Raw genomic sequence first — 288,358 nt, 5'->3', positions numbered from 1 at the left:
ATTTATTTATTTATGCATACAATAACTGGGGTGTTAGCCAGAGGTGCAGAACGGGTGAGAGGATTCACCAGAGATAGAGTGGGGAGCAGAACAGGAAAATCTACTGAGATACACTGCTGAGGGGAGCAGCAGGTGAGACAGGAGATGTCTGCTGCACCATGTGGGTTGCTCCCTGGCCTGTCAGGGATTGAACTCATGCTGCAGTGGCTGACGATGGCTTGATAGCGCTGTCTTTAACCCCTGCACCACCAGGGAGGCATGCATGGCAGTATTTTTGCAGACAATTTTTCTGCTTTTGGATGTATTTCCAAGACTTTCAATTTCCCTTCACATGCTTTTGGCTATTTCTTTTTTTGTTGTTACGATGGTCTCCAGTACTGATTGCATTATCCCAAACCAACAACAGTGCTCTCCACATACTGTGCTGCTCGCCCTTATGAAAAAGTGTTCATTATTCACATCACAAATCCAAGTAATGTGATTATTGATCCTGAGTGTGTTTTAGGGATGTCAACACATGGGTACTAATGACTGATGGTTAATAATTATAATAATACAATCAGGGGCAATTCATTCAGGTCACATCATGTTCCAGACACTAGGTTATGTGCCTTTCACATTTACCATAGGCATCCTTAAAAAATTCCAGCCAAGCGGGCTTGACTATCCTTATTCGTCAGAGGCAAAAGCTGAAGCTTCCATCAATTAAGTAAACTGAAGAAAAATAATTCAAACAATTGAGGTTCAGGGACTCAGCAACGGCGCTTAATCCTGTGCTCTCGACTGCCTCCAAGGGAGGCGATAGCCCAGTAAGGACAGAGCAGACCTAGTTTTGGAACCTGAATGGGATCAGGGCATCAGTACACGGTAGAATCTTTTTACTAATATCCGTGAAAATCTACTTCTTTGCCCTTTACGATAGCTGTTCCATCCATCTGCTCACAATAAATTTCTTAATCACCTCTGGTGATGTGATTCTGACTCCTTAAGTATTTTGTCCCTGCCACCCATGGGGAATGCTTATTGTTACAGCATCTGCTCAGCTCTTCCTCCTGGTAAACTCTGAGGCAGAGAATTCAATGGAGGGTTTTTAGCGGCCTCTACCTTTTCTGGCTGTAAGGAAAGTTTGCCATCTGTCAGTGGTCATGGAATATCTTTCACTGACCCCTTGCATTTAATTTCCTGGACTGAGTGCTTACCTTTGCCTGCTGTACTTACTGTGATGATTTTTGGTCTGTCCTTACATAGGTACTTAAGAAATTGCAACTCCTCTAGGAAGAACCAAGGCTGTACTTGTCAGCAAGGCGAAGAATATACTACACTGTAATATGCCTTCGGTTTTCTAAAGGATGGTTTTATTATTTGTGCTTATTGTAGTATTGAGTCTCTTTGAATTTACCTATTATAATAGGGTATGGGCAGCTGAATTAGTCTCCAGAAGTGTAGGTCAGAAACCCTCTCTGGTCACTATTTCCACCTTCCTGGAAGCTCAGCATTTTTGTGGTGAATAAATTAGAAAGATACGATCGTATTTTAAGCCAAGGGGTTGGCTTTTTATGATGGTTGACTTTTACTTTGAAGAATAGAACTCAGATGAATGTGCCTTATTACCTGCTCTTCAAATGCATGCTTTCTTTCGCCTTAGAAATGCGACCAAGATGGTTCCTATTCAGTTTCATCTACATTTCTCTAAAATGTGATGCATTTAGTTAACAGGACCCTATCCCTTCAGATGCATAAAAGTGCTATCCAAAGATGGCCAGTATACAGAATCTTCTTGGATTTTTCTGGCATGCACAGACAGAAGGATTTCACGAACAATAAAAATCACCACAATTAACACATGTTGAAAAAGTGGCTCTTGCTGAAGTTGCCTTTATTGTCTCCAGATATACCAGCCCAGTGATGTTTTCCTTAATCAGTAAGTAAGAAGCCTCAGGCGTATCCACTTTTTTTTTGTCTAGCGTGGTTGCTTTCCTCTTCATTTTCAATTCTATGAATTTCCTCCTCTGTATTATTTTAAGATTTAAGTGTCCAGATGGATACTGAATTCTTTCCTCGCACCTGGTTTCCTGAGCAAGCATTGAGTTTTTGATTTTTCACTGGGCATGAGCCATCTCTCCTGGCCTGCTTTTTGTAACATGTGACATTTTTTTCCTCCTTGGTTTTAATGATCTCATTAGAAGTCTCAGAAAATGTGACTCTCAAATATCATTTACCCAAGTGCCATCAAGATTTCAATCGAAAAGGGACTGAGAGAAATAGAAAAACCTAGCACCATATTTCTATTCATCTTCAGCCGGCCTTATCATACTGCCCTTTCAAGGATGGCCTTGTAATTAAAATGGGCAAGAGAAATTTGCAGTACCATTGTCTGCCCAAGCAAGTCACCTTAATGCTTTTATACAACTAACAAGACATAAATGTGCTTATAGTTGCATTTTCATATCGTATTATTGAAACACAATTTCTGAACACTATACAAGTTTTATCTAATTAGTAGCTTTAAAAATGGCTCCAGACCTGTTTTCAAAGAGAATTTAATGCATTGAAAAGAGAATCAGGAGTCAGAGACCCCGAAGGGCTCACTACTCTGCTGACAGTGTGAGGTCAACTTCCGAAGAGGCTTGAAATATCCTTATTCCAGGAAACCTGATTGAGGATAATAGTCCTCATGCTTTTTTTTTTTTATCCAGTAGAACAATACCATGCACTCACTATATCATAACTTCTTCACATGGATGATTCAGGAAAAATCAAATAAAGCTATGACAGATCTTTACTTCGGTTTGAGGTGCTCACTATTCTGACACTATCTCATGGTATAGCAGATCACAAGGTCCGAAGAAGAGACAGCGCAGGATGACAAATATGGACGAGTCAGCCGGATCCTAGAGTTGCCAATGCCTCCCAGTGATTCCCAAGTTCTTTAGCTAAAAGTTCTACACTCCTCTTAAATTATAGCAGATCCTCAAATAACATGGTTTAGCTCAATGTCATTTCATTATAACACTAATGAAAAAAAAAAGATTGCTAGTTGAGGACATTGCATAGAATTTCCAAGTTCTCCCCAGGTCTGGGTGGGTTTTCTCTGAATACTCAGGTTTCTTCCCACATCCCAAAGATGAGCATGTCAGGTTCATCTGTCTGTATAGATTGTCCCAATCTGAGGGGTGTGTGTGTGTGTGTGTGTGTGTGTGAGAGAGAGAGAGAGAGAGAGAGAGAGAGAGAGAGAGAGAGACTGATTGAATGGTATTCTGTCCAGAGTCAGTTCCCACCTTTTGCCCTGAGCTGTTGGGTCAGTTTCACTCAGCTGTGATCCTGAACTGCTATAAGCAGTTTGGAAAATGAATAAATGTATGAGTACACATTTTTTAAAAAAGATTTTAAAAATTTATTTATGCACACAAGATCTGGGGGGGTAGGTCAGAGGTGTGGGGGATGAGAAGACTCACCAGAGACAGAGGGTAGGAGCAGAACAGGTGGATCTACTGAAATACACTGCTGAGGGGAGATTGGGTGAGACAGGAGAGGTCTGCTGTGCCATGTGGGTCAGCTCCCTGGCCGAGGATTGAATTCAAGTTCAGTGGCTGGTGATAGCTTAATAGTGCTGAGACTATAACCCCTGCACCAGCAGGGAGGCCCATACAAATTACTTTTTAACATTAGAAGTGTTTTGGATCATTATTTAGAAATTTGGTGGGTTTTGTCACCATAGATATGCTGTAGGAACTTAACTCTTGTTTATATCAATTAGCATATGGTAAAATGGTTTTCATTATCTGTTGTTTAGCTTAAAATTGAGTTTTCAAGAAGCTATCAGAGATGTTAAGTGAGGATTTGATTATATTTGCTTTTTGTCTCTTTTCCTTCTATTGTTTCTCTGTCTTCCTTTTGTCTCTTGGTGATTTGTTTCTTCCTTTCTCTCTATCTGTTTTCTCTTTTGTAAACCTCAGACTTTGAAAATTGAGCTAATTATATTTTTTGGTCTTTCATTTATTAACATTGTTTCCTTTTCTTTACTATATTTTATCTTTTTGCCCTCATCACCCATATTTATGTTCACAGGGATCCATCCTAGAGCATTAATATCTGAATTTAGATAGATGTCAGTAAAATAAAATCATAAGGTTCACTTTGGCAAGTCTTTTTATTTTATATAAATGGTGTTATGTTAGAGAACTCGTTTGTTTCATTTATTTATTCAATCCTATGATTAAAGAGATTTAATAGCATTGCTGGTCATAAATATCTATTGTCTGCTGGATAATCTATCAAAATCCACAGCAAAAAAAATCTGCATGTTATTCATTATTCTTATGAGGGCATTGAGGCTGCTTCTAACTTTGGTACCATAAGCAATATTTAATGAGCATTCTGTACATACCTCATTTCCTATGTGAGAGTTTCTCCACGGGGCAGTAAGATGGTTAATTTGTAGGAATGAATGTCTTTCATTTTACCACATTGAACCATTTTTCTCCTTAAAAGTGTTTATTAGCAACACATAAAGATTCTTTTTTTTTTTAAAGATTTATTTATTTTTTTATTTATACAAGCATTGGTTATAGTCAGAAGCGCAGGAGGGTGAGAGGATTCACCAGAGTCAGAGCAGGGAGCAGAGCAGGCAGACTGATGAAGTACATTGCTGAGGGGAGCAGTGGGCAGCAGGAGAGGTCTACGTGCCATGTGGGACCCTCATCCTGTGGCCAGGGATTGAACAGGTGCTGCAGAGGCTGTGGGCAGCTTTGCAACCCAGTGCTCAACCACTGCGCCACCGGGGAGGCTCAACATATGTAGGTTCTTAATTTATGTACAGTCTTGCTATTGCATGCTATTATCTGAGCATCAGCTCAAAGTCCAGATTCACATCATCTAAGTCCAGGTGAGTATCAGCCTTTGTGGTGATAGTCCCTTAAGCAGGGTTCTTTGAGTAGAATTTCTTTTGATGTGTGAAATCACAGAGACAAGTTATTTCTTCCTCACATATACAGCATTCAGGATGGCAGCAGCATAGAGTAATCTTTGTAGACATTCTAAAGAGGGAAAATAATAGGCATGGAGATCCACTAGGTCATAGTAACTATGAAATACAGTTGGGCAAATGTTGCCGTTTTTATTAGAAATCAGTTCTATGTCTGCTCATTAATTATTCTTCAAGGTTTTAGGCTAATTCTCTGGCTCTTGAGTCTATTCTGTGAGTCATCCACTCATGTTTATGAAAGGTGGCCTATGTTTGCTGTTCAGTGGTTTTCTCAGTCAGCCTCCTGTTTGCAGATGTTGGGGGACCTAAAGCCTCTTAATTTTGCATTTTTTCTCTCTCTTTCAGTCTAAGTTGGTTATGTTTCTGCAGATAGCATTGTCTTAAAAACTTTGTAGGTCTCCTGTGCATTTGTTTGGGTTCACACCATTAAGCAGAAACACTAACAAAAATCTTTAAGATAAACCCTATTCAACTTTTGGGTTCTATAGAAGAACAACACTCTTTTAAGCTTCTTAAAAGCTCTGTTGTGTAATTTAAAGGACCAGAGAGTCACACTCTTAAAACATTAGCAAAGTATTTCTGTTTTTCTGAATCATACTCAAAAGCACCACTTTTGATTTTTCTTAATAGGATTTTATGCTCACTCCTTCACCTTTGTATTTAGACCCTCTTGTCTTGAGAGTGTCAGGATTTGATCTTTGCTTGCAGTCTTTTCTTAAATTTATTATTGTTTGCCATTTGATGAGACTGGGAATCTTTGAGACCAGAAAGTTCTGATACTTTTGTATTCTTTTCTTTTGCTTATCACTATCTTCCCAGATTTTACTCTAAATAGCATTTATGTGGCATTTTCACCACACTAGCTAGATATCTCCTTAGCTAGATCACTCAGTTCACTAGATATATTCTTAACTTCCACATTATTTCTGTTGATTGTTGTTAAACTTTCTGCCACTACATAATAAGATTTCCTTTCCAGTGGTTTCCAATAAGTTTTCTTTTCTTTCTTGTTTTGAAAGCCCCACAAGCAGCTTCCTTAAAGAAAAATTCCACTAATTATTCTGATTAAGGCAGGTTAACTTTCATTAATGCTTTCTTTTAAGTCCTTTATCTGTTCAATTTCTGTCCACTGTCTCTCCCACATTTAGGTTATTTTGTTTTATAGTATAGCCCACTTTCAGTATTAAAATCTGTACTGTTTATTTATAGCTATATAACAATTTACCCTAAAAGTGAGTAGGTTAAGTCAAAAAATACTTACATTCTCAGAGTCTAATCTGGTAGCAGCTTAGCTGGTGTTTCTGTCTTAGGTCTCTCACAAGGTTGCCGGTTAGCTGCAGGCCATGGTTGTGACAATCTCACAGTCTGGAACATCTGATTTTAAGCTCACTCACATAATTGTTGGTAAACCTCAGTTCCTCACTGGCTGTTGGCTGGCAGCTTAATGAAACCTTGTCATGCAAAACTTTCTGGAGGGCTGTTGAAAATATGACTGTCTTTTTTCCCTAGAGCAACAAATAGAAAGGGGAAAAAGAGAGAAAACCCATAACGAGAGGCACTGTCTTTCATAGTCTATCTTTGAAAATGATATTTTGTCACTTAAGCCATCTATTCCTGGTCATACCAACCAACCCTGCTATATTGTGGGAGACGATCATACAAGACTGTGAATGCCAGGGCAGGTTGCCCTGGGAATTGTGACTACATTTTCTCAACACTATAATTAGACTATCCATTGTTTCCCCATTGAATTTCAGTTATTATCTCCAGCATATAATTTCATGTATAAATATGGGCTAATTTTTGACATTTTTATTTTGTTTCATTTGCCTCTTTGTATTACTTGTAACCTTTTAGTTTGTCACAATTTGTGACCTTTCAATAGTTTATTTTTCTTTCTGGAAGGACATGCAGAAAGTAAATGATTAAGTAGCAGGTCTATAGTTGTTTCTTCTTCCAGGGGACTCCCCTGGGAAAGAAAGACTGTGAGGACTCAGTCAAATTTTCTTGTAAATATGCTAATGACAGCTCTGTTAAACAACTAATGGTTTTTACTAGTGGGAGAGTTTACAGTTTAGTTGTTTAGGGTTATTCATAGTAAGCAAACCTGGGATCTATGGATTTATGGGAAATAGCTCCCTGGGATATGTCACATAAGCTGTATAACTCTGAATCAGCCAACTGAACAGATATTCCCTGCCAACTTGGCAAATAGGTGATCTAATTTTGCAGCTTGTTCTAATTATATTGTTTTTTCCTCCAAGAATGCTTCATATGTGGTGCTGTGATCATTCACAGGAGACACAGTATCAGTTTGTGTCTCTTTCTGTCAATGTCAGCAGTCATTGACAATTCATGTAAAAATGTCTTAATTAATAAATTCCTTAGAGGTTGCTAAATTGTGAGATTCCTTCATTTATTTGTTGAAATATTTCTATGATAAGAAATGTCCCATCATTTCATGTTTGGTAATTGTATAGTTTTTATAGGAAAGGCAGGATAAATGCTTATTTTTCTTTTTATTGATTAATTTTAAAAACAACTTGATTGGTTAACATCCTTCAAAGTTGACCTAATACTATGAGGGCATAGATTTAAACATAGTGTTTAAATTTTCCTTTTTATTGGGTATGGCAAGACGTTTTTAACTCATCTTACATATTTCTGCTCTAGACTAGAAATCAGCTATATTTTGAGGATTTTCCTTAAGAGGGAAATGGTATTCAGAACCCATAATTTGAATGCTAAGGTTCTTAATGCTAATGATTTTCTTCAAAGTTTTGAGAACAAATTATGTTGTTCAACTTCTGAGAAAACATTTTTCTCCTATTGATAAATGAAGTCCTGGCACAAATTCAGTTTGTGTTTCTTTTAATGTAAATAAGCTTGAAGATGATGTCTTCTGTTTAAGGTCCATTTCCTTTTTCTGTGAATAGTCTGTTCATTTCAGTAGCACATTTTAAAATAACAATGCTAGAGTTTATCTTTTCTATTTTTAGCAGTGTTTTATACCAGCAGCTCTTAAAGTGTAATATGGAGAGTCCAGGGGTTCCCAAGGACTGTTTCACAGAGTGTATAAATTCAAAAATACTTTTACACCATTAAGATATTTGCTTTTCCATAGTGACTATCTCATGAATTTTCCATAGTTTATAGGACATGTGCTATTGCCAAGGATAGTATGCAGAAAGAAGTATCTTTTATCTAAGTAGGCATTGCAAAAATTTAATGCAGTGACAATATTGTTAGTAATTATTTATTTCAATTTTTTTGTAATTAGGTTATCAATCTTTTCTTGAGTATTATATGCCATCAGAATTGCCAGTAACATTAGATCTACAATAGGATAATCAAAAAGTATTTTTAAATGCTGAGGAAAGAATTTTGAATTAGTGTTGTACATTCTGTTAAACTACCAGGATGAGTGAGAAAAGGTAATTTTGGATCATGAGATTTCAGGAAGTTTAACATGCAAAGATTCTCCTGAAAGCTGTTGACTGGGGCAGGCAGGGCAGCTTTGCCATTCATTTCCTTGCTAAGTTGATGGTAGTGAGTCATAGGGCAAGGGAGAGCTCCTTGGTTCAGAATAGAATAAGAAAAGCCTCAGAGGAATAAGGAGTCTCCAGAGCTAAGGGCAACCAATTCCAAAGGGAACTAATCAAACACTCTAGGACTAGGGGCTACAGGACATTCCAGAACAAGAATGATAAAGAAAAGTATGCTAAGATAAGGGCTGGGACACAGAGACTTAGTTCTGGGCACAGAGACATTAAGGCAGAGTGAGACCACCAAGAACTAACCAATCACAAAGAGACGGTGGAGCTTTAGAATAATTAGGAAAGAAGGTCTATATTCCCTGAAGCACAACTCCATTTTGGGCTTCCTTGCCCCTCCCTTTATTTCTGTTCCTTTTCTCCTCAATAAGCCTTTTTCTTTCTCTGAACAAATCTGCCTCTTCCCTTGCTTGCCTGAGAATCAGCGAAGTTCCTACTGCGGCTTCGTGAGACACGAACCCGTGGTGGTCTAGTGGCTGGGACTCAGCGCTGCCACTGCCGCCTGGGATCCGTTCCTGGCTGGGAGACTGGGCCTGAAGACCTGACATTACGGTATCAGTTATGATGCTGTTGACCCACACTTATGACACATTTCTTTCTGCAATACTCTAGAAATGATCCACTATTTGTTATGTACTTAAGCAGATTTTTCTTTTTTGGTGAGGAAGGGATACTAAATCCAGAATTTTACTTTGGAACCTGCATATTTAAGCTTTTGGATATCTGAGAAGACACAGTTTGGTCACTACTGGGACTCAGACATGTCCAAAAGACCAGTGTTACCCTCTCCGTGGGGGTATGAGCACATAGGAATGAGTAGAGATCTCGAGTGCTTTTGTGTCGTAGTGACATAGTGTAGCTCACTCCAATTCCACACTCCTAACTGCAGAGCTGCCTTCTTAAGCCATAAAAAAGAACTGTGCAGAAAGAACACTGCTGTGAAAATTCGAGATTGCTTCTGAAAACCTGCTTTTTGAGGACCTGAACCCTGTGAGGTTAACTTCATTCTTATGGAAAATAGCCATCATACATTAAAGATTTTCAGCAACCCCAAACTGAGGATGCATACTGTAGCAGCATTGTGGGAAACACAAATAAAAACAGTCATCCGTTACTGTAATAATAAAACATTATTGTGCGAAAGCTTGGGAACAACCTTGGAGACCCGAGCGTGAGGGCTGCAGCATGCCTTCCACAACTGTGCCTTCACTTCTCATCATTCCTCTCCCCATGGCTTAGGGGAGAACAAACTAATCTGCACACCAGTCTGTCATCTTCATTACCTAGGAGATAAACCAATTCTCTAAGGATTTCTTCCCCTCCAGCCACCAATCCTCCCCTGCAGTTTAATTTGCATTTGTATTACTCATTTGGTTGTTATTTATAAAGTGGCAGAGATTAGGTTTCAGGGTAAAGTTGGATTTGGTGCTGAAGTTCATAACTACTTTTCAGAATTGAAATTTCTTAAATAGGCTCAAATAAAGGGAAATTGTTCTGAGAAGATGCTGACTTGGTTTTAAGATGGAATTTTCTTCCTGCATAATTCCCCATTATATTTGTCTCTCTCCAGTCTGGGTAGTAGGGCTCCTTGAAACCAGAAGCAACATTTTGGAGATATGATTACAAAATGATTGAAGGTGAGCAAATATTTCTAGAGTTATCTGTTTTTATTAAAGAAGGGAGTTTTGAAATCCAACTGGCTGGCTGGCTGCTTCAGAGAAGGGCCTTGCTGAAGCTATTAGCAAGATCTTGGGTTCAGGGTGGTCACCCAAGACAAATTTGCAAATGCCAATTTTTGATTATTAACTTACAGTAGGGGTTTCTCTTTTATGGATTCCAGAACACCTAAGTTCATTAACTGGAGCATTGTTTTCCGAAATGCAGCTTTACCTACGGAAGCAGTTAGTCATTGGTGTCTCATGAGCTGGATTTTACATAAAAGGACTGGGCTGTTCTTGCAGATCTGGGGAAGGAACAGAAGGGTCAGTACTTTCCAATAGACAGGGATTCTAGGTCCTCCTTGTACCGATTATTTTACACTCCTATGAATGGTTGTCAGCTTTTCATCAGCAACACCACACTCTTATCTTACATTTGTATCCTTAGAGGTAGAAAATTCAGCGAAATGCCCAAAGAGGTCCCCTTGACTTAATTTTAATACACATTATTTAAAAGTTTTGGACCCATGATCATTAACCTTTTGAAATTTCTCACTCTACAAATGGATATCATATTAGCAACCACTTTATCTCATAGGGCTGAAATGGGATCAGAAGAAAGAATTTCTGTAAAATGTGAAGTACATGTGTAGCCAGATCCCCTCCATTTTGAAACAACAATAAAAAAACCTCCCTTAGAGTTAAACTCTAATCATCTTTTCTTCTCTCTTTCCTTACTCTCTCCTTATGAAGAACCATAAACTGGCTCCATCTGCATTTCTGGAACTTGGAAAATTGACTGTTACATCCCTATTAAATTTTTTTGCACCCTACTGGGGCTGATAGTGGCATCATAAGCAAAGATCTGCTGATTGCTGAGAAAATACCCTGCTGGGAAAGGCAAACACCTTGATGCACATCACCCAGACTGCCCTGCACTTTGGACATGGAAGCACCAACTCCTGCAATTCTCTCACGTTCCCTCCTGCCTTATAAAACCTCAGCACCCCCACTACTTGATAAACCAAGTTTTGGGGGGTACTTATACCATCAATTCTTTTGATAAACTCAAATAAACTCCTTTTTGTAAAGACATTACTTGTGGATCAGAGATTGGCATTTTGGGCATGAATGAAAGACTCAGTTTGGTCATTTATATGTGTGATATGCAGACTTGGTGGTGGTTCCAACAATCCTCGGTTCCTGGCATTCATCTCCTGATGTGGTCCTCTGTTATAATCACAGGGCTAAGATGTGTAAACTCTAGGATATTGGAGACATCATAAGAAACATGATGGGGTATGATTTCTGAAGCTAGATCATAAAAGGCATTGTGTCTTTCATCTTGCTTTCTTGGATCACTTACTAAAAAGGAAGGCAAGGGACACTCAAGTAGACCTTATAAAGAGGTCCACTTATGGGAACCAGTATTTCCTGTCAATAACTCTGTTAGTGAGTCATTTTGGAAGTGGAGCCTCCAGTCCACTTGGAGCCTTGACAGTCCCAGTCAAGTTTTTAGATGACTGCAATCTCATAGGAGACTCTAAGCAAAATTACCCAAGCAGAACACTCCTGAATTTTTGATCCACAGAAATGCTGAGAAGGTAACTAACTGCCTATTGTTTTAAATTGCAAAATGGTGGGACAATGCTTATTATAAAGCAATAGATGACCAATACAGTATAAAGGTACTTAATAAAACATAGAAATTATTATTATTTCAGTCTAGTCAATTAGATTAGATTTTAGTTTCTTTCTAATCTTGATGTGGGCAAAGTGCCAAGGCAATCAGGGACGACTGTTTAACCATTTCTGTGTGGGCCATTTCTTTGAGTAGCTAATTTGTCTTTCAGTATGCAGTAGTGATTTTCATTAGCTTCACTTATCTTGTGTTATCTTATTATTGTTATCTGGATACTGGCTACACCATTCATTTATGCCAGACAAACTGAACGGGCAAAAAGTTTCAGGATCAAAAATACTGTAGAATAAACATATAAGAAAGCAGAAATGGAACATTTAAATTCTTTAGTTATAAATCTTTGGTTATAGTCTGAGTTCAGGTTCCCCAAAATAGGTCATGGTTATGAGACTGACAAGAAACTAATAAATTAAGATAACAATTAATCCTATTGATTTATATTCCAATTGATAGTGCAAGTCATGCCATTTGGAAAATTGGTTTGTTGCTGAAATGAAATTAGGTTGCAATAATGAGTGACTATGCAGAAATTTTACCCATAAATAGTAAAAGGAAATATCACCCATTTTGGGACACTGGATTACAGAGGAGACTAATACTTGGGGTATCTTCTAGCCACACCTTCCTGCTCCCATAGCCTAACCCATGAAGACATTCATGCTAATGCTGCAGTAGAGGCATGATGCTTAATCATGATGCTCCAGGAGAGCTGGTCGTCTTGAGGCAGGAAAATTGGCTTAAAATTCTAACCTGATTCCTTCCCAACTGTAAGATTGAAGAAACCACCCTCTGCAAGTATGAGTTTGCTCATGTGAAAAATAGAATAATTGCCTCATGAAGTCCTTGGGTTTGAATAATGCGATATAGGTAAGGCCTGGCATGGAACCATGGTAAAAACTGAAGCTGATTGAATAGAGAAATTTAAAATTCCTGGCAGAATCACTGGGCACAAGCTTGCATTACACATATTTCACTCTTCAGTGGACGATTTTTCACTGGGTTTCTTCTCATGGAAGTGCAGTTCAGGAAAAGACTGCATCCCGGGTTTCCTTCCATCCTGATAGGTTCCATGGATTTGGCTTTTCCTCCATGACAGCATCAGTTGTCTTGACTTGCAGTAACATTTGATGGACCTCTGGTCTCCATGAGGTCCTCAAGTTTTCTTTGGGAAGAGATGGTGCTTTTTTAAATTTCTTTCCTTTTTCAAATTCTCAAGACTTAGCACAGAGTAAACTCTTAATAATTAGTTGATAAGGAAATTTATGTTGCAGATTTTTAAAGTAAGCACTTGATTTTGGAACCACAACATGGTTATATAGTGTCTCTGGTCCAGGGGCATGATGCAATTATTAACTCAAAAAACAAAGAAAAACATGAAAGGGATGATAGGTGAAAAAATATGAATGTTTCTTTAGAAACATATCACTGTACTTAGTGACCTTGAACTGAGTCTAATTATGTGGCATTTTAATTTATGCCGATGAATAAACCCGTTATAAAAAGCATTGTGCTTGCATGAACTGCCATAAGGATTTTTTAATAGATGTGCAGATTGCCCAGGGAAAGGGACTTCCCCCAATAATTAACCTATGCTCTGGATTTTGTTGGCACAAACACTTTGTAGCAGTTAATGTATATGCATTTTTTTTTTGTTTGTTTTTTTAGATTGAGCAGGGATCCACAGGGAGCAGAAAAGAAGGTCCTGGCTCACAGTGATGTACATTAGTAACAGACAGGGGGAGACAGAAGGAGGGAAATAGGTTCCTCTGTGTAACTTGGTAAGGATATGTGAATTTCTTAAACTACTTAAATAGAGTGATACAATGTGCTAGTCAATCATTTAATTCATCTGAAAAATTAAATTACATCAGTGACAAAATCTTTTCCTTTACTCAAGTAACTATAAGTGGTCAAGGTTAAAATATTAATTAACACATCTGTTATATCCTCAGTGAATAGTAAAGTGTTGTTACCTTCTGTATTGTCTACTCAGGAAATGGGTCTGGTGACATAGCTTTTAGTAAAGTGAAGCAAACTGGGAAAGAGAATTCCACTATTTTAGTTCCTCATCTCCCAAATGTATTATTTTTAAAAGAGCACTCATTCTTCAAAATGTTCTCAGAACTATTTTCCAGGTTCAAAGAAACCTGGAGACTATTTAATACTAAACTATCCTTTTAGAGGGACACATGGATCTTTTTCTAATGTCAGATGGATTAAAAAAATAATCATAAAAGCAATACAGGTTCATCTTAGGAAAAAAAGCAAACAAAGTCAGAAAAGAGAGATTTCTAAAGACATCTTCGGGACAGTTCAATTTCTTCCTAATGCCATGTTCTAGTCAAGAGTAGAAAACAACTAGGAAGAGCCACACCAGGTTCTATGTATTCTTGTCGGGAGCCAAACTGGCTGATAGCAGAGCTTTAGAGTTGGTGGGTCTGGAACAAATCCCGGTTCTTCCACTTACTATGACACTTTGGGGAAGTGAGAAGATATTTACCATCTCTGTAATTCAGTTTCCTGCTTGTGAGGTTCAATGGAAATAATATAGGTAAAGATTTTAACAAAACATAGGATGGACTTATTTCTATGACAGTACATACAGATTTATCTTACTGTCTTTAATAGTTGTATAGTATTTATTTTTAAGACATGTTATAGTTTTGTGATTTAAGAAGTGTAGAGTGGAAAGGTCTTTTAAAGCATGGGATGAAACTCAGCAATCTTGAAAGAAATGATTGCTGAATTTGACTACATACAAATGAATATTTATAAACAAGAACAAACTTCATGGATAATGTTTGAAGACAAATGACAAAATAGGAAGAAAATTGTAATTCATGGGAAAAAAACCTAATTTTAAAATACAAAGATTTTTTCCAAATAAATAAGTAATGCAATAGAAAAATGAAGTCTGCTGTCACTCATCAGCTCTTTTCACCTGCTCCCCAGAAAGATGAAACATGGTAAGATTTCCCTCAGAGGCTCAGAGCCAGGAAGTCTTATGCAATCCCAAACAGTGGTCTACAAGCCCTGATATTGCTGGTAAAGGGTAAGAAGTAGTCAAGATGCCAAGACCCAGATTAAGTTCCCCTACTTTTGGGGGACCAGTGAAAGGCAACTTTGGCTACTACCTACTGCCTAGAGACCCATAGGAAACTCTCTCTTGCCATGGGGAACAAGGGGGAGGGAGGATTGCTGAGAAAGCCTCATGGAGAGGTCCTGCATTGCCTGATACTGAGGCTAGATTAGGGGAACCCTCAGTTCCCATCAGGACCCCAGTATCTCAGACTGTCTGCACCAGCAGGCTACTGCAGAGCAAGGGCAGAGAGAGGATGGAGAAGCTTCTGCGGTGTAAGGCAGACAGGGATCCCTGACATCTGATGGGGCAGGAACCCTGAGAAAATCCTCCAGCACCATGAGATTTGCCGCAAGCATCAGGAAGCAGCAGTCAACCTCCAAGGAATTTGGATCTGTAGGACCCTGAAGGTAACCTAGCAAACAAAACCCAAAATCTGCTCAACTCAACAGACTGATTTATTACCTATCCCCAACCTCCCATTTCCCGTAGACTGGACACAGATAAGGAGAGAAATTGTACTTTGAAGATAGGCCCGTAGAAATGATCCACACGGAAACCCAATGAAAAACAAGAACAAAGAAAAAAAAAAAATACTGGACTCTCTCTGATTAATGGACCTAAGAATTTAAGATGATTTTATTAAATTACATTCTTGATAAATTATTCTGCCTTGGCCTTTTCCTGTGACTTTTTGGAACTGTTGTCATATTGAAGGATCGCATCAGATGGATGTCCAGTGCATAGGAGAGAAATTGTACATTCCCAAAATGGCAACAGCATTACAAGTTCCTAAACACAAAACAGAGTTGAAAGTAATGAACTGCACAAAGTTTGGTAACTGTGACCTCTAATTTCTGCTGTGATTGAAGACTACAGTGAGGAAATGATGGTTTTCTACCAAAGGTGACTCTATTTATATCATTTCCCTTTGTAATTTTATTGTTCAAACAAATCTACGGACGCAGAATATATTTACAGTCTTCTGCATAGTCATTTTCCTTTACTAGATTGCTTGTTTCAGAACCCACAACCATTTTTTGGCCTTTGTTTCTTCTAAATACTTGACAGGAAGGAAGATTCACTCATATGAGTGATAAAACTAAGGTTGGAAGAAGCTGTATTTTATGTTAAAGAGAGCCAGAAGAAAAAATACCCTAATTTTTTGTCTTTGAATAAACTATAAGGCTGCTCATTTTTTTTTTGTAGCAACTTATCATTTATCATAGCAATTTATCACTGTTCCTTGATTACTTGTGGAAAACAATAAGTCTACATTCACCCAAGGAAAAGATCTGATCTGAATACGAGAACACCATTGGTACATGAAGAGATATTGGTCTCCTGTTTATAGTTGATATTTCCACATTAAGATGAAACAGCTGCCAATTCAAAATTGCAGCCCTCGAGCAAAGCCCCATGGCATTATAAACAAGCACAGGCTCCTGGCACTTTCCAGTTGTCAGCAATAGCACTCACCCTTCTTCTATTTTATTATAGATGTTTTGACCAGGATTTGTAACATGGAGGTAAGAGGGAGATTCACCTGTTCACTGTCACAAAGCACCACGTTGGCTGAGAAGTTAGAGAGAAATCAGAGTAGAAATTTGGTCCACGGAGAATATGATTTTGCCATTTTTCCTAGGGAGGATCCCAGCCTGTCATTTTTTAGGCAGTGTGGTATGTTGGTTAGGCTTAAATATCTAAACAGGCCTACATTTGACTCCTACCTTAGTGAGTTATTAGGTGATGATAGGTCTCAGTTTCCCACATTAAAACTGGGGTAAGATATATATTTTCTTGAGCTGTGATATGGGTTATATGAGATGTGCAGTATCTCTTGGCACAATTCTTGGGTCAAGATGTATATATTTGGTACTGAAGTAAGGAACTGAGTTGATCTTGTGGCCCAAAGGTAATACAAGACCACCATGTTATGAAATATGCCAATCATGTTTTTTAGGGGGGTGGGATACACTCAACAGTAGTGGAAAGCAAGAGAGTCAGCTTGGCTGGGGAACCTGGTGGCAGGGAGTAGGTGATTATGTGGTTGTCAATGAGTCATGGAGAAGTCTGGTAGGAGAAGACAGGGCCCAGACCAGGAATAGTGTTCTGAAATATCAGAGTGCTAGCTGTAAATCATACTAATGATAAGGAAATATACTAGAGTCATGTTGGGAAAGAGTACAGAAGAAGCTACCCTAGTAGGGACTATGTAGGCCATGCACAGGAGATCTTATATTAAAAGAACAGGGATTAGTCATTTTCTATCAATTGGGTCTGAGATAAAATCTGAGCTGAACAAGCATTCTTTAAGTCCCTCCTTGGTGAGGAGTACAGGGCCTGGGGCAGGTTGAGACTGTGTGAGGGACTTAAGTGGCTTGCATGGGGTGGGAGAAATAAAGCTGTGCAGAGACCTAAGCAGGAACTGCAGACTCAGGTCTTGCACTCACAATCTCTGAAGAACATTGTGTTTTTCTTCCAGAAGCCAGTAGCTTTCACATCTCCTGTTTTACCTGCATTGCTTAAGTTTTATTCTCTACTACATATGGATACCTATTGCTAAGGGATGATGGGTAGGTTAAAATTGAATAGGTTCAGCATAACTTTCCAACAAAACGCTCCACTTAAAGGCTGCCTTTTTTTCTCAGAATTGTTATTCTGCATTTTGGAAATCAGTCTCTCTCAGGAAGAGTAAGTTTCTCCCTGTTGCACAGATGTCGATGAACTTGCAGATAGTGCTCTATATTTACAACAGAGGAGAAGATTTTGCCTGTCTCTTCTCAGGAGCTCTTTGCTTAGGAAACTGGCTGTGAGGGGCATCACTAGAGAGCCAGGACTGTGTTCTCTGGGAAACCTCCTGCTGGTTCAAGGGACATGCCCTCTCTTCTCACGTACTTGCAAATTCACTTCACCAGAGGGCAGGTCAAGCAGACTGTCAGAATTTAAGCCCTTGTTTCCAACTCCAAATTCAGTGATCTAATTTCTGTATCACAGATTTTAAATACAACTATTCTCCAGATATATATACAATTAAAATTCAAAACACATACAAAATCATGTTAGTCAAGAGAATGAAGTTCTTTCTTTGAGAGATAAAAAGCAGATAAATCATGTATGTATCTTATGGTTGCAATAATAGCTATACTAATGTTTATGTCAAATCTCGAAGGAGAACAAATAGCTTAGCTAATGGCGTGTAACAAAGAATCTCCCAGTGTGAAATACAATAGGACTTGTTAGTTCATAATGGAGGGTACCTGGGAAAAATGGATTTTGTGTTATCTGGGATGAACTGATCTACTATTTTTTAAATTGCTGGAGAATAGTAGTTGCTTTAAACTTAATGTGCTTAAAACCAATAACCTAACAAATGTTAATTTGTGGATGTAAAGTCTCTGTAATAAGAAGACATTTTGGTGTATTTGTCACCTCCAATGGCAACAGATAGATCTATTGTGTGTATATGTTGTGTTATGTATTTATTTTCCTGTGCATGTGAATGTTATGTATATATGTGCATAGATGTTGTGTGTGTAGGTAATGCATGCCAGTGTGTTGTGTGTATGTTTTTGGGAAAGGTGTATTATTTACCTCATTGAATAATGCCATTGGGTCTAATAATGAAGCTTTATTTTCAGATGTTATTTCAAAGTCATTTTAAATTTGAAAATGTAAAATTTAGGAAAATTGTAATACTTGTTTTATAGATTCATCTCATCTTTAATAATGGCATATGTTGATTTATTCATATTTTGTCAAGTCATAGATTTAAAGAGATTAATATTATGAAACATTTAAGAGAAAATTCTCACTCCCACTTTGTTGCTAGGCATGATGTTGGTGATACAAAGTTGGGCTCATAAGGTTGACTTTCTCAAAATGATTGTTATTAGATTCAGGAAAGAAATGATCAGCACACAGAACAGCGATTACAGTTGAAATAGCACTTCATATTTCCATTTCTTGCATTTATTTATAATAACAGGGTTTTGTTTAAGAGAGGAGTCCAAAGCTTTGCTATCAAGACAATACAATCGTTTTTATTCTCTCTAGAGTTCCGGTGCCTATATTCAGGTACTATAGACTGGTTGATATGTAATCTAAAAGGACTTTTGGATTAGAAAGCCAGCTGAGGGGTACTGGTTAGCTTAGTAATTCTCTAAGTGCCTGCTTACAGACAGACCCCAGCATTTCTTGGTCAAGGGATAGCTGGGACTGCACATCTTGGGAAGAGTTTTGGCATTATATACATTACTTTTAATCAAGTTGGTGAAAGCCTAGTATTTTCAAGGATAATCTTTATCAGATGCATATATCCACTGCATTTTAAAAGTTTTAAATAATTTTACAAAGATATGTGCTAGAGTTCAGTCTGAATAACTTTTTGCAGATACTATATGTGCTTTCAGAATATTTTGAACTATGAATTAAAATATTAATTCTGTATTCCTTTTTCATATTTCTGATAAAAATTTTAAAAACTGTATCCATTTTTATTGCAGTAATACTGATTTTCAACACTGTACACGATTTAGGAGTATTGGTTCACACTTTCTCAGAGGTATGTTCCCATATCACACCCACCACCATAAAGCTCCCATTATCCTCCAACACAGTCCTCCCATCCCCCTACCTGTGTTGGAGTAGCCTGGGGAGGTTGATCCCTGCCTTCAGGAGGCCTTCAAGATGGCTGGTGTGGCCTTCCAGGCTGGAACAAACCTCACTTATCAGGGTAAGAGGCTGAACTCTGTCCTGTGAAGTCAGCATGGCATTTCCCAAATTGAAGGGGTGATGCCTATATAGTGCTTTGGTCTGAATTCTGCCCCTGATACTTTGAAAGAAGTGTCTGGGTTCTTCTGGTGTTCAAGGATCTCCTTTATTTTTCAATCTGGAAATAGTTTCTAGTTGACAATAAGAATGTGGAAAGCAATCAGGACAGAGTAGGATGGGCTGAAGGCTTGGGGAGAACATCTAATTAAATGATTTCATTGTTTCAGACCTACTTTACTTATTAATACTCATGCCTATCATTTCCTTGGATTATGTACTCTCTCAGACATTCAAAATTGCTAACAGCTGCCACACAAGAACATTTCATGTGTGAAAATAGTTTTGCCCTCACAGAACCCCTGAAATGATTTCAGGGATCCCAAGGGTTTCCTGGGGCTACAGTTTAAGAAGGATTGGTCTAACCTAATCATGTCAATCATGTTTATCTTTCCAGATATGGTATGATTTGGGTCAAAGAGGTATAGGGAAAGGTTTGTGGAGGAAAGCTTTTGCATACCTACAAGCCATAGGAATAAACTTCTTCTTCTCGCCTTAATGTGAACCAATAAGTTTACAGCCTCATTTACTTCTGGCATCCATCCTGTGACCTGAGGGAAACCAGCTTCAAACTGCCTATAACGCTGCATGTGGGAGAGCAGAGATGAAGACTCTTCAGTACTTGATGATGCCATTTAACTGCTGGATGGATCTAGATGGAAGCTTCCCCTACTTTGAACTTGTATGTGTATGGGAAGCTGACTCAAATAACTACAGTGGCTCTGAGTTTGGGGTCTTCTTTCAAATGCTGCCAAGTGCATGGGCAATAGCTTACATGTTTTTGAAAAACTTGTATTTTTGTGGGTTTCCAGTAGATGACAGACTGATTTTTCTATGTCTCCCTGTCCCTTCTTGTATAAATATTGAGCCACTGACTAAAGATAAAAAAGCGTTCACAAAACTGATAAACTGTGGGCTAGAAACAAAAGGGAAATTGGATGGGGAATAGGTTCTGAAGTGGAAGGTCTACTGGACTTTGGAAATGGAAGCAGAAAGTGACAGACAGCAAGGAGTTTAACACTGGTGGGAGGTGGGAAACAGGAAGAAAACCTGACACATGTACAGCAGAGTAGAGCCATATGGCCTGCGAAATGGGGTGATGGTGGTGAGGAGTAAAGAATGACTCCCAAGAATAAATAAAGTCTAGAAAAATGTTTAAATGCCTTTTGAACCTGAAGCTGTTAGGGAGTTTTCAGCAGATGTGACTGGACTGAGCAGAAGCAATTGAGCATCTACGTAAGAAATCTCTTACTTAGATCTTGGGCCATTGTTGGGCTACGTTTTAGAAACTTGCAATTCCATGAGACTGGTATGAGTGAACACAGAGAAAAGATGATCTCATTTAAAAACACATCCTAACAACAAAGCCCTCCCATTTAATATGAAATTGGCTTTAAAACTTTCAAAGCATATGAAGAAAAGTAGCCATTACATTTAATAAAATCTAGAAGCATGAAAATCACTTACTGAGGAAATGAAAATAAAAGAACATTCTGAAAAAAGTATTAAAAACAGCCTTTTTAAAGACAGTATCTGATACTGAAATATGCAATACATGCCAGACATAGAAAGAATAGAAAGTTATGCAACAAAAATGGGCTGGTAGGAATTAAATAAAAATGCATGTGTGAAACATTTCAGAGTGCAGAAATATATGCTAAAATTAGAGGAAACCATGTTTAGAAATTGTTTTTATTTTTAATTTTTCCAGTGGTTATCTTCAAACATTGAGGGATAGTCTTATATTCTATTTCTTTATCAGATCAGTCTCCTAGATGTACTATTTATCATGTGAGTCATTATCCTATTCCCCTTTATCACCTTAAATTTCTGTTAAATTGTTCTTTTTATCATTTTATGGGTAACTTTGGTGATATTGAATTTGTAGGTAATACATTTCTTAATTCAGCTATTTTAGGCAACAGCAGCATCAGTCAAACTCACATGTACTTCACTTCATATAGGTCCCCAGTGAGGTGAGGGAACTGGACTACTTTACCTCACGTTGACCATTCACAGGTGCATGCTGGGGTGTGGCCCATACCTTGGGGTAGTTATTTCTATGTATAGGTATTTGGGTTCAGTTGACTCTTTTGTTCTTTTAAAAGGAAGTAATTCAGGAATCCTACATTATCAGAATGCAATGGCTTAACCTTGTTCATGTATTGGCATTGGTCGGCTAGGAAGGGGGGCAAAGAAGGGAACCGGCAGCTCAGGACAATGGGATGGTGCATAAAGAGGGACATAAGGCCCGGAAGCCCAGAAAAATAGAGTTAAAAAAACATTGTCAATTTCTCAGCCGAAAAGCACTCAAGATCAACTACATGTGTAGGAGATTCCTGGGGAACTACATTCAATCCAAGAGCTTGAGATGACTGAGGGTGTGAAAAGAACAAAGGCAAACAGATGGTGGGTGTGAGGCAATGCCCGACTTTCTCTGTGTTACTGCCCCGGATGTCACCTCAGTAGATGCCAAGATGCCTCAGCAGGGTGGCTGCTCTGAGGGCTGTTCATTCCTTATGTCTAGAAAATTTCCTCAGAACCACCACAGCTTGCAGCAGTCCATGAAGGGGGAAAAGAAAAGATTTTTGTTGTCACATCTTTCCGTCTTTTGTTATCCACAGGAAAGCTCACTAACCCTAATTAGTCCTTCTGGAACTCTTATTATTTGTATGTAAGATGAGTAGCCCCATCTGGTATGTTAGTGATAACGGAAGAAGCCAGAGACCACATTTTGTTTTGAGGTATTTCCTCTGAAACTGAAATGGTTGGTCATCAGTTTAACTGAGATATTAATGGAGAGAGAGAAGGAGGGAGTCAAGGAAATCTTGTAGGCACACACAATTTGTGGTGTGTACAGTTTACTTCTGAGTGGAGAAACCCTTTCCTTTATTCCTGAGGCTGAAAGTTCAGAGGACTTTGGCAGTTTTGGTGTTCAGTGTGTGTTTGCTATAAGATCTTTTTTTTTTTTAAGATTTATTTATTTATGCATAGAAAAGCTGGGGTGCAGGCCAGAGATACAGGTGTGTGTGTGTGTGTGTGTGTGTGTGTGTGTGTGTGTGTGTGTGTGTAAGAGGACTCATCAGAGACAGGGTGGGGAGCTTAACAGGCAGATCTACTGAAATACACTGCCAAGGGGAGCAGTGGGTGACATAGTAGAGGTCTACTGCACCATGTGGGTCACCTCCCTGGAGTTGGGATAGAATTTGTGCTGCAGTGGCTGCAGATAGCTTCATAGTGCTGTGTCTTAATCCCTTAATCCCAGGGAGGCCCCTGCTATAAGATCTTGCTGAGTATTCTTTACTGGTATATGGAAATTTCCTTCATTGTTTGCTATATTTTTCTTTTTGTTTTTAATGAAATGACTAGGTGCCAATTTTTTGAATAGTCTTTTTTCATGTGAAAATATCATTTGCTTTTTTAATTATATTGATAGATTTTTTTTATTTTTATATTTCCCCATACAATTGCAAATGCCCCATTGATAGATTTTTAATGTTAAAATTATAATTTTGGGGTAAAAATTGCTTATGATTGCCTATTACTTTGAAAACATAAGTTGCTAACATTTGTATTAACAATACTCATCTCTAAGTTAAACTTGGTCCATGATTATCTTATATTATTTTCTTGCATCAGTTGTTTGTTGTCTTATAAGCCTTATAAAAGGATTTGAAAAGTTTTCTCTGTTTAGATTCTGGAATAATTTGTAAAACACAGGAAAGATTTGTGAAATTTCTTGAGCCCATTGACTTTATAGAGATAGAGGGGGTTTTTAGATAGAGGGGGCCAATTTTATTTTCAATATACTGGATTTATGAAGTTTCTATGCTTTTTGCTTAAAATACAAAGGTCAATTAAATTGTTTCCATTTTGTTTCCAGACTTACTAGTATTGCTGATATTGTTTATATTTTTACATCTCAAGTATATATGTGTCTAGTTGAATATTTTTTCATTTCCAATGTAGTTTTTTACTCACTTCTTTTTTTTTTTTTTTTTTTTTTTTTGTGGGACCCTTGCAGGCAGCCAGGAAGGAAACGAACCCCCTCTGCAGAGGCTGAGGGCAGCCTCGCAGCCCAACGCTCAACCGCTGCTCCACCAGGGGAGGCCCTACTCACCTCTTTTTTTTATTAGACTTGTCAGGAATATTTTTGCCATAAATGGAGAAATCTGAAATTGCCTATATATTAGATGATTTATGGCATTATTCTTAATTAATTTGGATATAATGATTGTATACTAGTTTCTGGTTATAGATGAGAATATTTTAATAGGATATATTTATGTAGGAGAATGTTTAAAGTAATTGGGGTAAATATTTACAAGGGTTAACAAAGAATCCAAATTTGTATGTATTATATTTGTTGAAAATGCCACTGGTATAATATTATAAGTCACTTATAAAAGGAAAAGCTTTTTCTATTAATTCCATGATTCCTTACCATGAGGGTAATTTTTAGCTCTTGGCAACATCCCTAAATAAATGATTTAAAAATACAGCATTTTTTTTTCTCTGTTATATAAATGATATTCAGGGGTTAGCAGTTTAGGGCAATTCTGGTTGCTTCACTACCACTTCTATTTTTTTCTTCTTCATCATTCTAAACATAACTGCTGTATTGTCTTCAGGAATCACATTAACATTTTTGACTGCAGAAAGGAGAAAGAGGCAAATTTGGATTTGACCTCATTTTAGGATGACTTCTTAAAGACAGTTCTGGTTAGAGCCCAATGTTCATCATGCAATCACATAGGCAACACACTTACTTGCAAGGAGACTGAAAAATGTAGTCTTTATTCCTAGTTACAGTATACCCAGTCAAGAATCAAATTCTATTACTAAGGAAGATGATGAGAAATAACACATGGGTAAAAACTAGCATTTTTCTCCCAGATTGTTATAAATGTTTATAGAAATATGGAAGACTATTTTTTACCACTTGCAGTATGCTATCATATTTCTGGCATTGATAATGATAAGTCATCTTGCCTTAAGAACTATTGAGGAAGGAAGTTCTCTTATTTTGACTACCCAATTTTCATAGGTCTTTCAGGTGCACATAATGTGATTTCTTTCAAATCCTACCATTTTATAAATCTAGAAGTACATGAAATCTGTGATGTCTTGCCAAATGTCAAAAACTTGATGATTATAAATAGCAATGTTTTTGATTTCATAAGCAGGAATTGAGTTTCCTTTCCATCATTTCCTCTTTCCAATTTTATTGTTTATTTTATTTATTTCATTTCATTTCTTTTGTTTTCCTCCTTAGAGATTCCTTTGCAGCCTCTCTTATATCCATTATCCCCATTTACTCCTGTAAAGTCTTCCCACACTGGCATTTATGCCACTATTATAGCACAGTGCAACTTGGAAGCCATTTGTGCAATGCTTTATTCAGGTTTTTAAGATTAGGTCAATGTCATATCCTGTTTTCCTCTTCCAATTAGAGAATAAACGTCTTATGTATGCTTTAAGTCATGACATTTTTTTTTGTACTTCCTTGGATAAAAGTGAATGATGTAGGGTGAGGAAAAATTTTGTCTGTTATTTGAATGGCTACTGTGTTTTTCTCTTCAGATCAAATACATTCTAGGTCAGACTCACAGCATCAGATTGAAAATTTCCCCCAAAGATTAATAAGGATTTAGCAGCCCAGAACTGCAATGTGGTGTGACAGTCATGGGGGTTGGTTTCAATTTATGTCATGCTAGGATGCGGGTTTCTATCATCATCTGTGGTGTTGCTCTTCCCTGGTGTTCCTGTTCTCACTGATGAAGGACTGAGGTTAGGAAACAGTGATACTACTTACTGATTAGCTAGGAAAAGGCATTAGAGACCCTGATAATTTATTAAGGAAGTTTCTTGGCATTTTGCCATAATTCCTGGATGTTATAGGTCTACATTAAAAAAAATAAAAGGCTCCTCAGAGTCAACTCACAGGGAAAATTGATAATTAATTTTAGTTAACAGTAAAACCATAATTTGTTTAGAACTAAGGGTTTGCCTCTCTCGTATTTTTATGAGCTTATGTGCCACTTTCACCATTTGACAGGGAAAACAACGGCCATTTAGATTAAGTGATTTATCTATAAAGTAACATATGTCTTGACATTTGCCTATTTTCCTGGGGTTAGTGCCCTCATTTATTCTCATATGAACCCAAATGTGGAATTAATATATCACCCCACTTTTCCAGGGTTGAATACCAAGACTTCAGCTTCCATTTTATCTCTTTCTGGAATGAAATACAGGTTACTTTCCAAAACTAAGTGGCAAGGTATTTAATACTCTTTGGCATAAGAGAATTCCTATACACATAACTTTTCATTTTCTATGGGAGATTTTAAACAGTTTTTACTCAGTTGTCTTTGTAATAATACATGTCTGGAGGATACAATTTCATAAATGCACTGAAAAACAAGACTGGCAATGAAGAATTGATGTATTTGATTTGACATTGAGTTCATAATAAAAATAGTGAAAGCATGCATTGTGACTTAATTCTATATATTTTGTGCTTTTTGTTTTTAATTATGCTATCACAAATTGGATTAAGGCATTGATGAAGAGTAAAGGAATGAGAATTAAGTTTCTTAATTTTGTTATAGAGAATGAGAATTAAGTTTCTTAATTTTGTTATAGAGAATGAGAATTAAGTTTCTTAATTTTGTTTGCTGTTTTTTCTCAGCAACTAGCTCAATGCCTGATCTGGCATGTTGTAGGCAGTTGATAAATATTTGTTAAATGATTGAATGAAATGATGAATGCATAAATGATGATTTTCTAGAGAGTTAATAATACAAACTTATAGGGGCATAGATTATTCACAATGAGATACAAAATAATTGCTATGTAAATTAGATGACAACAAACACTTCAAACTGAGCAAAATATTAGAAAAACATAAATTAGAAGGTGAGGTATCTGATATTAAAACCTCCTTGCTGTTGGAAATATGTTAATCTTTCCACCATGTTTATTTCCAATGCCTTGAAAAATTGAAATATGTGATAGTTATTTTATGTTGGTGTAGTTTGAACATTGAATAAACAAGATAACAATTCAAATTGCCTGTAAATGTTTATAATGCTTGGAAGCATGATATTTTAGTTGGAATTTTGTATAGGTAGTGTTTTTTTTTTTTTAAAGTGTTCAAATAGGACCTTCCTGGTGGTGTGTGTTGAGCGCAGCACTGTGAAGCTGTCTGCAGCCTCTGCAGCGTGGGTTCGATTACTGGCCAGCCCGGGAGATTCCCACATGGCACAGCAGACCTCTCCTGTCTTGCTCACTGCTCCCCTCAGCAGTGTGTTTCAGTCATCTGACTGTTCTGCTCCCCACTCCGTCTCTGGTGAATCCTCTCATCCTCCTGCGTCTCTGGCCTGTACCCCAGGTCTTGTATAAAAATAAAGAGTTCAAATAGCATGGGGAATCTTTTACCAACATTTTCTCAGGATAGCACAGCCAGAGGCATATGGAAAGAATGAGATTGAATAATCATAAGATACTCATAAATAAAATCATTTTGTTACTTTGGAGAAAGCACTCGGGATTACATTTTAAAACACTGACTCTAAAAGTAAAAGAGAAAGTAAAACTCTGATCTGACATTGGTGGATAGTTTATTCATGCAAGTAGATGTGCTTTGTATGTATAAGCTTATCTAAGTGTTTCTGTTTAGATATTAAAAGGAATAAAGACATGTATGTAATAATGACCTTATGTACGTTATCACTTCTTTCCTGATTGTCTTCTAGGTAGTTAGAACCCAGGCATAATTGTGTATATGCTTTGAGAAATGAGTGCAATGATGAGTGGTGCCATTTAGAGTTTGTATCTCCCTGCTAAAACTGGGCTCAGAGACTGTACAAACAAACTTTTCCAAAAGCTCTTCAAAGTAGTTCCACTACCGGTGCATATCTAAGTAGCTGCTTTCCTTTATTAGAAATATTTGCAAAAACTTTTGGCTGCTACCTTTTTTTCCTAATGCATATGGATGTGTGGATTCAATGAAAGGAGCCACATGTTTTAATTTGGGTAATTTGGATAGAGAAGTAGATGTTTTCTGAAGAAATCTGCACTTACTGTTGTGTTAGTCCAACTCCACTGTCCTCCTGGGTTGAGTTCATTAGTAAGAAAGAGTGGCAGATCTGTAAGTAATCGTGATGGAAACTTGGTTGCGAGGCTGAATAAATGCCCTTAAACAAATCCACATCTTAATCTCTGGAAACTGGGACTGGGAGAGGGAATTTGTAGGTCTGATTAAATTAAGGATCTTGAGATGGGGAGATTATCTCAGCTTACTTGCGTGAGCCTGAGTAATCATTATGGTCCTTATTAGAGTTAAGAAAGAGAAAACAGAGTCAGAAAAGCTATGTGAAGATGGAGGTGAAGCACTTTGAAGATGGAGGAAGAAGCTACAAACTGTTAGTGTGAGAGCATCACCCTAGAATGTTTAATGTTGAGCTGAATCTGTCAATAGCAGGTATTTAGTGCATCAAGGGACCTATGTGGTCTTTTTATCCCTGAGGGAACTGAGCTGGGTGAGTTGCATGAAGTTTGCTGGCTCAGTGTGTGGGTTTGGACAGAGTTGGGTTCTTAGCCTGCATCTTGACCACAGACTACCTCCTCATGTTCCAATTTGCTAAAATTGTTAAAATATGAGTAAGATTAGCACCTTCTTCAAGAGTTATTGGAAGGATTAGTATAACCTGGCATTTAAAGTGCTCAGTAAATGTGAGCTCTTCAACCTCACCATCATAATTTTATTTATATCTGAGGACAACTTTGACTATAATTCAAGATTGAATAAATCCATCTAAGGGTGACTCAAAAAGGGCTTGGGAAAGCTGGTTTGTATTTTCAAGTGCCTTGCAATGAGGCATTGTTTAATTATCTCTTTCAATAGCAATAAGTTTGTTTCTATGTTCTTTTAAAAATGGAATTAGGTCACATCCAGGTCTAGCTAAAATGTGTAGATCTTTCTTGCCCAATTCATTTCTGAAATACAATTTTCAGATGAAAAATTTGGCAAAAGCTTCTTATATATGAATTATAAATATTGAGTGTCCAAGATATATGACTACTTGTGTTGGTTAAACTCAGATTTGCCAAGTAGGTTGTGAAATAAAATGTAGGAGCATGTTTTAAGTAAAATGCTCCGAGTGCTTTTAAAGAGTACTGAAATGCATAGTTACTGGGGAATTTTCAAGAAGACTTGCTAAGATTTCAAAAATGAATGTTTCTTCTCTTAAGAAAACACAATATGTTGTCATTATAGAACAAATGGGAAAATAAGGAGGGGAATGTGTGTGTACACATGTGTGTATGTGTGTGGATTGGTATAACACATACAATTTCATTAACTGGTATCTACAAAGCAGTTTAGAATTTATTCCTTTATAACTATCTTCATCTGCTTGTGCTCCCTCTCATCACCCATTCTACTAGATGGGAGAGAGGAATAAAAGGAAGGAATAATGGCATTTAATAATTAAAAATACATTTTAAAGAAATTATCAATAGTCTCTGTTTGGATGACCCAGGCAAATGATTACTGTCATGTTTATGTTTTCCTTTTCAAGATCACTCTTGCCAGGACTGAGGGATGGTGATTTAGACCATATGACTCTGAAGACAAAGGAAATGGGTTCCTTGAATATGCACAACACAATTTGGATCAATTTGTGTGACTCTCATCCGATGGTCAACCAGGGTTGATCCCTATCTGGTGATTTTTGTGGCATCATTGATTGCATCTGACTTTTTGAAGAGATGCGAAGGAACTACCCACTGTAGTCAACGGTCATCATTATGTGCCCCTTTTTTCAAATTCCCATATGTGAGGGGTATTGGCTTGGCAGAGCGAGGTCTACTGATCTTTAGTTCCTCCATATCCTGTCATGGACTCACAAAAGTGGGTCTCTAGTATAAGCACGCAGGCTGTAGGGAAACTGTCTTAGCCATCTGTTCTACCATGGGCTCACACTGTCCTCTGGCTACCTGAAATCTTTTCCTGGGAGACTTAGGGCCTCTCACTCTATGAACTGAGAAGCTGCTGTTGAACATTGTGGACTTCCCCCTACTGGGTGTGTATAAATGACCACCTTCCCCAAGTCTGACAACATCACCTGGCTTGTATGGTAGCAGAGGCAATGAGAAATGGCGTCTTACAATATTCTTCTATCTACCTCATATTTGCAGAATCCAACTGAGATGAAAAGATGGTTTTCTTTACTCTCTTAGTTTTTTTATTTACTTTTTAAATTTACTTTTCTTCTCTCCAAGTCATTTCTTCCCTCTTCCTAAATCTAGACTGAAATCTAAATAAATGAAAGATGGGGTACAGATAGCAAGAAACCCATTTATTGATAAGGGGGTAGGAAACATTTAAAAATATTTTTACCACATCTCTCTTTCTCTCATTTCCCCCCAGGAACAAGTTTGACAGGAAATTGATATGGACCTACTTGTTGTATAACAGTACACTAATTTGTTTCATAAATAAACTAGAAAGATTTCATGTTTCTGATTTCTAGAAATGCTGAGAGGTTTGGATAGAGTCATATTTCATATCAAATAAAACAAAAAAAGGAATTTTTTTATTAAGCAATGCATTCCATGTAAAACTGACATATTCATTTATGTAATTTTTAGGTAGTTGTGGAATTCCCAAGGCTAAAATTAGAGGAAGAAAACAAAACATTTACCACATAAGAATCATTAATACACTTAATCACATAGAAATCCCTATGTCCTAAAACCCCATAAAGTTTGAGACAAACTTCAAATTGACAAAATATTGTTGTAAAACCCTTAAGTGGATATTATTTTAAAAATCTTACACAGTTCTCTATCAATAAAAGCTAAAACTCAAAGAAAAATTAGTCACAATTAACAAAATAAAAGACACGATAATGAATTTACAAAATCTTTTTTGATCTCATTGAGTCAAATAAAACTCTATTCATTCAAAGGTATTCTAAATCCAAATATGTCAGACAGTCAGTTTTCTTTAATCCAGTGTTATTCTCTGCTGTGATATGTGAACTTTTCTAGATACCACTGTGGTAATGTCTTAATGGTCTATACATGCTTGAAGGCTTTTCACCAATAATTTCACTTCTACACATTGAATCTAAGGAAATTATTTGAAATGTGTACACTTCCATTTTCTATTTCTCTCAGCATTATTTGAAATTTGAAAAATAACTCCAACCTGGAACTATCCAAGTTATCAAGTACTGAGATTGGTTAAACACATGCATCCATGCTGTTGTAGGGATGTCAGCATACTAACAATACACTGTGCAGGTGAAGAAGATAGGCCTAAAAAGTTATGATATATTTGAAATCATGAATATATTTAATCACATAAAAATCCCTGTGTGTGTGTGTGTGTGTGTGTATACAGTGTACCGGCCCCCATGGGTGCTTATATATCTCCTATATGATCAAATAGCATCCGTTACTCCCTTCCTGATTTGTGTCCCAAGGGTGGCTACTCCTGTGAGCACACTGGAAATCATATGTGATCATGGTCACGTCTGTCTTTTTTATTTGATTTCCTATCATTGCCCAGGATTGGGATGTTAAATTGCCTGCACGGCTATTTCTAGCCACACCATTGGCCCCAGCTGGCACAGCTCTGCTAGTAGCAAAACCATGAGGAGGAGGGTGTGTGAAGTGGGTGGCCAGGGCTTTGCGTGGGTCCCTCCAGTGCGGCGGTAATTACAGAGAGCTGTGCCCACCTTGATAAGCTCAGGGCCTGCTGCTGCCCTTGGTCATTTTTACCTCAGCAATCAGAGGCAGGCAGCTGCCTCAGGCTGATAGATAGAGAAGAGAGAAGCTGTGTATGGGGCAGACACATGTTTCAGAGACAGGTAATTATGTTGTCCTTTCATGCCCAGCAAAGATAAAGTCCAGAAAGTATTTATTTTGAAGCTGAGCACTCTATATTGACATCATTGTAAAAATTTTATTAAAGGAACAATCTTTAAAATGATAGTGGGCTTGAGGATCTTTATATTTAGTGAGAAATAAAAGATATTATCTGGACCACAATATTTCTTTATTGAATACAAAAAAAATTAAAAAATATAAACCTATTGCATGAAAATGATATAGGAATTATTCCACATCTGCTATAGGAATATACTTAAAAGTTCTGAGTTACCTGGCATTCCCAGGTATATAAACACTATTTTCCTGCCATTAGGGCATAAAAGTATGTGAACTGAGAAAAATCCCAAATATTACAAATTCCCTAATGGGGTTTTTGGTCCATCTTCTATGTGATTGTTTTTAAATCAGAAATTTTAGAAAGTTTTTTTGAAATGGAAAATTTTAATCAGGACAACCCTAATTATCCCTTACTTAGTGAATTTTGATAATTCAATTCTTCAATTGTGAGGGATAGTTTACATGAAGAATATATTTGTTGTATGGATTTAGTTATTTAAATTTTGTGTGTATTGTTTAAATTTTGAGATTGTATTTTAATTGCTTAAATTTTGCAATAAATTTGTGAGTTCACCCTGCTGTACTAAAGGTGAGGTGAAGGGTCAATTTATATTGATGCTTCTATAATATTTCCTCTCTGTTTTTATCAGTATGCAGAAGTAGCACAATGGAGTCTTGTTTGTTAAACTAAAAATTTAGAAGAACAAGTAATGAGGTTGGATCTATATTACAGAACTTCATAATTTTGGACAATTTAGTCAGACCTTAATTTCCTCAATGTTTCCTTATTTGCTAGCTGACAGGTTGAAAGAAGAAAAATGGGAAATTTTGCCTGAAGTATTTCATATGCTACATTGTTAGATGCCACTTAATTTTGTAATATGTTTTCTAGTTATTGTTTTTATTATTATTGACCATGAAAATGATGAAACAGCATCCTTGAGCTGGACGTGTGAACAGATGAGTTCAACATTTTAGTAAAGATATGTGAGTATCCACTCAGTATTCAGCATTCTTTATATACTCTAGTTGGAGTAACTATATCAAAAGTTATGAATTTGGCCTGGCTAGTACTTTAAAGAGACTTAGGCTATAGGGTAGAACCACAGTATAGATGAAGAATGACTTAACTTTTACTCAAATAGAACTCAATAAGAGTATCCCCCTTTTCTGGTCTGCCTCTGAGAAGGGGTGTTGAGGTATTGTGAAGAGTGACCCCACCATCAGTTGGTCACAAAATAAATAATTCATTTGGAATTAGATAACATCTGAATGGCTACTCATTTTAATCTAATATTCAACATAATTTCTGGAAAGAAGGGACAATACTTTAGCAAGGGTGGATTAGGAATCAGAAAGACATGACTTCAGACTCTTGTTCTGTACTGCACAAGCAATTTGTGTTTGGGTACAAATGACTGATGTACCTCAGCTGTCTTCCACAAAATGAACATTATGCAAAAGGGTGAAATAAAACAAAAAACAAAGGCAACATCTTAGTTCCTTATTCCTAGTAGGTGCTCAAGGATACTTATGGGGTGAGGACTAGGAAAGCACTAATGTCTGGTAAGGGAAGTTTCAGAAAGCCATGTTTTCTGAGTAAAAGAAGAGAGTGATAAACCATGAGGTTATCTTATCTATAAGAAAGCTCACGTGGTTGAGTACTGTAGACTGGAGATGGAAATTCCATAAACTGCATGGATTTCCAGAATCTTTATCATTTTCTTTCACTGGTTTTGTCACTTTCTCAAGATACTGTTATCCATCTCTTAAGAGCAGGCTGGGTGGCTTAAAAGCAATAAATGTCTTGAATAATTCTTTGCAGAACAAGGAAAGAGGATGTGCTGGTGAAGAGGGAAGAGTAAAGCAAAAGATAAGATGACTACAGGACTTAGAATAAAGGTAAAGCTAACCACTGAGATATAGAAAGGAGTGTGAGTAGAAGACCCTTGGCAGAGGGAGGAAAGTGAGTTAAAACCACAAAGGTTCAGGTCAAGAAGCCTCTGGTTTTCAAATACTGGCCTGCAGGTGGCCTGAAATGACAGGGTTGGAGATAAAAGCTGGAATCCTCTCTTAGAGTCCTGACTCCTCTAGAAAGGCTTTTCTACTCCTGAATTTTTGAGGAAGTGGAAAGGAACTTAGTTGCCATTCCAGAAATGAAATCTCCATAATGATCTAAAACCACAAGGAGAGCCGGAGAAGGAGGGAAGAAAGCCGTAACAGTGAAAGAACCACCCAGCCTGGAGCTGCTGAGCCTGCAGCCTCATTCTAAAGGTTTAAAAGTTTCATCTCAGAGCATGGGAGTCTATCACTGTGCATTAGTATTACCATGAGAACCCTACTAAGTCTAACAAACTGCCTTATTTGCATCTTTTACCTAATATGTATATAGCATTTGTAATTTCTAATTACCTTAATGTTCAGAGCTATATGTATGACTCTAGCAGAAGCAGCTCTTTCAGTATTCTAAGTAGGTTATAATGACCACCTTATCTGGATTAGCAATTCATTCAGATGAAAGAGAATAGCAGAACAAATTAGAAACTGTTAATTCATCCATTAGTGACTTGGGGGAGAGAAAAAAAAAACCTCTTACATTTCAAAGTGTTGTCATTTGACTGTAAGAGGGAATTTAATTTAACTAAACAGGAAAATAAAATACCACTTATTTCTACAGTAAGTAGAAAAATTAAGAACCATTTTTGAGGTTTTTAGTTTTTTTCTGTAGAGTTAGGTATGTTTCTTGTCTCAATTTCTTATCAAATGTAAATATAGATGTAAATATAGATTAGCAAGTACTAAATGGATTCATGCATTCGAGGCAGTGCTTTCCCTGTCTTTCTGCTGTTCCTCACTTAGCCAGAAGCAAATCAGTCAAATATCAAAAGAAGGAATGGGAGTGTTGGGCAGTGGTTGAGTTTCTGGTCCTGGAGATTCAAAGACTGGGTTGAAATTCTGGACCTATTGCTTATTTGCATGTGATTTTGCATAATTACTGAATTTCTTTAAGCCAGCAATCACACATTATCTGGTACTTGGTAAGCACTCACAAATAATTTGTCTCACTATTAGTAATATTGATGATGATATTTATAATAGTAAAAGGTTGTTGACAAAATGTAACAGTAAGAAAGCAAACAACCATATTTCAAAATGGGCAAAAGACTGGAACAGACACTTCACCAAGGAAATACAGATGGCAAATAAGCATATGCAAAGATGCTCAATATTACATGTCATCAGAAAAATGCAAATTAAAACAACAATGAAATTTCACTGTACACTTACTGGAGTCCCCAGAATTTGGACTGAATACCAAATACCCAACAAGTTGTGGAGCAACAGGACCGCTCATTCATTGCTGCTGGGGATGCAAAATGGCATAGTCACTTTGGAAGACACTTTGCTAATGTGTTCCATGTGACCCAGCAATTGCAATCCTTGATATTTTCCCAAATGAATTGAAAACTTTTGTCTACACAAAACCCTCCACACAAATGTTTATAGTGGCTTTATTCACAGTTGCCCCAACTTGGAGCCAAACAAGATGTCTTCAATAGGTGAATGGATAAATAACTGGTGGTATATTCTTATCTACAATGGAATATTATTCTGTGACATGAAAAGACATGGCGGAAACTTCAATGCATATTGATGAGTAAGGCAAGCCAAGACAATATACTATTATTCCAAGTACACACATCCTAGAAAATGCTAAACTGTGGAGACAGTAAAAAGATCAGTGGTTGCTGGGAACTTGAGGAAAGGAAAGGAAGAATAAGTAAAGCACTGGGGATTTTTTTGTGCAGTGAAATTATTTTGTACGACACTGTAAAAATGGATAAATATCTTTATATGTGTGTGAAAACCATAGAATATACAACACAAAAGTGAACCCTAACATAAACAATGGACTTTAGTAAATGATAATAATAAAGCATCAATATCATCGCACTAGTTCTACCAATGTATCCCACTTATGCAAGATATAAATAATAGGAGACACTGTGAATGGGAGGAAGGGAGGTGAAAAGAATGTATGAGAACTCTATTTCTGGTTAATTCTATTTTGCTGTGAAACCTAAAAAATGCTCTAAAATATGAAGTTATTAAGTAAAACCTAAGTATATTTAAAAAATACTGAGGCCAAACTAGAACTTAAAAAATATTTTATAAGATAGTGGTGTCCAAAGTGTCAGGAACGAAACTGGTATCAGACTTCTCAGAAACAATGGTATAATGTTTCCAAAATTGTGAGAGACTGATTTCAAAAGTAGAAATATATACCTGGCCAAACAGTCACCTAAATATGGAAAGAAACTCCATGCAATTCAGTTATCCCACTTCTGGGTATTTTGCAGAAAAATGCAAAAGCACTAACTCGAAGAGTTATGTGCACCCCCATGTTTATTGCAGTATCATTTACAATAGCCAAGAACTGGAAACATCCAAAGTGCCCATCGATTTACAAATGGATAAAGCAGCTGTGGCATATATGCACAATGGAATACTATTCAACTATTGCAAAAGATGACATCCTGCTATTTGTAACAACATGAGTGGACCTAGAGGGAATTATGCTTAGTGGAATAAGCCAGACAGAAAGATAAACAATTTAATGTCACTCATATGTGGTATATAGAGAAAACAATCAGATGAACTAAATGAAACAAAAACAAACTTCTGGGCTACATTAGAAGAGAATAAAGCATCCTGGAACATTCTGGAAATGGCCAGCAATTGTATATGACTGTGATTTAGAGTAGTAAAAGGAGATAAGTATAGTATAAAACTAAGATCCCAAGTGATTACTTCATGAAATGTTTTGCATGTCATGCCAAGCTCCTGAACTTTATCTTTTAGATTAAGGGTGGGCAAACTTTCTTTGGAAATGGCCAGCCGGCAAATATTTTTGGCTTTGTGAGTCATATGGCCTCTTTTACAACCTCCGAATTCAGCTGTTGTAGCATGAAAGCACCCATGGACAATATGAGAGTGATGCCGTGACTGTGATCTGATAAAGCTGTACTTACAAAAACAGGCAGAGGGCTGGGTTTGACCTGCAGATCATAGTTTGTCAACCCCTGTTCTATACCATGGAGAGTTCAAGCAAAAGTTTTAATTAAGCAAATGGACATCATCATATTTGAGTTTATGAAAAAAAAAATCTTGATGACAATGTAAAAGGCAATAGTGGGACAGAGAGAAGGATTGAAACAAATCTTTCACAGGATCTAGGTAAGGTGCACAAAAGGCAAAATCTAAGACACTGGTCACATATATAGTATGTAAGGGATGAAGTGAAAGATGTAAGAGTGCAGTGAATAAAATGGTCATGGATTAGAGTATGGAGAACAATAGGGAAGGTTGTTTCAGCTTCAATGCCATAGCATTCCTTTCACTGATGCCTAATAAAAAGGAATTACAGGGCCTCCCTGGTGGTGCAGTGGGTTAAGCACAGCGCTGTGAAGCTGTCTGTAACCTCTGTAGCACAGTTCAATTTCTGGCCAGCCAGGGAGATACCCACATGGCACGGCAGACCTCTCCTATCTTCCCTGCTGCTCCCCTCAGCAATGCTTTCAGTCGGTCTGTCTGTTCTGTTCCCTGCTCTGTCTTTGGTGAATCCTCTCACCCTCCCGCGACTCTAGCCTGTACCCCAGCTCTTGTAGAAATAAAATAAATCTTTTTTTTTTAAAGGAATTATGCTTAGTGGAAAGATACTGGGTTTAGTTTTGAGGTTCCTGGATTTCATCCAGAAAACTGACTTACTGTAACATAAATGCTTCAAAGATGATCTTCCTGTTTTGGCCTCTAGATTGTTTATTTTTTCACACAGGCCAAGATCTATTAGCTCAAAAGCTTACCAATGTCAGAAAAAATTTCCACATCTAATTGTTTATAATATACACCAAACAAGCAGATTTCTAATGATTTAGAGCCTATCTATTTTGCATATCCCACAAAACTGCACCCAACATCTGGTAGCAATAGATCCATGAAATCCCTGTTGCTGTTAACACCTGAAGATGCTGCTGCCCTTTGAAACTGACTCAGAGACCCCCTTCTTTGCTGCAGAAGGACATCACCTAGATGTGGAAGCACCTCCTTGAGCCCCCTCTTTCCTCGGAATGACCTTGCCTTACTACCCAGTGGTCTCATGCAGTGAGAGACACACATTACAAACACATAAAACAATCAGCACAGTAAAGATTGTAGGTGCTATTGCCACCTTGTGGTCAGATCTTTTTCTTTGATCAGCCCCCAAGTCTCCTGAATCTTCTAAAGTTAGAATGAGAGAGGCAAGCTTTATTGGCATATAAGTGATGTTTGAAGGGGATACTTATCCCATATCGAGTGAGGAGAAATTAAGGACAAATCTTACATATTCCTCAGGCGGGGAAGAAGATGAGAAACTCAAAAATGTTAAAAGAAAGAAATAAGACAGTTTGTTGAGAATGGTATAAAACAAGGCAATTTCAGGAAAAAAGGGCATAGTCAGATTCCACAGAGAGGTCAAATCAGGCCGGAACTGAACATAACCCACTGGATTTGAGCATTAGGGGCTCTTTGTAGGATTATATTTTCAGTGGTATTATTGTGACAAGAACCTGATGTTATTTAAAAAGTGACTGCACAATGAGGCAAATTTTGAAATATTATGCATTGAGGGGTGAGTAAAGAATAAACACTGAAATGAATTTGAGTGACAAGGAGAATTTTGATATGGATGGACAGTAAGTAGTAATTCATATTGTGCGTAATTTCTTCCTAGTCGTCTATGGATACACAGAAAGATAACCAGGGAAAGAAAGATTGTGTTGCTTTAAGAAGGAAGATTTTATTTATTTATTTTGCAGTATCTTTTTTTTTTTCACAATGTATGCTTTCTCATCTTGATTATAGTTTCCGAGAAATTCCTACCACCAATTCACCCTTGTACCATCACCATAGTCCCTTGTGTCCTTCCCACCCCTGTTTTGATCCTACTCCCTTCTCTCCACTACAGAATGTCTATGATTTATAGTTGCTTGTTGATTTTGATTTTCACTTTATTATAATTACTTCTCCCCCATCCCTTATTTGGATCCTCTACATTCCTCCTTTAAGTAAAACCATCTGATATTTTTCTTTTTAAGAAGGGAGATTTTATTTTATTTATTTATTTTTCCCTCCTTATCAGTATTTATTTTATTATTTATTTATTTATTTTTTAATAATAAATTTTATTTTTATATTCCCCATACAATTGCAACCCCCCCATTCTGACCCCAATCCCTCCCCTCCCGCCCCCGCCCCCCTAAAAGTGTCTCTGGTTCATAGTTTTTTGTTGATTTTGATTTTCACTTTCTTATAGTTATTCATTTTCCTGGTCCCTTATTTAAGTTTTCTAGATTGCTGCTATGAGTGAGACCATCCGGTATTTTTCTTTTTCTTTCTGGCTTATTTCGCTGAGCATGATCCAAGAAGGGAGATTTTAAAGGCAGAAACCTTAGATAAACAAAGGGATAAACCATTGTAGATGTCGGTGAGTGTATGTGTGTTCAATCATAATGTTTACACTAGATAAGGCAAAACATGAATCTTTGACTAGATCATGGTGCTAAAATAGAGATAATTTTGAAGACACGGGCGTCTAAGGAATATCAAGAGCAGGAGTGTTGGGAGTGAGGGCTAAGAAATCTGGAGAGCAGCGCAATATAAAAGCTCCTGGTATGTGGAAAGAGATGGGACTTACAATCAAACTAAGATCTGATTTGCTATTCTCTCACTTCCCAACTGGCTGACCGTAAAGGAAATCACTCACTACCTCTGAGCTCTGTTGAATGGTGAAATTGAAAAAATTATCAATGGCATTCATTTTGTATTAGATGAAAGTAAACTAATAGAGGTGATGATGTTTTATGTGTTATATAAACTAATGTACCGCTTGGTTTGTGTACTGTCATGTCTGAGTACTATTCTCTTTATATAAGAATACAGGAACATTCAAATCAATGGTTTTCCACCCTGTTATCTTACTTTTCTATAAAACTTAAAAAAAATACTTAAGTTTAGCTCTGGTTCACCACCCCGATTTAAATGGAGATTTATATTTAAAAAAGAGGAGGGGCACTTCATAGATGATTCTCACAGTAAGAGCCCTGAACTCTAGAGACTGCCTAGAGGAATTAAATTTTGGATACTTGAGTATCCACATAAATATATGCATTCAAGAATCCTGGTGGACTCCAAGAAGCATAAACACAAAAGAGAGTCACACCAAGAGACATTGTAATCAAATTGTTGGACGTGAAAGAGAGAGTAAAGTGAATTCTGCCAACACCTTGATCTTGGACTTATATCTGCAGGTTCTGTGGGAAATGTGAATGTGGGTAGATGGGGCACAAGCAATAAACAGAAGAACCTGTTGGTTTATAATATGCCAGGTAGTGATAGCCCCTTGAGAGAAAAGGTGAAGCATAGTGATAGAATCAGACCCGAGGACAAGGTGGGCTATCACGAAGATTTTTGGAAGAAGTAGTTAGAATTTTTTCAGCAAGTACAATTGCTGTCACTTTAAGTTAAAGGGAGATTCCAGAGCCAAGGGCTGCCAGATAGAAGGTAATACTGCTTCAACTAACTTCATGCTTTCATCGAACACTCAGATGACCCTCAATTTGACAAGCTGTTGGATTATCTATTTCCTCCCTATTTCACACAGTGAAGATGAATTCCAATAAGGAACAGTAAAAATCAAAACCGACTTGTTATTTTTTCATAAGGTTTGAAAGTTGTGGAAAGGCTCAATCTCTGAAATTATCCCTGAATCTCCAAAATAGCAATCATCCTATTGATGATCTCAGACAAACATAAGTTCTTCCCACATCTCCCTCTGTAAAGACAGACCAACAGAGGAAAACTATTACCAGAGAGAAAAATATTTTAATAATTAAAAAGTTGGACTTCATTCAAGGAAGCAAGGTGAATGACCCATTTGAAGTGTATATTACAAGCAAAAGAAAATGGAATGTGGAAAGTCTAATTCAAATGGGTTAAAGAGAGTAAAGAAAAGGATTGCAATAAAAAGAGAATTATCTGATACCCAGCAAGTTTGCCTAGAAATGAGAAACACAGTTTCCATAAATTTAAAGAAAAAAGGACAGCAAAAGGTAGATTAGGTTCTGGAGAGTCAAATCATAAAATGTGATGACAAAGAAATAAATGGGAGAAAAAATTTAAAAAGACAAGGAAGACATAGAAGATCTTTACATTTATTTGTCATGGGAATCATTGAATAAGAGAGAAGGGGAAATGTATGAGAATAATAAAGATAGGCACTCTGCAAGCAGTGACTACATGTCAGACTGTGCTCTCAGTTCTTGATATGAATAACCTGCTTAATTCTCTCAGTCGTCTTTTTTTCCCCAGTGTCCTATTTTTAAATTAAATTAATTTATTTTAATTGAAATAATATTGAGATACCCCCATTAAATGTCACCTCCGCAGTGCACCCACCACCAACTCACCCATATTTCACCCCCATAGAACATGTGTCTCTTAGCAATCTCACAGGGTAAACATTATTTTTCCTTTCATGACACCATTGAGGAAAGTCAGCATGTAGTATAGGTGAGGCAAACTACGGAATGTATCTAAAGACATGTAGCTCAGAAGAAGGGAGCAGAGATCTAAATCCAGGATCATAAGCACAATGCTATGTTGTCTTTGAAAATCAGATGAAATGTAAACAAAAAGGACTCAGCTTTATGTTTATATTGAAAGAGATTTGTAAGTAACTTGGTCTGAAAGGCTGGATGTGCAATGAGATTATTTAAATGCCATGTTAATTTTCTTCTGATATTTTATGATATTGTATTTGATTTTTTTAATTAAATTTTTTTTGGAGATAATGTTGGTTTACAGCCTTACAGTATATGTTTTAGGGATACAGGTTCCACACTTTTTCAAATGTATATTAACACACTTTGGATTGTTTTATTTTTAATCCATCTGCTCTAAATGTTAGAAAGTAGTATAAAGTTAATATGGAATATAAATGTTTCTGAATCATTAAATTATTATCACAGCCCATTTATTGAATTTCATAATTTCCCCAATGAGCTGACTTGCCATCTGTATGAAATAAATTTGATAAAAACACATTTCTACTTGATCTCGAATATATTTATAATTAAAAAATTTCTGTATAATTATCTACTTCATTGAGATTTTAAAGTTTACTAACCTAAGCTTGTGTGCAGAGTCCTTCTTTACAGAGAACAATCTCCTCAGCATAGATGGTTATATAGACTTTAATCTTTTCCAGCTTGCATTATTTAGGGCTGACTCAAAGATACTGACAGAAAGATCAAAAGGGGATTTTTACCTATTTCACTGAAGTTAAAACAAATGGAGTACTGGAAGAAATTTCCCAATCCAGAACTAGTTCCATGGATTGGGCTCCTGACTGCCCCCATCCCCATGTATGGTATTACTGTATGACAGTGCACCTGCAGCCTGAAGCTGGGGTGAGTGGGCCGATGGGATCCCAGTGCATCTGGTTAGCCTGATTTGCATTTCTCTGGTGTGAGTACGGAAACTATGGTATCCCAACCAGGGCCAGCTTCCTTCTGTATGGTCAGACACCGGAGAATGCTGAAAAAGATGTTTTACTCTGGATTTATGCCCCAGGCAAGACAGGTAGCAGTTACATTCAGGATGTCCTCCCCAAGGAGAATGGAACTTGTAAGACATGGCTAAAGTATCAGTGGATTTTGACATCACAGTGCTGTGCTTAGTTTTAATATAGCCTCACATAGTTCAAACAGCCTCCCAGTTATTTGCAGGTGTCGGAGATCCCCTGTGCTGCATGCCTGTGATATTTAATGTATGTCATCCTTCTTGTGGATAGCATCAGCAAAACTTCTAGGCGAGATCCTGTGCTTAAGCTTTATGTGGGATGTTCATCATACGTTTATTATAAACAGAAAAAAGAGCTTAAGTGGATAATGGTAGAAAATCAGCAAAACATGTTGTTCTAGATACATTGTCTACAGTAAGCAGACTTCTGATTCCTGCCACCTGTTCCCCACTGGTTCTTGTGGTTACCTAAGGCAAAAGGGACTTTGCAGATGCAATTAAGGTCACTAATCAGTTCCTTTTAAGATATGAAGATTATACTGTTTATTTTGCAGTGAGACCTCAGGGTACTAAGTTCAGTAAAAAATGACGCTATGACAGTGGAGAAAGTGCAAAATAATAGATTCATTGGAAACAAAAATATGGACTCCCTTTTAGGACCTCTAGCTAAATCAACTTTCTACTTATGTCCAGAAAATACATCCAAAGTCCTTAGGACAAACTGATATAGAATATCCTTTGCATTTACCCATTAAAAGATAAGGTTTGATTTCCCTCATGATTTTTGAGCCTATAAAATCAAGAAAGAAGATAAAGTACATTAAACATTCCCTGGAAGTTCTCAACACAACGTAAAATGTAAAAATACTTGCCTAAATTTGGTGTTATGTCTGTAAATCAAGTTGTCAGAGAAATGCTGTGCTTTGTAAGAAGAAATATGTGCCTATTCTGGAATTAGTGCTAATCTTGAAGAGCTTAAACCTGCAAATGGAAACACAACAAACAAAAAATAAACCTAAAAAACTACTATACCACACCAAACCAAACAACTTGAGATTTAACAAAACAGGGGGAATGGTTAAACTTTTATCTTTACTTTTAAATCAATGATAATGAACCCTTTTCTTGAGAAAGAATAAAGATCAAAGTGTGGGAATCTCTCAGTGAAATAATTCCTTTCTCAAAGTGAACAAAAAAGTAAGTAACACATAAAAACAGACCATTCCTTAGTAACTTGGCAGATGTATGCAGGCAAACTGTATATATAAGGTTTTTTTATTATTATTTTTTTGGTTGCACCATTAATTTTTTTCATTTTTTCTTTTTTTTAAACAATATTTGCTTCCCCCCAACCCCTCAGGTTTAGTCCCCATAGAATTTCCTCCCCCAAGGCACCCGTGCACCATCACCACAGTCCCCTGTGCTCCTCCCTCCCTCCCTCTGATCCCTCTCCCTCCTCCTCCCCTGCAGGATGTCTCTGATTTATAATTGCCCGTTTTTGCTTTGCTGTGTTTTGTACTGTAATTACATATTTTTTTTCACATGATGTCTTATTTGGTTCCCCTTTATTACTGTTATAAGTGAAACCATCTGATATTTTTCTTTCTCCAAAGAGGAAATGCAAATGGCCAACAGGCATATGAAAAAATGTTCAACATCCCTTTTCATCAGGGAAATGCAAATCAAAACCACACTGAGATACCACCTTACACCAGTGAGAATGGCACATATAAAAAAAAAAACAAGCAACAACAAATGTTGGCGAGGATGTGGTAAAAAAGGAACTCTCCTACATTGCTGGTGGGAGTGCAAACTGGTCCAACCACTGTGGAAAGCTGGCTGGAGTTTCCTCAGTCTACTAAAAATGGAGCTACCGTATGACCCGGCAATTCCACTCCTAGGGATCTACCCAAAGGACAAAAAACATTGATTCAAAAGAATACCTGTACCCCTATGTTTATTGCAGTACTATTTACAATAGGTAAAAACCTGGAAACAACCCAAATGCCCAAAAATGGATGACTGGATCAAGAATATGTGGTATATATACACAATGGAATGTTATTCAGCAATCAAAAAAGAAAAACTCATGCCATTCACAGCAACATGGATGGAGCTAGAAGGAATTATGCGCAGTGAAATAAGCCAAATATATATATAAGTTTCAACATAGGAGTGGAGATTGAGATTTTGCTGCATTATCACTGACATAGTAAACAAATCATCTTTTAAAGAAGGAAATGCTATTATCTTTCTAAGCATATTACCAATCCAGAAACAACTGTATTTATAAAATTTCAGGTCATTTTATATAATGTCATGACATTTTTGATTATTTAATGCTGACTTCAATCTTTCAATAAGAACAATGAACACCATCCACTGATAGTCTCAGTAAGAACTAAACAACTTTGGGCCTCCCCGGTGGCACAGCGGTTGAGTGCTGGGTTGCGAAGCTGCCTGCAGCCTCTGTTATGCCGGTTCGAACCCCGGGTGAGGGTCCCACATGGCGCGCAGACCTCTCCTGCTGTCCACTGCTCCTCTCAGCAGTGTACTTCATCACTCTGCCTGTTCTTTTTTTTTTAATATTAATTTTTTTTTTGAATTTCCGAATATTTTATTTTTTATTTTTTTTAAATATAAAATTTTATTTTTATATTCCCCCATACAATTGCAAACGCCCCATTCTGACCCCAATCCTTCCCCTCCCACCCCCCACCCCCCAAAAAGTGTCTCTGGTTCATAGTTTTTTGTTGATTTTGATTTTCACTTTCTTATATTCATTTTCCTGGTCCCTTATTTAAGTTTTCTAGATTCCTGCTATGAGTGAGACCATCCGGTATTTTTCTTTTTCTTTTTGGCTTATTTCGCTGAGCATGATCCCTTCCAGCGCCATCCATGTTGCTGCAAATTGCATGTGTTTATCTTTTTTGAATGCTGAGTAATATTCCATGGTATATATATATATACCACATCTTCTTGATCCAGTCATCTATTTTTGGGCATTTGGGTTGTTTCCAAAGCTTAGCTATTGTAAACAGTGCTGCTATAAACATAGGGGTGCAGGTGCTCTTTGGAATTGATGTTTCTGTGTCCTTTGGGTAAATACCTAGGAGTGGAATTGCTGGGTCATATGGAAGCTCTATGTTCAGTAGGTCCAGAAATCTCCACACAGCTCTCCATAGTGGTTGGACCAGTTTGCACTCCCACCAACAGTGCAGAAGAGTTCCTTTTTCTCCACATCCTCGCCAACATTTGTTGTTGCTAGTTTTTTTAATATGTGCCATTCTCACTGGTGTGAGGTGGTATCTCATGGTAGTTTTGATTTGCATTTCCCTGATTACAAGTGATGTTGAACATTTTTTCATATGTCTGTTGGCCATTTGCATTTCCTCTTCAGAGAAGTTTCTTTTTAGCTCTTCTGCTCATTTTTTGACTGGATTATTTTCTTTGTTGTTGCTGAGTCTCATCAGCTCTTTGCAGATTTTTGTGATCAGTCCTTTATCATTAGTGTTGGGTGCAAAAATGTTCTCCCAGTTGGTGGGGTTTCTCTTTGTTTTTGTTATTGTCTCTTTTGCTGTGCAGAAGCTCTTTAATTTGATGTAGTCCCAGCTGTTTATCTTTGTCTTCACTATCACTGCTTTGGGTGATGTGTCTGTAAAGATGTCTTTGATGTGCAAATCCCGTAGTGTTTCACCTAAATTTCCTTCTATGTATTTTATGGTTTCAGGTCTTATGTCTAGTTCTTTAATCCATTTTGAGTTGATTTTTGTGTATGGTGTGAGGTAGTGGTCAAGCTTCATTCTTTTGCATGTAGCAACGCAGTTTTCCCAGCACCATTTATTGAACAAACTTTCTTTGCTCCAATGCATAGTCTTTGCTCCTTTGTCAAAGATTAGTTGACCATAAATCTGTGGGTTTATTTCTGGATTTTCTATTCGATTCCATTGGTCTGTATGTCTGTTCTTGTTCCAATACCATGCAGTTTTGATGATTATGGCTTTGTAGTATAGTTTGAAGTCTGGGAGTGTGATGCCTCCATTTCCTTCTTTTTTTTTCAGTAGAGCTTTGGCTATTCGGGGTTTTTGGTGATTCCATATGAATTTCATCAATAATTGTTCTATTTCTTTGAAGAATGCCATTGAGATTTTGATTGGAATAGTATTGAATCTGTATATTGCTTTTGGTAGGATGGCCATTTTAATAATGTTTATTCTTCCAATCAATGAGCAGGGGATGTCTTTCCATTTCTTTGTGTCTTCTTCTATTTCTTTTAACAGTGTTTTATAGTTTTCTTTGTATAGGTCCTTTACCTCTTTTGTTAGATTTATTCCCAAATATTTGATTTTTTTGTTTCGATAATAAAAGGGGTGGTTTTTTTGATATCTTCTTCTTCAGATTTATTGTTTGTGTATAGGAAGGCTACTGACTTTTGCGTGTTGATTTTGTATCCTGCCACTTTACTGAATTGATTGATGAGTTGAATTAGTTTTTCTGTGGAGATTTTGGGGTTCTCTATGTATATTATCATATCATCTGCAAATAGTGATAGTTTGACTTCTTCTTTTCCTATTTGGATTCCTTGGATGTCTTTCTCTTGTCTTATTGCTCTGGCTAGGACTTCCAGTATTATATTGAAAAGCAATGGTGAGAGTGGACATCCTTGTCTTGTTCCAGATCTTAATGGAATTGCTTTCAGCTTTTCACCATTGAGAATGATACTGGCTGTTGGCTTGTCATAGATGGCCTTTATGATGTTGAGGTATGTTCCTTGTATCCCAAGAATTTCAAGGGCTTTTATCATGAATGCGTGTTGCACTTTGTCGAAAGCTTTCTCAGCATCTATTGATATTATCATATGGTTTTTATATTTCTTTTTGTTGATGTGTTGGATAACGTTGATTGATTTTCGGATGTTAAACCATCCTTGTGCCCCTGGAATGAATCCAACTTGGTCGTGGTGAATTATCTTATGGATATATTGTTGGATTCTGATAGCTAAAATTTTATTGAGGATTTTTGCATCAGTGTTAATTAGGGAGATTGGCCTATAGTTTTCCTTTTTTGTGTTGTCCTTATTCGGTTTTGGTATTAGTGTAATATTGGCTTCATAGAACGTGTTTGGTATTGTCCCTTCCTTCTCAATTTTTTGGAAGAGTTTGTGAAGGATAGGCACTAATTCGTCTCTGAATGTTTGGTAGAATTCATTTGTAAATCCATCAGGTCCTGGGCTTTTGTTTTTGGGGAGGTTTTTGATTACCATTTCAATTTCGCTGCTTGTAATTGGTCTGTTTAGGTGTTCTATTTCTTCTTTATCTAGCTTTGGGTGATTGTAGAGTTGTAGGAATTTGTCCATCTCCTCTAGATTGTTGAACTTGTTTCCATATAACTGTTCATAGTAGTTACTGATTATTCTTTTGATTTCTGCTGTGTCCGTTGTGATTTCTCCTCTATCATCTATGATCCTGTGTATTTGTGCTTTCTCCCTTTTTTCCTTTGTGAGCCTGGCTAGGGGTTTGTCTATTTTATTTATTTTTTCAAAGAACCAGCTCTTGGTTTCATTGATCTTTTGGATTGTTTTTTTAGTTTCAATTTCATTTATTTCTGCTTTGGTTTTTATTATTTCTTTTCTTCTACTGGTTTTGGGTTTTTTTTTTGTTGTTCTTTTTCTAGATCTTTAACCTTCAAGATTAGGTTGTTTCTTTGAGTTCTTTCTTGTTTCTTGATGTGAGCCTCTATTGCTATATATTTTCCTCTTTTTACTGCTTTTGCTGCATCCCATACATTGAGGAAATTGGTGTCCTCTTTGTCACTCAATTCAAAGAATTTTTTAATTTCTTCTTTGATCTCCTCCTTAGTCCAGTGGTCTTCCAGTAGTGTGGCTTTTAATCTCCATGAGGTAGGATAGTTCCTTGCCTTCTTTTTATGATTTATTTCTAGTTTGATGCCTTCGTGGTCAGAAAAGATGGTTGGTATGATTTCAATCTTGGTGTATCTGTTGATGTTTGTCTTGTGCCCCAGTATGTGATCGATCCTGGAGAATGATCCGTGTGCGCTTGAGAAAAATGTGTACTCCGTTTTTTTTTGGGTTTAGTGTTCTATAGATGTCTGTTAAGCCCAGATACTCTAGGTCCTTATTTAGAGGTTTAGTTTCTTTACTTATTTTTTGTCTTGTTGATCTATCCATTGTTGATAGTGGTGTGTTGAAGTCTCCCACTACGTATGTGTTTTCTCTGATGTCTGTTTTCAGAGAGGACAACAGTTGTCTGATATATTTTGGTGCTCTTTTGTTTGGTGAGTATATGTTAATGAGTGTTATTTCTTCTTGAAGTATTGTCCCCTTAATCATAATGTAGTGACCATTGGGTCTCTTTTTATTTTTTTGAGTTTGAAGTCTGTTTTATCTGATATAAGTATAGCTGTTCCTGCTTTCTTTTTTGGCCCATTTGCTTGTAGGATTGTTTTCCATCCTTTGACTTTGAGCCTATTTTTATCTTTTGTAGCTAAATGTGTTTCCTGGAGACAGCAAAAGGTTGGGTTTTGTTTCTTAATCCAGCCTGCAACTCTGTGTCTTTTTATTGAAGAGTTTAGTCCATTTACATTTAGAGTTAATATTGATATGTTAGCATCTGTATTTGCCATTATGTTTGTCTTTCCTTTGATTTTATTTATTCTTTTAATAACTTTTTTTTTTTTTTTTGGTCTTCTTTCGTTGTTATTCGTCCCTCTGAGGTTCTGGCTTTAGGATTCCTTGTAGTATTTTTTGGAGTGGGGGTTTATTCGTAATGAAATTCCGGAGTTTCTCTTTGTCTGGGAAGGTCCATATTCTTTCTTCATGGAGGAAAGAGAGCTTTGCGGGATAGAGTATTCTTGGTTGGCATCTGTTTTCTTGGAGTCGGTTGACTATGTCCCTCCACTCTCTCCTTGCCCGTAGTGTTTCTTCAGAGAAGTCTGATGTCAGCCTGATTGGTTTTCCTTTGAATGCTATCTGTTTCTTCCCTCTTGTCAGCTTCATTATTTTTTCCTTGTCCTGGATTCTTGGGAGCTTTACTATTATGTGTCTTGCTGTGTTTTTCCTTTCGTCGTGGAAGTTTGGTGTTCTTCTTGCTTCTTGTATATCAATTTTCAGCTCCTTCTTCGCATTTGGGAAGTTCTCTTCAATTATCTCCTGGAATATTTTCTCTGTTCCTACATCTCTCTCCTCTCTTTCTGGAATTCCTATAACTCTTATATTTCCTTTCCTCATGGAGTCAGATAGTTCCCGAAGTCTTTCTTCATTCTTTTTCCTTCGTACTTCTCTTTCCTTTTCTGTTTTGGTTCTTTTTATTTTTGTGTCTTCAAGAGAACTTATTCGTTCTTCCATTTCATCTATTCTGCTTTCCTTGCTTTTCCCGGAGTTCTTTAGTTCCTCCATTAATTCTTTGATCGCCTGCATTTCTTTTACTTCCCTCTTTAGGGACTCAATTTCCTTCTTCTTATCTATCACTTTTTTAATCATGGCAATTTTAAATTCTCTTTCTGGAAGGCTCAGAAGTTCTTCCAAGTTGCTGTCGTTGCAATCTGGGGAGTGGTTTTCTTTTTGTGGTGTGTTTCTTTCCTGAGGAGTTGTTAGGTTGCGTGTGGTTCTTCTCCTCCCTACTGTCTGTTTTCTAATTTGTCGTATGCGTTGGGACACTGTGTTGCTCGGACTGACTGCCATCTTGGGTGAACTTCTCCGCTCCCCTCTGGCTCTTCCAGGAGCCATCTCTGTCTTCTGGGGGAGCTTTCTGCTGGTTTTAGGCAGTTTTTACTGAAGAAATGTCCCTGTTCTCAAATGGCGAAGCGGGATGCAGGCCTTGCGCCTCCGGTTTCAGGCACACTCTTCTGCGCACCCGGTCTGCCCCGGACGTGGGTGCCTGCTCCCTCTGTGGGCTCAGACTGCTGGTCGGAAGGGGCCTGGCGTGGAATAACTTCCCGGCTGGCCACTGGGTCCTCCAGAAGCCTTCTGCCGTTTTCAAGCTGTCTTAAGAAATTTCCTGTTCTATGGGGTGTTAGTGACTTTTTTTTCCTGGTCGCTAGGTGGCGCCAGAGATCTCTCCTATTGTCCTTGGGGGGCTGTTTTTCGCCTCCCCCCACCCCGTGGGACAGGGAACAGAGCGGGAATGTAGGGTACACCTCAACAGCTTTGGGGTGCTGTGTCTGCCTTGTGCCCCACCGTCGTGGAGAACCCACGCCCCGAATTTTCGTGACCCGGGTCTCAGTTCAAAGCCCTCAGTTCCAGGACGCGGGCTGTAGCCCAGTTCAGTGGCGCGGGAATGGCGTCTTTTGCACCGCTCCCGTGCCTGGGTGCATGGTTCCTGCTTACTCAGGGAGGGACCTTCACCTCAGTGAGGACCTCCGCGCGTCTCCCCGCAAGCCTAGGTCGTCTCCCCGCAAGCCTAGGTCGCAGGCGCGGGGACCTGGGCAGCCGCGACCGGTCTGCACTTGCTTTTCAAGTGTGCTGAGCGGGGCACTTTTCCGCGCAAGCTTACCGGCAGCCCGGGCTGTGTGCGCGTCTCCCGGGGTCTTTGTTCTTCTCTAATGGCGCCCGGAGCCGTTCGCTCACGCCGCGGCGAATCCTGCAGGGTTCGCCTCAGCTCCCGTTCACGGGGTGTGGTGGCTGCAATAGTTCCTTTCCACTCACAGTCCTGCTTGCTGCGTCGTTTGTTCTTGGTGGCCGTTTTGGTTTGTTGTTTTCCTCCTCTCTGCTGGTCGGAGAGTGCCGCCTCTGTGGGCGGGGGAGGGGAGCAGGGTTCTGCGCTTCCCTCCCTTCTCGTCCTCTTTTATGGCCACTTTCTTCTTCGGGTAGTTTGCTGGAGTCACCCGTTTATCTTCCGTGTCCCAGTTCTCACTGGGACCTGCCGCTTTTCCTCCCTATTAACTTTTTTTAATGGGAGATCTTACTGGCAGCGTCTCCTCGCCGCCATGTTGCTCCGCCCCCTAGGTCCCAAGTTTTTTATATTAATTTTTATAGAGGTGTGTGGTATATCCGTGGTATCTGCACAGACGCTGCCGTCGTAGGTCTCGCACACCCACGGCTGGCACTCGCACAGCGGCCTGAGGTACATGCCCCCACTCTGCCTGTTCTGCTCTCTGCTCTGGCTCTGGTGAGTTCTCTTACCCTCCCGTGCTCCTGACTATACCCAGTGCTTGTATAAATAAATAAATAAATCTTAAAAAAAAAAGAATGCTTAAAAAAAAAAAACTAAACAACTTTACTTGTGTTTTGCATCTATTATCTAATTTAATTTTCACATTGATTCTCATCAGTGTATTTGATACATGGTTATAGAATGTGGACAACATGACTTATACTTTGCCAGTTGGTGATGAATCATTGTTGCAGAAAAAAGGAAAAGAGAAAAAATTCCCAAGTGAGTCCTAACCTGCATTGAGCTGACTTTTTGATATTTGCTTAGTGAGGCTATGTGAGATAACAGAAAAAAAAATACACACACACTCACACACACATACACACACGTCTCTGTCCTCATTTAAATTCCTAAGTGATAAGAGCACTGGAAGCATCTTTTGTTCTGCTTTATTTTTGATCCTGGTTCCTGACACAGGGCTCCTAAATTTCTCGTGATTCTCAGTGATGGAGGAGCATCTTTTGTTCTAAAGAGGCATCTCTGGGTAGTTTCCTGCATGGAGACTGGACACCAGACAGACTAAGCCATGATTAAAAGTCTGGAATTTTAGCCTCCTCCCCACCCCAACTTTCATCGTCGAAAGAGGCTGGAAATGCAGTTAATAATTGATCATGCATCCATGAGGACCTCCTTAAAAATTCTAATAGTATGAGGTTCAAGGTGCTTGAAGTTGGCGAGCCATCCTCCCCATGGGAGAGTGACATCCAGGTCCGGGGAGAGAAGGTCCTGTGCTGAGACCCTTCTGGACCTGCCCTGTCTGTCGCTTTACTTGGCTGTTCATCTGCATTGGAGGAGTGGAAAAATAATGTTTTCTCTATGCTAAGTTCTTGGCTGAGACATTCCCTCTAATAAAAGATGTTAACAGGAGGAAAACAAACAGAAGTTTAGCAACCTGTGTACCTCTTATATATAGAGATACCCAGGAATAAGCATAACTCTAACACTGCCCAAGCTGCCATCTTGATATCTTCTTTAGCAAAGACTTAAAGAAGATCTTGGGTGTGGGAGTCAGTTATTAAAGGTTGTCAGGCAAAGCACAATAAACCAGGCTTTGATTTTTATGTAGATTAAATCTTGCCCGTGCCTTCTCCACAGATAGGAATGTCTAGGGATTTAGAACTTAGAATCATTCTATACTTCTTGGTATGGAGAAGGAGATATCCTGACAAAGGGAAATTTCCCTTATAAGGGTAAATATCATTTACAAAAGTGTAACTTCTCAGTTTTCACAGCTTCTCCTGTGTCTGCTGTTTCTGAAAAATAAAGTCTTAAAATAATCTATGTGCCAAAGAGACATATTTTTGGTCGCAAGTTTTACCTCCCTTCAGTATCCTTTAGCAAATCCTTTAATAAGCTGTAAAATGTGTTTCCCTGAGTTCTGTGAACTTCCCTGGCATATAGTTGAATTCGAGGGGAGGTGATCGTGTTGGCACGTCAACACTTCCTGTGGAGGGTCTAGAAGACACTCTAATCTTTTTGCCTCTTCTAGTTTCTAGTGACTGCTGGCATTCCTTAACTCGTGGCTGCATTGTTCCCACATCTGCTACTGTCTTTTATTCTTTTCTTAAAAAAAAAAAAAACTTTAAAAGTATTTTTGAGAGAGCTTTTAGTTTTACAGAAAAATTAGGAAGAAGACACAGACATTTCCATATACTCTTGTTCCCACACATGCATAGCCTCCTCCAACATCAACACCCCCCATCAGACTTTACATTTGATACAATTGAAGAGTCTTCATCGACACATCCTAATTACCCAAAGTCCACAGCTTACATTAGGATTCCCTTTGGTGTTGTGCATTCTATGGGTTTGGATAAATGTATAGTGAGACATATCCATCATTACAGTTACATAGAGTAATTTCAATGCCCTAAAAAACTTCTGTATTCTGCTCATTCATCCCTCCCTGCCCCCTTATCCTTGGCAACTACTGGATTTTTACTGGTTGCACAGTTTTGTTTTATTCAGAATATCATACATTTGGGTTCGTACAGTATTTAGCCTTTTCAAGTTGGTTTCTTATTTATTTATTTATTTTATTTTTTTTAAATAATAAATTTTATTTTTATATTTCCCATACAATTGCAACCCCCCCATTCTGACCCCAATCCCTCCTCTCCCGCCCCCCACTCCCAAAAAGTGTCTCTGGTTCATAGTTTTTTGTTGATTTTGATTTTCACTTTCTTATAGTTATTCACTTTCCTGATCCCTTATTTAAGTTTTCTAGATTCCTGCTATGAGTGAGACCATCCGGTATTTTTCTTTTTCTTTCTGGCTCATTTCGCTGAGCATGATCCCTTCCAGCGCCATCCATGTTGCTGCAAATTGCACGTGTTTATCTTTTTTGAATGCTGAGTAATATTCCATGGTATATATGTACCACATCTTCTTGATCCAGTCATCTATTTTTGGGCATTTGGGCTGTTTCCAAAGCTTAGCTATTAAAAATATGGAATGCTTCATGAATTTGTGTGTCATCCTTGCGCAGGGGCCATGCTAATCTTCTCTGTATCGTTCCAATTTTAGTACATGTGCTGCCGAAGCAAACACTCAAGTTGGTTTCTTTCATGTAATAATATACATTGAAGTTTCTTCCTATGACTGACATCTCATTTTTTTTTTAGTACTGAATAACATTCTGTTTTATTATGGGTATACTACAGTTTATTAATCCATTCACCTACTGAAGACATCTTGGTTGCCTCCAACTTTGGGTAATTATGAATAAAGTTGTCATAAACATCCATGAGCAGGTTTTGTGTGAAGATGTTGTAAACTCCTTTGGATAAATACCAAGGAGCATGATTACTAGATCATAACATGAGTATGTTTAGCTTGTAAGAAACCCACCAATGAGCTTCCATTTTGCATTCCCAACACAATGAATGAAAATTCCTGTTGCCTCAGCTCTACCAGCATTTAGTTTTGTCAATGTTCTGGATTTTGGCTATTTTAATAGCTGTGTAGTGGTATGTCACTGCTGCTTTAATTTACATTTCCCTGGTGACATATGATAGGGAACATTTTTTCATATGCTATTTGCCATATGTATTCTTTGGTGATTGTCAGGTTTGAAATAGGCATAAGAGCATAGGCCAGGGTGTTAGATGAGCCCAAAGTGGAGTGACACTTGGCTCTTTCCACCTGCAAGAGTTTAGGGAAATCCCTTAGACCTAGTTATTCACCTTCAAGCTGAAGACTGTAATGTGTTAGTAGGAATAAGACTAATTCATGTATTAATGTGTATTTTAAAGCTATGGTTAGGGCCTCCCCGGTGGCGCAGCGGTTGAGCGCTGGGCTGCAAGGCTGCCCGCAGCCTCTGCAGCGCCGGTTCGATCCCCGGCTGCTCCCCGGCCACTGGAGGAGGGTCCCACATGGCGCGCAGACCTCTCCTGCTGCCCGCTGCTTCCCTCAGCAGTGTACTTCGGTCCTTCTGCCTGCTCTGCTCCCCACTCTGGCTCTGGTGAATTCTCTCACCCTTCCGCGCTTCTGACTGTACCCATTGCTTGTGTAAATAATCTTTAAAAAAAAAATAAAGCTATGGTTAATGAAACACACACCCTATGCTGACACTAACTCTCCCTGAATGCCACAGGGATATAGTACAGTATAGTGCAAAGATCCCAGTATTGCAGTAACCTCAGTGTAGTCTGTAGACCAGCAGCACTGGCATCCCATGGAAACTTAATGGGAATGAAAAAAATCTCTGGACCTTAGTTAGAACGATAGAAAGCCAGAGAATAGGGCCACCATCAGTGCCACCAGTGGTTAAATTGGTCCTGCAGCCATTGATGCACTTCGAAGCTTGAGGCCCACTGCTGTGTTGGAAATCTGTCCTAGACTTTGGGTAAACCACCTCTACTCTCTGGCCATTAGTTTACTCCCCCATAAAATGCAGCAGCAGTAGCAGCAGCAGCAGCAGCAGCAGCAGCAGCAGCAGCAGCAGCAGCAGCAGCAGTTACTATAGTTATTAGACCACTTTTACCTTTAACAATCTGTAATTTTGTTTTAAGAACCATTAGTAAGTTTATAGTTCTGATATCAGGCACTTTGCCAGCTGCATAACATGTTGTTTCAAATAGTCATTGACAATCTATAAAACATAAAAGAGAGGTTTGGACCACCTCATGCAACTTGTTCAGGGATACTAAAATAGTTCATTATAAAGTTAGGATGCCAAAGAATCCAAACTTCAAAACTGTGAGCTAAATCAGAAGCCCATGGAAATGGATATCGACATTGCCTATATGTTTATTCAGAACTAATATTTAGGATCAATATAGCCTGGCTTTTGCTTCATATTCTTTTACCAAATTTCCAATAGATCAAACTAAGGCTGATAATAGAAGTTTTCATGGAGACACCAAACTCAACTTTCCCTTTGCTATGGTGACAAGCCCTTCATTTTGTATAGCATCTCCTTCTCCAAGTTAATACTCCATTATTTGATTTTGTGTAAGTGGAGAAATCTAAAAATGCAGATATGGTCATTAAAAATCATCATTTTTTCCTCCTATCACTCAAAAACTAAGTCAATTCTAATTAAAATTTTAGTTCAATAAGTCATATTCAGTGAATATATTATATTAAATGTCTTCAGGGAAGGCATCTATAGATGGGTGTAGTTTGATTGGAAAATTCAGTTATGGTAAAGACCTACAGATTCTTTAAAATGAAAGAAGTGGTTTTTCTCCATAACCTTCTACATATGTTTGGTTAGACAATCTTTTTAATATATTTCATAATAGAACATCAATAACTTTGAATGAAAGTCAAGAAAACCTGGATTTGATTTTCATCTCCTCTAAGTATTAATTTCTTATCTGAAAACTGATATTTTAAAAAATCCCTATTTATTTCTCAAGGGTTTAGTGAAAAACAAGTATGATAATATTGAATATACTGTTATTTATAAGATATGAGAACTTTTTCAATCTTTAGTTTAGTACTTTATGCACAAAGAAACTACAAGTTTGTTATAATGAAACAAGTAACTTTACATGTTTATCTGATACTGTCTCCAGCACAAAGAACTAAACATATATTTCAAAGAACTAAACAAAAATGGTAAAATGGAATAAATATTCTCTCTTTATGGCCATCTCTATTTCCAGTATTTCAAAGAATTTTAACTTTTAATAGAATTTTCTATGCATGCTTATGTTTAAATTTTCTAATTTAAAACTTTCAAAAATTGGAGATGACTGCAGAGTAAAGACCCCACTCCAACTCCTTCAGATATTCACAATAAAACTGCTGCAACACAAAGACAAAAAAAAAAAAATCCCTGAGGGAAAAGCTGAAGGCACATCACACAATAGAAGCATCAGCAAAAAGGGTAAGGAAAACCTTAAGCGAACTTTGTGCAGAGTGATAATGGGGCAGCACAACTCACAAGAGGGAAGGGCAACCTTTTCATCTATGAACAACGAACAAGAAGGGCAAAAAATTAAGAAAATATACAAATTTAACACAATCCTCATGAAAATCCCAGCATAGTTTTTCAAAGAAACTGAAAAAAAATATTGAAATTTACATGGGACTATAAAAGGCCTCAAATTGAAAAATCAACACTAAAACAAAAAAAGGAGAGAAACGGAAGTATTGTGTTACCTGACTTCAAACTTTGCTATAGAGAAACAGTATGAAAAACAATATGGTATTGGCACAAAAATAGATACAAAGATCAATGGAACACAATTGAAAGCCCAGAATAAATCCACCTATATAAATAAATCCATACTGATACTGAATCTATGACAAAGCATCCAACACCATAAAATGACAGACAGTCCTTTATATAATGGTCCTGGGAAAATTAGAAAGTCGGAAATAGAAGAATGAAATTGTATTATTCTCTAACACCATACACAAAAATAAAGTCAGAAATGGATTAAAGATTTAGAAATAAGACCTGTCACAATAAAATACACAGAAGATATTGGTGGCATGATCCTTGATATCAACAATTTTTTGGTCATTCAACCCCTATGACAATTGGGATTATTTTAAGTTAAAGAGATTCTACACATCAAAAGAAAATACAAGGTGATTAAAAGGACACTCTACTTAATGGGAGAAAATATTCACACAATATGTAATTGGTAAGGGATTAATATTTTACTATATATAACGGATTACATACCTATTCATCTATGCAGCTACACATATTTATAGCTATATGTATTTTATTGTATTTCAAAATAACTTGCTGGATTCAGCACATGATACCACTAATACTTTGCATACACATTATCTACTAGTGTTCATTGGTTTATAAGTAGAATGTTTTTGGTTGGGGGTAACTTTACATATAATGAAATACACAAATCTAAAGTTTACCAAGAATTATGGGCCATATCTATTTTGAATTAATATAATTATTCAGCAAAGATTCAGGAAAATATAGATATACTGAGCATTTTTTTAAATATCACAGACAAGGGACTCTAAACAGATGATCAACAATTTCTCAGATAGAAAAAATATTAAAAATGCTGAAATATCTTGAAAGTGGACAGCTGGGAATACAAAATTAAACAAATGTTTATATAATGCTTTATATAATTCTAGACTCTGTGTTATATGCTAGGAAAACAAAAAAGGTTTCAGACTCATATATAAAAATTCAATGATAATAAAGTGTGTTAAGTCACATGACTAAGTGTGTTGAACAATGGATGGACTTAATTGATGTAAAGTGAAATAATCAAGAGAGTTTGGTGAGTATTTGATTGTGGGAGATGAGGGAGTAAAAGGAACCAAGGATGACCTTGATTTGGGAAGCTGGAGAGATAGTAGTCTCATTCAGTAAGATAGATATTTTGAAGAAGATAGGTTGGCATGGGAAAGTGATGTGCTCAGTATAAAATGCAATTAGTCTGAGGTGTCCTTAAGACACCCAAATAGAAGTGCCAAGTTGTAGCTGATTTATATGAGTTGAGTTTCAGTGATAGAGGCTTTAATTTGGGGATTAGGATTTAGGAGTCATCCGCATATAGATAATAACTTTTCCATATTCCTAGTATGACAGCTATATAATCCTCTTTAAGGAGAAAATATACTTGAAATATATGAACCCAACAGCATTTTAGTCAACAGCCAGGATTTCCGTTTTAAACAGACTAGGTAAGCAAACTATTCCCATAATGGAGTCTGAATAGGTTTGATCCATTATCTTTCATCATTCAGATGTGGATTTATATAAGACCACAAATTGAAAACTCATTCCAAAGAGATGAATTGGATTTCCAAAAGAGAAATTTTCACCTCCTTCATTTTGAAAAGCTTCGCCTTTGTCACAGTTCAGCAATCGGAGAGAAAATAGGGCTTAACAAGCAAGTCATTGTTCAGATGCTGAGGGAGCAAAGGTGGGTTGATATTTTAATATGAGTCCTACAATTATGAAAGCAGATAGCATTTCTTGACACTGTGCTGATTCTTAATAGCTAACGTTCAGCACACACTTCATTTTAGATCAGTCATTTTGAAGACCCATTTAACATATAAACCCAAAATCGCTCTCCTGACTCTTTGAATTTGCAGATGTTGTTAGAGGCTCTGGTCTCTCTCTATTCCTCACTCTCATCTTTCACCTTCACCATTTTGCTTAATCAATCTATCCCTGAAAACGTGTTTAATGGTATAAAGACATTTAAAACTTATTAAACCTTTAGAGCTAAACATGGTTTTGCTGATAAAATTTTTGGAGACTTTGTTTATCATTAGAATAACAAAATAGTAAAATAAAATTAAAAATGAACATTAAGAAACTAACACATTCAGGGTTTATTCAGATGCATGCAGTCTTAATTATTATCTTTTTGTCACCTTATTGATTTTAGGAGCAATTACTTTATAGCCTTCAAATCCATATTCTCACAATTCCTATTTCTCAGTCCTGTTGAGCAGTAGTTTTCGACCAAAGTTGTCGATGTTTGATTTAATTAATTTCACTACACTGTTATTAAACTGTTTATCATAGATGGAACAGAATAGCTTTAACTTTAGATACTTTAAATAAGGATAATATTAAGTTAATTAATTGTTTCCTTGGCAGAGACATTGCCCAATCAGAAGTAATCGCTGTTCAATTAGAATTTGCATTAGTGTGAACAACCTATCCAGCTGGACTAGTGCATCTGGCTGAAAGTCAGCCTTTTGTAGGAAGTCATCTGTAGCTAAGGGACAGATAATTTGATAGTATTACTTGAGATACTGCAATTTGAATTCCTTAACTTACTCTGAGATAGAGTTTGGGAAATTATTCAATTTAAGTCACTTTTTTTTTATTATGGAGTTAACATTGGTTTACAATTTTGTTTGTGATTTAGAAATATACATACAGGATCACCCACTTCACGGGTTGCTACCATACTATACCACAACCTAAACACCCTTATTCCTTTCCCAGGGTCCTGTGTGCTCTCTCCCCACCTTGTTCTGTCTCTTCCCACTCTGGTAGCCTCAGTTAGACAGTCAGATTTCTAGGTTTTGCTTCATCTGATCCTTTGTTTTGTTTCTCTATAATCTACATGTGACATCATGCCCCATTTGCCCCTCTTCTTCTGACTTGTTGGCTTGGCTTAATCCTCTCCAATTCCATCCATATTGCTGTAAATGGCAAGAGTTTATCTTTTTTTTTATAGCTGAGTAATATTCCATTGTGTACATATATCACATCTTCCTGATCGACTCATCTATTTTTGGGCCTTTATACCACCAACTGCCAACTGATGTAAGTAATAAAGACTAAAAAGAAGGGAAATTTGAACAAGTAACAAAAATTAAAGAGCTGTTCAGACCAGACGTCCTTCTAATCAGAGGAACGCAATCCAAAAGAAGTGGATCTCATTGTATACTCAAGATTACCAAAGATCATGATATTGGGTAAGTCTTGGGCTCAGTCAAGAAATGAAGACAAGAAAATCCTATTGCTATTGAAAGTGTAAAATGATGCCTTGCTTCTACAAGTAAAAATGGCAACATTTAGAGAAATTAATTATGAATATTCCATATAAACCAGGTTACTACTCTAACAGGTCAGTAGTTAAACAGGGGCAAGAATGTTTATCATGGCACAGTTGGAGATGGGCAACAGAAGTGACCACATCTATCATAAAGGCTGATTAAGTGTGATGCATGGATAGAAAACCAAGTGGATAGATTTTTCATAATGTTTTATGTGAACTAGTAACAATAAGAAAAAAATCTATACTATAATGCTGCAGAAGTAAAATAAAATATTTACATAAGTAAAATAAAATATTTATATAAAAAGTATGATTTATTGTCTGTATATTAAGAGGTATTATAATTACATAGATAAATATAAATGGATAAATTTCCCTCTTGATGAGGTTTCACCAAAGATGTACATTAAGCATCTGTGAACAGGATTTTTGAGGGGAAGGAATAGTATTCAGGACAGTGATGAGGGAAAATATAATAAAATTCAATAATCAGAAGCCTACTAAGGAAACACAAGAATAGTGTCCATTAATCTAAGGAGAGTGATTAACCCATACTCTGTATCAGAGATCAAAATAGAAAGGTAATTTAATAAAGAAAGGAAGGAGGAAGGTAAGAGGGGACAACAGATAAAGACACAAGATGAGGTAGATATGAAGATTGGTAGACATGGAGACAAAGTGAGGAAGTAAGAAAAACGAAGTGGTATATGTTTTTCAGACCGTGGAATCTACATAAAAATTGAATCACTATTCCAAAAATGCAACTACAAAAATTGATAAACAAAATTAAAAAGCAAAGCTGGGAAAAATACTTGCAAAATGTATGATAGTTGAAAGACTACTTTCTCTAGCATATTAGGGAATCTCACAAGCTGCAACCCAATAGCAAAGAACACTGATGGTTGAAAAGAAAGAATTATGAATATCTGATAGTTATATAAAAAGTTACTTAAAATTATGAATAATTATAGTAACCTGAGCAAAAACAGCAATTTGATTTGTTCACCAATGAAACTGGCTCCAATTAACTAAGTTTTTCAGTGGTTACACTGGAAGAGGGAGGATTCTGGAAATTTCAGTTGAAGGGAGCATATAATTGATATACCTTATTTAAAAGGAAATTTTTTCTTTTCATTTGAAATTTAGAATGCATATTTTCTTTGACTTAAAGATCCTGGAAATTATCCTACATATTCACTAACACATATGTGAAAACATATACCTATTTTCTATCTATGTTGTTTGGACAACTTATTTAACTTTCATGTGCCTCATTTTTCTCATTGGTAAAAGTAAGAAAATAGCAACAAGTAAACAAAGTTGGTATGTGGATTAATTGAATTATTATATTTTAATTACTTAGAAAAGTGCCCACTTCATAGTAATAATAATAATAATGATAATAACATTAACACTACTACTACTGCTACTGCCAGTTGTGTTTATTATAATTTTATTTGTAATACCAAAAATAACCACTGAGATATTAATTTTTATCAGTTGAATGCCAGTTAAATTAATTATGATACATCCGTCCAATGACATAGTCTCTGTGTGTGATAGGATGAAAGATTTCAATAATACATTACTAAGTAAACAAAGGGAAATGAGAAACTGTTTTTACCCTAAGTTTGCATCTATATGAAAAGAAAGGATATGATATGTTATACATAAGAATATGTAATTATTGGGCCTCCCCAGTGGCACAGCAGTTGAGGGCTGGGTTGTGAAGCTGCCCACAGCCTCTGCAATGCCGGTTCGATCCCCAGCCACTGGGCGAGGGTCCCACATGGTGTGCAGACCTCTCCTGCTGCCCGCTGCTCCCCTCAGCAGTGTACTTCGTCAGTCTGCCTGCTCTGCTCTGCTCTCCGCTCTGGCTCTGGTGAATTCTCTCAACCTCCCACACTTCTGACTGTACCCAGTGCTTGTATAAATAAATAAATAAATCTTAAAAATAAAAAATAAAGAGACAAGGTTTAAAAGAATATATAATTATTGATGGGAGTTATTGATGGAGATGGGATGCAATGGGATGCAGAAGAGATTCTTTAAACTGTTTGAATTATTAAGTCTTTTACTATTTTTATAAAAACAAAAGCACTGTCATAGTAAATCTAAATAGGACATATTTATTGATATGGAAAACCACTCTCACTATATTCCTAAGTGAAAATAGCAGGCTACACCAGTAAATATTTATTTACCCTGCTATTCATGTGTAGATATATATGTACATATATATACACACACATAAAATTCTGGTAATTTATATACCAACAGGTAAATACTGATTATTTCTGGGTAGTGGCATTCTTGTAAATTTTATTTCTCTGGCCTGCTTTATTTCTAGAAATTTTAAAACATAAATATTATTTTGACACACAGCAAATAATTGTATATATATTTTCATAAAAGTGTATATAGAAAACTAATAGCATTCACTATCTTTTAAATATAAACTAGCCATGTAAGTCTATGATTTTCTGTACCTTCTACTGTAAATTTTCATTAATATTTAAATTAGAAAAAATGACATATTTGGGGTTTAATTTCAGCTTTGAAAATTCCTAGCCATATGAAATTAGTTCATTTAAATAGTTTTGTTCCCTTTGTTTGTTTGCTTATTTGCAAAACCTAAGGATTAAATTAAAAACAAATATGCAAACCTTTTGGCAATTTTGTCTACTCTTTACAAATGATAATGTTATAAATTTGTATGAGAGCATTATGTTCAATGATGGTTGAAAATATTTCATAAATTTAAAAATAAAACAAAGATCCTTCTGCAATTAATTATTCATTGCATAGCTAGTCATATTGAGAAGGGATGCCTGCTCCAATTTCTTCTGTTATCCTCTTGGCAAAACATAAATAACTTTAAATACTTTATCAAACAATGATGCTTTACTTCTGTTTTCATGCTCAGCAGTGTCTAAAGCAATTTTAACCTAATAGAGGATTAATTAATTTTTATCTTAATTAAGTGGAATATGTTTTAGATAAAATCATAGCTTTCATCTAAAGTAACTATTTTTATGGCTATCATAATTTTTTCTTGTCTTTGAGGCAGGTATAATTTGGTTCTCCATGACAGGGAGAATGTAAAGGGAATTTAAAAATGCATTAGGATGAGTTCCTTAAAATACTCACCCAAGTTTGGCTCCTCTGTTCTCTTGCTTTCCTTTTGATTGCTTCTGTGAAATTGAGTTCTCTTTTATCTAGGAACAGTTTACTAGATCCTTTTATGATTTAGGAATAGATCATCCGAATTAAAATCTTAGAATTCATGTCTTCTTGGTGTTTGCTTTCTTTGAGAGGACACTAAAGGTTCTGAAAAACATCCCTGGGTTTAAGAAGCCCTAAGTGCCTTCATACAGATGGTGACTTTCAAGTGCTAATTGACACACTCTGTATATCACAGGATGCCAAGATCACCAGATAAGACACCCAAAGAGAAACATCAAAAGCTCTCTCCTTCAAAGGAGCACCCATACACTGTTTGTTGGGAGTGCAAATTGGTGTAACTTTTCCAGAGTACAATCTGGCAGTTATCAAAATTTTAAATGTACCTATACTTCACCCAGAAAACTCATGGATTAGAATACTTCATCTGGATATACAGATATATTGACCAAAATATACACAAATAATCTTTAAAACATTATTTGTGTTAGAAAAACAAAAGATACAGAATTGTCTAATATACCATGGTAATGAAAGAGAAATATCTTTACTTAGGGAGAATAGAAATCTGACAAAATGTTTAATATTGCTGAATCTAGGTGATGAATATATGAGTATCGTTAAAAAAAGTGCTGAATGACACTCGTTAAAGATTTAGTATTATAGTGATAGGGATAGGGATGGCTGCATTGTGATTTTACAGTGTGGGAGAGAGATTGGGTTTAACTGTAACTCCAAATGAAGCATAAGCTAGTGAGAATTTATAGCCTAGGAGTGGATGGGGGCCAGTGGCTGGAAGATGACTAAGAGGAACTGTTAGGAGTAAGGATGGGGGGGTGTCCAGGTTAACTGTCAAAAATGGGTTAATGTTGAAGACAGGTTGGGGTGATCAGGAAACACCTGGGGGATGGTGGAACATAAGGTGGAGGATGAGATGTGAAGGATAATAAGATATCAAAATTATAGGGTGGGAATAGGGTGTGAGGTGAGTGTTCTTGCAAAAACTAGAACTGTATTTTACAAGAAATATATAGCTAGGCCTCGGAGAAGTTTCAAGAGTCTGAATAAAGTTTGAGCAAATAATCTTTGTTTGTATTGATTATATTATTTCTAGTTTTCTCAAAGTTGAAAACTTTATAGTAAATACTAGAAAAAAAGTACATTGAGGGCCTCCCCTGGTGGCGCAGGTGATTGAGCGCAGCGCTGTGGAGCTGTCTGCAGCCTCTGCAGCATCGGTTCGATCACAGCCTGCCGGCGAGGGTCCCACATGTCGTGGCAGACCTCTCCTGTCGCGCCCGCAGCTCCCCTCAGCAGTGTAGTTTGTCAGTCTGCCTGTTCTGTTCTCCGCTCTGTCTCTGGTGAATCCTCTCACCCTCCCGCTCATCTGGCCTCTACCCCGGTTCTTGTATAAATAAATCTTTTTTTTTTTTTAAAAAGGTACATTGATGTGTGAATAATTATGGTGGATCTGTACAGTGGAATACTAAGTAGTTATTAAATAAAAGAAAGTAGGAACTGTTTGTGCTGCTCTATAACTAAATGTTACATATATTTTCAAGTGAAAATGATAATTGGCAGAAAAGCATTCATAGTGTGTTCTATGTAGAACATTTGAAAAGTTGCTTTGAAAGAAAACTCTGGAGCTGTGATGGAATCATTTGCAGATGGTAAATACTCCTACCAAGAACAATTAAAAAGCTGGATAAAAGGGCAAAAGCATATGCCTTGGAGGCACCAGAGACACTATAGCAGCTGGGATTTAAGGTACAACATCCAGGGAGAAGAAAACCTTGGAAGAGTAAGGTGATATTTATAGCTGTTCCCCTCCCCCCAGGACATTTGCCTATCCATGGTTCTAAGCAAGTAGTAGAGATTTTAGGTACAGGCCAGGAAGAAGTTTTTAGCAGTGGGCTAGAAGTCAGCAGGGTCCTTGGCAAGTTACAATGCCAAAGAGACAAAAGTGAAAGTTTAGAGATAACCAAGACAGCCAGAGCATGGGTGGGGCAAGGTTCTGGTATAAAGGGAGACATAGAAAAGTAAGACTGTTAGTGGGCAGAATGAGGGATACCCCAGGAGCCCCCGAGCCTCCTGCTCTAAATGGATTCTGCCATCCACCACTGAAGACAAAACATACTCTTAGTGTGTTAGACCTTCAACAGACTAGAACTTCAATACAATTAGTGTGCAATAGAGAGAAGGGAAAGAAATATAAAATAATTTCCAATTGAACACCCAAAGTTACCCATTTTCTCGTGGGTCAATGCCCAGCCAAGTAGGGTTGGCTCAAAGTGGGGCCTCTGAGGCCCAAAAACTTGCCTCAAGTCAAGGCACCTTCTGGTGCAGAATCATAGGGAAGGGGCAGATGGAGCCAGGCAAGTCTGGGAAGAAGGGAGCAAAATCAAAATACAAGTCAAGATAAAAGCTGCTACTTTCAGCTTCCCCATGCTCTCTGTCTCTTTGCAAGTCCCTGGTACAAGTCCAAGGCTGAGAAGCAAGTGCAGTTTCTCCTTCACATGTTTCTCTCCACATGCCCCCTCCAGGTCTTCTAGTCTTTCTAGTCTGTTTTCCCTCCTCGTCCCCCAACACCCCCAAGTTCTTCCCCAGTCTTTTCTGAGTTTCTCCTAGCTGTTCAGCTCCACCCTTCCTTGGGTGGGGCAGGGGACCAGGAACAGTGTTACAAGACCAACATGTGACTCTCCTTCAACAAAAGCTCTCTCCTTCAAAGGAGCGCCCCATACACTGTTTGCTGGGAGTGCAAATTGGTGTAACTTTTCCGCAGTACAATCTGGCAGTTATCAAAATTTTAAATGTATCTATACTTCAACTAGCAAACCCATGGATTACAAGACCAACACACTGTTACAAGACCAACATGTCTCCTGTTTGTCTTAGAAGCATTTGCCAAATTCTTAAAGTACACAGGGAAAGAATGTAAAATAGTAGGCACAAAACTCTTGAAAGTAAGAGTGGCCTCTTCTACTATTTCTTACTTCAGAACCAATTAAAAGGGGGGACATTGTATAACTTTTCAGTGAACTATAGTCTATGGGTAGAAAGGAAACAAGCAAAAGTGAAACTTCATAAAAACGATAACTCTCATTCAATTCAGTTCATGATTAGATGATGATGATCTGCCCACACTCTCTCCCAGAGGTAGAATGAAGTTAGAGAAAGGCAACATCTGTTGTAGAGTCTATAGTCCATCACAAAAATGTCTGATAATCAATAAAAAATCACCAATATTAATTATTCCAATAATTAAGATTGAGAAGGGGGAAAAAAGGAAAGTAGAAAAAAGGAAAGTAGATGATCCAAATAGTGGAATTTTCACATAGACTTTAAAATAGCTGTGGTCAATATTTTCAACAAAAAAGATAATAAAATGGACAATGTCATTTAAAAAGTGTATTTTTTTTCTTTATTGAGGTAACATTGGTTTACAACATGGTATATATGATTGAGGGGAACAGGTTCACACCTCCTCTGATGTATGTTACCACACCAACCCCACCACAAAAGCACCCCTACTGTTCTACCCTGGGAAAAAATGAAGATTTAATTATCAAAAAATGAGAACAATTAAAGAGTTAATAGTTGAATTTAATAGCAGATTGCATATGCGTAGTTAATTTATGACAAAGGAGTGAAGACACACAATGAAGAAAGGAAAGTCTCTTGAACTAATGGTGTTGGGAAAGCTGGACAGGCACTTGCAAAAAAATGAAACTAGTCAAGTCTCAAAAAAATTGACTCAAAATGGATGAAAAAGTTGGATGTTAGACCTCAAATCATAAAATACACAGAAGAAAACACAGAAATAACACTCCAAGTCATCGGCTTCAGAGATCTCTTTGGAACATTGACCAAATTTGGCTCCATATTGTGTGCTGGTGGCTCTTGGTATTTCTTGGTCTGTGGCTGTATCACCTCAATCTCCGCATCTCTCTTTATATGGCCTTCTCTGTATCGTCTCCTCTTCTGTGTCACATAAAGACAGTTGTCATTGGATTGAGGGCCTCTCAGCATAATGTAAAATGCTCTCATCTAGACCTCAATGATCTCTGCAAAAATTATTTCCCAAAGAAAGTTACCTTCACAGGTGCTGGAGTTTAGGATGTAGACATGCCTGTTTGGGAATCAGCTATAAGAGAGTCATGAAAATTTGTGATTTTCCACAACGTTAAATCTTGGGTCATGTTTTTCTGTCATTGAGGCATAAGTCCTTTGAAGTAGGTATTCATAAGAGACTTGTTTAAAAAAATATATTCCCATGTATAACCTTCTTGGTCAATTAACTTTAACTCTGTATCAGTGCTGAGATTCTTTTGTGACTTTCTCATTTGCATTCTTGGCTTTGCCTAAGAGTTAAAGGTTTTGCAGGAAAAAAAATAGTATATATGAAATCACCAAAGCAGGCACTAGCACTGAAAGGAGCTATTTCAGCTCCGCTGGCACTTTCTGTTTGAGGTCCTTGGTATAGGTGGTTTTTCCCCTTTGATTGTGAGAATTTGTTACTGACTTTTTCGGTTTGGTTTTCAATCCACATGTTCACCGATCTTTCCATTTCTTCAGATCTTGTTCTTGTGGACTTCACAGCATTTGAAATTGCTCTAGTCTTTGAACAATAAATGGCTTTTATTTTCACAATGTTGACTCTGATATTCCAAATGTAGATTCCTTTGTAATTCTTGCTCATGTGCTTTTCTATTTCTAGTTTCTTGTTAATATAAAATCTTTCTTTTTTATATCCAGCTTGGCATTTTAAAGCCAGGATGTTTGAACATATCTGGGATGTTGAACGTGAGTGTGTGTATGTGTGTGTGTGTGTGTGTGTGCTTAATACAGAAAACTTACAAAGCACAACCTGTAGAATAAAGCATGTGGTGCACTGAGAGAGCAGCACATGTGCAGTGTGTGAGCATAAGCTTATTGCATGTATGCCTACAAGATTCACTTTAGGGCCTCCCTGGTGGTGCAAGGGGTTAAGATGCAACCTATGAAGCTATCAGCAGCCACTGCAGCACGAGTTTGATCCCCAGCCAGGGAGTTACCCAAATGACGCAGCAGACCTCTCCTGACTCGCCCGCTGCTCCCCTCAGCAGTGTATTTTAGTAGATCTGCCTGTTCTGCTCCCCACTCTGTCTCTGGTGAATCCTCTCACCTGCCACACATCTGGCCTGCATCCCAGTTCTTGTATGCGTAAATACATGTGAAGAAAACTTAAGCTACATACTGAGGGTTTGTCTACTTTCTGTATGTATGCTACATCTCAGTAGAAAATCTTAAAGTCTATAGTAAATAGGAAAAGGTGGCACTGGCTGGCACAGAATCAAATGCCTGGAGATTAACATTAGTTCCATCATTTATTAATTTGAGCAAGAAACAATTTCCTTATTTTCTCAGTCTCCTCACCTATAACATGGAGAATAATAAACTTGCTTCATGAGGTGAAGATTAACTGAATTAAAAATGTAAGGCATTTGGGCCTCCCCGGTGGCGCAGCGGTTGAGCGCTGGGTTGCGAAGCTGCCCGCAGCCTCTGCGGCGCCGGTTCGATCCCCGGCTGCTCCCCGGCCACCAGAGGAGGGTCCCACATGGCGCGCAGACCTCTCCTGCCGCCCGCTGCTCCCCTCAGCAGTGTGCTTTGGTCCTTCTGCCTGCTCTGCTCCCTGCTCTGGCTCTGGTGAATTCTCTCACCCTCCCGCGCTTCTGACTGTGCCCAGTGCATGTATAAACAAAACAAACAAATAAATAAATAAATAAAGCATGCCTCTATAAAAAAAAAAAAATGTAAGGCATTTATAGCAGTTCTTGGCACATCTTACATACTGATGGGATATTTATTATTAGTCACTCCTGCTATCTATTTTTTAAAATTATATTTAGGAATATCTTTGCATGCCTGTTTACTTGGAGTTTTTTTTTTTTTTAAATTTAAGATTTTATTTATTTGTTTTTGCATGGAAGAACTGGGGTGTAGACAAGAGGTGTAGGGGTTGAGAGGATTCACCAGAGAAAGAGTGGGAAGCAGAACAGACAGATCTACCGAATTACACTGCTGAGAGGAGCAATGGAGGAAACAGGAAAGAGGTCTGCTGTGCCATATGTGGGTTAGCTCCCTGGCCAGGGATGGAACTCAGGCCATAGAAGTGATAGCGCTGAGACTTAACCCTTAGGCGACTAGGGAGGTCTGTTAACTTGAAATTTTAAGTATATAAGTAGGCCTTTTGATTTCCAGAAATTTGCCCATTCCTATTGTGGGAATATTTAAAACGGGTTGACAGAGATCAAAGGGTGGGCTTATGACCTTGTTGTTATCCCAGCTGTGATTTCTTTACTTTTGTTTCTAAACATATATACACTTCTCTTTCTCCCTTTGTATTTTTAGCCGTTTTATTTCATGGGTTCCTGTTTTTCATTTTACTTTCTCTGAACTCATTTTAACATCCTCTCTCTCAGTGATTGGGTTAATTTAGATTCAATTTAGTATTGTTAAATTTATATGCATTTTGTAATTTTCCATTTTTGTTGGTTCTACCCACAAGTTGTTCAGGCAAAGGCATTCCTTTTCTGCACATAGTTATAGCTACATTTACCCTTAAATTTATGTTTCCCTTCTTTCCACAAGCACGCTAGTTCTTTTATGCCAAGAACTCTCACCTACTTGCACTTTTATTTTGATTTATCTCTCAGTTAGTAAGTATAACTTTTTATGGGGAAGATTAATAGTATAATATTTACGTCTCCTTTTATACCTACAAATATATTCTTGTTTTAAAAGTAACCAAATGATAGTAAGATAACATAGTTGGTTGTTGAATTCTCATAACTATTTTCTTTCTCCAAACCTCCATAATTATTTTTGTTCTATTTTTTTCTGATATTTGATTTTTTTTTGTTTTTCCTGATGATCCAGGAAGCCTCTATCAAATTAATGTTGAATGGATGGGAGGTATATCTTCGGATGTATATGCTGCAGTTGCTCAGAAACATCCACCCACTTACCATTCCCAGGAGACAGAGAACTCAGCCTGTGCAACTTTTAAGAATACACAGTAATATATGCATTTCTTGCCTCTATTTGCCTGTAATCCTTTGGATGCCTGTCTCTAGTTACAGTTTTCAAAGTCACCCAGAGTCATTCCTAATCCTTATCCTCTCCTTGCCCTCATTATTAGGTCCTGAAGCAATAGAACAGAAATTCTTACTTCTTTCACATACTCTCCTTGAAAAATTCAATTTTACATTATAAAGGACATTTCTTTGCAAAAGAAAATCCCCCTCCCCTACTTAGCAGCAAATACTACAATTACCTATTAGCCTGAAGGGAAAGTGAGGTTCAGGGAGGTTAATTCCTTGTCTCAGGACAAGCTGCAGCAGAAGCAGCACTTAGGTTTGGCAGAATGACAGAGAATGTCTCAGGGAAGGGAGAGCAGGGAGTCCAGGCAGGAGCAGGCATATTCAGAGGCCAGTGCAAGATGGTCTCAGACTTGTGTTGGGGAGTCTCGGACCTTGGCCTGAGTGCCCAGGCTAGTTAGGAATGAGGCAAAGAGGGGGCACCCATCTCTGGGGACTGTGAGGATGGAGTGGCTAGGGAAAGTGAGCTTTGGGACCAGGGCCTGTACCTGCTGAGATGATTGTCCAGCTTGACCACACATTGAGGGATGTTTCTGAAGGACAGAAACTCATCTGGGCATTTGATTGTAGAATGGAATATGACTTGGAAGATATCAGTGTACATATTATACTTTTATTGAGATACGAAGGGAAAACATCTGAGTTCAGTGGTGACTGTTGTCCAAGCAGGGCTTGACCACCTGCCTGTAGACCTCAGTACAGCCAGAGATGGGAGCACTTGTTGAAGAGGTTTAGATGAAGGGATAATCATAGTTTCTTCTTCAGTGCTACAGATCATGAGTCACTTGTTCCCATGCTGGAAGAATATTTAATATCATACATGTGAAAAAATTTAATTCTTAAAGAGGTGAAATCCATTTGAAAAGATAGTCATGGCAAATGCTGTGATAATTATCTTCTTCAGATCAGAATTTCTTTTTTTTTTTTTTTTTGCTGTTCATAAGTAATGTCATGTCTACTAAGAACAACTTTGTCATAAAAGAGATGAATTTTTCGTCAAGTCTTTTTTAACCCATTCAACATGTCCCTTTAAGCAACAGAGTACTCCAGTAATACTGTTTTCTCTTCTTTCAATTTGAATAATCATTTTGCCAAAGAGATACTGAAAACTATGAAGAGAAATATGTAGGTTTCACTCAATGCATTATTTAAAAAGTCAACAAGAACTTTTATGTCACCAGAATTGAAGTGTGATTTCTTTTTTTTTTTTTTATAGAGGCATGCTTTATTTATTTGTTTGCTGGTTTGTTTGTTTTGTTTATACATGCACTGGGTACAGTCAGAAGCACGGGAGGGTGAGAGAATTCACCAGAGCCAGAGCAGGGAGCAGAGCAGGCAGAAGGACCGAAGTACACTGCTGAGGGGAGCAGCGGGCGGCAGGAGAGGTCTGCGCGCCATGTGGGACCCTCCTCCGGTGGCTGGGGAGCAGCCGGGGATCGAACCGGTGCCGCAGAGGCCGCGGGCAGCTTCGCAACCCAGCACTCAACCGCTGCGCCACCGGGGAGGCCCGAAGTGTGATTTCTGTGCTTTAGAATTAACTGAGTATTCTCTCAACTGTGTGTATTAAAATGAGTCAAAAGGTTTTTGAATTTGAGAGAATTGAAGAGTACTAAATGCAAATTCACAAAAATCCTTTAACTGTTCAGTTCAAACAGTGCTGAAAGAGAGAACAACTTCATGACTATTATTTCACTGTCAGTAGGAAGGCTATAGACATGGTTTAACTAACATCATGCAGGATATGAATGGATAGGACAGTTAACCCCTCTCATTGCCTCATTCATGCTTAGCTTCAATTTTGAATAAAACTGTTTGCATCTTTTCATTACATTTCTATTTGTTTTATTCCCACCAAAAACAGTATAATTTTTTCATTAGTTTGTAATTAAATAAGAGAGTTTTCTACAAAAATTTGCTTTGGTTTCCGAAGTCTCATTTCAAAGGGAATTTACTCCCATTACCTTGTAAACCAACTGTTTTCATCAGAAAAAATAATGCACAAGAAATGGAAAATTTTTTTCAGCATTGTGATTACTTGCAATCATGGCTATGTCATGAAAACAGGTGAGCTATTTGGATCTTTAATAACCTCTTAATAGCAAATGGAGCTACTCCATTTTACTCCATTTTAAATGAAAATTGCATTAGATTTCATCCTGGCACTTGGAATTTACTTGCAGTTTTGCATGGGAGGCCATTGCAATTTCTGCTGTGCTAATTCTATCTTCTTCCTGTAAATTTCTCTTGATCAAAAAAGTTCATTATTTTTTTACTTTTTTTTTTGGAAGTGAAGGAAATAATACATCTCTTATGTGTATCTCTTATTACACTTGGATTTATAGCTGTCTTTGAATTTTCAATACTGAAAAACAATTGCATACTATTTAAAGATCTATCAGAGGATATTTTCCCTCATTTAATAAATGTCCATTGTTAGAAAACTCATCACAAAATTTACACCTGGCATCTTTGGTTCAGGTATCAGGCACAGGGGGATGCCCGTAGTCATCAACTCAGTTTTTGAGAGTTCTTGATTTTCAGTAATGTAAGGTTATATGCCAGAGAAGTGAACCCAGTTTTCTCTGGTCTCACACATCACTAAATAAAAATTGTATCAAGGTGGATCCCTCATTCTGTTTATTTTTTATGACACAATTTTCTTTCTCTTTCAAAAAATGGAGTAGTTTCTTTAGTTTCTGCTGTAGTTATGGTTCCATTTGTCTTTCATTTTGTAAAATCATCTCACAAATTTTCTCACATGTGAAGGGAATTTTCCTTCAATTTAGGGCCATTTACCTTTCCTTTCATTTTTTTTCCCTATTTATCTGAATATTTTAGTTGGGATCAGACAGTTCTGGTTTTGAGTTTTCAGAGCTATGAAATTCAGAAGTCTTCATTGGCATTTCATAGTAATGCAAACTTAAATATGTGTTATTTGAAAAAGATATAGGATGCCTTAAACTTTGTAACTTTCCTTTAGGCTTTTAACATTTGCTATTTCCTGTATATTTGCTGTCAGTATTGACCTTAAAGTCTTTAAAAAGAAAATGACTTGTTTTCCAGAAATGGGTTTTTTTGTCCCACTCTATAATCAGCCTGAGAGGGATAAGATGCCTCATCATCTGCCCATGTGTTAGAGTAGTTTTCAGCAGGGAAAAACTCAGGAACGAGATAGGAGGAGATGCAAAGAGGCTACTCCGAGTTTGGGATGCACTGTCAGATTTAACTGCAAATATAGCAATAGTGATTTAGGCAAGGGGTGAACAGTCATATGATAAGTTTGTTGGAATTTGCAGGCCAGAAGATCTCTGTCACAACTATTTAACTTTGCTGTTGTTTCACAAAGGCAATCATTGCCAATATGTAAGTAATTGGGTGTAGCTAAGTGCCAATGGAAGTTTAATAACAAACAGAGCTGGTGAGGCAGATTCGATCCTTGTATCGGTCACTGACTCCCTGATTTAAGTAGCAATCCTAGAATTAAGACTATTTAGTAGTTAAAAACAGGAATGATGTTTGCATATTAACAGGCCTTAGAAAGCAAATATTCATGACTTATTTTTGGATGCATTAGACTGATGCTAGGGATTCTATGTACATGCAGTATAATATATATGTTTATATATATTACAAATATATGTGTCTGAGCACTGTGCCTGGCATGACTGTAAGTACTGACTTTATAAGGGAGTAAATAAATGACATTACTAATCTACTCTTTTTTGGCTTCCATGTAACTATTATTGACATCATGTCTGTGTAGTTTTTCTCTTACCTACATTTAATATGTTTGATGCTTTGACACTCAAAAGACTTATCCTAACATGCATATGTACCAGTGAACTTTCTTTATATCCATCTGTACATTTGCCATTAGTGAAATCTGTCATCTAATCTTTCAGCTTTTTTCTTGTCCCCCAACTCAACTCTCCTCAACCCATTCCATCACTAAACCTTTCTGAGTGTTTGATTACAAGAATTTTTGCAAAATATAGACATACAGATGGAGAAAAATCTTAATTTTTCAAAATTCTTGGGGTGGTTTTCAAGTCTTCTGCATTCTTCACCAAATAATTATTGGGCATTGTCTTCAGTGCATAACATGCCATCCATTCTACTCCCATGAACGAAATGTTAATATTGTGTTTTTGCGGCCCAGAAAATGCCTTCCATAGATAGATCATATAACCCTTAGATATATTTCACTTTTATTGTCTATCCTTCTCTTTTATGAGGCTCAGCTCTCTCTCCATGGGCCATTTTAGTCCAGAGACAATATTTAATCACATAAACTCCCTGTCTGTCTACCTTGACAACAGAATATGCTCTACATGGATCCTTCTTGACTAGCCCAGCTCATCAAGGATGAAATTCCACCGTCCCACAGGGAGAAGTCTTCAGTTCCAGGCTTTCAGGTAGCAGCCTGGCGACAAGCCCTTGGTCTATTATTCCACATAGCAAATATTCTACTTTTCCAGAGTTACCTGGAATCCCATGAAAGCTAGTGTTTCCAGGATGGACCCAATGTGTCTATTGGGTCTGTGCCACTCAGACTCTAGAGCAAAAGACATCACCATCAGCATCTGCCTAGGGTGTGCATCCACCTACAGATAAATGTGCATAGATGACAGTTTTGGTGCAGAATAAAGTTAACATAGGAGCTACCATAAATCTAATGGATTTCTGGTTCTCACAAATTGTATCAAAGGACCTCGGTATGATTACTCTTGAAGACCCTTAGAGATCCTGAATCAAAACATGAACAAGTGTTAGGGGTAGCCATTTTTAACTCAGCAGTTTATTAACTTACTGGATATGGATAAAGTTCCAGTACACTTTTATATAACAAACATATAAATACTTAATGTGCATCAGAATCTTGTGGAAAATCTGTTAGCAATATATATGTGTGAAGTCCAGATCCAGAGTCTGAATCAGTCTATGTAGGGAAAGGTCTGGGAATCTTTATTCTAAAATTTTTTCAACTAATTCTGATGGAGGTGATTGAGAGATCAAGCATTTAGAAATGCTGGGCTGTAGAAAAGACTGATTCAGGTGCTCCAAATAGTGAGAGAGAGTGCAGTAAGTGATGAGGGACAGGTATATAGGTGTCTCTGAATCTTTGCCGACTTGGTAAATCCCATGCATTATCCTATTAGCACCTTTAGAAGCAGACAATACTAAGCAAAGGCCAGAATAATGTTCTTGTCTTTCCATTCCTGGTCTGGAAGAATGACTACACCCAACCCCAAATGGGCTAGGGTAACTGGTTCTAGTGCATTGACCCTGCATAAGAAATATGAATTTATCTTTATTTCAGAGTGAGATAATTTGGATTTCAGAGGGTAGAACAGGAACGATTTAGAACTTAGAAGCAAAGGAGTACAGGGCTAGGCAAGATTTATTGGGAGCATAGAAAATCTTGTCTGAGAATACCATAAGGGGGCTTTCCTTTGGTTTGGAAGAGTGGAATTCTTATTCCCACTACCAATCGCCCTATTAGCTTAGCTGGATTATTCCATTGATTGGCTGCTCTTTCTGTATTTGGGTTATTGATCTAGTGACTGAACAAAATATAGGAAACTATGATCTCATAAAGAATATCTGGTCAGTTTGCATTAATGAGCACACATACATTTTTTCCAGAATGCTGTTTTGTATACAGATGGTTGGGTAAACTACCGTGGTTTGGAGAAAAGGCAGAGTAGATCAGGAACTAGAATTTTTTATATGAGTGAGTAATAGGGAAATAGATCCAGTGTATGTGCTTGAAGGAAGTCTTATTGGTAGACAAAGCCTACTATCTAAATACAGTTCCAGTTGAGTGTTAGGAGGTATTATTTTGGAAGAATGGAGTGTCCTGAGAAAAAGACCAAATATAGTGACATGGCTTGAATAACAACCAGGGAACTGGCATCCAGGATATTGCTAATTTGACCACCTGGGTATGGCTGGGGGCTGATGTGGGTTTCACATGTGTAAATCAGGGAATGATGTAGGCACTATTGGTCAGGTTGGCCCTCAGGGGAATAATATGGAAGTTTTAGAGGCTGAGTATTGACTTTGGGTTGAATTTGATTCTGTAGAATGGGCAGGAGTACTGCAAAGGGTGGATGTAAACCTGGGAATAAAACAAAGCATTCATTCAAGTCATGCCCGTTCATCTTAATTAACTTTTTTCTAATACATGTTGCCACTGAAATTTCTCCCCACTCTCATCCTAGTTTTAACTGTTCCAGCTTCAGCTTGTTCATAAGTTTGTCTACCCTAGAGTATTCCAAAGAGCCCCTGGAATCTACACTTATGTCTTCTTAATCATTTTAAAGTTCATAGCTGCTGAGAACAAAATCTTCATTGATGTACAGCCTTGTTTAATTTCCCTTTCAGTTTCTGTCATGTTGTAGTTCACTAGCTTACTGTAAATCTCATGAAAATTGCTTGTAATCTTTTACCAGCTGCTGTTCTCCATTCTTTCAACACTGGCTTATGGGAGTTCACTTTTTCAATCACTGTTTTTAGGTGGAAGCACATTAAAGAGAGTCAATTTAGAGCTCACCTTTTCCTTCCTTTCCTTCCCTAATGAGTAGAAAAGTCATATTTATATGTCTAGAGGGATACCTGGGATTTGAAATTCTGATCTTCTGAGCTGAGAGCTAAAACATTAGCAAACCCACCTATAAATTTTCAGATCTTTTAGAACAGTTTTTTCCCTGAGAGACTTGAAGGTTATCTTTTGAGGAGCTGACTGAAGGAAGTCATATTTGGATGATGGTAAACCTTTTCATTTCTGTCTTTGCATTTCAGCAGCCCCTAATTGCAGTCTTTCACTGAGAAGTAGACCTGATATTTCACATGGTTTTTTTTTTTTTTTTTTTTTGCAATGTGTGTAGATTAGAAGAGAAGTACGATCTCTGATTAAATGCCTGCAGGTAAATGATTTGTTATTTTATTCAATTCAGTAATTTTAGTGAATATCCATTCTATGTCAGGATTTGGTTAGGTGTAAGAAATTCAAATATTAATAAGAGAAAGTGCATTTTGATATATTCATAGGGTAAAGCAACAGAAAATGTCAGAGAGTGCAGGAAAAATTGCAATATAATTTCATCTGGTCACTGTAACCCAAGAATTGGAGGGAGGGACCTTTTCTTTTGGGTGACTGAAGGGCTTACTCCCACACAAGGGACCCTAATATCTGAGAACTGCATTAGAGAGGGAAATGCCTGCAGTTGAGATGGAAAATGGTTGGACCTTCCTCTGGAAAACAATAGGACCCTGGGGAGCAGAAATCCAGCCAAATGCTGGGCCAGAAGATAGACACCAGCAAGGGTGGATGTCAAACAGCTAGAAATAAACCAAAGAGCCAGGACCTGCATCAGGGGGTACACTGCACACCCTGCTATTATGGTTTCCAACTGGCAGTCCTTATCGCTACCGACACAGCATTGGTCCAAGGCAGTGCCTAACAGCTTGAGCCTACACCTGGGCATAAGGAGCTGGAGTTCGGGCATTTTGGGAAGGTGCCATTAGTGGAACTTGTTGTGAGTGGAAAAAGTTGGCTCCCTCATAAGAGTTTCCCCTCTACAACTGGCCTCTGTATTGCATGAAATAATAATACACCTGAGAAACCCTGTTTGGGGTCATTGATGGGATTGAATTTTCTAAAGTGCTTATTGCTTCTTGTCTGAGCTTAAAGTCCCTAGAGACCCTGACAAATTGAGCTTGCCACTCCAGAGAAAGCTCTGTTCTTGGAAGTTGCTGGAAACAGACCCCGATGGCAGACGTCTCTGGTCTAGAGCTCCTTCCTAGCCTACAACCCCAAGAGGGGTTGAGAGAGATCTGCCAGGGAGGTGATGTCCTGCATATGGTACCCACAGAACCTGAGAAATAGCCACCTGTGACTCAATTAAGACTGTGACCTCTCTACAGCTCAAAATCAATAGCTCCCAGATGAGTCTGCTATTCCCGGGGAAAAGTTCTATTTTCTTAAAAATTGGAATTTTGATAGGTATCGCATTAAATCTGTATAGGTCAGGTGGTCATTTTAACTATTTAATACTCCCCAACCATGAAGATGAAATATCTTTCCATTTCTTTATGTCTTCTACATCTTTTAACAATGTCTTGTATTTTTGTTGTACAGCTCTTTCACCTCCTCTGATAAGTTAATTCCTCAATGTTGAATTTTTTGATGTGACTGTGAATGGAAATGTTTGCTTAATTTCTTTTTTCTAGCTCATTGTTTGCTTATAGAAATAAAAAAAAATTGTAGCCTGCCACCTAACAATACTCATTTTTAATACAAAGGAAAAGTAAAATAATCTGAACTATGGAAAGAAAAAAAAGAACATTATCTGGCACAAGGACATTAAATGTGGTTACTGGTGCTACTGCCACCACAACCATTGCAAAAAAAAAAAAAATTGTACCTCATCAACATACGCACTATAAATGAAATATGTAAAGCATTATTTTAGAGATGTTTCAGTCAGAATCTTATTATTTGATAAAAAGCATTTATTTACTGAATGCTTACTAATGTTGTACTGGTCCAGGCACTGAGAATACAAAAGTCAACAAGAAGTAAGTGTCACGATTTGCTAAAATTTACACTGCAAAGCAAGATGGAGAAGAAAACAATTTCCACATCCTTATCTTTCAAGTGTTATCTGATCATCTAGTTTGTATAAGTCATTCATTACATGATCCACAGCACATTGCTGTCCAGCAGGATGGATAGTCAACACACAGCTAGGGTAAGCAATCCAGGATAAGATGCCTAAGGCGCAGGGTGAGTGTCCTCTAATCTCCAAGTGAGTTGATGTCTAAATAGGTGGGACTCTCCTCAGTATCTGATAGATGTTCCAGGCTTTAACTAGGCAGGTTCTATGACTTGATGCAAAAGATAAGGTCAGGGTTGGCAGGTAGGGTTGGCAGTGATTTTGTAGGGGAGATGGCAGAAAGCATGTCTATTCCTAGAAGGCTTGTGTTGTAAAGAGTCTCTAGAGTTTTAAAAATTTGGAAAAATAGAATAAAAATCAGGAGTTGGATAGTGAGCAATCTGATGTTCCCTTTGTGATTTCCACATTAAATTCTTTTCAAAGGAGAAATGAAATGAACTCTAACACATACATGTGCATGTTTCCTCTCACCCTACCCCCGCCACACACATGCACAGACCTGATTTAACTGAATCTAGTCACTGACTTCAGATACAAAAGTACTACCAAGCATAATTGGGTCAATAATCATAGCCTAGACTTCCAAATGTGAGGCTTAACTCGTATTCAGAACTTCAGATGATGAATGCCCTGCTCTGATTCTTGCCCTCCTTTTCATTAATACTGAGCCAACACACGATCCACTGTAATTAGTCCATCTTTAATGGAGGCAGTTACTTAGTGTCAATGCAGGGTAGGTCACTAAATGGCACTTCTGCTGTTAAAAACCGAGGAAACACAAGAGAGATCACACCAATAGCAGCAAGAAACATGGAACAAGAAGAATATGGGGGAGGAGGTGCTATTAATGAGTGATAATGATATCAAAGGGGCAAAGTCTACTACAAGCTCTGAAGTTAATAGTAATCTTATTTTCCATTTAATGAGGGTAGGAGTAGTCTTCAGAGGAAAGGTAAGATTGTGATGTTAGAAGTAAAATGATATAGGCTAGAAAGAGACTGAGGACTTCCTTAAATAGTGTAAATCAAAAGTGAACACAAGAGAAGGCAACAATTATTCCCACCAGTTTTTAACTTGCATTGTAGTCTTTTAAGTTATAGAATATTTGAAAAAAATGTTTCAATTTTGATTGAGTGAATGTTTGCTACATGCTGTTTGAAGTGGTATTTTGGGAATGTAATTTTGTTTTCTTGAATTAATTAATTTGTCTTTTACAATGTCCCTGTTCAAGACTCTAGCTATATTTACATTTTACAAACAAACAAAAAAAACCCTGAGGTATGAATATGAGGAAGGAAATTTTGTAAAGTGTATTATTCCAGATAGAAAATATCTTGTGCATATGTGATGGTTCCTGATTGTTCAGTAATGTTTTATATCGAGAGTTGTATACATTCTATTACTCTCAACAGCATGTGGATTTTTCCATTGGGAAAAATACTCAGCTCCTCTAAAACATGTATCCAGCAGTGTTCTGCACATAGTATGTCTCACTAAGTGTGTCTGAAGTGTCTACACTATTCAATGATAATTTTAATTATGAAAACATCACACCAGTATTTTTCACAAGAATTCTTTCCTTGGGTACTAAATCTTTGAATTCTAAAATTAACTTTAGTGATTATAAAGGATTTCTTAAAAAGTATATTTATAGACTGATATTATTTGATTATGCTAATTTAGAGTTTTTCTATATAGATTAGTTGATTTGGAACAGGAGATGACAAACAAAATGTCATAAAAAGCAAATCTTTTCACTAATATTTTCTCACGGATTTTCTTTACTGATGCCTAATATAGTGAAATAAAGCTCCTTTGAATGTCTAAGAATTTAAATAGCAGTGCTGTGAAGATTTTAAAATACCCAAGATTATTTTTTCTTGTCTTTAAGCAGATATTTAAACTCTAAGCTAAGAAACGTGGTTTTGAGTCTTTTAATTCCTCAATGCTTCTGTATTATTTAGAAGATGCATCTTTAAAAAGATTTGCCTAAGGCCTCCCTGGTGGCTCAAGAGGTTAAGATGCAATCTATGAAGAAATCCTCAGCCACTGCAGCACGAGTTTGATCCCCAGCCAGGGAGCTACCCACAAGGCGTAGCAGACTTCTCCTGACTCACCTGCTGCTCCCCTCAGCAGTGTATTTCAGTCAGTTTGTCTGTTCTGTTCCCCACTCTGTCTCTGGTGAATCCTCTAACCTCCACACCTCTGGCCTGTACCCCAGTTCTTATGTGCATAAATAAATAAATCTTAAAAAAGATTTGCCTAGCACATAGTAGCTAGTAGTTTTATAGTAAAAGTTAGTCAAATGAATAGCTTTATATTATTTCCTTCAATTAGCCTTATAAATTGGGTCATGTTGTGTCATGGAGGACAAGAATAAAAAACTGAAAAGGATGTGTGCACAAGATCAGAAACCTGGCTCACACAAGGCCAAGAGCTGGAAGTGGGGGTAGAAAGTATGGAACCAAGCTTAGCCGAGGTTTCGCCATTTTGTATATCCTCCATCTTGATATGTTAGTCCTTGCACAGCTGCATTCCGGAGATAGTTTCAACAGTCACAACCCTCACTCCACTTGGTGACAAAAAATCAGACCACTCCAGGCGCCAATGAGGGCAGTCTTATCCATAAATGGAAAAGCATCTCTAACCATCCAATGAGTTTGAAACTATAACTGTGCATGCCAAAATGCCTTTGTAGTAGCCAATGAATAATTGCCAGCTTGTTTCAAAATTCGCGCCTGCTTGTGACCCTGTAAAAGACCCCTGCTTCCTCTGTTCGGGGCTCTCGACCTCTGCCGTTGCATCTGTGCGCGTCGTGAACCTGGACTCGAGCCCGTAATAAACTCCAGTGTGTTCTTGCATCGGCTGTCTGTGTGTCCTTGGGGGCTGCACTGGTCAATGTTGGGCACAACAGAAAGGATTAGCATAGCCATTGACCCAGCTATAGAAACCAAGATCCTTAGGCGCCAAAGCCTAGATTACAAAGCATAAGACCCAAGCAGGCATCGGACTACTGTAGGGAGTCTCTAGAGCACAGACCCAAAGGTAAAGATATGGAGATTGAGTCCATTGTGGGATCTCCCTCTGTTCATATTCAGCAAAGTTATGCAAAATCAGCATCAAACCCAAGGCTCACAAGGAGTGAGGCCCTCCCAAAGAGAAAAAGACAATATCAGTACAGTCTCTGCACTGGCTCTGGGCAGCAATCTCTCTGCCCACCTGTGACTATGCAGGTGCTTCCTCTCACCAACTCTCTCCCTCTGCAGGGCAGCAGCCTTCCTGCCTGCCCGTGACCTGCACCATGCTGGGACTTCTCTTCACTGACCTCCCTCAGTAGAGGCAGCTCTCTTCAAGCCTGCCTGCCTGCAACCAAGCAGGCCTCTCTTAGCAAACTGTCCCTTTTGGGGCAGCTATTCCTGCCCACTTGTGTCTATGCAAGTGTCTTTACTTTTCTGTCCCTCTCCCTAATAAATCTGCCCTTTAAATACAACTAACTTTTCTGTCTCTTGGAGAAATTCACCTGGGAAACTCGCGTGAGCTGCCGAAACAGGAGCTCTGGTGAAAATTTTCCCAGAGTGGACCCAAGGACCCTGCACTCTGAACCCATTGATTCCAAAATACAACATCACTGTGGTATTGCAAAAGTCAAAATATGAATTAAGTGCCCAGGCAAGAAGTTAAATGCAAGGCTCCTGGAACTTTGTTACAGGGCAGCCCAAACCCTGCAAACCTGCTTATTCTAAATGGGTTCTGCCATCCACCACATCAACACAAAACATAAGAGACTTTAATGTGAAGGAACTTTAATACAATTAGGAAACAATACAGGAAAGGCAAAGAATCTAGTTTCTAAATCAAGCACTCAAAGTTACCCATCCCCTCGTGGGTAAAACTCCATCCAAATGGAATTGGCCCAGAGCAACGCCCCAAAGCCTGCCGCAAGTCTAAAGCATCTTCCAGTGGGGACCCACAGAAAAGGGTCAGAAACAACCAGACAAGCCCGGAAGGAAAAGAGCAAAATCAAAATCAAGATAAAAGCTGCCATGGTCACCTTCCCACGGGTCTCACCCACATCTGTGTCACCCAGTCCATGACCAAATGACAAGCGCAGTTTCTTCACGTGTCTCTAGGCTCCATGTGCCTTCTCCAGGTCTCCTTCTGGCTCTCCATCCTGTTTCCTTCCTTCCTCAGTCTCCTCTGCAGCTTCTTCTCTCTGCTCAGCTCCACCCTCCTTTTGGGTGGGGCAGGGAACCTGGAACGTCCCCCTTTCCTAGGGATCACCCTGTTACACTTTCTTCTGTTGCAAATAAGGCAAGAAAACAAAGAATTAGAGAAGCTGTGTGATGCAGATTGTGGTAGATTGATTGCATTGATGGTCCTAATTAATGTCTCTAAGTCCATGCTTTTTGTCCTATTGTAACAGGGTAGACCCCAGGAAAGGGGGAAGTTCCAGGTTCCCTGCCCCACCCAAAAGGAGGATGGAGCTGAGCAGAGAGAAGAAGCTGCAGAGGAGACTGAGGAAGGAAGGAAGCAGGATGGAGCCAGGAAGAGACCTGGAGGAGGCACATGGAGCCAAGAGACACGTGAAGAAACTGCGCTTGTCTTTTGATCGTGGACTGGGTGACACAGATGTGGGTGAGACCCGTGGGAAGGTGACCATGGCAGCTTTTATCTTGATTTTGATTTTGCTCTTTTCCTTCCGGGCTTGTCTGGTTGTTTCTGACCCTTTTCTGTGGGTCCCCACTGGAAGATGCTTTAGACTTGTGGCAGGCTTTGGGGCCTTGCTCTGGGCCAATCCCATTTGGATGGAGTTTTACCCACGAGGGGACGGGTAACTTTGGGTGCTTGATTTAGAAACTAGATTCTTTGCCTTTCCTGTATTGTTTCCTAATTGTATTAAAGTTCCTTCCTATTAAAGTCTCATATGTTTTGTGTTGATGTGGTGGATGGCAGAACCCATTTAGAACAGGCAGGTTTGCAGGGTTTGGGCTGCCCCTCCCCCTGCCCTGTAACACTATAACTATCTTACCCCTTACAATTCTGACTCTTGGCTGACCTTGTGATTTTCTTTAGCTAACAGAATGTGATAGAAGTGATATCACTGCTGCAAGTAAGTCCATGTCTCAAGACTTTGGCATCTACTTGCTTGGATCCTACTATTCTTGTTCATTCTACCCCTCTGTCCTCACTGTGACCATGTTTGGGCTCCTGGAGTTTGAGACACATGGAAAAAAAAGCCCAGGTAGCCCCAATTGACAGTCAGTTGACTTTGTTCCTGTCCAGACAAGGTGAAGTTTACCACAGATTTATGCAACCAGAAGAACCTCCTGCTCAGCCTAACCAAAATTTCCAAGCAAGGGAATTTTTTGGTAAAAGAACAGTTGTTGTTTAAGCTTATAAATATTGTTATGGGTTGTTATACAGCAGTAGCTAACTGATGCCTGAAGTTAAGATTTGTGGACCTTGGATATGTTTTTTGGTCTTTCTCAGACTTATTTCCTTATATAGAAACATACTTCCCTGTCGAATTGTCATGAACTTTAAATTTGTACTTGGTGCGCTGCCTTAGAGGCACTTAATAAATAGCAATTGGTATTACAACCCCTACTATTAATATTGCTAATGATACTATGATCATTAACTTTACTATTAAAATGAGGGTTTAAAAAAAAAGGGAACGGGAAAAAAAAAAAAAAACAATGAACCAAGGGTTGTAATAAGGATATTTAAATTTGCTATAGAAACATGGAGAAGGTGGTAACTGATCCTTCAGGAGGTGGGGAAGGCCAAATAGAAGTGGTAATATTTCAGCAGAATCTTGGAGGTCCTTTCAGGCATGAAGATAAGTTGAAAAATACGAGAAAAAGGAAGGTCTATATTGATAAGGGAGGCAAAAATAAGTGGCTGTGCATAAGACTTCACTTGACAAAACATTTTTCAGAAAAAATAATTTATCTTTCCAGCATCCTTCATCCTTTCATAGCAGATTTTTTTTTTTTTTTTTATGATTTAGAGTTGGAGATTTTAGGTGTGCATGAGTTATTTAAGGTCATTCAGTTTGAAAATCATGGAGACTGGCTTAAATTCAGGACTTTGAACCCAGCAAGAAGCTAATTTCCTGTATACTAATACTGCTTCTTCTATATCTTCTTTTTCTAATGTGTTCAGAGTTTACACAGAAAGTATTTAAGATTGTCAGCATGCTCATGAAAATATATCCCTTAATTTAGAATATACTAAATGCCTCTTCATTTTTTTCCAATTATTAGTTAAGCAAAGACAATGTCACTATAATTAGGTTTATATCAGAATTTATGTATTCTACATTCATTTTGCAGGGGGTGTATGTGTGTATGAATACATCCCATAATAAACAACAACAGTGTTTTGGACAATGACATTAAAAATTTGCTTTAAATATTGTGTGTTTAGAATACTAGCGTTTCCTTATTTTCTTTAATTGGGAATCTGGAGGAATTTGAATTACTTTCTTAAAGCAGAGGGAAAGACTTAATTTCATTTTTTGACATCTACCTTTCTAATGTGTAGCCAAAGCCTGTTAATGATTTGGGATGCAGCCTGTGACTGAAAGATAAATAAATGAGTATGCTTGCAGGCCATTAACATCTTTTTTAAGGTTTAAACTACATGGAATTACAAAGTCCAGTTTTTGATGTCAGCAATTTCATTGTAAATCACACTTAATGTGGTTTTCTAGTTAAAAATGCCATTTTACAAGTCATTACTTGGTTGTCCGCCTTCAGGCCAAGGGGGGCCCTGATGGAGTAATAAATTTTGGTGGAACTTGGCTTATTAGCAGTCTTCAAATTACCTTGATAATTGTCCCAGGTTTATGGAGATTACTATGTCATTATGTTTAAATGAGTAGCCAGCATAATCCACTGAGAGCTGGGCCAGGGAGCTACCACTTGCATTGCCACATGATACGTCACAGCACTGACAAAGTACCACGTTCTCCTGGGTTTATTAAAAAAATACATGCCAAGTATTGTAGATTGAATTCTATATCTTCTCTACAACTGATCATGTTTCTGAGTTCTAGTCCTGTATGTCCAAAATTTTGCCACTCAGAAGGCCCCTTTTTGCCACAATTTCAGTGGGAGCTAACTGATCTCCCTACTTTTGACAATGGAAAACTAGATCACTCAATAGAAAAAATGAGCATAGAATTTGATTAGTCATTTCACAAGATAGGGCATGCAAATGACCATTAATTGTGTAAAAAATGTGCTCATCAAGACATCAATTTAATCAGAAAATAAAAATTAAATCCGTAATGAGTTATGTCCACCAACATGGCTAAAATGAAAAAATAAAAACAATAATACCATGTGTTAAGAATTTGAAGGTGTGGGAACTCTCATACACTTTTGGGTGGAGTGTAAATTTGCAACCACTTAGGGAAAGTTTTCGTTATTTACTACTTTAGTTTCACGTTATATTATACTTACTCTATAATTCACTAATTCTATTTACAATAGAAATGTGTATGTATATACGAGATACATGCACAAGAATGTTCATAGCAGCATTATTTTAGTAATTCTGTTAGGGAGAAAAAGATGTCCTAAGCTAATTCCTTACAGGCTTTGTGGACTCCACCCCCACTCCAGACCAAAGCCATCAGGACATTGGGAAAGACAAATCCCATCACCACCAAAGGGAAGGTTGCTGGAAGCTGAGGGTGGAGTTAAGCAACCAGGTTTGGTATAAAACCAGACATGTGGGCCTTGGGGGGCCCCTTTAGGCTCTCCGCCAGCTTGCAGCTCTCGGCCTGCTCTCAGAGTGCCATTGGGTTTCCAGGTTGGCGGATCGGGTAGGACACATTTAAGACTTTATTTCCCTATTTTCTCCTTGAGTTGTACATTTCCTCATTTCCCCTTCCCTTGTAAATAAACCTTTTAATTAACCTTTTGTGTGTGCCTGCAGTGGAGTATTAATAAGTCCCTTTTAAGCACGCGGGTGGGGACCCACAGCCAGGCAACCCGTTTTGTTTCGGGGCTGCCCTGTAACAATTCCAAACTGAAAATCACCCAAACACCCACTAATAGTTTATGTGGTATATTCATACCAGGGAATCACATGCAGTGATGTAAATGAACAAACTACTGTCAGATCTCATGTGCATGGTGTGTCCAAAGGAAGCCAGACTTGAAAGAACCTACAAAACAATTTCACTTATATCAGTTCTGTATGGGAAAAATAAGTGCCTGGGGTAGAAATTAGAATTTGGTTACATTTAGAGAGATATAAAGAGTGCTTGGCGGGGAGCACCAGGATAATTTTTGAACAAGTGTTTGTTGTGTGATAGTTTACTGAATAGCTCACTTCCTAGCTTCCTTAGCTTACCTATCACAATTAACTACCAGAATGAGCAATATTTTACTATAACTCTCTTCTACATGACAAGATTATTTTTAGTAGTTATCACATAATATTTAATACATATTTTTAGATTCATCTCTAGTTTTAAAAAAAGCTAGAACCGAGGAATAAGAATAAAGTTCAATTAGTATTTTACTTTATAGTTTGTTCTCTGTTATATTCTTCTAAACACACAAGTTGACATAACTGTCATGTAGTTTGAAATTGACTAAGTAACTAAAGCTCTGTTTTTCATTTTGATTAATCACTAGGCCATCATTATTTATTTCAAATCTACTGCTTAAGCTTAAACACAGGGATTCAAAGCATTATATTTTGCAGACACAAATTGCACTCAAAGCAAATTTGTAAGATAGAAACCATTATCATCTTAGTCTTCTAGAAATGCCTTAACAAAACACTACAACATGGACAGCCTAAACAACAGCAATTTATTTTCTCTCAGCTCTGGAAGCTGAAGTTTGAAATCAAGGTGTCCTCTGAGGTCTGTCTCCCTGACTTGTAGATGAATGGCCAACTTGTCTCTGGGCCCTCACATGGCTGTTCCTCTCCACAGTGATTGTGTGTCCTGATCTCCACTCTGATAAAAACACCAGTCAGACTGGGTGGGAGCCCATCTGAAGGAATTTAATGAGCTTACAAAGGTCTGTCTCCTAATACAGTTGTATTTTGAGGTACTGGGCTTTAGCATATAAATATTTGTGTGGGGGGGGACATCATTCAGTTCATAATAATTATGAACTTAACTTTCAAAATAATATTTGTAATTCATCTCCATGTGGTGGAGCCTAACTGGATTAATCCAAAGGGAGTTCTTTGGATTAATTTCTCTGTTGAACAGAGTTTTTTGAAGCACATGATTACAACGTACTAATTTTATACAAATATATGATATCATGTAAACAATACTATATATCAGCTATAATTATATATATTTACATATTTACATATGTATATATTACACATGTATATGTGTGTATGTAAACTATATAATTTATAATTTAAAATGTGTAATGAAATGTATAACTAAATATATGTATAATTAAAACTCAACAGTAACCATAAAGTTATTTAAAATTTAGGTTAACACAAGATTTTTTTCAGTAAGTCACTGACAATGTTCAAAAATGCTGATCCCTAGTGATAACTAACAGCAGCACAACTTTATTCTATTTTTTCATTGTTCTCAAGTTTTAACAGACAACATACCCACTTACTGCCTGAGTCAGGACAGATTGCTTCCATGGGAGAGTCCTTGGTACAACTTTGCCATGATGTTTTACACACACACACACACATTATATAATTCTATGTTATATTTCAATATATAGAGAAATAAGGGGTCACCTTTGAAGCCAGATAGATCAGGTTTCAAATCCTCCATATCTAATAATGGTGCAACCTTGGGTAAGCTGCTTACCCTCTCTGTGCTTCTGTTTGTCATCCATAAAATGAGCATTACAGTATTTATCTCACAGGATTTAAATTAAATCACAATGTAAAATACTTAGTTCAGGTTCAGGCTCATAATGAATGTCCACTGTTGTGCAGCTCACATAGAGATTTCTAGTATTGTCATTGCACTTATTTGCCTCATTTATTAGATTTTCAGCTTTCTGCAACTTGTGAGATAGGTAATCAAGTAAGAAAAACACAGCAATATGTATTATTCTGTTAGTGAAGAATTATGTAGGGTGCTGTGGGAACAGAGTTGAAGGAACAACTAGATTGCATGAGCTATCAGGAATGACTTCCTAGAGGAAATTAATTTGAACTTGACTTTGAAACCTATGATCAAACAACAAAAAATCAGAACCAGTAAATGGCCAAGCATGATATATTCATATTAAAGTGGCTGGATTTAGACTGGCCCTGCCAAGGAGTCTCTGATCCCTTAGAGTCAGTCGATGATAACATGGAAAGTTGTCTTCATCATCATCATCACCAAATGTTTTTGGCATAAAACCAGTGCTAATAGATAACCCTGCAAACCCAAAGGCATTAAAAAAATTTCCCAGATGCATAAAAACTGTATTTACCATCAGTAGACTTCACACTCAGGTTTCTGTGACTCCAAAGCTAGTGGCCAATGAAAATTATAAGGAATATCTCTGTACTTATTTAGGTTTTATCTTTCTATTATATGCTCTATAATTTATAACATGAAGGAAATAGTATGTTTATATGTATATACATATGATTAATTAAGAATTAAGTATAATTTCATGGGAAGTAAGATTTTTAAAGTTTTCCTTCATAGACAAAACCTAGGACACCACACTAAATTATATTCTCCTGCCTTCTCCATACTGGCTTCTAGTTCCTTATATAACTCAACTGTATATGTGATCCATCAACACCCCAGTGACAAATAATACTTTGATGGGTGGGGATCTGAAAGTGAGAAAGGTAGAAGTTACTGCTAAATGGCTCTACATATGCCTTTTTAAAAATGTGTCTGTTAACAAACAGAGGAGCAATTTTTTACACCCACCACAGATATGCCTGTTTTGTCTTTTCCTATCTGAGCTGAGTTGTTTTCTTCAATATTTGGTGTGATTGACATGGGGGTAGGGCACACACTCAAAACAACATACTGCTTTGGCATCTCTGCTATGGATTCCTGAAGCAATGAAAGTCAGAAAAACATTGTCAGGATTGGGTCATAATAAAAGGCCCTATTGAATGCTGTTCTCCTGGGCCTGTAAATTCAGAGAAGTTTATTGTTCTGATCTTGAGTCCGCAGATTATGCTGTGTGATTTAAGGTACTAAAGAAGCAGTCAGTTTGAGCAGCAGTAAAATTTCTGCAGAATAAACAAACTCATAAACTGGCACTATCCAAACTCCTCTTACTGCACTGTTTTCTCTTGGATTCTGGACACCAAGATTACAGTGGTAAAACGATGCAAAGTATAGGCTAACTTTGAAGACTTAAAAAGACAGGATTCACATTTAGACAATGCAAGACGAAGTGCCTCTTGATTTAAATTTTGCAATAAACATAGTTTAATGATTTCTCACTTTCTATATAATAAATGCAATGGTTCTGTCATATTTTCTGTGGGTCAGACAGAGAAAGTCATTCAAGCATGCTCACTACTACTGGCCTGAACTTGCTTTGGCTATTGTTGCAATTAGTTGAAAATTACCTGAGAATTTCCAGGTTGGAGATAAGAAATTCTGGTGTGCCTGTGGCACAATCATTTGTGATTGTTGTCATTCCTACAGCATCCTGACATTCCCTTTTAAGCAGCTAGCAGAGTCCTTTTATAATCCAGTGTTACTATAGATCTAATGATTTTCTAGACCTTTGTAAAAGTCAAAACTGTTTGGAGAGTGACTGTAGGTGTCTCAGAAGGGTTAAGGTAAAAGGGAGTGACTTGAGAGGAATGAAAGGAGAAGAAAATTTTCTCCTCTACCGAGAAGAATTTAAGTAGCAAAGAACTGTGGCCATGGTAGCTTTGCATCACGGAAGTAAAAAAAAAACCAAAAAAACAACAACAAAAAAAATTGGAAACTGGCTGTGGAAATCAAGCTTTCAAGTTTCAGAGCCCAAGTATTTGTAGCTCAGTCTAACAGTGCAGATGCCAAAAGTGTCAAAGGCACACGGTAGTCATGTGACCTGAGACCATGCGGGCACCAGGGCATGGCTCTGTTGGTGCCCTTGCTCTGGATGGATGTCTGATGGCTGCTGGAGCATCACCAGTGCTTTTCAACTATGTACCATGCTGCACTTTGAACACATTAAATCTGGGAAGTGGAAAACCTTTGGAACTTATTTGCCTAAATCATGATAGAAGCTTAGGTCAGATTTTGCAGACTGTTAGCCACATCAATTACAAGAGATGCAGTTCTTGTGCCCTTAAGCTCTACCCATTCACTTCTATGGTATTAATTTCCAAATCTTTGCTAAAAAGATTTGTAGCTTTTTTTCTCTCGCACATCTTAGATTACAACATATGATGTAGCTTATTTGCAGTTTCCACAGACTTTGTGAGGTTCTTTTTGATATTGTATGTTTTGTGTAAGTGTATATGTTGCCTGATTTTGATAGTATCTCTGTCCTTTACTGGGAAGTTTTATACCTTACTCTACTCTGCTTATTTTGCTTCCCAATACCAAAAAAAAAAAAAAAAAAAAAAAGTGAGACATAGGGAGTGACACGAGGAGGTTTTACATTAACATATTTTAGCTGAAACTGAAAGAGCAAAAGAAAACCAAAAAATGAAAGCCAATACCAGGACTGTTTCTTTTTTTTTTTTGGTTATTACCTAATGCATATGTGATATAGTGGGTGTATCATATTTCATTGCATTAAAGACACTGTTGATCAATCTTTATTTTATGTACCAATAGGAAAGAAAACATGCCACCAGTGAAAAGATAATACTTTCTCTCTTCGGTAAATATTTAAGTATCTCTTAAGATAGGTACTTTACATTTATTGAAAGCACTCTTGCAGTTAAATATAGACTTTTATTACTTATGACATATAAACATGTATGGAAAAGATAGTGAAAGTGAAATAAATGAACTAAAGTTTTGCTGAAACTTCTTTACCTCCAGAGATTGATTTTTCTGGATTAGTTTCTAAATTAAGGTGATCGAGTACTAAACATGGGTTGAGTTATAAAGAGCATTAGTGAACCAACATTTCTTTAAAGATCATTCCACTTTTGTCTGTGTGGTTCTCTCATAATATACTGATATCCATGCTGCAAGTTTTGATTTTGACACCTCATGTTTGCTCATGCCAAAAAAATGGTAACTGCATCACAGTGGTCACCTGCTTGCAACAAAGTTAAGATGCCATAAATTTTAATAGGCACTCCAATTTCAATATATCGGGTGTTTAAAAAGAACATGTTCTTTGGACTCAAACAAATTGTTATTTGTTATTAAATGGGTTAGGGACACACAATTATTTTATAGGGTAAAATAGGAAGAAATTTTCTTTCTTCTTACATTGTTATTTTCAAAGCAACAGATAAAAATTATCCTTTAAAAATGTCAGAAATGTTACAACCCACTACATATAGTGGAATAATTTGCCAGTGTGATCGTTTAATCATTGTTTCCTGTTTACCTCGCAAGATTACTATACCATACTTCAACGTATTTCTTCTACTAAACATCATTAAGTCAAGTCAAAAATAGAAAACACTAGGCAAAATTAGTCAATGAATGTAGAATATTTTTCTTAAATAAAATCACATTTTTCAATCTATAGATTGCAAATACTTTTATAAGGTTATTTATAAAAATATTTATAAATATTTTTAATAAGTATTTATATATATTTATTTATATTTATAAGTATTGATTTATATTTATTTTTATAAGTATTTGTTTTATTATAAGTATTTATAAGTATTTTTTCTCAATTCTTTCTTTTTTTTTGTAGGCCATTACGCCCAAATGCATTTTATTTTTATTTTTTTAAAAATAAATTTTATTTTTATATTCCCCATACAATTGCAACCCCCTTATTTTGACCCCAATCCCTCTCCTCTGCGCCCCCAACCCCCATAGAGTGTCTCTGGTTCATAGTTTTTTGTTGATTTTGATTTTTACTTTCTTATAGTTATTCATTTTCCTGGTTCCTTATTTAAGTTTTCTAGATTCCTGCTATGAGTGAGACCATCCGGTATTTTTCTTTTTCTTTCTGGCTTATTTTGCTGAGCATGATCCCTTCCAGCACCATTCATGTTGCTGCAAATTGCATGTGTTTATCTTTTTTGAATGCTGAGTAATATTCCGTGGTGTATATGTACCACATCTTCTTGATCCAGTCATCTATTTTTGGGCATTTGGGTTGTTTCCAAAGTTAGCTATTGTAAATAGTGCTGCTATAAACATAGGGGTGCAGGTGCTCTTTGGAATTGATGTTTCTGTGTCCTTTGGGTAAATACCTAGGAGTGGAATTGCTGGATCATATGGAAGCTCTATGTTTAGTAGGTCCAGAAATCTCCACACAGCTCTCCATAGTGGTTGGACCAGTTTGCACTCCCACCAACAGTGCAGGATAGTTCCTTTCTCTCCACATCCTCACCAACATTTGTTGTTGCTAGTTTTTTAATATGTGCCATTCTCACTGGTGTAAGATGGTATCTTATGGTAGTTTTGATTTGCATTTCCCTGATTACAAGTGATATTGAACATTTTTTCATATGCCTGTTGGCCATTTGCATTTCCTCTTCAGAGAAGTTTCTTTTTAGCTCTTCTGCCCATTTTTTGACTGGATTATTTTCTTTGTTGTTGAGTCTCATCAGCTCTTTGCAGATTTTTGTGATCAGTCCTTTATCATTAGTATTGTGTGCGAAAATGTTCTCCCAGTATGTGGGGTTTCTCTTTTGCTGTGCAGGAGCTCTTCAATTTGATGTAGTCCCAGCTGTTTATCTTTGACTTCACTATCCCTGCTTTGGGTGATGTGTCTGTAAAGATGTCTTTGATGTGCATATCACGTAGTGTTTCGCCTATATTTCCTTCTATGTATTTTATGGTTTCAGGTCTTATGTCTAGTTCTTTAATCCATTTTGAGTTGATTTTTGTGTATGGTGTGAGGTAGTGGTCAAGCTTCATTCTTTTGCATGTGGCGACCCAGTTTTTCCCACCACCATTTATTGAACAAACTTTCTTTGCTCCAATGCATATTCTTTGCTCCTTTGTCAAAGATTAGTTGACCATAAATCTGTGGGTTTATTTCCGGATTTTCTATTTGATTCCATTGGTCTGTGTGTCTGTTCTTGTTCCCATACCATGCGGTTTTGATGATTATGGCTTTGTAGTATAGTTTGAAGTCTGGGAGTGTGATGCCTCCATTCCCTTCTTTTTTTTTCATGAGAGCTTTGGCTGTTTGGGGTCCTTGGTGATTCCATATGAATTTCATCAATAATTGTTCTATTTCTTTGAAGAATGACATTGAAATTTTTATTGGAATAGCATTGAATCTGTATATTTCTTTTGGTAGGATGGCCATTTTGATGATGTTAATTCTTCCAATCCATGAGCAGGGGATGTCTTTCCATTTCTTTGTGTCTTCTTCTATTTCTTTTAACAGTGTTTTATAGTTTTCTTTGTATAGGTCCTTTACCTCTTTTTATTCCCAAGTATTTGATTTTTTTTTGTTTCGATAATAAAAGGGATGGTTTTTTAAATTTCTTCTTCTTCAGATTTATTGTTTGTGTATAGGAAGGCTACTGACTTTTGTGTGTTGATTTTGTATCCTACCACTTTACTGAACTGATTGATGAATTGAATAAGCTTTTCTGTGGAGTTTTTGGGGTTCTCTATGTATATTATCATATCATCTGCAAATAGTGATAGTTTGACTTCTTCTTTTCCTATTTGGATTCCTTGTATGTCTTTCTCTTGTCTTATTGCTCTGGCTAGGACTTCCAGATTTATATTGAAAAGCAGTGGTGAGAGTGGACATCCTTATCTTGTTCCAGATCTTAATGGAAATGCTTTCAGCTTTTCACCATTGAGAATGATACTGGCTGTTGGCTTGTCATAGATTGCCTTTGTGATGTTGATGTATGTTCCTTGTATCCCAAGAATTTCAAGGGCTTTTATCATGAATGGGTGTTGCACTTTGTCGAAAGCTTTCTCAGCATCTATTGATATTATCATATGGTTTTTATATTTCTTTTTGTTGATGTGTTGGATAACGTTGATTGATTTTCGGATGTTAAACCATCCTTGTATCCCTGGAATGAGTCCTACTTGGTCGTGGTGAATTATCCTATGGATATATTGTTGGATTCTGATAGCTAAAATTTTATTGAGGATTTTTGCATCAGTGTTCATTAGGGAAATTGGCTTGTAGTTTTCCTTTTTTTGTGTTGTCCTTATTCGGTTTTGGTATTAGTATAATGTTGGCTTCATAGAACGTGTTTGGTATTGTCCCTTCCTTCTCAATTTTTTGGAAGAGTTTGTGAAGGATAGGCACTAATTCGTCTCTGAATGTTTGGTAGAATTCATTTGTAAATCCATCAGGTCCTGGGCTTTTGTTTTTGGGGAGGTTTTTGATTACCATTTCAATTTCGCTGCTTGTAATTGGTCTGTTTAGGTGTTCTATTTCTTCTTTATCTAGCTTTGGGTGATTGTAGAGTTGTAGGAATTTGTCCATCTCCTCTAGATTGTTGAGCTTGTTTCCATATAACTGTTCATAGTAGTTACTGATTATTCTTTTGATTTCTGCTGTGTCCGTTGTGATTTCTCCTCTTTCATTGATGATCCTATTTATTTGTGCTTTCTCCCTTTTTTCCTTTGTTTTCCTGGCTAGGGGTTTGTCCATTTTATTGATTTTTTCGAAGCACCAGCTCTTGGTTTCATTGATCTTTTGGATTGTTTTTTTAGTTTCAATTTCATTTATTTCTGCTTTGGTTTTTATTATTTCTTTTCTTCTACTGGTTTTGGGTTTTTTTTTGTTGTTGTTCTTTTTCTAGATCTTTAAGCTTCAAGATTAGGTTGTTTCTTTGAGTTCTTTCTTGTTTCTTGATGTGAGCCTCTATTGCTATATATTTTCCTCTTTTTACTGCTTTTGCTGGATCCCATACATTTAGGAAATTGATGTCCTCTTTGTCATTCAATTCAAAGAATTTTTTAATTTCTTCTTTGATCTCCTTATAGTCCAGTAGTCTTCCAGTAGTGTGATTTTCAATCTCCATGAGGTAGGAGAGTTCCTTGCCTTATTTTTATGGTTTATTTCTAGTTTGATGCCTTCATAGTCAGAAAAGATGGTTGGTATGATTTCGATCTTGGTGTATCTATTGATGTTTGTCTTGTGTCCCAGTGTGTGATCGATCCTGGAGAATGATCCGCGTGCGCTTGAGAAAAATGTGTACTCTGATTTTTTTGGGTTTAGTGTTCTATAGATGTCTGTTAAGCCCAAACGCTCTTGTCCTTATTTAGAGCTTTAGTGTCTTTACTTACTTTTTGTCTCGTTGATCTATCCATTGTTGATAGTGGTGTGTTGAAGTCTCCCACTATGTATGTGTTTTCTCTGATGTCTGTTTTCAGAGATGACAAGTTGTCTGATATATTTTGGTGCTCCTTCATTTGGTGAATATATGTTAATGAGTGTTATTTCTTCTTGAAGTATTGTCCTCTTGATCATAATGTAGTGACCGTTGGGGTCTCTTTTTATCTTTTTGAGTTTGAAATCTGTTTTATCTGATATAAGTATAGCTGTTCTTGCTTTCTTTTTTGGTCCATTTGCTTGTAGGATTGTTTTCCATCCTTTAAGTTTGAGTCTATTTTTATCTTTTGTAGCTAAATGTGTTTCCTGGAGACAGCAAAAGGTTGGATTTTGTTTCTTAATCCAACCTGTGACTCTGTGTATTTTTATTGAAGAGTTTAGTCCATTTACATTTAGAGTTAATATTGATATGTTAGCATTTGTATTTGCCATTGTGTTTGTCTTTGATTTTATTTATTTATTCTTTTAATAACTTTTTTTTTTTGGCATTCTTTCATTGTTATTCGTCCCTCTGAGGTTCTGGCTTTAGGACTCCTTGTAGTATTTTTTGGAGTGGGGGTTTAGTCATAATGAAATTCCAGAGTTTCTTTTTGTCTGGGAAGGTCCTTATTCTTTCTTCATAGAGGAAGGAGAGCTTTTGGGGTAGAGTATTCTTGGTTGGCATCTGTTTTTTTGGAGTCTGTTGACTATGTCCCTCCACTTTCTCCTTGCCCATAGTGTGTCTTTGGAGAAGTCTAATGTCAGTCTGATTGGTTTTCCTTTGAATGTTATCTGTTTCTTCCCTCTTGTCAGCTTCATTATTTTTTCCTTGTCTTGGATTCTTGGGAGCTTTACTATTATGTGTCTTGCTGTATTTTTCCTTTCGCCATGGAAGTTTGGTGTTCTTGCTTCTTGCATATCAATTTTCAGCTCCTTCTTCACATTTGGAAAGTTCTCTTCAATTATCTCTTTGAATATTTTCTCTGTTCCTACATCTCTCTCCTCTCCTTCTGGTATTCCTATAACTCTTATATTTCCTTTCCTCATGGAGTCAGATAATTCCTGAAGTCTTTCTCCGGTCTTTTTCCTTCTTACTCTCTTTCCTTTTCTGTTTTGGTTCTTTTTATTTCTGTGTCTTCAAGAGTACTTATTTGTTCTTCAATTTCATCTATTCTGCTTTCATTGCTTTTCCCAGAGTACTTTAGTGCCTCCATTAATTCTTTGATCTCCTGCATTTCTTTTACTTCCCTCTTTAGGGACTCAATTTCATTCTTCTGATCATTGATTATTTTTCCCTTATCATTGTTTTCCTTTATGACTTCTGTCAGTTTTTTAATCATGGCTTTTTTCAATTCTCTTTCTGGAAGGTTCAGAATTTCTTCCAAGTTACTTTCGTTGCAATCTGGGGGGTGGTTTTCTTTTTGTGGTGTGCTTTTTTCCTGAAGAGTTGCTAGGTTGCGTGTGGTTATTCTACTCCCTACTGTCTGTTTTCTAATGCCGTATGCTTTGGGACACTGTGTTGCTGGGACTGGCCAGAATCTTGGTGAACTTCTCCGCTCCCCTCTGGCTCCTCTGGGAGCCATCTGTCGGTTTCAAGCAGTCTTTACTGAAGAAAGGTCCCTGTTCTAAAATGCAGATGCAGGGACACACTCCCCTGCGCGCCTAGTCTGCCCCGGTGTGGGTTCCCACTCCCTCTCTGGGCTTGGACTGCAGGCCAGAAGGGGCCTGGCATGGCCGAACTTCCCAGCTCACCTCTGGCTCCTCCAGGAGCCTTCTGCTGGTTTCAGGCAGTCTTTACTGAAGAAATGTCCCTGTTCTAAAATGGCAATGTGGGGTGCACTCTCTGTGCACCCGGTCGCAGGCACACTCTTCTGTGCGCCCAGTCTGCCCCAGCTGTGGGTGCCCGCTCCCCCTCTGGGCTCGGACTGCTGGTCAGAAGGGGCCTGGCATGGGCGAACTTCCCAGCTCACCACTGGTTCCTCTGGGAGCCTTCTGCTGGTTTCAAGCAGTCTTTACTGAGGAAAGGTCCCTGTTCTATGGGATGTTGGTGATTTTCTTTTCTGGTCACTAGATGGTGCTAGAGAGCTTTCCTAGTGTCCTTGGGGAGCTGTTTTTTTCACCCCGTGGGACAGGGAACAGAGTGGGAGTGGTGGGGAAAGCCTCAACGGCTTTGGGGTGCTGTGTCTGCCTTGTGCTCCACCATCGTGGGGAGCCCACACCCCGAATTTCGTGCCCCGGGTCTTAGTTCCAAAGCCCTCAGGTCCAGGACGCGGGCTGTAGCCCAGTTCAGTGTCTGCAGAAATGGCACCTTTTGCACCCCGCTCCCATGTCTGGGCACCTGGTTTCTGATTACTCAGTAAGGGACATTCACTTCAGTGAGGGCCCCCGTGCGTCTCCCCGCAAGCCTAGGTCGCAGGCGTGGGGACCTGGGCAGCTGCTATCCGCGTTTGCTTTTCAAGCGCACCACTTTTCCGCACAAGCTTACCGGCTGGCCTGGGGCTGTGTGTAGGTCTCCGGGAGTCTTTGTTTTTCTCTAATGGCTCCTGGAGCATTTCACTCACCTCTGCGGTGAATCCTGCAGGGTTCTCCACAGCTCCAGTTCACAGGGTATGGTGGCTGAAATAGTTCCTTTCCACTCACAGTCCTGCTTGATGCGTAGTTTGTTCTTGTTCGTTGTTTTAGTTTTTTTTTTTTTTTTGTCTTTTTCCTCCTTTGTGTTGGTCGGAGAGTGCCGACTTTGCTGGTGGGGGTGGGTAGCAGGGTTCTGAGATTTCCTCCCTCTAGTCCTCTTTTATGGCAACTTTCTTCTTCAGGTAGTTTGCTGGAGTCGTCCGTTTATCTTCCATGTCCCAGTTCTCACTGGGACCTGCCGCTTTTCCTTCCTATTAACTTTTTTTTAATGGGAGATCTTACTCACAGCATTTCCTCGCCGCCATGTTGATCCGGACCCCCTCAATTATTTCTTTCCCAAAAGTCTTGGGTATTATCCAATCATGTAGATCATTACCCCACATGGAAATGTTTTGAGCATGCATCAATGTATGTTTATTCATATGTTATATACATGTGAGACATGTCAATGCATTATCTGCATTTAAATTATGGACAAATACATCAATATGTGAATGTGATGAGAAATAATGCAAATTAGAATTTTTATATGATATTGTAATGTGATATTTTAATACAATATATCCAAAGGGTAATCTTGCATACTGATTTTGAGGTTTTTCCTCCTTAGCTGCTAACATTGTATTTAGTCTGATGAGGATTCTTGTTTCTTTCAGGGAAAATATAATTCATTATTTTCTCAGTTTTTCTTTTTTACTAGTTTCTTAATGCTAGAGGGTTAATTATTTCTGCAAGTGAGCCTTTGATTATGAGAGTGTAACTTCCTCATGTGGCAAGAGTTGGTCTTAGGGAAAGTTCCCTGTGAAGTTTAATTTTTATAAATTGACTCTGGCTCCCCACTGACTTCATAAAATGGAAAATTTGTTTCTCTTGGGGTAGAGGGGAAACATAGCCCTTAGATGTAATAAAATCACACTAAAGTATAGAGAAAATCTTTGAAAAGACAATATTTAAAAGAAAATCATTACTTTTATGCTCAAATAATGTTACTCAAATGAGATTGTCTTGATTGCAAGAACAGTAATGCTCCATCCTGCTTTTTAAAATTCCCAGTACAATACTGAATGATTGAAAGGAGAAAAAGTAAAGAGTGGAGAAATCACCTTCACTAACTAAATGAAATTTTCTCTTTTTTATTTTTATTTTTATTTTATATTTTTCCCATTTTTATTTCAAAGTCCAGTCCAACCTCTAGCTATTTAATATTCTCCAATTAATACCACAGTAAAAATGATCAATATTTCAAATACTATTATCAGCTTGTGTGTATATTGTAGACTATTTTTTATCAAGCAAATCATTATATAAATAAAACTCTGCTTCTCCTTATGAAGTTAGATTCTTTGGTATGAGGACAGAGTCTGTCACCAGGCTCTAACTCACAGAAAGAACAACAACGGAAGAGGTATTTTCTATTTTTGAATATTCATTGTATTTCAAAATATTGCTTATATAGTAAATAGAATTATATTAATATCTGGTGAAATCTTTTAGGAGAGACTGCTATAAGCTGAATTATTAGATCAAAGGAATACATTTTAAACGTGAAATGTGCTGGGAGTATGTGAATGCTTGTCTCCCAAAATATCCACCAATATTGATAATTATCAATTGGTGATTTGAATGCACTGCCATCTGTATGAAATTGCTTTTTCTCAATTATTTCTCTACCCTTCCTTGGGTGGGGCACAGAATTTGAACCTCCCCTTTCTATGGATTCACATTGTACATATTACTGTTTTTAAATGTTTATATAGCTTTTGTAGAGAAATGGTATTCTTTGATGAAGTTTTTCATTTTTATGCAGTGGTCTGATGTTCTGGCAACATATTGGAAAAGCCAACCTAGAACTTTGTTATCTCTCACAGTAAAGGAAGAAATGCACATGAGTGCCAGAAACTAGGAAGAAGCTTAAAATTATAGAGATAAAAACAAGTGCTTAAAATTTGACTATTTTAGTAGTGGGGATTATAGGGAGTTAGTAATATGTCATAGTAATTTTTGAGAACCAAGAATAATGTGTGGAAGATCAGAAAATCAATTTTGTCTCTGAAACCATCTAGGAGATAAATTGGAAACTTCAAAGGATTATATTCCCAAAGAAAATGGTTCAAATGGATCCACAGGCACAGGGGCAAGAAAATGAAATACATTTGTTTGGACTCTGATTCTGCGGAATTTGAAACTCTGATCCTGTGCTAGATTGGATGAATATTTATGCTATTTAAGTTTATAAAGTTTCAAAATTTCCTAATTGAAAAATTAGTATTAGTATTCTGCTGTTATCTGAAAAGAAACCTCTTCATACCTCTTTCAGTATGAACTGATCTGTAACTAGCCAATGAACTTCAGCTAAATCTCGGTTTCTTTACTCCTAACCTGTCTATACGCCATAAAATTGAACTCCTTTGTTCTTAATCCTGGTCACCAAAACCTATATAACTTCTGTCCCTTTATTAGTTGAGGAGGTAGATTTGCATTTACTCCGTTTCCTTGCCAGCTGATTTGCAATGAACCTGATTTCTCTCCTCAAAAGCCCTGGTGTCATTATCCAATATAGGGACATTGGATAGGTAGCCCTTTGTCTTGGTGACATTATGGTTCACATTTCCCTAATTCTTTGCACAATGAGTAACTTTTTATTGCTTCCCAGTGCATTGTAAAGGATGCATTTTTAAAGATCAGAGACCAGATTTAAAAAAAAAAATTCTTCTTTTTAAATCTCTGAACAGAATTAAATTTTATTTTGGCAGACAGTTAAATTACTACTATATCTATATACAAGTATATCTCCATCTTGATTCTGTGGAGGCTTGACTTGAGGTTTCATTAGAGTAGTTTCTTACACCTAAGACTTGGACCTCTAGAATTTTCAATGGAAAGTACACATTATTTAAAAGAAAAAAAAACTTTCTTACCACCAATAATTTCTCTTTCCTCACTATTGAGCAACTGATAAAATCTCTGTTTAGTTCTGCTATTAATCCAGCTTTTGTTTTGTTTTGTTTTGATTGCCTTGTCCACAAGTGATATAATTGTCCAACAAATATATGAGGGAAATTTGTATTAGACTTCATTGTTCCCTTCTCTAGAGTTTTTCTTTTTTTTTTTTTTTTTTATAGAGGCATGTTTTTATTTATTTATTTATTTATTTGTTTATTTTATTTGTTTGTTTTGTTTATACATGCACTGGGTACAGTCAGAAGCGGGGGAGGGTGAGAGAATTCACCAGAGCCAGAGTGGGGAGGGAGCAGAGCAGGCAGAAGAACCGAAGTACACTGCTGAGGGGAGCAGCGGGTGGCAGGAGAGGTCTGCGGCCGGGGAGCAGCCTGGGATAGAACTGGCGCTGCAGAGGCCGCGGGCAGCTTCGCAACCCAGCGCTCAACCGCTGCGCCACCGGGGAGGCCCTCTAGAGTTTTTCTTATCATAGTTTCCTACTCAATTGTCCCTCGTGGGTAGATCTAACCTCTAACTTTTTACTTATCAGCCCAACAGAACTTATAAATTTTGCTTGATCTCTCTATTCTCTGCACACCCAAACTGGGTTCTGCTGGAAAAAAATAGTTAAATTCCATTCTTACCTGCTTTGTTCCAATAACACCATTTTCTCTCTAGCTGGATCTAGATGGATCAATTTGAAGTCTTCCAATAGGTATTGTTATTTAAAAAATATTTTTCTAAGATTCCTAATTTTTGTTAGCAGGAGGAATTTGCTCAATCCATCTTTCTTGAATGAAATGGAGTTGTAACAACTATCAACCTGTATCTTCTAAGTTATAAACCTTGGGACCAATCTGAATTTTCACCAAAAATATGATTTTTAAATTTTTTTTGTCTGTAGCTCGAGAGAGTGACTTGATTCCTTTGACCTTATCTCTTAGGTGTCCCAGTAGATCTAGCATGAGGTATACACAAATAAAATGTTCATTTATCATCTAAGCTCAATAAGCTTTCCACTCTTACCTGTTATGAACTTCTGGATCTACCAATATTAGTATTAGCTCAGAACCAGTGTTAAATAACTCATAAACTATCAAAGCACCCCCCCCCACCCTCGTTTCCCTCCCTTGCTCCCTCTCCCAGTGTAAAGCCACAGATAACTTTGGAGCTATATAGACAGAAATTCATATTTCACATTTGAAACACTGTGCACAGTCTTCCTGCAAGGACATTTGATATCCAGAATATTTACTAGGTTCTGGGTTTCTAAACTGGCTTACTGTTTGGTTGTGGATTTTTGATTTATTGTGTTATATTTATGTTGCCATAAGTCAGATTCTGATTACTCCATCTGGAGTGTTTTTCAGTTATTCAAATCAGGTAGGACCTTAGTGGACACTGATCAATCAGTCTTTATCAAAGACCTGTGAGTTAGTTCATTCTCATTACCTCTCTGGCTCTGCTGTCTATTATGGTAACCACCCACCCTGGATCTGAGTTGTATTTCATTATTTCATTTTTTTCTTGTTATTTTATTAGCTTATTTATTTCATGTACTGTATTTTTTTTTAATTGAGGAATGTTGATTTACAATACCATATATTATTCAGGGGTACATTTTCATACCTCTTCAGAAGTACACTACCATACCACACCAACACACCCATAATCCACTCATTGTGCCCCCAGTATTTCTTTTAATAACCATGCATCTCCAATTTCTACTGAGATAAAGGAGCCCATTTCAAAAGCAGCGTTTCACACTAGCTTTCTTTGTATGCAAAGAATAGCACTAATTCCTGTTTATGAAGGTTGATCCACCCTTCCCAAAGTTTTCTTCAATCCTTGGTAAAGAAAGTGCTTTCTAGACATTCTTGAAATTATATTTAGTAGGTGGATGAGTAGATTGAAAGGGATAAATCTACTCCAATATTCTTATCTCTAAGTTTTGGATTTCATCTCTATATAAAATTAAGAAATTTATGTAAAGCATATTAACCTTTAAAAATTATGGGCCAAAGGTAAATCTAAGTTTAGTCAAATAAAAATAAATGATTATCAACAATCTCAGATGCTTCAACTATTACATCAAAAGTTCAGCTCATATTCATAAGTTCAGCACAACATGAAGGGAACAGTGAGTTAACATGCTCAACATTTCTACTTCTAGAAATATATCCAATGAAAATACAAGTACTGAAACATTATTTATATATAAATATCCCTTATATATTATATTATATATAAATATACCCTTATTTATACCAGTGGATAAAAAGAAAAACACACTGTAATTCCAAACAACTGGGGATTGGTTATATTCACTATGGAATAACCACATGATGGAATACCATGCCACTACTGAAAATAATATCTTTCAGGAAGATGTCTTCTTAATTCAGACTGATATTATATTTAAGTCAAATGACATTATCAAGTGTCACAATTAAGGTAGTAGTAAGTATATTACTTCAATTCTACTTTGTATATTCTAAAATAAATACATAAAACACTAGTGTTTGTTCTATAAGAAACATATTACCTTTTTAGTAAAGAAATATTGATACTAATAAATAAATAATTGAGTATGTCTATAGAAGGCAGCACATACTATGCTTTCCTGATGGACTCATGAGTTATCCAGTGTGCCCAGAATTAAGGATTGTATTTATACTAGTGGGAGATACTCTTGAGCTGGTGATGCAGCCAGATGTGTTATGATAGCAAAAAAAGAACGTATATTCTAATCATTAAGATGACTGATTCTATCTCTATTTTAACCCATTCTTCTTAAATTTTAGACCCAACCAGTATGATTCTTTTTAAAAAGTGAGCTAATTTATTTTATTTATGTATAAAATAAGAAGTATATCTGCATATTAACGATGAATATCAAAAAGTGAGACTGAGTCTCCTGAAAAATGTTTGGAGAAGGGTTTCTGTATGTGTAGTCTTTGTCCTCCATTATCAATAGGGAGAGATTCCTATTGGAATCTGGGTTTATGTGTTAATCTGTTCATAGTTAGCTGCATAAAAAGGTCAAATTTCTTCATACCTCACAGTATCAGGTTTTCCTTAAATCTTATGAAAAAAATATGGCTATCTGTTAATATATTGATAAGGGTCAAATGAAATTATATATGGGAAGTGTTTTGTGAGGTCAGTCAGACATATCTTAGGTTACATATTATAAAATATAAAATGACAAATAAATTACTGGTAACAAAATGATTTTCTAAAATGCTCTTCATTGTCTACATTTGGGTTTTGTATCCATAGATAGTCTACCTAATAATGAAATCCATTATTCTCTTTTCTCATCAATATGTTCATTCATCATCTAGTCATTAATCAACTAATCATTCAATGTTTCATTTATACATTAAACTTACTTGTTTGGTGACTTCAGATGATAGTGGAAAATGGCTCCATGTAAAGACTTGTAACAATAGATTCCTGGAAAGATCAAATGAAAAAGACTTGGATACTGGATCAGGTTGTCTGCTAAGCTCTTTGTGACCTTAGTGTCTCTAAACTCTCTCTAAATTTGTTTCATTTGCGTATAATGAGGGACATTGTTAACCTGATGATCTAACATGCTTCTCATCCCTGATATTCTTGGAGTCTGCATAGCAGTATTCATTTATTTCAGATGTGACTTTTCATAAGATGCTGGGTTGTGGCTGCCACTCTTTGACCCTGTCCATAACCAGAGTCTGGATCTTCTATGGGAAGATGATGAGAACAGCCAATAGATGGGATAGCACTAAGCTTTGCCATGATTCAGAGCATATTTCTGATGGAAAACATTTTGATGGAAAGGTCAAAGAACAGGAGGAGAGTGAAAGGGAAGTGAGAAATGGAAAAGCAGACCGCTGAGAGTCTTGCTTCCTTAACCTTGAAGGAGAACATAAGGTCCTCGTTAAAACAATCCTCGTTCTGTAATCACCCACACCCTGTTGAATCCAATACTTCATGCATGCCAGCACCCACCATGCAGCCTGCCTTCTGTTCTTCACACAGAATATCTAACTTCCCACTCACAGCTGTTTTTCCATCATGCCTCATTCTTCAACACAAGTCTGTTTGCCCAAGGCAGGGTGTCCTAAATCAATGACTCCAGAATACTTGTGCAACAGAATCATCCGTCAAGCTTGTTAAACATCCTGATTCATGAGTCCAATTCCCAGGTATTCTGATGTTTTGGGTCTGGGAGGTGTCCTGGCAAATGAATGTTTGACCCATACAAGGGGACTTGGATGTAACTGACTCTTGGGCTATACTCTGGGAACTGCACCCTCAAACCAACTGTCCCAGGGTACTTCGACTTCAGTGTGTCCATGAAGTAGCTGTGTATATATCTTTTCCCTCAGTGAAAAGTTGTGATTTCTATTTTTAAATCTTCCATTTTTATGGTACAACTTGTTATATCTTAAAGCTTTTACAAGTTGCTATATAAATGTAGCAGTATATGGATGTCTAAATATAGCTATATATACATAGGAATAATATAATCTTCCCAGAATGCTACATTTATAGATTAAAAATATAAAATGTATCCAACTATTTATACAAAAATGTCAGCCAGTGCACACTTGTGGTATACATGAAAAATTTAAACTTAACATACTTTTGTTGAAATTGTATTCTATAGGAATAATAGAATAGTTAATCATCCATTTTTCTTAATTTTCATTGTGCATGTGGAGAGAAAAATTGATGTAGTTTAATCTAGAAAAGTATGTTGGGTGTAAATTTATCAGTTCTCTTTCATATTATCTAAGGATCTAAGACACCATTGAAAGTTCTTAGAAAGTGATTAATAAACCTCAGAATTAATATTTTATGAAAAATTATTAATTTGAAAGAATTTGTCCTCATTGTAACTTAATGTCTTCAGTGAAAATATTTAGCAGTAGTGTGCCATATTGAACAAGGCATTTGGTTGATTCATTTTGTCACGTACACATTCAACAAATATTGATAAGCATTAACAATCTGTTAGGTAACCTACCAGACACTGCTAAGTGAACAAATAAACAGAATTGTCTATGTAAGGTACTATGAAGAAAAGTACTATACAATGAAAAGTACTACAAAGAAAAACACCAATTTTATATAACAGAAAATACGTTGTATTCTGAGAAATGAGTAATGAAAAAGAGTAAGACGGGAAAGTTTTGTGAGAGTAACTCTTTAGGCAAAGAAACAAGCCTAATGATTGCAAGAATAGAGTACAGTAGGCAATTTCAAGGAAGTAAGGGAAGCCCAAAGTGGCTGGATTCTTGTGATGAATGAACTTGTTATGGGTCAAGGCCGTGCTAAGGAGTTTGAGTTTTATTCTCAATGATATAGGCCATTAGAGTGAGATTCTACAAGTTACCTTACACCCTTAATACATTTCTGCTAAAAGTAGTTACAGAAGTTTCTGTTTGCAACCAAGAAACTTCAGTGATCAAGATGGGGATACTGACCAACATTTCAAGAGAGTCATTACAAGAATCATATTGGTTGAGTAGCAAAAAGAAGGATTCAAGTGGGGATACATGACATGGACAAGTTTCTGAGGAGTCATCTATTACATGTGTTTGATATTGTCTTAACCTTTTCTGTTTAATAAAAACTATAAAATCTGTTTTAATATTGTATATAGGTTTTATTCAGTGGTATAGGTTCACACCTATACAATTCTGCAGTCAGATTTCTAGAGTTTCTTTTGTATGTTTCTCTGTTTTGTTTATTTATATTCTATATGAGTGAAATCAACCAGTATTTGTCTTTCTCCTGATTTATTTAACTTAGAATTGTCCAGTTCTAACATCAGTGTTGTCACAAATGGCAAGATTTCATATTTTTTTTATTTTTGTAACTGAGTTGTATTCACATCTTAATCCACTTCTCTGTCTTTGGATACTTAGGTTGTTGCTATAACTTGGATATTGCATAGAATGCTGTAATTAACATAGTAGTGCATATATTCCTTGAAATTAGTGTTTTTGCATTCTTTGGGTAGATACATAGGAGTGAAATTGTTTGATCATATGCAATCCTGACAAAAAAGAATGAAGGTATTACATTCACAGATCTCAAACTACACTACTAAATCATGATAAGTAGAGCATCATGGTACTGGATTAAAAATAGACACACAGACAAATGGAAAAGAAAGAGAGGTCTCAAATAAGCCCACACTTTTTTTAAAAAAATATTTATTTATTTATACAAGAATCAGGGTACAGGCCAGATGCATGGGAGGGTAAGAGGATTCACCAGAGACAGAGAGGGGAACAGAACAGGCAGACCAATGAAATACACTGCTGAAAGGAGCAGCAGGTGGTAGGAGAGGTCTGTGTCCCATGTGGGACCCTTGCCAGTGGCCAGGGATCGAACTGGTGCTGCAGAGGCTGCGGGCAGTTCGCAGGCCAGCGTTCAACCGCTGCGACACCAGGGGATGCCCAAGCCCACACTTTAATGGACAGTTAATCTATGGCTAAGAAGCCAAGAATATGCAATGGAGAAAGGAAAATATTTTTAACAAATGGCATTGAGAAAACTAGATGGGAACATGTGAACAATTGACTTGACTCACATCCATAACATCCTGCATGAATTTTGGGACCATATCCTGGATTTTCTTTATAACCAAACTATTACAGCATTTTATTTTGTCCTACTGCTATGAATCAGTTTCTCTTCATTTGGAATTACATCTCATTTTACCATAATAATGGATATGTATTTTTTGCTGACATTAACTGTTTATTTCACAAGAGACATAGTGTCATCTTAGTATTTTTTACATGTACTTACACAATGGACACTTATCTTTTTTGCCTTATGGCTTTCCACATACTGCTAGAATTTAACTGTGTGTAATGGACATAGAAAAAAAGTCAAATGTCAGTTCAAATTTTCATTAATATTCATTCTTTGGGGTCAAGTGAACAATCCTTAAGTAAATTTTTTCTTCTTTTAATGATGTGGTTTTAATCATGCTTTTAAAAGATATTATATTTTCCATTGTACTCTAAGTCCTTGAAAGCATAAAAATATTAACACCTTTGGATTACCCCAATACTGAACAAATCATTTGGTGTGGAATGCAGCCCATCAAATGTTTGAATGGATAACAAATGATAAGAGATCTTTGTAAGTTTCTTTTTGTTCAAACAGAAATTGTGTTTTTCATTTTTTTTTGTGGTTCATTTATTGTTGGATAAGTTATTAAATAAAAAAACAACAACTTTCCTTCCAAACTATGATGACTGAATGTGTAGTTAATATAGAATTATTAACCTCAAGTGCAAGTAAGAAAAAACAAAACTTTTTTTCTACTGAAATAGTTTGTTTCCCCTTATGATCAAACTTCTGGAACTAAAGCCAAAAGCAGTTTTCATAAAGAGGAATTTACTGGTTCGGCTTCAAAATGTCTTTTCTGAGAAATCATGTAGTAGAGGAAAGAAATGGGCTGCAGAGTCAAAAGGACTGAGTTGGAACATGGATTTAACTGTCCCCTACATATGGGATTGAGGCAAGTTATTTAACTTTTATATGTCTCATTTCCTTCATTCATAAAAATTGATGTTATAGACAACATATGGTTGTTCACTTATTTCAGAAGTGAAATAATATCACAATCCTCATGGCAGTATTTGAACTGTAGGATGTGTTAATAAATGGAACTTATTAGTACTTTATTTATTCACAGACAAGTGCTATACAACAGTCTCTTGCTTTTAATTTGCATCGTGTCTCATGTAGAATATGTGAAATTTCAACATACATATATATGTAGATTTATTCATCATATAAAAACAATAAAATAACTACAGTAAAAATCAAGGGAGAAAGTATAATTGAAGTTGGAAGGGAAAAATATGCAAAACCAACTATATTGCAATGATTGAGACTAAAAATCAACTGAGCTCCCTGATAGTGGTGATGGCTATGTAAATAAAGTGGAATTCAGAAACAGATTTGGAAATAACACTTCTCTGTTATTTGCATTCTTAAAAACCTCTACAGATAACCAAATTCCCTCTTATTGCTTCATCCTCCCTTAAATATCAACAACCAGGTTATTACAAAATATGACTGGTTAGGGCCCAATCCACTTCCTCTAACTTAATGTCCATTATGTGATTATTTTGTCCATAATGTGACAAAATAATTATTTTGAAGTCCACATATTCATGTTGTAAACATCTCACCTTTTCAGTTTGTTGCTTGGAGAAAGTTGTAATTCATTATTGCCTTCCTTTAGCAAGATTAAATTCGGAGAGAAATTTCTTAACCATGTCTTCTAGATGTGTCTGTGCCGCTTACTTTTTTTAAAGTCTGACTCTATCTTCCTCTCTGTCAGTCTCTGCCATACAACCCAGCAATTCCACTCTTAGGTATCTACCCACACAGAATAAGAAAGGAAATCTGGGGCCTCCCGCACCTCCGGCCTGTACCCCTGCTCTTGTATAAAAATAAATGAATCTTAAAAAAAAAAAAAAAGGAAACCTGCATTCCTATCTTTATTGCAGCACTATTTACAATAGCCAACACAAAGAAACAATGTAAATACCCCAATTAGAGGAGGGGATGAAGAAAATGTGGTATATATACACAGTGGAATACTACTCAGTGATCAAAAATAATTAACTCATGCTATTTGTGGCAACATAGATAGAGCTGGAAGGGATTATGTTAAGTGGAAGGAGAAAGATAAATACTCATGGTATCACTTAGATGTGGAATGAAGACACACCAAACAAAGGGTCAACTAAAGGCAAACTATAAAAGCAACCTTTGAAAATTGACCATAGATCGGAGGCATCCATGAGGGGAAGGGAAGAGGGAGTACTGAGAATGGATGGGGTAAAGGGAGCACATGGGTCTGGCATGGAGGTCTTTGGGTGTTTTGGTGGTGGGACAGATATGATGGCTACACCTGAAGGGAGAAATCCTACATTGTCAAAGTAGATGTAAAACAATAGTTCATCATTAATAAAAAGATCTTTTAAAAAGCCTCAAAATTTATATAGTAAACTCTCCTCAGTAATCAATTTGCCAATACTTTTCCTGATGCATCCAATAGTCTGTTTCCTATCCCAATCTCAACTTCTTTAAATTTAATTAACTTAAGAATTCTTCTTGCATTCTTTTTCTATTTCCTTCTCAGTAAGTCTCTTTTCTTCATTTGTGTGAAATCTTTCATTTGCATCTTCTTCAGTGTTGTTCTGTGACCAGTAGAGCTTGCAGAGATTTTTCAAATGTTTCCTATTTATTTTGGTATTTTTGAAAGATACTTTGGGGAAAGTTCTTTATAATTTTACGTTTCTGTGGTAAAAGAAAGATGAAGAAAAGACAAAATCTTATCAGATAAATGCTCAGCAATCAGGGAAAAATTGTCACATCATTATCTTTGCTACTCCCTATTGGGTGTGATTATCTCTTTCAACATCAGCCTAACTGGGCAGCTCCCTAATTAAACAGTTAGTTTCAATAGTAGCAGGCTTTGAGATAACAGTGAGAGCAATAAATTATACAATGTGACTTTAGAAAAGCAGCTGTAGCTAACGAATCTTAATCCTACAGAATTTCAAGTACACATCACTGAGAAAATTACATTGAGTTAGAAAATTATTACCAGAATTGCTAATATCACTAACCACAACATGGGACCTTATATTTTCCATAACCTAGCCCTTCTCTTCCATGGAGACATAACTAAATTACTCCAACCTGCTTCTCTTCTCTGTTTTTTGCAAAATACTAGCATAACAATCATATACATGACACTCTATATCAGTTTGTTGGTTATTTTGATATATCTTTTTGTATTGTATACAAATTCACTATTTTTATATCAGGTCTCATTGGTCTAAATTGAATTTATTGTATCTAGATTTCCTGAAGAAAAATTGTGCTTATGTGTTCAATATATTTTCATTGCTTAACAGAACTTAGTAAAAGACTTTCCAATTATCTCAGCGACTGAGTGGTGCAGTGTAGTGGAAAAAACACTTCCATAAGAATCTGAACATTTGGATTTGAGTTTCAGCCTCCACACAAGAAGAAGCATGGTTACTTATACCTTTCAGTTTCCCAAATACCAGAAAGTACTTTTAAGCTTTGACTCGTGTTTTATCGGGAGAATAAAATAAAAAATGGAAAAGTGCTTTGAGGATTACAGGATGCTCTGAAAATATAGTATCTTTCTGGTCCAATTCCATGTACTTATTAATATGTCCATTAAAAATGACAGATGTCAATGACAATTTTCATTTTTTTTTTTTTTTTTTTTTTTTGGGACCCTCGCCGGCGGCTGGGGATCGAACTGGCGCTGCAGAGGCTGCGGGCAGCCTCGCAACCCAGCGCTCAACCGCTGCACCACCAGGGGAGGCCCAACAATTTTCATATTTTAATTAGTCTTTTAAAAATACATTATAGTAGAAGCTAATTTTCTAGGTTTGGAACTGCTAGTTCTTCTGTACAAAATAATGAAAAAAAATTAATGCAAGTGTATCTGGATTTAGTTTTTGATAATATCTTTGTTTTTATTCTTCTGTATCACTATCTATTTGTTCTTTCTTATGCAATCTTTCCTGTCTGTGAAACAAATCTTCTCTTGAATTTGAAACAAGCTATGGATCTAATTTACTTTGTTCATGTTTTGTGGGTGCCAATTTTCTCATGAGAGTGCTCTGGCTAGGAATGTCCTAGATGCTTGCCTGCCATATTATTTGTAGGAGCCCACAGCCAATGTTGTGTCTGGGTTGTTCCTTGTGGTTTTTATTATGATGATGGGACGCACTTCAACAGAAACCATTAGGAAACTTTGAAGAACAAGATTTGCTATTCATAAGACTCCGAGGGTACATAATACCCCTAAGGGCCATGCAGCAAAGCTGTGCAGATGGGTGGGCAAAAACTTTAGAGGAACAGGAAAAGAGAGAACCGGCTTTCCCCTTGTTGGAAGTTGGGAGTTGGGTGTCTGGGGTTTCATGGGATCACATTTTCTTGGTTAATTTGAAGCATATAATTTGGTCAGTTATCTAAGTGGCCCAGTGTTTTCAACATTGTTTCTGTTATTTTTTTCTTAAATTTGCACTTGGCTAATAATCTTTATCAAATTGTTTCATTTTTTTTGTCTTCTAGCTTTGTATGAAGAGCATATGTTCTCTAATTCTCAGTCTTATTTTCTATTCTATTATATACATTATTATATTATCTATTATCTATTATATTATATATCTATTATACTATATATCTATTATATTATTTTCTGTTTTAGTTAGCTTGAAAACTCTATAAAATTATATTTTTCTCCATTTCTCTAAAGAGAAAGCAACATATTACGGTGGTGAAAGAAATTTTCTAGACATGTACACCTAAAAATTGTCTATTTATTATGAAGTTTCTTTGAAATGTCCTCATATTGATTTTTATTTCTAATTTCTAATTCTTTTCTTTTAAGATTTATTTATTTATGCATACAAGGGTACAGGCCAGAGGTGCGGGGGGTGAGAGGATTCACCAGAGACGGAGTGGGGAACAGAACAGGCAGAGTAACTGAAATATACTGCTGAGGGGAGCTGCAGGCAAGACAGGAGAAGTCTGCTTTGCCATGTGGGTTGCTCCCTGGAGGACCGGGGATTGAACTCATGCTGCAGAGGCTTCGGATTGCTTCATAGTGCAGTACTTAATGCCTTGCTCCACCAGGGAGATCCTCTGATTTATAATTCTTAGGCAATTTTTCTTGCTGCATTTTGTTATTTGAAATATACTTTCTCTTGCTTTATCTTCTTAATTTTTGAAGACATAAATTCTTTCAGTTTGGTCAAAAACACAACAAAATTTTCAAATTTAGCTATTTCTAAGTGTGCAGCACAGCAGTGTTAATTCTATGTGCATAGTTGTTCAATAGATACATCTCAATTAATCTCAATAACTTTCTCTGAAACTTCTTTGAAAAGCACCCTTCCTCTTCCTCCCCAAGACATATATTCTTGTCTTAAGAGGACACAATAATTATTTTTTTTGATTATTTGCATCAAGATATACTTTGAAGTCAAAATTGAAGTTGAAGTTTGAAATCCAGGACACATTCATTTTCTCCCTTCTAACTTCAAGTGTCTCTTAATATAACATTGATGTTATTTCCATTCAATTGTAATATAATTGCTTTTGACCTATGTATCTTTTATTTATTTATTTTTTTGTTTTATTTATTTTATTGAACTCAGGGACTTTTTTTCTTAAATTAGAGAGGTCACAAGATTTAACACCACCAGAAACGAGAACATTTGTCTGCCCCGGCTGTGCAGACGAGTACAGAGTTAATCTCACAGAGACCTCAAAGCCATTTTAGGTCCGTGTCTGATTTTTGCAGAAGCTCCGGTGCCTGGAAAACAGACCGCAAACAACAAAGTGCACGGGGAGCCACCGAGCTGCAGGGGCCCCCAGGGAAGAGAAGGGACAGGTGGGGAAGCTGAAGCAAGTCAACTACTGAAGGCCAAAATGGTAAGAAAAGCAGTGGCAGGAACACTTGCAAAGGACCTGGCCCCGGCCCCTCCCCGAGCCATCCCCTGAAGGCAAGACAGCAGCAGCCACAGCACTGGGGCTTATGTTTAGAGTATGTTTTTCGGCTTTATAACGAGTTTATAAGACTTAGAATTATCTCTACTTTTAAATGGTTTGAGTTCACTTCAAAACCATTTCTGTGACTTTCTTGTGCCTTTTGTCATTAATTCAATCTTTCTTTGATGATTAGAATAGGTATTCAAAAATTTCTTTTGTTGAAGTTGTGGGAATACCTGCTATGGTTTTTGAGCCCTTGAATATGTGAAACTATTTCTTATTGCTCTAAAAATTCCCAATACCACATTACTAAGAGTTGTATTTTACAGAGTTTGAAAGATATGTTAACTATTGATTTCAGGTATAGTATCACCTTTTTTTTTTTTTTAATTTAGAAATTTTCCTTCTATATTTCATTAACCTTTTACATTTAGGGCTGTTTGGGTGCTGTCATTATATTTAGATATAAAACCACATATATCTATAAATACATATATATAATTATAATTAGAGGTATAACTATTGGTTACTTTGTCTCCAGTTGTCATTTTATGTAGCTATAATTTACATAAAATATTCAATATATATGCTTCAGTATGGTCCACAAATAGACTGCCCACATATTTGATGGCACAAATTTATCAGTGCAACTCTGAGCATGTACCTTAAAATGTCACAGATATATTTAACAATTTTTTAAAAGATTTATTTATTTATGCATACAAGAACTGGGTTACAGGTCTCTCACTGTAGGAGGGGCAGTGAGAGGATTCACCAGAGACAATGGGGAACAGAACAGGCAGACTGACTGAAATACACTGCTGAGGGGAGCAGTGGGTGAGACAGGAGAGGTCTGCTGCGCCTTGTGGGTAGCTCCCTGGCCAGGGATCGAACTTGTGCTGCAGTGGCTGCGGATAGCTTCATAGGTTGCGTCTTAACCCCTTGCGCCACCAGGGAGGCCCCTATTTAACAATTTTATGTATGTACTACAATTAACAGATTAAATGTTATTAAAGTTCAAGTTCTTCCCAAACATTTTAAGAACAATAGTTATAAAACACACAAGTTTTTCTTTCTGGTTCCTAAGCTGATGTCTATACTTTGGTTTTTTTCAGTCAACTGTTAGGCTAGCAGAAGAACACATATGACATGTTCACCCCTGTATATCCATGCCTTCTACTGTTTGGATCCTCTGCCATGTTCAGTACATGCTATGGACTGATCAATTGCACTAAGAATGACTTACATATACATATGCTATGCTTATACTTATATATATTTATACATATAAATGCTTAAGGAGATATTTGGAGACAAAAATGTATTTGTTAAAGTCATGCAATCTTCACTTCTGATTAGTACCTGCAGTACACTTTTCTTTTTTGCACTCCCAAGTTGTTCAAAGGGTACTATAGGGAGTCCATAATGCCATGGCTTTCTTTTGGGGACTGTTACTTTTGTGCTATCAAAAATGTGGGCAGTCTATTCGTGGACCATACTGAAAACATATATATTGAATATTTTATATAAATTGAATGCACTTCAATTTGATATCTACAATCAAATTTATATCTACCTTTAGATACATATATCTAATTTCTTTGTTTAAACAAACCAAATCAAATGATAAACACATGACAACAATGCAATTTGTAGAAATATAAGAAAATCATATCCTGCATAGCACCATCTTGTTTATAAGGTACCTATTATTATCTCTAAGTGGATTTATATATGCATGTGACAATCATATTTCCTTTTCTTTTTTGGCATAAACAGGCCTCTAAATGCAGCATAATTAGCAAATTCACACATAATATAGAAACACATTTAAAATTTTCATTAAGAAAATAAATCAAACACATAGAGACGTTTCAAGGTATTAAATGTATATGATATGTTTGTCTATTATTAATAATCAATATTTTTAACCTTGATCTTTAAACTATGATGGATATTTTAAAATCCCACAGTTTGGGATGAAGAGTTGAGACAAGACAAATATTTCTGGGGGAAAATATTAGCTGCCTTATCCATCTTGGAGCACAGCATGGCTATGATAAATGTAGTAGATTTTGATACTGTAAAGTTATGGAAGTGTCCACAAGATGGCAGATCCAGAGTCTGAGATGATTTATTCACTAGCACATAGCAAATATGCCCATTCAGTCCTATTTTACAACACTGACAGGCTAAGTTGATTGCAACAATTAAAATTAACATGCTTTTTAAACAACAAAGTTTCTATTTTCTGTCTTTATTAGGCTATCTGTCATTGTGAATCCTTTATGAAGTATCATGACACACTAAAATGGTAATCAAAATATGTTTAGTACTGTTCAACTTTTGCTAATTATTTCAGAATGAATCACCTTTTCTTTATACGCATAACTCACAAATATAGTTATGGTATAACAGGATCGTTTCTCCACATATATATGAAAACCATCTTTTTAAAGTTCTCTTATCTATAGAGTTAGGAGAGAAATAGCTTCTTTCACAGATTGCTACATGGCTCATGAGTTAACAGATGGTTAAGCCCTACAGACAAGTTGAAAGACTAATATGATGAACACCTAGATTAACTCTCATTTACATTTCTCAGGCACTAACATTATGCCTTGTTATCTCACCATTCCCTCAGATAATTACAATTTGTGTGTGTGTGTTTACTGATAACATTTAAGACCTATTCTCTTAACAACTCTTAAGAATATATATAGCATACCCAAGAATAATGCTTCCTTCAGTGTTGTTTTATTAAAATGTTGATAAGAAAAAGAAATCCCAGTCAACATTGAACAAAGTGACATTTGAGGACCTGGTTTCCTTTTATAAGTTGTTTTGCTTAATATTGCAGTTTTTAAGATTTTATCAACAATGTTAATTGTGGACTTACTGTAAATTATCATTAATTATATTTATTATGCTGTGCATTAGATTCCCAGATATTATTTATCTTGTAGCTAGGGTGTATACACTTTGACCAACATCTCCCTATTATCCTTAACCTGATAAATACCATTTTACTAACTATTTCTATGAGTTCAACTTTTTTTTTCTTTAATAAGAGAGCAGGTAGTATTTGTCTTTCTCCATCTGACTTGCTTCACTTAGCAAAATGCTCTCAAGGTCCACCCATGCTGTTGCAAAAGACAAAGTTATTTTTTATGGCCAAATAATATTCCATTGTATTATAATAGTTCATTCCATTCCATTGTATTACATTTTAATACATTCAACTGTTGATGGATACTTAGGTTGTTTCTGTGTCTGAGCTACTGTGGATTATGCTGCAATGAATATGGGATGTAGTTTTCTCACATATAGATAGACAGAAAGACAGATAGGCTCGCTCTCTCTCTCTGCCTCTCTTTCTCTCTCTCCATCCATCTATCCAGAAGCGAGTTTGCTGGATCATACTGCAGTTCCATTTTTGGAAGAAAGACCATTGTGTTTTACATAGTGGCACTATCACATTCTCACCAACAATGCACAAAAGTTCTCTTTTCTCCACATCCTCTCCAATGCTTATCATTTGCCTTTTTGATAATAGCTAGTCTCTCAGGTGTGAGGTGATATAACAGTGGTGTTGATTAGTATTTTCTTAATGTAATCATTAAGGGGGTACTTGAATGTTCTCTTGGGAAAAATTTCTCTTCAAGTTATTTTTGCCTACTTTTTAATCAAATTGCTTATAAATTTTTGTTTTTGAGTTATATGAATTTGTTATGCATTTTGGATATTAACCTTTTATCAGATATGTAGTTTGCAAATATTTTCTCCCGTTCGGTAGACTGTCTTTTTATTTTTTAATTGTTTCTTCTGCTGTGAAGAAGCTTCTGGATTGAGGTAGTCACCCTTACTTATTTTTTCTTTTGTTACTGTGCTTTTGGCATCAAAGATGCTGAGAGAGTCTTACGTGGAATTTTATATTTACAAATTTCCTAAAATATATACAAATTCTGAACATTATCTTTAATTCTCCTTTCACAGAATAATTTTTACCCTACATATGGAAAAGATAGAAGAAGAGCAAGCTGTAGGTATTTTAAAGCAATCAGTTAAAATGCTAGACCTGCTTAAATCCACTCTTGACTTTCATTTTTCTGTTCCAAATTTGCCTAAATTCTAACCTTTGCCACTGTCTTCCAACTTATTTTATTCTCTTTAATCAACTGACCAGTTGTTAAATTTTCAGTTGGCCTATCAGGGCTCACAGTCTAGGTCTTCCTCCTTTTAGGGAACAGGCAGGACACCTTGTCCTTGCAGTGACCCTTGGTAATTTGATTCTGATTCTATCTCTAAGTCATCTTACTAGGTCTCTCCTGGCCTAGAACTCAGTCAAGTTCATGCACATTTGATTGCTCAGACCTCAAAAGGCAAACCTAACACCTTTAGGCCTGTTATCATAAATACAGAGATAACAAGTGCTCATTGTGTCATTAACAAGGTAGTCATTTTCCAGGGAACTTTTTTTTTTTTTTTTGGTGCGCTGTTTTCAAGGTCTCAACTCAAGATTGCTTGCTTTATGCCCTTTAATGGTGGTACATCTCCATCTTTGCAAAATAGATTTCATATTTAGCCTTAGTGATGAGTTATTCAACATCAAATTTGTAGAAATAATGGGTGATCAAGTTAGAAAGTGCTGTTAAGCAACAAACTAGTTATAAATGTTCAAGAATTTTCCTCCTCTGGGACCAGTAAGCTTACTCTGAGTCATTTAAAGAAAACAAATCTATTCTAAGATATAAATATCAAATTGCTCTCTACAGAAGGGGGAAAGAGCTTCACTAGATGCAACCTCATCTAGCATAAGCTTTTCCTATCCTGCCCCAGGCCAGACCCACTGTTCTGTTAGAACAACCCAGAAAATTGACAATGCTGCCATTGAAGCCTTTGTACTGTTCTTTAAATATGCAAGGCTAAGGTAGAATGTGGTGTACTTCGGGAAAAGTTTTATAATACATGTAATAAGAATATTTCCTGGTTGTCAGACAAAATATGTGATAATATCCCTGCTTTTTTCTTTAGCCTGACATCACAGAAGAGGAAGCATTAGGTGTAAAATGTGGAAATAAGGTTTAAACTCTCAGAGATTCTCTCACAGGAGATATGATTCAAGCTGTGATTTTCTGGATTGGAAAATATTACTTCTTTCAGCTTTAGAATCTTTGGATTTTTATTTATTTATAGTGCATTGTTAGCACAAAAGCAGTCCCAGAGCAAGAGACATAAGTGCAGAGTCAGAACAAAGATTTGATTTTTGAAAAGAACAACATTTAAAAGCATGTGCTAGTCCTCTGCTTGGCATTCTGTTTGTACCGCAGAATAAGGACGGGATGATTTGTTCTTGGAGTTCCAGGTCACTTGCATCCCATCAAACTGTAAATCTCTGCCAATATGCTTTGTGATGAATTGAAATTTTTGTAGTTTTTTTCCTTCTAGAAATACAGAAGAAATGATAATTCCTGGGATATTTGTAAATTTAGGTCCTGTCAATATGTCAGAGAAACCTGGGAATTTCAGAACTAGCTCACAGCAGAATTACCAAGCCAGTGAAGCATCTTTTGAAATATAAACTTCCTCCACCCAGAATTTAGGAACTGACCTTTTGTGAGGGTCTAAGGGCAGTTCCATGTCCTTGCATTGCTTATTCCTCTAATCCCCATTCAGCTCGCCACTAGAGTCTTCACTACATATAGTTAAAAACTCTTTAAAATATTAAAGTTTGGGGTGATGTTAAGATATAGAGGTAGACAAGGTAATGATAACTTTTTCACATAGTTGGGAAAATTTATTTTTTGGGAACTTTTCTTTTATTGAAGCAACATTACAACGCTGTATATAGTTTAAGAGAATGAGTTTCAGATGTATGTTACCACACCACTCCCACCATTAAAGCATCCGCAGTCTTCTACTATAGTCCACTATACCCCATTCACCAATTTGTTCCCCACCCTCTAGCCTCTCCCTCTTGTAGCTTCACTTCCGCGGTAAAATTTATAGGGCTTGTTTTGATTTTTTTTTTATATTCCTTATATGAGTGGGATCACCCAATATTTATTTTTTCCTTCTGACTTATTTTGCTTACCATAATTCATTAAATGGAGAAATTAGAACTCTCTCCTGTAAGATAGTGTTCTCCACATTGCTGATCAATCATAAGAGATGGGTTTTTGGTCTCATGAGAGGGCAGCAGAGTTGGAGAGTAGGGAGATAAATAGTTGGATAAGATACTGTCAATCTAGCTGAAACAACATGTAAAGCACTTACCATGGGTCTCATACACAGTAAAATTTCAATGCCTATCAATTGCTTTTTATAATTAGTATATTTTTGAAGGTCATTGAAGACTTAAGTGGAAGAGAGTGAGCTAAATTGGAATTTTAAGAATTAGAAAGGGGGAAGGAAATTCTCATTCCTAAGCCTCTACCATAAGCCAGAAACTATTCTAGAGAATTTACGTAAATGGTCAAATTAATCATCTACAGTCTTGTGAGAGAGGTATAATTAATACCATTTCATAAAATGGGAATTGATCAACAGGGGTGAATGTATGGTTAGATCTTCATGTTCAAAGTGAGAGTCTAGATTGTAACTCAGTTTTTTTTTTTAACTCCAAATTTTATTTTAACATTTCCCAAGCTGTATTTATAAGCTTTAATTCACCCCAAATCAACAGAATATATGGCTGTCTACTGGGGATTATCCAAGTGTATTTTAGAACAGATAATCATAATGGCAATCAAATGCACATCAGAGTGGTGAATTTGAGTCAACAGGTATTGCTGAGAACTTGTCGCCTGCTGGCCAAATAGCAAGCTCATCAGCTTTTCCGATGATGAGTAGATCAGAACAAACTATTTTTATCCCCTAAAATATGCTGGTAAGTCCTCACCCAAACCCCCAATTTAAGACCTTGATTACTAGTACACAACATGTAGTCCTACTAAATAGCACAGGCCTTTCCCCCCACCCCCACAATGTAATTCTCTCTACCTTGTTCTTTTGAGTAAAACTATTTTCAATGCCATTGCCCAATTATATCCCAAACCTCTAGAATAGTTACAAAAAATTTGTCTTCCATGTACCCCATTTAAAAAGTCTATTGCATGTATTCTTCCAACATATGCTGGTCCTTAACTGATCTTTGTAAAAATTTAAAAAAGTTATGTCATCTTTATTTCTATATAACTTGTTTCAATGTAGTACTTGGTATATATACACAGTGGAATATTACTCAGCTATAAAAAAATAAACTGTTTCTATTTGCAACAACATAAATGGAACTGGAGGGTTATGCTAAGAGAAATAAAGCAGAAGGAGAATGACAAGTACCAGATGGGGACATTTATATGAGGTATATAGAGAAACAAAACAAAAGGTCAAATACAACCAAACCACTAATAAATCCTGACTGTAGAACTAAACATACCAGAGAGAAAGAGAGAAGGCTGACAGCAGAATGGGGAGGGGCAAAATGGAGCATGGTGGAGGACTATGAGTGTTTTACTGGTGGGAGTGGTATATTAACATACATTTAAAGGGGGTGATCCTATACTTCTAAAAATTATACAGCATTGTAAACCAATGTTGCCTCAATTAAAAAAAAATTCTCTATAATTTAGGTAGTTTAAATGTGTAAGGGCAGGACTGGCCACAGTGCAGGTTTCCTGATCCCATGCAGACGGGGTAAAGGAGGAGTCAGAGTCCTCAGTAGTTTTGCAGGTCTTTTATTGGGGTTCACCAGGCATATGGCAGGCAGGGGTGCTGGCTGGGGGGCTGGGAGGCTGGCAGGCCTCCCAGCCCCCAGCAAGTCTTCACTCTATCTGGGCTCTCTAGCGTTTGTTCTGCTGCTTCTCGGCTTCTGCTTCGGCTTCTACTGCTGCTGCTGTCCCCGTGACGCCGCCCTTAAAAGCACAGTCTTAGCTCAGCTGAATCCCATCTACCTATGCCCACATCCTATTCCAGGTGCCCGCCATCAGGCATGCATTCAGGACAAGGATCCATCATCTATCCTGATGGCGGAAGGGCAGAAAAGCCTGATATTTTCTTTACCCTACAAAATGACTAGTATCTATTAGGCAGCACCAGTATTGAGGAAGCAATTTCTGTTAAGGATATAGAACCTGAGATAAGTAGAATTTTGCCCTGTGATCTTGACCTTTAGCATTCATTTTTACTCTAGATCCTAAATTTAGAGCAGTTTGACCTAGATTAAAATGGTATGCTTTCTCCACTCAGTTTCAGCTGCTTCCTTCTGAATTCCAGGGTTCTTAATTAACTCTGTTTAACACTGCTTATTACACCTGTGCTGAGATGTTATTTTTCTAAGTTGAAGTCGATATTGTGCCTGCTTCCAGTCATGTAACCTCACACATTCATTGGCTTTAGATATTGCCATTCTGGCTACCAACTCACTGAAGTTGTCCTCAGAATCCCTTTGTGATGACAGTACTAACCCAGATCATGCAAATCTTTAGAAATTGATTCTGCAGCGGTTAAGATATCACCTCACCTCTGGGATGCTGGTTTTCTTGTGAACTTATTCTGCTTTTCCAAACACTCCCCGGAGCTTAATTAAAGAAGCAGTCTTATCTTAAGTTACTGTTTGAGGCCAATATGTTCTACTAAATAGCTATATAAACCCGTCCTAAGAGAGTGCTTCTATGTTTAATATTGGATTAAGTAGTTTTTCTGGATCTCCACTTACATCTCCAGAGCATATTGGCACTAACTATGCAAAAAGTGTTTGAGCATCTTTAGAGCAAAGTTGGTGTGAAAATATCAGGTTCAAGTAGGACAGCTGTGTCAGGCTGTACAAGGAGCCTCTAGGCTGCTGCTGCTGCTGCTGCAGTGAAAGCCTCGCTAGAAGGACATCAGTACCAGCAGAGGTCTCAAGTGCATCCCAACAGGGGGTGAGTAGTATAGAGCTTCCAAGTGGTATATCCCACAAAGTTCTGTGCACACAGCTCCATGTCAGGAGGTGTTCACCTACTGTACTGTGTATGACCACACACCCCCACATCCCCAGCAGGACATTCAGAAACCCCAAATATAACAAGCAAGATCAAAACTCCTGAATTCAGCCTAAGTATTCCTCATCTAAAGAGCAGGTGATGCACCAGGAGAAAAGCTTAGGATACCCACCCCTCCCACCTCCTGATATTCACATAAGCCTAGCAAGAATAATGTGAAATAGAAAGAATGTCTAAATAGACATACCTTTTAAAGAAAATGAACAGTTACAGTGAGAATCATATGTAAAAATTGTTTTATATTGGGGTAAGAAAATAAAAAATCATGATATTACAAAGCAGAAAAAAACAATACTAGTGAAATTAAAGATGTGATTTATCTAAGGGAAACAAAATAATTAGAAAAATCACAAAGAACAGAATTGAAAATACATAAAAGAATTGACTTTTAAATAAAGCAATAAAATAAACATTTAATTAAAAATACCAAGAAAGAGAAAGTGATTATAATTCATAAGAGGATAGTATATATAGTTCTATAATTATATTTTAATATTTTGATGAAATGAGCAGCATCGCAAGAATGTACAAATTGTTATCCTTGATTGAATCTAAGAGACTCCAACCAGAAAATAAATAGAAAAATTACATCAGAAGTAGCTATAAAAATTTGGACCAAGGTAGTTTTAAAGAAAGTTTAAAGAAATCTTTAGGTAATAAGTATTTCCTACAATAGTTAACAATTTCTGGATTTAAAAGAATTTTAAGCCACACTCTTTTATAGCCTTTCTGAGATGAGAAATTCATGGAAGCTCATTTGCCAAACCAGGACCAGCTATAAATAAGACCACACCAAAATATGAAGAGGAATAGGGGAAGATGCGGGGGGGGGGGGGGGGGGGAGAGAGAGAGAGAGAGAGAGAGAGAGAGAGAGAGAGAGAGAGAGAGAGAGAGAGAGATACTATGAGGACCCAGATCCCATTTTTAGGGCAGGTAAAGAATGAAAACTTGAAATTTATGAGGAGAGCATGCTTCAAAAAAAAACCAGGCAGCATGGCTTTTTATGATCCAGCTCAGAAGTCATGTAGGGTCATTTTTTCAAACTGTTAGTTGGGGCCTCCCTGGTGGCACAAGGGGTTACATCTCAGCACTTTGAAGCTAGATAGCTTCACCAGCTAGCACCAGAGTTTGACCCCTTATGAGGGAGCTGACCCACAGGGTGCAGCAGACCTCTCCAGTCTCACCTGCTGCTCTTCTCAACAGTGTATTTTAGTTGATCTGCCTGTTTTGCACCCCACTGTGTCTCTGGTGAATCCTTCCACCCTCCCCTTACACATCTCTGGCCTATACCCCAGCTCTTGTGTGCATAAATAAATAAATCTTTAAAAAAAAAAACAACAATCTGTTAGTTGAAGCTCCATTAAGTCCATCCATGTTCAAAGAGAGGTAGTTATACTCCATCTCCTGTTGAGACCTCTTCTCCACCTCCCAAAAACTTTGGGTGCAAAATTCAAAGTTAGAAACAGTTAACAGGAAAAAAAATCAATCATTCACTATAGTGTGCCATTGAAAATAAAGCTATAACTATTGAGAATATGGGTTTAAAATTATTTAAAATAAATAATGTGGAACATTTTTCCATCCTTATTTTTCAAATAAAGTGTTAAGAAATATCAAAAAAAGAAATATCAAAGATCTAATTTCCACACAAATAAGGTTATTTTGATATATTTAATTAAACTATTACGCAGTATGAAAAATGAACATTTTTTTCTGTGTCAGTTGATAATTTCAAGATCAGCATATGTTAGGCCACAAAGGAAATATCCATAAAACTTCCAAGCATAAATTATATGGGCTATTTTTTCTGTCTCTCTACTTCTGGCAATCTAAATAAAAATAAATGGAAAAACTTAAATGTTTAACTAACATTGAAAAGCAATAACATAGCAATTAAAAAAATCTTCTAAATATCATGTGTCAAAGAGGACATCAAAACTGCAATTACAGACTTTTTACTAATTAGAGAAAATGACAACAATACAGCAAAATGTATGGGAAACAGCTAGTTCTGAACTCAAAAAGAAGTAAGTATACACTTGGGTTACACACTTAACTCCTACTCACACAGGCCTTCTGGAAAATTCCAATATTACTATAATTTGATGTCAACCTAATATATCATCTATTTATCTATTCAACATTCATTCTTTATTTCATTTGTGTGTATCACAAGTTGGTATGGCAGGAAGTTATTTAAATGCCATCAGCAGGTTGTCAATTCAATAAATGGGACATTACTTCAATAAATTTTGGAAACTCCACATAATGATAAAATTGCATGCAGCCATTATATAAACACGCATAGCAAATAGTTATGCTATAGGGAGTTTTTTTTTTTTTTAAACATAGGGATATAGAGTTAAGTTTCAATTGCATGTGGAAAACCTAGAGAAGGTAGGGGGAGTGTCAGTACCTCTTTCATCCCTCCTTTCTTCTGCCAGAGCCCTCATTTTTTTCAGGTAATTCACCATTGACCCCTGCCCATGTGCTTCACTGACTTAGGCAATGACCTCATTTTCCTTCCTAGTGACTTCTTTAGGGCTTGACTCCTGACTCAATTCTGATAAATGATATGAAGGAGAATCTGCTGGAGGGGTCTAGAAAATGTTTTCTCATTCTTAAAAGAATGAAAAAAAAATTCCTTTTAAAATTTAATGTTTTCATGTTTGCAAATTATGTTAGAAAAATGCTTTCTTTGGCTACCTTGCAATCCTGAGGGAGCTAAGTTGCCAGTAGAAGAAAAGTAGCTAATTTGAATAAGCCAGACTGTGAGATTCTGCCTTTCTTCTAGTTTATTTTATTTTGATTTAAATTTTTTATTGAGGCAACATTGGCTTACATCACTGTTAGTGTTTTGGAAGTATAGCATCCCCTGCCACTTCAGGTGTTCTTACCACAGCACACCACCACCGATACACCCAGGGCCCCTCACCATAGTCCACTGTGCTCCCTACTTTGTCCTCACCCCTCACACTCTTACCCCCACCCTCTAGATGCCTCAGTTCTATAGTCACTTTCAAGGGTTATATTTTAAGTTTGACTTATCCAACCCTCTGTTTGGAAATTATTTTTTTTCCCAGGGTTTCTATTGTCCTTGATGCTTGTCTTGTAATGTTACATAAGATATTAACTTTCTTCTTGAGCTGCTGTAGACTCTTATTGTCTGTTGAGGTCATTTTATAAGACGGGGGAATATCAACAAATAATTTGAAAATTTATATTGTGATTACATGAAGCAATTGTTGAAATATTTTTGAAATTTGAAGGAGCAAAATAAAAACATATACCTCTAGGAAGCATAAATTATTATGCTAGCATTACTATAACAGGGAAAGAATTATATGTGTAAAATAAAAAATGAACAAAGTAAAACACCTTAGTTCAATTCTTAGCTCCTTCATGGATTTTGGGGTGATTATGCTAAATGAAGTGTTAGAAAGTGAAGACAATTACCAAATGATTTCACTCATTTGTGGAATATAAAAAATCAAAGAAAACAAACTGACAGAACACAGCAAAAGTAATTCTTAGACTATGTGAAAATGTAATGGTTACCAGGGAGGGAGAAGGGTAGGATAACAACATTGGAGTTTTGGTGGGGGGTGAGTGTAGTTTATGCACAGATGGAAGAGGGAGGGAAGATATATGCCTAAAAATTATATATTTATGTAAATACTAACAGATAAAAAAGTAAAAACACAAAGAAAGACCTGGGAGATCTTTGGGATGAAATCAGATATGTGTTAGCACTTCTTATTTTGTCTGACTTAATCCCTATGTGCCTCAGTTCCCTTGTATGTGAAATTTTTCTCAGTACTAGAGAAGTTTTCTGTGGGTCACATAAACAAAGAAATCCAACAGTGAACTTCATCCCTGGAGAGGAGATATCTGAGATAAGGATGCCAGGATCCATGGGTTGTGTGGCCAGGAGTCCAACAGTCAATACCTCAGATTAAGTGGGAACATCCGCCACCTCGAAACAAGGATGACAGGAACACAGTCTGAAAAAGCAAAAGTCTAGAGCTTTGGAGTTCCTGGGAATATCAGGAACAGACAAAGAAGGAATTTCTAGGTCAGTAACAGGACAAGTTAGTAAAGTCAAAAGAAACTAACACATTTCTTGTCTGGGGGCACCTTCAGTGCAGTCATTAGTGAGACCACTGGTTTTGATTCTCTCTGTGGTTGAGGACAGAGGAGCATGCTTCTACTTTGGGTAATTAATTATTTGTGTGGGAATGATGGAGTGTTGCTTCTGTGTAAGAGTATTTATATGCCAACATTAGACCCACAAGAGTTATCTTTTATTCTGTCTGCAATGACCAGCAGTTTTCCAAAAGGACACTGGTCTATTAGTCTGGATCCCTTAGTGAGGAGAAAACAAAACATCTCTATAGTAGATACATAGAAAAATAGATACATCAATATGTGGACTATATTTTATATATGTAAAGTTTATCCAGAATGTGCAAAGAGACATAAGGTTATGAGAACTATAATGTAAGAGTAGCACAGAGACATGGTGGATAGAATAACATTGGTATCCCCCAAAGAAAAATCAAATTGACAACAGGTTTTATTTAGGGAATTAATAGCTTCAATTTTTTTCAGAATTAGTAAGACCAGCTAAAGGCTGAGTAACAAAAAAATGAACAACTAATGACTGAACACATGGTAGTGAGATTGGGAAGAGGGCAAGAGAGGACAGAGACTTGAAAGGAGAATCACCAACAGAAGAATAAAGTTAGAACAATAGAATACTCTTGAGCAAAATAGGGAAATATTATTTAAACATTTATTAAGGCAACAATTTAGAATTTAGTCTATCTTTGTAGTAGGCACTATTACAACTTCCAAGAATGCAGCAATGAGTAGAATTGAAAGGGTATACATTCACAAGAAATTCACATTCATACAGGGGCAAATACTGTTAAATAATTGAATGCCATAATTATTTTTAAAAAGATTATTTTATAATATACAAGTGATATGTAGAAATAACTAGGGAGTTGGTTATTTTAGATAGGGTCACAAGGACAAACTTGATCATGAACTGACAGTTGAGCTGAACTTTTCAAGTGAGAGGGCTCATACAAATAATTGGAAGCTATCCTAGAGGCCCAAGAGTGAAAATTATGGATACAAAGAAGAGGCCATGTAAATAGAAAAAGAATAATGGAATGAGATAAAACAGCAGATGTAGACAAGATTTGAAAGGGACTGTATATAATTTTAATGACAATAAGAAAAATCTGAAAGTTTAAGAGGGGAATGAATATGCTGGGAATTACTTTTTTTCCATGTAGCTTATTTTATTGATGTACTGTTCTTTTAAAGCACTGGATGTGATTCAGAGGTATAGGATCACATCTCTTCAGATGTACATCACCGGCTACTCCCACAACTAAGGCACCCATAGTCCTCCACCATGGTCTGTTGGGCCCCTCCACACATTGCTCTCCACCTCCCTCCACCCCCTCTTTCAACATCAGTTCTTATGACAAATTTCTAGGGTTTATTATGGTTTGATTTTGACTGACCCTGTTTTGCTTCTCTATAATCCACATATAAGTAAAACTATGTGATGTTTTTCTTTCTTTTTCTGACTTATTTCAGTTAGCATGATCCCATCCAGCTCAACCATGTTGTTGCAAATGGCAAAAGCACATCTTTTTGTAGTGCTGACCAGTATCCAATGGTGTGAATACCACATTCTCTCCTGTGTCCTTAAGGCACTTTTTAAAACATCATTACATTATATGGAAAATTGAATGTAGTCAATTATAGAAGCTTGATACACTTTACCTTAGATTTCCTCCTATGTATATTTTTTGTTTCATACTTAGGTTGGAGCTTTTGTTTCAGAACTATTTCATGTTAAGTAAGAAAGCTAGGTAATGTAAACAGGCTAAATTTTAAGGGATATTATTTTTGGCCTCAACCAAACAAAATTTCCAACATTAGCTAACTTCCGACTTGCTTCCAACAGGAGGTTAAAAAATGCCATAAAAGTTCTGCATTTACATTTCTCAGACAAGCTTTCTCTGTGTGATATGTGTGATGGCTCCTGGTAGCCAACTCATATTTTAACCCTCCTACAAGAAAAGCTATTTTGGTAGTAGTGGAGTATTCTGGGTAGGGAAATCTCCCATTTTTCTGCTTTTAGTGACGTCTTTATTTTTTAACCATTTCTTGGTCTGCAGATTTGGTGACTGTGCTTGAGAATAGGACACATTCCTATTGTTTTATAATTATATGGGGTGAGGTTAGTCCTTTCTAAAACACACAGCATGGTTTCACTACAGGGCAGAAGATAACTCTTAATAGAAGAAGGTGGAGGTGTGTTTGCTGAGTAGCAGGTATTAGTAGAAGAAAGATGAAAGAAATTCCACCCATTTAATAAAATTCTTTCTTATGACTTTGTGTTAGATAGTCCTCATGGCAGGACCGACACAGTGGTCAACAGAAATTCTTATTGTGGAAATTAGTGTGATTTATTTTACATAATTTTATTAGAAATCACTAATTAGGGCCTCCCCTGGTGGCACAGCGGTTGAGCGCTGGGCTGCGAAGCTGCCCGCAGCCTCTGCAGTGCCGGTTTGTTCCCCAGCCGCCGGCGAGGGTCCCACAAAAAAAAAAAAAAAAAAGCATACATTGTGCAAAAATGAAAAATGATGTAAAAATATATAAAATAAAAAAAAGTATGAGTTAAAAAAAAAAAAGAAATCACCAATTAGTCTCATAAGACAGATGGAGAAATGGACACTTTTTCCAGGCAGGATCCCATACCAGGTACATTGAAGAAAATGAGACTATATGAGAGAGGCATCTTTAGATGTCAGAATCCAAAGAAGGCCTCCCAAGAGATTATTTCATGGTATTCCACGGGGCACCGAGAAAAATTAACTTTTCTCCGACATAGTCAACTCTTACACAATAGCCCAGCTATTTTTCTTTTTTCATTATCTAAACCCTGGCTCAGCTGGAAGGACTAGAGAGGGAGTTTCATGGAATTTACCATAGATATTGAATTCACATTCAATACACTGACAGTTATATAGAAATATTATAATCTACAATGAACACTTGACTTTCAATATTATTTTACCAGCATAACAAAGAGTTATTAAATAGAGAATGAAGTCATTAAATAAAGAAAAATTATTTTAAAATTATTCATAATTAGATCTCTTGTAGCATACTGGGTAAGAATAATAAGTTACGGAAATAAAAAAGAAAATTAATACATGAATTTTAATTTCTGTTCTGCATCATTTCATAGTATGCTTGAGCTTTTAAAACTTGGTGAGGCTGCATCATTTGTAATTGGTCTGGAATAAAGCAATGTCAAAAGGAAGGTAAAATGGATTTTCTAAGAGGATAATACTGGCAATGTCAAAAAGGCATACTTTTTAAAGCTTTACTGAAAACTGTTAGGATTTTAGGTTATAATTGAATTAGATTACAATTGAGTTTAGAGCTAATCACTTTTTTATAGAAAAGGAGAATATTATGGAGTAATAAAGTAAGCCTACCTACTCTCTTGTCTCAAAGAATTTTAAAGGCATTCATCATTATTTTTTTGTGGTAGAAATTTTGCCTTAGAATTTATAGACACTTTTTGAAAAGTAGCTTTCTAAGCCCTTGCACTTATTTACCTGCCTCCAGATTCGTACTGGAAAATAACCAAGACAACAAAGATAAATTGGACAAAGTCTGTACAAAAACCAGATATCCAGAGTCTTAGTCTTAGTGAAGTTTTGTTACTTAGAGAAGGATGAACTATAATAAGCAACAGGGAAAGAAAAACACTTTCTGTGAAATTTCTGGCATACAGTTGTCTTCACCACGGTTCTTATTTCATTTTTGACAGAGATAAAACCACATCATTCATTTATGTACACTCTGTCCTTTATTTTTTCCAAAAATTCAAGTTCCAGACAATGATTCATCTAATAAAAAGGAACCCTTCTGAGATCTGGACATGCACATATTTCCTTTATAAGTGCAAAGAAAACATCAAATACATCAAAAGATGAAGTCATTTAAATAGTGAGTTATCTTGTAGGCAAATTAGCAAGCTCCCCTCCCACCATTAAAGTGAACATGCAGTATGATATAGTAAAGGAGACAAGGAAATAAAGTACTTTGTATTTTCAGGAAAACATTATCTCAGGAAGACAGTACAACGTTTTGAAAGCAAAAGCAATAAATCCAGTGGATAGCATATAGACTTGTGAGGAAACTGGATCAGTGAGTTAGAAAATTGGTGAATTCTCCATGTCTTTCGGGGGAAAATTTAAAAGAGAAATACAATTAATTATAAATAAGAAAGATTGAACCTAGAGATGGTTAACTTAACCTTTATGCATATACTCATAAGGAAAAAGGACTCATTAACAATGAAGGAAACAAAAATAACAAGAACAATTCTCCACTCATGGAAATCTGATAATATCAGGTGTTGGAAAGACAACTTTCATTTATTGTTGATAAGAGCCCTAACGAGTTAGAAGCAATCACTTTGGAAATCAACTTGACAACACACACATATACCTCTTGAATTTACTTTTATCCATGATATTCATCCACTATAACCCAACAATCGGTGCAAATCATTGGCTGGCTGCTGAACTACACAGGTTCAGAGAAAACATCCTAGTGAGTCAGACCTGAGTATATAATCTTAAACAAGCAATGAAAAAATTCATGTGGAGATAACGGCAATTCCCCACTACAAAGGAGAGAAATTTTATTCATTTCTATTAATTTTTTTGTTGAAATAGCATTGCATTATATTGCATTATAAATCAATATCTGTATATGATCTTATATTCAAGATAAAAAAACCTAGTTTCCACCCTTCACCACACAATTGATTACCCTTCTCTTTCGGTTATCTCATTGGTTGATATCTTATATGTGGAATATAAGATCAGTGAAGGGTCAGATAAAACCAAACCAATAGGAATCCTAGAAATCAGACTGTAGAACTGAGGCTACAAGAGCAGGAGGAGAAGGAGACATGCCTTAAATCACAAACTAAGTAGCAAACTAATGTTACCTCAATTTAATAAAAGGGCAAACTATTAGCTATCAATATTTTTTTCTGAGATCTTCAGGCTTTCTGATTTGTGGCTATGCTCCTAGTCCAGGAAGTGTTTCATTTTGTTCTGTTCATTTTTGTGCATCATTAAAGCATGTTATAGAGCATTTACTATAAATGTCCTCCTTTTACCAGCCATTATCCCTGTAAAATATCTGCATATATTAACCTGGTTAATTCTTAAGCTCTTAGAGATATGATTGTCCTGTTTTTCACATTTGGAAAAATTAACTTGGTCGGAGGGCTGTGGGTATTGTTAAGCTACTTAACAATTGGAAAAATCGATGCTTTCAAAAGTCAAGTCATTGGTGTGAACTCATAGAACTTATGAAAGACAAAGCTAACATTCCAATGTAGGACTGTTGATCAATTGTTGTCATCTAGCAAACAATGCTAGAGTTTTAAAATTCTGTAGCATTTCAATTTTATTTTATGAATCCTCTTTATTAATGAGGATTTATCAATATTTTGTTCCTTTTTATGGCACATAACTGCCCAACTAAGAAAAAAACTCATTTAATAAATGACCACAAATTCTTTGAAATAATTTCTATCAACTTACTGTAAGCATTAATAATTGATAGAGGGAATATATTATTTAATTCTTCAAATGAGAAACATACATATTATAAAATAACACAGTAAATTTTAAAGAACAACTCTTTAATAGTCATTGCTGCTCAATTTCTCCCATACTTCCATGTTATGTATTTCTAAGTATTACTCATGAACCCTTTGTTATGTTTCTGCATGAGATTTATTCTTTTCTAGGGAATATCCTACAGCTCTCATATAGTTAAAATGTTTTTTGGGGGATATACATTTACTACTGATTCTTTATTCCTAAAGGTACAAATAAAAGTAGTCAGGTATATTGCTTTTCATATTAGAGGGAAATTTAACTTTTTATATATTGAACTTTATGACATTGTCCCATAAATACCACAGGAAAATTTTGCCCTATGTCACTCAGCAGGAAAAATCACAATGTATTATTCCTTTTACATATGTGGAATTACTGATTTTTATTAGGGAACACATCTTCAAACTTCAGAATAATATCTTTAGAAAGAACATGAACAGTACTTAACCTATTGCCTTATTTTTTCAAGGAGTAACCTGTGTGATCAAGGGTTAAAGACGACTAACTCTCAAAGATAATTTGACCTTTACACTTCTATATATTTATCTGAAAACCCTGTAAGAATTCCTTGTGTGTGTATGTGGTGTATATGGTGCAAAAAAGAGATGCATTTTTTTATGTCTTTAAAATTAGATTCCCAATGATTCATTGCCATTTATTGAAAAGTCCATTCTATCCCTCTCCAACTTACTACCTCTGGTGACCTGTGTATGAGTCACAGGAATCAGTTCACACCCTTCAAATATGTTCTCATACCACAATAACCACCAAGGAGCCCATACCTTCTAACATAGTCCCTTGAGTCCCCTCCTTACATTCCTCCCCACAATCTCCCATCCCTCTGGTATTCTGAATTTTCAGACAGATTTCTAAGGTTTGCTTTTGGTTTAGTTTTGTCTGATATCCTTTATTTTGTTTCTCTATATTCTACATCTGAGTGAAACCATCTACTATTTGTCTTTTTCTTGGCTTATTTTGCTAAGCATAATCACCTCAAGCCCCATCCATGTTGTAGATAGCAAGAGTTCATTTTTTTTAAAGAAATTAAATAATACAAATTTATGTTCTTTGCGGTATTAGGATTATAAAAAATAACAAAAGTTAGTTAGAAAAATCCCAAGTGTTTGGAATCTGTGAAATATCTATCTCTCGGTTCAAGAAGGTAATTAGTATATTTAAAATTAAATTATTGTGACAATAATATACTATAAACACTTAAAATTTAAGGGAAGCTGTAATTAGTTGAAAATGTATTGCCTTAAATATGTTAAAAATGAAAAAGCTTAAAGATAAATGAGCTAAGCATTCATTTAAAGAAGTTAGAAAAAGAATAGTAAAACATAAAAGGAAGGAAATAATTAGGATAATATCACAAAACGATATAGTGGTAAGCTAATATATAACAGATAGAACGAACAAAATAAAATTTTGTTTATTGTGAAGACAAATAATTTTGGGGATATCTGCTTAAAATTATTAAAAAATAGAGAAAGCAGAAATAACATCAGTAATAAAAAAGTCATTATTACAGATATTAAGATGATACTAGGAAGATATTAACAACTTTATGTCAAGAATGTGAAATTATTTTCTATGTTGCCCTATAAGCATATATATGCTTGATCAATATGAAGTCATGAAGAAATGGAAAAACTAAATAGCCATGTTAGCATTAAATACACTGAGAAAATAGTGAAGTATATGCTAGTAATAAAAATTCAGGTTCCCATTGGTTTCATGAATAAATTTTACCTTTATTCAAAGAATATCTATTTCCAATGTTAAACAATTGTTTTTTATCAAAAATAAGTGGAAACATTACAAAACTGAATTGTAAAGCTGCAATATTTTGTTATAAAAGCTTGATAATATACAACAAATGAGATTTTCATTCACAGATACAGATAAAATATTAACAATTGCTAAAAAGTATATTTTCAATGACCACTCCATGTAAAGAGTACATGTTTATAAGATGTTTACACCTGGAATGTAACATTTGTTTAATATTGGAAACAAATTAGCATCATACATTACATTAGCAGATCACAAGGACTATATATACATGCACATATGTACATGAATATTTCAATGGGTATAGAAAAAGAACTGATAATTTTAAATGTATCATTATAATAAATAATATACCAAAATTTTGCCTCAGGAAACCTTCTAATATGATTAGAGTACTACAATAAAATACAGACCAAGCATTAAACTTAATGTTGAATCATTAAAAGCTAACACAAATTTAGAAGCCCTATAAATTAAGGGGAAAGATAACCTAATAGGAAACAGAGCTAAAAGTTGGCAAAAGTTTTTTTCTAAAAGGAAAGCCAAACATATATATATATATATATATATATATCTGTAGTTTTTATATATACATATATATGAAAAGCAGTCAACTTCATTAAGTTCAGGTACTTGAACATTATAATCACATCTCTACATGTACCATATTGGCAAAAATCATAATTCTAACAGTATCAAGTATTGGTAATATATGGAGGTATGGAAATTCTCATAAAATATTACTATAGTATAACTGTACACTCTGTAAAATAGTATGGCATTATAGAATGATTTAGAAGCTACCCACATTATATGGCTCAGCAGTCTGTTTGTATCAGATACTGTAGAGAAATTTATGCATATTTCACCAGGAAATAGTTCAAGAATATTCACAAAAGCATGTCTCTTAGTAACTCCAAAGTAGAAAAAAATTCGAGTATCCTAAATATTAAAATATATAAATAAATTGCTGCATATGAATTATATAAACAAGTGAAATAAATGAAAAACAGTTCATGAAACAAGTATAAATCTATAAAACTCAATGTAGATTAAAATAAGCAAGACTTAAAAAATCCATAGAGAATATTTCCATTCATAGAATGTTCAAACCAGGCAATGCTAACTGCATTATTGCAGTGATGGCTATGTGGCTGAAAAAGTATGATGAAAGGAAAGCATAGCCACAAAATTCAGGATTTGAGTACCTAACGAGGACCAATATATACTAGATGAATTTAATTATCATATTAATAGTAAAAAATCTCAGAGGATATAGCTTTTAACTGAGAAGACAAAGTGAAAGAAGATAAGCATGGAAGAACATTCAAGAGCTTAACAATGTTTTTGATGTTGGTTTCTGAAAAACAATGGAAATAGGGCAACACAAATGGAAACTTTTAGTAGTAGAACACACAGTGATTATGTCATCTGCAAATACTAAATACAGAACTTCACCAATATTTGCAATTCTTACATGTATTTTTTAACTTACTGGTTAGACCTTCCCAAAATACTAAAGTATTTTGATAATGATGGTGGTTGTCACTATGCTTTCCTTAAACATAGCTTTGGTTGTCGGCCACAAATAGCTATTCTTTCTCTTTAAAGATTTCTCCCATATAATGTTGCCTAAAAGCTTTTTGTATTGACAAGATTTATAATCAGAAAGGGATACTGAACTTTAGCAGATCTCTTAACAGCATTTGTGATACTGATAAGTTTTTACTTAGCATTATGAAGTGATAAATTATGTTAATATATTTCTTTTCATAGAAGTATATTTGAATTCCTTGAATAAAACATTCTTGGTTTACGATATTTAATCTCATGCAACACTGAGGATGAGGTCCAGAGTTGGGGGGAAACTCACGTCTCTTCTAGAGGTAACTGGAAATGTTTGTGTGTTTTTCTGCAGAATGACCAGGCAAAATGTTAGAGGGCATTGAAGGGACTTCCAAAGTTGCCAATTCTGGGGAGGGACAACACTGAAATTTTGAAGAGCTTTTGGGTGTTAAAATTGGGACAACAAAAAATTTGTATTGCTTATAGCACCTCTACAGTGGGATAAACATTTGACTCCTCATGGCTGACTAACCTAAACTAATGTAGCTCTGTTTGTCAATGCTTCTCCGATTGCCACAGTCTCAAAGCTATCAGAAGTCTGAAGTGTAGAAGATGAGGGAATACACACAGTCAACTTATAACTCACTTAGAGTTATGTAAATTATGTGAGTAATGCCAATCTGACCTACATCTCATAGAGGAGATACAATGGAAAATGAAAAAAAGGGAAGAATCTTTTTTCGTGCACTATTTCGCTTTTGCCTCTCTCAGAAAACTATAGATCAATTGTTCTCTCAAATGTCATCCTCTCAACAAAGTCTCCTTTACCTCTGTATTTAAAATTGCAAACCCTCATCTGGTTGGCCTTGCATTTATTGTTTTCTAACTTATTATTAATTTCTTTGCTTATTATGTATATCGTTTAACATGTCGCTTCTTTCACTGGTCCATAAGCACTACACTTGATCTTAGCCAAAAGGCCGAGAAGCGATGGTCCATAAACACCACAAGTATAGGATTTTGTCTGTTTTGTTCAGTTTATTCTCAGCACCTGCAGTAGTGCTGCACATAGTAGATATTTGCTAAATAATATTTGAAAGAATAAATGAACAGTAGTGTTCAGTACTTTAAAATTGTATTATATGCACATGTGTATATATTAATATAGGTGTGTGTATATATATATATATATACATGCATATACACATTTACATCTTTAATTTTATTTATGCCAGGAGTGACATTTGTATTGAGCATTTTATGTCTGCAAATGCCATAAATGTAAAAAATAAAGTATTTTTATTATGTACTACAACTTAGCCCCAAATACATATAATATCTAACTTAAACATAGTCAGCTGTACTTTGTACATTTTTCCCCAAGAGAGAAAGTTGTAACAGAGTTCTGTAAGAAAAAAATGATTCAAACCTTGATGATGTATGGTTTTCATTTTTGTCCACTGTCACATGCATTAATAACAAATAAAACTTTAAGAAATACTTTTTTCCAGGACTATGGAAAGTTGGTCAGATTTTTGTAGAGAAAAAGTCTTGTCCTATTTTTTTTTTAAGCCGTAATAAAGTTACATTTTTGGTAGGATGAAGGAGGAATGCTTGATAATGGAATGATGTTGAAGCCTTTTAAAAATTGGCCTGCTTGAGAGAGGACTATTCTTTCCAGAAAAGGTAGGAGGGGATGGAATTAATACAATCGGTAACAGTTTACTCTGAAAACAGGGTTCACTTTATTATCTTGGGTAAGACAGACATTTGAAGTCTGGTCAATAAACAAAGTTTTGGAAAAAGCTTTATCTAGCTGATATAGAGTTAATATAGAAAAGCAGTATCTGATGTTTTTAGATCATACTACCCATTTGAAAAAAATTTCTTCCATTATTTTTCCAATCTTAGTTTTCCTAAAGGAGAAAAGTTTTGGTTTAATTACTTTCCTCAGAATTAAAAGCAAGGCCTATATTAAATTTGGAGAAGATTTGTTAGTCTTTCCACTTTGTTTCAATATAGAATAAAAGGAATAAATATAAGCTCTTTCCAGTCTGTCAGGTTTTTGCATTTAACTTAATATCCCTGAACACACACACTCACATGCATCTGAGTAGGTCTCTAAAATTAAGGTGCTTCCCTTTATATGCTTTCTTTCCAAACGTTCATTTTTTTCTAAGCTTAGTTGGTACGCTCATTATTTCATGCTCAACCTACAGCTCTCTGATAACTTTAAAATCTACTTTGGCTACCTATCATTTTAATGAGTCAGGGTTGATTCTGCGGAGACTCAGATGAGCAAGGAAATGAAAGTTGTATTTTACTGGAGGGGGAGGGAGTGGTTTTGTAGATCCTGCTCAGAACTTTCCCCACCTTCACTTTTATTTTCCCCATTTATGGCACTTGCAAACACAAAGACAATTCCATTTTTCCAACAGAAGTGTGTTTTCAATTCATTATTTTTGTAATTGCACTTCTGTTTGTGAATTGAATCACTATTGTTCACAGTAGGATGTAGTGGAAAACGAACAATAAATCAGGTTTGCACAGCACCATCACATTTAGAGAAATACTCATATTTAGAGATAATTAACAAAATCATTTCTAATCCCAATTCTTGTAACTAAAGAGAGCAATAAAATTATTGAGTATTTTTGAATTGTTTTTCAAGTATGAACAGCTGAGTGTATAAGAGGCCATGTAATAGGTCAAAAGACAATGCCACACTGAGTAGCAGAATGATACTCAGCCAAATCTGCTGGAAACTAAGATTCAAATAGCAGCTGGAAGGAGCATTTATCTGTCTCACAAATCAACAGAGAATGAGAGGATAAGCTCACATTCTGTCTACTGACAAATAAATAAGCTATTTATTTTGGGGGTAATCTGGGAAAACATTTTAGAAAGAAATAAAAACACAAAAATTCATTTAAATATAGTCATAATGTCAGAATCTGGGTTTGACAGACCAAACAGAAGAACACAAATTAGAAGTAAAGATATCTGAATAAAATAAAATATATATACATACACATATACACATATATTCATTATTGTGTTCCAATAACAGAAAACATACTTTAATTTCAAGAAATGATGGTGCATTGTTAGAGATTTCTAAAAAAATTGACTATGAAGGAAGAGATAAAAATAATTTATGGCCATTATTATCTGTCTACAGTAATAAAAATTATATTGATTACAACAGAACTTGAAAATAATGTTCATATCATGGAGTCTGATAATTGAATTAAAAACTGCTTAGATTATGCAAAATGGACACTTGATTATTAGATGAGGCTCAAGTATGCCTGAGGAAAATTAATAGTATCAAATTATTTCTTTAACAAACTGAAATACATTAATATAAAGCAAATAAATAATTTAGTAGAATCGATAAAAATGGTTAAAAAAAAAAAACCCTAAACTGTCATTATGGTCTTTTTCAAAGCTTAGATTACTATTGGCAAAGTTTAGATTACTATGTTATACTTCCTCAAATGCTACGAGATACGCTCTTTTGTTTTAAATTTTTGGAGTTTTACTCTGGATTTTCTATGACATAATTAGTGGAAAGCTTGAAGAGGTTGTTTTAGGACTTCCTAACCATGTGTGAACAATCATCTATAGACTTTTTATAATTGTAAATCAGTACACACCTTCTTTTGCATATTTTTGCTATTCAAAGTTTATTTTCCCTTTGAGTCCATATTTACATCCCCCATGATAAATTCAGATTCTCATGGTGGAAATTCTGACTTTGAATATTATTTTGCCATTTGAGTTTTTTCAGGCATGTTCTGATTTCATCTTGATATAATTGTTTAATTTTAGATAGAGATAACATCATGTTTTATTTTTATTTATTTATTTAAAAAATCTGCTAATGCTTGCTTTATTTGTTTGTTTGTTTGTTTATACAAGAGCTGGGGTACAGGCCAGAGTCGCGGGAGGGTGAGAGGATTCACCACAGACAGAGCTGGGAGCAGTGCAGACAGACGGACCGAAGGCACTTCTGAGGGGAGCAGCGGCAAGACGGGAGAGGTGTCCCTCGCCATGTGGGATTCTCCCTGGCTAGCAGAGAATCAAACTAGCGCTGCGGAGGCTGCGGACAGCTTCACAGCGCGGCACTCAAACCGCTGTGTCACCAGGGAGGCCCAACATCATGTTTTAGTCTATCCAAATAGTTTTAACTGTAGACGAAAGTTAGTACAATATACTTGTCTCATTCAATAAGAAAGGAGAATCTGAGCATTTTTTTTGGACTTTGAGCCTTGGTTATAATTCTGCAGTGTCATAAGCCATAACCACAATGAGAGACGCAGGTGTTCTCACTTGGGTATAGGAAGCCCACTGCAAAAATTTGAGACAGTCAGTTGTCAGATGATATATCAGAGTGATACCTTTGCTTTATAGAATAAATGGGAATCAATACTGATATGTTGAAAGCTAACTTTTACCCCCCAAATTTGATGCCTCTCCACAAGGTAAGTAGAATGTTATCTTAAAATATGATCATGATACATTGCTTAAAGATTTTTAATGTTTCTAAATACATACAAAATAAAGACCAAAGTCATCCATGAGCATTTTGAACTTCATTGGGAATTGAGTCAAATTATTTTAATGCCTGGGTTTATATGCTCAGCTTTCGTCATAGGTTTAACTTCTACAGTGTCTGAAACCATAGGTGTATTATAAAACTGGAGTGTGAAGGACTTCTCAGAGTGAGGACACACATCAAGAACAGCTAATAAAAAATAAATTTTTTTGAATTTTTTTTTTCTTTCTGATCCTCGACATGCTACAGCAGTACTGACCTATGAGGTAGCCTGTTTAAATCAGCACATGTGCCTATTTAAATTTAAATTAATTGAAATGTATGGAAATTCCAAAACGTAGTTACTCTACCCAGTCACATTCCTTGTATTCATTAACAGTATCCAGTGTTTGTTAGTTACATATGGTTCATGGGTACCCTAATAAACAGAACCTTTTACATATGCCTTTTGGTCATGTGTATGTTTTCTTTGGAGAAGTGTCTTTATTTTGATCTTCTAACCATTCTATGATGGGTAATTTGTTTTCTTACTGAGTTGCAGGAGTTCTTGGTAGGTCTTGGATCTTGGATATTAACCCAAATTAGATGGATGAGATGTGAATGTTTTCTCAGTAGGTGCCTTTTAGTTTTAATGATAGTTTCTCTATGCAGAAGACTTTTGCTTGATGTAACCCCATTTATTTATCTTTTCTTTTGTTTCCCTTGCCAGAGTTGAGTCCTTAAAGATATCCTGGAAGACAATGCTGCAGGGTGTTTTGCTTATGTTTCTTCTCTATGTATTTCATGATTTCAGTCTTACATCAAAATCTTCAATCCACTTTGAATAACTGTTTTTGTGTATGATGTGACATAGTGGTCTGGTTTCATTCCTAGATGTGGTAGTCCAGTTTTCTTAACACCAGTTGTTGAAGAGATTTTTCTTTCTCCATTGCATACTTTTGGCTCATCTGTCATAGCTTAATGGTTCATAAAAGAGTGGGTTTATGTGTGGGCTCTCCATTCTATTCCATTGGCCTTTGTTTTTATTTTTTGTCCAATACCATATTGTTTTGATTATAATAGTTTTATAGTATAGTCTGAACTCTGGGAGTATGAAACCTCTCTTCTTCTTTTGTCAAAATTGCTTTGATATTTTGTGGTATTTTGTAGTTCTATATAAATTAATTTGAGTAATATTCATTCTACTTCTTTGAAGATTGTCTTTAAATTTTTGATAGAAATTGTATTGAATCTACATATTGCTTTGGATTGTTTTGATGTATTGTTTTAATGATTTCTTATTTCAATATATTGATATGTTATAGTTGTATTTAGATTTTTTTGTTTGAGAATTTATATTTTGTGGTTCTATATAAATAAATTTGAGTAATATTCATTCTACTTTGAAGATTGTCTTTAAATTTTTTATATTGTATTGAATCTACATATTGCTTTGGATTATTTTAATGGATTGTTTTAATGATTTCTTATTTCAGTATATTTATATGTTATAGTGGTATTTAAATTTCTTGTTTGGGAATTTATATCTTTCTAGGAATCAGTCCTTTTTGCTTGGGCTAGCTTGTTTTCATACATTATCACATAGTATATCTTTATAACCCTTGCATTTTTATAATGTTTGTTGTAATATCTCTTCTTTTTGATTTTTGTGATTTGAGTCATCTCTCATTTTCTTCTTCTTTCTATTTCCTTTTATAAATCAGGCTACCTAAAGGTATACCAATTTTGTTGCCCTATCTGATGAGCCAAGTTTTGCCTTTGCTGATTTTTTCTGTTTTTTTTTAATAATTTCAATTAAATATGAATTATTTTCCTCTTTCCATTTGTTTTGGAATATAGTTTGCTCTTTTTAATATTTGTGATATATACATGTGTGCTAAATTTCACTAGTAGCAGTAGTGTTCTACATATTTTTTCTTTTGTTTTCTTTATAAGTTCAACTTTGTTTTTTTAAAGACCTATGTAAATTCACTTTGCATGTTGTGCAGTTTAATAGTGGATGACTATGTCATATTTTAGGGAACTCCTTGGAACAGTTTATCTTCCTGTATAATTTTCTTTATACATCCTCTGGAGAGTTTCTCAAGCTTAACGTATCCCAAGACAGGGACTAGGCTAGCTAAGACTAGGTAATTACTAGATATTTATTTTTCATCTTTTTAGACTTGACTCCAATTAGACATGCATGTGAAGATATATTTACAATTAGATTCATATTTTTTAAAAAATATTGAATAGTCATACATTGCAGTGTCAATCATTTAGTGAATCATTTAGTGAATATTGATTGATAAAATTTGACTTTACAACTCCTAAAGTGGTAGATGCTTAGCAATTAATTTTTCTTTTTGTCCTGAATATATACAGCCTTTACTGCCTATTCCTTGCAACTTAATTTACCTCTTAAATATATAATTATAACTTACTTAAAACTACATTTACCCATGAAGCATAGTACCTAGGAATCAGCAGGTTCTTGGGATCTGGAAAGGTAGGAAAAAAGAAGGTCCAAAGAAAATAAATTTTCTATGCCATGATCTCTGAGAAACATTTCTATTAATGAACTTTACAAGAAGTTTATTTTGTGTCACTGTGGAAATAAAAGATAGGTAGACCCACACATTGGCTACAATATGCTCCTAAGAAATTGGAAGTGAAATAAGAATTGTAAAAACCACAAATTTCCACTTAATACTCTTTTAGTGTAGTTCACCTAGAATGCACATTATGCAGGCTATTCAATCACTCTTTAAAAAAACACCAAGAACCTGAATGGGTTATTTATTCAAGTAAGAATGGGGCAAAATCGATAATCTTCAGTGAAAATGTTTGGGAAGCAGTAATATATGTTATAGATAGGCTTGAGTTTCTTGTCACTATCTTTTACTTAGAGAAATGTTCCTTTTGTGAGCACCATTTAATTTGTGCCTGACCTGCATCTATTTTTCATCTATATGGATATAAGTGGGTTTGGTTCAGATGGTGACTCATAAGAAATCCAGGACTCAGAAGCCTTAAGTTTGCAAGAAGGATAAGCAAAAATGACTTTTATATCCTACTGTAAGATCAGTCATTAAAAAGAAATGAGGTGGATTTAGAGAGATTTTCAGTACTGTGATGTTGATGCACACATGTTATCGTAAATGGAATGATTGGGCTATGACAAACATATTACTTGCTATTTTTTGGTCAATTTTATTTGTAATATTTGCTTATAGCTTACTATATATCAGTGTTTTGTGAAGAAATTTATGTGGATTAATCACATGCGTGTGTGTGTGTGTGTACATGTATATACACAGAAACCGAACACTATGTGCCCTGCTCATTGTTGACCAGTATTGCTCAGGGAATAATCAGAATGAAAGAAATTTAGAGAGAATATTATGAAACTGTTTTGCATAATTGGATAGATATTTGGAAGGAATGTGGATTCTCTGAAACAGAGGAAAGAAAAGAGTATAGGAAAGGAGATAATGTCCACTTTTACTACAACTATTCAACATAACATTGAAAGTTTAAGCTAGAGCTAACGAGCAAGAGAAAGATTAAAGGAATCCAAATTGGGAAAGAAAAAGTAAAACAATCATTATCTACAGATGACATGATAATATGCATAGAAAACCCTTAGAAATTCATTTAAAAAACTATTAGAAATAATAAGTCAGTAAAGTGGCAGGTTACAAAATAAATTCACATAAATCAGTTGTGTTACATATGCAAATAATGCTACTTCAATTTAAAAAAGGAGCTTAAAGTAACAGAGTCAAAAGGTTAGAGGTAGAACAATTGTCAATGGAATAGAATTAGAATATTTTGTCTAATAGTTAACTAGATGAAACAAAAGTCTGTATTTTGTATTCCAGGAGATATTGGGATGGATAGATTTTAGAATATCCTGAAAGATACTGGGAGGGAAAGATTTCATACCAGCTACAGCAGTGATTTAGAACTCTTTGTTAAAATGAAAAAAATATAATGAAATTGAAAAGAAAAAGGTCAATGCCAACTGTTAGAAATTTGTGCATATTTTTGCATTTGACATATCCCTGCATCTATGCCTAGCTCTATACTTCCTTAGATATATATATATATATAACTCCAGCAATAAATTATACTTACATCTACTCTTTAAAATAAGAATTCTATTAAAAGTAAAATAGCTACTGCACCTTAAAAATGTTTCTGAATTCCTTTTTAAATGAGTATATATGTTCTTGGAGTTTTACAAAATCTTTGTTTTTTTAACCTAACCATGGAATTATATGGAGGATTGCATACATAACTTTATCACACAGATGGTGAAATCAGTCAAGAAAGCCCTTAGTTTGCCTAAGGCCTCACACTAGTTAGAAAGTAAGTCTTCAAATACATCTGCAAAGGGAATTTGTGTTATTTTCACCAAATTACACTGCTCAAATTTTTCACAAATTTCTTAATTTTCCAGGTGTGCAAAAAATCACTCATTGAATATAAGATATACCATAGTGGAGATGTGTTAAGATACACTTCAGATGCATGAAACCAACAAATTTTAACAACAAAATTGACATCTAGATTGAAAGTATATAACTTTGGTTCACTGTCCTCAGTATTCTAAGAGATTTTTTGAGGTGCAGCAAAGTTGTCTACCTATCATTTTTAACACACTGTGATTTAATGTTATAAGATAATAATAAGGATAACAAATATGTTCTTTTTCCAATAGAGACCCATTTATAAGGACTAGAGACTATATTTTATTTATGCAGGTTGCTTTAAAATCAGTGAGGCATTACTCATGACTATTAAAAATTATAGGCTAACCTAATGCCCAGCTAAGGCAGATGCTAAGTAAACAATGGGCATCAATTGGATGGAATGTTATGCATCAGTATAGTGATTATTTTAAGGGCTGTTAAGGCAACTGAAATGAGAATGTGAAATATTGGTTTTAGTGAGGTCATAGGGATTTTTAATTATTTTTTCATTTGATTATTAATGTGCCATTTTGTTTCTGTAGGTCAAATACTTATTCAAACATTAAAAAACAGAAGATGAAACTGATTTCATCTAAAAATTTCTATGAAAAAGAAGCATGTCTATAAGCATGTAAATAGAACTACTGAACCAGGATATGCTAATTCCAAGGTGAATATGAATTGACTTTGCCTGAGTCAATAGCAGGTCTAAGTTTAAGTGTTGTGCCCGCACAGGTCGATGAAGCAATAATTTAACTGTTTAGAGAAACAAGGATGGAAACAACTCAAAGCAAAATTAATAATCATAATTGAAACTAATAAAATGTAATTTAAGACATCTCTTTTAAAAAGATTTGTCATTAAGAATTAAGGAAACAATGTTTTAATGATGCTCAGCGAAATAAGCCAAAAAGAAAAAGAAAAATACCGGATGGTCTCACTCATAGCAGGAATCTAGAAAACTTAAATAAGGGACCAGGAAAATGAGTAACTATAAGAAAGTGAAAATAAAAATCAACAAAAAACTATGAACCAGAGACACTTTTTGGGGGGTGGGGGGCAGGAGGGGAGGGATTGGGGTCAGAATTGGGGGGTTGCAATTGTATGGGGAATATAAAAATAAAATTTATTATTTAAAAAAAAGAATTAAGGAAACAATGTTTTAATGAAATAACATTTTAAAATATACTAGTGCCATGCATCTTACCCTGATGTCAAATCTTTTTTTTTTTTTAAGATTTATTTATTTATGCATATAACAACTGGGGAATGGTGGTGAGAGGATTCAGGCAGACTGACTGAAATGCACTGCTGAGGAGAGCAGTGGGTGAGATGGGAGAAATCTGCTGCGCCATGTAGGTAGCGCCCTGGTTGACCTGGGATCGAACTGGTGCTGCAGAGGCTGCGGATAGCTTCACAGTGCTGTGCTTAACCCCTTGTGCCACCAGGGAGGCCCTGATGTCAAATCTTGCTTCTAATAAGACAATTGCTAACGGAAGAAAATTCTGAAGAATAAACAAATCTATTCTGTTTTTCTAATTTTGGGATATAATTTCACACAGACCAATTTCAATAAGAGTACAGTGATCCCTCCATTAATCTTTTGCCCCACATTCTTTATCCTTTCTGTTTTCTCTTTGTCACTCCTCCATTCCTTAATATTTTCCAGAATACTAATATTACATATTGTGAAGTATAATATATTAATATAGAATAAAATAGCATTATATATAATACATTCTCTCTGTAATAATGTGTTTTCCAGAAAACTAATTTTATGGTATTATAAGCTTTAATTAATTACATTTATATTAGTGTGCCAATCAACTATAAATGTTAATTATTTAAATATATCCTATTTTAATATAAAATATTTAAAGATATTTCATATATATAAATATATAAATGTATGTACTGGGCAAAAGTGTAAGGAACTAAGTACAAGGCAGGGCTAAGAGACAGAGAAATCAATACAGGGTTAGACAATCTTATGGAGTTCTGAGACAAAAATTGCACTTGGAGTTGCCAAGACAATCAGAATTTAAGAAGTCAAAGTCTCAAAGAAAAGGCAAGTTCTGAGAAGTGAGAACAATTCTTAACATAGAATAAATAATTTGTTTGCAATTAATGTCCAAACAAAAGAGTCTAATATTCAAATATTAAAAGTCTGAATAGTTTTTGGCATTCTCATGATTAGAGGGAGACAAATTTTGAGTCCAAGACTCAATAAAATGAAAGAGCCCAGAGGAACACTGCAGGTTAGCAAACTGGTCTCCTGGAAGGTCACGCAGGAGCACTGAGGATAACAGAGATCCTTTCTCAGGCTACAAAGTAGCCTTAAATATGCTAAATTCCTGGTTGGGTTGAGATGATCTGATGCTTGCGGCATTCTAAAGGGTAAGGTTCATCCATTCTGTAGGATTATAGCAATTGTGTATGGCTTCTAAAATTTTTTATATATGTTTGGCTTTCAATTAAAAAAACAACATAAAAATTGTCATTTACTGATGGCAAAAATTACCCAATTATTATTCTTCTTGAATCTAAGAGATAGAATAAATGTTCCCACCCACTCTATATAGGCAGATCTTGAGATTAGTAGCGATTGATAAATTATGTTGGAAGTGATGATGTGCTGTTTTCTTTCAGGTACAAGACTCAAAAAGATTTTGAAATTCTCTCTCTCAATTTGTATCCCTTTCATCACTACACTACTACATGAATAGCATAGGATAACATATAAGGCAATGAAATGCCACATGGAAAAGAGTCAATTTATGCTTACTAAGGTCATCCGAGCCCACTCTACAGTTATCTCAAACATGTGAGAAGGTAAAGCCATAATTAACACAAACATGGACATTATGTTAGTTGTCCTCAGACATATAAGGGAGACCACCTGAGATCAGATATATAAACTAGTTGACTGGCAGAGTCAAGAGTAATTATAGTGTTGGAGCACAGGGGAAAACCCCCATCCTTTGGGTTCTTCTTGGGCTGGATGAATAATCAAAACAGCCTCAGATGGGTTAGCAAAGGAAATATCCATTTAATAACAGTGAGGGAGAATTTACATGATTGAAAATTCTAAAGTAAAATGGAGCAGACCAGGAATATTTATATTGTATTTAAGAACCCAGGGTGTCAATGTGAGAGAAAGGATAAAAGTTCACATTACAAGGAGTGGATAAGAGAATACAAAAATTAGTATAAATAAATAAGTTGTATTTTTATACAGTAATAATGAACTATCTGAAAAAGAAATAAGGTAATCCTATCTAATATTGAAATTATATTCACATTTCCCTATAGCCACATGCAATATATATATATTAGTCTGCAAGGTGGAACAATAGTTCCAAATTTAGGTAGTTACTCTGTCTATTAAATATTACTGTGTTGCATGACATTATTAAGTTGCCTCAAAATGTTATTCTAGTTATCTTCTGTAACACTTTTATGAGGTTGATTAATCAAAAATTAATCAGTAAATAATTTGCAAACTGTTTTGTGAGAGATATATTTAGGAAAATAAAATAATTTGGTCATCCTGACAAAGGTTGGCATTATTGGGGACACACAATCTTTTGGGTTCTTTAAGTGAATGGCATTTGATAAAAAGCTGAACCCTGATTTAATTTTGGCAGGAACATTTTCTCAGGTTGAAGGGTTGTGACAAGAGAAATGTCATCAAAAACAGTTTCCCAGTTTTCCTCTATAAAGGTTTGTTTCAGGTTAGTTTGCAGATAAGCCAGTCAAATGTCCTTTGCTTAAAATGATAATTATATCAGATTTTCCATATTTGCATAAACTTTATAATTACAGAATATCAAACCATACTATTACCAATAGAACTTAACCCTTGGTTCATGCAGCATAGACTTAGGAAATCCATATGTGTTTATATGATCATCTAATTATCTTTAACTGCTGCCATAAAAAAGAGTTATTAAGAACAAAAATGAGAATTGCAGCAGCATTTGTTTTTTTATTATTTAGTTAATTTTCATTATCAACAAACACACACTTCTGAGGATAACAAGGAGAGATGAGTGAAAGATGATAATAAAAGACTGTCACAGACAAAATTAGGACAAAAAGGCTGTCAAGGACAAAATCTTGATGTGCCAAGCACTTTATATGAACTGTATCTGATGGGAAGTGCCTGTCCAATGAAGGAATATAATTGAATAGATTTTAAAAGTTTATTAAAACTGAAATATGGATGAATAAATAGATTGATGGCATAAGACCAGAGAAAGAAAGATTGATTAGGAGAATGAAGCCACTAAGAAAGTTAATATAAAAGAGATTATTTTATTTACTAGAATTCCAACAATAAATGAAGTGGATGGGATGGGAGGTCATGTAGTTATTTTCTACATATGGAGTTTTGAGTGAAGTAATGGTAATTTGAAATATTTTGTTATATATATAGTTCTCTATATGATACAATTATTTTTTTCTATTTTTATTTAGTTAAGGTAACACTGGTTTACAACACTGTGTATGCCTCAGAAATATAGGATCCTACCTCTTCAAGTGTATGTTACCATATGACACCTGCCATAGCACCCATAGTCCTCTAACATAATCCGTGTATGCCCTCCCAGCTTCACCTTCCCTGCCTCCTCTCCTTCTATTAGCCTCAGTTTTACAGTCAGATTTTGAGAGTATATTTTAGTTTTGGTGCTGTCTGACTGTTTTGTTTCTCTGTATTCCATATTACAAATGGAACCATCCAGTATTTGTCTTACCCCTGGTTTATTTCACTAAAACCAATCCACTCCAGCTCCATCCATGTTGCTACAAATAGCAAGAGATTATCTTTTGTATCTCTGTGTGTGTGTGTGTGTGTGTGGGGGGGTGTATCTAAATGTGTGGTATCTAAAATTCACTGGATATATTTAAGAACAGAATATGTATAGTTGAAAAGAAAATTGATGAACAAAATGATGGTGATATGAAATTTATCTACACAAATAACAAGAGGCACATATAGGAAATATTTATATATGTAATAGTTCTAACATGTTTAATTTAGTAATAATAGAGTTCAATGTAATAATAGAAGAGAGAGAAGAAATATAGGGGAGACATACTATGAATAAACATTGCAAAGAATTATCCATGAGCAATTAAAGATTAATTCTGATTCATAAAGGATAATCTTAATAAAAGTACAAAATATAAAAGGTAGCCATAAATTTTAGAAATTAGTAAAGAACATAAAGATTATCAGCTTGTACAAGTGAAAGAAATGAGAACGGTTGTTTTTCATTAAAACTATGAGAACTAATGAAAAAATCTATAAAATGCTGGAAGAAAATGATTGTATTCCATACAATATGTTTATATACAAAATAAATACTTTCAAGAATGAAAGGGAAATGAATTTATTTTAGAAACAAAGCAGAATTTGACCCAAAAGAAAGTCCAAGATAAATTTTTTGTACGAGACAAATGATCGTAGGTGTAACCAAGGTAATAATCCCAATGGATTTGTATTAACAAGACACTCCTGGTATAACCTTTTAGAAATTGCTTGATAGTCAGGAAAGGCAAACATTTTTAAGATTGTCAATAAAAGCAGTATATATAAGGATCAAATAGGTAACTGGCAAAGAAATATGTTAAAGTTAAATCAACATTTCCCAAGCCTATAAAACATTTCAATGTTCAATAGAACATTTCTTCTCAATGAGTTATTATTAATATCTCAGAGATATACTTTGGGAATGTGGAACTATGCTTTCAAACCAAAAGCTTAAAAATATTCCTATATAAGAAAATAAGTAAATAAAGCAGAGTTAAGTTTAAGCAATATGGAAAGAACTTACCAAAGAAAAACAAAAACAATGTGCACCCAGATGGCAAGCACTATAAATGATAAAATTCCATAGCCCCACCAATATAAATATTTAACATTAATCCATAAAATCTTAATTTTATTTCAATGTGATTGTCTAATTCTCTGGAGAAATATTTTTGTGACATTATTACAACTTTTTCTTAGGAGAAAAGTAATAATGAAAGACATTTTCATTTCTTGATATAGCATCTTACAGTTGGAAATAATTCATATATTATTTCATATAAGATAATGTGATGGCTCTTATAAAGTATACATATTCAAAAAGAAATGGGAATAAAAGAAAATGTTAGGCAAAATATCTCTCTCTCTAGAACAATTTGATATATAGAATAAAGGTATTAAAATCAATGGACTAGACCAACCACTATGGAGAGCTGTGTGCAGATTTCTTGACCTACTAAACATAGAGCTTCCATATGATCCAGCAATTCCACTCCTAGATATTTACCCAAAGGACACAGAAACATTAATTCCAAAGGGCACCTGCACACCTATTTTTATAGCAGCACTATTTACAATAGCTAAGCTATGGAAACAACCCAAATGCCCAAAAATAGATGACTGGATCAAGATGATGTGGTACATATACGCAATGGAATATTACTCAGCAATCAAAAAAAGATAAACACATGCAATTTGCAGCAATATGCATGGAGCTGGAAGGGGTTATGCTCAGCGAAATAAGCCAGAAAGAAAAAGAAAAATACTGGATGGTCTCACTCATAGCAGGAATCTAGAAAACCTAAATAAGGGGCCAGGAAAAAGACCAATTAATACAAAGTAAAAATAAAAATCAACAAGCAAATATGGACCAGAGACACACTGTGGGGGGGGGGTGAAGGGGAAGGGGTGGGGAGAGGATGGATCAGGGTCAAAATATAAGGGGGGATGCAGTTGTATGGGGAATATAACCAAAATGAAAATGCATACATTGTGCAAAAATGAAAAATGATGTAAGAATTATATAAAATAAAATATTAAAAAGTGAAATCAATGGACTAGAAAGTTACTGACGCAAGGATTTTTATTAATTATATAACTACAAAAAGTAGGTGAATACTGCCAGATAGCATTCAGAAGAAATAACTACATATGTGTATTCTAATAATATTAAAATTTTAAGTTGAAAATGATGCAAGATAGAGACAGATATGGTTTATTCAAGATAGGGAAGTGAGGGTAGGAAAATGACAAAGAATTAATTGATACAGTCAACAAAAACAAACACATGAATTCATAAGACTACATACAAGCATTAAAAGACATTGAAAAACCTAAGATTTCTATTATACAAGAGATTACAATCTTTACCATATACCTTTTTTAACTCTTACAAATCAGAAAGAGAAAGTAACAATACAATTTACTAAATGGAAAAAATAGGTATGGACAGATATGCATCTATTCAAACAGCTCTTCCTGTTAGAAGTTAAAGAGCTGAAAGCTTCATTCTAGATTAAATACTTGGCACTTGTAGAATCAAATAAAATAAAAATAGATGTAAGTTCTGTTTTCAGGCTTACCATTTAGTAGATATGTGACCTAATTTTTTTCACATCTAAAGAAGTTATATAAAACCTACCAGAGAGGGTTATCTATCACCATAGGAATTTTATACAGAAATTGTTCACAAATGCACAAATGTTGCAAAAATACTGGAAATGCAATGGTTTCAAATGTATATACAAATTATAAAATTAAAAATATATTTTTATATATTTTTGAAATGCACAGTGTTTCTAAGCTTATAATGACGTGTACAATCATATATCTTAATAGGGAAGTTAATGTATATAAAATTTCTATAGATATTTGGCATTAGGAATGAAATCATTAATTCATTTATTTGCCTCTGCAATTCCATATTTATGATTTTATGAAGACATTTTCATATACTTGAAGATACAGTTCTTTTAGGTTTTTGTTTTGTTTTGTTTCATGGAGTCAACATTGCTTTACCATATTGTTTATGATTTAGAAATATAGGTTCACACCTCTTCAGATATATACTATATATATTTCTATAGTATGTATATTTCTATAGTATTTATATTTCTATAGTATATATCTTCAGATATATACTATATATATTTCTATACTTCACCCACCACAAAGGCACCTATAGTTCTCTACCATAGTCCATTGGATCACTTCCATCTTTACTCCCATCTTCCCACTACCCTTCTGGTGGCCTCAATTCTACAGTCAGATTTCTAGGTTTAGTTTTGATTTGATTTTTGTCTATTCCTATTTTATATATTCCACATATGAGTGAAGTCATTCAGTGTTTGTCTTTTTCCTTCTAATTCATTCCTTAGCATAATCCCCTCCAGTGCAACCCATGCTGCCACAAATGACACGGTCTCACCTTTTCTTTATAGTTGAGTAGTATTAGTATTACATTTTATATATACCACAACTTCTTAACCCACTCATCTACAGTTGTACACCTAGGTTGTTTCTTTAACTTGGCTATTGTGAATAGTGCTGCAATGAACATAGGCATGCATATATCCCTTCAAATTAGTGGTTCTGAGTTGGTCAAGTAAATACTTAAGAATAAAAGAAGAGAAAAAGTAATGGAAAGATATTCCCTGCTCATGATTTGGAAAAACCAACATTATTAAATGACCATCTTACCCAAAGCAATGTATAGATTCCACATAATTTCTCTTTAAGTTTCAGTCACAAATTTTAAAGAAATAGAAGAAACATTACTGGAATTTCTATGGAATCACAAAAGACCTCAAATAGCCAAAATAATCCTAACAATAATATGGAGGTACACCACTCCCAGACTTCAAACAGTACTACAAACTATAGTAATCAAAACAGTATGGTATTAGAATAAAAATAGACAAAAAAAACCAATACAATAGCACTGAATGCCCAGATATAAACCAAAATTTATATGGACAGTTAATCCATAACAAGGGAGATTAGAGCATACCATGGAGAAAGGAATGTCTCTTCAATAAATGGCAATGGGAAAACTGGACCACCATATGCAAAAGAATGACACTAGACCACAAGCTTACACCATACACAAAAATTAACTTAGGAAACACCATGGGGCTATCTACAGTAGGTGTTGAGGTACACAGTGAGAGTTCTATATTTTTCTGTACAAGAGCATGGCAATGGGAAACTTTGCAGTTTGTCTCAACTCCTTGATGACAAGCTACAAATGAGATTATCTGTAAGGGAATTGCCTCCTCCCAGAACCTCCACAAAGCATAACCAGAACCTGAGATATCTGGAAAAGACCAGAGGAGGAACACCTACAGTGTCTACTCAGTCACAGTCTTCTTTGTCTTTCCTTCTCTTCACATTATTCGGAGGACATTTATCCAAATAGATGTGGGAATCCTACCTCAGAATCATCAGCTTTCATTTTTCATGAGTTCTTTTAGGGATGATGCTTTTGAAAATCAGTCTTTTTCTTTGCTGTTAGTTCCCTTCCTTAGTAAACAAATGCTAACTCAGGATTTACTTGCAATAATGTTGCTGGGGATTTGCATAGTCACTGGAGACAGCAGCAGACCCCTCTCTCAGTGTTTCAGAAGTGGAATGCACTATATTTGTTCCTCTAGTAAATATTCATATGGCAACAAGGAAAAATCTCCCACTCCTCCAGGTCTCTATTTTCTGTCTTTCTCTCCAGATTGTTCCATTTCTGTCTGTTCTTCTGGCACTCAGTATGTTTACTCTCATCAGAAATTGCTAAGAAGTTACATTCATTCTTTCTTCATGAAATCTGACTTACCTTGGTGGGCAGAGGTAGCATAGGAACATCAAAAATATTTCAAAAGCATTCTTCTTTGGGAATACTTTCAGCTATTGGGGGAACAGCCCTTCTTTCTGCCTCTGTAACATTAAATCAAAAAAGTAGGTAAGTTTTTATCTCTGCCCGCTGATTTTTTGATGAATTACTTTTCTTAAAGATACAGTAAAAATAGAATATTGATTGAGGTCATAAAGAAGTTGCTTCCAAGCCTTTCAAACCCATTAATTTTTATCACATTTATCACTCTGAATGTTTCATAAATTTCACCTAAAATTTACTAGAGACATTAATATTTCACTCAAAGCATTTGTTCAAAATGCTAAAAAAACTATTCTCTAAATTTACTACTTCTATCAACAGTTCAATATTATAAAAATCATTAATATCCATAGCGTTGTTATAATATGAATATATATAATATGGAAAAATTATTTAACTTTCAATGGGAAAACACCTATGACACTCACGACAAAATAATGAAAAGTCCCATATGTGCATGATGCTTATTACTTAACAGTAGTCTTCCTAATTGTGCAATATGCCATTTATCTCACAAGTCACTATTAATACATTTGTTCTGTTTTCCTCAGTCACTTCTTTATTAGCTTAACTTTAAGCTTCTGGTAGTTGCTTCAAGTTTGGCTGATAGTAAAGAGACTCACCAATTGTGCTTTTAAAGAAGTATAACCAATATACTTTGAAAATACTTAGGCCGTCTGCAAAATATTTGAGTCAACCTTAATTCCATGAGGACCTTGAAGGTGTTCCTCCACTGTTTCTTAGAGTCTAATGAGAAAAAGCCTGAGCTCAGCATGACTTTTTAGTCCGGCTGCCCAAATTATTATTTTCTTTCTGAAGGTCTGCTTATTTTACTGGTATTTATCCAGAAAAGATTGTTCTAAATCAATCTTGCCTAGTCAGTGGTGAGCTTTTTAAGTACATAGGACTAAGTCTTTTTTTAATATATCTTTATTAGCTCCGCTATTGTTTTGATTTTCTTCTTAGGGAAGAATATGCTCCTGTTGGCTGGTTCTTCTGTATTTGTCATCTATATTTGTCATTAACTCCCTAATACGATTCAAATATTTTCCAAATCATTTTGCATATTTAAAAAAATTTCTATCCTTTATTTTTCATGACACATTTTATTTATTTTTAAGTTAAATTTTTTTAACTTTATTTTTAATTTTTTAAAATTTTCTAATTAAAATTATTTATTGATTTATTTATTATTTTATTATTATTATTATTTTTTAATTCATGATACATTTAAGGCCATGTGTATTTTACTTGATTTTCTTGTGAATTTTTCCTCTCATTTCTGGGGTGCTTTCACTTCTACTTCTTTCTTAATTTTCCAGTTCATGTTTCATCTCTAGTTCTCCCATCAACTCGGCGCTGAGATCTTCCTTTAAAGGCATCTGATATTTTCGTATAATCTTGGCCAAGAACTTGGACAGAATTATATCTTTTTTTTTTTTAGAGTAACTTTTTATTTATTTATTTATTTATTTATTTATTTATTTATTTATTTATTTTTTAAAGGCATGTTATTTATTTATTTATTTGTTTGTTTGTTTGTTTATACATGCACTGGGTACAGTCAGAAGCGCGGGAGGGTGAGAGAATTCACCAAAGCCAGAGCGGGGAGCAGAGCAGGCAGAAGGACCGAAGTACACTGCTGAGGGGAGCAGCGGGCGGCAGGAGAGGTCTGCGCGCCATGTGGGACCCTCCTCTGGTGGCCGGAGAGCAGCCGGGGATCGAACCGGTTCCGCAGAGGCCGCAGGCAGCTGCTTCGCAACCCAGCGCTCAACCGCTGCGCTACCGGGGAGGCCCAACTTTTTTTTTTTTTTTTTAAGATTTGTTTATTTATTTATACAAGCACTGGGTACAGTCAGAAGCGCGGAAGGGTGAGAGAATTCACCAGAGCCAGAGCGGGGAGCACAGCAGGCAGAAGGACCGAAGTACACTGCTGAGGGGAGCAGTGGGCGGCAGGAGAGGTCTGCACGCCATGCGGGACCCTCCTCTGATGGCCGGGGAGCAGCCGGGAATCGAACCAGCACTACAGAGACTGCGGGCAGCTTCGCAACCCAGCGCTCTACCGCTGCACCACCGGGGAGGCCCAGAATTATATCTTCTTTATGGCACACTTTTCTATTGAAAAAATCTAATATTATCAACCATTTTAAAAAGAATGTTTCTACTTCTTTCTATACAGTCTTTGCATTGAAGTTGAGCCAATTCCTATTTTATCACTGATCACTGGAGACCTTGAAATAATTGGAGAATTTTCCTGTTATACAGATGGCAGTGGGGAAAGCAAGCATACATCTGGTGAATCTTCCAGAAGAGCTGATGTTCACAACCAAGTTGGTAAAAGAGGACTTCTGTTGCATATCTGCTCACCACAGTCCCAATATTAACAGTTCCCCATGTTGCTTATGCATTCTCTCCATCCACATTTTTGAATACTATTCTTCACCTCCCTCTACTCAAATTTTTGAGACTATCCATGGTTCTTCAAGGGCATATCACTTCAGTCTTGTCAGATTCTCTTAAGGAAGCACTTAGTTTATGAATTACCTATCTGTACTTCAACTAAAAAAAATTGTATTGAACAATACATATTGTTCCTTTATCACAATTTCAGGCAAATAAAATTTCTCAATCATTTACATTTCTTATGTACACATTTAAAGTAAAAGGAAAATATTTTACATATTTGGATAAATAGACAAATCTACAAAATACACATGATGCAACATCCGTAATAGTAACATTTTTCTCACTTTGAATAATCTTAATCATTTCTATAATCTTTCCTTCAAGAAGGGTATTGAATGTGTGTTTACACTTGGTCGAAATTTACAATGCAGTATGCAATCTTTTCTCTGGGGGTGATAATCCATTTGTGCCCTCACTCTCTACACAGTTTTTGTTAGGATGAGGAGAGGAAAGAAGTGGCATAATGCAATGGGACAGCAGTTGAGGGAAGAACTGCTGAGGAGGGAGGTTAGATCAAGGATTTCAAAGTTGCATAAAAATCTAATATCTCTAAAATAACATCACCAGGATTAAGGCAGAAGTTGAAGTCAACTCATTAATTGTGATTAAAATTGGAAACAGGCAAACAGCTGATTAAAAACGAAACATGATGGTAAGAGGAAAGTGAAAATTATAGTTATAGGAAACTTGGGAGGTACATTTGCTTTTATCTGATAGAGATCTGGGAAATGCGTTTTATTTGAAAGTTACAAGAAGAAGAAAATGAAGACATAATTTTAACTTTTTTTTTCAGAGTCATTCTGGAACACGTGTTGTTCCAACCCTGTGTTGAGTAAGAATAAAGTTAATTAAATTTGCAAGTGGAATGTTAGTTTCTGGAGGTAGAAGAGAATAAAAGTATATGAAGAAGATAAGCTCAAGAGACCCATGATCTTTTCATTTCCATGATCTTAATCCCAGAGAAATAAAAAGCAAAGTCATTTATATCATTGTAATGCCAGAGATGTGACTAAGAGGAGTGGGATCAATATGCAACACTTATGCTTGGTAGAAGATGAGCTACTGTTACTAGTGAGTATTGAAGTCCACTAGTACTGTACTATATACCACAATATGCATGTTTATCTCAGTCATCTTATTTCTTTGCCTATATATTATTATAAATCATTGTCACATGGCAATTGTAAAATCAAATCTGACCGACATTTGTAGTTACCCAAATAGAGAGCAGAAAGTGGACTAGCCAATCAAATGCACATATAGAGTCCATTTTTCAGATTTGAAAACTCAGAATAAGTATACAGATGGTCAAAAGAAGCCCATTGTATGGTATTTGCAATTTATAATTGTTATTAAATAAATTTTATAGGTCATGTATTTTTTTTTAAAGATTTATTTTTTTTATTTATACAAGCACTGGGTACAGTCAGAAGTGCTGGAGGGTGAGAGAATTCACCAGAGCCAGAGTGGGGAGCAGAGCAGGTAGAAGGACCAAAGTACACTGCTGAGGGGAGCAGTGGGCGGCAGGAGAGGTCTGCGCGCCATGCGGGACCCTCCTCGGTGGCTGGGGAGCAGCCGGGGATCGAACCGGTGCCGCAGAGGCTGCGGGCAGCTTCGCAACCCAGCGCTCAACAGCTGCGCCACCGGGGAGGCCCAATTCATGTATATTCTTATTTTAATGAACTTTAAGGATAAAATTCAGGGCCTCCCTGGTGACACGGGGGGGTTCAGTCTCAGCACTGTGAAGCTATCGACAGCCACTGTGCCATGAGTTCGATCCCCAGCCAGGAAGCTAACCCACATGGCACAGCACCTCTCCTGTCTTGCCTCCTGCTCCCCTCGGTGGTGTATTTCAGTAGATCTGCCTTTTCTGCTCCCCACTCTGTCTCTGGTGAATCCTCTCACACACACCCCCTCCCCTCCAGTTCTGGCCTACATCCCAGTTCTTATATGCATAAATAAATGAAATAAATCTTTAAAGAAAGAAGAAAGAATTCAGCAGACATACCATGCATACCCACATTTTAATACAACATATCATTTATGGTTTTTTTTTTTAAAGAAATCTAGCTAATGTATTGAATGGTCCCCAGAAATAAAGAAACAAATAGATTTTAGGAAAGACAGAATGAAGAAGTTTCAAAGATTCGGTAGAGACATTACTGGAAGACACAGAGTCCATGAATGAAATAATATAAAATTTACATATGTGAAAGGTCAATCTAACAGCAAAGTTAAAAAGATAGATAATTGGAAGGAAGAGAAAAGTAAGGCATAGTCATAATCATAGTCTCAAAACCATTGGAAGAACTTATTAAACAATCAGTATAAATCAGGAACTTCTGAGTCATTTATTTATATACTAGAAAAAATATCCACTATCCAAATTTTTCCACTAGCTATTGATCAGTTGTTCCTATACATGCTTATTAGATTGGAGCCATTGATTTACGAGACCACCTTAACTGTTTTAATAAAAATACTAATATGGTACTCAACAGTTACTTCTAAAACTACTTATCACAATTATCAATGTTTGTATTCTTTTTGCTATTATACACTAACATTGATTACTTTTGATTTTAATAATAATTACAATACCTCCATAGATTTGCAATATGGTAGACATGCTTTTCTCTACATATGCATATTCATTGCCCTTATAACAAGTCTATAAGGTAGAATTTATAATTATCACCATTTTATTTTTTATTTTTTTAAAGATTTATTTATTTATTTATACAAGCACTGGGTACAGTCAGAAGCGCAGGAGGGTGAGAGAATTCACCAGAGCCAGAGCGGGGAGCAGAACAGGCAGACTGACAGAGGACACTGCTGAGGGAAGCAGCCGGGCGTGGCAGGAGATGTCTGTGCGCCATGTAGGACCCTCGCCAGTGGCCAGGGATCGAACCGGCGCTGCAGAGGCTGTGGGCAGCTTCACAGCCCAGTGCTCAACCACTGCGCCACCAGGGAGGCCCTAATTATCACCATTTTATAGATGAAAAAATGAGGCATAAAAACGATTTCTTTGAAATGGTTCAATCAAGATAAGAAAATAGATGATCCAATATCACTATATTAAATGTAAGGTAACTAAGGCTCAGAGAAGTTTAGTGACTTGCTTACTACTGTACAAATAGTATGATATTCTTCCAGCAAGCTGTCCTGATATAAATAGGTCAATCCAAAGGACCCAAATACTGAGAAGTGTGGATTAAACAGACCTTTCATTTCTCCTTGGCTCTGTGAAGAGCTGTAAGAATATCATCAGGTAGTTAAACTCTCAGATACCTATTTCCATTTCTATATAGTGAAGGCAACAATACTTAAGTTAGACAATCATTAAGAAGAACAAATGAATCATTATCCTTAAAACACTATGGCAGTACCTACCACAAGATGTTTTAAATTAATTTTATCTCCTTCATTCTTCTCTTAGCCTGACACCTAGCCAAGGAATCCAAGAAATTAGTAAACAAAAGCATAAGTCAGATTCTGCATCTTTGTTCAAAATGGTTGCAGTCTTGCCACAAAGTCCTATGTGGGAAAAAAATACTTAAGCAGAATAAAATGCTTTTCCTTTAGATAGATATTCCTGTTTATTTTTTTAATTGTTGAAGAAAATTCACCTCAATTTAAATGCAAACTTTGGATTATAACCTTTAGATAGTGCTATTTATACAAATAATATCAGGACTTCCAGAAGAACAAATAACATGACACTGATATGCATGATTACCATTAACCTTAATCAGACATGGCAAGCACAGAATTCTATCTTCAGAAAACTGTTCCCTGATTAGTTTAGCTCAGCAGTAGGCCTCTCCTATGCTGCACATTAATTGCCCCAGCCATCACCAAAGGCAAAGGGAAAGTTGGAAAATTTTGTATGTGTGGAAAATGGATGATTACAAATGAACTAAACACAGCGTCTTCATTAAACAAATATGGCACATTGATCGGGTGACTGTCAAGTATTTTTGATAGATTATTTTTTCTTCATTTTGCTTTGAGAAAGATATATTGGTTCAGCTCACTGCAAAGCACCCAACCGTGCATGTAGATCACTCCTCCCTCATTAAATAAACAACCTTGCATATTGTGGTCTATAGACCAACAGCCATGGATTTTTCCAATAATTCATCCCAGAACAGTCTACAGTTGACTGATCCTTTGTGAAAGAGATAAAATCTCATCTAAAGATATAGACTTTTAAATATTGATTTCAAACCTTGAAAACTGGTTTGAATAATGTCTACCTTGTGACTAGAGAGGTAATAAAAACAGTGACACAAACCAAAACAAGCAAACCCTAGAAACCTGACTGTAAAATTGAGTCTACCAGAGGGAGAGGTGGAGGGTATCTCCACCAGGCCAGAGGACTGTGGTGTGGGACTATGGGTGCCTTGGTGGTGGGTGTGGCGTGGTGACACATCTGAAGAGATGTGAACCTGCACCTCTGAATCATCTGGTGTTGTAAAGCAATGTTACTTAAATAAAAAATAAATTAAAAACTAGTGACCCAAGAAATTTTCAAAATATTTAATTACCTTGTTACTGGAACAGAATAACTTAGTAGGAAAGTGCAGATAAAGTGAAGTTAGAGATTTGTGCTCTAATTCAGGCTTTATCAATAATCTACTGATGAATGAAAAATATCCTTTCCCCCATGGTTTTTACTTATAAAAACCATAAGCTTAAATTAGATTATTTTCATTTGTAAGTTTTTTAAAAAATATCTGGGCTAAGAAATTAGATCTTAAGTGTTATCTCTTTCACACATATAAAAACAATGAAGGAAAGAGGAAACTTTTAGAGGTGATGGATATATTTATGGTTGAATGTTATGATGGACTTATTTTAAACTCATCAAGAAATTATATATATATATTCCCATGTCTGTGTATATATATATTTATATATATGTTTATATATAAATAGTTCCATATATATCAATAAAGTTGTTTTTTTAAAAATGAAATGTCAAGATTTCTCTAGCTGAATTTCTTGTGTCTATCAAAATAAATATAAAAATTTTATTTTTATGGTGTTCATCATGGTGTTCAGTTTCCCTATATTGTGCAATATAAGATTCTAAAATTCATTTTCTTATTTTAGCAATGCTTTACTGTAGTATAAGATGTATGTCCTTTAAACATAACTATACTCTTGTTTCCCAATTTTCTCATTTTAACAAATTTCCATAAATTCTCTGCTTATCTTACTAGTTGATAGAGGATTAGAAAATTGAAGCCAAGAGGAAGAGTACTATCTTTCCTTGATTCTTTATATGATAATTGTCTCTTGAGACGCTTTTTTAGCAACTTAATCGAGTTAATCTGGCTGAAAATTAAGAAATGTATCATTATTTCTCATGTTAGATTATTCTCCTTAGTTTTAATGTTTTTGATTTACTTTTTTTTTTTTTTGCTTTCTCCCATCATTTTTCATTTTATGTCAATTTTAGCGAAATTTTTGATAGGTGAATGGAGAGCATCAAGTTAGATACCGTTTATAATATGAAAACACAAACTAAATCTACTTTATGTCTATACTCTTCAAGATCACAATTATTTAATCCAAATGTATATATAATTGCTAATGCACATAAATAAATATATATGAAAGATATCCACTGTTTTCAGTGCTTCTCTGTGTTCGAAATCTAATAATAAAATATTACCTTCAGAATAAAACCTGAAAAATAATATTAGAATATTATTTACTCATATTTTTAATCTTTCTAAGTTTAGATTATATAATTAAAATACATATCAGAATGCTTAGCATATGGTATGTACTTGACACATGCCATTTTCTTTCATGTTCCATTTCTCCAGATTCATTGTTTCTCAATTTTGTTGTTTGTTTGGGTATAGAATTACATTGTCTCTCATGATGATAAACAGATCCTTTGTAAATCTCAGGATTTCTGGAATAGGGAAATTTTAGCAATCTATCTTTTGGAGAATATCCTCAAAAAGATTGTAATATCTTTTTTTCCTATCAACTTTCTCTTTTGATATTTTTCTATATTCCCAATGACCAGCACACTTAGAGTTTCTGTCTTTCCCTTATTACTGTACTCTCATTATATAGTTGTTCTGTTCACTGTTACAATAGTTATTGTACTTGCAATCAATTATGCGTCCATATTTTAATGAGTATTATCACCTCAGTATTCACAGATCATAGCAATAGTTCCCATTTCCTCTCTCTCATGCAAAAAAAAATTGCTAATGAAATGATATTTCACTAATGAAATGACACGACATTGGCTCATGCTGAGATAGCTAGCTAGAAGGTTGCCTATAGTTAATACTGGACAACCAATCAGAGTTGCAATGTAACACTCTTTGTACTTGAATATTTTTCATGGGCATTGATTGCCTATGGCCTTGAATAAATAGGCATACATTTTTTTAAACTGAGAACATTACTTTTACTGGTCCAATGATTAATTAATTTTAGAACTTTTTTATTCTTTGTTAAAATACTCATCTGTGACTGCAAAATGATCTCCTTCTGTTGAAAGGTGCTTAATGTCATTCCACCCATTTAGAAAACAAAGCACTTCTTTTCTAAGACTGCAGGATTTAAAAACTGATCTCATCTAGTCTCTATGCATAAAATTGAAATTTGTTCTGTATTAACGTAACAAATCAGTATACTGGTAAAAGAAAGAACATTGTTGGAATGCCTCCAAATAGCTTGTACAATTAAAAATCCGTTGCTTTATTTTATCCTTTACTTTCCCCACCCCATCACCACTGGAGTCCTATTCCTCTTAAGTTGTTACTTTCATCTATTTTATTGCACAGGAATAAATGCATCACTTTTTTGTTAGTTTCCTAGAGAAGTAATTCCCAATAAGCCAGGGATTTTTCCCCACTGGTTACCAAGCTTAACAGAGTAAAAAATAAAAAGAGAGAAGAGACCATTTACATTATTTTATACCCAATGATATTAAAATAAAACTACGCAATCTTAATGCCACGGCCCTTAATGTAAATGTGTATTTATTATTGTTCACATGAGCAAAGAAGGTATGGCACTTTCTTCATATTTTGCTCTTGATTCCAAATCAAAGACTTACATAGTCAAAGGTTTTAGCTTTGGAATGGATAAATTCCATTCCAGGGTAGATGCATCACATGAACCTCAAAATGAGAAATAATTCCATTAAAAAAGTAGGAATAAATGTCCTTTAAAATATCATAATCATAAAAAACAAAATCAGAGGGTGGAAATGTTTAAAATTAAAGGAGAAGCAAAGTATCAGGATAAATAATATAGTAGCTGCTAATAGAATGAATCCTGTATAGTCACACATATATTTGTATACATTGTATACATTGTATGCATTCATATATAACATACAAATTATAAATATGTAAATGTATATATAGTTCACATTGTTCAAATCAAATTCAGAATAGATAACTACCTCAATCTGATAAATCATATCTTTAAAAAAATGACAGCAAAAACCTAGAACAAGCTGTATAGATTACAAAGGGAAAAATGTACCACCACTTTTAACTACCATTGCATTGGAAACTATAATCATTATGATAAGGAAAATAGAATTATAATGAAAACTGAGGAGAAATATAGAAAGCTATTTTCATATATAATTTTTATGTTGAATAATTCAAGCGATATGTAGAAAAATTGTCAGAATTGTTAAAGAGAATTCATCATATTGGAGAACATATCACTGTAGAATTACCAATTACATATTTGTGTGACCAAAAAGACACATAGAAATTAACACTCCAATACTATCAAAGATATCAGATTTTCTCTACAATTAGCTTAACTAAGGAAGCATATACATTTTTAGAAAATTACCTATAAATATTGAGAGAAATCACGTAACTAAATAGCTATAAGAACACATAGTATTCATGGTTTAGAAGACTCAATATTGCACAAATTTCGATGTAAATTGGCCAGAAATAAATTGTTTTGTGTGCTAATTTTAATACTGATTCTAGGCCTCCCCTGGTGGCGCAGTGGTTAAGCGCTGGGTTTCAAGGCTGCCCGCAGCCTCTGCAGTGCCAGTTCGATCCCCGGCCACTGGTGAGGGTCCCACAAATAAATAAATAAATAAATAAATAATAAAACTGATTCTAAAATTTATATGGAAATATAAATTACCATGGATAGCTAAGGGACAAGGTAAGTTCAAATCACAGGTGCAGGATTTTATTTATCCTTAATTCTTTTCAAATAACAGTATTTCTCATATTTGTGTCCATTGTGTTACCACAAAATTTAACATCCTATGTGAAGATCCATTCGATTTATTTTAGGACAAATGTGAGGTGAGAAATGAACTTTATAGTTTCTCCTTTAATATATCTGTCTTTGGTGGTCCTCTGCAATGATCAGCTAGACAGTACCACTTATTTCAGGTATGAGATTTCTCTCAAATCTTGAGATACTCAGCAATTATCATTCCTTCACCCTCAGCTGATCGATGCAGGTAACTCTCTTCCTTTTTGCTTGGACTCATTCTGTCAATAAGTGCCCATTTCACAGGACATTTAGTGCTACACATTTTGCTTTTAGTTGTTGACTTTTATGTTTAAAATGACTCCCACAATACTGTAGAAATAGCATCTAGTGTAAATGCAAGAAAGCTGTGATATGCCCTCTTATATCTGGAAAAAATACATGTGTTATGTAGGCTTCAGTCAGACATGAGTTATAGAGTATTTGTTGCCATGAGTTCAGTGTTAATGAATCAACAATGTATACCAACTAAGGTATTACACATTTAAATGCTCATTAAAAAAAGGTTATATGGTAATTGGTTGACAAAATTTTGTGGGCAGAGGCTCACAAAAATCTAACAAAGGGGTATCTCCTTTAATTACAATTTTTCCATATTCAATAATTCACTGGGTCATAGAAATAGTGACTTCATAGAACATAACATGAATGACAAGAGTTGACAGTGTGTTACATGAGAAGAACAGACATCTGATGTTCCTTTTATAAGTTGGTCACCACCATAAAATCAATCATTTTAAAATGCAAACAGAAAATTATTTGGAATCTAATTCTACATCTGGAAAAACTATTAATACAGGATAAAGTTTCTAATTTTCATCCAATTTGTTAAAGATACATGTTGATTAAATAAATGAGAAATAGAAGATAGAAAAATACACATCTGAAGAACAGGAATGCAATAAAATAATGGATGGTAACAGCAAAATCTAGAAATTACTCAAGTTGGAAAAGGAAAAACCTAGACTTTGAAAAGGGAAAAAAATAACCAATTTTTGACATATAACTTCCTTTTCACCTCCAGATTCACATTTCACCATTTCTGTGTTGTTAGCCTCCAAAAATGATTGATATAGATTCCATGAATGAGCTAGTTTGTGTACTAGCTTTGGGATGGGTTCAGCAATGGAGCGAGGAGATTGGACGACTATAATATAAAGTCAAGTTATTTTTTCTATTGGCTTTTCTCTGTAAAGTTGTCTTAGGCTAATTGTGTCCATTAAACAAATGTCACCGCTCCTCTATCTGGCCATACATGCATACATACATGCATGCATACATAGTACATATATATCTCTATTTGTGTTCCAATGCTGTGGCATTGTTCCTGTATGGAACAATGGGGTGGTTATGGTTCTGCTGCTATCATATCATATTATAACACTCTACCTTGCACCTATTAAACCCATTTGCAACATTATATATACCTTTTTGTAGATAGATGCATCTCACATTATCTTTTTTGTGTGTCATCAGTTCTGTGACTGATACACCATACAATACACAATATAATTGATAGGAAACTCAAAGACAATGATAAATTCACCTTGTTCTTTTTCATAGGTACATAAGGCAATTAAGAATACTAAGGAAAATGGCAAACCATATTATATAGTCTGTTTTCAAATATGAAGAAATGGTAAATATTTTCAGGAAGATAGAATTTATTTAATCTTGATAGCATGATGTCTTCCTTCTATCAGCTTAAGGTTCATGGAACTGAAGCTATAAAGAAATATATAAATAAAATTTCTGGACCACTAAATGGTTCTTGAATTTATTATATTAAAAGCTATGCTAATATAAACATAATTTATTGGAACACACTCTAATCCAACTGAGTTAGCTGTGAGAGTTGATCAGAATGTATAACACTCTTCAATGAAAAAAGTAAAATATTATCTGTTGTACATGAGAGATGAAAGTATGCAAGGGCAATTTAAATAACAAGGCTAAAGAATAAATTAAGGAATAAATAAAAGAGTTATATAGATATTCATATATAAATGATTAAAGTTAAAGTTAATGAATGAATAGAGGGATATGGGAATTATTTAAACTTACAGAGATAATTAACAGAATATATATTTCTAATTATAAGCACATATTCATAGAGCTAAAGATATTTGAGACTATATATGTTTTAAAATAGAAATATTATATGGATAAAGGTCAGAGAAAATAGAGGTTAATGTAAACGACTTAAATTTCATTATATCACAATTGATAGCAAACTATATATATAAATATATGTGCATATTTATATATATAAAAGGATGAATTTGATTATATAAGTCCTTCAAATTTATATACATATATGTATATATGTATGTGTGTGTGTGTGTGTATAAATATATGAAACAACTAGAAAAAAACCCAGAATTTATTTTCCTTCTTAAATGAGGATTATATATTGGGCATCTTTGGGATATTGTTGCAGGGTTGACTTTTTATAATGGGTTCTTTGTGCTCCTAAGTTTATCACAATTTCAAAATATGTGCCAATAAAACTTCTATTTTAAAGATGGAGTAACATCTTCACAGAAAATAGATTTATCCTCCTGTGTGGAACAATTTCTAAAAATGGGAAAAAAAGAGCAAGGATTTCAAATATGTTATATCAAGAGATGGAAGAATGTAATCTCTGAGAGAAGCAATCAAGGTAAGCATAGGATTGCCCCAGGTTATTGGCTGTAGAAAATTTCAGGATTCAGCATGTGGAGGAGAAACCAAGATGAACCCCAGAGGCTTTCTGCAGTGAAGAGGCAAAGATGCAAATTCCAAATGGTCAAGGCAGGCTGAGTTTACAGGGAAGAACACGACAGAGAGATCTGTCCATAGAAAAAACAGTGGACATTGAAAGGGCCCTTTCAAGTCATTACTTGAGTCCTGCTTAGTGCATGTATGTGAGGAAACAATCAGAAGTCATAAAAACAACTGACAGAGGAGCACAGAGAACAACTTACTCACATAAAACCAGAATTAATTAATGTTCCCATCAATGAGACTGGAAAGTCTACGAATGCATGAGACATTCGCTAAAGTTCTCAGGAATGTATTGCCTGTTTCTAGGGACAAATCCTGTTGCCAAGTCTATTCTCCCTAACAAAGCTCAAAGCAAGCTTCTTATGAATCAGTTTATAAGTAACTTACTGTCATATGGTTGAAATCATACAGTACATAGTCTTTTCAGATTGGCTTCTTTAATTTAGCAATATGCATTAAGATTCCTCCATGTCTTTTCATCACTTGATAGTCTTTTTATATTCACACTGAATAATATTTTGTTATCTGGATGTATTATGTTGTATGTTTTTTTTAAATCCATTCACCTACTGAAGGATGGCTTGATTACTTTCAAGCTTTGGCAATTACGAACAAAGCTGCCTTAAACATCTGTGTTCAGGTTTTATGTTTTATGAAAACATCATTTTCAACTCCTTTGAGTAAATACCAAGAAGCATAATTGTTGGATAGTGGCTCTTATAAGAAACTGCCTAGCTGTCTTAATAATAATTACCATATTTTTTATAGCTTTCTATTAATCATTGTGTTTCTCTCATTTTCTGCCTTCTGTGGTTTTAATTGAGTATTTTATATGATTCTACCACTTAATTAACATATCAGTTATATTTCTATTTTTCAGTTTTTTTAGGGGCAGCCTAGAATTTGAAGCATACATTAATAGCTATATCAAGCCCACTTTTTAAAAAAGATTTATTTATTTATTTATAAAGCACTGGGTACAGTCAGAAACGTGGGAGGGTGAGAGAATTCACCAGAGCCAGAGCGGGGAACAGAACAGGCAGACTAACAAAGTACACTCCTAAGGGGAGCAGCGGGCATGGAAGGAGAGGTCTGCCACACCATTTGGGACCCGGCGCTACAGAGGCTGAGAGCAACTTTGCAGCCCAATGCTCAACTGCTGCGCCACCGGGGAGGCCCCAAGCCCATTTTTAAATAACATTATACCAAGTCATGGGTAATGTGAGTACCTTATAATAACAAAACAATACTAGTTCCATTCTTTGTATTACTGCTATCATTCATTTCATTTATATATAAGCATCCATAAAGAAATATATATATAAATTACATACTTCAGCATACATAACTGAATATATCATTGGTATTAGAATTTAACAGGCTATTATCTGTGTGATGAACAATTATGAGAAGATTAAAATATTTACCTTTATTTATTTCAACTTCTATGCTTTTTTTCTTTATGTAGATATGAGTTTCATATCTATATTATTTTCATTCTCTTCTCAACATGTTTTTGTAAAGCAGGTAACCTGTCAACAAATTAACTTTTTATTTGAGAAAGTTTTTCATTCTTGAACTATAACTTCTCTAGTTACAGAATATCTAGGTCAGTGGGTTTTTCTCTCTCAACACTTGAGATATATCACTCTACTCTCCTTCCTTAAATGGCTTCTGACAAGAAGTTGGATATAATTTTTATCATTTTTCCTCTTTAGCAAAGGTATTTTTTTCTCCCTCTGGCTTCTTACAGGATATTTCTTGACTTTTGTTTCTCTGTGGTTTGAAAATTATATACTGAGGTACTGGGGTTTCAGCATTTCTCTCCTTCAGGGTTCTCTGGTTTTCCTGGATCCGTGGTGTAAGGGCAGGAAGGACCACAGTGCAGGTTCTCTGATCCCATGCAGACCGGGTAAAGGAGCAGTCAGAGTCCTCAGTAGTTTTGCAGGTTTTTTATTTGGGGTTCACCAGGCATATGGCAGGCAGGGGTGCTGGCCTGCCAGCCTCCCAGCCCCCAGCTAGTCTTCACTCTATCTGGGCTCTCTAGCGTTCGTTCGGCTGCTTCTCGGCTTCTCTTTCGGCTTCTCTTTTGGCTTCTGCTTCGGCTTCGGCTTCTACTGCTGCTGCTGCTGCTGCTGCTGCTGCTGCTGCTGGCGTCCCCCCGTGATGCCGCCCTTAAAAAGCACAGTCTTAGCTCAGCTGAATCCCATCTACCTATGCCCACACCCTATTCCAGGTGCCCGCCATCAGGCATGCATTCAGGACAAGGATCCATCATCTCTCCTGATGGCGGAAGGGCAGAAAAGCCTGATATTTTCTTTACCCTACACGTGGTTAATGTCAGACTTAATTGGGAGAAAGTCTCAATCATTATTGTTTCAATGATTTCTTCTGTTCCTTTCTCCTTTCTCCTTCTGGTAGTCCCACTATGCATATGTTACACATTTTGCAATTTCCCCACAGATTTGGATATTCTGCTTTCATCAGTTATTGTTTTCTGTTTTATTTTTTTTAAATACTCTTTAATGCTACTAACCTCTACACTTAAAAATAATTAATATAGTAAATTTTATGTTATGTTTTTGCCATCATAAAAGAAATTTTAAAATATTTTTTTCATCTTTTATTTTTTACTTTTTTTTTAAATAATAAATTTTATTTTTATATTCCCCCATACAATTGCAAACGCTCCATTCTGACCCCAATCCTTCCCCTCCCGCCCCCCCACCCCCCAAAAAGTGTCTCTGGTTCATAGTTTTCTGTTGATTTTGATTTTCACTTTCTTATATTCATTTTCCTGGTCCCTTATTTAAGTTCTCTAGATTCCTGCTATGAGTGAGACCATCCGGTATTTTTCTTTTTCTTTTTGGCTTATTTCGCTGAGCATGATCCCTTCCAGCGCCATCCATGTTGCTGCAAATTGCATGTGTTTATCTTTTTTGAATGCTGAGTAATATTCCATGGTATATACGGACCACATCTTCTTGATCCAGTCATCTATTTTTGGGCATTTGGGTTGTTTCCAAAGCTTAGCTATTGTAAACAGTGCTGCTATAAACATAGGGGTGCAGGTGCTCTTTGGAATTGATGTTTCTGTGTCCTTTGGGTAAATACCTAGGAGTGGAATTGCTGGATCATATGGAAGCTCTATGTTTAGTAGGTCCAGAAATCTCCACACAGCTCTCCATAGTGGTTGGACCAGTTTGCACTCCCACCAACAGTGTAGAAGAGTTCCTTTTTCTCCACACCCTCGCCAACATTTGTTGTTGCTAGTTTTTTTAATATGTGCCATTCTCACTGGTGTGAGATGGTATCTCATGGTAGTTTTGATTTGCATTTCCCTGATTACAAGTGATGTTGAACATTTTTTCATATGTCTGTTGGCCATTTGCATTTCCTCTTCAGAGAAGTTTCTTTTTAGCTCTTCTGCCCATTTTTTGACTGGATTATTTTCTTTGTTGTTGCTGAGTCTCATCAGCTCTTTGCAGATTTTTGTGATCAGTCCTTTATCATTAGTGTTGGGTGCAAAAATGTTCTCCCAGTTGGTGGGGTTTCTCTTTGTTTTTGTTATTGTCTCTTTTGCTGTGCAGAAGCTCTTTAATTTGATGTAGTCCCAGCTGTTTATCTTTGTCTTCACTATCACTGCTTTGGGTGATGTGTCTCTAAAGATGTCTTTGATGTGCAAATCACGTAGTGTTTCACCTATATTTCCTTCTATGTATTTTATGGTTTCAGGTCTTATGTCTAGTTCTTTAATCCATTTTGAGTTGATTTTTGTGTATGGTGTGAGGTAGTGGTCAAGCTTCATTCTTTTGCATGTAGCGACCCAGTTTTCCCAGCACCATTTATTGAACAAACTTTCTTTGCTCCAATGCATAGTCTTTGCTCCTTTGTCAAAGATTAGTTGACCATAAATCTGTGGGTTTATTTCTGGATTTTCTATTCGATTCCATTGGTCTGTATGTCTGTTCTTGTTCCAATACCATGCAGTTTTGATGATTATGGCTTTGTAGTATATTTTGAAGTCTGGGAGTGTGATGCCTCCATTTCCTTCTTTTTTTTTCAGTAGATCTTTGGCTATTCGGGGTTTTTGGTGATTCCATATGAATTTCATCAATAATTGTTCTATTTCTTTGAAGAATGCCATTGAGATTTTGATTGGAATAGCATTGAATCTGTATATTGCTTTTGGTAGGATGGCCATTTTAATAATGTTTATTCTTCCAATCCATGAGCAGGGGATGTCTTTCCATTTCTTTGTGTCTTCTTCTATTTCTTTTAACAGTGTTTTATAGTTTTCTTTGTATAGGTCCTTTACCTCTTTTGTTAGATTTATTCCCAAATATTTGATTTTTTTTGTTTCGATAATAAAAGGGATGGTTTTTTTGATTTCTTCTTCTTCAGATTTATTGTTTGTGTATAGGATGGCTACTGACTTTTGCGTGTTGATTTTGTATCCTGCCACTTTACTGAATTGATTGATGAGTTGAATTAGTTTTTCTGTGGAGATTTTGGGATTCTCTATGTATATTATCATATCATCTGCAAATAGTGATAGTTTGACTTCTTCTTTTCCTATTTGGATTCCTTGGATGTCTTTCTCTTGTCTTATTGCTCTGGCTAGGACTTCCAGTATTATATTGAAAAGCAGTGGTGAGAGTGGACATCCTTGTCTTGTTCCAGATCTTAATGGAATTGCTTTCAGCTTTTCACCATTGAGAATGATACTGGCTGTTGGCTTGTCATAGATGGCCTTTATGATGTTGAGGTATGTTCCTTGTATCCCAAGAATTTCAAGGGCTTTTATCATGAATGGGTGTTGCACTTTGTCGAAAGCTTTCTCAGCATCAATTGATATTATCATATGGTTTTTATATTTCTTTTTGTTGATGTGTTGGATAACGTTGATTGATTTTCGGATGTTAAACCATCTTTGTGCCCCTGGAATGAATCCAACTTGGTCGTGGTGAATTATCTTATGGATAGATTGTTGGATTCTGATAGCTAAAATTTTATTGAGGATTTTTGCATCAGTGTTCATTAGGGAGATTGGCCTATAGTTTTCCTTTTTTTGTGATGTCCTTATTCGGTTTTGGTATTAGTGTAATGTTGGCTTCATAGAACGTGTTTGGTATTGTCCCTTCCTTCTCAATTTTTTGGAAGAGTTTGTGAAGGATAGGCACTAATTCGTCTCTGAATGTTTGGTAGAATTCATTTGTAAATCCATCAGGTCCTGGGCTTTTGTTTTTGGGGAGGTTTTTGATTACCTTTTCAATTTTGCTGCTTGTAATTGGTCTGTTTAGGTGTTCTATTTCTTCTTTATCTAGCTTTGGGTGATTGTAGAGTTGTAGGAATTTGTCCATCTCCTCTAGATTGTTGAACTTGTTTCCATATAACTGTTCATAGTAGTTACTGATTATTCTTTTGATTTCTGCTGTGTCCGTTGTGATTTCTCCTCTATCATCTATGATCCTGTGTATTTGTGCTTTCTCCCTTTTTTCCTTTGTGAGCCTGGCTAGGGGTTTGTCTATTTTATTTATTTTTTCAAAGAACCAGCTCTTGGTTTCATTGATCTTTTGGATTGTTTTTTTAGTTTCAATTTCATTTATTTCTGCTTTGGTTTTTATTATTTCTTTTCTTCTACTGGTTTTGGGGTTTTTTTGTTGTTCTTTTTCTAGATCTTTGAGCTTCGAGATTAGGTTGTTTCTTTGAGTTCTTTCTTGTTTTTTGATGTGAGCTTCTATTGCTATATATTTTCCTCTTATTACTGCTTTTGCTGCATCCCATACATTTAGGATATTGGTGTCCTCCTTGTCATTCAATTCAAAGAATTTTTTAATTTCTTGTTTGACCTCCTCGTTAGTCCAGTGGTCTTCCAGTAGTGTGGCTTTTAATCTCCATGAAGTAGGATAGTTCCTTGCCTTCTTTTTATGATTTATTTCTAGTTTGATGCCTTCGTGGTCAGAAAAGATGGTTGGTATGATTTCAATCTTGGTGTATCTGTTGATGTTTGTGTTGTGCCCCAGTATGTGATCGATCCTGGAGAATGATCCGTGTGCGCTTGAGAAAAATGTGTACTCTGTTTTTTTGGGGTTTAGTGTTCTATAGATGTCTGTTAAGCCCAAATGCTCTAGGTCCTTATTTAGAGCTTTAGTTTCTTTACTTATTTTTTGTCTTGTTGATCTATCCATTGTTGATAGTGGTGTGTTGAAGTCTCCCACTACGTATGTGTTTTCTCTGATGTCTGTTTTCAGAGAGGACAACAGTTGTCTGATACATTTTGGTGCTCTTTCGTTTGGTGAGTATATGTTAATGAGTGTTATTTCTTCTTGAAGTATTGTCCCCTTAATCATAATGTAGTGACCATTGGGGTCTCTTTTTATTTTTTTGAGTTTGAAGTCTGTTTTATCTGATATAAGTATAGCTGTTCCTGCTTTCTTTTTTGGCCCATTTGCTTGTAGGATTGTTTTCCATCCTTTGACTTTGAGCCTATTTTTATCTTTTGTAGCTAAATGTGTTTCCTGGAGACAGCAAAAGGTTGGGTTTTGTTTCTTAGTGCAGGCTGCAACTCTGTGTCTTTTTATTGAAGAGTTTAGTCCATTTACATTTAGAGTTAATATTGATATGTTAGCATCTGTATTTGCCATTATGTTTGTCTTTCCTTTGATTTTATTTATTTATTCTTTTAATAACTTTTTTTTTTTTGGTCTTCTTTCGTTGTTATTCGTCCCTCTGAGGTTCTGGCTTTAGGATTCCTTGTAGTATTTTTTGGAGTGGGGGTTTATTCGTAATGAAATTCCGGAGTTTCTCTTTGTCTGGGAAGGTCCATATTCTTTCTTCATGGAGGAAAGAGAGCTTTGCGAGATATAGTATTCTTGGTTGGCATCTGTTTTCTTGGAGTCTGTTGACTATGTCCCTCCACTCTCTCCTTGCCCGTAGTGTTTCTTCAGAGAAGTCTGATGTCAGCCTGATTGGTTTTCCTTTGAATGTTATCTGTTTCTTCCCTCTTGTCAGCTTCATGATTTTTTCCTTGTCCTGGATTCTTGGGAGCTTTACTATTATGTGTCTTGCTGTGTTTTTCCTTTCATCGTGGAAGTTTGGTGTTCTTCTTGCTTCTTGTATATCAATTTTCAGCTCCTTCTTCGCATTTGGGAAGTTCTCTTCAATTATATCCATGAATATTTTCTCTGTTCCTACATCTCTCTCCTCTCCTTCTGGAATTCCTATAACTTTTATATTTCCTTTCCTCATGGAGTCAGATAGTTCCCGAAGTCTTTCTTCATTCTTTTTCCTTCGTACTTCTCTTTCCTTTTCTGTTTTGGTTCTTTTTATTTCTGTGTCTTCAAGATTACTTATTCATTCTTCCATTTCATCTATTCTGCTTTCATTGCTTTTCCCAGAGTTCTTTAGTTCCTCCATTAATTCTTTGATCTCCTGCATTTCTTTTATTTCCCTCTTTAGGGACTCAATTTCCTTCTTCTGATCTATCACTTTTTTAATCATGGCAATTTTAAATTCTCTTTCTGGAAGGCTCAGAAGTTCTCCCAAGTTGCTGTCGTTGCAATCTGGGGAATGATTTTCTTTTTGTGGTGTGCTTCTTTCCTGAGGAGTTGTTAGGTTGCGTGTGGTTCTTCTACTCCCTACTGTCTGTTTTCTAATTTGTCGTATGCGTTGGGACACTGTGTTGCTCGGACTGACTGGCATCTTGGGTGAACTTCTCCGCTCCCCTCTGGCTCTTCCAGGAGCCATCTCTGTCTTCTGGGGGAGCTTTCTGCTGGTTTTAGGCAGTTTTTACTGAAGAAATGTCCCTGTTCTAAAATGGCGAAGTGGGATGCAGTCCCTGCGCCTCCGGTTTCAGGCACACTCTTCTGCGCACCCGGTCTGCCCCGGACGTGGGTGCCTGCTCCCTCTGTGGGCTCAGACTGCTGGTCCGAAGGGGCCTGGCGTGGGCTAACTTCCCAGCTGGCCACTGGGTCCTCCAGAAGCCTTCTGCCCTTTTCAAGCAGTCTTAAGAAATTTCCTGTTCTATGGGGTGTTAGTGACTTTTTTTCCTGGTCGCTAGGTGGCGCCAGAGATCTCTCCTATTGTCCTTGGCGGGCTGTTTTTCGCCTCCCCCCACCCCGTGGGACAGGGAACAGAGCGGGAATGTAGGGTACATCTCAACAGCTTTGGGGTGCTGTGTCTGCCTTGTGCCCCACCGTCGTGGAGAACCCACGCCCCGAATTTTCATGCCCCGGGTCTCAGTTCAAAGCCCTCAGTTGCGAAGCTGCCCGCGGCCTCTGCGGCGCCGGTTCGATCCCCGGCTGCTCCCCGGCCACCAGAGGAGGGTCCCACATGGCGCGCAGACCTCTCCTGCCGCCCGCTGTTCCCCTCAGCAGTGTACTTCGGTCCTTCTGCCTGCTCTGCTCCCCGCTCTGGCTCTGGTCAATTCTCTCACCCTCCCGCGCTTCTGACTGTGCCCAGTGCATGTATAAACAACAAAACAAACAAACAAATAAATAAATAAAATATGCCTCTATTAAAAAAAAAAAAAGAAAAAAAAGAAAATACAAAATTGAAAAAAAAAAAAAAAAAAAAGCCCTCAGTTCCAGGACACGGGCTGTAGCCCAGTTCAGTGGCGCGGGAATGGCGCCTTTTGCACTGCTCCCGTGCCTGGGCGCCTGGTTCCTGCTTACTCAGGGAGGGACCTTCACCTCAGTGAGGATCTCAGCACGTCTCCCCGCAAGCCTAGGTCGCAGGCACGGGTACTTGGGCAGCCGCTATCCAGGTCTGCATTTGCTTTTCAAGCGCGCCCAGCGCGCCGCTTTTCCACGCAAGCTTACAGGCAGCCTGGGCTGTGTGCGCGTCTCCAGGGGTCTTTGTTCTTTTCTAATGGCGCCTGGAGCCGTTCGCTCACCGCCGCAGCGAATCCTGCAGGGTTCGCCTCAGCTCCAGTTCACGGAGTGTGGTGGCTGAAATAGTTCCTTTCCACTCACAGTCCCGCTTGCTGCGTCGTTTGTTCTTGTTGGCCGTTTTGGTTTGTTGTTTTCCTCCTCTCTGCTGGTCGGAGAGTGCCGCCTCTGTGGGCGGGGGAGGGGAGCAGGTTTCTGCGCTTCCCTCCCTTCTAGTCCTCTTTTATGGCCACTTTCTTCTTCGGGTAGTTTGCTGGAGTCACCCGTTTATCTTCCGTGTCCCAGTTCTCACTGGGACCTGCCGCTTTTCCTCCCTATTAACTTTTTTTAATGGGAGATCTTACTCGCAGCGTCTCCTCGCTGCCATGTTGCTCCGCCCCCCTCTCTGTTTTATTTTTGAGGATTCTACTGATAACTTGTCAAGATTTTTCCTCAGCCTATGTCCCTTCTCCTAATAAGCCAGATGTTCTATGTTTCTGTTACAGTGCTTTTTTAAATCCTCTAGATTCTTTCTTAGGAGTTCCATCTCTCTGCCTACATTGTCCATATGTTTTTGCATGATGCCTACTTTATTAGTCCTTAACATATTAATCACAGTGTTTTTAATACCCAGTTTGATAATTCTAACATCCCTGCTATGTCTGGTTCAGATGCTTGCTCTATTTCTTCAAATTATATTTTTTGCCTTTTGGTAGGTGTAGGGTAAGGAAAAATGTCAGGCTCTTCTGCTCTCCTGCCATCAGGATAGATGATGGATCCTTGAGGTCCTGAATGCATGCCTGATGGCAGGCACCTGGAGTGGGGTGTGGGCATAGGTAGATGGGATTCACCTGGCTAAGACCTGGCTTTTAAGGGCGGCGTCACAGGGACTCCAATAGAAGAAGCCGAAAGAAAAGCTGAGAGAGAAGGCCAGAGAGCCCAGAGTGAAGACCTGTTGGGGGCTGGGAGGCCTGCCAGCCTCCTGGCCCCCCAGTACCCCTGCCTGCCATATACCTGGTGAACCCCAATAAAGGACTTGCAAAACCCACTAAGGACTCTGACTCCTCCTTTATCCAGTCTGCTGGATATTAGAAAACCTGCTCCATGTCCTGTTCCTGACCCTACAGTAGGTCTTTTTATTAATTTTTCTTAAGTACCTTTTATCAGGTAAAAGGGAAACCTATAAATAGGCCTTTAGTAGTGCAGTGGTGAAGTGTGCATGTAGGGGATATAGTCCTGATTAGGTCTCTGACTTTTTGTAAGCCTATGTGTAAAGGTCAGGACTGGACCAGTGCAGGTTTTCTGATCCCATGCAGACCTGGTAAAGGAGGAGTCAGAGTCCTCAGTGGCTTTTTTGCAGGTCTTTTATTGGTTCAGCGGGTACGTGGCAGGCAGGGGTGCTGGGGTGGGGGGCTGGGAGGCTGGCAGTCCTCCCAGCCCCCAGCAAATCTTCACTCTATCTGGGCTCTCTGGCGTTCTCTGCTTCTGCTTCGGGCTTCTTCTCTTTCAGCTTATTCTTTGGCTTCTGCTGCTGCTGGCGTCCCCGTGATGCTGCCCTTAAAAGCACAGTCTCAGCCCAGGTGAATCTCATCTACCTATGCCCACACCCTACTCCAGGTGCCCGCCATCAGGCATGCATTCAGGACCTCAAGGATCCATCATCTATCCTGATGGCGGGAGGGCAGAAAAGCCTGAAATTTTTCCTTACCCTACAATCCACCCCCTCAGGGTTTTCTGCCATACAGTCTATATCTATATATATACAATTTTTCTTATCAAACATAAACAATGCAACCATGGCCCACAAAAGCAAATACATCACAATATAAAAAAATACAATGGTGTCAGTACCAGGCTTACACCAGCAGGGGGACCTGGGGTGGTGGTCGCTTCCGCCCAAAGATGAGTCACTTCCGCCCAAAGCGGAATTTGATGCAACAGTAACCGGATGTTGCCAATCCATGTAAAGCGCATGTGCAGGCTGAGAGAGAGAGAGAGAGAGAGAGAGAGAGAGAGAGAGAGAGAGAGAGAGAGAGAGGAGGGAGGGAGGGAGGGAGGGGGAGAGAGGGAGGGGGAGGGAGGGAGGGAGGGGGGGAGAGAGAGAGAGAGAGAGAGAGAGAGAGAGAGAGAGAGAGAGAGAGACCCTCCCCTTGAATAAAGAGAGTTCCTGCAGCCATCCATGTGAGTAGAAGAGTCTTTTCATCCCCAGCCCCTCCGCTGTGTTCCTGAACCCCGTCGGCCTGCAGGCAGGACCGGCACAATGGAACACAAATAAATCCAGGCAGGGCCCCAACCTAGTGCAAAAGACAATTATTGGTACCAGCAGATGAGCCACCAAATCTGCTGCCGCAGGCACTGCTCATACGAGGGAGGGGAATCACTCATGGCATCTACTATAACACACCAGGAGCCGTCAGGCTTCCTGGCCTTCTCTGGCTGTAGTCTCGGCTACAAGCCACACACAGCATCCACCCCCAGGATGCACTCGCTCTGGGATTGGCGATTCTATTCTGTTGGGGGTAATCGCCAACCCTCAGGGTTTCTGTCTGCAGTCGCTCCAACACTCGGCCTTCATAGCCACCAATGTGACTCACAGACCCCTGCACTCAGGCCAACCCACTGCACAAGCACATGGGTCGGGGATCCAAACTCTAAATGTGGCTTGGGCTCCACCCCAAGCCATGTTCCCCACCTGTCCCTCAAGGACGGGTTTCTCAGCTCCTCACCCTCACTCAAGAATGAGCAGGGCATCACCCACAGGTGATTTTACGAGACTCACAGGTCTTCAGCATACTCAGGCTGCTTAACAGCTGCTCAGGGCTTCTCAACTTAGCATCAGCCCCAGGTTTTGCCTTCTCAGTTGGCTTTTCTCCTCTGACCTGGCTGCTAGGCATACACAGGCTGCTTTTGGCCGTCTAGGCCCACTGGCCACCCCCAGATTCCCATCTCCTGGGGTTTACAAAGGAAACTGTTCCACCCCCAGGGTCCCAAAACATATCAACCTGCAAGGTCCTCTGCCTTCTGGCGGGATTGTCAGTCCAAGTTTAATTGTCAGTCCATCAGTCCAAGTCTCTTGGCCTCTCCCTGAATCAGCACTGGTGAGCTCCAAATCTTGGTCCTCTTTGCTGATGATTCTTGCTGCCTCGGGGGTCTTTGGCTGGTCCTTTAGGGTGTCGTTGGCTGGTTCTCTCGGGTGTCTCCTTCACGCCAGGTCTCGTCCTGTAGCTCGTGGACGTTGTCCACCTTCTGTGCCGCCATGGCGCCTCTAGTGTCATCACAGGCAAACAGTCTGTTCTCCTTAGTCCCTCCAGGTCTTTGGAGGGCTCCGATACCTGTCTACATGGATCTTGCTGACTTACGCCAATTGTAAAGGTCAGGACTGGACCAGTGCAGGTTTTCTGATCTCATGCAGACCGGGTATTTATTAGTGGCTTTTTTGCAGGTCTTTTATTGGGGTTCAGCGGGTACGTGGCAGGCAGGGGTGCTGGGGGGTTGGGAGGCTGGCAGTTTTGCTTAAATAGTTTCTCCTGAGCACAGACATTGTTAAGAACAGAATCCTCTTGGGCCTCTGGTGGCGCAGGCGGTTGAGGGCAGCGCTGTGAAGCTGTCTGCAGCCTCTGCAGCACGGGTTCGATCCCGGCCAGCTGGCAAGAATCTCACATGGCACAGCAGACCTCTCCTGTCTCGCCCGCTGCTCCCCGCAGCAGTGTATTTTGTCAGTCTGCTTGTTCTGTTCCTCGCTCTCTCTCTGGTGAATCCTCTCACTCTCCTGCGCATCTGTCCTGTACCCTGGTTCTTGTATAAATATATCAATAAATCTTTAAAAAAAAAACAAAACAGAATCATCTTGAGTATTTCAAAATGGTTTCTTATCTCCTCCCATTGCTAGAAGGATTTCCCTCTAGTACCCACCTTGGAAACTTGGTAGAAATCCTGGAGGCAAAAATCACAAGTGTGGGGCTCCTCAAAGAAAGGGATAACTTGGAGTTTATCTGTCACACTGTAGCCCAGCAATTCCTCATTTGCAGTTCAAATTTCCCTAAGTTGGCATTGGTTTTCAAAGAGGTTTGTGCTGGTGGGTTTTGTGCAAACAAACAACAATTTGGTGAGAGTAAAAAAAAAAAAAAAAAAAAAAAGAGATAATTTGCTGTTTGAGTCTGTATCTGAAATTTTATTCTGTTCCATTGATAAATTTATCTGTTATTCGTCAAGCAAGTAGCTTGCTTCACTGCTTTAACTTTAATGACTCAAAGACACGTAAGTTCTCTATTTTGTTCAAAGCTCTCCATGATGAAGTGTTGAATAACATTAAAATACCCGTTTTATTTTGTCCAGTATTGCACACATCTATACACACACACACTTCTACATCTATATTGAGTTTCCTCTCCTCTCTTTTCTGTTTTTATACTGGAAAGAGAAACTTCTGTTTTCCTAACCCATACTTTTTATTCATAACTCTGTTTATTTTCATGTCTTGTTGAATCCATTTTTAATGAAATATTTGTTTATGTGAGTGGTTTCCTATGTAGGAATTCATTCAGTTCAGTTTTGCTGTTTCCTTTCCTCCTTATCTTTTGAATAGTACCACATCAAAATTTATTTAAAATTATTTCTCTTTGCAATGTATTCATTAGCTAAAAGAATTTACTGAAACACAGTAGCAGTATTTCCTTTGGTGATACAGTATTAAAATTTGGGACTTATAAAAAATTGTGGCCCTCCTACTTACTAGAAGTGTTCACTTTCATTTATTTTTGTTTAGCTAGTATATATATAATCAGGAGAAATAAGATCATGTACTTTTTCTTTATATTTCAGTACACTTTGTACACCATTTGCATTAATAGTTTATCTTTCCAATGAAACAATTTAAATTTTATCTTTTAGTCATCTATAAAAAAGACTTTTAAATTGATTTCTTTTAAATGTCATAAAAACAAAATGCATCTTGCACATCTCTGGAACTTTTATGAGAATGAAGTTTGTTTTAATTGATTATTTTTCTTACGCTTTGTAAAAACTGTTTATAGATATTCTGCTAATAAAAGGTCTAGTATATAAGTTTCCCTTTGTATAATTAGGAAAGGAAAAATGTTCTATGTAGCTAGGTTTTCAAGGAATCTCATGGTTAGAAAGAAAGAAAAACTTTTTCCTCTTGTTTGTAGAAAAACATTAGTTATTTCCATTTCAAAGGGTTAAGTATTGACCCAAAATATTTGATATGGGTAAGCTAATCATAATCACAAATATTTTCCTTAATATCAGTACAATCTCATTTTGTAAATCTCTTAGCAATCATATTAATTTTAATGTCTATATTACCAGTAATAATTTATGAAGTTATCTATGTATTTAAAATTTATTCATTTTGCTGGAGTGCTAAATAAATGACTAAAATGTTATTCTTACTGGTTTTATTTTTAGGTACATGTTCTCCTATCCTTTTTCTCCTCTTCCTTGACTTTATCATAGTTTTAGTCATAGAAGTATTCTTTAAAAATTGTTTGTCCCTTCTAAAATATTTGGTTAATGTATTTTTTAGAACTTCTATATTGAAAAATATCTTCTTCACTAACAAGAAAATGATCTTTTAAAAATAATCTATCTAGTTATCATTTGTCATCTGTTTATATTTTTTTACTATTCAATTTTCACTGTGTGAAATCTAAGCAATACAGTGTTTCAGTAATTTAATGATACTTATTTTTTAAATCTTATTTTATATTTTTTAAATTTCATTAATATTTTAAAATTTCAATGGTTGCTGGGAAAACTGGGTCGCTACATGCAAAAGAATGAAGCTTGACCACTACCTCACACCATACACAAAAATCAACTCAAAATGGATTAAAGAACTAGACATAAGACCTGAAACCATAAAATACATAGAAGGAAATATAGGCGAAACACTACGGGATTTGCACATCAAAGACATCTTTACAGACACATCACCCAAAGCAGTGATAGTGAAGACAAAGATAAACAGCTGGGACTACATCAAATTAAAGAGCTTCTGCACAGCAAAAGAGACAATAACAAAAACAAAGAGAAACCCCACCAACTGGGAGAACATTTTTGCACCCAACACTAATGATAAAGGACTGATCACAAAAATCTGCAAAGAGCTGATGAGACTCAGCAACAACAAAGAAAATAATCCAGTCAAAAAATGGGCAGAAGAGCTAAAAAGAAACTTCTCTGAAGAGGAAATGCAAATGGCCAACAGACATATGAAAAAATGTTCAACATCACTTGTAATCAGGGAAATGCAAATCAAAACTACCATGAGATACCATCTCACACCAGTGAGAATGGCACATATTAAAAAAACTAGCAACAACAAATGTTGGCGAGGGTGTGGAGAAAAAGGAACTCTTCTACACTGTTGGTGGGAGTGCAAACTGGTCCAACCACTATGGAGAGCTGTGTGGAGATTTCTGGACCTACTAAACATAGAGCTTCCATATGATCCAGCAATTCCACTCCTAGGTATTTACCCAAAGGACACAGAAACATCAATTCCAAAGAGCACCTGCACCCCTATGTTTATAGCAGCACTGTTTACAATAGCTAAGCTTTGGAAACAACCCAAATGCCCAAAAATAGATGACTGGATCAAGAAGATGTGGTCCGTATATACCATGGAATATTACTCAGCATTCAAAAAAGATAAACACATGCAATTTGCAGCAACATGGATGGCGCTGGAAGGGATCATGCTCAGCGAAATAAGCCAAAAAGAAAAAGAAAAATACCGGATGGTCTCACTCATAGCAGGAATCTAGAGAACTTAAATAAGGGACCAGGAAAATGAATATAAGAAAGTGAAAATCAAAATCAACAGAAAACTATGAACCAGAGACACTTTTTGGGGGGTGGGGGGCGGGAGGGGAAGGATTGGGGTCAGAATGGAGCGTTTGCAATTGTATGGGGGAATATAAAAATAAAATTTATTATTTAAAAAAAAAGTAAAAAATAAAAGATGAAAAAAAATATTTTAAAATTTCTTTTATGATGGCAAAAACATAACATAAAATTTACTATATTAATTATTTTTAAGTGTAGAGGTTAGTAGCATTAAAGAGTATTTATGTTGTAGCAAAATAGATCTCCAGAATTCTTTCCTCTTGCAAGACTGAAATTCTATAACCATTAAGTAGCAATTCCCCTTCTGCCCTTTTCGTAGCCTCCTATAACCACCCGTTCACCGTTCTACATTCTGCTTCTATGAATTTGACTAATTAACTTATATAAGTGCTATCATATAGTATTTGTCTTTTTGTGACTTACTTTTGGTAGTATATGATGGGATTTCCTTTCATTTTAAAGCAAATTATTTTCCATTGTATGTATTTATCATGTTTTGTATATCCATTTAAGGGCATTATATGGCTTCCACTAATTGGCTGTTATGAATCATTCAGATAAGAAATGGGTTGCAAATGTTTCTTTGAGATCTGATATATTTTTTTTTTCATTTAACAAAACTGTGCAGATTGTTCATTGAAAAGGCTGACTTCCATTCTTGTTAGTGTCTTAGTGTTCTTAACCTTTACTAACAATATATTGTTGAGTCTTGTATGAGGTAACCTCTTTGTCACTTTCTACAAAATGCTTCAAGTTAAAATTTGCCAAGAAATTACTTCTACGTTTTTCATGCAAAAATTTAGATAATGTAGTCATAACCATAAAGTACCATAATCCACTCATGCAGAACTTTATAGCATAATGTAAATAATGGTAATTTTCTAGGATAATTTCTGTACTTCTTTCATTAAAAAATAAATATACATGGGGAGGGAAACCAGCAGAGAGGTGGCAAAGTGAAGATGCCTGCCTAGTCTTCCAAACACACGCAACAAAACTTGCAAAACAAAGTCAAAAAACCCCTGAGGGAAAAACTAAGATCACTATTGCTGTACACAATAGGAGCATCAGTCCCATGAAAGGGGTAGAAAAACTTCAGATGAGTTCAGTTTAGAGCGAAAACCAAGCAACAGAGCCCACCAGAGGGAGGGGAGACTGCAGTGCAGCACCCCTGCAGGTATTGACTCAGCCACAAGCCAATGGCAGGTCTCCTAAGACCCACACTGCCCTGGATAAGGGGGTGCATTGCTGCATAACTGCAGAAGGGTGACAGACCCAGGATTACTGGTAATATTCTGAGGCTCATAACACAGGCCAACTATTGAATATAATCCAAATCATCCCAGAGTATCTAAACTTCCCTATAGAAGAGGCTACTAATAAAACCCAAAGTGAGATATCAAAAAGATGTCACCCCCAACAAAGAAATGATTCACAACAGCAAGTTCAAATTCCTGATCTATTATTGGAGGTGATCCTTTGAGGGTTATTGGCTGGGTCCTCTATTACACCTCATCAGTAACATTCCCTGATCACTCTGACAGATGCAAAAACAACAGCTGAAAATCTATCCCTACTCAAGCCAATACAAAATCAGAAATGAGGAGCCAGAACACAGTACAAATGCTGGAACAAAAAACCCTGTAAGGAGCCCCAACTCAGCAGAGTTGTGACAGGAGGCGAATACCAGCAACACTCATGGAACATAACAATAATCGAGGATATAAAACAACAGAATAAAGATAATGAAAATGTAAGGCTGCTGCACTCAGAAATGATGGAGTTATTTAACTGATTTTAAAAATACAATTGAGGACTCAATAGACACAAAGCAATGGAGACAATGAACTCACAGCCTTCCCTCCCCAAGCACAAACAGATTCCTTAATAAAATATTCAAATATCTTTTAAGGCACAGAATTAAATTTTACATGGTGTGACAATTTCATTCTAGATGGTGTTACAGGCTAAAATTTGCCCTCCCAAAATTCATACTTTAAAACCATAAGAAGTCTCAGTACTGCAGAATGCTATTAAATTTGGATATAGAGCCTCTAATGAAATAATTAAAGTTACATAAGGCCATATATATGGATACTAATTTGATCGGGCTGGTGGACCTAAAAGAAGAGGAAATTTGGATACCCAAAAAGATATGCCAGGGATACATACCAACAGAGAGAAAGCCACATGAAGATAAAATGAAAAGAACATCTCCAAGGCAAGCCGAGAGGCCTTGGGAGAAACCACTCCAGACACCACCTTGATCTTGGATTTCCAGCCTCCAGAGGTGTGAGGAAGTAGATTTCTCTTTTAAGACTCTGAGTCAGTGATATTTTGTTATGGAAGTCTTGCAAATGAATAGAATGGGTCTATATATTCTGTTTGTCAAAACAAGCAAGCACATAGTAAAAAGCAGTATTTTCTTATCATGCAGTTAATTAATACAGATAAGGAGGAGAACACAGACCTTCAATGGTTGTGAACTTGTTCCACATTACAAATTTTCCACTTGAAGTCATTTTGAAAAGAGCATAATGGATAAAAGCAAGGAAGTCTAAGCTAATCAAACCCAGCAACACTACAACATCAAGCAAAAAACCTGAGAAACTATCAAAAGGAAGTGGTTGCTCAGAGAAAAATTTTATTTATATTGGAATTTTGACTTCATTTGAGGGCAAAATATAGATTATTTTTAAAGACATACTAAGAGACCATTACTTTCGGAAAGAAAATGGATGAAATTAGACGTGCAACAAAAGCTCATTTGAGGACTACCGAGACATTGCTAAAATATTCAACTTATTTTTCTATTGTTCAGTGAAGTGTTTCAAACTTTCCTACTGAGCACATCATGTTCAATCCCTAATGCAAATAGATTCAGTTCCAATTCATTTCATCCCCATGTTTTACTTATTTGTATCCTACTAAGCCATTTTAGATGCCAGATATTCTCTTCTACTCTTAGATTTTATTTTTTATCTATTCAATTCCCCACTGTGGAGTTTGAAGTTGTATTTAAATAAGTGTCATATATTTGGAATTCTAATGGTCAGCAACCATTAAGCTGGAAAGAAAAAAATATTTTTACTATTTGTATGTGAGGATTAGGAAAGACACTGATTAATTCTGACCTTTTAATAAGATTGGTTATACCAATTTTTCAAAATCCCTTAAAATCTCTTGATGTTAATTGCTGCTCAAAGGAGAAAGTTGTGCTCTTTATACATACTACCAGATACCTATTAGTAATTTATGCTGGATATGGATTAAATGATACACAAAGGAATGGACTTGTTCTGAAAAATCTAATCATTGAGGCTTTATTTCATTTAAGAATTAGATATTTAAAATCCTCTTTATTTACTCACATTTAAAAGTGGTTGACATTTGAATGCTAATCTAGTGACTTTGCATTTCTCTGTCCTCTCTATTATACTATGTTCCTATACATTTATGGTCTGTACATTCTGAAACTTCACAAGGCTGTCAGAAGTGAGGATCTGAGAATGATGTCCTGGTATCATTGGCAGAAAGAGAGAAACCATGATGTTTGTGAATATATTAAGAACCTTCTCCATAAAAATGACCTTATCTCCAGACCTTTCCCTAAAGCATTATTCCAGAAGAAGGAGGAATGGTATCCCTTTTTCCACAGCTCCTCCAGGATTCTTGCCTCATCCAGGGTAGGAAAATATCACAGTCCACTGGAGTTAAGGATATAAGAAAATAGATTGGGAATATTAGGGAAGTCATTAAAGGTGTGGAGGGAAAAGATATCACTGGAGAAATATGAATCTAGTTCACTTTTCTGAGACACAGTCCCATAAGAAGACTGACATTTAATAGAAATATAGTATGTTCCCATAGCATACACCATACCACCACGCCAATAAAATTGAATTCTAATAACAGTGTAATACAGATGCATGTACTGCAAAACACTGCTTCTTTTTTAGTGGTTAAGGAAGTCTAAAGCCAAGAGGAGATAAATAAAATGAAGCTAGAGGAATTACAATGTTCTAACACCTATAACTGCAGCACACACTAAACACAGTCCTATTAACAATAATCCTCATGCTATATGCCTTTGTACCTTAGTTCTTAATACTAGATACATCATGTTTGAATTTCAACAAAACACAAGGTATATGAAGAATCAGAAAAATCCCATGTGGAGAGTCAAAATAGTCAACAAAGTCAAATTCAGACATGACCAGGTGTTGGATTAGGGGGGTCAATTATGGGGACTACAAAGATGTAAGGAAAAAGATTTAATTAATTAATAAAATGCCTTAAAAAGATAAAATGATATGTTCATGATTCTAATGAAAGAAGTAGATGAGAAGATAATGTAATGTGGGCCTCCCCGGTGGCACAGCGGTTGAGCGCTGTGTTGCGAAGCTGCCTGTGGCCTCTGCAGGGCCTGTTCCGATCCCCGGCTGCTCCCCGGCCACCGGGGGAGGGTCCCACATGGCGCGCAGACCTCTCCTGCCGCCCACTGCTCCCCTCAGCAGTGTACTTCGGTCCTTCTGCCTGCTCTGCTCCCCGCTCTGGCTCTGGTGAATTCTCTCACCCTCCCGCGCTTCTGACTGTACCCAGTGCATGTATAAACAAAACAAACAAACAAATAAATAAATAAAAACATGCAAAAAAAATTAAAAAAAAAAGAAGATAATGTAATGTAAGCATTGATATAGAAACTTGAAGAAAGATTTAAATAGAAATCTAAAGCTGCAACAGAAATGAAGAATGGACTCTTCTGTAGACCTACATGGATAAGAAATGAGCTTGTTGGACAATAAACACTTCCCAAATGAAATTGAAAAAATGAAAAACAGAAAGATTAATAAAACTCAATATCCAAGGATTTTGGAACAATATCAAAAGGTGTGACTTATCTCTGATTGGGATGTCAGGAAGATGAGAGAGCACAGAGTAGGAGAAACACTGGAAGTGTTTCTTTCCAGAACTAATGAAAGATACTCATTTTAATGTGATATATGTTAAATGTAATATAAAGTTGTTAAAAATAAACATAGAAGGAAATTTTTAGAATCTAGGGATAAGCAAAGTATTCACATACATGAAACTAAAAATATGACCCACAAAAGAAAAATTGAAAAATGAGTGTCATCAAAATTAGAAATTTTTCTCTGTGAAGGACGCTGTTAAGAAGAAAAAAATGGAAGGGTGGATTGGGGAAATATATTTGCAAAGCATATATAAAGGGTTAGTTCTAGAACATAAATTGAAAACTATCAGAAGTCAACAGTAATAAAACAAGGTTTTCACTTAATAATTGGGCAAAAGACATGAACAGACATTTCACCAAAGAGAATATCCAAACAACAAATAAACAAAGAAGATGTTCAATATTACTAGTGATATGGAGAAGCAAATCAACATACAGTATTCAAAATAAATTTTCCTCTTTTATAATAATTTCTATCAAATGTACTATCTGCCAATCTTTTTTTGACGGTTTTCATGAATTTGGTACTTGGAAATCATTTGAATAGAGATTTCAACAAGAGTAGCAGAAGTACCCACATTAGAATTGCAGGGTTCACTCTTTTCATCTCAAATTGAGATGAATTTATTCTTTGAAGATATGATTCTTCAAGAACTAGGGACACAGAATATGGTTCAGGCAATGTAAAGTATGGAAGACATCTTGGGTACTGATTTTGAACTGAGACTTCAGACCCAAGAGATAAAACTGGTAGCATTTGATCCAGTTCAACTCAATAAAAAGATGGGTGAATCCTCTCACCCTCCCGCACATCTGGCTTGTACCCCGGTTCTTATATGCATAAATAAATAAATCTTTCAAAAAAAGATATCAAGGGGTAGAGACTTTCTAAGAGAGACTTTGAGTTCTTTGAACCATACCAAGGTGGACCTTCAACTGTGCATGTTCATCCCCACTTTATTTCATTTGATAAATATTTAGTGAACTTACCACCAAACATGGAAATACAACTTTATTTTATTTATTTATTTTTTAAGATTTATTTATTTTTATACAAAAGCTGGGGTACAGGCCAGAGGCATGGGAAGGCAAAAGGATTCACCAGAGACAGAGCGGGGAGCAGAACAGGCAAACGACCAAAATACACTGCTGAGGGGAGCAGTGGGCACAACAGGAAAGGTCTGCCACGCCATGTGGGAATCTCCCTGGCTGGATGGGAATTGAACCTGTGCTGCAGAGGCTGTGGCTAGCTTCACAGTGCTGCACTTAACCTGCTGAGCCACCGGGAGGCCTGGTGTAGTGATAATACAAGAAAAATAAAGTGCAGTACATCAGAGTGATGTTTAGATAGCTTGGTCATGGAAGTCTGACTGAAGAAATGACTTTTGATTAGAGGCATGAATGAATAGAAGGGGCAGGGATTATATCAAGGAAAAGGTTAAATCAGACAAATGGAATAGCAACCTTGAGTGTATTCAGAAGATAATATGGTTAGCATGTTAAAGAACAGGAAAGCTATAATTGGGTCTTTAAATTTTATACTCAGAAAATCTTCACAGAGTTTTGAAAAAAAGACTGGAAAATAAACAATGTCTCTGGCTGCTGTCAAGATATAGTGTGTTCGTATTTATAAAGCCAGAATTTCCTGGAAGCATCCCTGTGACATGTGAGGCTCTGTGCACTATCACAGAAAGAGCACCAGACCTCATAGGATTATGAGGACCTGACTGTTGCAGCAGGACAATTGATCTCCAAATCTACCTCATAAATTCTAGCCACTCTATGATAATCAATATCTCTTACCACTTTAATATTTCAGCTTATGTTAAAATCTTTATTTGAGTATTGTGAGTAGAAATAATTTGCAGAAAAGCTTAGTCCATTTGGTGGGGGAAAAAAAAAAAAACAACCTGAACTGCTTGTACTTTCCTAATTGCATTCCTAGTTTTACCTTACATTGCCATTTCAAGATAAATTCCTTTTGTCAAATTAGTGAGATAATTTCCTCATCATATTAGAATAACTTTATCTAAACCTAATGGTTTGTAATGCTCATTTTAAAAAATATTCACTTCACTATGTTTTATTAATAGGTATTTTACAAATTCTCCATTACTACCTAATTGTGCAAAATGTTCTTGCCTACTTTTCTTATTAAAGCTGGGTTTTAAAATGAATTCAATATGTTAGAATTTTAAAATAATTATTAATTTCATGCCTTCTTGCCTTCTATGTGTTTTACACCTGAGATATTTCTATAGCTCTTTCCTATTCTTTTAATCTTTTGGATAGCAATAATGGTTCTTTTTCAATGATCTCATGTTTATTTGCATATCTGAGAAATTGTTTTGTATCCTAGCTCTTTCAAATCCCCACCCACACTAATCTTTACTGTCACTATTCAGTTTTCAGAAGGTTATATTTGGAATATCAAAAAGATATCTTGCTTGTCTAAATTTCACAAATGAGGAATATACATGTCACAATTATATGAATATGGCACTTCTGCCTGTGTCCACAGGAATGCTGGCTAACATCTGTAGCAAGTAATATAATCATCACTTGGTTTTCTAATTTCATTTGCTGATTTTCAGATATTTCAAACCATTTAACAACAAAAGTAACTTAAAAATTATCGATTTTTAACATAAACCCTTTTATTTCATCAGTATGTGTTTATTTTTGATTTGTTTTTCATTAATGTTCTAACCATCAATTTTTTCCTTCACCAGTATCAGATTAAGGTATAAAATATTAATATCTGTTTTGCTATGATATAAAAATATTGAATACTATTGTGTGTGTGTGTTTACAGGTTTAGACTTCAAAGATCTTTCAATCCAATCATAGTTAGGTTTTTTTTTTTTTTTTTTTTTTGGCGTAGAAGAACTGGGTGTAGGCCAGAAATGTGGGGGTTGAGGGGCTGAGTGGATGGACCAGAGACAGATGGGGAACAGAACAGGTAGATTTTACTGAAACACATTACTTAGGGGAGCGAAAGAGGTATCTGCTGTGCTATTTGTGGATTGGCTTCCTGGCTGGGGATTGAATTCAGGCTGCAGTGGTGATAGTGCTGAAACTTAACCACTAGCCTTTAATAATTAGCTTTAATAATTTAATAATGTAATAATGTTAGCTTTAATAATTGTTTCAGTGGTGAAACGAAGGTGCAGTTTCCTACCCTACCATTCTTGGTGATGGCAATGTGAGTTAATTTGATAGACCACTAAATAGAAATTTTCTAGGGGAGAAAGAGAGCATTAGGGTAAAAGGAATATACTGGACATATATTAACTGAATCCTGTCTTATAAAAGATGCATTTGTAGTTGAAGGTTTAAATAAATGTATCAATTTCAAAGAGGTCTTTGCTGTGACATTAACAAGTCAATGTCAATGAGTTTTATTGACCAAAGTATACATTAGTAAGAAAAACGCCTATTAGTTGTCTGTTGAAATATGCATTATATTTTCTGTCAAAAACTGACAGTAAAAATTAAACTAAATCCTAATTGGGAAATAGTACCATCAACTTAGACTAGTGTCAGCTATGCCTCAAATGTAATGGAAAATTGTCAATTGTTATTTCTTACAGTCACATTCTAGTATATAAGATATGATAAAATTGTGTAAAACCAATAAATTTATGTCATGAATAACTTATTATTATCTAATCTTAATGTCACTAAATTTTTTAGTGGTGGGCTATTATCATTGTTTCTTAAAAATCAATATCACCAGCTTGTTTAAAATCTATAAAAATACAAATATATATAGTTTCATATAAAGATGCTAGCCTGTGGTGTTAGACTTTGCATTTCTAGTTTAACCCAAAGAATTCTAACATTCACATTTAATTCTTCAATAAGTAGAGGTGTAGAATAATTTCTGAACTACTGCCAGCAATGGCATGTAATCATCACCATTTAAATTGCTTTTCTCAGAAATTTCTGCGTGTATCTGCAGTCTCATATCTCATGTATTTCTAATACCGCATATTATAACCAAATATTTTTAACAAACAATACATTTCGGTCAAGTTTTATTTTAGTTGTTCTAATAAAGCAACTATTGAGGAAGAAAAATATTTGAGAAAAATTTTGACTTTCCTTTCATTTTTCTAACATGAATAGAATTTATAATTAATACATTTCATAGTCTTGTGTCATTTTAAATGAAATCATTTAAGTGCTATTATCATATTTTCTTGTAATTCTATGTATGTATTTAAAAATCTTTGTTATAAAATTTTTGTGAATTTTTTTTTAAATCTGAGATGTGTATATTTCATTCAACTCTCTCTTAGCCAAGCACATACTTTTGCCATATGGACCATATGTCTCAAGGAAGGTAATGGGCCTCTGAGAATGGATAGTCTTATATCTGTTAGCTTAGCATTACACCCATTTTAAGAGATCAATAATGAATAATTATCATATATATATATACATATTTCCCATTTTAAGAAATTTATTAATTCTTATTTCCGATATAATTACTATTTAGAATAAAAATTGAAGAAAAATGGACAAGGAAAAGGCCAGTGAATTAACCTCACGGTGATGTATTAAATGGATTTTTAAGATATCTGGGACTATAAGTGTATTCTATATTATCTATTTTTACTAACTTTTATCCCAAATACAGTATTTTATACAGAACAAAGATTAAATCTTTCTAGATTCATTTTAACATCAGAATTCCAGCTCTGTATTTTTCATAATAGTATCTTTTACAAAACCAGCCCATTAATGTAAAAGCTATGTTAGCAGAGTGAGAGTTAGTCTCCCATATATTTATTAATGATTTAATTAGCCAAATCATATGTTGTAATGTTATTCAGAAAAAGGACCACCTCAGTCCCAATGTATTATTCTAAGATTTTTCTGCCACTTAGATATTCCTGTATTGAAGGAAATTTGTTTTTAACAAACAACTCCAAAATACAAAGTCAAACAAACCTAAACATTTCCAATGTCATCGAATGCCAGCTCTTTTAAGAATTAGAATTAGAATTTGATGCTAAATTCTTTATTCTTATTAAGACTAAGTACCAATGATATTATTACAGCAGGAACTGTTACTATTTTGCAAAATGGACTTGAAATGTTGGCCTGTCTTCCACAAATTTATAGGACTGGGGTAAAGATTAGTGCCATTTTGAAAGAAGCCATTTTATCATAGGAGGAGCCTGTAGGAAAGCAAAGTATACTCTCTGTTTAGCGTCAGGAGACCCGAGCTCAAGTCTTTATTCTGTTGCTTACTCATGGTGTAAACATGAGTAAATTGCTCCACTTATCTAAGCATGTTTTCTTCACTTCTAAAGAGGAAATAATAATTGTGCCTAATCTGCAAAATTGTTGAAAAGTAAATATGAGTGAATAGATATTGAAAGTTTTTTGGTTACTATACAATGTATGATGACTGTAATGAACCATAATTTTTTTTTCACTTTTATGTGTAAGAAGGACTATACTGACGAACAAAATAGAAGTTAGATTTAGTTAAACTAAATTTGCTGAAATTTGATCACATTTTAACTTTATTTGAAGGTCCCTCCTCTTCTTTTCCTTAATCATTTTTCCTTTCCAGTGGTCCATTTTCATTTAACTCAGGCGAAAGTGTCATTATTTTCTTGGTTTCTCATCTTTATTAACTCAGAATACAGAAGTGGGCTTCCACTGAGAGTGGAGAAATACAGTGACATAGAAAAGAGTTTGGGGCTTAAAAACATGGAAACTTCAAGGCTTATCTCTGCCACTTACTAGACATGACTTTGGGGAAGTTACTTCATTCATTTATAAGAAGATATTAAGAATATATATTTAATACAGTAACTATGATGATTATATTGAATATAATAGAAGTGACCATTGTTTTCCAATAAACTTCTTGGTACTGCTAATGTTCCCAGTTCAACCTCAATTTAAGTTTCAGTGAAGTTCCCCAATATCCAATATAAATAGTAACATGTCCATACATTACTCACTAAGTTATGCAGTTCCCTAAGGTCTGGATGCAACTTGCAGAGATGCATCTGGTGAGGTCTGTATTCATGACTTGTTGGGAGATGTCATCTAATATGGCAACTATAATAACAGGGCAGGCAGACAGTAGTTTTTCTGCGATGTGTGCCAAAGGTCTGGCAAAATTTAACCAAAGATACTGTTTCTCTTCCATGATCTGGAATGCTGGGTGTTGAGGAGGTTGTCTTCTGCAAAAACTAGGAAAAGAGTTACAGTGGCTGATTTGGACCTGGCACAGATTATATGCCAGAGACAAAATTTGAGATGGTTATTCAAATACCCCTATCTGACTCTTAAGTTAAAATGGTCTGCTCTTTTTAAAAATTTGCTTTATCTTAAAAATAATGTTGTGTATATTTTTGTGTGAAAACTAGGGTTTAATAAAAGTTTTCAATTTTATCAATATCTTCTGTTCAGTACCCACCAGTGTCTTATGTGCAAGGTTGATAAAATAAAAGAAACCTGACAGTACTGTGTGATAGTTTAAAAATAATTAGCTAAAGTAAAATTAATTTTATCTAAACAGGGTTTGTGAGACTATCAAAGTTGAGCATTCCCACCAATTGCTAATGGGGCAATCCACTGTGAGCACAAAATAAAATAGTTTGTGAAATTGCTATACTTGTGCTAGAGTTGGCAAAAATTCACTTGCTCTAAGTGCTGTTAAATCTAGGTCTTAGGATAGTCTCTGTTAGAATAGATAATCAGCCATCCTTTAGATTTGGCTAATTGACCTTAGCAGTTTCCAATGCACTTTCTTTCTGCAGTTTCTATAGATAAACCAAATGAATAAACCTTATTGAACCACCTTATCTGTTATGTATTTCTCCTTTCAATGTCATAAGGATGTTGCTCACTTTTAAAAGGAAACTATCATTTACTAAATGTTCTTGTTAATGAAAATCAGAAAACCTGTGATGTACTTAAAGTGCATAGAAGACAAATAGAATTTAGAGTGGAACATGTACACAAATTTGTTCCTTAGCAACTCTAACAATTTAGAATAGTCATGAAAATTAATATTGCAATATTTTCTGCATATCATATCTAGTAAATAAAATATACCACTCCGCATTTATATATAAAATAAGCCACTCTTTCATTACACTCAGCTTTTTGTTACATTGTGTTATATAAATTTAGATGCAACTCAATAAGCTACTAGACAGTAAGCTGCTATAAAACAGATGTAAATTATAAGTACCACAGAGTGGAGTATAGATTAAATATTTCTGTAATAAAATATGGATAAAACTTTCCTCCCAGTATTATTTTGACAAACTAGTAAAGTGCAAAATAATTCTCTAAGAAGTTATACGATATTAGTTAATCTGTTTATTTTAACATGGTAGTAGACATTACAAAGAGCCTGGATTGAAACTTATACTTTTAAGACTACTATTATCAACATCAATTTTCTATCTAACTTGTTTCAGCCTCAATTTATGATTCAGTAAGAGTATTTTAAGATAAAATAACCAGAGAGAAGGAAGATGGCATCAGGAGAGGTTTCCCGATTTGTTCCCAGGAGATTAACCTGAAATAGGCCAGAACACTGGACTCAGAGAATCCCAGGATTTGGAGCGAAACTAGTGTAACACTTGGACATTGCAGACCACCCCTGACCTACATGACAAAAAGATGCTAAGGAAATTCAACACTATATAGTAAAGCAACAGGTTTTGTATAGAGCAGTGAGAGGCAAGTGAGGAAAGCGGCCAGTTGGAAAGAGTAATTCACACCCACACTCTCATGAAAGGCTGGTCCCAGGGAGGGAAGACTTGCTTAATGTGGACATAACTATGAGGGTCATGATACATGTGAAAGTACTGGGGTTTGCCTGGTCTTAAATTAATTTCAGAACACTTTTATTAGCACATTATAATAAATTTAATCCTTAAGAATTATGTCCCCCTCAATCTAACTAGATACAACAATCATTACAGCACCAACAATGTCCCTAGTGCCCATATCATAATTTCAAATGCCATTCTTCACTAAAGGGAAATACCTGATCATCTTGCCCAGAAAGCTTGTCCTGGTCTGGGGCAAGAAATGTCTTAGATGATCCTTGAACATTTTTTTCATAACATATAGCAAGGATGTTCTCAAAGACTTAAAACCACAACAAAAAAGACTTAGGATTCAATGTAAAGAGGTTCCCTCTAACCAAAGACACCTTCAGTTAGGAAGTGGTATTATTAGTTGAAAAACGTATGTTAAAATCTGCAAGATTGTGATAATAATACAAAATAAATAAACCCATTCATTATCTCTGGAGGATGCTAGGTGTTCAAGTTATCAGTCAGAAAATTGGTAAATAAACCCACAATATCAAGGGTTTAACTTGCATCTCCTTGTTTTTTGTGGTTTTACTTCAGGATACCTAGCCAGATGATGACAGATTTTTCTTTAAAGATGACTTCCAGCTAAAAAATAAAGAAGGGATGATAAGCTCATCAGCATCTTCCAACACTGAGTGAAATAAAGAAAGGAAGGATGAGGGAAATAATCATTAAATCACACTAACAACATGAAAGAGTGACAACTGAATTATTTGTACCCTGTTGGAAGATCATGACTCCATTTATAAAGTATTTTCACTAAGAAAACATCAAACCAAATCATATAACGCTTTTTACACATATTTCAGATAACATTAAGAGGAAAATGATGAGTGACACTATGGATATGAATCAAAAATATATAGGCTTCAAGGGCCTCTGCAAGACAAATGATCTTTTTCTCTCAATAAGTAACAGGGAAGAAAAAACATGGAGTGGAAACTTGTAGATTGAACAGAGATTAAAGAGACAATCAAATGCAATGCATATACCTTAGTGGGTTGTGACTTAAATTGTACAAAAAAATTATGTTTGCTTATATTTATATATTAAGCCCTTGTCAAAAATAACCAAACAAACTATATATGTTATATATACATGGAACAATTGTGTGATGGATTAAAAAGTAACCAATGCAATCATAATTTAAAGACCTGCTAAACTGTGTGGAGATTTCTTGACCTACTAAACATAGAGCTTCCATATGATCCAGCAATTCCACTCCTAGGTATTTACCCAAAGGACACAGAAACATCAATTCCAAAGAGCACCTGCACACCTATGTTTATAGCAGCACTGTTTACAATAGCTAAGCTTTGGAAACAGCCCAAATGCCCAAAAATAGATGACTGGATCAAGAAGATGTGGTACATATATACCATGGAATATTACTCAGCATTCAAAAAAGATTAACACATGCAATTTGCAGCAACATGGATGGCACTGGAAGGGATCATGCTCAGTGAAATAAGCCAAAAAGAAAAAAGAAAAATACCGGATGGTCTCACTCATAGCAGGAATCTAGAAAACTTAAATAAGGGACCAGGAAAATTAATAACTATAAGAAAATGAAAATCAAAATCAACAAAAAACTATGAACCAGAGACACTTTTTGGGGGGTGGGGGGTGGGAGGGGAGGGATTGGGGTCAGAATGGGGGGGGTTGCAATTGTATGGGGAATATAAAAATAAAATTTATTATAAAAAAAAATAAAGACCTGCTAAACAGCAAGAAGACCTAATATTATCAAGAATATGGGGAAATACAATATTTATACATTCATATCTAGACCTAAAATTAATATAATCACTTTTGGAAACTTTTTGACATTATCTCCTAAGCTGAACTTATGTACACCCTATTAGTACACATAGTATGTGCTATGTGAAACAAAACTTCATCGACCTTAGAATAGACTAAATAAATTACTTTTCTGCTAGGCAATAGAAATCAGTACCACATGCAACAGCATGCTTGAAACTCAAACACAAAATGCCAAGTAAAGGACACCAGACACAAAAGACTTCATACCTTAGAATTTCAGTCATTTAGTATTCAAAACCAGGTAAAACTAATGTAGTGGTGATAGAGGTTAGAATAGTAGTTATGAATGAATATACAATATTTAATTGGTGAAAAATGAGGGCATCATCTACGTGATGGAAATGTACATTTTGGTGGTTACTTTGGCATATGAATTTTTAAAAGGGAGTAAAAAAGATACAAATGAAAATAAGGCTAAATTATGAGATAATTTGGGAACCCTGATGAACCAGTTGGTGTAAGAAACTGTCAATTTTAACAGCTGAGATAATGGTATTGCTATGTTAATCAGGTTGTTAGCATTTAAGTATACTTATTGAGGTATTTATAGCTGAAATATATAAAATCTTTAATTTGCTTCATGATGGCCTGGAAAAATAAAATACATAAAGCAAATAGTGACAGAATTAAAGGGAGAATTAAATTGTTGCACAACATGAGTTGGATATTTTGATATTTAAAATCCAGGAGTATTTAGAACACTAGACAGAAGATCAAGGAGGAAACAGATGACTTGAATGACACTGAATGTAAACCCACCAGACATGTAGAACACTCCTGACAACCAGAGCACAGGGAATATTCTCTAGGATGCACCATATGCTACATCATACAGCAATAATTCAAAAGATTTGAATTTATGCAAAATATGTTTTTTAACCACAATAGTTACTTTAAAATTCAGTAATACAATGAAATTTGGAAAATTCAAAAATATTTTCAAATTAAAGAACATATTCCTAAGTAATCAATCAGTCAAAGAGAAATAAATCATAGGGCGAATTAGATGAAATGAATAAAAATGAAAAAAAAATCAAAACATGGCACTGTTTTGAATGCTTGGAGGTAACTTTAGTGCTAAGAACTCTTTTTAAATTTTTTTCAAAAAGAAAAAAGTTCTTAATTCACAACCAAAAAACTTCTACGTTAAGAAAGTGATACAAAAGAGAAAATATATTTATGGGAGCCTCGTTTATGTAAACTAATAAAATTCTGTAAAAAGGGAAAGAAGACAGCATACAAAAAGGAGGGGTGTCTGTGTGCTAGCGCAGTGATAAATTGTCCTCTTTGAAGCTTTGGCATAGTATTTATTTCTTGTAGCATTTATCAGTCTTTGTGAGAAGACTTGGAGTCTTCTTTCAAATTCCCCAATTCCAGGTGTCAGAATGCTGGTGTGCTAACAGTGATATATACAGCTGTAAATTCAGGTTGCCAAGCAGTCAGGCACGGTAGACATGTTCAGTTCTACTCTCTTAATGCCCCCTGACTCCATTTTGGATGTTCCCTCTATCAATTTGAATTTGATGATGGAAATATATGAATTAAGAAACATTTATATTTTCTGGGAATTCATACTAAGATTGTCAGGCAGTTAACACGTTTCATGAAAAATGAAAAATTTACTTGAGCATCTGCCTATTTCTAAATAGCCAGATGTTATTAATTAGCAAAACTCCCAACAAATTTAACTTTGATATCTTCATCACCCATCAGGAAACTTTTGTCTCTCTTCTACGGAATAAGCAAAAATCAAGTAAGATTCATGGTCATAGATCAAGTATCTTGACCCACGAAAGGTTTTCCTTGCTATATGAAAGTAGAACTTTTCTATGAAATCTTTCCTAACCAAAAAAGTTGCAAAATAAAAAGGCAATTGACATTAATTTATATAAAAAAAAGTTTAGCTTTCCCATACTCCCCAAATTACCTATCAAATCATACCAAATAACTCATCAAACCTAAAATAACACTCACATATAATAAAAGCAGGAATGAAGGGATAAATACACAGCCTGTACAATGTAGCTGCCAGGGAGGGAGTTCAGTAGTGCCAGACCCTCTCCCTCCTGGGCATCAGAACTGCCCCAGTAATAGCTCAGCGCAAAATGCCATTTTTGCTGTTTGTCTTTTGTCATAAAAGCAAAATGCTCTTCTTTTGCACTTCATAAATGCAAAAATGCTAGTTCTTTTAGTTAACAAAAACAGATAATAATGTAGTCTTTTGTAAAGGTAAAGTGGTGTAAGGAGAGCTTTTAAAAATCAGGGGATACTTGCATTTCCATGAGTTTTTGATGGAGGCACTATTTCTCACCTCATTTGTCTCAGGAAAACTGTAGGGAGAGCTTCTGAACAGTATAGTTACTTAAACTATTTGTTTCCTGCAGACTAAAGCTGAAATTGCATTCTTGAATTTATTATTTCCTTATGATATGGTGATAGATTACACATGAGTGAATGTCATAATAAAATGTTCTGGAAAGATAAAGTGATAGATTTATTAATCTATTTTAAATAACAAGTCTATTTGCTGAATACCCTAACAAACAAGGATAAGACACTTTTAAGCAGAGTGAGGAATCTTGAAAGTTATAAAAAGGAAAGAAAAGCATTTAACACATGAGGAGGCCATTGCAAGTCCCCAAATATTAAGTACAGATTTTCCTAATAAATAACATATATAGAAAAATTATCTATCATAAGGTTATTTGAAATGGAACAAGTCAAGGAACAGATATGTCTACATATTTTCAAAAATAAGAGATCATTACAAATATTTTGGCATAAAACTTCCCCAACAGAAGACAAATATTTTGAAAAAAGCAATAAAGACTGCCTGAAATGAAATGAGAGAAAATTAACAATACGAGGAAAAAAAACAACAGTTTATCATTTTACACATCATTGACAAGATACACTGACCTTTTAGGATTTTGTTATCATTAGTGATGAGGTAAAATTCATTTTTCTTTTTTGGTTTAAGCAATTAAAGTATTAAAGATAATAACATATAGCTGTATGAGAAAGATGGGTTGTTATTTGTAATATATTAAGTATATATTGGAAATTATAGCAAAATATTTGACTTCCATTCTATTACTAGAAGAAAGTATCTGATTACACCAGAAAACAAGGCTGAAAATGGAAAATATTCATCCTCTGGAAACACTGAAATGTTGAAACAAAAAACAAATGGGGTATTTACAAACATTAATCAGAAATTAACTGATATCCAGTGTTATCAATAAATGGTAAAGTTATCACACACTGTTTCCTAACATGAAAGAAAACAAAAGCTATTAATGTTTTTTTGTGAAGTTGTGAATGCTCATGTTTGTGAATCTCATCCTAGAGTCAACGACATTAGAAAGAAAAAAAATTAATACTCATTCAATGCATTACCATTTTTGTAAGTGAAATATGTTTTGATCAATTATTCAGCACAGTCTGAATAAAAAAGAAAACATGTTTAACTAAAGGTAGACTAAATGATTATGAGTCTGCATCTCAAATGCAGAGCATCACAAGATAATTGAAAACATTATGCTTAGTCACAGCCATATATAAACATACATATATTACAAATGTCACATGGATTAGCATGTTCACTGTATATTAACATATATATAGCTCTCAATGTATATAGATTTAAAGTGCCATGTATAGAGAAAGACTGACATAATGTCAAAATAATATTTTAATGTCCTTGAGTTATTGACAATTTAAGTTTTTGTAACATTACATTTTGAATTAAAAAATTAAGATAGATAATGAGACACATCAAAACAAATTTAAAAGTAATTCAAGAAAAATTATTCAGTGAATGTCTTGTTTTTATAATTTCCAATTAATTAAATCTTTTCATTAGTTTTCACAAATAGGAACGAAAGCATTTTTTTTAAATCACACAACTTCCTTGTAAACAATTAAATAGATTATTTTTAAAATTTTATTTCTGACTATATTACCACATGTTTTCAAGCGATGTGCAGAACAGATGTAAATTAAATCTTTAGCAATTATGCGAATTAGCAAAAGAAGTGAGGTGATTACATACTGCTATTTAGAAAACATCACTCTAATCTGAAAATATGGAATCAGTGACAACACTGTCTTTAGGCAAGTCTTCTCTTAACTTTCATATGGGAAATTATATATACCAATAATATCCTCTGTGCTAGTTTTAGTCACCTTTTTAAAACATTTATTACTAAAGTGACATATGTTTACAACACTGCATCTGACTTAGGGGTATAGATTCACACCTCTTCAGAAGTATGTTACCACACCACATCCACCACCAAAGCAGCCATAATTTTCCATCACAGTCCATTCAGTCCCTCCCTCCTTTGCATCTGACTCTCACCAATGTCCTCTGGTAGCATTAATCTGAAGTTAGATTGCTAAGATTTGCTTTGGTTTAGTTTTGTCTGTACCTTAGATTTGTTTCTTTATAGTCCACTCTTGCAAAAGTTTCAACCCAGATTGCTGCTGTGATTATTTAAGGAATGATGTGATTATAAGATTTAAAAAAATCAACTCTATCAGCAAGAGGAATATTTAGTACTGATAAATTGAATCTAAAAAGCTGAGAAAAGCTTAAAAAAGTGTATTTTTGTAACACCTATACATGGAGAAAAATAACATCAGAATTTTATCCTAATATTGAACATTACCAATATTTTTTATGAACAATTTAATTCCTGGGAATGATTTTAACATTCTATAAGAGGTTATTAATTTAATGATGTATTTTGAGTCTTTTATCAATGATTCTAGTTTTTTTGCAGTGGAAGAAACTAAAAACGTGTTCTTGTACAATTTTTTAAGAATTATACCAATTTTTAAAAAGCACAGGAAATCTCATTTTAGTTAATATTAATGAAAGAAGAACAATAAAAAAAAGGATCTATATCAGAGAACTACACTGGTGATCTTTGGTAAGAATGCAAATTTTCATTTGCTTTTTTTAAAAAAAAATTCATTTTGTTTTCTAGTGTTCAGTAATAACATACTGATTTTGTAATAATATAAATGCCACTGCAGCAAAAACAACAGATTGTTATGCAGAAATTATAGTATTGAAGTTTCAATTTTCTAATATGTGTAGATAAAGTTTTTATTGTTTTTATTTTCAGAGAAAATTGTGATGCAATAATTTTCTGCTCAGTATAATCTTACAAACATAAAAGGATTAGTGTGTACCAGTCATACAATCTCTCTGAAAAAAAAAAAAAAAAACAAATGATGAAAGTACTTAACCCACTGAAAAGCATCCATAATATTAAAAAAAAAAGCCAAAGAAACTATCATCAAAATTATAAGTCATACTACTGAACAGGATTAAATATTTGCACATCAAGCATTTGATAAGGGGCTAATATCCAAGATATGCAAAGAACGCCTACAACTCAACAAATACAAAAATAATCCAGTCAAAATGGGCAAAAGTACTAAATAGACACATCTTTAGAGAAGTCATTCAGCTGGCCAAGAGAAACATGAAAAATCGTTCAACATCACTTATTAAGAGGGAAATGCAAATCAAAAACAAACTGACATAAAACTTCACGTCTGTGAAAATGGCCCACATCCAGAAAAACAAAGCCAAGTGTTAACAAAGATGTGGAAAAAAAGGATCCCTCATACACCGATGTGGGAATATGGACTGGTACAGCCCCTATGGAAAACGGTAGAGAGGTTACTCAAAACATTAAAAATAGATAAACCAAATGATCAAGCAAATTTACTACTTGGTACCAAAGAACATTACAACATTAGTTTGAAAGGATATATGCTCTTCGATGTTCATTGCAGCACTATTTAAAATAGCCAAATTACGGAAATAACTTAAGTGCCCAAGGACAGATGTGTGGATAAAGAAGATAAGTATACACAGTGGAATTCGACTCAGCCAAAATTTGCTCCTTTTCCCAGTACACACTCAACATTTCAAGTATCAGGTACAAATGCCTCAACTTTCACAGCAGTGATTTACAGATTTTTCTAGAGTTTGACTCCCATTCTGGCTTGGTTGGCTTATCTACATATATGTGTCATTCTAATGTATTCTTTTTATTACTGAAATTCTTATTTCTGCTTCTAACAAAAAATCATTGAAAGTTTTCTCAAACATAAATGACTTTTAAAATCTAATACAATTTGTTTTTACATTCAATTTCAGTTTTTAAATCACATCTACATTCTAGTGTTTTACAGTCTGTTACTCTTATTTGCTATATTAATGTAATATTAGCACCATTCAAGTTCCTTCATGGTTTTATAGAATTGTACCAATATTATTTATTTATTTAATTCAACTTTTTACTTTTTTTTTAATCAGTTAATTTTTAACTGAAGTAACATTGGGATATCCCAATGTATTACCACAGAGAAGGAGGAAGGCATAATGGTCATTGTCATTTATTGATGACTATTCAACACCCTGGAATGTGTGCCACGTATATAATGCTATGCTTAGCTTTAAATGCTTAAAATATTTATTTCTAACACTTTTGCTCTCATTGCTATGTAGTTTGTAAATTCATATAATATTGATCGTTGCATCATTTTAAAAGAAAACAACAACTTATTAAGTGCCTATCTTAAAAGCAGGTCAACAGTTTAAGAAACTATTTCGATGTTAGTATAGATTTCATATGCTCTTTACTTATTAATGGACTTGGGATTTCATATTTGGAATTACTTTCATGTTTGAAATATTTGAAAATGTTTTTATTATCCCCTGTGTCTTCTTTCTGCATTTTGCTTCCTTTGACCTAATTTGCTATAGTTTTCACAAATAAACTTTAGTAAGTCACTGACTTAGGAAAATACAAAGCCCATAATGTTTTATTTTGTGGTTTATGGAACCCTTTCCAAAGTCACAAATTTAGATTACATGTAACTGATCAAAGAAAAGAGTAAATGAATGGTTAAAGTTTTTCTGAAATTGTATAAAAAATGGACAATATTTAACAAAGAAATTCAGAATATTTACATTGCCAACAAATAAATTGATGCATGGATTTTTTCATAATTATTAGAAATGTATATACTGTTGGAATTTTTTTTATTTAAATATTTTATTTTATATAATTCTGACATCTTTTTTCATCTTTGCACAATGTATGCATTTTCATTTTGATTATATTCCCCATACAAATGAAACTCCCCTTATTTTGACACTAGTCATTCCTTTCCCCCTCCCTGCCTGACCCCCCCCCTCCTGTAGTGTGTCTCTGGTTTATAGTTGCTTGTTGATTTTAATTTTTACTTTGAATTGATTAGTCTTTTTCCTGGTCTCTTATTTAGGTTTTCTAAATTCCTGCTATGAGTGAGACCATCTGGTATTTTTCTTTTTCTTTCTGACTTATTTCGCTGAGCATGATCCCTTCCAGCTCCATTCATGTTGTTGCAAACTGCATGTCTTTACCTTTTTTGAATGCTGAGTAATATTCCATTGTGTATATGTACCACATCTTCTTGATCCAGTCATCTATTTTTGGGCATTTGGGTTGCTTCCATTGCTTAGCTATTGTAAATAGTGCTGCTATAATCATAGGGGTGCAGGTGCCCTTTGGAATTACTGTTTCTGTGTCATTTGGGTAAATACCTAGGAGTGGGATTGCTGGATCAAGCTTTATTTTGTGGTTTATGGAACCCTTTCCAAAGTCACAAATTTAGATTACATGTACCTGATCAAAGAAAAGAGTAAATGAGTGGTTAAAGCTCTATGTTTAGTAGGTCCAGAAATCTCCACACAGCTCTCCATAGTGGTTGGACGAGTTTGCACTCCCACCAGCAGGGCAGGAGAGTTCCTTTTTCTCCACAACCTCGCCAAAAAATTTGTGGTTGCTAGTTTTTTAAATATGTGCCATTCTCACTGGTGTGAGATGGTATCTCATGGTAGTTTTGATTTGCATTTCCCTGATTACAAGTGATGTTGAACATTTTTTCATATGCCTGTTGGCCATTTGCATTTCCTCTTCAGAGAAGTTTCTTTTTAGCTCTTCTGCCCATTTTTTTGACGGGATTATTTTCTTTGTTGTTGTTGAGTCTCATCAGCTCTTTGCAGATTTTTGTGATCAGTCCTTTATCATTAGTGTTGGGTGCAAAAATGTTCTCCCTGTCGGTGGGGTTTCTCTGTTTTTGTTATTGTCTCTTTTGCTGTGCAGAAGCTCTTTAATTTGATGTAGTCCCAGCTGTTTATCTTTGCCTTCACTATCACTGCTTTGGGTGATGTGTCTGTAAAGACATCTTTGAGGTGCATATCACGTAGTGTTTCGCCTATACTTCCTTCTATGTATTTTATGGTTTCAGGTCTTATGTCTAGTTCTTTAATCAATTTTGAATTGTTTTTTGTGTATGGTGTGAGGTAGTGGTCAAGCTTCATTCTTTTGCATGTAGCAACCCAGTTTTTCCCAGCACCATTTATTGAACAAACTTTCTTTGCTCCAATGCATATTCTTTGCTCCTTTGTCAAAGATTAGTTACCATAAATCTGTGGGTTTATTTCTGGATTTTCTATTCGATTCCATTGGTCTGTGTGTCTGGTCTTGTTCCAATACCATGCAGTTTTGATGATTATGGCTTTGTAGTATAGTTTGAAGTCTGGCAGGGTGATGCCTCCATTCCCTTCATTTTTTTTCAGAAGAGCTTTGGCTATTCGGGGTTTTTGGTGATTCCTTATGAATTTCATCAACAATTGTTCTGTTTCTTTGAAGAATGACACTGAAATTTTTATTGGAATAGCATTGAATCTGTATATTGCTTTTGGTAGGATGGCCATTTTGATGATGTTAATTCTTCCAATTCATGAGCAGGGGATGTCTTCTTCTATTTCTTTTAACAGTGTTTTATAGTTTTCTTTGTATAGGTCCTTTACCTCTTTTGTTAGATTTATTCCCAAATATGTGATTTTTTTGTTGCGATAGTGAAAGGGATGGCTTTTTTAATTTCTTCTTCTTCAGATTTATTGTTTGTGAATTGGAAGGCTACTGATTTTTGAGTGTTGATTTTGTATCCTGCCACTTTACTAAACTGATTGATTAGTTGAATTAGTTTTTCTGTAGAGTTTTTCGGGTTCTCTATGTGTATTGTCATATCATCTGCAAATAGTGATAGTTTGACTTCTTCTTTTCCTATTTGGATTCCTTGTATGTCTTTCTCTTGTCTTATTGCTCTGGCTAGGACTTCCAGTATTATATTGGAAAGCAGTGGTGAGAGTGGACATCCTTGTCTTGTTCCAGATCTTAATGGAAATGCTTTCAGCTTTTCACCATAGAGAATGACACTGGCTGTTGTCTTGTCATATATGGCCTTTACGATGTTGAGGTATGTTCCTTATATCCCAAGAATTTCAGGGGCTTTTATCATGAATGGTTGTTGTACTTTATGGAAAGCTTTCTCAGCATCTATTGATATTCATATGGTTTTTATATTTCTTTTTGTTGATGTGTTGGATAATGTTGATTGATTTTTGGATGTTGAACCATCCTTGTGTCCCTGGAATGAATCCTACTTTGGTCATGGTGAATTATCTTATGGATACATTGTTGGATTCTGATAGCTAAAATTTTATTGAGGATTTTTGCATCAGTGTTCATTAGCTATATTGGCCTGTAGTTTTCTTTTTTTGTGTTGTCCTTGTTTGCTTTTGGTATTAGTATAATGTTGGCTTCATAGAATGTGTTTGGTATTACCCTTCCTTCTCAACTTTTTGGAAGAGTTTGTGAAGAATAGGCACTAATTCATCTCTGAATGTTTGGTAGAATTCATTTGTAAATCCATCAGGTCCTGGGCTTTTGTTTTTGGGGAGGATTTTGATTACCATTTCAATTTCACTGCATGTAATTGGTCTGTTTAGGTATTCTATTTCTTCTTTATCTAGCTTTGGGTGATTGTAGAGTTGTAGGAATTTGTCCATTTCTTCTAGATTGTTGAACTTGTTTCCATATAATTGTTCATAGTAGTTACTGATTATTCTTTTGATTTCTGCTGTGTCCGTTGTGATTTCTCCTCCTTCATTTATGATCCTGTTTATTTGTGCTTTCTCCCTTATTTCCTTTGTGAGCCTGGCTAGGGGTTTGTCTATTTTATTTATTTTTTCGAAGAACCAGATTTTGGTTTCATTGATCTTTAGGATTGTTTTTTTAGTTTCGATTTCATTTATTTCTGCTTTGGTTTTTATTATTTCTTTTCTTATACTAGTTTTAGGGTTTTTTGTTGTACATTTACTAGTTCTTTGATCTTTGAGATTAGGTTGTTTCTTTGAGTTCTTTCCTGTTTCTTGATGTGAGCCTCTATTGCTATATATTTTCCTCTTATTACTGCTTTTGCTGCATCTCATACATTTAGGAAATTGGTGTCCTCCTTGTCATTCAATTCAAATAATTTTTTAATTTCTTCTTTGATCTCCTCATTAGTCCAGTGTTCTTCCAGTAGTGTGGTTTTCAATCTCCATGAGGTAGGAGAGTACCTTGCCTTCTTTTTATGGTTTATTTCTAGTTTGATGCCTTCATGGTCAGAGAAGATGGTTGGTATGATTTTGATCTTGGTGTATCTGTTGATGCTTATCTTGTGTCCTAGTTTGTGATCGATTCTGGAGAATGATCCGTGGGCACTTGAGAAAAAATGTGTACTCAGATTTTTTTGGGTTTAGTGTTCTGTAGAAGTCTGTTAAGCCCAATATACTGTTGGAATTCTGTAGTTTATTTTACTTATCAGTATGCGGTGAACATTTTCCATTTTAATACAAATGTGTTTATTGAGATACAATATCACTCTTTTTATGGTCTATTTTGTATTATTTATGTACAGTCCTTTATAAAATTTATGTACAGTCCTTTAATAGTCTTTATATAATTTCTTTTATCATAATTTACCTGTATTATAATGCTCAGAGGAGATAGCAGTGTCCAAAATATATAATACTTAATATATTATAAGTTCTAATTCACAGTGTTTTCTCAGTAATATCAAACAAAATTATGGAACCAATCCATAGTAATGATATCTACAACTTTAAAGTTATCCAAAGAAGTTGATGGCTCCATTAAAGTACATATTTAAGGTGTTGGAAATTATAACATATTTGAGGAATTAGTCTCTCCTGTGTATTTCAAGATATGGAAAGATGTGTAATGGGTCTTTCCATAGCACCATATTGACAGACAATTTTATTGAATTTTCTGCTATCATCTTGCTGAAGAATAAAAAAAAAATGGCAACCCTGTGAAGTAGTTGACTAAGGTGGCCTCATTTTATATCAAATTAGAATACTCATCTGTTAAGTTCAAGACAGTTTTCAACCAGATATGTGACATCACAGCCATATGTAATTTAATGAGGTTGTCAAAGTTCCCATTAATAGGAAGAGAATTGTTGTACTTACTTATAATGAAATGTGACATTGACAGCTGAGCTGTTCTTTCAAGCAATTTATGCATTCTCACTTCTAAAAATTCTGATAAAGTAGAAATCATAAGCTGAGTGGCTCACAGCACATTCTTCCATTCCCAGCACTTTTTTTTTGCCATTGCTATTGCATATTTGCAGTTATAATAGTATAATTTTATCTATGTCTTCCATATACAGAAATTTAATAATGCAACCCATCATTTCTAGTTCCATGTTTATGCCTAGAAAAGATCTAAGAGGGAAAAGAGAGGGAAAAAGAGGAAGAAGGAAATGTAATAGGGATTAGAGATCAGTTGTAACTGTTAAATTAAGGCTTCCAAAAAGTAGAAAACTGACATTGGTCATAACTAACAGTTTGTCTAGCAGTAAGTGTTTTAAACCTCATTCAGTCTAATTTTCTTAATTCTACAATTGTAGGTATTTTCACCAACTTACAGATAAAAAGAAATAGCTAAGGAGTTCAATATATTTCTCAACATTACAAACATAGAAATGATGAAAAAGAAATTGAAAGTTAGGTTTTCAAACTTTGCTATTTCTACTCCATTATTCTGTTTCCCAATGGGAGAAAAATCATATTCCACACTCAACCAAACTCCCTGTGTCTTAAAATACATCACAGGGAAGGAAAGGTTCAAAACAAGTACACTGGAGAAAGGTTATGGGAAGCCTTTGAAGGGTTTTAAGTTACTGGTGTGATGACCTAATTGGCATTTTAGAAAAGGAATCTGGTTCAGTTGTATCCATTTTCCCAGACTTGACACAGAGATATGCTCTGACTCTACATGTTCCATGTGCGAACAGAAATAATGAGAAGGAAAACTAATCACATTCTAAAAATTAATTTACTAAAAGTGGTGGCAAGATTAAGTGTTTTGGTTTAAATTGTGATGAGATGCCAGATTTAAGCTATGATAAGTTTTTATAAAAATGTCATCTGCATAAAGGCATTTATATTAACTTCATTTTTTCAAAAATTCCATTTGAAATAAAAAATATATTTAAAAAATGAAAATAATTCTGCCCTCTTTATAAAAAATGAAATATGAGAACGGATGTCATCAATTGATGGAAGGAAATCTAGATGATTGCTTTGAAAGAAGTGCTGAGAAATGCATAACATGTAACACACAAAGGAAATTCTACCTGAAAAATTTGTGGACAGAATATTTCCGGAGGACAGATAAAATGAAACACAACCCGAAACAGACAATAAACAACCATAAAAGAGTAAAACCAAAAAGCTCTGAGGGTATGAATGTTCAGTCTCTGAGGCTCCAAATGGAAGGATTTTGTGAAACCCTCAGACCCAGCATAGTACAAATGGGCGTGAAAGGTAAAGGCAGGCACTGCAGGAGGAGTGAGAGGTTGAGATAGTCCCCATTAAAATTAGCTCTCTGATTCCCACACAAGACAACTACTTTCAGCTGGTGAACATGCCTGCATCTGGCCTACCTGTTCAACCACTTCCTCACTGCCTACTATGTCACTGAATGCCAATTGAAAAAAAATGGCTAAAATATGGAGCTCTTGTTTTCCCACTCATTTAGATTAAAACACATGAATAGGCAGTCACACCAATGTGAAAAACAACTAATAAATTCATCTTGCTATATATAAATATATGAAAAATTTCATTAGCTTAAAAGGAGGACTCTATTCTGAAAATTTAACATTAGTAACCTCCAAGAAGACAGGTTCATTCCCAGAAACAGCAGGAAACTTAAACATCTGGTATGTACTCTGTAGGGATATTCTATTATAGAGATTATTTGGTAGCACATTAAAACTCTCATGGAGTAACTATTATTTTATGGTATAAAGTCATTGAAGAATGTTTTAATTTAAAATGACTTTCATATTGACCAAATAAATTCCCAAAGAATATGTTTAACAGTAAAGAAATAAACATGATGAATGTACACTAAGAAATGTGGGGATCTGAGATGCCAGTAATTCCTGAAGGAGAAAACAGAGCCTCTTGAGAAATACTAAGTAAAGGACTCTGAGAAGAAAAGTTATGGAAATAAAAAACCAAACTGGGTCTACTAGAATCAAAGGTATGCTTATATTGAGAAATTAAAGAAGTGATACACTTATTAAGAAATCGGATGGTTCATGGGTGAATTGGTAGAGGAAACTCTATGGGGACTACACCTGAGGGGGGAAAAAAACTTCAACATTGTTTAAAAATGAACAATGATGTAAAATATAAACAAACAAACAAACAAACAAACAAATAAATATTAGAAAAAGAAAATGGTGGAATTTGGGGATTTTCACAAAGAAAAATTACCCCAACAGCTACATATTTAGAACCAGAATAGGTTGATATTATATCTTCTGATATCTTCATTATCAAGTTGTATAATATAATGGAACAAATACTCTAATAAATACCCAAGAATTTAAAATAGCAATAAATTTTTACTTTGTTTAGTAACATTATACTGATTTTGTCAGCCACTACACAAAACCTTTTAGATGTTAACCCATTTAATCAACTCTATAACTCTTCTTAGTTGATTTTTTTTATTCCCATTATAAAAATTAGAAAATAGAGACTATGGGAGGGAAAATTTCATGATGTTATGCATATCATATGGGAAGAAGCATGATTAAAGTTAACTACTGCACACTAATATTTCTCCAGCTTGATGAAAATAATCTTAGGAGATAATAAATTAAATAAATATGTAATTATCTTTAATAATGTAATATTTAATAGTGTAATAATGTAATTTTAATATTTTATTTTATTATTATTATTTTTAAGATTTATTTATTTATACAAGCACTGGGTACGGTTAGAAGCAAGGGAGGGTAAGAGAATTCACCAGAGCCAGAGCGGGGAACAGAACAGGCAGACTGACGAAATACGCTACTGAGGGGAGCAGCAGGTGAGACAGGAAAGGTCTGTTGCACCATGTGGGACCCTCACTGGTGGCCAGGGATTGGACCAGCACTGCGGAGGCTATGGGCAGCTTCACAGCCCAGCGCTCAACTGCTGAGCCACCAGGGGAGGCCCAATTTTTATATTTTAATATAGTAGTTGTAAAAACTCCTTGAAATATATAAATTTTATTAGAACATAAGATACTAAAAACTCACTTTAAAGTTGAATTTAGTTTATAAAATTATATTTATATCTATCACAAAATGTCAAAGTTAAATGTGATTGCTATATAAGTAGCCCATACCTATCTCAATAAACCCAATTATTAGTTATAAAATTTTTACATATATATTCACATGTATGTGTACATATGCATGTGTATATGAGCTTATTACCTCCTTAAATAATCAAGGATCTACAGATGCAGATACAAAAATTTTTTTTTAGAGTAAATTACTGATTTTTGGTGAATGATATAGGGAAATGACTTACTCAGGTACTGGAGTTTTAAGTTGGTATGATCGAACTTTCTAAAGGGAAATTTGGAAGTGAGCAAAGTAAGGATTCCAAATATATCTGAATGTACATGGCAATTCAATTTAAAACAAAGTGGTCCAAAGACAATTTCCTATAGATGTCATACTTTGGTTAGAAATGAAATAGGCATTTTCAAATTAGTGGGGGGAAAGAGAGGTGACTCAGTAATCAGTGATGGGAGGTACGTTAATAAATCAGTATCACATAGTCTCTGCTAAGAAATACTTCATCTCCCATGATTATAAACAGTTCACAAATGTTATTTATCCATCCTTTTTTCTGTTTTTTGAGAATTCATATAATTATATTTAAAACTGACCTGTGTGGATAAGAACATATAATATCTCAGGTATCGATAAGTTGGTACACAAATTATAAAAAAATTGCATAGTAAGGCAAAGAACAAGTGTCCTTGGAGTCTGCTTCTTAATGGAGACAGCAAAGGACTGCTGCTTAAATATACTAAAGGAGGGAATGGAGAGACAGTCTCTGTAAGAGTAAGCATTCCCGGTAGAAGAAACCACCAGGCAAAGATCCTGAAGTGGAGGCACCACAAGGAGGCCAGCTAGTGGAAGTGGTGAGGGAAACAAAGTCAGAAGCAAAACCATGGGCCAGATGACTCAATAACCTTTACACCAAGTATGGGTGTTGCATTGTTTGGGCAGGCTAATGACATGATTTGGCTTAGGTATTAAAGGTGTAACACTACTGATGTCATGAATCACTCTGATTGATTTTCAGATGTTGGATGATCATAGGGTCCTTGGAATAAATCCCACTTGGTCATGATGTACAATTCTTTTCATGCATTATTGGATTCAGCTTGCTAAGGTTATATTGAGGATTTTTGCATCTGTATTCATTAGGGAAATTGTAGTTTTCTTTCTTTGTGTTGCCTTTCTTTGGTTTTGGTGTTACTGTGATGTTGGCCTCACAGAATATGTTTGGAAGTATTTCTTCTTTCTCAAATTTTTGAAAGAGTTCCAGGAGGATATCTTTCTTTCCTTTCTTTCCTTTCTTTCCTTTCTTTCTTTCTTTCTTCCTTTCTTCCTTTCTTCCTTTCTTCCTTTCTTCCTTTCTTCCTTCCTTCCTTCCTTCCTTCCTTCTTCCTTCCTTCCTTCCTTCCTTCCTTCCTTCCTTCCTTCCTTCCTTCCTTCCTTCCTTCCTTCCTTCCTCTCTCTCTCTCTCTCTCTCTCTCTCTTTCTTTCTCTTTCTTTCTCTCTCTCTTTCTCTCTCTCTTTCTCTCTCTCTTTCTCTCTCTCTTTCTCTCTCTCTTTCTCTCTTTCTCTCTTTCTCTCTTTCTCTCTTTCTCTCTTTCTCTCTTTCTCTCTTTCTCTCTTTCTCTCTTTCTCTCTTTCTCTCTTTCTCTCTTTCTCTCTTTCTTTCTTTCTTTCTTTCTTTCTTTTCTTTCTTTCTTTCTTTCTTTCTTTCTTTTCGAGTTAGAAATGGAGCTTTGTTGCAGGTAAAGTACACATGCCAGAGTGAGTGCAGGCAGATTCAGAGGAGAATCTTTAGGGTAGCCTTCTTTGGTGGTGGGCACACTATGGCAACAATGTGTGTAGGGGGGCCTTCACTTGTAATATGGATATAATAATATAAACTGATATTAGCTAAACAAATATTAAAATAAACAAGTAATTGTTCATTTCCCAAGTTAAAAAAAAGTCACACTAGCTACTTTGTTAACAATAGACAAGCTAGAGAGTGACAAAATTGTCCAGAATAGACATGACCATGGTAGGTTATGATAAATAGCTTGAATCTTGATATATAATATTTTGAAGAACTGGTCAATAGAACTGATGCATTGGTTGTGAGGCATGTATAAAAGAGAGGAATTAAGTTGGAACTACAGGTTGATAAGAGAGATTAAATATTATTATTTTGCACAGAGAAGCATCCCCAACACATAATGCCACACACACAATTCACAATACTAAAAGTGTTTTACATTAAACTATTAATTATAAATATCAAATACACATATGAAATAATGCCCAGTACTGATGTCTTAGGAATGGTAAAAACCACCTGAATTTGGCAAATATTCATTATTGTAGATATTCAAGGCTGACAAGACCATGGAGAAGCAAGCATTCTCATACATTTTGAATAACAGTTATTCACACAAAGAATTTATAGGAATATTGGATGATTTCTCCCATATTTAATATATATGAATTCTTTGACCTGGTAATCTCAAGATTAAGAATTTTTTCCTGATAATTCACTTGAATAAGTTAGCCAAGAAAAATATAATGTTCTCTATAGGACTAACTTAAAAGCAAATCATGGATTTGACTAAAATGCTTATTATATAGTAATCAGGTAATTTAAAAATAAAGCAGTTAAAAATGAGGTTGAATCATAAATGCTGTAAAATGTAAAATAAGTGTTATGTGAAATTAATATGCATTAGAAAAGATAATTTGCTTAAATAAAGAAGTTAGAGTAAATATGTACTTACATAATCATGACATTATTTTTCTGTGAGGAATTACATGGAATTCTTAAAAATGGTTATTTTGGGAATGATGAACTCAGAAGTGGGTGGGAGGGATACTTTCAGGTTTTTAAGTTGTGCCTTTACTATTTCAATTTTATAGCTACATCCATGCTTTACTTTTATTTTGTAATGCCAACTAGATTTATGTGAGTGGTGTACTTGCAATCATTTTTTTCCTTTATATTTATTGGCATTTAAAAAAACGAAAAACTGTGTCATAAACAAAAATAAGAATATAACACAAAAACACAAAGTGTAGGGAGTGAAGATTCAAAACCCCTCAAATACAGTTAGCAAGAATATAAATCACTAATAAATTTCTGTGGATGTAATTGATGGTATCTCTAAAACATTAACACTCACTCTTATTTCCTTCTGGGTGTATAAACAGCATTCAGTGGAACTCTAAACTCTAGTCAAAGTCATGAATGTGTGTCCTGACTGTAACATTTTAAGGCTGTTGGAAACTCAGTAAAACATCTACATCTCTCAACCTGTATTTTCTTCTTTGTAGTCTCATGAGATTATTGTAAGGATTAAAAGAAATGAAAAATTAAAAATCCTTACAAAAAATTGTAAGGATTAAAAGCATAGTGACTGGTACAGAGTAATTGTTCAATAAATGGTAGCTGCTAATAGAATACTTAGAATTGGGTTGGTCTGAAGCATATGAGGGCTCCAATGTTTACTAATTTCTTCCTTAAAAAATTTTCTCTCCCCTGTGTTTGTGAAAATTCTGAGAACTCCAGGTGAATAGTTTCACTTCCACTGAAGAATCCAGTGGATAGATCATTTAGAAAAAAAATAAAAAAAATATAAAGTATGACATTTTATATTTTCCATTCTAGAGAAGAATCCATTTGCCTATGTATGTGTCCAGAACTCCTATTTATATTTAGTTAGAAATGACTTGTTCTTAAAGTAGAATGTATTTTATTATATGAATGTTACTCAACCTAGTATTAGTTCCACACTTTTTATTAACAAATACTCATATACTGAGCTTAGCACAAAAATACATATTTAAATAAGATCTTCAAAACAAGAAGGAAATTATAATATATCTCTGTAACTTAAAGGTTGTATTTTTTACCTGTACATAAATTTCACTTCACATGAAGCAACTATAGTTCTACTTTTTTCTTCAGTGCTGTTCTCTGAATTTATGCTCAAAGTAAAATTTTCATTTTGAATTTATTTCCAAAAAAACATGAGGTTCAAAGTAGTAAAACATGAATATAATTACAAAATTATGGCTTACCATTTTCAAAGGAATTTCTGCTCCATATCTGTAGTGGGCAGGTAAAGGCAATTGCCAGCTCTCTTTTATTTTATAGTTTATTAATCCTTTTCAAAGAACGGATATTTCACAACCTTGCTAGCATTTTGACAGTATAGGAAATCCCCCCCTTCAGAAATAGTCATTCATGCCTCTTTTTAAATTCAGGATTGTAATCAGTTAGTGATTATGAGTGAAATGCTAGGGGCACATAGAAAGAGAATGGTTAATGTGGAAAGGACAGTGAAACATAAACAAAACAAAGGAAGGGAGAGAGCAAAGCAACAAAAAGCACAGGTGACTGAGGGGTTGGTGGGTGGGGAGTAGTAATTTACACATTCACATGTGATCCTGTACCTCTAAATCAAATACAATGTTGTGAACTAGTGTTAGCTCAATAAATATATTTTATTTTATTTTTTAATTTATTTTATACAAGAACTGGGGTACAGACCAGATGCGCAGGAGGGTGAGAGGATTTGCCAGAGACAGAGCGGGGAACAGAACAGGCAGACTGATGAAATATACTGCTGAGGGGAGCAGCAGGGGAGACAGGAGAGGTCTGCAGTGGCATGTGGGACCCTCGCAGGCCAGCCAGGAGCAAACCGGCGCTGCAGAGGCTGCGGACAGCTTCACAGTGTGGTGCTCAACCGCCTGCGCTACCAGGGGGGGTCCTCAATAAATTTATTTTAAAAGTTTCAATAAAGTAAATGGCAAAATTAAGCCTGGAAAGAAAGGAAGAAGGGGTTACACAGAGAAAAGCGTGATGAAAGCAGGAAAGTCAATGAGAAACACAAGGAGGATTTAGGGTGGGGCAGGAAAGGTGACTTGATGGGAATTATAAAACAAAAATTTGCACCATAAATATCAGATACATGCATGAGGAACAGTAACTGGTGAAATTCAAATTAAAATATATGTGTATACTTTATATGTGATTTTAAGATCTTGGGTTTTTTTTTTTTAAGATTTATTATTTTTATTTATTTATACAAGCACTGGGTACAGTCAGAAGCGCGGGAGGGTGAGAGAATTCACCAGAGCCAGAGCGGGGAGCAGAGCAGGCAGAAGGACCGAAGTACACTGCTGAGGGGAGCAGCGGGTGGCAGGAGAGGTCTGCGCGCCATGCGGGACCGTCCTCTGATGGCCGAGGGGCAGCTTCGCAACCCAGCGCTCTACCGCTGTGCCACCGGGGAGGCCCGATCTTGGGTTTTTTTTTTTTTTAGTAAATAGCTAAGCTGTCTTGAAAATGTCACAGAATTAATGAGAAATACAAGCCTGTCTCAAGCAAATTGTCAAAGCTTAAATGGAGTAAGTGTTTAAAATGGTCACTCAGGCAGAACCATCTGCTTATTAAAGTGTTTGCTTAAGAAGCCAGGTGCTCAAGTGCTAATGTATTTATTGATGACATGCAAATTTGTTAAATGCTGAATCTCCTTTATCAAGATGTCACAGTTGTCACTCTTCCTCTTGTTCCACCCCTTTTCTTTCAACAGTAGAGAGAACAAATCAGGAAAACCTGAGTTTAGCTTTTATCTATGAAAAAGCTAATTAAGGCAAAACAAAAGATAAATAATATAGTGTGTGAAGAAATAAATCAAGCATTTTCCTCAAAGTAAGCTATGTTATTTATTCATAAGCGTGCTAAGGAGTTGAAGTTACAGTTCCCTATGGAGTTTCCTTTCCTAATAAAAATATCTATTACATCAAGCCTTAATTTTTACAAAATAGGAATTATTTCATCAAAAATTTTATCATCTTAAGCACCACCTTAATTATTAGACTACATTTTGAGTAATTTAGAAACCGAAGCTTTGAAAGAAATGCAGATAGGACAACCACTAAGTAGGTAGTGATTAAAACAACCTTAAGCCACTAACAGGAAAAATTGTCAATTGAAGAAAATAAAGCATGTGTCTTAACTCCAATTGTGCCAATACTAATTACTTTCGATAACTATTTCCTATTATACTTATTTTGTGTATCATATTGGTCACCTAATAATAATTATTTTGAGATTAATTATTAATCCCAAATGTCAATATTTTGCCCCTCTCCTCAAATAAATGGTCCCACAGCTATAATTACTTCCTGAAGTACAGTATGAAAAGTGCTGTGATAGAGGCACAAAACAGGTTTAGTAAAGGAAATGTTTCCGAGAAAAGGTAGGGAAGTGTTAAGCATTATGAGGTTGAATACCAATGAGCTCTTTTATGATGATGAACCAGAGTGACCAGGTATAAGGTGGAATGGAGCTGAAAAGTTAATGGAAACAAGCAACTTAGAAGGGTATGTAAGATATCTCCCAAAGAAAGGAACATTTATGACGTGGTGGTGCTACATATTCATTATAGGATTTCTGACATGGTATTAATGTTGAACTCGTGTTTAAGATGAGCCATTGTGACAGGTATATAATATTTGGATTGGGGTAACAAGTGATTGCAGTCGAGAAAAAAAGAATCCTAGGAATCCAAAACAGTAAATTCATAATTGTGGCTTAAAGATATACTCTCCAGAAAATACACACAAACATGCAATGGTTTAGTAATTCTTTATTTTAAGAAAAATTTACAAAAACTCTAAGAAATCATTTATGTGAAGAGGAATTCCTAGATACAAAACTTATAAATATTTATAATTTAAGTTTTTCAGAAAAGGCAAAATCAGAAATAGAATTGCAATTATGTTGTTATAGGGAAGGAAAATATAAAGAATTAAACTCCCGATAAAGTGAGGCTCTTGAAAAAACTGTATAAATATGAATTGTGAAAGGGAAAGGGAAAGGTAGGGCTTCCCCTGTTGGCTCAGGCGGTTGAGCGCCACGCTGTGAAGCTATCCGCAGCCTCTACAGCGCCAGATCAATCCCGGCCAGTGGGCGAGGGTCCCACATGGTGCAGTAGACTTCTGTCGCACCCGCTGCTCCCCTCAGGAATGTATTTCATCAGTCTGCATGTTCTTTTCCCTGCTCTGTCTCTGGTGAATCCTCTCACCACCCCCCACCCCGTGCATCTGGCCTTTACCCCGGTTCTTGTGTAAATGAATAAATGAATCTTCTTTTTAAAAAAAGAAAGTGAAAGGTAAATTCAAATGTGAAAGTGCATGGTTAATTTAAACACATGTCAGAAAATTTTATTTTTATTGTTTTACTTTATAAATCTTTGTGACTTTTTTTCCAGAAAACTTATATGGAAAACATCCAGAGTGATGAGAAGATATAAACTGTTAAAAGCATATTTTTTGGTAACCAAACCTACATATACAAATGTAACTAGCTTAGTCAAGTGTAGTTTTCATATACCTCTAATCTACTCATAAGTTTAAACTCTAAACTCACCCCTATACTCTCTTGCAAATGGTTCCTAAGTGGATGATGTATTTTCTAAATAAGAATACTATTGACTTTGTTAGGAGGAAAATACTTTATGAACAAATTAAAAGGTATATGTTATTTAATCAAGGCATTCCTTAAGGATTATTCATATTATTTGTGATCACTAGTGATCAAAGTAATTGGAAATAAAAACACAAAACTGGAACCATTCTAGATTTCTCTGGTTCTCTAAAACATGTTTAAGAAGCTTGTTGTCTCTACATTAAAAATTCACCCAGATTTCATTGACTATTGTAACACTAGTTCCTTGCTGTGTCTATCATTTTTGCTGGATTACTGCAATTCTACCTCTAATGTGGCTCTACTGACCTCAAAAGTCTACTGTCTAACCTTTGCATAGATAGCAGAACTTTGAAATAGTAAACCATTTTATGCCATTCCTCTAATTAAAAGTGCTTAGTACATATTTGTTGAATGAATATATGAGTGATATAACAAAGGAAAGGTTATCTGGTGGTATCCTAGAGCTACTGAAATAAACAACCCTAAAACTGCCCTACCTCTGGACATATTATGAGACATAACTTCCTAATTGCTTGTGTTCAGTTCTTTTTATAGATAAGACAATGACTGATACCAAAAGGCAGGAAAAGGATTCTGTGTGGGGAAATTTTCTTCAGATAGTGAACACATATTTAGTGTGGTTATTTTTAAAAGCATCTAGCTCTGAATTGGTAAAATAAAAGTTTATTTCAGGTTTATGCAAGTCAAATGTATGCGGTCTGCTCTAAGGACACAGAGCACTCCTTATAGTGGTGATTACGTCAGTTTTGGCAACTGGAATTTTTTTCTTGGTATTTGTTCACATCTGGGAACTTTTCCAGTAAACTCTTTTTGTGATTCTACACCATAAAGATAATTTCTCTTTTAAAACACTGTTCAGCCCAGATCCTAGTAGAAAACAAGTATAAACAGAAAGTTTAAAAATGCTTAGATGATTTTGTACTCATGAGTTTTGAAGACATATATTTAAAAGTATGCCAAATTTCCAACACAACAACTCACCAATACTAAATACACGAAAAAGAAAATTGTCATTTTTATGTAATTACACCAGACCAGTGATCTTGGAACCAGATGCTACTTCTTATAATAACAGATGTCACAGATGATAAAATGAATTCTTGCAACTGTTTCCAACAAAATAGTTAAAACAATCCCCAATCAGGTCTGATAGCATACAGCTGTTTTTCATAATGCACAAAAGCTAATTTATTTCACATGACAAGAATAGCTATTTTTGTCTTAAAGCACCTGGCAACCCAGTCACTGAACTCATCACTATCATGTATAAAAGACCAATCTTTTGGAAAGTTGGAAAAATACCTTGTTATCCATGCACCAATAATCATATGTATTTTATAGTCTTAAAATCACAGGTTTTTATACATCATTTTATGTTTGTGTGAGGAAATCATAAGCTGGAATTTTTATTTTGATGTGATATGTTTCTATCCTCTTGATGTCTTAATGCTGATATTTGGCAGTTAAGTCAATGGTGACATGCCCCACCACTTATTACTATCACATTGAATAATTATTGAATCCACATATGAAGTGAAAGTATCTATCAAGAAATATTTAACTCCATCAATTGATGATGATAGTATGTTTCCCCAAAAAATGGAGGGATCAGTCAACCAGCATTTAATTCAGAGGGTAAACTATGTTGGCCACCATGAAATATTTAAATACATATATATATTATTTTGAAATTTTGTGGTTATAAGATGAATATAATAGGTTAGTAGGTTAAGAGTAAACTTTGATAATAAAACTGATAAATATTAAAACCGAAGTGCAAAGAGATGGAAGGAAAATATTTTGAAGTATGTGGTGGTATATCTGGATTTGAAGAACTTGTGGAGGTTTTCTGAGATGGTAGGAAAAACATTCTGGCTACAGAGTATTTTTTTAAATTCTACAGATTATTTTATTTTTTAACTGAGATAACACTGGGCATGATTCAGATCTATAGGCTCACATCTCTGCATATTCAAGTTACCAGACCACACACACTACCAAGGCACCCATGGACTTCCACTGCAATCCACTGGGCTCCCCCCCCCTTTGTTATCCACCTTTCCCCTCTACCTCCCTCTCTGGTAGCCCCAGTTTTACAGATTTCTATGATATGAATAATTACCTTTATTGCTGTCCTTTGCTTTTTCAAGATTTGCTAACCACTATTCTAGAACATTTTTTTGAAGCACCTTGCTATAAAGTTCAACAAACCTATGGGGCAGTAACCGGGAGAAACTTGAGGTGCTGCTGCATTTATCTGATCTTCAAAACCACACACAAGCAGCAGAGTTGCCCTGATTCTTCCTCCTCCCCTTCCAACATACAACCTGCAGTGAAGCCTCCTCAGCCTAGCTGCAGAGAATCTGCCAACATGCAAATAAATGATTGCTCTTACAGATGACTGAGTTCTGTGTGACTTATTTTACAGTTAAGGTGAACACTAAACTATTAAAATCTTCTAGAATTCTTGCAACTAATGTAGAAAAATGTAAAAATTTAAATATAGCTTTAAATAGCTATACACAGATGCACATCTATATATTGTGGTACTCAAATGAAACTTGTCATCTGAAGCTACATGGTAGTATATATAGATGGATAAATAGTTGAAGAGATTAAGAGATAAATCAATAGAAAAATAGACAATTCCTGAGAGATGCATAAAACATGTATGTAAGCAATTTATGGAGAAACTTAGAAATACTTAGTGCCTCACCTCAGAACCTAGGCACCTGTCAAAATCAACATAAACAAAATGATGTCCCCACACTGCCATTCTCTTTCACATGACTCATTCCCACATCAAAGTGTGGTATGAATATGTCTGTCAGATTCTGCAAGACAGAGAAAACCATCAGGTCAAAGGAGTGTAGAAATTATTGGTTTTGACTTCATAGTCTTTGCTACTAGAAGGAATTTAAAATGCAGGGTGAGCAAAATAATCCTCAGTATACACAGAGACACACTAACATATACACAAATTATTAAGAAGTAAATCTTAGGAGAAACAACTTAAGTGACCAATTAGTCTGTAAAAAGATATTCAGTCTTCCTTCACGTAAAGGAAGCAAAATTAATACCGCATAGTCTTCAGATTTAGAAAATATTTCAAGGACTCTGTCGATACCAATTTTAAATATTATTTTACTCTGTTGTTGGGATTATAAATTTTTATCAACATTTTTGAGAATTTGGCAATGTATTTAAAGATTAAGATTTATGTAAACTATGCCTCAAGATATATTTGTACCCATGACATGCCTTAGGAGTTAGTAACATGCTTGTATCTCTTTGTGGACCCCTTCGTGAACACAGCAACACTCTTTTCTAATAGTGGCAAACACATTATGGATGAGGACTTCCATATCCATACATTATTTAAGATGATCATACTATTTCATTTAACCAACATATGTCATTTTTCTGATTGTGTTAAACATTAATAGATGTTACTATATATCAATGTGCTTTAAATTTCTTAATACTACATTTATATATTTATCCGTATAGTCTAGAACATTTTCAGTTTCATTGTAGTTCTGTAAAAAATGGGGCATATTACAAGGTATTCATGTATTTTTCATATTGGACATTTGGTTTTGTGATGAAAAACACTGACCCTATGTATACTAATGTACAGGGCCCAGTGTCCATTTGCGGATTAGTGTAAAATAATTCATTCACAAGTGTAGAATGGGACCTGTATATGAATATATTGCAGTATGTCATTATAATGAAATTCTCAGAAAAAGTTTGCATAGCTTAGGGTTATTTGTCTTGAAGATTTGCTCAAACTTGTATATAAAGCCATCTAGGGGTCTTTTGGAAGGAGTGATTTTGGTTATGAATTTAATGTCAATCTTTTTATTTATTCAGAATTGATTTCTTGAGTTCTTTTTCTATCTCTTCAAAATTCTTACAATCTATCATTTTATTGTTCTCTAACTTGTATCATTTTTATCTTGAATTAATTCAAACTAGTTGTCTGTGACTCTTCTATTATTTTTTCTATCAGTTCTGTAGAATGTTGATGTTAGGGGGTAGTGACTTGGGACTGGCCTCCAAGAAAAAGCTCTTTTTTGGCTTTTCACCTTTTCTTTTCAATATTTTTTTTCTATTATATGAATTTGAACTTATTTATATGCTTCATTTTAACTTTCTTAGCTTTCTTATACTAATCATTCAAGATAATTGTCTTAGTAATACATGTACTTTAAAATAACTTCCTTCTAAAAACTACTTTTGTTGTTTCATGTGTGATAATTTGCTATGATTTGTGTATAATTTGTAGATTGTACTATACAATATTCTTATAGCTATGAGAAAATTATAAAGAACAGGTTTTACTACATGCTTCTTGTTACATTTTTCATTGTACATGTAAAGTGCATTATCAGATGAATTGTGTACAATTGTATTCACTCATGTGTATACACATGCATCTAAACACACATACATACATGAGTATAGATACACATATGAGCAAGTTTAGTTGAAAACATAATTGTTAATTATTTTTAAAATCATTCTTAATTGTAATAATTTTTATCTACATTTTCTATATTTTTAGATATTATAGTTAATTCAAACTCTATGTATTTATTACATTTGACAACTTTTAAAATTTGCTTTGTATATTACATCATTGTGATATTAGCAGCATAAATGTCTTTTCTTTCTCTTTGATTTATTAACTCCATTGTATAGTGTCTTTTTAAATTTATGTATTATTTCTGCTTAAAGTCTTTTTCTCTAGCATTAATCTATACCACCATATCAGTTTGTTATATTATGGTTAGTGTTTACCTCATATATGTCTTTCTATTTATATTTTTCATAACTTTCTGTGAGATTTTGTTCAATATGTCATCTATGAGCACTATGTAACTAGCTGACTTTGTTTTTACACTATAGTGATTTTTTTCACCTATTAGAAATGTTTAACACTTATTCTAATTACTGACTAACTTATTAGACTTTATTTTTTGCATTCATTTTATATTTTCTAAATTTCCAAAATTTAATTCACTTAATTCACTTTCTCTCTCTCTCTCTCTCTTTTTTGCTTTTAGGCATAGGTAAGTTAAATCAGATTCTTATTTTCCATTTCAAATTTATAAAGCTATTTCTATTTGTGCATATGTCTTTAATTTTAAAATACAAAATATAGACCTGGAAAAATTTTTTTTACAAAGTTGAGCTCTTTCCAATTTTATTGCTTTCACAAAATATATCAAAATGCATATAATATTTTAAGTGTGCACTGAGCAGTTCTCCATTGAGCAGTTGATTTTGTTTGTAGCTTAATCTTTCCTTATGCAAAATAATTTATTATTTTTATAGTCAATGTAAATAAAATTGCTCACCTGATTTTAAATTCTAAATTCACCACTCTTCAAATAATTCACCCTTTTTATGATCTGTGATTTCCTCATTAAAGGTCTATGATAATATTACTTTTGTTCAAATGTCTTTAAATGTTTGCTTTTTTCTTATTATAAGAGTTTAAATGTATGTATAATTTTTGTTTTACAGAAACTTTACCTCTGTGCTTGGCAGATATTTAAAAAAAAACTACTTCTTCTATTGCTTTTGCTAATGAGAAATCTATCAGTTAATTAGAATTACTTGGTCAAAAATGCATAAAATATTTTAAGAACAGAACAGACCTGCCTGTTCTGTTCCCCGCTCTGTCTCTGGTGAATCCTCTCGCCCCCTGCACCTCTAGCCCATACCCCAGTTCTTGTATGCATAAATAAATCTTTAAAAAATATAAATACTTTGCTGGTAACTTTGAATGGCTGACTATTCATCTTGATACTTTATAACTTTTCTAAAATGTAGTTGAATGTGGATTTACTAACTTTTAAAAAAAAATCCTTGGTTTTCAAAGATTCCTTATAATTAAAATTGATGTCTTTTAATTCTCAAAAATTTAAAACTATTATCTATTTAAACATTACTTTGCTATTATTTTCTTTATTATATTCAACCATAAACGTAATGGACCAATGTCTGATATTTTTCTACCTCACTCCTATTTTGAAGGGGTAGAAGAAAAAGACTAGGGCCTGTTTTACCTTTGATATAAAGTAAAACATAAATAAGCTATTAAATAAATAAGTCTTTGGAGGCCTCCCTGGTGTCCTAAGAAGTTAAAGCACAGCACTGTGAAGAGATCCACAGCCTCTGTAGCACGAGGTCAATGCCTGGCCGGCCAGGGAAATACTCACATAGTGCATCAGACTTCTCCTGCCTAGCTTGCTGCTCTCCTCAGCTTTGTATTTCAATAGACCTGCCTGTTCTGTTCCCCGCTCTGTCTCTGGTGAATCCTCTCACCCCCTGCACCTCTGGCCCATATCCCGGTTCTTCTATGCATAAATAAATCTTTAAAAAAATATAAATCTTTAATTGACTTTAGCCCAGACAATGTTCAGTATATAACCAATCAAATTTGCTGTTCTTCCTAAGCAGAATTGCAATAGATGAACATCTATGGGCAGATATTGAGTTAGTTGTAAGTTGACACAAATATTTGGGTAGAGAGGAAAAGATTTTTTCTTGTTTGCTCTACCAGTGGGATCTAACAGATACTGATATATGTCTACTTCTCATCAGGCTCATCCAAAAAATTTTTTTTGTTTTGATAAACACTCACAAGATGTTTTTTTTTTTTAATTTTTTTTTTAGAGGCCTGTTTTATTTATTTATTTGTTTGTTTGTTTGTTTTGTTTATACATGCACTGGGTACAGTCAGAAGCGCGGGAGGGTGAGAGAATTCACCAGAGCCAGAGCGGGGAGCAGAGCAGGCAGAAGGACCAAAGCACACTGCTGAGGGGAGCAGCGGGCGGCAGGAGAGGTCTGCGCGCCATGTGGGACCCTCCGCAGGTGGCCTGGGAGCAGCCGGGGATCGAACCGGCGCCGCAGAGGTCGCCGGCAGCTTTGCAACCCAGCGCTCAACCACTGCGCCACCGGGGAGGCCCTCACAAGATGTTTGAAGGCAGATTTTTAAAATGATTTTTAATCAATATATAGTGGACATATAGCATTATATTAGTTTTAGGTGTACAACATAATGATTTGATATTTGTATATGTTGCAAAATGATACCATAATAAGTCAAGTTTACATACATCATCACACATAGTTACAAAATTTTCTAGTGAGGAGAGATTTAAGATCTATTTTCGTAGTAACAAATCTTTTTTTTTAAAGAATTTATTTTATTTTATTTATGAATACAAGAACTGGGGTGCAGGCCAGAGGGCGTGGTGGTGAGAGGATTCACCAGAGACAGAATGGGGCACAGAACAGGTGGATCTACCAAAACACACTGCTGAAGGGAGCAGCAGGCGAGATAGGAGAGGTCTGCTGCACCAGTGGGTTGGTTTGATCCTCTCTTGGGATCAAAATCATGCCGTAGTGGCTCACCATAGTTTGACAGCCATGAGACTCAACCCCTTGAGCCACAAGGGAGGCCCAGTAACAGATCTTAAGGTTTTCTTTCTTTTTTTACTATATTCTGTCAAATATATAATAGGACTGTAATTGTTAATGATGTGCATTATACCCCCAGCGCTTATTTTATTTTATAACTGGAACTTCATAACATTTGACTACCTTAAACCAAGACAAATCTTATAATTACATATATTTTAATGGTAATGATTGTGAAGGATCAAAATATTTAAAATTTTCTAAGGTTGTATATATTAACTTAAAGGGATAAGTTTAGAAATAAAGTTTATCGGTCTTCAAAGTTAGAAAAATTCCTCCTTTATTGTTCTTCCTCTTCTTAGGAGGAAAAGGCATAAAGTTGAATCTTAAGCCAGAAATGGGTTAAAATAGGAAGAAGGGCTTGTGCATTTAATTCAGGTCTAGGTTAACATCACAGAAGTGTCAAGAAGTGTAGGCTATTCTGAATAAGCTATCCTGGATGATGAAATTAACAACAATAACCATTGAGGGTAAAAGGGATAATTAGATTAAGAAAATAGAAATGCTATTTTGTCCTTTCTCTTTTTTTCTCTTTTAAAGGGAAATTGTCTTCAATTTCAGAGAAATACATTTGAAAGCTTTCTGTGTGAAAAATGCTGTATTGAGACTGAGAGTACAACTATGAGATATGTATGTCTAATAACCACTCCTTATGGATACTGAATTTTTATAGGAAAGTTAAACATTGAACAAGCAATCATAAGGTGATAACTTATATGAAGAAAAATATAAGGTGTTAGGAGAGTAAATGGCAAGGAAAATTAATCCAGTTAAGTATTAATCAAAGCTTTCTGGAGTTAGCGATGATTGAATTCTCAAATTAGAAAGTAAATAGGTATTAGCTAAAAGTAAATTTTGGAACAGCAGTCATAGATAAAAGGAGAATGGGTTAATTTAGCAACAAATATTAGGTTTCTGGAGATGTGGACTCAGAACTGTGACAATAACATTTTGTTAGTACTCATTTCCTTTTCTGGTATGATCTCCACTGGTTTTTTTTTTTTAAAGCATACAAGAATTGGGGTATAGGCTAGAAGTGCGGGGATGGGGGTGAGAGGATTCACCAGAGACAGAGTGGGGAACAGAAGAGGCAGACTAACTATTACACATTGCTGAGGGGAGCAGTGGGTGAGACAGAAGAGTTCTGCTGTTCCATGTGGGTTAGCTCCCTGGCAGGCTGGGGATCGAACTTGTGCTGCAGAGTGCTGTGCTTAACCCCTTAAGCCACCAGGGAGGCCCTCCAGTAGTTCTTAAATTGTTCAATTATGATGGGAAGAAGGGTGTGACACCATATTTAAGAGACATATATATTAAAAAAATACCTGGGCCTCCCTGGTGGCACAGGTGGTTGAGCAGAGCACTGTGAAGCTGTCTGCAGCCTCTGCAGTGCAGGTTTGATCCCAGCCAGCCGTGGAGATACCCACAGGAAACGGCAGACCTCTCCTATCTTGCCCACTGCTCCCCTCAACAGTTTATTTCAGTCAGTCTGCTGTTCTGTTCCCCACTCTGTCTCTGTTGAATCCTCTCACTCTCCCACACATCTGATCTGTACCCCAGTTCTTGTATAAATAAATAAATGTTAAAAAAATTTATGTAACTTAATAAAAAAGCAACCCAATTAATAAATCGGCAGCATATCTGTAGAGAGAATTTGGAAGAGAATATCAGAAGACCAACATATGACTTTACTCATACACTTATTTTTACCTTTTAAAGCTATTTAACTCCACATGTGTCAGTAGGGTAAACAACTAATTTATATCTATTCCCATAATTGGTTAAAATGAAAATTGCAAAAAAAAAATAATCATTGCAATAGAACTCCTGGCCTAAATTCATAAATACATGTTAACTTTTGATTACTTTTACAGGCTATGTATTTTTAAATATTTATTAGGGGATTTGCATTTAGCAAACCACATTTTACTATAGGATTCAAGTTGAAGAATGTAGATAAAATAAGTTTAAAGAATTTTTAGTGCATTTCCTTAAGCAGCTGTTTTCTGTATTCTTTGGTCTCCATTAATAACCTCTCTGTTTTATCAGATGCAAAGCATTTTCCTTTTGTGGCTTAAAACCATTTTCAAAGGCACACTAACGTTATGCCACAAAAGCATTTTATAGTGAATAGCCCATGTTTTACAAGGTTTAGCATTTTCTTCTGTTGTATATTTACAATGGGGAGAGTAATTTATAAAGATTCCTCAAAGACATCTGTGAAAAACTGCTTTGTTAATGTATATGTACATTGCAAGCAATTTCCTCTCTCTCATGTCAGCATTGTTGGAAGGTTGGCTGTTAGAGGTTGGCTAGCAGGTCATCCTTCATTCAGCTGGGGTTTTGAAGAGGAGAAAGTGACAAAATTGTAAGGTCCATAATACAAGAGGCGCAAAATGTAGACCACAATATAAAGTTAGTTTGAGGTAGTTTTTAAAAGTTTAAAAAATCCGGCCAAAGTATTTTCCAGAATAGCTGCCTCCTTTTACATTTCCCCAGCCATGTATTGGTAATTAATCTCTGCAGCCTCACCAACATTTCAGTGATTTCAGTATTTTCAGTTTTAACATTTAGATAGGTTGTGGTTTGGCAATTTCTTATAAAACCAATCATGTAATCCTCATATACATGACAAATGTGCATTTATCCCAGAGAATTAGAAATATATATTCATGTAAAACCTGTACAGAATGCTCATAGCAGTAGCATTGCATTTGTAGGGGCCCAAAACTTTGCTCATTAGATTGACCAGAATGGGAAATTCTAAATTTTCTGTGCATCTAAAAATGAACTACAACCCAGGATTATGTTCAGTTTATCTCTCCTTCACTAGATTTGTGTTTGTTATTCAGTTTTATATTAATTACTTTATCAGACAGGACACAACTAGGGACAAAAGTTAAACTTCCTAATTTTTAAAGTTAATTTTAAAATATTTTGGTTCCCTCTAATTATATAAAGGAAATTGGTTACCTAGCTATTAAAAAATGTAGGATGAAAAAAGAATAATCAAATAAATCAAACAACTGACCACCTTAGGGAATGGCAAATTCTGAAGTTATTCCCATTTTGGTGGAGATTGTCTTTTGCTTAATTATAATTACATATTTTTAAAATTTTCATGAAATTTTTATTGAGTTATAACTGACATAATGTATAAGTTTAAGATGTACAATATTAATTTAAATAATTTATAAATTGCAGTATGATTACCAGTTTAGGATTAGCTAACACCTCTATCATGCTAAATAATTGCATTTTCTTTTTATGGTTATATAATTTAAAAATTTTCTCTTAGCAACTTTGAAGATATAAGACAGTATTGTTGACTATAATCACTGTACTGTGCCTTAAAGCTCCATAACCTTTTCATCTTCTAACTGCAAGTTTGTAACCTTTGACAAATATGTCCCTAATTCCCCCATTCCTAAGACTTTGGAAACCACCATTTTAGTCTTCAGTTCAATTTTTTAGAACTGAGTTCTGTTTTTTAAATTCTATACATAAGTGTTATCTTAGTCTTTGTAATTCTGACTTATATCATCTCAAGTTTCATTTATGTTGTTGCAAAGGCAGGATTTCCTTCTTGTTAGTAGCTGAAAAATATTTCCTTTTGTACTACATTTTATTTATCTATACATCTGTTAGTGAACATTTAGGCTAGTCTCATACCCTAGCTAGTGAATAATGCTCCAATAAGCATGAGAGAGCTGATTTTTCTCAATATCCTGTTTTCATTTCCATTAGGTATATAAGCAAAAGTGGAATTGCTGGATTATAGAGTAAATGATTTTAAAGGGACATTCCAGCTCTAGAGGGATCAGTCAAACTCTGTACTTATGCAGCTACATTACAGCTCAACTTCCTTCCATGCTCAATTTTTCTTCTTCACAGGTGTTGTTCTTGAGTGTACTACCCAATAATCCTATTGCACAAAAATCATCTCAAAGTCTGTTTCTAAATATATCAACCTAAGATGTTGGTTGCCAGCCAAAGTCTTTGTTTGTGATAGGAGCAATAATAATAGCCTCTGGTATGTTTGAATCACACAATTATTACAGCATCTGGAAGTGACCAAGATGACTTCAGCGCATGAATGGGTAAATACACTATGGCATATCCAGACCATAGGAGGGAGAGGGGACCAGTAGAGAGGATGCATAATGAACTATGGTGGAGGCGCATAATGGACTGGGTGTTTAGGTGATGGTTATTGTGTGGTCACAGCACCTGAAGAGGAAGATCCTACACCTCTAAATGGCAAACAACAATATTAACCAATGTTACCTCAATTAAAAGAAAAAAAAATGAGCCATCAAGCTGTGAATAAACAAGGGGAAAAAACAAATGTGTATTAGTACATGAAAGTGTATTAGTACACGTGTGTGTTAGTACATGTATGCCATGGCTACATACATGATATGACTTTCTGGAAAAGACAAATATCTATGTAGACAGTAAAAATGATTACAGTATCCAGGGAATGGGGCAGGGAGGGATTAACAGGGAGAGCTCAAGGTATGTCTAGAGCAGTGAAATTATTGCATATGATAACATAATAGTTGATGCAAGTCACTGTATTTTAGTTCAATACCATGGAGTGTATGACACAAGGAATGAGTTGTAATGTGAAGTTTGGACTTTGAATGACAATTGCCAATGTAGGTTTACAAATTGTAACAAATGTGCCAGTCTGTTGGGGTGTACTGACAATGGAGTACTACATAAGCCTGCAGAGATTTGGGAAATCTCTGTCCCTTTCACTCATTTTTGTCATGAAACTAATACTGCTCTAAAAATCAAAACCTAATTTTAAAATTGTGGTAGTGAACTAGGAGGTGGATCAGCTAAAGTATACACTTGTTGGCATAGTAGCTCAACAATTTATGAACTAAAAAATAAATAGAAAGTATAAGGACTACGAGGAGGGATGCCACTTGGTAGGTGCTACCAATACAGAGGGGAAAGGCAATGGATGCTAACGTCTATTAACAAGTTAAGACAAAGTGCTAAATTTAGAAGGTCTACTTGGCAAATCCTAAAGAAACATTTATTGGCAGGAAAAGGTGGATGTGAAGCTAAACCTTAATTTTGAAAGTAGTGAAGCAGCAGATAAATTTGGAATATTAATTCTCAAGAATCCCTTACAGCAAAACCAAATCTCTAATTGAGAAAGCATAGAACCTTAAGGTTAGGTTTCCAAATCTAGGATTGAGTTATCAGTGTTCATGCATTTCAGCACCTTGAAACTCTAAAACACCCAGAACTGTCTGTTTTCCCTCACTATAGTGTGCTGCTACTACTGATTAACAACTAGTGCTTCACTCCTATGACTAAAGACTGCAAAGGTTAAGGCTTAAATATAAAAAGTGTTTTTTTTTTTTAGGACCTATTCACAACTCTCCTGTTGGTCACTAGACATATATTTAGAATTAAATCTCAGCAAATAATCACTGAAGGGAAGTTTACGTTCAGCTAAGGGTAGAAAGGATATTCATCAATGGAACAACAAGGCCAAGCAGTATGTACTAACATGATTGACACCAAAAGTGCTGAACTAATGGAGATGGGCATTAAGTTGGGCAATGAATTCACTGATATTAATATGAAAACTATACCCCAGGACACAGGACTTGCCAAGGCCCAGGAAGACTGTGCTAATTAAAATGTCACCAGAATGACTCTTGATAGTTTAAAAATCTGATACCTCATGTATACTATATGAGGCATAAAAACTAGACTCTCCATGGCAGATGATAAAAGAGGAAATAAGAAAGCTCACAAAAGTAGCAGTGCTAAACAATATTTATATAAAGCCTGAAAACCCATAAGCTGACTATGTACCATGTGTGGGAAGGACAGAACACCATTTACCAAAGTAATAAGAAGTAAACATTTGAGGTGCACTAACATCATTTAGAGGCACTAGCATCATTTAGAGGCTGTCTTTCATACACAAAAGTTGATGGTAAGTAAATCTCTGAAAGAACAGAACTCCCTGGCAGCAATGGGGATGGTGGGATCCCCAAATAATATAGGTTAGATGGTAGTGCTTAATCATCAGGATGAAAGTAGCTATAATTATTGAACATGACCAGCAAACAGAGAAATCTGGCCCACAGAGAAGTTCTTAGCTATCCAATTGATGTGCCAGCAAGAAGAAATTTATTTAATTTACACAAAAATATAAAATATCTACAATGGATAATCATGACCTATCACCATTGACATTAACAACCATATACCAGAGAAAGGGAACTCTTAGACATTTTGAAGACTACTGCACTGTAAATGTTTTTGACAAATGTCTCTTAGTAAGCAGCTTTAGCACTGGGGGAGTCCTGAATTAGTACAAATAATGGCAAACTTTATGAACCTGGAGCCAACCTGGAGTCATACCTGGAGCCACCAGGTAGGTCAACACAATTTCAAGTCATTATAAATCAGGTCCATTCTGTTCCCTCCAGCACTCATATTCGGAATTCAAGCTACTGTTTTCAAGGTTACAGATAAGATGGGCTGAGCTGGCAGGCAAGGGGTAGGACTACTGTAAATTATAATGTCACAAACTTGAAATTCAGTCACTTTTCTTGGAAGTACTCTTTTAAGTGTAGCCAGACTTTTGTTAATTTTGGGGTCTATAGAAGTTGATTCTAATAAATGTTGTCAGATATTTTTTGGTTGCTTTTATGAGTGGACAAACTTTGCAGTTTCTTACTCCACCATTTTTTTCTGATATCATTTTGATTATATATAGGGTCATCAAAGACCCTACATGGCATATAAACATGATAACCCAATGGTCAAAATAATACACTTATTGGACTATTTTCTGAAAAATATTGCTATAACTTGTTATTTTTAAGCAATATAGATATTTTTATTTAGCAAAAATTAAGCAATGAAAGAAAAATTCTTTTTAACAGAGTATATTTTTGATGATATAAATGGGGTTATGGATGATATATTGCATCAGGATTTCATCAAAGATATTTGTGCTTTGTAGCTGATGTCTTAAAGGAGACTTCAGCAAAGACAGTTCTTAGGAGGGCTATGTTGAGGGTATCATGTTTTTTAAATGTTAGCTACTTCGGGCCTCCCTGGGGGCACAAGGGGTTAAGTGTCAGCACTATGAAGCAATCCACAGCCACTGCAGCATGAGTTCAATTCCTGGTCAGGGTGTAGCAGAACTCTCCTGTCACAACCATTACTCCCCTCAGCAGTGTATTTCAATAAATCCACCTGTTCTGCTCCCCACTCAGTCTCTGGTGAATCCTCTCATCCCCCACAATTCACCTACACCCCAGCTCTTGTATGCATAAATAAAATAAATCTTTTAAAAAATGTTAGCTAATTAACTCTTTAGCTTAACAATCAGTTGTTGTTGACTCAGAAATGAAATCTGTCCATTCAAAAATTATGAATTCAAGACATCTGAATTATGAATTCAGAGGACATTGATTGTTGGGACAGTAGTGCCTGGTAGAACAAAATTAACTAAAATAGTTAATCCCTAGAGTTATCTCTTCTACTTCTTAAGAAGTTACGTTGGATTTGGGGAAAACATCTCTAAAAGAAAGGCTATTTTAGCCACCCGCCAGAATATAATACTGAAGATCCTGAATCACTATACAAGAGAGTCTGGCTGAAGATGAAATTTTCATGCACTCCTCTTCATATATATTATTCTTGTGAATGAAACAATTTCAGTGCAAACTCAAAGGCATATTATATTAAGAGGATAAAAGACTGCACTGGACATTTGCCTGTCAGTTCTCATATATATATATATATATATATCTTTCATCTACTGAAAAATTATCTTCAATTTCCCACAATTACCATTTCAGGTAACTTTTAGAATTATACTGTCAATTTATAAGAAAATTCCTTTTGGGATCTTTACTGTTTTTGAATTGAATGTCTAGACAGCTTTTTTGGGGGAAATTGATGTCTTTACAATGTTGACATAAAAACAGAATATTCACCAAACGATCAGAAACGAATTAGTGCCTATCCTTCACAAACACGTCCAAAAAATTGAGAAGGAAGGGATAATAACAAAGACATTCTATGAAGCCAACATTTTACTAATACCAAAACTGAACAAGGAAAACACACAAAAAAGAAAACTACAGGCCAATCTCACTAATGAACACTGATGCAAAAATCCTCAATAAAATTTTAGCTATCAGAATCCAACAATGTATCCATAAGATAATTCACCACAACCAAGTAGGATTCATTCCAGGGACACAAGGATGGTTCAACATCCAAAAATCAATCAATGTTATCTAACACATCAACAAAAAGAAATATAAAAACCCTATGATAATATCAATTGATGCTGAGAAAGCTTTCGACAAAGTGCAACACCCATTCATGATAAAAGCCCTTGAAATTCTTGGAATACAAGGAACATACCTCAACATCATAAAGGCCATCTATGACAAGCCAAAAGCCAGTATCATTCTCAATGGTGAAAAGCTGAAAGCATTTCCATTAAGATCTGGAGCAAGACAAGGAAGTCCACTCTCACCACTGCTTTCCAATATAATACTGGAAGTCCTAGCCAGCGCAATAAGACAAGAGAAAGACATCCAAGGAATCCAAACAGGAAAAGAAGAAGTCAAACTATCACTATTTTCAGATGATATGATAATATACATAGAGAACTCCAAAAACTCCACAGAAAAACTTATTCATCAATCAGTTCAGTAAAGTGGTAGGATACAATATCAATATGCAAAAGTCAGTAGCCTTCCTACACACAAACAATAAATCTGAAGAAGAAATAAAAAATACCATAACTTTTATTATCAAAACAAAAAAAAATTAAATACTTGGGAATAAATCTAACAAAAGAGGTAAAGGACCTATACAAAGAAAACTATAAAACACTGTTAAAAGAAATAGAAGAAGACACAAAGAAATGGAAAGACATTCCCGCTCATGGATTGGAAGGATAAACATTATTAAAATGACCATTCTAGCAAAAGCAATATACAGATTCAATGCTATTCCAATAAAAATTTCAATGTCATTCTTCAAAGAAATAGAACAATTATTGATGAAATTTATATGGAATCTCCAAAAACCCTGAATAGCCAAAGCTCTCCTGAAAAAAAAAAGAAGGGAATGAGGCATCACCCTGCCAGACTTCAAACTACACTACAAAGCCATAATCACCAAAACTGCATGGTATTGGAACAAGAACAGACACACAGACCAATGGAATTGAATAGAAAATCCAGAAATAAACCCACAGATTTCTGGTCAACTAATCTTTTTTTTTTTTTTTTATAAATTTTATTGTTATATTCCCCATACAATTGCAGCCCCCCCATTCTGACCCCAATCCCTCCCCTCCCACCCCCGCCCCCCTAAAAGTGTCTCTGGTTCACAGTTTTTGGTTGATTTTGATTTTCACTTTCTTATAGTTATTCATTTTCCTGGTCCCTTATTTAAGTTTTCTAGATTCCTGCTATGAGTGAGACCATCTGGTATTATTCTTTTTCTTTTTGGCTTATTTCGCTGAGCATGATCCCTTCCAGCGCCATCCATGTTGCTGCAAATTGCATGTGTTTATCTTTTTTGAATGCTGAGTAATATTCCATGGTATATATGTACCACATCTTCTTGATCCAGTCATCTATTTTTGGGCATTTGGGTTGTTTCCAAAGCTTAGCTATTGTAAACAGTGCTGCTATAAACATAGGGGTGCAGGTGTTCTTTGGAATTGATGTTTCTGTGTCCTTTGGGTAAATACCTAGGAGTGGAATTGCTGGATCATATGGAAGCTCTATGTTTAGTAGGTCCAGAAAACTCCACACAGCTTTCCACAGTGGTTGGACCAGTTTGCACTCCCACCAACAGTGCAGAAGAGTTCCTTTTTCTCCACATCCTCGCCAACATTTGTTGTTGCTAGTTTTTTTTAATATGTGCCATTCTCACTGGTGTAAGATGGTATCTCATGGTAGTTTTGATTTGCATTTCCCTGATGACAAGTGATGTTGAACATTTTTTCATATGCCTGTTGGCCATTTGCATTTCCTCTTCAGAGAAGTTTCTTTTTAGCTCTTCTGCCCATTTTTTGACTGGATTATTTTCTTTGTTGTTGTTGAGTCTCATCAGCTCTTTGCAGATTTTTGTGATCAGTCCTTTATCATTAGTGTTGGGTGCAAAAATGTTCTCCCAGTTGGTGGGGTTTCTCTTTGTTTTTGTTATTGTCTCTTTTGCTGTGCAAAAGCTCTTTAATTTGATGTAGTCCCAGCTGTTTATCTTTGCCTTCACTATCACTGCTTTGGGTGATGTGTCTGTAAAGATGTCTTTGATGTGCAAATCACGTAGTGTTTCGCCTATATTTCCTTCTCTATATTTTATGGTTTCAGGTCTTATGTCTAGTTCTTTAATCCATTTTGAGTTGATTTTTGTGTATGGTGTGAGGTAGTGGTCAAGCTTCATTCTTTTGCATGTAGCGACCCAGTTTTCCCAGCACCATTTATTGAACAAACTTTCTTTGCTCCAATGCATATTCTTTGCTCCTTTGTCAAATATTAGTTGACCATAAATCTGTGGGTTTATTTCTGGATTTTCTATTTGATTCCATTGGTCTGTATGTCTGTTCTTGTTCCAATACCATGCAGTTTTGATGATTATGGCTTTGTAGTATAGTTTGAAGCCTGGGAGTGTGATGCCTCCATTCCCTTCTTTTTTTTTTCAGGAGAGCTTTGGCTATTCGGGGTTTTTTGTGATTCCATATGAATTTCATCAATAATTGTTCTATTTCTTTGAAGAATGACATTGAAATTTTGATTGGAATAGCATTGAATCTGTATATTGCTTTTGGTAGGATGGCCATTTTAATAATGTTTATTCTTCCAATCCATGAGCAGGGGATGTCTCTCCATTTCTTTGTATCTTCTTCTATTTCTTTTAACAGTGTTTTATAGTTTTCTTTGTATAGGTCCTTTACCTCTTTTGTTAGATTTATTCCCAAATATTTGATTTTTTTTTGTTTCAATAACAAAAGGGATGGTTTTTTTGATTTCTTCTTCTTCAGATTTATTGTTTGTGTATAGTAAGGCTACTGACTTTTGCGTGTTGATTTTGCATCCTGCCACTTTACTGAACTGATTGATGAGTTGAATTAGCTTTTCTGTGGAGTTTTTGGGGTTCTCTATGTATAATATCATATCGTCTGCAAATAGTGATAGTTTGACTTCTTCTTTTCCTATTTGGATTCCTTGGATGTCTTTCTCTTGTCTTATTGCCCTGGCTAGGACTTCCAGTATTATATTGAAAAGCAGTGGTTAGAGTGGACATCCTTGTCTTGTTCCAGATCTTAATGGAATTGCTTTCAGCTTTTCACCATTGAGAATGATACTGGCTGTTGGCTTGTCATAGATGGCCTTTATGATGTTGAGGTATGTTCCTTGTATCCCAAGAATTTCAAGGGCTTTTATCATGAATGGGTGTTGCACTTTGTCGAAAGCTTTCTCAGCATCTATTGATATTATCATAGGGTTTTTATATTTCTTTTTGTTGATGTGTTGGATAACGTTGATTGATTTTCGGATGTTAAACCATCCTTGTGTCCCTGGAATGAATCCTACTTGGTCGTGGTGAATTATCTTATGGATACATTGTTGGATTCTGATAGCTAAAATTTTATTGAGGATTTTTGCATCAGTGTTCATTAGGGAGATTGGCCTGTAGTTTTCCTTTTTTGTGTTGTCCTGGTTCGGTTTTGGTATTAGTGTAATGTTGGCTTCATAAAACGTGTTTGGTATTGTCCCTTCCTTCTCAATTTTTTGGAAGAGTTTGTGAAGGATAGGCACTAATTCGTCTCTCAATGTTTGGTAGAATTCATTTGTAAATCCATCAGGTCCTGGGCTTTTGTTTTTGGGGAGGTTTTTGATTACCATTTCAATTTCGCTGCTTTTAATTGGTCTGTTTAGGTGTTCTATTTCTTCTTTATCTAGCTTTGGGTGATTGTAGAGTTGTAGGAATTTGTCCATCTCCTCTAGATTGTTACACTTGTTTCCATATAACTGTTCATAGTAGTTACTGATTATTCTTTTGATTTCTGCTGTGTCCGTTGTGATTTCTCCTCTTTCATTGATGATCCTGTTTATTTGTGCTTTCTCCCTTTTTTCCTTTGTGAGGCTGGCTAGGGGTTTGTCTATTTTATTTATTTTTTCAAAGAACCAGCTCTTGGTTTCATTGATCTTTTGGATTGTTTTTTTAGTTTCAATTTCATTTATTTCTGCTTTGGTTTTTATTATTTCTTTTCTTCTACTGGTTTTGGGGTTTTTTTGTTGTTCTTTTTCTAGATCTTTGAGCTTCGAGATTAGGTTGTTTCTTTGCGTTCTTTCTTGTTTCTTGATGTGAGCTGCTATTGCTATATATTTTCCTCTTATTACTGCTTTTGCTGCATCCCATACATTTAGGATATTGGTGTCCTCCTTGTCGTTCAATTCAAAAAATTTTTTAATTTCTTCTTTGATCTCCTCATTAGTCCAATGGTCTTCCAGTAGTGTGGTTTTTAATCTCCATGAGGTAGGAAAGTTCCTTGCCTTCTTTTTATGGTTTATTTCTAGTTTGATGCCTTCATGGTCAGAAAAGATGGTTGATATGATTTCAATCTTGGTGTATCTGTTGATGTTTGTCTTGTGCCCCAGTATGTGATCGATCCTGGAGAATGATCCGTGTGCGCTTGAGAAAAATGTGTACTCCGTTTTTTTGGGGTTTAGTGTTCTATAGATGTCTGTTAAGCCCAAATGCTCTAGGTCCTTATTTAGAGCTTTCGTTTCTTTACTTATTTTTTGTCTTGTTGATCTATCCATTGTTGATAGTGGTGTGTTGAAGTCTCCCACTACGTATGTGTTTTCTCTGATGTCTGTTTTCAGAGAGGACAACAGTTGTCTGATATATTTTGGTGCTCCTTCGTTTGGTGAGTATATGTTAATGAGTGTTATTTCTTCTTGAAGTATTGTCCCCTTGATCATAATGTAGTGACCATTGGGGTCTCTTTTTATCTTTTTGAGTTTGAAATCTGTTTTATCTGATATAAGTATAGCTGTTCCTGCTTTCTTTTTTGGTCCATTTGCTTGTAGGATTGTTTTCCATCCTTTAACTTTGAGCCTATTTTTATCTTTTGTAGCTAAATGTGTTTCCTGGAGACAGCAAAAGGTTGGGTTTTGTTTCTTAATCCAGGCTGCAACTCTGTGTCTTTTTATTGAAGAGTTTAGTCCATTTACATTTAGAGTTAATATTGATATGTTAACATCTCTATTTGCCATTGTATTTGTCTTTCCTTTGATTTTATTTATTTATTCTTTTAATAACTTTTTTTTTTTTTTGGCCTTCTTTCATTGTTATTCGTCCCTCTGAGGTTCTGGCTTTAGGACTCCTTGTAGTATTTTTTGGAGTGGGGGTTTAGTTGCAATGAAATTCCGGAGTTTCTGTTTGTCTGGAAAGGTCCATATTCTTTCTTCAAAGAGGAAGGAGAGCTTTGCGGGATAGAGTATTCTTGGTTGGCATCTGTTTTCTTGGAGTCTGTTGACTATGTCCCTCCACTCTCTCCTTGCCCGTAGTGTTTTTTCGGAGAAGTCTGATGTCAGCCTGATTGGTTTTCCTTTGAATGTTATCTGTTTCTTCCCTCTTGCCAGCTTCATTTTTTTTCCTTGTCCTGGATTCTTGGGAGCTTTACTATTATGTGTCTCGCTGTATTTTTCCTTTCGTCGTGGAAGTTTGGTGTTCTTCTTGCTTCTTGTATATCAATTTTCAGCTCCTTCTTCACATTTGGGAAGTTCTCTTCAATTATCTCTTTGAATATTTTCTCTGTTCCTACATCTCTCTCCTCTCCTCTGGTATTCCTATAACTCTTATATTTCCTTTCCTCATGGAGTCAGATAGTTCCCGAAGTCTTTTTTCATTCTTTTTCCTTCGTACTTCTCTTTCCTTTTCTGTTTTGGTTCTTTTTATTTCTGTGTCTTCAAGATTACTTATTCGTTCTTCCATTTCATCTATTCTGCTTTCATTGCTTTTCCCAGAATTCTTTAGTTCTTCCATTAATTCTTTGATCTCCTGCATTTCTTTTACTTCCCTCCTTAGGGACTCAATTTCTTTCTTCTGACCATTCTTTTCCCTCTCTAGGGACTCAATTGCATTCTTCTGATCGTTGATTATTTTTCCCTTATCATTGTTTTCCTTTATGACTTCTGTCAGTTTTTTAATCACGGCAATTTTAAATTCTCTTTCTGGAAGGCTCAGAAATTCTTCCAAGTTATTGTCGTTGCAATCTGGGGGCTGGTTTTCTTTTTGTGGTGTGCTTTTTCTCTGGAGAGTTGCTAGGTTGCGTGTGGTTCTTCTCCTCCCTACTGTCTGTTTTCTAATTTGCTGTATGCGTTGGGACACTGTGTTGTTGGGACTGGCCGGCATCTTGGGTGGGCTTCTCTGTTCCCCTCTGGTTCCTCCAGGAGTCATCTGTCAGTTTCAAGCAGTCTTTACTGGAGAAAGGTCCCTGTTCTAAAATGCCGATGTGGGGACACACTCCCCTGTGCGCCTGGTCTGCCCCGGCGGTGGGTTCCTGCTCCCCTCTGGGCTTGGACTGCAGGCCAGAGGGGGTCTGGCGTGGGCGAACTTCCCCCGCTCACCTCTGGCTCCTGAGGAAGCCTTCTGCAGGTAGTCTTTACTGAAGAAATGTCCCTGTTCTAAAATGGTGATGTGGGACACACTCCCTGCGCGTCTGGTCTCAGGCACACTCTTCTGCGCGCCTGGTCTGCCCCGGCTGTGGGTGCTCGCTCTCCCTGTGGGCTCAGACTACTTGTTCGGAAGGGGCCCGGTGTGGGCTAACTCCCCAGCTGGCCACTAGCTCCTTCAGGAGCCTCTGCTGGCTTCAAGTCGCTAGGTGGCGCCAGAGATCTCTCCTAGAGCCCTTGGGGAGCTGATTTTCCACCCCGTGGGACAGGGAGCAGAGCGGGGATGGTAGGGTACTCCTCAATGGCTTTGGGGTGCTGTGTCTGCCTTGTGCCCCACCGTCGTGGGGAACCCACGCCCCTAATTTCGTGCCCCGGGTCTCAGTTCCAAAACCCTCATTTCCAGGACGAGGGCTGTAGCCCAGATCAGTGGTGCGGGAATGGCGCCTTTTGAATCCCGCTCCCCTGCCTGGGCGCCTTGTTCCTGCTCACTCAGGGAGGGCCTCCGCGGTCTCCCCGCAAGCCTAGGTCGCTGGCTCGGGGACCTGGGCAGCTGCGATCCGATCCGGATCCGCGTCTGCTTTTTCAGCGCGCCGCTTTCCGCGCAAGCTTAGCGGGCTGCCGGGACTGTGTGCTGGTGCTGGTCTCCTCCTGGGGGGCGGGGCTCTCTTTAATGGCGCCTGGAGCTCACCTCTGCGGCGGATCCTGCAGGGTTCTCCACAGCTCCCGTTCACGGGGTGTGGTGGCTGAAATAGTTCCTTTCCACTCACATTCCCACTTGCTGCGTCCGTTTTTCTTGTTGGCCATTTTGGTTTGTTGTTTCCCTCCTCTCTGCCGGTCGGAGAGTGCCGACTTTGTGGGCGGGGAGGGGAGCAGGGTTCTGCGCTTCCCTCCCTTCTGGTCCTCTTTTATGGCAACTTTCTTCTTTGGGCAGTTTGCTGGAGTCGTCCGTTTATCTTCCGTGTCCCAGTTCTCACTGGGACCTGCCGCTTTTCCTCCCTATTAACTTTTTTTAATGGGAGATCTTACTCGCAGTGTGTCCTCGCCGCCATGTTGCTCCGCCCCCTTCTTGGTCAACTAATCTTTGACAAAGGAGCAAAGACTATGCATTGGAGCAAAGAAAGTTTGTTCAATAAATGGTTCTGGGAAAACTGGGTTGCTACATGTAAAAGAATGAAGCTTGACCACTACCTCACACCATACACAAAAACCAACTCAAAATGGATTAAAGAACTAGACATAAGACCTGAAACCATAAAATACATAGAAGGAAATACAGGTGAAACACTACGTGATATGCACCTCAAAGACATCTTTACAGACACATCACCCAAAGCAGTGATAGTGAAGACAAAGATAAACAGCTGGGACTACATCAAATTAAAGAGCTTCTGCAGAGCAAAAGAAACAATAAAAAAAAAAAAACAAAGAGAAACCACACTGACTGGGAGAACATTTTTGCACACAACACTAGTGATAAAGGACTGATCACAAAAATCTACAAAGAGCTGATGAGACCCAACAAAAACAAAGAAAATAATCCTGTCAAAAAATGGGCAGAAGAGCTAAAAAGAAACTTCTCTGAAGAGGAAATGCAAATGGCCAACAGGCATATGAAAAAATGTTCAACATCACTTGTCATCAGGGAAATGCAAATCAAAACTACCATGAGATACCATCTTACACCAGTGAGAATGGCACATATTAAAAAAATTAGCAACAACAAATTTTTTGGCGAGGTTGTGGAGAAAAAGGAACTCTCCTGCACTGCTGGTGGGAGTGCAAACTGGTCCAACCACTATGGAGAGCTGTGTGGACATTTCTTGACCTACTAAACATAGAGCTTCCATATGATCCAGCAATTCCACTCCTAGGTATTTACCCAAAGGACACAGAAACATCAATTCCGAAGAGCACCTGCACCCCTATGTTTATAGCATCACTATTTACAATAGCTAGGCTTTGGAAACAACCCAAATGCCCAAAAGTAGATGACTGGATCAAGAAGATGTGGTACATATATACCATGGACTATTACTCAGCATTCAAAAAAGATAAACACATGCAATTTGCAGCGACATGGATGGCGCTGGAAGGGATCATGCTCAGCGAAATATGCCAGAAAGAAAAAGAAAACTACCAGATGGTCTCACTCATAGCAGGAATCTAGAAAACTTAAATAAGGGACCAGGAAAAAGAATAACTATAAGAAAGAAAACATCCAAATCAACAAACAACTACGAACCAGAGACACTCTATGGGGGATGGGGGGCAGGGAAAGGAGGGCTTGGGGTCAAAATAACGGGGTTGTAATTGTAAGCGGAATATAAAAATAAAATTAAATTAAAAAAGCAGAATATTCACACATTTGGTTTATCTTTTCATTTCCCCCTCTTCTGTTATACTCTTTAATAGAGTTTGATTGCCTTCTGTACCACTTTTTTATGCATATTTGTTTGGTACTTTGCAGGATGTTTTTCTTCCCTTCATCCACACATCTCTTTTCATTTTCTCCCTACCTTCTTCTTTCCTTCCCTTTCTTTCTTACTAGGATTTTTACTTTTGTTAAGAGTATTTTCTTCTTTCTTTTTCTAATGGTATGGGAAGCTATTAATTACTTTATGCTTAATTGTATCTGGCAGCTTGTTGTTCTTTATGTTAGTTTTAATACTTTCTTTTTTTTTTTGTATTAGATGTGCAGGTGTTACTATCACATAGCTTTCTTATTCTTTTTTTTTTTTTTTATAAATTTTATTGTTATATTCCCCATACAATTGCAGCGCCCCCATTCTGACCCCAATCCCTCCCCTCCCACCCCCGCCCCCCTAAAAGTGTCTCTGGTTCATAGTTTTTTGTTGATTTTGATTTTCACTTTCTTATATTCATTTTCCTGGTCCCTTATTTAAGTTTTCTAGATTCCTGCTATGAGTGAGACCATCCGGTATTTTTCTTTTTCTTTTTGGCTTATTTCGCTGAGCATGATCCCTTCCAGCGCCATCCATGTTGCTGCAAATTGCATGTGTTTATCTTTTTTGAATGCTGAGTAATATTCCATGGTATATATGTACCACATCTTCTTGATCCAGTCATCTATTTTTGGGCATTTGGGTTGTTTCCAAAGCTTAGCTATTGTAAACAGTGCTGCTATAAACATAGGGGTGCAGGTGTTCTTTGGAATTGATGTTTCTGTGTCCTTTGGGTAAATACCTAGGAGTGGAATTGCTGGATCATATGGAAGCTCTATGTTTAGTAGGTCCAGAAATCTCCACACAACTTTCCACAGTGGTTGGACCAGTTTGCACTCCCACCAACAGTGCTGAAGAGTTCCTTTTTCTCCACACCCTCGCCAACATTTGTTGTTGCTAGTTTTTTTAATATGTGCCATTCTCACTGGTGTAAGATGGTATCTCATGGTAGTTTTGATTTGCATTTCCCTGATTGCAAGTGATGTTGAACATTTTTTCATATGCCTGTTGGCCATTTGCATTTCCTCTTCAGAGAAGTTTCTTTTTAGCTCTTCTGCCCATTTTTTGACTGGATTATTTTCTTTGTTGTTGTTGAGTCTCATCAGCTCTTTGCAGATTTTTGTGATCAGTCCTTTATCATTAGTGTTGGGTGCAAAAATGTTCTCCCAGTTGGTGGGGTTTCTCTTTGTTTTTGTTATTGTCTCTTTTGCTGTGCAAAAGCTCTTTAATTTGATGTAGTCCCAGCTGTTTATCTTTGCCTTCACTATCACTGCTTTGGGTGATGTGTCTGTAAAGATGTCTTTGATGTGCAAATCACGTAGTGTTTCGCCTATATTTCCTTCTCTATATTTTATGGTTTCAGGTCTTATGTCTAGTTCTTTAATCCATTTTGAGTTGATTTTTGTGTATGGTGTGAGGTAGTGGTCAAGCTTCATTCTTTTGCATGTAGCGACCCAGTTTTCCCAGCACCATTTATTGAACAAACTTTCTTTGCTCCAATGCATATTCTTTGCTCCTTTGTCAAATATTAGTTGACCATAAATCTGTGGGTTTATTTCTGGATTTTCTATTTGATTCCATTGGTCTGTATGTCTGTTCTTGTTCCAATACCATGCAGTTTTGATGATTATGGCTTTGTAGTATAGGTTGAAGTCTGGGAGTGTGATGCCTCCATTCCCTTTTTTTTTTTTTCATTAGAGCTTTGGCTATTCGGGGTTTTTTGTGATTCCATATGAATTTCATCAATAATTGTTCTATTTCTCTGAAGAATGACATTGAAATTTTGATTGGAATAGCATTGAATCTGTATATTGCTTTTGGAAGGATGGCCATTTTAATAATGTTTATTCTTCCAATCCATGAGCAGGGGATGTCTCTCCATTTCTTTGTTTCTTCTTCTATTTCTTTTAACAGTGTTTTATAGTTTTCTTTGTATAGGTCCTTTACCTCTTTTGTTAGATTTATTCCCAAATATTTGATTTTTTTGTTTCAATAACAAAAGGGATGGTTTTTTTGATTTCTTCTTCTTCAGATTTATTGTTTGTGTATAGTAAGGCTACTGACTTTTGCGTGTTGATTTTGTATCCTGCCACTTTACTGAACTGATTGATGAGTTGAATTAGCTTTTCTGTGGAGTTTTTGGGGTTCTCTATGTATAATATCATATCGTCTGCAAATAGTGATAGTTTGACTTCTTCTTTTCCTATTTGGATTCCTTGGATGTCTTTCTCTTGTCTTATTGCCCTGGCTAGGACTTCCAGTATTATATTGAAAAGCAGTGGTTAGAGTGGACATCCTTGTCTTGTTCCAGATCTTAATGGAATTGCTTTCAGCTTTTCACCATTGAGAATGATACTGGCTGTTGGCTTGTCATAGATGGCCTTTATGATGTTGAGGTATGTTCCTTGTATCCCAAGAATTTCAAGGGCTTTTATCATGAATGGGTGTTGCACTTTGTCGAAAGCTTTCTCAGCATCTATTGATATTATCATAGGGTTTTTATATTTCTTTTTGTTGATGTGTTGGATAACGTTGATTGATTTTCAGATGTTAAACCATCCTTGTGTCCCTGGAATGAATCCTACTTGGTCGTGGTGTACTTTCTAAGTTATTACTTACCTTTTCTAGGAAGATGATATCATCTATGAATAAGAGCTTTGCCTAGTCACTCCTTCCTCATTGCATTATTTCTATTCAATATTCAGTACATTATTAAAGAGTATACTATAGATAGGTATCATGGTCTCATATCTGATATTACAGAGAAGGCATCTAAATTTCAAAGTATAGAATGTTTCCTGAAGCTTGTTTGTATATTTGTATATATTGATAAACATTTTTTTCAATGAAGATAAAGAACTCTTCTCTTTCTTTTGGATCTTAAATGATCTCAACCATAAATGTGTGTTGAAATTTGAAAATGAGTTATAGATTAAAAAACATATATTTTACATTTAATTCCCACAATTTTTGAACATATTCTTTCATTTTTCATCGAATAATTCTAGTTTTCTTAAACCTTATTTATTTGTGATTATGAAGTTATAGTCTCTTAATAAATTTTTACACTTACTCTGTTTTTTTTTTAATGTTTTTGGATCTTAGCTCATGGGTGAGATTGGTCGACAATTTGTTATTCTCCTGTGTCCTTGTGCATTTTGGGTATGAGGGCTATGTGAGCTCTAGAAAATAAATTGAATTATGTCCTATGACTTGAAAGAAGACAAAGAGAAATTTGCAGTGACATTCGCACATGGTTACTTGGACAGCATTTATGAGCCATTTAATGGCCTCAGTGGTTGCTCTCGAGCTCTTTCTCTCTCCTGTTAACACAATCCTGGCGTGGAGCATCTTAAGGTTTGCTTCTATATTTTGCAATAGACCACTGCACTTGCATTTTGCTGCAATTTCTACAGTACATTTGCGATAGCTACTACTTTGATTTCAGTAACAGTCACATTTTCTGGTACTTTATGTGTTTTCATTTTTGTTATCAAACAATTTTACAATCACCCATGATCATAAACTACCTTTCCATCTCTTTATTTCTTGTTCTGTATTCTTTAGTAGAGATTGGTAGAATTTTACCATATAAATCCTTGACCTTACTCAGGTTTATCCTTAGGTATTTGATTATTTTTGATGTGATATAAATGGAATTACTTTTCATTTACATATAGGTATGTTATATGTAAATATTTTCTCTGTTATTCTCTTTATTGAATCATTTGAATATTAGACATTCTTAACTTTGATGAAGTCATTCCAAATTCATTCCTGGCATGAATTTGAATTGCCTATTTAAAGATCACAAAGATTTTTTTCTAGAAGTATTCCACAAGTACTATAATTTTAGACTTTCATTTAGATCTACCATCTATTTTGAGTTAATTTTTATATATGAATGTCCATTGTTCTACCATCATGTGTTGAAAAGACTATTTCCTTTTCTCACTCAATTGCTTTGACACATCTTTCAAAAATCAATTGATAAAACTTGTTGAATCTAATCTATGTATTCTGCTTCATTGATCTAACCTTATGCCAGCACTACTCTTTTTGATTTCTGTATTTTTATAGTTAACTTTGCAAACAGGAAATGAGCTTTGCAATGTACTGGTTTACAAAAGTATTTTGACTAAATTTTTGTTTCTTTGCATTTTCATAATTTGTCAATTCTGACAACAATTCCAACAAGTCTGTTGAGATTTTCTCAAATACTTGCTTTCTTTAAGTACAGTATTCATCCTTGAATTTATTATTAACTCCTTATAAGTGCTAACCCCATGTTTAGTGACTGAAGGGGAAATGAAAGTTTCTGCCTGGCTAGTGCTCTGGACATGGGAAATGTCAACGTGGACCACTACTCTGCTTCTCTGATTCCAGAGCACATCCTGACATCTACCTACATGTTGTGAGTAGAGTTGGGTCTGGCATCTCTTCTGCACTATACATAAGTCACTAGGAGTTTAGCATCACTTGCTGAACTCCACCACAAACTCTATGAGTGTAGTATTCTACCTCTGTATTTCTATTTAAATTTTTAAAAAAGATTTATTTACTTATTTATACAAGCACTGGGTACAGTCAGAAGCACAGGAGGGGTGAGAGAATTCACCAGAGCCAAAGCGGGGAACCAAACAGACTAACGAAATACACTGCTGATGGGAGCAGCGGGCGGCAGGAGAGGTCTGCGTACCATGTGGGACACTCGTCGGTGGCCGGGGATTGAACCGGCGCTGCAGAGGCTGCTGGCAGCTTCACAGCCCAGCGCTCAACCGCTGCGCCACGGGGGGAGGCCCTGTTTTAAATTTTCAATCAGTTTTTTTTTTTTTCTGTGAGTTCCTGCTATTGTATTTTTTTCAATAAGTTTCTTATCTTTTGGAAACTACTGGTAGTTTTTCTTCCAATAAAAATGCTTATTTCATATTTCAGTGTGATTTGGACCTCATTCATTATTGAATATTTTTCCTTTCATTTAAGGAGAGTTGAGAGTGGAGAGAGATTACAGCACAAGATCATTTTTGCCATTTTGATTTAAGTTACCTACATTTTTTTTTTTTAAAGATTTATTTATTTATTTATTTATACAAGCACTGGGTACAGTCAGAAGTGTGGGTGGGTGAGAGAATTCACCAGAGCCAGATTGGGGAGCAGAGCAGGCAGAAGGACCGAAGTACACTGCTGAGGGGAGCAGCGGGTGGCAGGAGAGGTCTGCACGCCAGGCGGGACCCTCCTCTGGTGGCCGGGGAGCAGCTGGGGATCGAACCGGCGCTGCAGAGGCTGCGGGCAGCTTCGCAACACAGCGCTCAACCGCTGCGCCACCGGGGAGGCCCTAAGTTACCTACATTTTACTCTTTCTTTTTGGCGCTATCATTGGTTTATGAATAGAAAAGTGATTATTTTTGTTTTGCACTAATTTTATATAATGTGACCATATTATTTTTCTTTTGCTTTTACTTTTGTTTGCTTTATTTATTTAACAGTTAATAGTGAGTCTTGAAAAGCTTTCCATGTAAATATATTCACATACTACATTATTTCTAGTGCTTAGCAGTAACAATATTGTGGAAATACTATCATTTATTTTACCAGTGGACATTTATCACATATTATAAGATATAATTATAATTTACATATGAATTTGGCATATTTTCAATATAATGGTATTTCTGTAGACTATATATTGAAGAAATGAAACAGCTTGATTAAATGGTTCTTTATGATTTTAGAAAATATTTCCAAATTATTTTTTTAAAAAATGGTAATAGAAACTTTTCCTCCTGGCAAGAATACATGCAAGTAAGCATCAAAAATTTTTTAAATTCATTCAAACACATATTTAGTGAGTGTTTTCCATAGACAATACATTATGCTAAACACTGAGAACTACTGGAGAAGACAGATAATAATTATGGCATGCCTTATAAAGTTGCTACTTCAATAATAGTGCAATGTGAATAATCAAGATCAATTAAAGTACAAATTAGGAGGAACAAATCCAGTCACTGAGAATGGTTAAGACTTCCCTGAAATTGTATATTTTGTGTGTATTTTTTAATTGCAAACTAGATGAGCAAAACATATTTCATTTTATTTTAATTCTCATTTTCTTGGTTAACAATAAGTTTAACAGCCTTTTATATATTTATAATCCAGTTCTACTTCCCACTGTGAATTGTCAATTATATTTGGCCCATAATCCTAATGAGCTATATAAAATTTTAATATATTTTCTTTTTGTTATTATAAAATACATTTTATATTAATCATTTTTTTGTAGATTGTGAGATTCTCCTGGTGAGCTTTGGTTGTTTAACTTAAGGCAGTTATTTTAAAGGTTAAAATGTATCTTTTAAGTTATCTTACTTGTTAAAAATTACTTTATCTTCTAACACATTTTATTATTTGTAGTATAAGGTAGCCAAAAATACTTTCACTAAACATATAAATTGATGTAAAATCCATCTTTTATTATGGGTGAGTAGTATTCCATTGTGTATATATAATATATCTTCATAATCTGTTCATCTGTCTTTGAGCATTTAGGTTGTTACCATGGTCTGATTACTGTAAATAGTGCTACAATGAACATAAGATAGAGTATATTTAGTCCAATTAGTGTTTTTACAGTCTTCAGAAAGATACCTAGGAGAATTGCTGGATAAATGCAGACCTATTTTTAATATTTTGGGAATCCTCCATACTGTTTTCCATAGGGGCTGAGCTAGTCTATATTCCCACAAATAGTATACAAGAGTTCTAATTTTCTCCACCATCCTCACCAGCACTTGTTTGTTCAGGTCTTTGTGATATGGTCTATTCTCACATGTATGGTATCTCATTGTGGTTTTTATTTGCATTTCCATTTCTAGATGATAAGTGATGAAGAATGCTTTTCATGTGAATGTTGGCCACTTGTATTTCTTCTTTAGAGAAGTGTCTATTTAGAACTTGTACCCATTTTTTATTATGCTATTTGTTTTTTGTGTTGAGCTGCATGAGTTCTTTGTAGATCTTGAATGTCAGTCCCTTGCCAGATGTACAGTGTATAGTATGCAAATATTTTTTCCCATTCGTTAAGGTGTCTTTTTTGTTTTAATAATAATTTCTTTTGCTATGCAGACGCTGTTTAGGTTGATATAGTCCCATTTGTTATTTTTTGTTTTTGTTTACTTTCCCCTTATAGTTGAGTATCCAATGATATCCCTGAAGCCAATGTCTCAGAATGTTTTGCTTTGGTTTTCTTCTATGTATTTTGTGGTTTCAGGTATTACGTTCAAATTTTTAATCTATTTTGAGTTAATCATTTTGTATGATCTGAGTGAGTAGTCTAGGTTCATTCTTTTGCATATGGGTATCTAGTTTCCCCAACACCATTTGTTGAAGAGAATTTCCAAGTGATTACTAGTGATGTAGCTGCAAACTGAGGAACAGTAGGAAATTAGCAACCATCACCAGAAGCTGGAGGAGGCAAGGGGGGATCTTATCCAGCATCTCTGAGGGAACATGGCCATGCTGATCTTAACAGCCTCCAGAACTGGGCAGAATAAATTCCTGTTTTTTTAAATTAATTAATTAGTATATATTTTTACATCATTGTCCATTTTTGTGCAATGTATGCTTTCTCCTCTCAGGTGTAGTCCTTGTTAAATTCCCACCACCAGTTCACCCGTGCACCATCACCATTGTCCCTTGTGCTCTTTCCTCCCTTGTTTTGATTCTTCTGCCTCCCCATCCCTGAAGAATGTCTCTGATTTACAGTTGCCTCTTAATTTTGTTTTTGCCACCCAACGTGGTTCTTTGTTACAGCAGCTTTAGGAAACTAACACAGAAGGACAAGGGTGGTATGGTAGTAACCTTTGTGATGTATTGGCATCATGGTTATACAAATTATTATGATAATAGCTTAGAACAAAGGGAATGGGAGATGGAAGTATTTGGGAAATCAAGAAACTGACATTTTGGTACAATAATAAATATTTTCTAAAAAATGCATAATTCATTGAAGGAAATGTAGAACAGTGACTGTTATAGAACAGAAGTGGAAACTGCTGTTTTGAAGTTTTGAAATAGTCACTTAGTTCCTGTAATGATTGGAAAATACTTCCATCTACCATGAACTTGAGCATAAGGTTTGTCGAATTTCCATGTTAAGCACTCAACTTTGCCAAGACTCTTTGAAGATAAGAGAGGTGGTGAGAAAAAGTAGGGCTCTGATATATGAGAGGATATTTGACTTGATGACTGAAGCTGAACCAACTTTGCAAATAGAGTTATGTGTAGCATTAAAACTTGAGTGCTCTAAGCAGGCACCAGGGTACAAAATTTAAAAAGGCACTTATTCTCAGATTCCAACTCTGCACTTGCATAAATACTGAGACTGAATGAATGCTTCTTTATAATTTAATGTATTATACAACTGGAGAAAAAGATATAAACCAACCGCATAAAGTTTAGCTAAATTTAACACATAATCATAAACAACATAGATCACTGTGGTCAAAAACCTAATTGCCACTCTAGCCCTTGGATTGTTGGGAGAATTACAACTCTGTATTTATTATGGTTAAGTAAAATCCCTGACCTCTACCCTTCTGGGATCTAATTACTCTCATCAATATCAGGGAAAAAAATTCTGTTGTAATGTGCCCCATAGTAATCTTCAACTTAAAGAGAAAAAGCACTACAGCAGCAGAGAGATGGTATGTCTGCTAAAATTTCACCAAAAGCATGCCAGTGAATAAGACACTTGATAATCAGTTGGACAAGTTCACTTGATTAAGTAGACCCAACGCAGATGCAACTTTTCAAACTGAAAGTGTGGCACGCATGTCCAATATCTGACTAGTAAGGGAAAAAAAAATCTCAAATGGAATTAGTTTACTACTCATGACATACCACACAGCATAAGTTTCCTGTTTGTGATTATTCTCCTTCACCTGCTAATTGTTAGAGGGTGCTAAGATGGATACCACAACACTATAGATACCATGCACACAGTGGGCCCATATCAAATTGAAGTACAAAAGATTAGAAAACTACTAAACTTTTAAAGGCACTGATAGAAAATGTATCTAATTATTGTCCCCAATGTCAGACATTACCTTTATTATCCCAAGAAAGAAACAAATCTGCTCTCTGACTCAGAGAAAGACATTATCTCTAGTTTCCAACTATGTCTGCATATAATCGTTCTTGAAAAGACAATTCTATGTATATGGAAACATTATGGATAATTTTCTCCCAGCAGACTATATCACCTATCCTAGGGGTATAAACAGAATATCCTCCCAGCTAGGTTAGTGCTTGTTTAACAAAATAATGTCCAAGGTCACCATGATGACAAAGTTGATAGTTATGTATGGTCTCTACAACTTGAATTTCCCTTTATGAGGCAGGCTGATCTGATTATGAAACTTTCTTATTGGTCATACTATGAAAGCAGAGGTCAACACTGAGTACCTGCACAGGCCTCCAATATGGAATCATTTACTGGGCAAACAAGTTGATAGGTTGATGACACTCAGCCCATACTATCAAGGAGATAATAGTGATATTTCCTTAAGGGAGTTATTTATTCCACATATTTATATGCCTTCCTTGACTGAAGTGCTTCTGCCAATGCCCCTATCATGGATGCCCAGAATGCCTTATCCATCACCATGGTAGGGGGAACACAACATTGCCTCCATGACATGTAAAGACAGGCTTATACACATGGAATTTGCACGTTATCTGCACATGTTATCACATCATTAAAAGAAACAGCTAGATTGATACATCTCAGTTAAAGTTCTTATCAATAGGTAAGACCCTACGGTGTCTGAGTCTTATTTAGAAGAATGAAGTGTACACCTTAAATCAGCATCCAATATTTGAAGTCAACTCCCTTATCGCTAGGAGACACAGGTCCAGTGATTGAATTTGTCAAACAACTCACCAAATTTTTTTAAAATCTTCAATAATCAACCTCAGAATCAATGAACTTGGGAGTCCTCAAGTACCCAGGAAGAGAATACTTCTACCAGGAAACATAGCCATGGTTAAAATTGAAAGTTGAAAGTGTTCCTTGGGTATTCGGGATACTTTATGTTATTCACTCAACAGGCAGGAGAGGGAGATTACTTTAGTGGTCAGGATGACTAGCCTTGATTTCCAAAGGTAATCAATGGATACAAAGATGATTCAGCATGGAGCTTGGTGGATTTACTGCACACCTCTAATTTTCACTTACCCAATACTCTGGTCAATTGTAAACAGCAATTCAATAAATACAGATTCAGGTAACACTCAGATACAGCAGGAACAAAGTTTTGGCAAAGAATTCCATAAAATCAAAATCTTGGAAAAAGTAAAGGGATTTTTAGTTTCAAGTAATATCCTTGAAAAATGAAGTCACATTTATCAGTTTAGGCTTCATCATTAGTTACAGAGATGAAAATAATAGAAGCTGTGCCTTATTCTATTTTTCTCATCTTAAACCAAGTGTCTTATATGGGGAATATAAGCCTAATACTTTTGGTTCCAAGTAGCAGTATAAAAAAATGGGCACTACATCATTTAAATGTAATAACTGATGGGTACTAGTGTGTTTCCCATTTGGATAACACAAGTTTGTATTTTGGACAAAATAAGTTAATGGATATTGATGGGGAAATTAAAGGACTATTGCTAAATTTCTTCAGTGCTTTTATCCACATTCACTTTCAACCAATATCTACCTCATTGTGGGGGCAGGAAACTGACTTTTATGGACAACAACAAATTCCCTTGCTTGTTATCTTCTGGCTGAGTTTGGCCAGTGGGAATCAGTGGCACTATGTAAGAGGGTTGTAGAAAAGAAAGGCTGAGATATTTAATCCCTAACCTATTCTTGTAAGGTTCCCACAGATTGGTTTCATTCCTCAATCCAGCATGTTGACTATTGATCCCCCATGAGAACATCAGAAAACAACCTTGTGGGAAAAACTGAGATTATTAATCTAATTACCACTTCAAATAAGGAGACCAGGGAAGTTTATTACAGGATTTCAGGGCCTACACTGAGTGGTTTGAGGTGGGTCCTACAAGGTTCATTGAGCACTGCCTCCCATGTGTTAGCCAACACCACCCAGTGCTTATTAGAAATCAGATTATCTGAGGATACTAAAAGTGTTTCTGACTCTGTATATCTGGGATGGCACATGAAATATGAATTTCTAACAATTTCCCCTGGTCAGAGGCCCAGACTTTGAGCACCACAGTCTAACATCTTGTAATTTTTAACTTCTTGCCATTTTTTTCCACTTACCAGCTCAACATAGGGAAGGCTACCCTTGCGGGTCTCTAGTGGGCAGAGGTGTGCTATCACGTGGAGGTGCTATTTTCTTTCTTTCTTAAGGAACATTGTGCTATGGTTTTTGAGTCAAATGGCTTTTATTCTGTTCCCTTTATTCAGTATCTTTGTGAAATTTTGCAGATTGTTTAACCTTTATATGACCTGTTAACCAGCAATAGTACAATCTATTTTGTATAACTTTTGTAAAGAGAAAGATCATACTTATAAACAGCTTAGTTGATGGCTTGGTACAGTAAATGCCTAAGAATTGTTTGCTATTATAATTGTTGTTGATATATATCCTCTTTATATCACAGATTTTCCATTTGTACAATGTGGATAGCAAAGAGATATTTGTAGCGGTTTGAGAAAGGTTAAAGGTGCATTATAAAAAACAAGATTAAATAAATGTATTATCCATCTGTCTTCAATGAAAGCCCCCAATGAAAATAAGTATCTTTTCCAATCTAGAATTGCCTTAACATGACTACTAAATTTCTTTTTTTCTTTTTCCTTATTCCTGGAATATGATCAATTCATTCAAAATATAAAAATGGTATTTAGGTGAGCTTAGAAATTTTAGTCTTGGTCTCATTTTTTACATAATTGTTTACATAGGATCAGAAAGCAGTTGTTTTCTGTTTTCTAAACATATGATCTGAAAGACAGATATCTACTGTTTTTTCATAATGAAGGAGGCTACTTTGTGTTTCTAGATGTTCTCCCAGGAGTCAATGTCTGAATATATTGCAAGAATAACATAAAGAAGCTATTTTTATTTTTCCTTTATAAACATTTTCAGCATTACTGAAAAAAATACATCAGATATGACTTTCAAATGTTTCTGGCAGTCAGCACATCAACTAGTAATGGGCTTTAATTATTATGGGAAGAAATGTAATGAGAGATTGTGCATTTCATACATGAGAAATTTTAGAGTTGCAGTTTATCTTTTCCTCTTAGGTACAAAGGTATATGAGGACACTACATGGCTAATTCAATCCATTAAATTTTCTAATTTTTAGGAGGCAAGTCAAATCATTAGAAGACTGAGAAAAATAAACTTTATTTTAGCGTTAGATAAAATACATGGTGGGAAAAATGAATTACTGAACTCATACAGGTATAAAAATAAAACTGAGGTGAAGGAGGTAACTGTCATTGATTTTTGAGCCAAACAATATCAGACTTGATCCTGATTTTGTAATAAAGAATTATATCATTTGGTTATTTTTTAAAATGTCTCTGAGCCTTTGTTTTCTCACCTAGAAAAAGGAACATGGAGAGAATGATACAAGATTTTACCCCCAATTTTCTTTTTTTATTTATATATATTTTGTATCATTGTTCAGTTTTAAACAATGTTTGCTCCCCTCCATCACCTTTTAGGTCTGAAATTATTTTATTAATCATCTTTTCACAAATATTTTTGAACATTTCAAATTCTCCCAGCACATCAAATACTAGAAATTTAGCAGTGGTAATAATCTGGCTAAAAAAAGATTTATAGTCAAATGGGAAGGTCAACATGTAAAAGAAAACGCTATGTCATGAAAAATCACCAATTAAAATATCTATTGTGTAATACAGAAAGAAAACATGTTGGATAAGGAGAAGAGTTAGGAATGGCATCACATATAAGGCAAAATGTAAGCCCCTGTCAAATACAAGCAGAAGCAGCAGCAAGTTTGGTTCATGGGGCAAAGAAGGGTTATGTGGTATTTAAAATAGCAAAACCTTAATAGTGCTCATAAAAAACCTATTTAATAAATTCCAGAAAATACAGAAACAGTGTGAGTGTGGCAAGAATTGAGTCTATAAGGAAAATATAAGCCTGATCACGAAACCTCCTTTAATTTTACCTTACAGACAATATGCAGGTATAAGCAGAAAGAAATATGATTATATTTGAGATTCAGAAGTTTCACTTGTCATTAAGTGAAGTCTGTTTTGGAGTCAAGTATTATCAGATCAGGTGGAAAAAGATCACAAATTTATTCAGGGAAAACCTGAAGGTGTATTTATTTTTTAGGATTAGTTATGGCTCCAATTAATGAAAATATAAAAATGACCATATTAATCAAGGTAAACAAATATATTTTTCCCATGTTCACCAAGTCCTGAGGTTGTCTGTAGGACATCAGACTAGCTCTTGGTGCTGTCAGGGTCACAGGCTTTGTCCCTTCTGTTCCATCTTGCCCAACTGCCAACCCCAAGGTCATTCCTATGCAATAATTATAACTGTTGCTCTTCGCTCCTATTTTAACTAACAACAAGAAAAAAGAAAAAGGGGCCTCCCTAGTCAGCACTATGAAGCAATTCGCGGATACTGCAGCATAAGTTTGATCCCCCCGGCCAGGGAGGTACCCACATGGCACAGCAGACCTCTCCTGTCCCTCCCACTGCTCCCCTCAGCAGTGTATTTCAGTCAGTCCTCCTGTTCTGCTCCCCTTTCTGTCTCTGGTGAATCATCTCACCCTCTACACTTCTGACCTATACCCTAGTTCTCAAACGCATAAATAAATAAATGTTAAAAAAAAAAAGAAAAAAGAAGGAAACTAATGTTCTTCCCTCAAAGATTGTTAGATTCTTTACTATATTGTCTTCCCCAAAAGTCCATCACATAACTACCAGAAGCTACAAAGACCTTAGTTATGTAAAGATTTTCTTCTGGAGGCCATAAATTAAGCAAAATTAGATTATAGTAACAAGCATTCCCTGATGTAAGGTTGGAACTAGGAGGAATGTTAATGGAAGTAGAGAGGAGGCAACAAGACTTTGTAACTTAAATGTGAAATATGAGCTTGAGATATGAAGGAGAAGTTTGATCTTGCCTGATTGTGTGATGAGAGGAACTACTAATTGAGCTGAGTATTCAATGAAGAGTAGGATAGAAGGATCTGTTTTTATATTATATATAAACATCTAGTAATGTATAGTTATCATACAATCATCCAACAAAATAAGAAGGCAAAAGAATTTGAAATGAAGATTAGGAAGAAGATGAACAAGATGGTGTTTGCTCAAGGTGAAAGAATAAGATTAAAGCTTTTACTTACTCCCACTCAATACAATAGAATATGTTGTGAGAGCTGATTTATATTTCTTGGCATTATTCCCAAACCTCTTCCCACCTACACAGATACAAAGATACAACATAGTCATTCCATGACACATTTAGAGTCACTCGCTGTAATTGCTAACAAAGACAATGGTCATTTTTTAAGTCTCTTCATTTTTCTGATATCACCTTGAATAATTTTTTGTCTTATTTAAAAGGTAGGTTCATCATTTTCATATTCCATATACCACTTTTGATTAGTAGAAGTCATTAATTTTTAAATAAAATCTCTTGATTGAAACAGCATCTTAATTGAAATAAACTGAATTAAGCTAGCTTAGCTCCTATCTTTGTCCTTTATCTAATGCAAATACAGCATTCAGTGCAGTTCAGTGTGTGTGTGTTTGTGTGTGTGTGTGTTTGCATATGTGTATGTGTGTGTACACATATGCTTTTCTATTCATGGCATCAACTACAAAAATGTCCTGATGTTTTAGAAGCTTGCCACATTAAATAGGATAGAAATGCAAACACTGGCAAAGGCATTATTGACTTCGTTTACATCAGAATCTTCACAATTATGTTTCTGATTCCATGTTTACATTTTTATTCACTTTTGAAGCAATCAATATAAGGATTCACAATTTAGTCCTTTAAGACAGAAAACAATCAAGACAGCAAATGAGTTTTGTGATGTAGAATCTAATATGCAACCCTGAACTGTGGTGGAGACATTAGTACGTGTGGTGGTCTATTTTGGTAAATCTACTCAGGTAATTTTACATGACATCCAACATTTTTAATTTTAGAGGTATATGATAAAGGAAAAAAATAGATATTCTTATTACTTCTTCTAGGAGCTACAGTATTTACTCACTGAATGCACATTTTGATTCTGTGTGGTTGAAAACATGAGAAATTTTAGAATGTGTGGGAAGAAAGTTTATAGCACAGGGAGATAGAAACCACCTTTTGTTGTTGTTCTTTACTTTATACATTTTTACATCATTTTTCATTTTTGCACAATGTATGGGGACTATAACCCAAACTATAACATTTTTCATTTTTGTATGCATGTATGGGGACTACAACCAAGAAACTACCTTTGAATGTAAACCCTGACTGAATTAAAAGTTATGGAAAATATTTCAGTAAACAGAAACTAGAAGGGAGAAGTGAAGACTGTGTTCAATGAACACAGTCTAATATTATCAATTATCATGAGTGTTCCAAGTAGAACAAGTCCACATTTAGTTAGTCTGGAATATAATTTGACAAATTGATCTCAGTTGATCTGTGTATGACTATGGGTCTCAAACTGTAGTATGGATCAGAATGACCCCATTAAAAATGGTTTGTTAGTCTTTAGACTTCTGTAGTTTACTTCAAGAAAGTCTAATTCAGAGGGCCTCCCTGGTGGTGCAAGGGGTTAAGCACAGCACTGTGAAGTTATCTGTGGCCTCTGCAGCCTGAGTTTGATCCCCACCCACGTGGCACAGCAGCCTCTCCTGTCTCGCCTGCTGCTCCCCTCAGCAGTATATTTTAGTCAGTCTACCTGTTCTGTTCTCTGTCTCTGGTGGATCCTCTCAAACCCTGCACCTCTGGCACATACCCCAGTTCTTGTATGCATAAATAAATGAATCTTTAAAAAAGTTTTTTTTTTTTAAACAAAAGAAAGTCTAATTAAGTCTGCGGAGGGGCCTGTGAATCTGCATTCTCACAAGTTCCCAGGAACATTGATACTGCTGGTCTAATGGTCCCACTGATGAGCACTGCTCTATCATGAACCACATATGAGACTTGACCAGATATGAACAACCACCCTGAAAAAGAGCTAGTTTTCCCTCTATGAACAGTTTCAATGAACACCAATATAAGGAAATATATCATCTTTGCTGCTGCATTCACCTTTCTATTAAATTACATGATGAAAAATCTTCCCTCAATAAAATTTTTAATTTTTTGAGAGCGGGCTCTGGAAATGTTTCATTTGAACTTGGAATACATCATTTACACAGTCTATTCTGTGATTAAAAAGTATTAAATAATTAAATGATGTTGACTTCCATAAATACTTTATAGATTTTTAAAAATTAAAAAAAATATAATTTTTTAAATTAATGCTGAATTAATAGAGAAAGATTTAACTTTTTGATGAACTTAGATTATTTTTACACATATTAGCCAAATCCTTTCTGATTCTTATGATAGTGGTTTTCTTACTTGTTTGCTAAGAAGAAGGGCCATTCATCATAGGAAAAATAGAACAGGAAGAAAATTAGAGAAAGTCTAGCATTTCTGAGAAAGGATCCTGGCCTATACATGCCTGAAATACTATAAGACTCCCTGCTATGCACATCACATTGAATTTTGGAACAGTGTTTTCTGAAGGATATGAAAAGCTTCAAGAATGGAGATAAATTAATATTATAATTTTCTCTTAACTCTAAATTCCAGTATCTTAAATATAAACACATATTTAAGGAAATGCCTATATTTACATACTACAAAGAATACCATTTTACTATAATATAATTTAAATTAAATTAGAAGTAGAATCAAGGTAGTGACATTAAAGTCTGTCACAGTGCCTTGTGCATGTTGAATTATGAAATTATAGAACTCTCCAATCTTCTTTAAAGTTTGGATTAAAAATGAGCTTAATATCAAAGACTGGAGTTATTAAATCAATATTACTGGAGAAATCAATATTACTTCAATGATTTAGCTTATCTATGATTCAAAAGAAACTTTTCAGTCATTCAAATACGTAATGAAAACCTACTATAGTCTACTATTTCTCTAATAACTTGGGTAAAATGTAGAGCAAAATCTTTAAGCACTGTCCTTATATAATTTATGTTCTAATGAGTGCTGGAGAAGGTGTTGAGAAAAGAGATGTGTGAAAGTAAAAGTGAGAATATCACAAGGCCTGCCCACAACAAAAGTTGGGCAGTGCTATAGAAAGTGATATTTTGGATAGAATGTTATTGATGTCATCTCTGACAAGACCTGACCCTTTAGAAGAGAATATCGCAAACACAGGGGAAAGCATTCCAGACAGGGGGAGTAACCAATGTAGTCATTGTAAGACTTGAAGTTTTGATACAGAAATTTCTAGCAAAGATGTACATAATGAACAATATAAGCTGTGTGGAAGATAAGAGTGCAGGTGAATTACAAACAACAAATCACACAGAGAATTATAGGTCATGTAAGGGCTTCAGATTTCATTGCAAATAAAATGGAAATCTATTGGGTTTTTCTTTTAAAAAGAAGAATGATAGAAAATTTAAGGTGGTAATAATCATTCTGACAACTTTAGGAAATATAAAATCAAAAATATGTTTCCAGTTGTGAAGGAAGCTGTAAAATTCATAATTTGTAAGGTATAATGATCATGATACAGTAGAAAAAGTATACAAAATATTTATAAATGAAGAATTTTTTAAAGTAAATTATTAGCTGATTTTGGTACATTGAAATTAAATTTAGGTAATATTTTTAATACTTATCAAAACAATGTTAATTATGTTTTCCATAATCATCTCCTTCAACTTTAGAAGTACAACCTAAGCGCAGATTGTTAAGTACAAATGAATTATTTCTGTTATCAGCAATGGCCAATGCAAAGTATTACCATTATACTCATGTTGACTTTTTTTATTATTTAAATTTTATTTTTATATTCCCCTTACAATTACAACCCCCTTATTTTGACCCCAAGCCCTCCTTTCCTCATCCCCCACCCCCCATAGAGAGTCTATGGTTCATAGCTGTTTGTTGATTTTGATATTTTCTTTCTTATAGTTATTCTTTTTCCTGGTCCCTTATTTAAGTTTTCTAGATTCCTGCTATGAGAGAGACCATCCGGTAGTTTTCTTTTTCTTTCTGGCGTATTTCGCTGACCATGATCCCTTCCAGCGCCATCCATGTTGCTGCAAATTGCATGTGTTTATCTTTTTTGAATGCTGAGTAAGAGTCCATGGTGTATATGTACCACATCTTCTTGATCCAGTCATCTATTTTTGGGCATTTGGGTTGTTTCCAAAGCCTAGCTATTGTAAATAGTGCTGCTATAAACATAGGGGTGCAGGTGCTCTTCGGAATTGATGTTTCTGTGTCCTTTGGGTAAATACCTAGGAGTGGAATTGCTGGATCATATGGAAGCTCTATGTTTAGTAGGTCAAGAAATGTCCACACAGCTCTCCATAGTGGTTGGACCAGTTTGCACTCCCACCAGCAGTGCAGGAGAGTTCCTTTTTCTCCTCAACCTCGCCAAAAAATTTGTTGTTGCTAATTTTTTTAATATGTGCCATTCTCACTGGTGTAAGATGGTATCTCATGGTAGTTTTGATTTGCATTTCCCTGATTACAAGTGATGTTGAACATTTTTTCATATGCCTGTTGGCCATTTGCATTTCCTCTTCAGAGAAGTTTCTTTTTAGCTCTTCTGTCCATTTTTTGACTGGATTATTTTCTTTGTTTTTGTTGAGTCTCATCAGCTCTTTGTAGATTTTTGTGATCAGTCCTTTATCATTAGTGTTGTGTGCAAAAATGTTCTCCCAGTTGGTGTGGTTTCTCTTTGTTTTTGTTATTGTCTCTTTTGCTGTGCAGAAGCTCTTTAATTTGATGTAGTCCCAGCTGTTTATCTTTGCTTTCACTATCACTGCTTTGGGTGATGTGTCTGTAAAGATGTCTTTGAGGTGCATATCATGTAGTGTTTCGATCTTTTCACAATTGTAGAAACATCTTTCATATTGGGTACAATGAACTTTCACTACTTGAGCAACATTTTTTTCTTATGTGTGGAATTAATTATTTAAGAACTCACTAGCTGATTAATGATCAATAAGCCAGATCCCAGCTTAAAACAATCTGTAGCATTTAATGATCCTTAACCATATTTCACGGTAACTCCAAAATGAAATAAAGACCTCTATTATGAAGTTGATTTAGGCCTTGTCTATTCTAAATTTTCTGATGAAAAATGATGGTGATACACAGTGTTCTCCCAGTGTATCTTGGAACCAGGAATAAAAGTGCTTCCTAAACAAGAATGAGTTATGGGATTTAATTCTAGCTCTGGCAATGATTCATTGGATAACCTTGGGAAAGTTACTTCAACACTCTCGTGTGGTTTCCTAGTTGTAAAAGGGGATATTAACCATTTGCCACTGAACTCCTAGATTTGACTTATGGGATAGTAGTTGCTTATCCAGACATTTAACATAAAATGCAGACTCTATAATCAGCTAGATGTTGTGTAATAAATGCAGACACATAACCCAAAATATATAGGATAACTGGATATATTTAACAAGCTGCTATGTTCCAAGTACCAGGTTAGGCAACAAGACAACAAGATGATTTCAAGGACAACACTTTAAAGTAAAAGAAATTGGCTAACATGAAAAGTAGATTTATAAACATGGTGTGTGCTACTGAGAATGACCGGCCACTGGAATGTTAAAGAGTCATGGAAGAACAACTTCATCTGTTGTTCAGTGTTCTTGGCCCTCCACTTGGACTAATGCATGTCACTTTGGTCATTCAACATCTGTTTATTAAGTAAATATTTATTGAATTTCCACCATGTACCAGGCACATTTCCAGTGCTGGGGATACTAGCATGGACATGGTAGCACCTGTGACTTCAAACACTATATTGTAGTGGGAAAGACAGGCAATACCCAATAAATAAGATATATGATAGAATATCAAATAGTGATAATGGCTTGAAAGAAACAGTGTGCACAGAATGAGATAGAGAGCTGATATTTTAGCTATTTTGACAGGGAAGACTTCTCTGAGAAGGTTAAACAGTGGCCTGAAAAGTATAAGTGATGGAAACATGAGACTGTATGAGGAATGTACTCCAGCAAGTGCATCCAGAGATGGGAAGGAACTTGGTATATTTGAAGAATGACAAATTCTTTTAATTGATGGTAAGACTAAAATTTTGTCAAAGTGCAATGAGAAAATGTCAGGGTTGGGGGGTGGGTGGAGGTGTTGATAAATGGAGTGACATGATCTGACTCAAGTATTTAAAAGATCATTCTTGCTTCCCTGTAGAGAATAGACTCTAGGTGAATCATGCAGGTGTGACCTGTAAAGACACTGTTGCATGATTCAGACAAGGGACTCTGCCAGTTCATGTGGAAGTCATTGAGTCAGTGAGAAGCATTCAGGTTTGTCATTTATATTCAACTTAGAGTCAGTAAGATTTGCTGTGGATTGAATGTGAGGTACTGTTAGAGAATGAGTCAAATAGATGCCTAGTTTTATGTCCTGAGGAACTAGGAGGATGGATTTCCATTTTGCAAAACTCAGATTAAGGTGAGAAATAAGAAAAGATTAACTATGGAAATAATATAATTAAGGAGCTTTTGAAAAATCCAAGTGGAGATTTGGAATGTATGGATTTGGGGTTCTGTGATGAGCTCAGGGTTAGAGGTAAATTGCATAATAATTGTCATATTATATATTATATATTTAAATTCACAGAATTGGATGAGGTCACTGTAGAGTTTAGAGAGAAAAAGAAGCATGAAAATTGAATAATTAAACAATAAAGACTGAGTGGCTGGTATGGTAGGAAGAAATCACATGGGGAGTTGTGTCCTGGAAGCCCCATATTAAAAATATCCAGGCAAATAGTGAGAGCTAGGTTTAGACATAGGAGATTATCTTTTTATTTATTTTTATTTGTTTACCTATTTATTTATTTTTAATATCAGAAACTCCTTCACCACAGTAAAGGTGTCAACAAAAGATATAAGATTCAAAGGCCAAAACAATGACAGGGGAAATAAGAGCAACAGAACATAGGGGCTAGATAACAGGAAGATGACAGGTAACCTGGCAGAGCAAAAACAGAGACCTAACATACTGGAAGAAAGGAATTCCACACAAACAAACAGTTAAGAAAACTAGAAGCAGACTGTGTTGTACCACAAAGTTCAAGAAAACCTCAAGAATTACATTCAACAAACACCTATGAAAACATGGGTGATTGGCACAAAAAGTAGGTAATGGATTAAAGACATTTAGTTTCTAGATTGAGAAGGCACTGCATTGTATTTTAAAAAATACATCAAATAATCATGATATTTCAAGACACTAAATAAATTTCAAGACAATTTAAATAAGTAAATAAATAATTCAAGTTTGCAAGTATAGGAAGCTGAGAATCAGAAAAACATTAGTGTTCTCAAGAAGCCACTGGCTATCAGATTTAGTGAAGCAGGCTTTAGTCAATCTGCAATAAAAAGATTTTCAATCTAGGAATTCTTACCCAGGAATTCCTGTCAGTCAAACTACCCACTCTACAAGTGAGTGTACAAGTGAGTATAATATATTATTTAGGTCTTGATCAAAGGAATTGAATCACTTAAGTGATATGAAATATACTATAAGATCATATTTATTACAAGGATTGCTTCATACATGATTGTGGAACAGGTAAAGAAATTCACGGAGTACTGTTGCCTCTGTGTCTGAAGATGGGCCTGAAGTTACTGTAGGTCAGCAGGCTTGACAAATAGGAAGAAAAGTTTGACATAAAGCAGAAGAGACTATGGAAGAAATTAGAGCCTTTGTAGGTTCTAATTTTGATGTAGGCAACTGGCAAAAGAATGCTGGCCCGTTACCTCCCAGCTGCACATGCACCTGGCCTAGGACTTTGCAAAGCTGAAAAAGGAGACTAGGTGGAAGCTGGAGGCACCCCAGAACTGGCAAGGTGAGTCAGGAGATGAGTGACAAGGTGTGTGAGCTACAGCGGCACTCTTGACATACAATGTGAAATGGCTGCTGCTTCACAATTACTTCCAAATCTCACACAAATTTCTCTTGAGGCCAAGTTTTGTCTGCAATAGCAAGGACAGAAATTTGGCATAAATTGATCCAGTCTAATCAAATTGTTCCAATTAGATATTACCACACGACTTTCCAGGCTTAAAAACATCATCTCCCAGGCATTCTATTTCTGAAAATTTCTGGAGAATATACTCCACGAAAGAAAGACAGCAAATGAGCATAAACATATTATAAAGAATTCAGGACAGAAGATCAGTGCATCAGAGAGATGACATTCTAGAGCATCTAGTCCAAATTAGAACAAAGAGTTTACTAGGAAGGAATTATTTAGGAAAAAGATGTTAGAACTTCAACATTTTTTCACTGTGTTTTAATCACTGTAAAGGATATGACTAAACTGTCAGAATTTTCAACAGTGAATTAATGATAGAGATGATCAAATAAGTGAAGGAGAGTGACACTATTAAAGACTCCAGACAAAACAAAAAATAATACAAGAAAGGCACAATGACTTGTGTGATTAATATTTTAAATTCCAAGCTAAAGTTAGTGAATGTTAATCAACCACAAATTATGGTTAGATTGGGAAGATAGTAACATTGGAATTGTGATTGCTGTGTGTGTCATAGATAATTAGGAAACAGCAAAAGAACATGATTAGGAGCATGGTGTCAAATAGTAGCAGAAATAACTAAAGTAATTGAAATTGGTCATCAGGATGGGATGGTTGGTTGCTGTTTTTTGTTTAAAAGTTTATTTAGAATATTGAATTTTAAAACTGTATGAATAATGAATAACATTTTGATGACACTATAAAGAAAGCTTCACAGTTGATGATGGCAAGAAAAGCTGTGGGCAGATGCACAAAAGCCAGAGTTACTTGGGTGTAAGAACCATAGATGAACATGGAGAAAGTCTAGTACTCCTTTTGAGAAAGCAAACACTGTAAACAATATGAAAAATGGACAATGATGCAAAAAAAAATTAAATACCTAGATGGGGAAAAATAAGAAGAAAGAGAAGAATGTGGTGGGAGATGGACCTGTTTTAAACTGGAGGTGTTTATTAATTGATAACAACAAGTTCTAGGATTTGATATCATGACTGAGATTAGATAAGGGCATTAAAAATAAGAAGGTCTAAGAGAGGCCATGGAACTGGGAAAATTATATGTGTGATAGTAAAATAAACAAAAAGATGACAAGATGTACTTGTGTCTAGTGAGAGTAAACCAGGTATGAAATCTGGAGCAAAAGACAATAGCCACACATTAAGTGTACTGAAGGGGGAGGATGGTGTCTTTAGGGAGACAGCAGATTTAAGGGAATAAAAAAGTAAAGGAGTGTTCAGGCAGGAGTTTGATAATATGGGGAAGTTTTGCAAAAAAAGAAAGTCAAAGACCATTTCCAGCAAGCATGTCAGAGAAGGTAAAACTGGGTGATATTAGAGCCAGTTGGGCCCAAGATTCCCAGTGACGAAGGCTGACCCGGCCTCCCTGCAGACTGAAAGGAGGGGGCCCGGAGATGTCAGACATATTTTGTGAGATATGTGAGAGGATTTGTCCTGAGAGATTCTCGGGGGGAGGTGGGTAGTCACTGATCAGGTCATGTAAATCCCGGTGTGTAGAGAAGTTGGTCCTGGAGAGAGACCTGTTCTTGGCTTTGGGGTTTAGGCAGTCCAAGGCAAGTGATGAAAGAAAAGGGGTCTGTTGGAAGAAGCTGAGGAGTAGAGAGGCAGTGGCATGAGGGGGCTATTGCAACCCCCACTTTCAGTTCAACCAATATGGGGGATAGGCTTTTGCTCTATCAACATTTTTGGGGGAAAACAAAATCTACAAATTTCTTATATGGAGAGGAGGCAAAAGAGAAAATGGAATAGGGAAATGGAGAATCTAAAATGTATTTAAAATAACAAATGATCTCTTGACAATAGTTTGTAAATATTCACAAAAATTACTACATTGGCAAGATGCAAAGGTCCTTCCTAAATCCAGATTTTCTGTCTGCAGTCTGACTCACTTATAAGTATCCTTCTGTCTAAATGGATTTCTGAGGTATTATCCAATTATCCAACTGATTTGACATAAGAAAGGGTTAAACATCGGTTGGCAAATATAAAATGTTTCAAGATTCCTTTAGAAGAAATATCTATAAACACTGAAATTATCTTGAAATGACTTACTTACAGGTATTATTTTCAAAGAGCAAGATTATTTAGATAGCAATATTCTGGCAGAGAACTACACACCACCTGTTTTCTTCTGACAAACGGGCAAAATACTGCCATTGGTTTGCAATTAACCACTTTGATCTACTTCTAGCAATGCATTTTTCATCATCTTCATATTATAATATGAGTAGCACCTTTGAATTGAAAGCATTTAACAAGAAAAAAGAACATAAACACTCACATTTAGAGGGACCAGTAGCAAATTAAAGCAAATCAACAGCTAACAGTAAGAGGCTGCTTCAGAGCACTGAAATAGAACTTAGTTTAAATCAGTTCAACTTAATTTTGTTTATGGCAGTTTAACCCATACTTGCTTTGATCTTAATTTCTAAATAATATTAAGTGATTCTTAATAACTGATGAGTATCATGAGAGTGAGTTGATAAACAAAATTAATAATCTTATGCAGTATGTTTGTGAATTAAGGGGAAAATAAAAGTTGGAAAGGAAGAATCAGAAATTAACCACTTTAGTAAAGCAAAGGTAGAGTCAAAAATGAAGTTGGAATAGAAATATCTTCCATGTTGACTAAAATGAGGCCTACTTGGATAAAGAGATCTGTTAGGGGAGGTACCAGTTCCCCACCCCCACTTAATGAAGAGCAGAGCTGAGTGGCCAGGTGAAGCTCTCTAACACAGAAGGCAGGTGGGTTCCAAAGGACACACGTGGGGAAGGGCATACTTGCTTCTTGGCTTTGGACGTGGAAGACTTGGAGGAGATGTGGAAGGAGACATGGAGAGACACTTGAAAGTGGATGAGAAGAGGCTTTCAATGGCAGCTGCTACCTTCATTTGTATTTTGATTTTGTTCCTTTCATCCCAGACTTGTGTCACCCCTTTCTCCCTCTTTTTTTTTTTTTTTTTTTTTTATAGAGGCATGTTTTATTTATTTATTTATTTGTTCGTTTGTTTGGTTTTGTTTATACATGCACTGGGTACAGTCAGAAGTGCGGGAGGGTGAGAGAATTCACCAGAGCCAGAGCGGGGAGCAGAGCAGGCAGAAGGACTGAAGTACACTGCTGAGGGGAGCAGCGGGCAGCGGGAGAGGTCTGCGCGCCATGTGGGACCCTCCTCCGGTGGCCGGGGAGCAGCAGGGGATCGAACCGGCGCTGCAGAGGCCGCGGGCAGCTTCGCAACCCAGCGCTCAACCACTGCGCTACTGGGGAGGCCCCCTTTCTCCCTCTTTCTACAGTTCCCTGCCAGAAAGTGCCTGAGACATGCGGCAAGCTATTGGACTTCAATGACCCCACTTTGGGCCAACCATGTTTGGTTGGTAACTTTGGGTGTTTCATTGGGAAACTACTTCCCTTCTTTTCTCTCTCTATGAACACTAATTCCATTAAAGATCTTTTACACTAAGTATACTTTGTCTTTTTGTGCACAAATGGCCAGACCCATTAAGAGCATGTAACCTAGGGGGTCCTGGGGTGCCCCTTGGTCACACATCAACCAAGCCAGGAAATAAGATATGTATTATTTCTATTAGATGGTTCTAAAATGCAATTTTATAATAATACACTATTGTAAGCAAACAGCACCTGAAATCTAGTCTTTCCATTTCAATTTGAATTAACCCTAAGACACAAAATAAGTCTGCCATAGAAGCAAAATGCTGTGTGGTAATTTTCAAAACATATACATATGCAATTAAGGCTTTATATTCTAATTGCATAATAATGACATTTTATCACAAATGTTATCTGGAGAACATATTCAGAGCCATTAGAGTCTATTAGCATTAGAAATACAATGGAAACCATCTAGTGTCATACCCTCTCAGTAGGAGAGGAAATCAAGGCATAGTCAGGTTAAATGAATTGTCCGTGGTCAAGAAATTGCAGGAAAGAGACCAAAATTAATACCCTGTCCATCATACTTCTTACTAAATTTTGTATGAAATAAATTTTTAAATCAAATTTATATGTAGTCTAGTATGAATCACTAGTCTAATATGAAATGATCCAATGCAGAGTTTTTCCTGTTTTTCAATTTGACCCTTTGCTTTTTGTATAAGCTGAGATATTAAAATCTTTAGAACCTTGTGGAAACAATCAAACCTGTGTATTTATATCTCAGTGTCATGGAAATGTCCCTGATCCTTTGTGGTTTTATTACATTCACAAAAGACCATGTATCACGTGGACGTAACCAGACTCAGATATGAATTTGAATGGCCATAACATAGTAGGCAAGCAGATTATCTTATTGGGGTGTAAGGGAAAATCCTCCACTCCTCTGGGTTCTTTTTGGGCTAGACAATCAAAACAGCATCAGGCAGGTTAGTAAAGAAAAAAAAATCAATTTAATAACATATGTAGGGAGAATTTACATGGTTGTAATTCTAAAGAATAATGGAACAGACTAGGGCTATTTATCCTACATTTAGAAGCCTGGGATATCATGGAGGAATAGGAGGAGACCACATGAGTTATAAGAAGGGGGTACCTCATCCTTCCTCTGAAAATAAGGATGAGTTTTCAGATAGAGAGGAAATATTCACTGATAAATCCATAACTGGATGAAATCCCTCAAAATATGCTTCCCCCCCACTTACAGTTTGCTAATTTATTTAATTGAAGTAACATTACTTTACAGCACTGTATACGATTCAGAGGAACAGGTTAACAACTCAGATGAGCATCACCATATCCCTCCCACTGCAGAGCACCCAGATCCCACAAAATACTTTTTCTAAGGCATAAAATTATTGCTTCACCAATTAAAAAAAGGGTTGAAGCTGAAGGGATGCGGAGGATCCCTTCTTTTAATAGGGGAGTATGAAGTACTTAGCAAGGACTGAAGTTTCTCCTTAGCTTCCAGGGTCCTCACTGCTCTCAACATAAAACAATCTACATTCTTTAAGTAACAACAGTGACCTCCCTCTGCTCACAGGACATCAACTGACTTTTAGTTTGCTTGCCAAGGCAGCAAGAGACATAACCCTATGAACACCAAGAAAAGCCTATTTGGCCCTATTGGGGAGATCAACTCCATAATTTCTGTATAAATAGGAAAACAATATAAAGTATATCCAGCTTGAATTTAAATTTTGGCCCCATAAGATTATATTTTATGGGGCTAAATTGTACAATTATATAATGGTAGGAAAAAATGGCCCAGATTACAGTAGAAAATCACCCATCACCAAGGAAATCACAGCATGACTGAGAAATGACAATCAACTGATAACACTGACATGAATCTAATGTTGGAATTAATCTAACAAGGATTTGTTATTCCAGCATGCCCTTATTTATGAATGTAGGCAAAATAACAAACAAAATTTAGCTTATTAATCATTTTAGACATACAGTCCTATAATTGATATTTAACAGATCTCCAGAATTTTACATGTTTAAAAAAATGGAACTCTATAGGCTTTTTAGGGTTTGATGAATTCCATTGTAAAAATATAACAGATTTTGTTTATCTATTCATCCTTTGATGGACACTTGGGTTTCTTCTACTGTGTGCTATTGTGAATAATACCGCTGTCAATACGGTTGTGAAATTATCTCTTTTAGAGCCTGCTTTCAATTATTTTGGCTATATGCCCAGAAATGGGATTGCTAGATCACATGGAATTTCTATTTTTAATTTTTTGAGGAATCGCCATACTGTTTTCCATAATGGTTACACTACATTCCAATCCACCAACAGTACTCAAAGGTCCCATTTTTCTATATTCTCACCAACGCTACCTTGGAAAAACAATGCTGTTATTTATGAAAAATTGAGAAAACTAGAAGCATAACGTGAAAAATAGTGGGATCAACTTAGCCAATCTTTGATGCTGTCAAGAATGTGCAGCATATGGTTGGGGTCTCCCCACCAGAGCCCTTGCTGAATCAGAGGTGTTTATATACTCCACACAACCTGATTCAGTAACACAAAGTGGCAGATCATATAACCATAGCCACCTTTTGATTGTGAAGAAAGCCACATAAAATTCAGTACCAAGCCACATATCACTAATCTCCAGGCAGAGATTACTCGATTTGTGCCCACGGCACTGAGGTAGAATAAAGGGGCTACTCCCAAAAGAAAATAAGAGGATGATGTGGTTCCTGTCAAGCTGCTCTCAAATCTGTCCCACCTGTCCCCATTCAGTATAAAGTAAGGAGGAGGTTTATGAAGCTTTTCTGAGAGAGATGGAAAGTCTACTATGACAGCTTTTGATGCCAGAATATGTTTCTGTCTCCATCACTGGTTCACAAAGGGAGGCTCTTATTCGACTAAGGTAAAAGAGCTACTTCACTGTTAAGATCTTTTAAAATTTTAGCTCAAGAAAAATACTAAAGTTTAGCATTGTTTGACATTTACTGCATAGAAGAAAGAATATTTCATTCATAACAGGTTGGTCATTGAAGCTGTTCTGTGGGATTCCCTTTCACACCACCAATTTCACCCCATTTATTCCTCCTTAGCAATTCTTTGGAAACTTGTCATCAGGAGATCTTTGTTAACTGTTTGTTTTGAATCTTGTGTGCTGTGGGTCCTGGAGGAGAAATTTCTGAAAAACATTTTATTTCATTCCAGCTTGGCATTCATGTTTGAGTTATTTTTAATATTTTCCTGTAAATATTTTGTAATATTGTAGTGAAAAGAAGCTTGATGTCCGTTCCTAAAACAAAGCAAGATAGATGGAAAGAAAATGTATAATTCTTTCATGAAAATTATTTTCCATTGACCTGGAATTGAGTGTTTCATGAAAGAAAAAAATGTTCTACACCCCCAATAAAGTTTATATTAATTTTAATTTGACTTGTATAAAGTGTGGAGATTTTGTCAAGGCTTAATTTTCTATTTTCCAATTTTCAGTGGATTCAGCACATGTTTTTAAAAGGCAATCTTTATTGAATTGTTCTGACTCCTTTTTCAAAACCAGATTGACATATTTATGTTGTTCTTTTCTTCATCCTCAATTCCCTTCCATTGATCTATGTGTCTATTTCTCTGAAAATATCTCACTGTCTTGATTATGGTAGCTATATATTAAGCCTCAGTATTACACAGAGAGATTTTTTTCCACTTTATTCCTCTTTCAAAATTGCTTAACCCATTCGAGGGCCTGTATTTTTCCATGTGAATATTTGAATATCAGTCATTTCATCACGTAATTTATGTAACTTTTTGAATGACAAAATTTTAGTGTAGAGGAAGTGCTTGAGAGAATTTATAATAAAGTGAATCCAAAGATCCTTAATGGTGATAGAATTGACATATGGACAATGGTAGTGAATAAAGAAACCCACACACGTGATAAAACTATACATCCCCCTCACCCCCACACATACCAAATCACACACAATGAATAATAAAAAACTAGAAAACAGAATAAGATTGGTAATTTTATCAATGTCAGTATCTTGTTTGTTATATTCCACTACATTTTTGCTAAATATTACAATTGGATAATTGTGCTAAAGGTACAGTGAGATTTCTGTGTAGTAGTTCTTACAGTAGCATGCAAATTTACAATGATCTTAATAAATTTTTCAATTAAAAAATCAAATGAGAGTATCTTTTAAGCTCTTGAACAGTTAAGTCCTAAATCCAGTAGGTAGGAAACACCATTGTGGTATCTGCAGTTGGTATCTGCATAAGAAGAAAGGCCCAGAGCAAACTTACTCTGATCAGAGTTTGATCAGAGTAAGAAGCCATGTTTTTGGCCAGCAGTCTGGAATGAAATGTCAGAGAGAGCAGAATGAAGAGGGCTCCTATATGAAGGGGCAGATGGAGGTTTGTGTCAAAGGCCAAGGAAGTAAGGAGACCAGGCCCATGCAGGTCTGGCCCTGGTGTGGAGTCAGAGCACAGCAGAGCAGTACATAGATATCAGTGTTAATGTCCTGACCTCACTGTTGTATTTTGAGTATATACAAGAGTGTTCTTATTTATAAAAACTATACAATAGTTTTTGGAAGTGAAAGAGCCTCAGGTCATTGACATATACACAAGTAGTTCAGAAATGTGTTCTTTGTACTAAAATTCAAACTGTTATTTAAGTCTTCAATTATTTCAAAAACGCTAAGATACATACAAAAATTAACATGCAAACTAACGAAAAACACAAAGGAAACATAATTATGATCTTGAGTTTATCAATAAAAGACAATGCATTTTCAAGAAACTCATAAATTGTTCAATCTACTGTAACATGATTAGTCAATGTCAATGTAAATACGGCAAAAAGTCAGGAATTCAAAAAGTTTATGCATCTACCATTCCTTACTTAATCTGCTTAAGACATTTATTGATGCTTGGAAAAAAGTTCCAAGTCTGGGTTGTAAGTGAACATCTTGCTAGCTGTGTGCTTTTCTGAACTAGTTTGAATTACATTCAATCATAATAACCTGCTGCATTGAACAGGTATTAGACACTTTAATATTGTCCTGCCTTTGTGGAATTGATCAAATTTTCTTTGTAAGCTTTCTTTGTATTTTAGTTTCAGGCAACATGGACCCAAACTACATATACATATACATGTACATGTACATGTACATGTACATGTACATGTACATATACATATACATATACATATATGAAAATATTTGCAATAGCCTATTTCTGGTTTTCTAATAACTTGTCTTTAATTTTAACACAATCTTGTGTTCATATTTTCAAGTATGCAGGGACAGTCAGTTACTAAGTCAAACAGAAAACAAACAAAAAATGTTACCATATTTTAGTTTTCCTTGTCCTGCACATTTCTCATCAGGAAATTAGTATCCTTTCTTTTTCTTGAGAGCATATTAATCACAGTTTTTATAAATCCTCTGTGTGTTCCACTAAATGTGTTTCTTTGGATGTTATTATGATTAATGATAGATTTTAACTTATTTCTAATACTGTGTTTTGTTTGTACTTGCCCTATTCTTTCATGATGAAATAATTATGTTCTCTTTTTAGATTCTTTGTCAAAAGTTATTTAGCCAACTAAAATCAATGCTAGTGTTTTTTTCACACTACTGATTTTGCTTCCCAAATAGTTATATTTCTGAACACTATACATTGCAAGCAGTTTTTTTTTATTGAACATAGAAGAAAAGGTTTCTAAATGCAAGAATAGTATTTAAGTGTCCTAAAAATATAATTTGATCTCTAATTTAAATGTTTTCCTGGATATGTAAAATGAGAGATCCAAAGTGATTTGCTTAGAACTTTGCTAAAAATTTTTACTTTCGAACTTTGTTTCTTCCAGTATCTTTTAGAATTTCTTCTCATTTTCTAAATATTCCTGCTCAGAGGTCTAGCATCAATGTGATTTCAATTTCTTTATAAATAGTGATTTTTCCTACTTAAGAGATTTTAGAATTTTCTCTTTACCTCTGGAATTCTAAAAATATCACAAAATTGTTTCCAGCATTATTTCATTTTCATTCATCTGGCTCAGAAATCAGTGGGACTCTTCAATTCAAACCACTTTCAGAGCGCTTATCTTGTACTGGTTCCTTCTCCAAATGCTTTACAAATAAAGTAAAAAGCAATCTCCAAGTTTTAGTACATTAGTTCAAAAAAGATTTATGTCTTACATTTGTCATCAGTTAAGGCGTACAGAAAGACTGTCCCATATAGTCATGTAATCACCAAGATGCCCTCTATGCAGAGCAAGTTTTCTCAATTTTACTACTATTGATATTTTGCCCTGGAAAATTCTTTATTACAGACTACTACCATGTGCATGACAGAATGCTAGGAATATCCTTAATCCTTATACACTAGAGTCTAGCAGTACTATCCCAGATTTGACAAAACTTTTTCAAATACTGCCAAGTTTTGGGGGCAATATTGAGAATGTACTATCCCCATAATCTCAATGACCTTCACTTAATGTGTTTGTTTAGCTGGTAAGTCATGGGAGAAAAAAAAATTATGGAGGGTCACATGGGAAATGTAAAGGGCCAAGTTTAGAATTAGTCGGCATCAATAAAACTCTCATTTCATTGCCTGAAATACACTGGCCCCATATCCTTCAGGAAATCTAGGAATTGTAATTTTCTTATGTGCTGAAAAGGAAATAACACAAAGTTTGACAAGCAGCAATAAGTTAAGGGGCTAGATCTTACTTTCTGGCCAACAAATAGCAGTTTCATATCCCCTCCTCCATAAATTGGAGGTTTGGGTGGAGATACACAAAACTAACTGTATTCGACTTACGTCCTGGCTTTCCAGGTGACATACATTATTCTGCATTACATCTGGAAGTACCTTCATGATTCAGTGACCTTTGTATTCAAAAGACATTGCTTACTTTATCCACCTTCCCCAACCAATTCACAGTAGTGGTTCAGAGAATAGCTTAAATATAATAATTCTTCCATTCTTCCAGGAGAAGAATAGGAAACACAGGCCAGTGTTACTCCACAGAGCAGAGACTTCCAAGGAAGGGGAAATACTTTGATTAAACCTTGACTTAATCAAGGTTTATTCTTGAAGATTCCAGACTCCAACTTCTGAAAATTTTACTTCTTTTTTTTTGGTTCGTTATCTTTTCAGCCACATCTAATGTATCATTGCGAGGTATGCCTTTCTTTGATGCTGCCTAGTCTTCCTAGAAAGCTTCTTCCCTTCTTTCCTGAAGTTTATTAGACAATGTTCTTGGTTTCTTTGGCACTGAAATTTCCTCAAAAAATTCAGTAGACTTCTTATTTACTTCTCATAAGTTCCATGTACGATATCACACCCAGTGTTTTTAAAGAATTAACCATATATTCATATTTTGTATTAACCACCCAAACATCCTTCAATGACTTAATGGATAAACAAACCTAGTATAGCCACATAGTAGAATATTATTTAACAACAAGTAGGGATGAATACTAACATACCAAGCAACATTAGTGAATCTCAAATACATTTTGTTGAGGGAAAGAAGTCAGTACCATAAGATTACATACTTTATGATTCTATTTATATGACATTTCAAATAGACCAAAATATAGTGATAGAGAACAGATCGATGGTTGCCAGAGGTGAAGTGTTAGGAAAGTATGACTCCAAAGAATTCTTACGAGAACATTCTGGGTGATAGAAAAATCTGTTATGATTATAGTGGTAGTTAGTTATACAAATCTATAAATGTAATGAAATTCATAGAGTTGTAATTTCCCTCATACACAGAAAATGAGAAAAAGTCAATGTTAGTGTATGCTACCTTAAAAATAAACTTGAAAAAATGATATTTACTATCAGGCTGGTGTGATACACAGAAATAAGACTGGGGTAACTAGAATTCTTGACCAAAGGTAGGTAGCATCTGCTACCTCAGAACTATTACATAATTAGAATATATTGGTCACAATGCCCTCTGTCATTATTTGAGACCATCTAATAATGAATGACCTTTTGGAAGTGTTGAAAGCCATATATTTTCCCTGAAACTTTTAGACTCTTAGAAAGAGAGAAAATCTTTGGGTAAATATGTCCTATTTAAAGCTAAAAGATGGGGCAGCTGTGAGCTTTTTGGTGCCTTCTGCAGTCATGAACAACCCTTACTTTGTGTTAGATAATGCTAGTTAGTGTCATCTAGATATCTTGTAATTCAATCCGCGTCATTGATTTATACTTTTCCTAAAGTCATCTCATCTGGGGTAAATGCCTAAGTCTTCAAAGGCACTCTAATGTTGGGGATTTAAGGTGTTGTTTGGGAAATAGAATCTTGGTCAAGTTGGCCTTTGGCTTTCTCAAACCACATTACATTTTTTCCTTACATAATAAGTACTGACCTTTTTGACAGTGTACAATTGAGCTCATCTAGAAGCATCTTATTAAAAAGGATCAGAATTTAATACAGCAGGATTTCACTTCCAAATTACATACTGCCTGATTGCTAATCGGTCCCAAATGTAAGTCAGCAATTTTTTGATATTGAAAAGTCTATGCCAGCTTCAGAAAATAAAATGCAGTCAACGTTTATAGCCTTTATTTTCAAATATTTAATTTACAAGTTCTTGCTACATATTATTTCAAGGTAATAAACATTCTCATATTTTAAGAAGCATTACCTCATTACTGTTGTAAAATTAACGTGTTTATTATAAAATCATATGAACACTATAGAAAACTTCAAAGGACAATAATGACCTTATTCCAGCCACCAGCATACCAGATAAATGTACCAGAGTATCTGTCTGTCTGTCTTTATCTATCTATCTATCTATCTATCTAATCTATCAGATCTCAAGAAAATGTATTTGAAAGGACTACCCACAATAGTCCTCACTAAAGAACCAAAACCCATCTTAATCTAAGTCTTGATTAGGTGATCTGACCATACATTGCTGCTATATTAGGTAGGTCTCCTTACAAATTTAGAAAGATTAAGAAAGAAAACACAGTACAATAATATGAGGAATATCAGGGAATATCAAAGGAAATCCTAAAACAATGAAAAGGAATAAAGGAATAATACACAGAAGAAGGGCATTATTATAAATTCAACAAGTTAGAAGAATTAAATTTCTTGAAAAAATAAAGTCTTAAAACAACCAAAAAGATATAGTGCTAGTCTTATAACTATTAAGGAAATTGAATTTGTAATTAAAACCTTCAAAAAAGGAAATCTCCATGCCCAAATGGCATTAGTGGATAATTTACCAAACATTTAAAGAAGAAATTAACAGCAATTCTACAACAATCTTTTTCTAGAAAATAGAAGAAAGAACATTTACCAACTCATTTTAAGAGGTCAATGGTGACCCAATACCAACACCAGATAAAATCAGCATCAAAAAAAAAAAAAACTCTCATGAACTTAAATACAAAATTCTTTGACATCATTTTAGCAAATTGGATTCAACAATGAATAAAAATAATAAATATGCCACTACCATATTGGATTATTTATTGTAATTTCAATAAATGGTGCTAGAGCAGTTGTACATCCCAGAAAAATCTGAACCACCACTTAAACCTCATCCCTTATATAAAAATTAGCTAAAATGGGCTACAGATTCCCCTCTAGTTTTATCCATGCTGTCACAACACGACTGAGAAACAAAGCTGGTTTGACTAGAAGGAATGAATCAAGAAATGGAGAGTTAAGTTGTAAGGTGTATCAAGAGATGCTTTCAGTGAGGTTCAGTTCTGAATATGCCATGAAAAGTTCTTTGGATGATTTACATGTATACCAGAATACTGTTGGCTAGTGTTGAACTGATCTTCTCTGATCTATAGTCTTAAAAGATTATGTTGGCTACTCTTTGGGAAATACATGAGAAGGAGACTACTTTGGAAATTATTTCAATAATCCAGGAGAGAGAGAAATGTAGCTTAGTAGTCTTAAGAACTTGTGAGAAAGTAGAGCAGTGATTTTCTTTTGATGTGACAATTTAAAAATGTAATTTGTGATGTGTGTGGTTGGTTTCAAATAACCCTAGTTGGATTTTCATCGATGCTGAATACTTATCATAAATTCAGGTGTTAGACTATTTTTTCCCTATTTGATAACGTTCATAAACATTTTCATAGAAATTCAGATAATTTGATATTAGCTTTGATCTTCCCTTTACCCCTCCAACATTTCCCCACCCACCTCTCTCTCACATCTACATGTACAAATTATTTTCACTCTTTGTTTTTAATATCACCTTATACTTCCTATATGTCAAGTAGCTGGCAGTCCTGTGTCTTCACCAAATGTAGGCTCCACTTTGCAAATTACAACTGAGCAATTAGGCTTATTAAAATAATAATTACACCTGCATTTGACTAATTTGAGGAGTAATTGCCCAATTTCAGCCATAATTAGTCACTTGGCTCTATTTTTCAGGCACAATTTCATTGTCATGAGACATAAACAAAAAAATCTGTGGTAGTTACTCCTTTTACCATTCGCCTACTAATGAGCCTGCCTTCTGCACATACTTTCTTCACTTGAATACTTCAACAAAGTACTAGACGACCCTAAAGAGAGATACTTTTCCTATATTTGAAGATTTCAAATTGTTTCCTAAATAGTTTTAGACCATGTAAGAACACTTTGAGGTTGTTACATTAGGAAGAAAAAACTAAAGAATCTCTTGATTCTGAAAACATGAAACATAATTTATCATCAAGTTTGTCCGTATGCAAATAATCAAGACAAATGACTAAAGAATTCAAACAGTCAATATTAAATGCTTCTTTGACCCACATGACGCCACACAGTAACTATGTTGAACTTTACCTGAGCTCCATGCTCATGAGAAACAACAGTGAAATGATGTTCCCACATTTTTGTTCTTTAGAAGTAGCTAATAACCCTGCTCTGACATACTGCGAGACTAAACTTATTATCCTCTTTCCTTATGACTTCCATACAATTAGTGAATGACTTCCTTAAAAGCCAGCTTCAATAAATTCTCCAGTCCCTTCCTTTTCTTTGAGCTATATCTTGCTAATTAACATTCACTCTATTGCAGCTGTCTTAATAAAATCATCCCCTCAATTATGTGATTCATGTGTTTTTCACATAACAAATTGAGAACTGCTTCTAACCCTAGTGAACTAAGTAGGAAACAAAAAATATTTTACCATTAAATTTGAATCATTGGTGCTTACAATTTATGACAATTGTTTAAAATGTGAAGGGACATAGTATATGGTAACATTTAAATAAATACACACATGTTTTAATGCAGAAACAGTATTAGGGTATTTTGTATAACTGTTACAAGGCAACCTAAATGTGAAATAGGTTGGTCTGAGTGTGGGTCCTCACCTGCATGCTTAAAAGGGACTTATAATGAGACTCAACTGCAGGCACACACAAAATTAGTAAAGACTTTATATTTACAAAAAAAAAAAAAGGGAAATAAAGAGAGGAATAACCCAGAGAGAAAGAGAGAGATATAAATTGGTGAATGTGTCCTACCAATTTTGCTGAGCTGGGACCCCAATAGCATCTGAAGGTTGGCGAAAAACCAAGCACCCCCAAGACCTACATGTCTGGATATATACCAACCCTGGCTGCTTAACTCCACCCTCAATTCCCAGCAATCCTCCCTTTGGTGTTGATGGCATTATGGGATTTGTAGTCCTTGATGTCGGATCTCTTTGGTCTGGGATGAGGAGGAAGTCCATAACACCTGGGTTTTTGGAGTTTGTTCAGGTCATCTTTTCCCCCCAATATAACCACCAAAGTAAAATTATGGTAACAGTATTTCATTCTTATCATGGAAAGCTTGTTTTTATAGGTTGAAAGTTCAGGCAGAATTATTTTATTTAATTTTAAAATATTCAGTGAATGACATGTTAAGTCCTAATTATTTCCTTTAAAACAGTATAAACAAATTGATATTTAATAATAGGAAACAATATGGAAATAATAAAAATCCAGTAGACCAGGCTAACTAAAAATTGAAAATACTCATACATATTTATAAAATACACTTAAACTAAGTAAAATAACAAGCTACTATTGTGAAAAATATTTGCAAACAATGTAATATTCAGAAATACCAATATTCTTTTTATAAAAATGTCTTTTTTCCAAACAGTGGGAAACAATCAGTGTCAAGAAAAAAAGAGAAGAAATAGCTGAAGGAAAGTTTTAAATGATTAACCTATTGAGTATTGTTTTTTAAGATTTATTTATTTATTTATACAAGCACTGGGTACAGTCAGAAGCGCAGGAGTGTGAGAGAATTCACCAGAGCCAGAGCGGAGAGCAGAACAGGCAGACTGATGAAACACACTGCTGATGGGAGTAGCGGGCGAGACAGGAGAGGTCTGCTGTGCCATGTGGGACCCTTGCCGGCGGCTGGGAATTGAACTGGCACTGCAGAGGCTGTGGGCAGCTTCGCAGCCCAGCACTCAACCATTGCGCCACCGGGGAGGCCCCCTATTGGGTATTTTTAATGGAAATAGCAATTTCAATATTATGAGATGTTTTTCCCACTTACTAAATTGTTGATTTCACCCTCAGCATTTTTGAGACTAAATACAAAACACAAAAACCTCCTGAAGAACAATTTTTAAATGTAAATCATGAGATTTTATAGTTTATAATATTTAATCCACTAGTAACTGAGTTCACTCTAATTATCAAAGTTAAAGGAAAAAATGTATGTAAAACAAAGTATAGGGTAATTTTCAATAGAAAAAAATTAGCAATTAGATATGTAGCAAGGGAAGAATGAAGTTTTAAAAATTTCACCATACGTGTAAAGATAGAATATGAATTTTTAACAATTAGGCTGTGACTGAATTATTAATTTTGGAAAAGTCTTACTATACAACATTAATTGAAAAAATGTCTATGTGTGCAAAAATATATGAATTAAAATTTTCAGAATAATGCTTCAAAATATTAATTTTGCTGAAAATTTTAATATATTATTTCATACAGTTCCAATAACTAAAATAAAACTGTCTCATAGTAGAATCTTAATTTTTATTAAGGTTTAATCCATATAAAAAAAAACCACATAAATTTAGGAAAAGAAAGAAAAGTGGGTATTTATAAGAAGTCTAACCTAACCCAGTGAAAATTGAAATGCATAAGACTAGATTTAACAGAATTATTAAGTGAATCCTGATTTTTCTATAAAAAATATTAAACTAGGTTTGAGCAGAGGTTTCAGATTAAATTCCTAGATTCTGTTTTTTTAATCTTAATGCTAATCATACGTAGTAGATTACCACGAATCTGACTTAAATCACAAAATGTCAAGAAACATAATATATAGAATATATTCCTTTGCTTTTGGTGGAAATAGCGAACTTGGATTTGTAGAAACTGCCATAGGTTTTCTTCAGGCAGTTATGCTCATATGTATTGTAGCAAAATAGACAAGAAAGAAAATAATTGTGCTTGTTAAATGCAGTCCTCATTAACTATCAAAGAAAATAGTAGAAAAGAAAAAAAGTATTGTTAGACACAGAGATATTTTCAGACAATCACAGTAATCTGCATTACAATTTCTTCCCTATGAAAAAGAGTCCTACAATACCATCGCTCACAAGCAGTAAGCAGTTCAATGATAACCACTCAGATTTGATGCCTTAAATGTGAACACCTGCTTCTATCATTAAAGCTATCAGAGTGCTGTTAATTACTTGTCTTCTATTTTCAGTATCTGTAAATATTCAGGATTTAGAAAAGAAATCCCCATTTTTATCTATTGAGGCAACATTGTTTTACAACTGTGTATGATTCAGAGTTATTGGATTGTACCTCTTCAGATGTATGTTACCACACCCACCAACCAGGCACCGGCAGTCCTCCACCATAGTCCATTGGCCCCCTCCCATTAATTAATTAATTACAGGAACTTATGATACTAAACATATGATACCTGCAAGTGTCCATTCCTTTGTGCACATATATATGCATATAACTAATATACAAAACCTGTTCCTAATTTAGCATTCCCTCATTTCCTGCATTCATTGTTATTTCACATATACATTACATGTATATGTACATACCCACACACACATAAATACACCCAGTGAGAGACGCACTGACATATTTATATAGAAAAAAAGCAAGTACATATTCGAGTATGCATAATTTGAAAATTATTATAATTTACTTCATTAAAATGATTTAAATTCAAATCTCTGCCTCAAATATATATTTCTTTCTCTTTCTCTCTCTCAGGAGAATTTAGCAATTATCTCTTACTAACTGATAAAACAGCAGTGTATCATGAAGACAGTTAAAAAAATTGACCTAATGGCAAGCATCCATCTGCTATTGCTATTGTGAAATTCTTAACACTTTTTGAACAGGTCATCCCACACTTTCATATTCACTGGCCAGTCCTACCAACAATTACCAAATACAAATTGTTTTCTTTTTTAAAATTTTTTAAAGATTTATTTATTTATGCATACAAGAACTGGGGTATAGGCCAGAGATGTGGGGGAGAGGGTGAGAGGATTCACCAGAGACAGAGTAGGAACAGAACAGGCAGACTGTCTGAAACACACTGCTGAGGGGAGCAGCGGACGAGGAAGGAGATGTCTGCCTCACCATGTGGGTTGCTCCCTGGCCGGCCAGGGATCGAACTCATGCTGCAGAGGCTGCGGATTGCTTCATAATGCGGTGCTGTAACTCCTTGTGCCATCAGGGAGGCCCTACAAATTGTGTTCAAGTACATTTAATTACCTGTGTATTTATACTCTGACGTTCCATATAGTGTTTCCGTAGCTCAGATTTATGTGCTAATGTACACAGGTGAAGAATCTTAGACTTTGTCCCTGGAAATGCCAATGCATCTGAATTTGATGCCCAAAAATCTTCATTTTTGAGTAATCATACTGGGTGATTCAGGAAAATTTATTAAGTTTCCTTATGAGGAATGTACACAGGTGAAGAATCTTAGACTTTGTCCCTGGAAATGCCAATGCATCTGAGTTTGATACCCCAAAATCTTCATTTTTGAGTAATCATACTGGGTGATTCAGGAAAATTTATTAAGTTTCCTTATGAGGACACCTTACCCCCAAACCCCCAGAAAATATGCAAACATAGGACTAAATGGCAAATTATGTTATTAGACATCTTTCAATATATATTTCCCAAAGTTTAATTGGTGAACTAATTCGTTGAGTATTTAGTGAGATTAGTAGAGAGGATTATCAGGAGTGAAATGTGGACACCAAAATGTGCTCCTTACCCTCTGCCTTCTCCCAGGGGATAAGTAGGAAAAGGGTCTTTGTGGGTATTGGGTCTGGAAGTTCTATCAAGGACAAGTAACAAAGAAGTTATTTTATGCTCACCATTTTTTAAGCACTGAATTTTAAAGATAAAATAGTAGAGGAAATAGCTTTAAAAGTTTTAACTTTGTGATTACCTATGATAGCCTCACTGGGTTTCAGTGGTGAGAAGAGCATTGGGGACAGGGCAGGTCCCCTGCCCCATGCAGGGGCAGGACTCACACCTGACTCAGAGTGAAGCCTCACCTGAGAAATTCATGTCCTATCTAGCTAGCCTCCAGATGTCTTTTGGAAAGTATCCACCTATCTTTTGATATCCTGGAAATGTGATCTCTATTCTTACCTGATAATCATTTGGTCATAACCTAAAATGTCAACTCAGTTACAGATATAAGCCAGTTTGCCATTTTGCCAGGTATTTATCAGGTATACAAGATGATCTTTATTGCCACTGCTTTGGCAATAGACAGGAGCATATGGAATCACTCTGAACTAGATAGAAAGGTTAGAAATGGTTTAAATAGCATTTCTGTATAAGCTAGAGGTGTGATTAGTACAATAAATCACTGGTATACTCAATTGTATCACTGTTGCTTTGTAACACTCATGCTTGAGGAGAAAATCTGTACAAGAATAAGCCCTTTTTTGGTGGGCAGTATAGAAAACTATTGAGGGGGAAGAGAGTGGTAGAGCAATGGATTTCAATACTGACTT

This window comes from Talpa europaea (assembly GCF_964194135.1).
Source record: "Talpa europaea genome assembly, chromosome: 10".
In the NCBI taxonomy this organism is placed as follows: domain Eukaryota; kingdom Metazoa; phylum Chordata; class Mammalia; order Eulipotyphla; family Talpidae; genus Talpa; species Talpa europaea.
Note: the sequence above shows the minus strand (reverse complement) of the source record.